This window comes from Trichosurus vulpecula, chromosome 3 (genome assembly GCF_011100635.1).
Source record: "Trichosurus vulpecula isolate mTriVul1 chromosome 3, mTriVul1.pri, whole genome shotgun sequence".
In the NCBI taxonomy this organism is placed as follows: Eukaryota; Metazoa; Chordata; class Mammalia; order Diprotodontia; family Phalangeridae; genus Trichosurus; species Trichosurus vulpecula.
In genome coordinates, this window is record NC_050575.1 from 63,797,725 (window position 1) to 64,067,572 (window position 269,848).

Here is a 269,848-nt window from a genome sequence, read left to right on the forward strand (position 1 = left end):
AGACAGCCTGCTGCTGGTGACTCTTCCCTGTCTCAGGTTTCTCTCCATTCCAATCCATCTTCCATTCAGGCATCAAAATGATTTTCCTAAAATGCAGGTCTGATTGCTCTGCCTGCCCCTCCCTCACCTCAGTAAACTCCAGTGGCTTCCTATTGCCTCCAGGAGAAAATACAGAATGCTCTTTTGGGCACTCAAGGCCTTCATAACCTAACTCCCTCTTACCATTATAATATTCTTACACCTTATTTCCCACCATGAAGTGTCAATCCAGTAACACTGGCCTCCTGGCTTTTCCACCAAGAAGATACTCCATCTATCCATTCCAGGCATTTTTCCTGGGTCTCCCCCATGCCTGGAATGTTCTCCCTCTTCTGCTGTAACTACTGACCTCTCTGGCTTCCTCTAAGTCCCCAACTCATTAATTCTAATGCTTTCCTTCTTTTAATCATTTCCTATTTATCCTGTCCATAGCTTATTTGTAAATGTTTGTTTGTTGTCTTTCCCATTAGATTGGGAGCTCCTTGAGGTCACAGTGTGGCTTTTATCCCACTTTGATCTTGGCATTTAGCACAATGCCTGGCACTAGTAGGTACTTAATATTGATTGATAGGTAGCTGAAAGAGATCTCATAGGTTAATTAGTCTAATCCCTTAATTTTACAAATTAAGAACCTGAGGTTTAGAGAGACTAAATAATTTGTTCAAGGTCATTCAGGCAATAAGCAGTAAAACCACAAAATGTGCCCAGTTCTTTTTGACAGATGGATTACAATCAGGAGTGTCAGTCAGTCAATAAACATCTATTAAATGCCTACTGTGTGCCAGGCACTGTGCTAAGCAGTGGGGACACAAAGGCATAAAACAATCTCTGCCCTCAAGGACCTCACAATCTAATGGAGGAAGAGAATAAATTTTTTAAAAAGCTGAAAAGTAGGGGTTAGGGGAGAAAACCTGGAACAGGGGGATGATGAAGTCCTGCAGCCAGGGTGGGAAATGATCTGAGGAGGTATGAGTTATAGAGTTGAATTCATCTTACAGAATAATAAGTTTCTTGAGATCCTGACATCTAGAACAGTCAGGTGGAGAATGATGGAGTGTTCTAAAGTCCTACCTGTCCAGGATATAGAATTCTAAATTTTCTGTGTGTCTTTACACCTCAGAAATCAGCAGTGCCACAAATCAGAGCTTCATTTATTGTTTTGTTGATTGTTTAAACTTGAAAAAATGATGGAGAAAATGTTAATGTAAATTAAACTTAAAAGTGAATCATTTTCTGGAGAGTCAGTTGTTAAACATTTATCAGCACACTTCTCATTACAAATAGTAATACACATTTGTACTGTGCTTTGCAGAGAGCTTTTTATCCTAACAACCATTTGAGGAAGCTAGTACTAGTATTCATAGACTTATAATATCTCAGAAGAGGAAGGAACCTCAGGAGTCATATATCATCCACACCCCACCCCCCATCTGGGGGCAGAAATCTCTTCTGCAGTATCCCTGCAAGGTGACCATCTGGTCACCACTTGAAGACTTAGAGTGATAGGGACTCAGAGAGATGAGCTATTCAATTTTTCATCTTCTCTCTAGTTGGAATTTTTTTTGTTGTTTATATAAGGTTGAACTCACAGTCTTTTCAGTCTTTGCCAGTCCTATTTAAATTTGAAAAGCCTGGATTGTGAGTATGCAAGTATGACTTTGTGTCTCCCTCCCCAGCCCTAAACCTGGGCTTAGCTTTGTCTGTGTCCTTTTCCTACCCACTCAACTGCAAAGAACAAAAAAGGCTCTAATTGGAAAAACTGGGAAACCTGGACCCCAGCACTATTTTGGTATTTATTGGACTAATCGCCTTTAAACGGATAATGACTAGGTATAGTGTAGCCTTCAGAGATTAAAATCAGAAGGTATTTTAAATGCTCATGTAACTTATAATAAGCTCCCCTAGGAAATGCCAAAAACAAAGAAATTCAGAACCAAGGGGAGATAGATTTGGGTCTGAGGGTACTAACTAGGAGGGTCTCTGCTCTTTGTTCTAAAAGAACTCAGTAGCTGGCACTGAGAAACTCCAGTAGTTGATGAGAGACTTCATGGCCAAAACTTTGAAGGGAAATAGATTATTTCATAACTGAAAGGAAAAAAGCCCAGAAGTATTTTCCCCTCTAGCACTGTTAGCCCATGCCCGAGGTGGTTACTTTTCTAAAAGAGTTATTAAAAATACTGTGGCTTTGAACTAAAAGAGTGAGGTAGAACTGGGCCTATCACCAAAGACTTCAGCTGAATCCAGAAGCTTAGGAGCAAAGAGAAACATCACAGCCACACACCCAATAGGGGCATGCCTCATAGCTGCTAGAAAAAAAAATACATAGATGAAAATGCATGGAGGCAAGAGATAAAATGCCAGTTCTGGATAGAGTCAGTACTGTAACTGGACTGGAATGTAGAGGACACACACACAGAGAGAAAGAGAGAGAGAGAGAGAGAGAGAGAGAAAGACTGGAGCCAGAGGTCAAGGGCTTTAAATTCCAAGCTGAAGAGCTTGCGTTCAAGCCTAGAGACAGCTGCCAATACAAGTCTGTACATGTTACTGTTTTGCAATAACTTTCAATGTCTCCCTGTTGCCCATAGGATGAAAAATGAAATCTGTTTAGCTTTTGAAGCCCTTCACAGCCTATCCCCAACCAATCTTCACAGCCTTGAGGGAGTAGATTTGACAAGGCTTGATAACTGATTGGATATTGTAAATGAGGGAGAGGAAAGAGTCAAGGCTGACTCTGAGATCGTGAACCTTAGTGGCTTGGAAAGATGGCACTGATGCCAATAAAAATAAAGAAATTAGAAGGAAAGGTGGGGTTTAAGAGAAAAAATACTAAGTTCCATCTTGGACATGTTGAGTTTGAGAAGTCTAAGGAGTATCCTGTTGAAGATGTCTAAAAGGCAAGTGGGCGATGCAGGAAGAGAGCTCAGAAAAGAGATTAAGATTGTATGTATAATTCTGAGAGTCATTTGCATAGAATGACTTAATGAAAAGAATAACTTAATGACAATGAAAAAGCATTTATTTTGAACTTACTACATGCCAAGTACCGTCCTAAGTGCTGGAGATTCATAAACAAAAATGAGATAATCTTTGCCCCAGTTTACATCCTTTTGGGGGAGACAACACTCATTGGGAAGAGGTAGCCACAGTGGGGTGTTCTGACCTGGAAAGTCACAAAGATGTTTAATGGGACAACAGGGCAAGTCAATGACATACCCTTTCAAAAGGTCGTGGTAGTGTTGATATTAACAGTTCTCAGACTAAGCTGTGAAATGCTGAGTGGAGGACAGACAATGGCCCAGGTGAAGATGAGGACACATGGTCTCAAAGTATAAAGAATTGAGTGGTTTACTATCTTTCAGACATAGTCGCTTGTGGTTTAATTGGAAGGATAGAACTGTAGCAGTATCACTGGCAGGTCAGAAAATGGGAAAGGTTAAGATAAAGATGCTTGGTCCCAGGGCATGCAGAGCAAAGCTCAGGGGAATTTGGGATCATTAAGATGATTCAGAATGAGAAAAAAGGCTACACAAAAGTGTTGAGGGATTCTTATGTTTAGGGATAGGACATGGATGATGATTCAGCAAAGAAAACTGATAAAGAATGAGTAGAAAGGAAGGAGGAGGACCACAAGAAAATACTGTTACAAAAACTGAAAGAGAGAATACATAAGAAGAAAGGAAGCTCAGTGGTGTCATATACTACAAGAGAGGTCAAGAAGGATAAGGATTTTTTGAAAAAGACCATTAGATTTAACAATTAAGAGATCATTGGCAGTCTTGGAGAAAGCAGTTTCAATGGAGCGTTAAGAATGGAAGATAGATTGCAAAGAGTTGAGAAGTGAATGGGAGGAGAGGAAGTAGAAAAAAGTATAGATGGTTTGTCAGATGAAGAGGTATGACAAGGCATGATCATAAAAGGACAAAAAATTTGAAAGAGTTATTGAACTAGTTAGCTATAGAGTCAAGATTTCAAAGAGATGAAAGTGATGGCCTGGGAGAGCATTGAAGCTGTATAGAATGAATGGATATCTCAGTGACAATGAAAAATAGTTTTAGGAGAGAGACAGAGGGAAAAAATAGGGATAGGAGTTCAGCAAATTCTACAAGAATTCTGTACTTTCCACTTCCCTGTTCTGGAAAAACAGCTCAAGATAAAGAAATGGGAATGGAACAGGGAGCCCTATAAAGATTTGTACTGCCATGATCTTCCATCCCTTGGACTATGTGAAGGGACTTTCTCTTTCTCTATAGCTCCCAATGGTCATTAGAAACCCAGAAACATACTATCAGATGGGGTCTAGCCAGATTAGTCTATGACCTTTGATCATTAGCAATCATACCACTGCCCGTAACCTGACCTATTCAGCTGAGCAATAACTTCTTACAAACTGAAAGATGGAGGACCAATTGGAAGAGCAAATTACCCAGATCAGAACATCCCTGCATTGGATGTTCTAGCTCAGAGCCCTCTTGCTCCTTAAAACCTGAGTGACATTGTAGACTCAGATATGACTACTTCTGAAGATGCGGGGAATGTGGGGGAGAAAGAGGATCAGCTTTTTTTCTCTCTTAACTATTTTATTAGAAATTTGTTTATTGCTAGTGACAGGTAAATTGATTTCAGATTTCATGAAGTCAGACTTAGGCTCTGGATGTTCTGCCATAGGAATTTTTTAAAATGAACTAGTATACAAATCCATTTAAGGGAGTAGGTACTATTTTCCTTGGAGAAAAGTGGTTTTTATTTTCTCTTGGGCCCCTCCTGGTTCATTTCCTCCTTATGTCTCAAAAAAGATAACAACAATAGCTTATATTTATATTCTACTTCATAGTACAAAAAGTGCTTTGCTCACAACTTTATGAGATGTGCAAATGTTAACATTACTTTATAGGTGTGCACCAGCCTTATGAATAAGTAAAGTAGATGGTTCACTACGAGGTGATTTGTGGGATTCAAGGAAAGTCCCCTCAACCCCCAAATCTTATCTAACTTTTCTTAGATTGTAAGCTCTAGAACAGGTACTGTCTTTTGCCTTTCTTTGAATCCCTAGCACTTAGCATGGTGCCTGGTAACATAGTAGGCACTTAATAAATACTGATTGACTTGACTTGTTGACCTGTCACTAATTCCACCATTAGAAATTTATTCCCCAAAATCATAGGATCATAGAACCTGAGTTAGAAGGAACATCATTAAGCTTCTAGTGCAGTTCAAACCTGAAGCAGGCTTCTTCTCTACAACATCCCTTAAAAAGTTATCCAGTTTCCACTTGAAGACCTCCATAGATAAGGAACTCATTACCTACCAAGGTAGTCATTCTACTTTTAGCCAACTCTCATTGTTAGGAAGCTTTACCTTACATCAAGCTGAAATATGTTTCCCTCTAACTTTTACCTATTGATCCTAGTATTGCCTTCTGGGGCCAACCAAAACAAGTCTAATCTCTCTTACTCATGACAACCCTTTAAATATTTGAAGACGGTGATGATGTCTCACATTGCTCATTTGTTCTTCCCCCACTCCTCACCCCCAAGCCACCTCTCCAGGCAGAATATGTCATAGTTTCAAATCTCTCCATCATTGTGGCTATCTTTTTCTGAACTCATTAGAGTTTGTTTTCATTGCCCCTAAAATCCGGGACCCAGAATTGGACATGCCCTCCCAAGAGGGATCTGAACGGGGCATTGGACCAGGGACCATCCATCACTCCCACATTCTGCAAAATGCAACCTAGATCACATTAGCTCTTTTGGCTGCCAAATCACAACATTGACTCTAATTGCCTTGCTGGTGACTAATTGCTTGTAATTCCTTTTGGGTTAAGGCCTTCTCCCCTGTCAAAATGCAAATACCTTTGAAAAGCTAAGCAACAGGAGCCACTAACACCTTATGGAAATTTGTCTAGCAGTAGTAATTTTAGAAATCAAAGATAGATAGATAGATAGATAGAAAGAAAGAAAGAAAGAAAGAAAGAAAGAAAGAAAGAAAGAAAGAAAGAAAAATAGATCGATAAGACACTGAAAGATAAAGTTGAAATGGAATTTAGTGATTATCTAGTCCAATCCATGAATTTTATAGATGGGGAAATGAGCTCCAGGGAGGGGTTAATAACTTGTCATAGCAGCTTTATTCCCCACCTCAAACCCTGCAAGCCATTATCATTCCTGAAAAGGAGGGAGGATCAGTGGTAGAAAGATGGCACAGTGCCAGGAGTTCTGCTTGCATTGCCTGTGCCCTAAATAGCTTTCCTCGTGGCCCAGGACCAGCAGCACTCTTCCCCCTCCTCCCCTTCAAACACTGTGCCTTCCTCCCCAATCACTACTGTTCGGCTCTGACCTACCAATAAAATAGACCTTTTTTCACACCCTTCCCCCTAGCCTGCCAGCAGCTTGGAATCAGAGGCCCTGTTAATGAGGAGTACCCAGCAGGCAAATGCTCTGATTTGAATTCAGGTTTAAAATCCTTTGATTTTGTCTTGTAAACAGTAACAGCCTAACTGCCAGCCCTTCACTTCAAAGCCCTATGTGTTCCAGAGCCTGGGGAAAGGGAAGCGGGAATGAAGAGGGACTAAGCTACCATTACTGAAAGGGAAATTTAAAATTGGTTTCAAACAACTAAATCCCCAGATTATCTAGGTCTTTATCTGTGGTTTGGGCCTACCTAGTAAGACCCATTGGCTAATCATTAATGAATATAAATCCTTCAGTACTTGAAAAAAAAAATCCATGAAATCATTTTGGGTTTTTCCTGCACAGATGCAGAATCATTACCCTTGTGCGCTTTAAGCTGACTCAAGTCACCTGACATATAATAAGTACCTACTATGTGCCAGGCCCTTTGCTAATTTCTGAGGATACAAAGAAAAGCAAAAACCAGTCCCTGCTTTCAAGGAGCTCATAATCTAATGGGGGAGACAGAATGCAAACCACCAGCCATGCGCTGAGAAAGCCGTGAACAACTGGCTTTTCAAAAACAAGCAAAAAAAAATGTACATCCAACAAACTTTTAATTATGCACATGTTCTACAGAAACAATTATGTACAAACAAGATATGTACATGATAAATTGGGAGACAGCTCAGAGGACAGGCACTAAGATTAAGCAGGACTGAGAAGGGCCTTGCAGAGGGAGGGGCTTTAGCTGAGACTTAAAGAAAGCCAGGAGGTGGAATTGAGGAAGGGGAGCACACCAGGCAAAGAACAGCAAGATTTACAAATGTTTCATTAGTTTCTGTGAACTCGCACCCCTCTCACCTCACCCCCATACAGATACATACACTCATAACCTAGTGGTCCACTCTCAGGTCATTATTCCCTCAATAGTGTGGTTAGATGACGAACATTTTCTCTGGGCTTCTATTTGAAGCTTCTCCGCCTTCTTGGACCTACCTGAGCTTGGCCTCTGCTGTCATAGCCTTTGGGAGCCCAGGATCATTCACACACCATGATGAGCTATTAGAGGAAACTCAACTAAAGGATACCCCCCAAATACCATCCTCTGGTATTGTGAATATACCTAATAAAGAAATTCCACCACAGAGTGCTAGAAACCCACTATACCATCCTTTGGTCTGTGCCCTCATCCAGCTTATAGTCTAGTAAGGGGATATTACATGCAAAGAGAGAGCAATAATATGAAATAACACATTTTAAACATATAGTCAAGCCTCAGACAAAGTTCTATATGATATCTGAAGGGATAAAGTAAGTTTCTTCCATGGGAAACATCAAGCAAAGATTCCCGGAAAATGCAACCTTTGAGTTGTCAATAAGTCAGTGAACTATACAACTTAAGATATATCAGACACTAATCAGGAGCATTTTAGCGGTGGATGGATAGAAGTGAGGCGAAGGGAAGGAGAAGGCAAGCCTGTCTGCAGAGGCAAGGTCTCCAAGGAGCTGGGCACATGTAGCAGACCCCAGGTACATTAGGATCATAGACCTGGAGCTAGAAGAGACATAAGAAGTTATCTAGCTCAAATTCAAATAGAAAGAGATCTCTGCTAGCTGAATATTAACTTAGAAAACCACAAATTAACATTAACTATGTTGTATTTTTATTTATTTTGTTAGACATTTCCCAATTACATTTTAATCTAGTTTGGCTGCTCTCTGAGTTTTATGGGGCTGCTTTCCCCACAAATTTAATGCCTCTGATTTCTAATCAACCCCCCTCATTTTGCAGATAAGAACACTGTGGCCTAGAGAGATTGTGGCCTGTAGAAAGTCACACAGATAGTGACAGACAGGATTTTAACTCAGGTCCAGCATAGAGAACAACATTGACACCTCTTAGTCCTTCTTCATTATAAATAAGAAGCTAAATGCACTCATGCTACTCCAGGTTGCCCCAAAGCCACACTTTGATATCCTGACCAGAACTACCTTTTCCAGAATAATATGATCATTCACACAGAGGTATGAATAAATGACTGAAAGTCTAATTTTGAAAAAGTCCTAGACTGGGAGATAGAGAATCTGAGTAACAGTCACTAAATCAGCTATCACATTAATCACTTTAATCACATCTCTTCCCTTTCCTGGACCTCATCTTTAAAATGAGGGGGTTGGACCAAATGGTCTCTGAGGTCCTTCCAGTGCTAGTCTTTTATGTTCTAAGATCCACTCCATCTCTGATACCTATAATTCTTTTAAAACAGCTTAATTTCTTTGTAATTGACAAAAGACATATTCCCTGGGTTTTTAGAGTGGAGCCGGGCCATCAAAGCTGACGTACCATTGGTACATGGACTGAGAGCAATGTCAAGTGAAACCATGGCCTTCAATTATTGCTCCCACTCAGAAGCATCAATCCTAGGGCTAGGTTAAGTTCAGTCAGAGACTTCTGTCATTCTGTTTTACTGATTCTGGTTTCTGATTGCTGTTTAGTCTTCTCCCATTCTCTGGGCTCTGGCTGGTTGCTACAGGGTAAGGATCCTATCCTTTTAGGATGCTATACTAGTTAGCCTGAGCTACTCTGCCTCACCAGTATCCAGTACTCTGCCCCAAAAGGTCATTCTGGGGGAGTTCACATACTCCTCTCTGGAACAAAGCACAGACAGCTTCCCTTCATCTGGAGGTAAAAAAATGAAACACAAAAGATAATGACCTACTTTGGCCTTAAAGAAGAGATATGGGGCCCGCCCCCTCAGTTCCTGCCTAGCCCCTTCTGCCTGCTGCTTCCTTGTGGAGAGTAGGTGACTGGGTCAGCATCACTGTGACCATGAGGCTGCCCAACATCCTACTCATGGGTACACCAGGGGTTGGAAAGACCACACTAGGTGAAGAACTTGCATCAAAAATGGAACTGACACACATTAATGTGGGCGATTTAGCACAAGAAGGACAGTTACATGACGGCTTTGATGAAGAATATGAATGGCCTGTTTTGGATCAAGACAAAGTAGTTGATGAGTTAGAAAATAAAATGAAAGATGGAGTTATTGTTGACTACCATAGCTATGACTTCTTCCCTGAATGATGGTTTCATATTGTTTTTTTGTGCTTCAAACAGATAATTCTGTATTATACACAAGAATTGAAAAGAGGGGTAAAGAAACTACAGGACAATATTCAGTGTGAAATTTTCCAAATTCTTTACGAAGAAGCCATGGCCTTCTACGACCATGAAATAGTACACCATCTGCCTATCAATGTACCAGAACTAGAGAATGATTTAGATCAGATAATAAAATAGATTGAGCAATGGATAAAAGATAATAATTGAACCTTGAGGGCAAAGCATGGACTTTCAAGGTTTTCCACATTATGGTTAAAGATTTTCTTGATGATTTCTCCTTCCCCATGCAACATAAATTAAGACAACATACACCAAATTTTACTATCCAGGACTGTGTTGTAAAAGTAACAGATGGACAATACATACAGTTATGACTAAATTAATTTTTTTCTCCCTGAGAAAACTGAAAACCCTCAAATACAATGAATAAGATATTAAGGACTTTTTAAGTTTAGAGATATTCAGCATTCTCATTTATTTTAGTTAACTGCTAAAGAATAAGGAAATTTGAGAAAATAGGTGGAAATCTTTAATACTTAACATGAAAAAAATGAAGGCTAGAAAGAACTGCTGACATAAAGAAAAGAGTCTAAGGATAAAGCTACAAACATTTAAAAAAGAAGAGATATGAGAAGGCAACACTCTCTATCTCTGTCTCTCTGTCTCTGTCTCTGTTTCTCTCTCTTTGGCAGAGGTTGGTATGGAACACTACAAATAATTTTATAGTATAGACTTTTTCAGTGTTGTTTAGTTGTGCTGTGCTGTTATGCTTTCTCTTTTTCATTCTTAGCTATAAGGGATGGTTCTCTGAGAAAGGAGAAGGGGAGGAATGTACTGGAAAAATGTAAGTAATATAAAAACAAAAGATATAAATGAAAATATTTTTCAAATGCAACAAATGAGAAAATTCCAGCAAGATGAAATCCTGTTCAAAAAGCTTCTTAAAAAAATTCTATAAGCCTGAAATAACTTAATGGGGTTTATTGTTGTTCAAGAAGAGATAGATTTCTAGAGCATATGCATATAGGCAGCCTGTAAGAGGGCACAAAAAATACTTGCACCAGCACTTCATTTATACAGGCAACAGAGTAGAAACTTTTATAAGCATGCAAAAATAATTCCTATTTATGGAACAGATAAGAAAACAAGTATAGAAAAAGGACCTCCCAGTAAGATGAAAACCTGTTCAACAGGTAAAGGTGTGGTTATAAAAGATGTATTGACAAAAGACATTAATAAAACTCTTTTTAAAAGATGCATTGGGATTCATCAGAATCTCCTCTTAGGGAAAACAATTAAATACCATTGCAGGACTCCGGGGACAATCAGTTTCCTTGATTCATCCAAAGACTGGCTTTTAATTTATGAATGAATAAATGAAAAAGAAATTATTACATGTTTACCAAGTGCCAAGCACTAGAAACACAAACAGAAGAAATGAGACAGCCCATACTCTCAAGGAGCTCACACTACAATTGAGGGCGATAACACATAAAAGCAGTTTCAGCTGCAGGGCAGGTGGAAAGGCCGGGAAGTCCCAAAGGCTCAGCTGATATAGCCCTTTATGTTTTCAAAGTATATAAATTCATTCACAGTTTTTCCCCCAAACAAACCCAAAAGGTAGATAATATCAATATTTTGAGCTCATTTAAAAGATGAGGAAATTGAGGCTCAGAAAGTCGTGACTTACCCAAAGCTACACAGCTAACAAGTGACAGTCAGTACTTGAATCCAAGACATCTGTCTCCAAATTCAGTGCTTTTCTGTACGTTTCCTCAAGAAGACTCAACAACCTAAGCAGGGAGTGCCAGATTTAAGCAGCTACTGTTCCCACTGTCAAAGGTGTAAAATATGCAATGGACACTCCAGGCTACACAAGAGGAGTCCTACTCTGTACCCCAAGAAACCAATCCACCCATTGGCACTTGAGTGCTCCCAGGGTTATTTTGGCTCTATCTTCTGGAATCTTAGAATGATAAAGCCAAGTGAGATCTTCAAGATCTTATCTTAACACCCTCAATGTGCTGTATATATCCTGATAAAATGTAAACGGATGGGGTTAGTGAGTTGAGTAAGACACTTGATTTCTTCCCAGTCCAGCTGATAAAATCACTGAAGTGTCAGACAAAGGAGACTACAAGTTGTTAATGTGTTAAACAGAAGGGCACTACACTCTGTTACCCCTTTATGAAGTGTGAAGAAGTGCTCCTTGATGGGATAATAAAACACCAAACATGGCTGGTCAAAGATAGGGCACACTCTTGGTTCCCTTTTTCAAATTACTCAGATTGGAATTGCCTCCATTGCAAGCCATGTCTTCTCATTTTTCTCTTTTTCTCTCCTAATTTGGTATGGATTTTTGTCTTTGCTCTAATAAGTAAATGGTCAATGTGGACAGATAACTGTTTCAGGAATTAACCCCATATCAGTTGGACCCTTTCCATTAAGATACAATCAGTTTAATTTTATGTGATATTTTACACTCTCCATGTTTAGCACCTTTCAGCTCTCTTGGAGAAAGAATTCATGACATCTAAGTGTGAATCTGATTAGTTTATAATCCTTTGGTTTCTTGTTTCTGAATCTTGGGTCATATTTTTCAACATTTTTCGCCATACTTCCCTATACCCAACTTTGTCCTAAAATCACCATAATATTTTATAGAGAGATTTAATTTGGAGAGTCTTCTTGAGTTAGTGCTTCACAGACTTTCTCTGTCTCCTCACCCTCTGCAACAGATATTGGTAGATACAATGGAGTTATTTTCATATTGAGGTTTTTTATGCTTATCATGAGCATTATAGTTTTCCTTTCCACATCATGGGAATTAGGGATACGATGCCCCCATGATCTGGAAAATCCACATAAAATTTTTGGTCCTCCATTTATACCAGAGAAGGCTGAATTTTTTTCTTTTTCTTTTATGGGGTGTTTATGGCACTTTATTATTAAATTTGGGTTAAGTATTGGTCTCTTGGCCTTTGTGTCTTGTCTGCACTTTCCACAAAACTCCCCTAAAATTCCCATTTAGTTTCTTTTGCCAACCTGTGATATATCGAAATCATGATGGGGAAAGTTGTGATGTGGAAGGAATAACTGTACTAATTATTATGACCAAGTATCCCATGAAATTATTTCTTGTTCTCTTTGGAAACATAATAAAAACAACACTGATAACTCACAGTATCACTGAATTCTTCCAACAAGAGTCCATGCACATTAAATCTCAATCATCATTCTCAAGGGCAGCCCAACTCACAAGAGGTCAATCAAAGGAGTTCCTTGTGTCCTCTGGACAAGGGGGTAGGGGCTCCATGGAAAGTGCCCCTTCTCTCAAAGGCCCATGACATATATATATATATCATATCATATCATATTATATCATATCATATCATATCATATCATATCATATCATATTATATATCACCCTGTTGATTTGGAGAACTCACCAGATTGGTCCATGCTACATATATATATATATATATATATATATATCATCCTGTTAATTTGGAGAACTCACCAGATTGGTCCATGCTACATATATATATATATATATATATATATATATATATATATATATATATATATATATATATATATATATATATATATATATATATATATGTATCATCCTGTTAATTTGGAGAACTCACCAGATTTGTCAGAGGTTCCCCTAATTACCACCTCTTCCATCTTATACCAGAATGGAAGAACCTTCCAGAATTTGCATTCAACTGGCAAAGCCCTCAAGAACCTAAGTTCCCCTTCACACCACAGTGTGGCATCCAAGTAGGACTTTGTGGAAGATAAAAAGCTCTATAACATGCCATTTAACTATAAAATGAAGGATGCTGGACTGTGCATCCTAGGATATCAGAGCTGGAGGGTACCTGGGAACCTAGAATATAGATTGTCAGAGCTGAGAGGGATCATAAAACATAAATTCTTAGAGCTGGTAAGGACATCAGAGGGGCAGCTAGGTGGCACAGTGGATAGAGTGCTGGATCTGGAGTTAGGACAACTAGCTGTGTGACCCTGGGAAAGTCACTTAACTGCATTTGCCTCAGTTTCTTCATCTGTAAAAATGACCTGGAAAAGGAAATGGCAAACCACTCCTGGATCTTTGCCAAGAAAACTCCAAATGGGGTCACAAAGAGCCTGACATGACTGAAAATTTTTTTAAAAAACTGAACAATTAGCAGCAACAACCAGGACTTTAGAAATCATCTAATCCAAACACCTCATGTTATTATAATGGTAGGCACTGGAATCATCCATTCCCCTGTTTTGCTACCCCACACTACCTCTCTAACAGATCATCCTGTAGAAGGGTTTCTGTTACACATCTGTTCTCTGCCTGCTGAGACTCTTCATTGCATGCTCATCAATAGATAAGTTTGCCACCATCCTTCAATGCTTTCTGAGGATTTAGCGTAGTGATTCTCAAGATTTTTGTTCTCAGGCCTCCTTTAAACCCTTAAAAATTGTTGAGGACCATCCCACCCAAAGAGTTCTTATGTGGGTTACACCTATCAATATGTACTATATTAGAAACTAAAAGGCATTATGGAATAGTTTTTATCTTTTGGATCCCCTGAAAGAGTCCTTGTTGTTGTTGAATTTCTGTTTTTGTTTGTTTCTTTCAGTTGTATCGGGCTCTTTATGACCCCATTTGGGATTTTCTTGGCAAAGTTACTGGAGCGGTTTGCCATTTCCTTCTCCAGCTCATTTTACAGATGAACAAACTGAGGCAAACAGGGTTAAGTGACTTGCCCAGGGTCATGCGGCTAGTGTGGGATCCCCAGGGGTTACTAGACTACAGTTTGAGAACTTCTAATTTAGAGAGCTGCATTGCCCTTGCCCAGTTACGTCTTGTGAGGTTATCTCCCTGCTCATTGTCCTTATAGGTTCCTCCTTTCTCTCCATGTCCTTTTCTCTTCCTTCTTTGCCGCTTTCCAACCCATCACCATAATAACCTGTTTTCCAGAATGTCCTCCTTCATTAGTGTACCTCATTCCTCTGCTTACCCCATTCCCACCCAATGTAACCACTGCTTGGCCAAGATAAGAGACCTTTCTCAGCACCAAACCCCCACCTCCCTAGCATCTTACTTTGTGATATAGTGATTATATGTACCCAACCTGTCCTAGAGCCTCCTGAGCTCATATTAGTCTAATCATCCAGGCAGACACACTGTACCTTGACCCCAGCAGAGTGATGTCATTTTGTTCCTTTTCGAGAAAGTGGAGAAAGCACAGAACTTGGTGACAGAAGATGTAGGGATCTCTAGTTCTGGTTCTGGACCCACCTTCCACTTAGTTATCAAATTGATCTTCCTAAAGTGTCATTCTGACCATGACACCTTTTGCAGGAAACCTTTCCTGCCCCCCGCCCCTTAATGCTAATGCCTTTCCCTTTTTATTGTTTCTAATCGATACTACATATATCTTTTTTGTGCACAGTGTTTCCATGTTGTCTCCTCCATTAGATTGTGAGTGCCTTGAGAACAGGGATTATCTTTTGCCTTTCTCATATCCCTAGCACTTAGCACAGTGCCTGGCACACAGTAGGCACAATAAATATTAGTTAATTGACTGACCAACTGCCCCTCACCAGCTCTATGACTTGACTCAAGGTGCCTCGCTTCTTGGAATCTTAATTCCATCATCTGTAAAATGGCAATTATACGGTACTATTTGCATCAAAGGGCTGTTGTGAAAAAAGTGATTTGTCAAAAGAAAGATAGTACATAAATATGAGTTATCATTATGAGCCAAAAGTAACATGAGGTGGCTAAAGCCTTGCCCTAAGCATCAACATCCAATTCTTCCTATCCTGGCCCTTCATGTGGCCCCGAGGACTCTGTGCCATCAAAGTCCCTCCCCTAGGGCCCACCTTACTACTAGGGCGGAACCTCCCAAATGCACTATATAGCCAAGTGTACCACCCAGGATCAGCCTGGGATGGAGTTAGGGGAGGGGACTAATGGTGAAAGTGGCATGCCTGAGCCATGCCCCCTCCCTTAGAAAACTCAGCTCTAGTCTTCCCCAGCCCCTATCCTCCTTTTCCTCCCTTTCTACTATACCTTTTGGAGTCTGTCTTTATTGTTAACAAACTTTATCCTAGATCTCTTCCCCTCACATTCCTGCCATCTTCTGGTACTTTTTGAAACCTAGCTTTTCCCAAAAGCTACTACTCTGGCTGTAAGAACCTTTCCGGGTCTGTCTTCTCCTCCCACACACCCTGTCAAGCAGAACCAGGAAGAAGAGTTGGCAACCTCCCTGCTCCCCATTATGAACTCAACTACCACTTCTCTTCCTTTGAAATTCACTCCATCCCGGCCAGATCCTTAACGCTACAATCTCATTATCTCCATTGCTTTCTCTCTTCTCTAATAATTCTAGTTCCTGAAACACAATCCTCTTCTTTCCTCCAGCCTCTTCTCCCAGCCTGCCTCAAATCTCATTGCCTCTGTCGTCAGTTTACTTCAATCACATGCAAGGGATGGTACCTTAGACCGAACCCCCCACCCCCGCTCCCAGGTGAACTTGCCCTAAATTCTGTAATTCCTAGTTTATGGAAATCATCATCAATCTTCATCTTCATCTTTATGAAAGAATTCAAGTTTGTACTAGGGATTCTTGGGAGCAGAAAAATGATGAGAGGAAGAGACTTGAAGTTGCTACAGAGCTGTGCAGGTCTTTGTGGTGTGTGTGTGTGTGATCTGAAAAGCTGTTGGCCGAAAGAGTGTGTGTGTGTGTGTGTGTGTGTGTGTGTGATCTGAAGGCCGAAAATGTCAAATTAGCATTGGGAGCCCTCTCTGCCTCTTATCTCCAGCTTTCAGGATGGAGCTGCTTGGCCGATGACTGTCCCCCACTGCTCCTGAAATCGAATCAGCCCTCCTGGTGCTCCAAATGAGGCCGGGAAATTGTTTGCTTGGATTTGCATGAAGAGCCTGAAAATCATTGAAAGTAGGTGAGACTTCCAGTCACCTAGGGCACAGTTTTTTCCTCGAATTTCATTTTCACTCTAGGAATAGCTACTTCCCCAATCGTTCTGTCCCTCCCTACCTCCTCCTTTTCTTTGCTCTGCCCCCATGAATTCTCCTTCTTTCCTTCTTCTCCTTCTTTCCTATTCACAAAATCATAGAATTTTAGTGGAATACAGACTGTTAGCTCTGGAAAAGGTCTTAGAACATATAATGTAGGAGCACTTTAAGGTATAGAGAAGTGTTTACCTTCTCAATCCTGTACTGTAAGTTTTACAATTAATAGAAATTATTACCTCAATTATTTTACAGATGAGGAAACTGAGGCTCAAAAAAATTAAGTGATTTGTCCATGGTTACACAAATAATAAATAGTGGTTCTTGGATTTGAATGTAAGGCTCCTGCTTCTGGGTCCAGGGCTTTTTATACTATGACTCACTGCTTCTCTATTACTATGTACATTATCTTATTTTATTCCCATCTCCCCAAAGCCCTCTTAGGCAGGTAGTTGAATTATTATTTTCCCTATTTAACAGGAAATTGAGGTTTAAAGAGATAAAATGCCTTGTCAGCAAGTTAGGGACAAATCCAAGAATGGGACACATGTTTTCTAACTCTCAATTAAAAGCACTAGATGTGGAATCAATGGATTTAAATCAGACTCCACCATTTACTAGCTGTGTCATTTAGCTCTGAATAATTTACTGTGAATCATTTAACCTCTCTCTGCCTCAATTTCTACCTCTGAAAAATGAAATTGGGCTAAAGTCCCTTCCAGCTCTAAAACTATGATACTATTATAGCACCTCCTCCAGAATACTCCCCCACACCTCTAATTTACACTTAAGAATTGAAGTGTCATTATAATGCCTGGAATCAAATCTTGGCGTGGCAGAGACAACAAAAGGTCAGAGTGAGACATTTTCCCAGTACAAGACAATATAGGAGATCTGCAGGGGAAGTCTGTGACACAAGGGTGGGGACAAGTCCAGAGCACTGCAGCAGTACTGGTAGTAGGTTTTGGAGGCGGTCCTGAAAACAGCAGCAGCAGCAGTAGCAACAGCTTCAGGAGCTCTCAGCCCAGAAACATTAACGGCGTCAGACAACTATTCAGAAAGAGATTACAGAGGACGCTTTGCTCACACTTGGTGACAATGGCACTGATTGGTAATTCTATTGCCCATACACAGTTCTGGGATATAGTTCCAGATTGGAGAGGAACACTTGTGGCCATTCACAAGGAAGCACGGGCACAGATCCCAGTCCTAAAGCAGAAAGGAGCACTAGCACTTAGGGCTACAGGAGAGAAGGGTAATTGGTCATAGTTCTAGGACCAAGAGGAATACTAGTGCTTGTGGCTGCAGGAGACCTGGGGTCCTACTGAGTAAAGACCAGAACACAGATCACAAGAGCAGTGACCACATTTCTCTCCAATCACACTACCTTAGAAGCACCAAAAACTTGCAGACCCACAGAACTAACTTTCTGAAAACAGGAGCCCAAAAAAGCCTAAAGCTTGGCACAGTGTCTCCTTACCTTCAGGTGAGCAGAATTCAACTTTAACATAAAGTTCAAAGTCAAGAAATAGGCTGGAAAATGAGCAAACAACAAAAAAAGTCCTGACCATAAAAAACTGCTATGGTGTCAGGGAAGACTAAAACAAAACTTAAAAGAAGACAACAACATGAAAATACCTACAATCAAAGACTCAAAGAAAAATGTTAATTGGTTGCAAGCCCAACAAGAATTCCTGGAAGCATTCAAGAAAAGGTAAGAGTGGTAGAAGAAAAATTGGGAAAAGAAATGAAAATGATGCAAGAAAATTATGAAGAGAATTAACAGCTTGGTTTTTAAAAAAAAGGAACAAAAATAGTGAAGAGAATAGCCCCTTAAAAAACAGAATTGGCCAAATGGAAAAAGAAGCATGAAAGCTCACTAAAGAAAATAATTCCTTAAAAATTAGAATTAGGCAAGTGGAAGCCATGAAACTTCAAGAAACAATAAAACAAAGACAAAAATGAAAAAATAGAAGAAAATGTGAAATATCTCATAAAAAACCAACTGACCTGGAAAATAGATTGAGAAGAGATAATGTTTTTAATTTAATATTTTATTTTTTTCCCAATCACATATAAAAATAATTTTTAATATTTGTTTTTTCAAAAAAATTTGATTTCCAAATTCTCTTCCTCCCTTCCTCTCCTTTCCCCTTATTGAGAAGGCAAGCAATTTGATATAGGTCATACAAGTGCAGTCCCGTAACACATATTTCCACATTAGTCATGCTGTGAAAGAAAACACAGACCAAAAAAAGAAAAACAAAGTTTTAAAAAGTGTGCTTTGATCTGCATTCATACTCCATCAGTTCTTTTTCTAAAGATGTACAGCATTTTTCATTGTAAGTCCTTTAGATTTGTCTTAGATCATACAATATTGCTGTTACCATATACAATGTTCTTCTGGTTCTGTCCATTTCACCCTGCATCAGTTCAAATAAGTCTTTCCAAGTTTTCCTGAGAGCATCCTGCTCATAGTATCCCATCACAATCATATACCAGAATTTGTTCAGTCATTCCCCAATTGGTGGGCATCCCTTCAATTTCCAATTCTTTGCCACCAAAAAAAAGAACTGCTATAAAAATTTTTTGCACATACAGGTCCTTTTCCTTTTTAAAAAATCTCTTTGGAATACAAATCTAGTAGTAGTATTGCTGGATCAAGGGGTATGCACAGTTTTATAGCCCTTTGGACATAGTTCCAAACTGCTCTCCAGAATGGTTGGATCAGTTCACAACTCCACCAACAATACATTAGTGTTCCAATTTTCCCGTATTCCCTCCAACATTTGTCATTTTCCTTTTCTGTCATATTAGCCAATCTGAGAGGTATAAGGTGGTACCTAAGAGTTGTTTTAATTTGCATTTCTCTTCAGTGGTGATTTAGAGCATTTTTCATATGACTATAAGTAGCTTTGATTACTTCATTTAGAAACTTCTTGTTCATGTCCTTTGACCGTGTATCAGCTGGAGATGACTTGTATTGTATTAAATTTAATTCAGTTCTCTATATATTTGAGAAATATGGCCTTTATCAGAGAAGCTTGAAGTAAAAAAATAATTTTCACAGTGATAACTGTTTATTTCACTCCATCCTATTTTTCCTCTTGTTTATCCTCTCTCTCCTTTTTTGTCCTTCCTCAAAAGTGTTTTGCTTTTGACCAATACCTCTCCCAATCCAGCCTCCCTTCTATCAGTGCCCCACCTTCTTTTATCCTCTTCCTCTCCTACTTTCCTATAGGGTAAGATAGATTTCTATACCCAACTGACTGTGTGTTATTCCCTCTTTGAGCCTATTCCAATGAGAATAAGATTCAAGTGCTCCTTGTCTTCCCCTTTACTGTGAAAGGTCTTTTTGTACCTCTTTTATGTGAGATAATTTATCCTATTCTCCCTCTCCCTTCCCCCTTCTTCTAAAGCAATCCTCTTTGTCACCCCTTAATTTTATTTTTTTGGATATCATCCCATCATAGTCAATTCACACCTTTGCCCTCTATGTATATATTCTTTCTAAGTGCCCTAACAATAATAAAATTCTTAGGAGTTACAAGTGTCATCTTCCCATATAGGAATGTAAACAGTTTAACCCTACTGAATCCCTTATGGTTTCTCTTTCCTATTTGCCTTTTTATGTTCCTCTTGAGTCTTGTGTTTAAAAGTCAAATATTCTATTCAGCTCTGATCTTCTCATCCGGAATGCTTGAAAGTCCTCTATTTCATTGAATATCATTTTTTTCCACTGAAGAATTATACTCAGTTTTTCTGGGTAGGTTATTTTGGGTTGTAATCCTAGCTTCTTTGCCATCCGGAATATCATATTCCAACTCCTCCAATCTTTTAATGGAGAAGCTGCTAAAACTTGTGTTATCCTGACTGTGGCTCTACAAGGTTTGAATTGTTTCTTTCTGGCTGCTTGCAATATTTTTTCTTGACACGGGAGCTCTGGAATTTGTTTATAATATTTCTGGGAGTTTTCATTTGGGGATCTCTTTCAGGAGGTTATTGATGGATTCTTTTAATTTCTATTTTACTCTCTGGGATGAAGCTATTGGGGCAGTTTTCCTTGATAATTTCTTGAAACATGATATATAGGCTCTTTTTTATCATGGCCTTCAGATAGTCCAATAATTCTTAAATTATCTCTCCTTGTGGGAGAGCAAGATAACAGAGAAAAGGCAGGGACTTGTCTGAGCTGTACCAAATTCCCCTCTAAACAACTTTAAAATAACACTGCAAAATGAATCACCTTAAAACACAGAAGAAGAGAGATAATTTAAGAAGAAAGTTCCAAAGGACTCATGATTAAAAAATGATATGCACCTCCAGAGAGAGAATTAATGAACTCTGAGTATAAAATTGAAGTATAATTTTCTCACTTTCTTATTTTTTTTTTGCTTTTTTTGAGATGTGGCTAAAATGGAAATAGGTTTTGCGTGATTTCACATGTATAAATTATATATTGTTTGCTTTCTTAGTGGGTGGTGAAGGGTAGGGGAGGGTGAGAATCTGGAAATCAAAATTTTGAAAGAAGAGAATATTTAAAATAAATAAATAATAAAATAAAAAACAATCAGCCAGCAGGCACAATTAATAAAACTAGTAGCTGTAAAATATTCCTTCCATAATGTAGTGTGTATTATCATGCCAACATACATAGACCCTACGGGAAAAGCAAACTCAAGTTTAGGGCACAACAATAGTAAAGCATATGTATAGAACACATGTGTGGCAAAGGTAACTCACAGCTCCTCGTATTGCAAGGCCCAGAAGTCTTTTCTCTGTTCATAGAATCCTCAAGCAGTTTTCCTTGGCTATAGGTAGATGGATTGCTCAGCTGTGCTTCCAGGATCTTCTCCTCTCCATAATCTGACTCAGCTACCAAGGGTCCCATTCCTCAAAGCTGCATCCTCCCTGGGTTTTTGCCTTTCTGTATCTTTGTCTGGAATGTGTATCTCTGCTCCCTGCTAAATGCAGTGTCTCCCACTATCTGAGTAGCTAGCTTTGTTTCAAAGCTAAACAGCAGATAGAGGGGTGGGAGAAGATGGAAACCCTCTCCTTCCCAAAAGTGATTCCCTCTCAGGGTCCTGGTTCTTCCTCCCATACTGGTTCCCAGCTTGGAGTTTCTTGACTATTTAAAGTCCCTAGGGATGTGGCTAATTTGTTTGCTCAGGAGGCTTGCACAACCTGTGGCCCACAGGCTTCTTACGGTCTGTGGGCACACCAAAGGATTTCGGGAACCCCAGGTAAAATGTAGAGGATGTTTTCCTCCATGTTTTTCATGGGCTGCCAGAAATCCTTTGGCAGGCTGCAAATTATGCAGGCCTGACTTAAACAATTGGCTGATAGTTCTCTTCTTGACTCAACCAGAGAGGCTGATTAGCACTGTACAAAGGAATTGCAAGGTTTTCATTATACTTTGTTAATACTTTGAAGACTCAGCACATCTGACTATATTCAGTGCTGATCAACTGAGTGAGGGGCATCAGTCATATCCCAAATCCCTCACACTCTAGTCTTAACTCAAGTTTTCTTTCTACTTCACCAGGCTAGACTTACCTAATGAGATTATTTTTGAGCACAGGAAAAAGGGCCAACTTTTTACCAGAGTGCTTCTCTGTATAGTGGTCACAAAATAGTCCCACCCCCAGGTCCATTGTCACCATCATTGTGTTCCCTGGCATGTTGGGGTGAAAGAAACTATATAGGTCAGACTGTAATCAGTGAAGTGTCCTACAGGCTTTTAACTCTAATCTTTCATCTAGTCCCAGAAGATCAGATTAGCATTGACAGCTTACTAGGGAGTGAATAGATAAAATGTGCACACATACAAAGAATAAAGGTTCAATCCAGTGCCTGGGACTTCCTTAATCTGTCAGCAGCTCCTAAATACTTCAGCTCCATTGCCTTTCTCTAGAATCTGGACAGTCAATCCAGCCCTTCCAAAAAAAAAGGAAAGAAAGAAAGAAAGAAAGAAAGAAAGAAAGAAAGAAAGAAAGAAAGAAAGAAAGAAAGAAAGAGAAAGGAAGGAAAGAAGTAAGAAAGAGAAAGAAAGAAAGAAAGAAAGAAAGAAAGAAAGAAAGAAAGGAAGGAAGGAAGGAAGGAAGAAAAAAATTGTACTTAATATTATCACCACTAGGTGGAAGAAAGACTTCCTCTTAACTCCCATTTCCCATTCCAGAAGTGGGGGAAGTGTAACTCAAAACCATACTGTCAAACTCTAGCAAGTTTTCACCAGTGGTCATTGCCTTTGATAACCTGTCTAACTTGAACCAACTTCTGCTGTTCAGAGACATGCACAAACCAATGTGGACACCATCATGGAACTCCTCTCTGACAGTGATATTGAAGATGAGAGATGTCTCTGGAACAGTGCCTTCAGGAGGCCAACACAAATCAGAACTTCACTGACCACTGGACCAAAAAAAAGTGGTAGCAGGTGGGACAGTACAGTGACAAATCCTGGATAGCCATGAACAATGTGAAAGCATTAGTCACTTAGAAGAGTAACTCAGCTATTGGCCTGATCTCACTGACTTGATCATTGGGTAACATAACTAATTAAAAACAAGTTTAGTTAGTCAGAAGTAGTTTCTTCATACACAGTTGGAACCAAGTCCTCTTAGGGAAAAAATTAAATACAAGAAACTAACATTGAGGTAAAAGCTATTTCATAACCTCAGGTTTCCCTAAGATAATAAATTGCAATAAAGATCGAGGGCTTCTCCAGATAAGTCACTAAAGGAGGCATTGATATCTTCAAAGTGTGGTTGGAGAAGGCCTTCATACTCAACTCCTAGAAGGCATGATATGACTCCCTCAAGATTAACCATGTTCAGTCCAGGCAAAGACTGGGGTTCAAGGAGAACACAGACCTAAATTTCCCAATCAGTGACCAAAATCAATGCAGAAGCAAGACTTAATCAAGGAGGAGAAAACAGTTTTTGAATGTACAGAGAGAGCATTTGTAAGCCAAAATTGTGCATGTGTTATGTGTTCACTACATCACCCTGAAAAGGAAATGTTTATCTGCATCATAACCAAGTTCTGAGACAGCACAATCAAATGAGTAGAAGCAAAAGCCTTGGCATCAGGAGCCTGGGTTCAAATGCTATCACTGACACATACGAACTGTGTGACCACTGGCAAATCTCTTAATTTTTCAGAGTCCTACCTTCTCTAAGATTATAAGTTCCAGATGAATTGCATCAGTGGGTGTCTGCTGAGGATCTACCCCAAAAGTTATATACATGGATGAAATCACAAGTCTATACCAAATTACAAAGTTCAAAAAGAGAAAGAACCAAAAATGAGATCTGAACAATTGTAAGAGTCTGTTAAAGCATTGAGTCATGAGACCCAATGGAGAAAGGACATATCTGAATACTCATGTATGATATGAAAACATTGTATGTAGTCATTTTAAATCAAACCTTGCAAATCACAGAACCACAGAACATTGGAAGTTATCTAACCTAAACTTCTGAGTCACCAACCCTGATGGCCTCTGCTTAAAGACCTTCATTTATAGGGAACCTCATCACTTCCCAAAGAAGGCCACTCTATTATTGGATGGTTGGTTTTCATTGGTACTAAGTTCTTTCTTTTACAAGGTCAAAATCTGCCTTCCTGTATCTTCTGCCTTTCTGGGCCCTACCCCATGGGACCAAGTAAAGAAACCTAAATTCCTCTTCCCAAGAATAGTCCTCTAAGTATTTGAAGAGAGTCATCATGTTTGTTTTCCTCTTCTCCAGATGAAATATCTCCAGGTCCTTCAAATAATCATCCTATGTCATTGTCTCTCTCCATCCCAGTTGCCTTCTTCTGGACATGTACTAGTTTATCAATGTCCTTCCTAAAATATGGCACTCAGAACTGACCAGGTTAAAGGATTGCAGGACTCTCACCTCATTTAGTCTGAACACTAGGGTTCCATTCATACACTGTGTAACTGCAGGAGGCCAAACAGCCCACCCTCCTGGATGGGTGTCTCCTGAGTAGCAGATGAAGATTTCTTTTCTATGTGACAGTCGTTACCGATGAAAGACAAAAACCTACTGCCAGAATTGTTAAGACTGGCTGTGCATTTCTGTAGCCCAAGGAGCTGAAGCTAGAAAAGACAATGATTACCTGTGACATTTTCTCTGGTGCAAGTATCTGTGAGGTTCCAGCCTCATTGAAATTCCACATCATCCTTGTATCTTCAGACACTGACACTGTACTATTTTACAAGGCCCCTAGGGCCAGTACAGTGACTCATTATCATTAGTTAATGAAGCATCCAAGCACTAATTCCACAATCTGCGTGTAGAGGAAGAGTCCAGGCCAAACTGCTTTTAGGAAGGTTCTCGGGATTATTGGTGGAGGGGCCAGGAACCCACAGAGAGCACTGCAGGGGAATGGAATGAGCACTGGTCTCAGAGTCAGAAGACTTGGTTTAAGCACCAGCTCCTACAATTTCTAGCTGTGTGACTCTGGGCAAATCAGTTAAATGCTCTGAACCTCAGTTACCAATAATAATAATAGATTCAATATGAGCCATTAGGATCATTATAATTTGAGAACAAGAGGTGGAAAGCTGTGAGGGAATGGGAGGAGGGATAAGAAATGTTTGGCAAGATGGCCTTTGCCTTCATTGCTGATATTTGAGCTCAGTTTGGACAGACACTGATGGGAGAGAAAAAGATAAAGAGGATGGGGGAAGAAGTAAAGGAGAAAGAAGAGAGAGGAAAGGGAAACGATGGGGAGGACAAAGTGTTTCTTTAATCTGCTATAGAATAGCAAAACCAGAGCTGTCCTTAGAACACAGAATTCTTGAACTGGAAAAGACCTTAGACCATTGCAAAACTGTATAGTTTAGTGGAAAGAGGGCAAGATTTGAAGTTACAGGACTTTAGTTCAATCTCCACCTCTGGCGAATATTATCTATGTCACCTTGGACAAGTCATTTAACCTCTTCCATACTTAATTTCATTTTCTGAGAAATGAGGGTGTTGGGATAAATGGTATTATAATAAATAAAATGGCACAGTTGAAAGGGGAATAGAGATCATCTGGTACAATCCTTTGTTTTGCAGAGGTGTAAACTCAGGTCCACATAAGGAAAGTAAATTGTTCACGGTCTCCTAGATAGCTGCAGAGCTTAGGACCAGGGGAGAATGAAGTAGGAAGGAAAGAGGAAGCTGGAAGAGTCCCTAAGCTGGAAGACAGGCAGATGGGTAATAGTAGTAATTAAGAGGCTGCCCAGCAACTGGTGACTGAGAAGGCTGCTCTTCCCAGTTTGCCTTGAAGTGGTATTGGCCTTGATCTCTGACGTTAAATAATCTGGACATTGTGTAGGCTATTTCCATGGCCAGATGGACAAATATTTTAAAACAAGTTACTTTTTAAATAAGCCACTTAATCTTTCAGTCTCCAGGTTTCACTGTAATTAAATGGTGATTAATTTTCTGCACGGGGAAAAAAAAGAAACAACACTCAAACACCCATAAGACCTTTAGAGCATTCTTCTTCCATATCTAGCCTGGGTAGCTAGCTGGGGTATTCAGGGCAGATGAAACCATCGCAACAGTAGAGACCTTCAGGTAATGTACCTCATAGTTTTCTTACAGTCACATATTCTCATGCTTACAAGTAGAGTGGCATAGTGAATAGAGCACTGGACCCAGAATCAGGAAGATCTAAGTTCAAATCCAGCCTCAGATGCTTACTAGCTGTATATTACTAGCCTCCTTTTGCCTCAGTTTCCACATCTGCAAAATGGGGACAAGGGGAACTAACTCCTGAGGTTATTGTGAGGATAAAATGAGATATTTTGTAAAGTGCTTTTCAAACCTTAAAATGACATGCAAATGCTATCGTTGTTATTAGTATCATCCTTATTATTATAGTTATGCTTACACATATACAAGAGCAGGTTATGGAATCATAGAGTGTCGGAGCTGGAATGGACCTTGTGACATGCAATGTCAGAGGTACGAATGTTATGGTAAGGATGAGTTTAAATGGGGGGAGGGGCCTTATGTTCCCTCTCTTGACATGAGTAATGCTATTTTAAAATAAACTTCCATTTCTGTGTAAATAGCCACCCATTCATGTTTCATTTTCCTCTACTCCAGTTCTTATGCAAGGTCCAAAATAGTCTAAAGATAGAGTCTACTCTGTCTCAAACCCTGAGGCCAATAACAGACTAGTATATTAGGAAGACTGTCCCTTCTCCCAGTTACCCCTAAGCTCAGCAATCCAGCATAACTATATGGTTTCCTGTATACTATAGATGCTTATTGGAAATAGCTCCTATATAGAGGTCAGCTTGCCCTGTAGAATCTTTCCTTTTCCATGAACCAATCCTATGCTTCTCCATGCTGTAATAGTGGATGAAATAAAGTGTTTTATTGCCTTGTACCCTAAATTGTAAGCAGGTCTTTTTTTTCCTGTGACATAAAGGTCCTTATAGATCATGTAAGGTCTTTCATTTTATAGAGGAAAAAAATAGAACCCAGAGAAGTGACACAACCTGCCCATGGTAACTGATATGAAACTCCAATCCAGTTCACCTGATTTCCAGTTCAATGCTCTGCCCATTAAGCCACAATGCCAGGTGCCCAGTTCCATGACTGCTTTTGTGCCTCTGAAGACTCCACATAAAGGGCATATCATCTTTGCCTAACTCCTACCTGATCGCTACTGAATCACTATTAGTGCTGGAGAGAAATTGGCTCCCAGATGCTAATTTGATGGCCTTCAAGTTGCTGGCCCAAAGGGTCACCCATTCCACCACAAGGCTTTTCATCAAAACAGGACCCACTGTCTGGCATTTGCTGAAATGTCAATTTTAATTAAAAATCCAATCTTAATAAGATCTCATATATAAAGTAGAGCGAAGTAGACTTCTTACCACATGAACTTTTCAGATGTGTCACTAAACAAAATAGCTTTTCCCCCCAAAGGGCAATTCCATACCCTCCACTAAAGAAGTAGTCTTTTAAGAACCATATTTATGTGCAGTCCATGACAGATCTTTCAATGCATCAAAGTATCATTTAGAGAGTCAATGCACTGTAGCAGAAAGATCACTGGGTTGGGAATCAGAACACCTGGATATGAGTCCCACTTCTGCTACTTACTAGCTATATGACCTTGGATAAGTCACCCTGCATCACTGAGCTTCCATTTCTTCAACTTTAAAGGAGGATAATACATATACTGCCTACCTTACAAGGGTCACTGCAAAAATCAAATGAAACAATCCATGCATGTAAAGTCCTTTGTAAATTGTAAAGATCTATCTAAATGTCAGTTATTATCATTATCATAATTATTATACTAATATTTCTAGCATTTGTAGAAATCTGGTTGGGGATTCTCTGTATCTGCCTAAGCATTCTGAAATGATGTCCTAGGTTTAAAATTTTATGTGTTTTTTTAGAGGCTCCTATATAGAAACTGTGGGGATTGATAAATGCAAAATAATATTTCCCATCCCTACTCTGATTAATCAAAGATTCCACTGTTCCAAAACTTGAATATCTTCATCTTCATAGTACTTTATTCTTCTGAATATTGGGATTAATAATAATTGTTATGTATTTAGTAACACAAGTATATTATGCGTCAGTACATTTTACAGATCGTGTGTATGTCTCCTCCAGGCTGTAACTTTTTCATACGCCATTCCGATTTTTTGCTCTTTGCTTAAAACCATAGAATGTTAGAACAGGAAGGGATCTTAGAATGCAAACTATTGAATTTCAGTCTGGTCAAACACAGGATGTTAGAACACAGACTCATGAGATGTTCAAGCTGAAAGAGACTGTTAGAATATAGACTTTTTTGAATTGGACAGAACCTTAGAAATAATCTAGTCAAGCAGCCTTGTCCTACAGATGAGGGGAAAAAAAGATGAGGAAACATGAAGTGATTTGTACAAGGTCATAGTGACCTTTAGTGGTAAAGTTGAAGCTAGAACGAGGGGTGTGCTAGAGACAGCTCAAGCTGGCTTGCAAGGGCTGACTGCTAAATTTTCAGCATTTACATCTCAGAAATCGGCAAACCTTATAAATCAGTGCTTGATTTATTTGTAGCATGGGCTGTCTCCCACATATAGTAACAGGGTTTTGTTGAATGGCTCAACAGGAGACAGAATAGACATCTCCAGCCTCTTGTCCCTCCCCCTTCTCCACGGGCAACTTTAATTCCTGCCAAGAGGGGAAGCAAGAGGTTGGGGCCAGAAGGTTGGCCACTCTGCTGCCAAATACACCCTTCTTCTCTGCCATCATGGGGCCTTGATCTCCACCTATAAGAAGAGAGTCCCATACCAATTAGCTTTGGGACTCGAGTCCCATATTGTTTTGTTCATTGTCTATGCTTAAGAAAATGATGGCAAAAAATGTTAATAATGCATATTAAACTTAAAAGTCTGTCCTACATTTTTTTTTCAGAGAGCCAGTTGTTAAATACTGACCAGTACAATGCTGACTAGAGCAAAGGTCCTGAGTTCTGCATCAATGTTCTTTTCCCTATAGCCCCTACTGCTGCCAACCAGAGTCCCTAATTCCATCAACTTCATCTCTGCATTTACCTACTAAAACCAAGCCTAAAGTATGGAAATTATATCTTGCTGGTTATCTGGGTCATTCCTGTCTTTCATTTTAATAGGAACATCAAAAGCATCTTCTTACTGGTTTACAAAGGATCCTTTTCTCTAATTCTTTTTAATATTGTTAAGAACAGGATTTGATCTAGAAACCATACAACTTAGAAATTTGCTTTCAATAAAATATTCTAGGTAGAGTACTCTTTGATGCCAATGTCTTTGGAGACATGCAACGTGTTAACCATTTAGAGAATAATTATGCTATTTGAGATTAAGCCTGTTAACAGAGATCTTGAAATTTTTTTATGCTCAGAAACCTTTGCTGGAGTGGATTTTTGCTTTGTGTGGGCAAATACTTCTTAAATCCATAATAGGCAAATGGGCTTCCTCAATTCTAGGAATGTATTCCTTTTAAGAAACACTTAATAAGTACCACCTCCCTTTAAGGTACTGTGCTAGGCTCTGACGGATTCAAAGACAAAAAGAAAAGAAAAGAAAACCAATTTCTGTATTCAAGAAGCTTACTGAAGAGTAAGACGTATAAACAGATAGCTGAATGCAAGGCGATTTGCAGGGGGAGGAGGCGCCAGAGACATCAGGAAAAGCTTCCTGTTGGAAATAGCACATGAGCGGAACCTCGGAGGAAGCCAAGGATTTTAAGAAGGCGTGAGGAGGGAGTGTATTCCAGGAATGGGGGTAGGAGGAATAGGCTATGAAAAGCACTGAGGTTGGAGCTAGTTTAGCTGACACCTGATATGATATGACCTAAGTCTACAGAGGAGCTGATTTGTGAAAGGTTTTCAAAGGCAAGCTAAAGAGTTTGTACTTAATCCTAGGGGCAAATGGGGAACCACTGATGATTTGGGTTTTTTTTAACAGACAAGTGGTAGAGTCTGATTATGTTTTAGGAAGAGTATTTTAGAGCATGGATCAGAGACAGAAGTGACTAGAAGCTGAGGAATCAATTAGGGGACATTGAAACAGTCCAGGTGAAAAGTTATAGAAGCATGAACTAGGATGGTGGCTGTATGTTAAGAAAAAATAATGGATGAAAGAGATATATAATCAACAATTCTTAGCAACTGATTCAATACAGATGTGATGGGGAGGGAAGAGTCAAGATAGCTCCAACGGTATCATTCTTTATGGTTCTCTCACTAGAAATAGAAAACTTTAGGAAAGGGAAGATTTAGGAGGAAGATAAGTTATATTTTGGACATATTGAGTTTGAGAACATATTGTGTTTATGCAGCAGGTACTTGTGAGATAGGACTAGAGCTTAGGAGAGAGATTAGAACAGAATTTGTAGATCTGGAAAGCATTAATTAATCAACCAACAAGCATTTATTAAACACTTTTTTTATTGCCAGGTGGGGTAGCTGGGTGGTACAGTGGGTAGACATCAGAAAGACTCAGCTTCCTGAGGTCAGGTCTGGCCTCAGATACTTACTTAGCTGTATGACCCTAGGCAAGTCACTTAACCCTGTTTGCCTCAGTTTCTTCATCTGTACAATGAGATGGAGAAGGAAATGGCAAACCACTCCAGTATCTTTACCAAGGAAATCCCAAACGAGGTCATGAAGAGTCAGACACAACTGAAACAACTGAACAGAGTGAAATGGGTTTAGGGTTTGGCCTTTGAAAAAGAAATTTAGCCAGTAAACCCCAAGTTAATGAGGCAGCTTTCGGCCATCAAAATTTACTGGGAGAGAGGGAGAGGGAGAGGGAGAGGGAAAGGGAGAGGGAGAGGGAGACAACAGAAACAAATTGCCAGATACTATGCTAAGTGCTGGGAAAACAAAGAAAGACACAAAATAATCCCTGCCCTCAAGGAATTTATATTCCAATAGAAGAGATAATATGTAAATAAATAGGCAAATCCAGAATAGATGGAAGGTAATCTTAGAAAGGAAGGAATAAGCACCTAGGCAGTGGTGGGATTCAAATAAATTAATAACCGGTTCTGCACTGCTGCTGGTGGGGTTTGCAGGCCCCACCGCGCTAACAACCGGTTCTCAGAACTCAACCTAAAATTAGGTACCAGTTCTGCTGAACCAGTGCAAACCAAACCAGCACAAATCAAACCGGCACAAACCAAACTGGCAGAACCAAACCAGCTGAATCCCACCACTGCACCTAGGGGGGGAGTTGTATAGGTTTCTTTGGGAAGTTGGATCTGAACTGAGTAATGAAGGAAGCCAGGAAAACTAGGAGGTAGAGGTGAGAAAGCACGGAAGCTGGATCAAAGAGTGTATCCATCCAAGTGAAAGAAGACTGAAAATGTAGGAAGGGGCTAGGTTATGAAAAGCTTTAAAGGTCTAACATGGGAATTTTATATTTGATCCTTCAAGTAACAAGGAGCCACTAGAGCTCACTGAGCATTCTTTAGAACAGTGGTTCCCATTGAGTGGTTTGTGAACTCCGTAGCAGTCTGCAAGTTTGGCCCAAGGGGATCATTTTTATAGCACAAAAAATTTGTGCTAAAAATTCTTTAATGGTGCCTTAAGCAATAAATAATTTCCCAATTATGTTACAAATATTTATTTCCTTTGTAACAACAAGCATGTACTTGTTGAAGCATTATAGCTTTGTTTCTGCACTGATTTGAAACTCTCATGGTCATACACAACAATTTTGGTGTTTGAGCACCTATTACATCAGATTCTGACCACTTCTAATGAAAGGCAATGTCCTCTTGCAGTTTCACAACCCCTCATCAAATTTTTCCCCAACCTCCACAAGGGTTCCACATTCGAGTACATTTGTGGTTTCCCATGGATGGCTTGATGTATGTGCATTCCCTCCTCTGTGTTCTGTACACTGTTCCAGAGTAGCTCTCTCGTTCCCTTCTGTTCCCTTGTAATCATCATCAGCTGTAAAACCTCATCAGCCATGTAATCATGTGAAGAAGATGTTAGGAATGTTTATGTTCTTGTAGCATAAATGTGCAGCTATTTGAAATCCATGATTGCTGGGCATGTGCATAAGAAACCATCTTGAAACCATCATGGACCACCACAAACATTCTGCAGAAACAAACCTTATATTGCCTCCCATTGCAATATTAAGACTATTTTCTAATTTAAACTTATTCTCCATTTATGTTACTATTCTTCTACTTGGCAGAGTTTCAGATGAGCTGATTGGCAGCCCTGGTCAGTCATTCAGTGGAGTTTCTGTAAGGGTTTAGCCGGTGTGCCAGTGGGAGAAGAGAAGATAGCCACATATTAAAAGATTCTTTCCTTACAAAAGTTAGCTTATATATAAATGTTATTCAAAATGAAAGCACTACACACAATTAGACATTAAGTATATTTATTTTTTTCAAGGGTTTTTTCAATAGCCATTAGAAAAATAAATGTTTCATGTCATAACTAGCTATTTATTTTGGTCAATTGGTTAGGTGGATAAAAATAAAAAGTGAATTTTCATCTCTCAGCAAGAAAGCTTGTAAAGTTCTCCTACCATTTTTCACCACATATTTGTGTAAGCAAGCATTTTCACTTTATTTTTATTTTAAATTAAAATACAGTATTAAACTTGATGCAGAACCAGATTTAAGACTGTGTTTTTCTGGTATTAAGCCAATAATGCAAACTTTTGTTCAAAAAAAGTCCAACATTGAAATTAAATTTATATATTATTATTATAGTATGATAAACATCTTCAAAGTTGTAACTTATTTAATTACAATTTTTTTACATCCAACAAAATTTGTAAAATAAAAAAAAATTAGTATGAAGTGTTTTAGATAATAGTAAACATATAAAGCCTTGATGATTTGCTTCTTTTAATTCTTACAGATTGTCTCACATAAAATATTCATAATTATTTTGTAATTGGTTTTATAATTTTTAGAGTTTTCATAATTTAGGTAGAATAAAATTTTATATTCAATAGTTATAATTATATAATGTAAATTTTAATTTTGTTCTTTTTTGGGGCAAAAGTTTTCATTGCAGTTATTGTAAGCACTTAAAACAAATACATTTAAAAGAATATTGTGAGTAGTATATTAAATTACCCTTGAGGTTCACAACACATTTTGGTGGTTTTGTTGTTGAAAAGGGTTCATGGAACAAAAGAAGTTGGGAACCTCTGCTTCAGCAAAAGCATCTTGGCAACTGAATGGAGGACAGATTGGAATAGAGGGAGACTTGAGGCAGCGACACCAGTTAGAAGGCTATTGCAATAGGGTTTAAACTGGGGTAGCAGCTGTGTGAGTGTGAAAAAATAGACGTATGCAACAGACATGGAGAGAGAAATGACAAGATCTGGCAGCAGATTGAATATGTGGGGTAAATGAGCAGTCAAGGGTTATACTTAGGTTGCAGGTCTGAGTGACTGGGAGTTTAATGTATGTAAATTCAACAGAAACAGAGAGGTTTAGGAGAAGGGGCAGAGGGGAGAAGGGAAAGAGATGACAAATTCTGTTCTGGACATATTAAGTTTGAGATGCCTAAGAGATATCCAGTTTAAGATGTCCGAAAAGCAGTTGGCGATGTGAGACTGGAGCACAAGAGAGAGAATATGGTGAATATATAGACCTGAGAATCATCATCTGCATATAGATGAAAATTGTGAGTCAATGAATTCATCAAGTGAGATAGTAGAGAGGAAGAGGAGAAAAGAGCCCAGGACATACTTTTGGGAGACACTGGGTTAGTGGAAGTGACATGGATGAAGAAGTGGCAGGATAGAAAGAAGGAAAATCATGAGAGAGTAGTATCATGAAAACCTAGATGGGAGAAACTGGATCCTGGAGGTGACCAACAGTGTCAAATGCTGCAAAGAAGTCAAGAAGGATGAAAATTGATGGCCAAAATGCCATTAAACTGGGCAATTAAGAGATCGTTGATAACTTGGGAGAGGGGAATTTCAATTATCTACATAAAGATGATCATTAAACCCAATAGGTGCTGATGGGGGATACTCAGGATTAAAATCAGGACATAGAATGATGATACTAGGTGGTTCAGCAGATAGAATGCGGGGCCTGGAGCCAGGAAGACTCATCCTTGTAAGTACAATCTGGCCTCAGACACTTATTAGCTGTGTGATTCTGGGCAAGTCACTCAATCCTGTTTACCTCAGTTTCCTCATCTGTAAAATGAGCTGAAGAAGGAAATAACAAACCACTCCAGTATCTTTGCCAAGAAAACCCCAAATGGAGTCATGAAAAGACAGACACAACTGAACAGTGACAACGACAAAATGATGACCCAGCAAAGGAGATTGAGACAGGTTGTCCAGACAAATAGAATCTCAGATCTAGATCTGGAAAGGACCTTAAAGGTGACCTAAGTCCAACCTAGTGAAATTTAAAGATGAAGGAACTTAACCAGGAAGGTTAAGCAACTTGCCCCAGCTCACACAGGTAGTATCAGAGGCAGGCAGGAGATTCAAGGGAGAGCTATGTCAGAAAGCCAAAGAATGAGCGCTTTCTGAAAGGACAGAGTTTTCAACCCTATCATACACTTCAGAGAGGTCAAGAAAAATGTGAGGATGGAGGAAAGGCCCATTATTTTGCTATTAAAACATTGCTATTAACCTCGGAGAGAGCAGTTTCAACTGAATGACAGGGTCGGAAGTCAAATTGCAAGGTGAGGCAACAATTGTAGGTGACTTCTAGGAGTTTAGGAGGAGAGAGAAGAGTGATAAACAACAATAACTAAACACAGTTGGTGTGTTAGTATGGTGGCAGATAGTGTGATATGAGAAAGGACAGGAAACAAGGATTTATTAAGCACCTACCATGTGCCAAGTAGTATGCGAAACACTTTACAAATGCTTTCTCATATTTTCCTCCCAACCACCCTGGGAGGTAGAAGCTATTATTATCCCCATTTGAGGAAACTGAAACAAACAGGGGTTAAGTGACTTGCCCAGTGTCACACAGCTGTGTCTGAGGCTGGATTTGAACTCAGGTCTTCCTGACTCCAAGCCCAGTGCTCTGTCCCCTGGGCTACCAGCTGCTTATCTTACTAAGAGTTATTTATTAAGAGTTATGTTATTAAGAGAATGACTTTGGCACAAGTTCTAGTTCTTCCTATTATCCTGTGACCCTGAGGATGTTTCACTCTGAGCCTCAGTTTCTTCACCACCTGTAAAATTAAGGAATTGGACTAGACTTTCTCTAAGGTTCCTACCAGTTCTAATATCCTATACTCTAAGGGCTTTTCCTGCCCTAATATTCCGAAGGGCTCTCAGCCCTAATATCCTGTATTCTATGTTCCAAGGTCCCTTCTAGTGCCACAATCTTGTAATTGTATCCATCTTTCTGCTAGCTTCCTTTGCTCTGACTGCCTGCCAGCCCCCTCAAACTTGGCTCCTAAGCTAGAGAGCCCAGACTGCAAAAGCTAGGGAAGAAGAGCTGCATATTAACAAGCACAGCTGGAGGAGTTGCTCCCTGAGTACCTTTCTTTCTCTGCCTACAATTAGCTCCTAGGATGAAGACAAAGGGGCCAAGATTCACTCTGGGAAATTGACTTACAAATAGAGGGAGTGAGCAGCTGGTCTGAGGGTCAGAAGAAAGCCCTCTCCTCCTCCCGCTCCTAACTCATCTCCCATCAGCCTAAAGCATCTCTCCTATCAAGTTTCTGCTGGGCCCTAAATTCTTACACACATTATCTTTTCCTTTGGAGTGAAGCACTAAGACCTCTTGTTATGACTAATGTTCCTCAAGATGGATCATCCATTAGTCAAAACTGTAAAGCTAGACTGGACCTTAGAACATAGGGATAAGGGCCAGACCTGTGATTTCATTAATATAGAGAACTTCCAGGTACATAAATAGCCTCTTACCAATGAGGTCAGCACCTTTTCTGCAACCTCTAATTATAAAGAATGGCCTAGACCACCAAGAGGTTAAGTGATTTGCCCAGGGTTATATGAGTCAGTGTGTGCCAGCGGGAAGACTTGAATTTGAGTCTTTCTGGCTGTGAGGCCTCCTCTTTCACCACTATATCAGAGGTGGAAGGTACTTCAGACAATAAAACATCACTTCAGAGGTCGAAGAACCTTAGCAGTCATCCACATTGACTCACACTGGACAAGTGGTAGTCTAGACTCTTCTTGAGGACTTTGAATGAGAGACTACTTCCAAGGCAGCTCATTTCACTTTTGCAAAACTAATTATTAGGTAGTTTTCATGAAATCAAGCTTAAATTTGCCTCTTATCAACTTCTAACAATTGCTTCTGGTTCTGCCCTTGGGAGCCAAATAGAATAAGTCTAATCTGTCCTCCAATGACAGACCCTCAACTGTAAAACAGGGTTTTACAACAGAGCCTACCTTCCAGGATTATTGTGAGGATTAAATGAGGTAATATTTGTAAAATGCTTAGCACAGTGCCTGGCACATAGTAAACATTTAATGTTTCCTTCCTTCCTTCCTTCCTTTTATAACAACACTATCATCCTTCTTATATCACTATATCACTCTTCCCCCACCCCATCTTCTCTTGTCCAACCTAAACATCTACAATACCTTCAAACCTCATATAATCAATCAAATAATAAACATTTATTAAGCACCTACTGTCTGCCAGGCACTGTGCTAAGCACTGAGCATACAAAAGAGGCAAAAGACAGTCTTTAACCTCAAGGAACTTACAGTCTAATATAACATGGTCTCATCATCCTTCACCCCCCTGGTTGCCCTTCTCTGGATACTGTTCAAAGTGATCTCTGTTATCAAACTGAGGCACTCAGAAGTAAACACAATGCACTAAATATGACCAAGCCAAGGCTGAGTACTGAGGAACTATTGCATGTCTTTATTTCTGGAAACTGTGCTTCTCTTCATGAAGTCCAACATATTCTTAATGGGTCGATTAGCACTGTTAACTCCTCTAGAGTTTGCAACCCACTAACACACCAGATCTTTTTCAGGAAAACCTGCTGTCTAACCATTTCTCCTTGTAGTTGTGAAGTTGATTTTTTTAACCCAAATATAAACTTTATATCAGAATTTCATCTTATTAAATATAACCCAATTATCCAGCCTATCAAGATCTTTTTGATTGTGACTGTCATCTAGTGTTAGTTATCCCTCCCAAATTTGTGTCATCTTCATATGCTCTTGCTCCTCTATCTGAGTAACTGATATGTGTTTAGAAGCTCAGGTGCCAAGCACAGAGACTTGATTATTCCATTAAAGACCTCTTGCCAAGTTGAAATTAAACTAATAATGATTACTCTTTGAATCTGGCCATTCAGAATACAGCTTCAGAATACAGAATACAGTTCAGAATACAGGAATTGGCCTAATATGTAGTCTACATCTATCTATTTATCTTTTCCACAATAATAATATGACATATGTCAAATCCTTCACTGATACCTGCCATGTTTCTTCACCAGACCAGAATGGAATCAAGTCCAATAGGGTTTTCTTTCCTCACTGATTGTGCCAAGCTAATTTCCTTAGCTATGTTTTTACTAGATAGTAGGTCAGGGCAGTGGGAAACTTGTTCATCCAGTCATGCATATCACTAATTAGATGATGAGACATTTGGCTACCTTAAGAAAGTCATAGTTATTCCTGCCATTTACTCATGCTCCATTGAGTTTCTTCACTTTGCCCTTTAGAGCACTAGGCAGAAATCATTTTGTGTCAGCACCCATGGTGGGTTTTTGTGTGAGATATTTTGTCAAATGCTTCACTAAAAATTAGGCAAACTATATCCAGGGCATTCCCTTAATTTACTAATTTAGTAACCCTGCAAAAAGAGAGACCTATTCTTGATTAAATAATTTTAGCTTTTTATAATCACTACTTCCTATCTTTTACAATTTTCCCAGGAGTCAAACTCAAGCTCACTAGCTGCCTTTAATTTCTAGTTACTATCTCCTTAGTTATCTTGAATATTAACTCCTTCCTGATCATTTTTTGTTCTGTCAGTGTAAAGGGGCTAACTTACCTGAACCATCCAGAGCAGTGGGTTGCCCACTGGGGTAGGGCATTTGGGTTGTATAAAAAGGCTTTCTCCTCACAGCCCAAATCTGCCTCAGCTTCTGAATATGCTCAATTTCACTGTGAGATACTGGGAAATTGCAATTCATATTCTATTTCTCCAAATTTTTGTAGCTGCTAGAAGGGTGGCGGGAGCTAACATCACGTCTGACCGTCTGACCTAAGGACCAAATAAGGGAGCCAATGCCAATCTAATATGTAATATCAGTGAAGCTTAATTTTCTTATTTTTTAGATTAAAAAATGAGAAGTAGAAGTTCTACTGTTTTTTCTGAACCCCTGTTGTCTTTTGTAGCACTCAGGGTGCACATACCCCACTTTGTAGACTCTTGATCTAGTGCAAATCCCCCTCCCCCATTTTATAAATAGGGAAGCAGAATCCTAGAGAGAGTGATTTTCCTCGGGTCACACAGATACTAAGCGGCAAAGATGAGTTTCTAATCTAGGTCCTTTGTTACAAACCCACTGCTTTTTCTGCCATACCACACACTTCATCTATTTAATGAGTGGTTTAGATTGATCTATCTCTCTTCCAGGAATAGCAACCTAGGGTCCCTGCCCACTCTATAATTCTATCTTCGAGCTTGTGGGAAGGGTTTTTGTTTGTTTTCGTTTGTTATTTTTTAGGTGGGGGGGGAGGGGAGGTTGTAGAAAGGGTGTCCTGAAAATCAAAGTATTTAAGTAATTATGTACTAAAGTATTCCAAGCTATATTCCTGTTCTTAGGACCTATTAAGATGCATTATCTAGTCAAAATCACTGATCAGGAGCTCCCATTTTCCACTATATCTCTTTGAACTAATTGGAATTAACCACATGACATCATAGTGAGGTAAAAGACATTTACTTAAAACAATGCAAGGGAAATGAAAAGGAATAAAATAAACAGCAGGCATTCTTACTACTCATTTCATAAAATTATCAACAAAAAAAAAATCCCATCTTCCAGCCTCCAGTTCTGGGAGGGTGAGAGTACAGTGTTCACAGTGCCCCGCCTCCCGTGCCCCCCCCCCCCTCCCGCCATTCTCTTATCAAAAAAAAAAAACAATAAAGGGTAATGGCTTTCCCAGCAGATGATTGCTATAGCCTCTGTGCCTGGAAGTTCTGCCCCACCACACAGAGGGAATGTCTAATGTTGCTGGCTCTGGCAAGAAACCAGACCTGGCTTCCCTTAATTTTAATTTCCTCTTTCTGCCTCGTGCTGGCATTATTTGGGGTTTCTGTTTGTGTTTTTACAGTACACCTCTCATCCACTTACCATTTCTTAGCAATTCCACCCCAGGAATTCTAAACTCTCTTGTATCCTTCACCTCATTAAAAAAGTTCGGTGCCTGCAAATTACGCCCAGTGCATAGTGTACATCATAACATTTTTCAATTAACATATAGCATTGTCATGTGAAGCCCAGAACTTCAGAGCTCAATTAAGTCTTTGTTCTTAGCTTCCCAAGAATCTAGAAGTACAGGTACATAGTGGCAGGAGGTCCTTAGACACTCCACATCTCAGAAGACAAGAAGGACAAGGGTATATGGCACCTTTTAAAGGAAGATGCCATTTAGAACAGATGTTTCCTTCCACCAGCACCGGTATGAATCAGGCTAGTTCATGGCTGGTAGTCCTCGTGGGGCATTCAGAGGCAGGAGTGCTTTGCTCAGCCGAATCAACTTCCAGTGTCCTCAGTGGATATTCTTGTTGAACATCCTTCTACTATGACTAAGTAAATCTCTTTTTCTCAATTGTTGAATGATCCATGGGTCTCACTTAGGTCCTTGGTCAGACCCAGCCCAAAACATGCTGAGCAACAGACCCAAAAGATATATCGCACTGAAGAAGAGCTACGTGAGGATTCTAGGAAGAGAGAAAGGACTCACATTTCCTCCAGCCAGTACTTTCGTTGCCTTTTTCACACACATGTGTTACATGTGTACCTGGCCACTATTGCACTCTATCTGAGCCCACTCTTCCCACGGATGTTATGTGTATTTGTGGGAAATACCATGGTGTAGCGGAAAGGACACTGACTGCTGTCAGAGATCCTGGTTCAAATTCTACCTCAGATGCTTACTACTTGGGCAGGGCATTTAATTTCCCTATCAAGTTCCTCATCTGAAATGCTAGGGGGTTGGACTACTTCACCTCTAAGAGTCCTTCCAAGTCTAAGGTCTATCATGCTATAAAGTATGCTTCAGGTTTATGAGGGGCATATGCTGTAGCTACCCTTTTTACCTTGCCATCTTTATAAATGCTTTTGCTAAATGCTAACTGTGTCCATTGGCTGATCGACGATGGGAAGTACACTGATGTGGGTTTGTGAATTATAGTGCTAGGAATGTAACCCCAAAGGGGGACCCCTAGAACTCTGAGAATCATCATCTGGAGACTCAACCTAAGAGTTTGAGTACAAGTTGATAGCAGCCCAGAAGTGGGTGTAAACCCAGAAGAGATGCTAGACTTATCCAAAATCTATCCCACTATAACTTCTACCCGGTGGTCCTCTTTATGCCCTCTTGGACTGAATAGAATAAATCAAATCACTTTCCCCAGGGACAGCCCTCCAGATATTCAAAGACAGTAACCACAATATAATCGTTTATTATTTTTTTTAACCAACCCTGTTATTGACATGGTTTCTGGTTACTTCCCACCCTCCCTCCCAGTTACCCTGTTCTGAACAAGCTTGTCAGTATCCCTCCTCAAATTTGGCCTTCAGAAATGGACACAATTCTATTCTTGTCATCTGCCAATAATGATATACTCCTAGAGTTGTACCTCCTTAACTGTATTTATTTTTAGAGCTGGAAAGTGAAGGGATGGGGGAAGAGGGAACGTATGTGCATGGTAGCAGGATAGATGGAGAGAAGATTGTCTGGCAGGAATGTGAAACACAGCTGGGCCAGATAGATATAGTGATCCATGGGACATACTCACCAACAGGACAGCCTAAGCCTCAGGGCAGGAGTTCTGAGCTATAAGGGTTAAGTGTTCCAGGCCAAGGTCTTTAGAAGGTGCAAGTTTAGACAATGCAATAGCAGGTGATGTATGTGGTAAGTGCTGTGAGAAATTGGAGGAGGGAGAAATCTCTTATTGGTCTGGGTTGGATGGAATGGTCTGCATAGGGTTTGAAAAAGCATCATAGCGGAGGCAACAATCTGAGTATATTATGAAGAGTATTAGGCCAATGGATGATGGATTGGGGAGAGTTGAGACCTGAGGCAACAGGACCAGTAAGGAGGCTGTAGCATTAATTCAGGTAAGAAATAATTAAAGTCTAAGCTAGGGTAGTTATAGTAGGAGTTTAAGAAAGGAGACACATCAGGAAAACTATTAAAGTGGAAATAGAATTTGGCAACTGATTTGACATGGGGAGGTAGTGGAAGGGGGAAGGATTGGGGAGAATGAAGAGTCAAGCATGACTCCAGAGTTAAAAGCTTGAGTGACAGGGGATATAGTGGTAACACTAACAGAAATATAAATGTTAGCGTAAGATAAAGAGTTCAATTTCGGCTATGTTAAGATTGAAGTGCCAGTAGGACATTTGGGGTGCAGACACCCAGCAGGCAGATAGAAATGTGGTAATGGAGCTCAGTGAAGGGGTCTGGGCTAGAGAGCTAAGTCTGGAAATCATCCACATAGAGATGATAGTTGAACCTGTAGGAATAGATTACATCGGTAAGTGAGAGAATGTGGACTCCATTCATTCATTTAACTCAACTCCTTTTTCTTTCACTCAACATTCAAAAAAAATTAAGTATGATGTCTCATGCTTAATTCTTGGGGAGATACAAAAGCATATGAAAAAATCATCCACGCTGTTTCAAAGTGCTCACAATTGAGCAAAGAAAATAAGATGCAGACACAGAGGTAGTTTGGTATGATGGAAAGAGCCCTCAATTTAGAGTCAAAAGTCTGGATTTTGGAGACCTAGATTTGAATCCCAAGGCCCTGCTTGGACAATTTACATAACCTCTGTAGGCCTCAAATTTTCATCTGTAAAATGAGAGTGTTGAACTGTATGATCTCTAACATTCCCTTCCAGTGGTAAATTCTAAAAGATAAATAGACTAGAAACTAGAATACAAGTACAGAAGAACGGTTTGACCTGATATGGAATTAGATGAAAGAGAGATCATATCTGCTTGGGGAGATCAGGGAAAGATTCACAGAACAGGTGACATTTGAGCTGCGCCTTGAAAGGGCAGAATATCATGTGGATTGGGAAAGTGGGTCATCAAACACTTATAGTCCCTCTTGGTTACAATGGTATACTACCCAAAATGTGCTGTGGAATGAGCTATTAGAGATATAGACTGCCTTCTTAGACTAAAGCCACTTCTCCAGAGGAAGCCATAGAATCAATCTGTACCATTATAAATTTGAAGGAAAGGTCAGGTGGTTTGTTGTTCAGTCATTTTTCAATTGTTTCTGACTCTCTGTGACCCCATTTTGGGTTTTCTTGGCAAAGATATTGGAATGGTTTGCCATTATCCTTCTTCAGCTCATTTTACAGATGAGGAAACTGAGGCAAACAGGGTTAAGTGACTTGCTCAGGGTCACATAGCTAGAACATGTCCAAGGCCGGATTTGAACTCAGGTCTCCCTGACTCCAGGCCCAGCGCTCTATCCACTAAGCCACCTGCCTGCCTTCAGATGGTGTAACACCACTCATTTTTATAGATGAGGAAGCTGAGGCCCAGCTTCAGTTAAATTAGTAGCCCAAGGTTACCTAGGTATTAAGTGGCAGAGCCTGGATCAATAGTGCCAAATAAAAGAGGGAGTCTCTGAGAAGGAGGAACATATAAATTTGTCTAGAGTTTTCAAGCTCTTTCGCGTACTCCCTCCCTAAAAAACAAAGTGACTTCCTAGGGCCCCACCTGACAGACTCCAGATGCCAGAGCTGTGACAACCTTGAAAGAGAGGTCATTCATCCCATCAACCAAGTTTCTACTTGAGGAAGTACTTCTGACATCTGCTCAGAATTTGATTCTCCATCAATTTCCATTTTATAGCTCCTTATTCTCTTCTCAGCAGTGGGGCCGAGCCCAAGAAGTCGGGCTGATGCTGCCTAGCACATTTTAAATGTTATTTGCTTGGCTGAAATTTCCTGATGACCCAACACTGATAGTAACACAAAGCTTTCTCAATTTTTCATTCTTTGGCAAATGCTTACTGAGCACTTCCTTCCCACTCGGAACTGTGCTGAGAGCTAGGGGGAATGACGGGATGTATAAGACAACGGAAATAGCACTTGACTATGACTCTAAACACCTGAGTCAGTTCTGCCACTAACTCTTCATGCAGTCTTCAGCAAGACCCTTACTGTTTCTGGGCTTCCATTTCATCCTCTGTAAAATGAGGACCCCACCCTTGGACTAGATGACACCTAAGACAGGTAATACAGTGAATAGAGCACTGGACCCAGAATCAGGAAATTCAAACCTGGCCTCTGACACTTACTAGCTATGTGACCCTGGGAAAAGTCACTTTCACCTCTGTTTGCCTCAGTTTCTTCAACTGTAAAAATGGTTAAAATAATGCCACCTACCTCCCAGGGTTGTTACGAGTTCCGATGAAATAATATTTGTAAAGCATTTAGCATAGTGCCTGGCACATATTAGGTGCTTAATAAATGCTTTTTTCCTTCCTTCCTAAGGTTCCTTCCAACTCTTACATTGTATGATTTCTACCTATTATGAGCTAGTGTTATGGAGGAAGTACAAAGTATCAAAGAAGTATCAAAGATTTTACAATCTAGTCAGAGAGACAAAATCACTTAACCCTTAGCTACCTCAATTTTCCCATTTGTTAAATGAAGGATCTAAATGATCACCTCAGTTCTAAAATTATGTGATTCTATCTGTTCTTAAAACATTTTTGAGGCACCTACTGCACGTATAGCCCTATAGCAGGTAGTATGTCACCATGAAGATATAATGTCTACCTTTAAGGAGTTTGTAGTCTAGTAGAGGTGTTAAGATAGAATAACAATAACACAAGATGGAGTAATAACTCACATTTATATAGCACTTGAAAATTTAGGAAACATGTTTTGCAACAACTCTGTGAAGTAATTAGAGCAAGTATTATTATATCCATCCCATTTTCCAGAGGAGGAAATGAAGGCTCAGAGAGATTCAGTGACTTCCGCTGAGTAACACAAGTGCATATCAGAGCCAAGACTCAAACCCAGGTACCTTCTCTCTCAGGTTCAAGTCCAGGGATCTTTCTGCTATAGCATACTTCCTTTCCAGAGGCAAGACATGCTAAATGTCTTAAGAGTCACAGAAATAAAATGATGTGAGGAGAAGAAAGAGGTCACATTTAACTGGGGAAATCAGGGAAGATTTCATGGAGGAGTTGCTATTTGAAACTTTCCATCTAGCAAGTGTCCCTGCTCTCTCTTCTATTTCATTGCTAAACTTGTTTTAAAAGTTGTTTGTACCCAATCCCTTCACTTTCTTGCTATCCCCACTCTCTCCTTAACATTTTATAATTAGACTTTTGTTCTCACAATACTACCCTAAGCCTTCTCTCTAAGGTCACCAATGACTCTAAATCCCATGGCCTTTTTTTTAACCCTCATCCCCTTTGAATTAATTCTCTGTACCTTATGACCCTTCTTTCCTACTCTACTTTCCCCTTCCTCAGATTCGAACACAACATACCATGTAGTTTTTCTTCCATCCCACTAACTGATCCTTCATTGATTTCTTATTACCTCTTCCTTATTACTTCAATGTAAAAGTCTACCCCTGGCCTTTCTCTTCTCTGTCTTTACACTCATGGTAATGCCATTCATCCCTCCTCTACACAAATAACCCCCAAATTTAGATGTTGAGCCATTACCTCTCTTCCAAGCTCCAGGCCCACATTTCCAATTGCCTAAAGGCATCTCTACCTACCTGTTCCGTTTTTACCTGAAACATGTTCAAGACTGAATAAGTCTTGCATCTGGGCAATACCTGTTGCCAATAGCTCTAACAGGAACCATCGGCCTTTCTACTCGTTTAAGGATCCCTATAAACAGCTTATAAAAGTAAGATATCTTAAATTTCTGAACCAGTGTTTCTTAAATTGGCCTTTATTATTGGAGAGATGACTGTGTTGACAAGAGAAAGGAGCAAGAGAATCTCATGAGACTTCCAAGGCAGAGTAATGAAGCTCAAGGAAATCTGGTTACCTGGGTAGTTTTCCCTGTGCATTTCTATTTAACTACATTTTGTTCCCCTGGGAAAAGCTTTGTGAAACGAGTTATACTTTGGGAGATTTTTAAGAATACTATGCTTTGTGGTGTTGGGCAATGTTAACAACAATATGTTTTTGACAATACCTTCTGAATTCTTCTCTGTTCCCTTGGGATACTTGTGGCAAAGATCAAGGGACTCCAACACTCCTTAAAATAAGTATTTCTTTCTTTCTGTGGTATATCCATTCACTCAGTCTTCCATACTTGTAAACTTTGGTTTAAACTTGACTTCCTCTTCATCTCTCCTATTTAATCAGTCACCAAAACCTATTGTTTTCATTCCAAAACATCGCTCACATTATTCCCTACTCTCTATTGATACTCCTATCCCCCTAGTACAGGACATCAGAACTATTTGTCCGGTCTATTTGGGTAGCCTCCTAATTAAATATTTATTAATCACCCACTATGTACACAGCCCTGAGATTGGCACTAAAGAGATAAAGACAAAAATGGAACACTCCCTGCCCTTGAGGAGTTTCCATTCTGTCAGAGAGGATAAAACATAGACATTAATAAGCATAGGATAGTCAGGGGAATTGATCAAGACACTTTCTGATCAAACAATCCTCTCCCTCCCCCTCCCAGCTCATCTGATATCACAAAAAGTAAAGGTAACAGAGATATTAGGTGTTAATATGTACCTACGTCTGTTACCCCTTTATGGAGTGTGAAGACGTTTCCTTAATGGAATTGGAAGGGGAGTTTGGTATTAGCTGGGTAAACATTGGCTATGCTAATGGTGCCTGTTAAAAGCTGTCATTTTTCAACCTTGATGTTCGATTGGTCGGTCTCAACTAACCTAGCTCCCAAGGAGAAGCATAGAAATACATGAACCTGGAGAAGAGCAGGCTGAGAGAAGCCATTTGGAGCTAAGACACTGGACACAGATACCATGAACAGTGGACACCAGGACTCTGGGAGTAAGGCTGTGAGGACTAATTATGCATGAGGAATTTGGGGATGGATGTTGTGTTGTGTAAATGTCTCCCTTAATTACCTGCAGACTTCAAGGTAGTGATTAGTTATTCCCTTTTCACCGTTAGTCTTGAGAGCCTGAAGCCTTTCCTTCTATGCAGGGAATTTCTCAAAAGTTTGTTTGCCTTTCTTTGTTTTAAATGCTTGTTTTGTAGTTTAAGCAGACAGTTGTAATAAACAATGTTAACCACAGGCATTGCTAATGTGGTTGTACTTTTTGAGAGGAAGAATGAGAGAAGAAAGAGAGGTAGGTTTAAAACTGTGGTGTTTTGGCAGAATGCAGTCTCCGGTTGGAGAGAGAGGGGGAGAGAGAGAGAGACAGAGGCAGAGACAGAGAGAATTATGGATTCATTTGTTATAAATTCTCAAAGTAGAGGAAAAAAATTTATACCAAGAAACCCATAGAAGCAATGAGTGAGTAGTAGAGTGGGAGTAAATAAAAGTAGCTAAACAACTCTATTTACCACTCTATTGTACCACTGCTACAATAGTTCTAGAAGTTTGAGGAGAGAGAGAACACTAACAATTGGGGAATAATAGGATATCCTGCCTCCAATTTCTTCTTCCCACCCCCACTCAATCCTTCATACTGCCACCAGACTGATTTTACTTATGTACTGATCTGGTCACTTCTGCTCAAAAATCTTGAGTGGTATATAATTATAATGATGAAGAGATGGAAAAACCCACCCCTTTCCCTTTATTGGCACTGAGAGGGATGGGTTGGGATTGGTGGGGGGAGGAAGGAATATGGGTGTAGAAGATGCTGTCAGACAAAAGACTAATGTTTATTGATTTTACGGATCTGTTTTTTTCATCTTTTTAAAAATCCTTGTTACAAGGGAAGGCTCCCTGGGTCAGGAGGGGAAACATAAAGGAAGCAATGTGATATAAAAGCAAAAGAAATAAATAAAAGTTAAAAATAAAAAAATATATTAAATACATACTTTAAACTTTTAAAAATAAATGCAAAACACTTGATTTTTTGAAAAATAAAATTTTCTGACTTAGCTCTTCTCAGCAATACCATGGTCCAATATGATTTTAAAGGATTTATAATGAAAGATGTTATCCCTCTCCAGAGAAAAAACTGATGGAGTCTGAATGCAGCTCAAAGCATACTTTTTCTTTACTTTCTTTGTTTTCCCTGGTTTTTTTAATGTGTTTTCTTTCACAATGTGAGTAACATGGAAATATGTTTTGCATGACTGAACATGTGTATAAGCTATAATCCTTTATCAAATTGCTTGCCTTCTCAATGAGGGGGAGGGGAGAGAGAGGAGAGAATTTGGAACTCAAAGTTTTTAAAATGAATGTTAAAATTGTTTTTACATGTAATTGAGGGGGGATACTAAGTTTAAATTCTGATTGCAAGGGAAGAAAAAGAAAGAGAAAATTTTCAGTGGTTTCCTATTTTCTATTGAGTAAAATTCAAACTCATTTGCTTGGCATTTAAGGTCCATAATATGGCAACAGTCTTCCAGAAACCATGGTCATTCCTTCAGTGCCTTTCTATCAGGATGAAAAAGATTTTTCTCCTCTCCCCACCCCATCCCCAAACCTCCAACTCACTGCCAGGAGTAGGGATATTTGCTAGGCATGATGCCTGGGATATTACACAGGCTGCTGACTACCCTTTCCTCCATTCATTTCCTTACAGCATATTTGTTCTCCCTTGGAGTGTATGGGGTGTTCAGGGAGGACTAGCACCTCTGGTATGAGAGCTGCTGAGCCCTTAGGGTTGTTCATCCACTTTTGTGTCCACCTGTCACCCAGCTCTCACCTGTGGTGTCGAGCAGCTGTCACATATGCAGCATATATAACGATTACACCCTGGCAAACCATTTCTATAGATGGGTTAAAGTAGGTTGAGGGTAACTGTTGGTGAGTTAGGGGGGTATCTACCCTGAGCATGTGAAGACTTCCCCAGTGGAATAGGTGGATGTGAACATTTTGTTTCAATGGGCCATGAAGGCAGTGGAAGCAGGTGCTATAGGATACTTAGAGCTTTGTCAGACACCAAAGACACCAAGGTCATTGACTTTTGTCTTGCCACTGGGCTCTTATGACTCTGGAAGAGAGAGTGAGGCTGACAACTTCGTGTAACTCTGTCTCACTTAAATCCAATTTACACACAAGTCAACAGGCATTACCCACACCATTTCCCACCCAAATGCTCATATGGACTATTTGTGCCTGACCTGTGATAGAGTCTTCTGAGCTTTTATTGGTATGATCAGCCCCAGCTGGACACACTGTACACTGACCCCAACATCATGATGTTATTTTGGTCCTCTTTGAGCATGAAAGACAAACAACACAACATTCAGTCCCTACCTTTCCCAGCCTGTCATTTTCATTCATCTTCTAGAACCTTCATGGTACTATCAAAATATTGCTGGATTTTGAGTCAGAGGACTTATGCCCAAATTCTGACTCTGCCACTTCTGAGTTGTGTGATCTTGGGCAGGTCATTTTACTTCCCTGGGTTTCAGTTTCCTCATCTGTAAAATGAAGAGGTTGAACTAGATGACCTCTAAGGATCCTTATAGCTCTAAATTAGTAACTGTCCACTTTACCCTTTCACCATTCTTCCATCTTCTGGGGCTCACTGGAATCTAGCTTTCTTTTGAAGTTACCAATTTCTCAAACTTCTCCAAAGCTAGCTGCTATTTTTTTTTGGCAGGGCAATTGGGGTTAAGTGACTTGCCCAAGGTCACACAGCTAGTACATGTGTCAAGTGTCTGAGGTCGAATTTGAACTCAGGTCCTCCTGACTCCAGGGCCGGTGCTCTACTCACTGCGCCACCTAGCTGCCCCAAGCTGCTATTTTTTATATCCCCTAGCAAATATAGGGGAATTACCATAACCACATCATGACAAAAGGCAGAGTTACCATACTTCTTGATCTCTGCTGTCGCTGTATGAAGAACTTCCCTCTTCCTTCATCGCTTTGTAGTTTATTTAAGTTCACTCTATTTTGTCCACCTTGGAACATAACTCTATTTGTCCCTTGATACTTACTAGTTCCATCTCTACAGATGAGGCAACATCTATAAGGCTTAGAGACATTAAGCGACTTATCCAAAATTGCATAGCTTTTTTGCAGTAAAGCAGAGAGAGGTTCAAGCTCAGGGATCTACTTCCAAAGTTTTCTGAAACTGAGAGCTAAAGCAACAGTTCCAGAAGAAACTTTGTTTATTTAATCCACCCAGTGGCCAGAATCATACTGACAACATGTTGAACAGGTTAGTGTCTTTTGTTTATAAATTTATCTAAGGAAAGACATTTTATAATGTAACCAGTCATTCATTGTTTAACAATCCTTACCATCTGTAAATTCTGGCAGCTAGGTGGCACGGAAGATAGAGTGCTGGGCCTCAAATTGGGAAGTCCTACGTGCCAATCAAACCTTAGACATTTGTTAGCTGTGTGTCTCTGGGAAAATCACTCAACCTCTGTCTGTCTCAGCTTTCTCGTTTATAAAATGGGGATAAAAATGGCAATACTCCCCAGAGTTGTTGTGGGGATCAAATGAGATAATATTTGTAAGGCACTTTGGAAACTGTTAAGTTCTATATAAATTCTGCTGTCATCATGGTTGTTCAGTTGTTTTTCAGTAGTATCCAACTTCATGATTTTATTTGAGGTTTTATTGGCAAAGATCCTGGAGTGGTTTGTCATTTCCTTCTCCAGCTCACTTTACAGATGAGGAAACTGAGGCAAATACAATTAAGTGACTAAGGGTCACAGAGCTAGTAAGTGACTGAGGCCAGATTTGAATTCAGGAAGATGAGTTTTCCTGACTCCAGGCTCTCTATCCAGTGAGGCATCTACCTGCCCTGCTATCATTATATCTAACCAAATATCTGATGCTTCTTTTTCCCAATTTTTAAACGTTTTTATCTAAAGTTTTGAGTTCCAAATTCTATTCCTCCCTTCCCTCCCTGAGACAGCAAGCAATCAGATATAGGTTATACATGTACAATTATGTAAAACATGTCCATATTAGTAATTTTGTACAAGAAGACTCAAATAAAAGGAAAAAAATGAATGAAAGTGAAAAATAGCATGCTTCAGTCTGTATTCAATCGATATCAGTTCTTCCTCTGGAGGCAGATAGTATGCTTCATCATGAGTCCTTTGGGGTTGTCTTGGATCATTGTATTACTAAGAATAGCTAAGTCATTCACAGTCCTTCATTGAACAATATTGCTGTTACTGTGTACAACTTTCTCCTATCCCTGACACTTTAGCACAATGTTTCCTATTCCCTTAACTCAGTAGAGGTGGAAAATAACTTGCCCTTTTTTCTGTATGGGTTGATCACATTCAATTAACTATAAAAGCAGTGTCCATTTGTAGTGGTATCAAATATTGGTTAACATTGTCACCCATAATGCAGGGTCATCTGTAAATTTAAACACTTTCCTTTACCCTCTACCCTGAATGTATTCCTATTCTTTATATGCTACATCTATAGGTCAAGGAGATACACAAAGAAAGCTGGAATGAAAGTGAAAGTCAGGAGACCTGGGTTCTAGTCCTGGTTCTGATAATTATGGTTGCATGAATTTGGATAAGTCATTTCATTTGTGGTGCTGTGAAAAACAAAAGGTCTACTACTTTACTGCTTGTGTGACATTGGGTAAATCATAGAATCATAGGCTATAAAGGAGGAAGGGACCTCAGAGGTCATCGCGATCTTTCCTTTCTGGGATTCAGTTTCTTCCTCTGTAAAATGAAAGGTATTGGACTACATGACCTATAATGCTGTTTCCAGTTGTAAATATATACTATTAATCTACTTTAGCCTCAATTTCCTCATCTGTAAAATATGATAACAATAAGTAACTGTCCTGGAAACTGCCACTCAAAGCAAGGCTTTTGTGAGGATCAAATTAAACACCAAAAAATTTTATAATTACAAAGTACTACACAAACATGGCTGTTATTATGATTATTATTGCTGAAAGGGGCAGGGGAATAACCATCCTGGTTAGAGTGAGTGGTAAAGGCATAGAGACAGAAGTAAACTTGGTGAATAACAGTTATAACAACTGCATATTACATGTTCTTCGGGGACACAGGGAACCAGACTGGCCAGGGCATAGGTGCATTTTAGGAAGGAATGGAAACTATTTGGGTAGGTATGGTACAGCAACAATATAGACAGTCTTGAAAGCCAGTCAAAAGAGTTTATGTAAAGGGAACTATTTGATCTCTCTCCCTCCCATGCCCTTCCCCATAGTTAATGTAGTCACAGAAAGCAAATATAAGAGAACAGAGGTAATTGGGTGTTGATGTTAATAAGGTATTAACACCCAGTGATGCCTTTATGAAATGTGATCATCTTTCTCTGGGCACATGAAGATGTTTAATAAATATTTATTGACTGGATGAAGAAGTCAGTTAATAAGCATTTATTAGGTACCCACTATGGGCTAGCTGGGGATATAAAAAAAGACAAAAACAGTCCTTGCCCAAGGACCTCACAATCTAATGTGGGAGACAACATGGAAACAAATATGTACAAGCTACATATAAGATGAAAAGGAAATAAAAGATGGAAGGCACTAGAAGCCAGTGAAAATTACCAGTGCCTAGAGATGGAATGTTTTGCTCAGGATAAAGCCAGGAGATCAGTGTCAGAAGGAGAAATGGTGACTGGCTGGGCTGAAAATGGACCCCCACACCTGGGCAGCCTGAAGGAGTGTGGGGAACTGCTGCCCCACTTCTTTCTCTTTCCTGCACCTCCCCCCAATTGGCTATGTCACTCTGAAGTAGAGCCATTGAACCAGTAGGAGAGACCACATACTGCTGAAAGCAGACATATACACTCCTGACAGATACAGATGGGCAGTCACTTGAGGCCAGAAGCAGCTTCAAGGAGTGGGACCTCTGGCAACAGAAAAGATAGCCTGCCATGGACTCAAGAGACAGTTAGCACCATAAATCAAGAGGAGAACTGCAAAGACAAGTAGTCCCTGGGAACCCCATGAACAATCCACCTGATAGAGGTGTTGTCCCTAGCAACAAACTTTGGGAGGACTCCACTAGGGAAAAAGAAATAAAAAAGGACTTGCAGGCCCTGCAGTATTAAAATATTGAGTAGCTTTATCCACATATGTTTCCTACATATGTGCCTTACCGCTCTAAGTTTGTGCTGTTCCTACAGATGCTTGTGTGTTTATAGGAGACTGCACCTCAGGTTTACATGGGAGCAGTACATGCTTCTTTAATAAATATCTTTGCTAAGCACTAATTGCGTCTGCTGGCTGATTATTAATGGGAAGCATACTGTTGGGGGTCATGAGTGATAGTGTTAGAAGTGCAGACTCACAGGGTTACTTCCAGAAACTGAGGTAGCAGAAGCCCTTTAGGAACCCAATCCCTGAGTGTGAGAGCAAGTTGAAGGATTATCACAAGTAGGTGCTACATTAGAAAATACGGAGTTATTGAAGGGACCAGAAGATCTGTGTGGGATGGATAGTCAGGTAGTGGAAGGAGAAACAAGAAAATATGATTAAGGGAACCTTGTAGACTGAAAAAAAGAAATGTTCAGGTCCCATCACTATGTTATCCACCAATCACAACTTGGTGAAATGGGAACATTGGACTGAGGATCTGAAGTCCTGGGTTCTAGTTCCAACTCTGACATTGATTCATTATGTAAACTAGAGTAATTCACTTCCCCTCTAGTTTTCCCGCGTGTAAAATGATGGGGCATTGGATTAAATGATTCTTATAGCCCCCTTCAACTTTAACAATGTATGTTTTATCTAAGTCCCTCACCGTTTTGATATTTTATTGTCTAGGGTCTCTTCCAGCTCTGACATTCTATGTCCCAAAAGCCCTCAAATTCCTTGGTTCTCTGATTCTACTCTCATTAACAGTGCATTCCTCTCACCCATCTAGGGAAGGCTAGTTAGGTTATCATCTCTCTGTCCTGCTCTCTGAACACTTTATTATGCTGCTCTTATGCAGCCACAGTGAAGTTTGCTGAAACGTGCCACCTAGTGGAAAACAAAATGACTGGCTCCCATTGAACTGTTGGAGAGGAAGGAAATGACAAGAAAACTATGTTTTTTCATAAGGAATTTTTTGCCTTCCTACAAAGAGGAAAAGTAATTAAAACAGCAAGCACTCTAATTGCATAATCCTTGCTATTTATTTTAGTGGCAACCCCAGCAGTGTGATGCCTCCCAGAGGATAGGATGTTTGTATCATCCCTGCCTCACTGGTGGTTCTTTTCCTTGAGAACATATTCACTGCCTAGCTTGCTTTTAGCAGACAGTTATGGCCAATTCTTTCTCCCCAATCCCTACCCCCACCGTATGTTCTTATTGTGATTTTCATTAACCTGGCTTAATAACTTTGTTTTCCTGGATAACAGAATTGTCTTACTTGGTCTTTGAGTAAATCTTATAGCTTCTGCCAACAAAATCACAACACATGAGAACTGAAAGACAGCTTGGAACTTAGAATGTTAATGCTGGAAGGGGCCTCAGTGATCATACGGGACAATCCTCTCATGTTACAAACGGGAGTTCCACGGAGGAAAGTGATTTGATCAGACAAAGCCGGGTCTAGAAGACATAACTGGTGACTCCCAATCCACCACAGCTAATGATGCTTGTTAATAATCATATTAATAATATTCACATTTATTTAGCACTTTAGGATTGCAAAGTCTGTGCAAAAATCTTTCATTTTCATCTTCTGACAACCCTGGGAGGTGGGTAGTGTTAAGTATTAGTAGACCCTTTTTCCAGATGAGGAAACAAACTCAGGAAATTAACTTGTTCAACGTGGCACAGCTATTACACGGAAGCCTTAGAACAGGATCTCAGTTAATCTCTCTGTCCACTGTTCTTCCCATTGTCACGCCAAACCCCAAAGCTATTGCTGCATAGGAACCAGAAAACCTGTTTCAGTCCCAGCTCCACCTGTGTACTTAGTGGAGTCCTAGCAATTTCACAATCTCTGAAACCTCCTTTTCCTCATATTGTGAATAATAATATCTGCTGCCTACGGCACGAGCACTGCTCTAAGGATCAAATGGGATTAGAGAAGCAAAAGGCGTTGAAAATGTTCTGTAAAAGAACGGGTGTGTAAACTATTAATACTGCTCCTATGTGCAATTTGTCTTGCTGGACTATACTTGTTACAAGGATTCCACCCCCCCCCCCCCATCTCACCCCCCAACGCCGCCACAACTCCCAGTCAAGAGCGAGGTGAAAGAAAAAAGTAAATGCTTGACAACTGAGAAAATAAAATTTAATTTTTAAAAAGTATTATTCCAATGAATTTGTAGTCTCTGCAATGTGTGGTACTCCATCCAAAGATGCTCATCGCAACCCATTCATTCCCGTCGATATCTATTAGGGCTGATGGGGTGCACCCAACTGCGCTGTTGGACATCCCCTTCGCCGGCGGAGCTCAGCCTCCCCACCTGCCCAGTCTAAAGGGCTCTAACTAGGGCTCTAACTGAGGCCCTTCCGCATCCCCTCCTCGCCTCACCCGCCCTTCCCAGAGCTCGAACTGACCCCGCCGCATTTCTCCAAAAACGAAACTGGCGCCTCTCGGGCATCTACCACCCTCTTTGGCAGCAGGGGGCGCCTGGGGGCTACAGCTCCTAGAGGGCAGGGAAGCCCAACCCGCCCAGAACTTCGATTCACTAGTCACACGTGCGCGAGTCCCACTGATGCCCATACACACCCATCCCTTTCCCGGGCTTCGAGGGCCCGGAAACCTTGGCCCCTTAAACCCGTGGGAGTGGTCTCTTCCAGGTGGACCAGCTTAGTCAGCGGCAGATAACGCAGTTTCCCCACGGGTAGAGGAGCGCCCCTCCCGCCTCGCCACGTCCTCTGAACCACACCTAAACGACCGCGCCAGGCAGCCACCCCTCCCCACCCCCAGCGACAAGATCGCATTCCGACCTGTTAGCCCTCCCTTCAGTCAACTCCTGGACTTTACCTAAGCCAGCGGGCGGGTGAGACCATTTGGGGACCGGCGAGGGGGAGCATGAACTCATCCCCCCATCTCATGGCCAAGGCCGGCTGAGGCCAGCCCTGAATGAGGCGCAGATTAAGGATGACCAGGAGTACAGATAGGTCTTTTCGAGGTGGGAGGCGGTGGGGCTAGTGAAACCTGGCGGGAAGGGGGGGGGTGGGGGAGAATGGGTGGTGGGTCTTTGTCCCCTCCCCCCGAGGTGGGGGTGTGGTGGTAGCGCCCGGCTCCCCTCCTCTCTCGGCGGAGCGGAAGTGTCGGGGAGTTGGACTGGGGCCGGCGCCGCGGCCGCTTCTCCCGGCCGCTGCTGCTGCGGTCTCTGTTGCTGCTACGGGCGCCGTGGAGTTGGTGCCCGGGGCCGGGGCGGGCGCGCGCCAGGGGGACCGGCCCCGATGAAGCGGAAGGAGAAGCGGCTCCTGCAGGCTGTGGCGTTGGGGCTGACGGCCCTTGTCTTCCTGCCCAACGTGGGGCTGTGGGCTCTCTACCGGGAGAGGCAGCTGGAGGGCGGCCCCGAGGGTGCCGAGGCGGCAGTGGCGGCCAGAGCGGGGGTCGCGCAGGTGAGCTAGCCCGCCTAACGTTCCTTGGACGCGGGAACGGGGGAGATCCCGGATGATTCTCCGAGAGCTGGCCTCGGAGCCCAAAGGGATGGGACACAGCCAGCCGACCCCCGATAGTTGCGGGGAGCCCAGGAGCTCCACCCCCAGGGCAAGGGGGTCTGCTCTGACCCTGAGGGGATGAGACAGAATATGATACTTCCAAAGGGGAGGGTCCCCTTTCCACATGATGGGGGTAGGCAGGTGGACGTCCCCAGGTGAGGTTTGGGCGCCCTCGCCTTATCAGCTCCCTTCTGACCCCATAGGGATGGTAGATGCCTAAAATGTCCCCCAAGGAGTGTCCCTAATGCTGGGGGGATCCTTCCTCTCACTCCTGTGCGCCCCCAGGACGTCCTTACCTACCCACCCCCAATTGCTCCTCTCAATTCTTTCCTACTGTCACCTTCATTTTCTTACCTCCGGATTCTTGCTTTCTGTTAGCACTAATCCTGTCTGCCTTATTTTCTTGACCCGAAGAACCGTTCCAATTTCCTGGCCCCAGAGTAGGAGCTGCTCCCCTTCTCTCATCTACCACTGAGAACTTGACGCTTCCTCCATGGACTGAAGCTCCCCATCACCACCCCACCCCACCATTTGCTAAGTGACTGCCCCTTGTGCTGGTCAGTTCCTTCTGTGTCATATCCTATGTGATCAATGGCTAGCTTTCCCATCGTGGGATCTCCGAATAGGGACGTTCTAGCTTTTAGCACCAGCCTCTCTTCTTTCCAAGGTCCAGGGGTCCTGTTGACCCTCCTTAACAAGGTCCAGTGGTCCCGTTGAGGGACAGGTCTTTACTGACATGTTTTGGCAAAGGTCAGGTGGGTGGGACATATAATGGGGCCTTATTCGATGAACAACGTACCTATAACTAATTGATTTCAGAAGACAGTTCTGGATTTTGAAGCTGTTTTGCTTATCCCTTTTCATTTTTGTTCTATCATTGGTTAGGCATAGGATGTCAGAGCAGAAAGGGACCTTAGAAAGCATCTTTTCCATTCCCATCATTACATAGAGGTAACTGCAGCCCAGAGAGGGGAGTGATTTACCCAAGCCCAGAACTCAGGGTAGTCCAGTGCTTGTCTACCATATCATGCCCTATATTTCTTTCATCTAGGTTGAAATTTAAAGGTGCAAAGTGTCTAATGCTTGGGCTCACTTCAGATCTTCTGGCATTTGACCCTAGGTGTTTTTATCGTCAGTTGGTGAATAGAAAAATTCCATTGTTGGGAGCAGAATCACAGGACTGGAACCCTCTGAACTTGCCAGGAAGTATTTACTCTTACAAATGGGAGTGAAATGAAGGGAGGCTTTCCTGTTGGTTCTTTTTATGGTTCTAATGATTGTTGATTTAGATGGTGTCATTTTATGTGAGGAAGTAGAACTCTGAACTTGAAGTCAGAAAACCTGAGTGAAACATTTTTTCCTCAGTTTTCTTACCTGTAAAATGGGAATAATTCCTGCCCTACCTAGGAGAGAAACATGTAAACTGTTGTGTGCTGGAGGTATGCTGCTCTTTATTCTTTATAACTCCCTGAATGAATGAGAAACTGTTGGAGTTACAGATGCTAGGTTGGAGAGAGTACCCAGACCATATACACAGTTGCCTGGAATGGATGAAAGTACAGTTAGGTGGATTCAGAACTGGATGACAACTGGATCCATTGTTGATTAGTGGATTAGTTACATGAAGGAGGAAGTCTCTAGTGCTGTAGATCTCTGGATTTGTCCTAGTCAATGTTTTTTTTTTTTAATCATTGCTTTCAGATAATGGGCAAGAAGGGGAAGGATAACTAGAAGAAGGCCTCCAGTGTGTCAGGTAGCCAGTCTATGGAGGATTTATGGAAAAACATGTATAATTATTGCATAGAATGAGATGATTTGTGATGTGCACCGAATATGATGTTCCTTGGCTTATGAAATCAGTTGCATTGAAGTATAAATGTAAATCACAAAATCTAAATTGTCAGGGTCCTTAGAAGGCATCAAATCTAACTCATACCTGAACAGGAATCCCCTCTATTACATTCCAAACAAGTAGTCATCCAGCCTTTGTTTGAAGCTCTCCAGTGACAAGCACTGACCCCCTCCCTACTTAAAAAAAAATTCAGCTGCACAAGTACAGTGGGGTGAAGATGTGGCTCAGAAAGGGTAAAAGTGATCGGGTGGTTTTAACAATAGTAATAGCTGTCACTTGTATAGCTCTTACAGGTTTACAAAGTGCTGCACATAGATTATCTCATTTTAGCATGGCAGCTAATGTGACCTTAGGCTACAAGAACAGAAGTCTGTTCGGGGCACAGTTGCTTCTAGTCCCACTGTCCTCTGACCTAGCCAGGAGTACTGTGCCTAGCTTGGAGCCCCACGTTTTGGGACGCACATTGATAAGCTTGATTTTGCCCAGAGGAGCTCAACCAGAATAGTAAGGGGATTGGAAGTAATGATGTACAAAACTTGATTGAAGGAATTGGGCATGAGTAGCTTGGAGGAGAGAAGACTTGGGGGTACATGATCACTGTCTTCAAATAGCTAAAGGTCTGTCATGGGAAATCTAGAAAAATTGTATTTATTCTGCTTGGCTCCAGTGATCAAAACTAACAATGTGTATATACTGTGTCTTACAAACTTTAAAGTGATATATGAATGTCAACTATAGAATTCTCCAGCACTGGAGGTCTTTGTCCAAAGACCATATGACTGCTTGTCAGAGATATTGTAGAAGGGATTTCTCAATCCAAGAAAGAATTGATTGATTCCTGTTCAGGTATCAGGTAAACTAGATGACCTCTGCCACCTGTTCGATTCAATTTAATAAGCATTTTTTAAAAAGGATTACTGTGCTTGTGACCAAAAACAGGAAAAGAAAGATCCCTGTCTTCAGGGAACTTTGTCTTGGGGGAAGAGAAGAACAGCATGTATATGGATAGGTAAATGGAAATACTATATGAATTTTGGTTTGGGGTGGGGGAGAGGCAGGCTGAGGTGAGGTGGGAGAGTATTCCAGCCATGAGGAAGGGATGGGCCATGTGCACAAATAAGGGAGGAGAAGTGTGATGTCATGCATGGGGAACAGCAATTAGGATAGTTTGACTGGAAGATAAGATTGCACAAGCTGGAATGATGTGAAATAGATCTATCTGAAAAGACAGGTTGGAGCCAGATGGCAAAGGGCTTTAAATGTCAAACAGAGGAATTTGTATTTTCTCCTGGAAGCAATAGGCAGGCACAGAAGCTTTTTGAGCTAGGGAGGTGACATAGGCCTGTGCTTTAGGAATATTAATTTGACAGCTTTATATAAAATGCATTGGAGAGAGGGAGACTGGAAGCAAGGAGACCCATAGCAAAGCAACTGCAATTAATAGTCTAGGCAAGGTGATGAGAACCTGAACTAGAGTGGATGTTGCCCATTGTCCAGAGGGTCTCCCTCTCACCTTGAACTTTCACAACTTTTCTGATTGCAGGGATGGGGCCACCTTTAGAAAAAAAGGGGGGACAGGGAGGTCTTATTCTTTAAGGAGCTCAGTTTCAGTGAGATCCTGTGAGTTCTTTGGAATGTTTAAGTTCCTTATTAAATTAACACCTGCAATTTGGCTACTGTTCAGAGAATCCTTTGTGGTTTCATTGATGTGGCAGTTGGAGACTTTCATGATTTTGAAAAGACCCAGGTGTGTAGTAAAGAAGTTGAGGTTAATGGCTCTTTGCCCTGGACTTTCAGGTAAACTACCCCTGTGCCCAGTGGGCACTCGGGCAGGGACTGAGTTGTAGAGAGAACAGCATCTGGGGCAGTGCTCAGAGTCTGTGATGGGAGGCAGACAAGCATAGACCTTGAAAAGTCAGACTGTGGTTCAAGTCACCATTTTTGTCCTATCACTATGGTTTAGGGTGGAGAGGACAGGGAGAGAATGTCAGTAGTTCAAAGGGGTGGACTGTTCTTGCTGAATCTCCTTTTCTTTTCTTTCTTTTTAAATAGCTGTCTTTTGGCCACTATTTGAGCTGCATGATTGTGTGGTTTTCAAATGAAAACTTCTTCCAGGTGATACTGGATTTAAAATGTATCTGTTGCCTCTAAGGAATATGCTGCCAAATTTCAAGACAGCTCCTTTTTGCTATGCTTTGCTCCATATGCAAGGCACTAAGCTGGTATCCATGTGAAATCCTATGATTCAGTGTTAGAAGGTTGCAGGAATGACTTTAAATGATCAGAACTTACTCCTCCTTCCAGTAACTAACCAATAAGTGCCTACTATGTGCATAGCATTGGGACTAAGCACTGGGGGAGATGCAGAATACTATTGAATATTTGAGCTGGAAAAGACTTTGAAATATAGGATGTTAGAAGAATAGACTATAGTGTGTAAGAGCTAGACATAAAATATAGACTGTCTAAATAAGAAAAAACCAGGGAGGTCACTGATTCATTCTTTCAACAGTTTTTAAATATGTTCTGGTCAGAACATTGACTGCTGGGTGTTGAGGACAATATAAACATTTATATTTCTTGTCCCAGTTATGTTGCTATTCACATTTCCAGTTATAGCTGTTTCCAGTTACGCTACTATTTGAATAATCTGGCATCTTAATCATAAAGCTGACCAATTCCGAGTTCGAATTGTTATCGTAGCAATTGATTAAAATCATTCCATTGATCACCTTCAGTGGCTCCTCGTTGTCCCAGAGTGAGTGCCACTAAGTACATAATCCTTAGCTTGATATTTAAAGCGTTCCACAATCTGGCTCAGACTCAGTTTTCCTGGCCTTCTTTTATTTACATCACTTCCCTCCATCCACACTGCATTCCAGCCATCTGGACTCCTTGCTTCTCCATTTTCATCCCGGCCCCTGCTTACTCTGTACATTTGCATCTACCCGTCCCCTGCCAGCAGTGAATGCCTATCCCTCTCTTCTCCATACCTTCTCATCTCCGTGTTTTGAAGGTGCAGCTTGGGATTACATCCTCCATGAAGCCTCCCTAGATTCCTCCAGTGGCAAAGTCTCTCCCCTCATATTTTTCATGCCTTTCTATTTGACTTCTTTGTACTTCTAACTCAGAAGTAATTTATGTCTTATTTCTTCTGTTTGACTCCTTGAGGACATGGATGTTAGAATTTATATCTGAAAAGAACTGTAGCTACCATCTTCATTTTACAGATGAGAAAACCAAGTCCCAAACACCTTAAGTAAATTGCCCAAGGTCTCACAATTAGTAATTGCCTTCTGTCTTCAAATCTGTTTTTCCATAACACTTCTTCAAAATGTCATTTTCAACTTTGTCTCCCCAGCCACCTGGCCACAGTGTTTTACATGAAGTAGAAAGTATTTGAAATAAATTGAATCTAGTGACAAGTGCCTGACCCCTGAGGAAGAGTACAGAAGAGAAGGGTGGTGTTTCTGAAGCCAATATGATCCTCCTGGTCCCAACAGTTCTCATAAAAGTCCTCGATGTGTTAAATTCAACAGGTCTCCAGTTTTTTTTTTTAATCTATAAAATTCAACAGTCATATACTATACCCTATAAACATCTGTGTTGCTATTATAGTGGTAAAGCTCTGCCATCATTGAGCTTAGTTTGGTTAGGAAAACATAGGGAACCAAGTAAACATGATACTAATTACTGTGTAACAAACGCAAAGAAAAGATGGAAAAAAGTGCTGTGAAAACACTTTGAAAATACATTTTCTTTTGTTTTAAGAGAAGTTTCTTTGAAGGTAATGTCCTTGTCAGTGAGAACAATTCACTGCCCCTACTGGGTTGTTTGATAAAGATGTTTTAAATGACTAATTAGCCATCTGTCAGATGTGGGGACAGATATTTGTTTTTACCCTCTGGTAAGATTTGAAAATTTAGCCTCCTGTTATTATCCCTCACAGGCCTTTTGGGCCTTTACTGCAATACCTGTGGCTTTCCTTATTACAGAATATATCCCTGTTGGCTGTGGAGAGTGAATTGTTCTGTCATTAAGATGGAATTGTTAAAAATCATATTAACAAGTGTCTGGTACTACATTCCTGTTTTACCACACCCCTCTGTTGCACCCTAGGCCTATCTTGCCTGTTGTTTCCAGCCTAGCTGCCAACCCTTAATTAAGCCCGCTTACCTGTCATGCTAGTCAACATGATATTCAGTAGTGATTTTTTTTTTTTTGGTGAGTCAATCAGGGTTAAGTGACTTGTCCAGGGTGTTTGAGGCTAAATTTGAACTTGGGTTCTCTGGCTTTGGAGACAGTAAACCTAGGTTTTGATTCCAGTTCCACCACCTATTAATTGTGTGGCCATGGACAAATAATTCTGTAACTTAGGTCCTCAGTTTCTTTATCTATTAAAATGATGAGATTTTAATAGTTATTCTCTAGAATTTTCCTCTAGGCCTGACATTCTATGTTCTAAGGTTTCTTCTAGTGCTCACATTTTTCTAAGTCATAATTTCATTGGAAAATAATATTCAAGGACTGCAAATCAGGGGGATGATGGATTACCCAGTGACTTTAATATTCATGTATTAGGAGTTCCTCTCCCTTTTTAGGACTTTCCATTATTCTTAGAACATTAGGAAATCAATGTAAGGATTATTTTTTAATTTAACCACAGTTGCCTTAGTGGTAGTAGAGCCTGACCCATCAGAAAATTAAGTAATCAGGCACCACATAAATAGAGTCTTGGAATGATTACCCTAAACTGTTTCCACATAATGACTGGGAACGTTTAGACAGCTAATCACTAAAATGTTTGCATGCTCAGGTGAAACATGATGCGTTAGGAAAAGGACTATTGATCAGCTAAAGGGGATTGGCCTGGCTGCATCCTTCCCATCACGCTGAGGTTGGGATTTTAGAAAGAGGCATTAGCTTTCATAGTAACGTGAATTGGAGATGTATATTAAAATCGATGTTTATATTCTTATCTGTATAATAAGTCTTATTTGTAAAAGTCTTGATGAGACAGCAAATTAATACTGTATGGAAGGTGGGAAAAGGCATGCCCAGACATTAATGCCGTGTGGTAGAGGGATTTTTCTTCTGCAACAGGATAACCATATAATCCTAGGAATTATAACCATAGAAATCAGAAGTAACAAATATGTCCCATAGGTGTCTCCCTCTTGCAAAAAGAAAAAAAAATTCCAATTAAAAAATAAGAATCATAGAATGCTAAAAGGGATTACAGAATACAGACAGCTGGAACACAAAGCAAGGAAGGTTAGAACTGGAAGGACCCTTAGAGATCACCTAGTTCAACCCCTTCATTTTATAGATGAGGAAACTTCGGCTCAGGAAATAGAAGTGACTTGTCCAGATGATGCCCAGCTAGGTAGTGGAAGAGTCAAGAATAGATCCCATTTTTTTCCTGAGTCCTGGCCTAGTGTGGTCTACTTTACTGCCTCCTTAACTCTTTTTCGTTGTTCCTCCCACCCCTCCCTACCCCCACCATAGTTGTTTATGTCTGTGTTTTGTCACTTAGGCAATAATAATTCATTGAAGATTCTCTGGAGTTGAATGCATTGTTAACAAAGAGCTACCATAAGATTAGTTCTTCCTTTGTAATACAGCTTATGCTTTATAATTCATGACCTTTTAGCTTGGTGAAGCACCCTATCGATATTTTCTAAGACAGAGTGAGCTAAATAATTCAGCTTGCTTTGGCCAGTTGTTCCTCTCTTTCTCTTTACCTTTGAATGCCTTCACTTTGGTGTCCTCTGCTGCATACCAATAGATGAAATAACAACCCATTTTTCTATTCGGGAAACAAGTGAAAATTTTAAGCATAAAATTCAGAATCCCTTCAAATTTCACAAATGTTAATAGCTTCCATTTCTGTAAAAGCTCACCATTTACAAAGTACTTACCTTATAACAAGAACCCTGTAAGGGTACAAAAAGTTTTATTTACAGATGGGAAAACGGGGGCTTTGAGGGGTGACTTAGAAGCAGTAGAAGCAGTATTTAGAAGATCTTGACAGTCTGAAACAATGGACAGATCTAATAGGGAAAAATGTCAATCCCTACACTTGAATTTTTTTAAAATCATTTTTACAAAGTGAGAAAGGGAGGCCAGACAACTTCATGCAAAAAGATCTAGGGATTTTAGTGGACTCACTGAGTCAACAGTATGAAAAAACAAGAAAAGTATTAACTTTAAGTGTGATTACAGTGGGGGTGAAAATTAGTGGATAAATGGGAGAGATTATAGAGGTTACAAGATTGGATGATTAGATGGTGGAGTAAGGTGGTAAGAAGCAAGGATGGGTAAAGGTGACTCCTTGGTTGTGAGCATGAATGACTGGGAGGACAGTGATGCCACCACCAGAAATAGATAAGATAGTAGGGACAAACAGGTTTGAGAGGAAAGGTGAACACTTGGAATGTGCTGAGTGTGAGGTGCCAGTGAGACATCCAAGTAGCAATCACCCAGCAGTTGTAAATATGGAATGAGAGCTCTGGGGAGATGATGGATTATTGACTTCCAACAGGGCAAGCATTCGCATGGTGGTGGGAAGAAGCAATACAAGGACGCTCTCAAGGTCTTTCTCAAGAACTTTGGAATTGATTGTGTGACATGGGAGACACTGGCACAGGACCACCCAGTGAGAAGTGCAGTGTTCTATGAGTAAAGCGAAAATGAAGTAGCTCAAAAGAAACACAAGATGCGCAAATTTAGTGAATCTACCTCAAATGTTCACATGGACTATTTGTGCCTGGTCTGTCGTAGAGCATTCCAAACTTGTATTGGTCCATTCAGCCACAGTCAGACACACTGTGACTTGATTCCTAAGATAGTGATGACATTTTGGTCCTCTTCAAGAACAAAGGATGACAACCAACCAAATCAAACCGAGATCATTGATAATAGATTTGAGAGTCATCCCAAACCATGGCAGTGCTTAAGATCAAGGGAGAAATTGAAGAAAGATAAAAGAAGGTCAAGGACTAATCCTTTAGAGGGTGCCTATATTTAAAGGGTGTGGGGAAAAAGGTAAACTAACAAAGGTGACAGAGAAGTTGTGAGAGAAGAATAATTTCTATAGTAAGCAGAAAACCCAGCCACCTAGCACAGGGACTTCAAAATCATGGTTCAGGAAATTAAAACTCTGCCCCCAGGGTGGGGAACCTACAGCCTCAAGGCCACATGTGGTCCTCTAGGTCCTCAAGTGTGGCCTTTTGACTGAATCCAAACTTCACAGAACAAATCCCCTTAATAAAGATTTGTTCTGTGAAGTTTGGATTCAGTCAAAGGGCCACACTTGAGGACCTAGAGGGCCACATGTGGCCTCTAGGCCTCAGGTTCCCCACCCTTGCATCCCTTCCTGCCATTCATTCATTTATTACTCTTGCATGAAATCTACTCGGTAGTTTGGAAAATTAACACACCCACAAAAACGTTAATTTGGGGAGGAAAATGTCACTTCTGCCTTTGGGGGACCTGATGGGGTATAGAGGATATTCAGGAACCTTGTTTTCCTGGAGGAGCTGATACTTGAGCTGGCTCAAAAGGAGGTTAGGACAAGCTTTCTGTTTTGACTGTTGTCACATCAGACTTGGTGCCTCAGAGTCCATCTTATTTAGCCTGTACCTGAAAGAAAAGCCCCTCTACAGCATAGCCTATAAGAGGTTCTCCAGCTCTTACTTAAAGACCTCTAGGAAGGGTCTTCTTCCTTTCTTATGGATACTGAGTCTGAGGCTTCATACAAACTAAGATTGTGCTACCTTTTTTATAACACATCACACCATTGATTCATATTGAGGTTGTAGCCCATTAAAACCTCTCAGGTCTTTTTTTTTTCACTTTATTTTTCTTTTATTCAAGACTTCTTGCACAAAATAACTAATATGGAAATATTTTATATGATTGCATATGTATAACCTATATCTGATTGCTTACTGTCTCAGAGAGTGGAGGGGAAGAGAAGGGAGCAATAGAATTTGGAACTCAAAACGTAAAAAACCTGAATGTTAAAAAAATGTTTTAACATGTAATTAGTGGGGGAGAATAAAATATATTAAATTTTAAAAAAATATTTGAAATTCCCCACTGTTCTCCTGCTGCCAAGGACCAGGCCTTGAGAGTAAGCTCCCTGCCAATAAAACCTATTTAGAACCTTGCTCTTGTGGATTGTCTATCTTTCTTTTTTTATTATTATTTATTTAATATTTTTAGTTTTCAGCATTGATTTTCAGAAGAGTTTGAATTACAAATTTTCTCCCCATTTCTACCCTCCCCCCACTCCAAGATGGCATATATTCTGATTGCCCCATTCCCCAGTCAACCTTCCCTTCTGTCACCCCACTCCCCCCCCCAATTCCCTTTTCCCTTCCTTTCTTATAGGGCAAGATAGATTTCTTTTTTTAAAAAATTTAATTTAATTTTTTAAATTTAATTTATTCAATATATTTAGTTTTCAGCATTGATTTTCACAAGAGTTTGAATTACAAGTTTTCTCCCCATTTCTACCCTCCCCCCCACTCCAAGATGGCATATATTCTGGTTGCCCTGTTCCCCAGTCAGCCCTCCCCTCTATTATCCCACTCCCCTCCCATCCCCTTTTCCCTTCCTTTCTTGTAGAGCACGATAAACTTCTATGCTCCATTGCCTGTGTATCTTATTTTCTAGTTGCATGCAAAAACTTTTTTTTTGTTTTTGAACATCTGTTTTTAAATTCTCTCCCCTCTTCCCTTCCCACCCACCCTCCCTAAGAAGTCAAGCAATTCAACATAAGCCACATGTGTATCATTATGTATAACCCTTCCACAGTACTCATGTTGTGAAAGATTAACTATGCTTTGCTCCTTCCTAACCTATCCCCCTTTATTGAATTTTCTCCCTTGACCCTGTCCCTTTTCAAAAGTGTTTGTTTTTGATTACCTCCTCCCCCATCTGCCCTCCCTTCCATCATCTATCATCCCCCCTATTTTATCTTCTTCCTCCTTCTTTCCTGTGGGGTAAGATACCCAATTGAGTGTGTATGGTATTCCCTCCTCAGGTCAAATCTGATGAGAGCAAGATTCACTTATTCCCCCTCACCTGCCTTCTCTTCTCTTCCTACAGAACTGCTTTTTCTTGCGACTTTTATGCGAGATAATTTACCCCATTCTATGTCTCCCTTTCTCCCTCTCTCAATATATTCCTCTCTTATCCCTTAATTTGATTTTATTTCTTTTAGATATCATCCCTTCATCTTCAACTCACTGTGTGCCTTCTCTCTCTCTCTCTGTGTGTATATATATATATATATATACATATATATATATATATGTATACACACATACATATATACATACACACACATATACATACACACACACCCCCCCATATATGTATATGCATATTCCCTCAGCTACCCTGATACTGAGGTCTTGTGAATCATACACATCATCTTTCCATGTAGGAATGTAAACAAAACAGTTCAACTTTAATAAGTCCCTTGCGATTTCTTTTTCTCGTTCTTTTCCTTGATTACCTTTTCATGCTTCTCTTGATTCTTGTGTTTGAAAGTCAGATTTTCTATTCAGCTCTGGTCTTTTCACTGAGAAAGCTTGAAAGTCCTCTATTTTATTGAAAGTCCATATTTTGCCTTGGAGCAGGATATTCAGTTTTGCTGGGTAGGTGATTCTTGGTTTTAATCCTAGCTCCATTGACCTCCGGAATATCATATTCCAAGCCCTTTGATCTCTTAATGTAGAAGCTGCTAGATCTTGTGTTATCCTTCTCAGGTCTTTAACAGATAAATGACATTCTACCCTGCCTTTGCCATCTTGCACTTGTGAAGTTGATTGTTTTTAACCCAAGCGTAAGATTTTATATTTATCTCTATTAAATGTTGTGTTTTTGGCCTTGGACCAATGTACAGTTTTGTTGAGAAATTTTTGAATTCTACCTTTGTTACTCATTATGTAGATTCCCCTGCTAGCTTTGTGTTATCTTCAAGTTTGAGAAGTATGGCATCTATTCTTTTATTTAAGTCTTTGATTAAAACAAAGTTATCCCAGGCCCAAGCACAGATCCTGAGGTACTTTACCAGAGACTTCCCTCTAGGCTGACATCAAACTATTAGTGACTACTCTTAGTCATTTAAATAGGCTCAAATTCACCCAGCTGCATTCTCATCTAGCGTATATATCTTCATCTTGTTTATAAAAATAGCACAAGAGACTTGGTCAAATACTTTACAAAATCCAGAATTCCTCTGATCTACCAGTCATTTAACACTTTTAGAAAAGTAAATGAGGTTACACTGGCAGGACCTGTTGTTGAAGCTATGTTGGCTTTGTAAAGATCACTTCCCTTTTTAAATGCTTGTTAATCATTTCTTTAAAAATTTGTTCTAGGATTTTGCCAGGAATGTAAATCAAAATTACTGACTTGTAATTTGTAGATTCTGTTCCCTTCCCTTTTTAGAAAATTAGGACATATACGTTTCCCTGGCCCTGAAAAGCCTCTTCTGTTCTCCAAGATCTTTCAGAGTTCACTGACACTAGCTAAGCAATCATATCCACCACATTTTTTTTCCTGTGTGTAAGATTCTGTGGTCACAGAATATCTCCTGTCTGTATAATCAAACTTAGATATTCTAAATTTAGCATTGTGGTTCATCAAAAGTGTCTGACTCTTAATTGTCAGCATTTGGTTATTGGGACACCAGTTTATAGGATCATAGATTTAAAGTTGAAAGGGTGATCTTGTTCGGCCCTTTGATTTTACAGATGAGGAAACAATTTGCCTGTGATCACACAGGTAGTAACTGGCAAGTCCAGAATTTGAATTCAGGTCTTGTGATTCCATACCCATCACTCTTCTATAGATGACCACATGAAAACATGCTCCAAACCACTATTAATAAGAGAAATATAAATTGAAACTGTTCTGAGGTTTTGCTTCTTACCATGCCAGTTAACGTAAACGAGAAAAAAATAGAAACAAGTCAGGGTTGGAAGAGATGTGGCAAACCATGAATCTCTCTACTGGGCGTGTACTGCAAGAAAGGTGGAAACAAAAGTTCACTATACTCCACAATATTCATTGCAAGACTCTTTGTGGTAGAAAGAATTAGAAACAAATTATTATTGAATGGTTGAAAATCCCATGATGTCATCACCATCATCATAGCTAACATTTCTGTGATACTCAGTGTGTGTCGGACACCGTGCTGAACACTTGCAGTTATTATTTCATTTGAACCTTACGACAATCCTGGGGGGAAGGTGCTATTGTTATTCCCATTTTGCAGATGAGGAAACAGGCAGACTGGTTAAGTGACATGCCCAGGGTCAGAGAGCTAGGGAGTATCTGAGGCTGCATTTGAACTCAGGTCTTCCTGACTCCAGGCCCAGTACTGTGTCCACTGTGCCATGTGACTACCCCATGACAACATAGCGATAGATATTGTTATAGAGGTAAAAATGGCACATATGGCTAATTCAGAGAAACATTAAAAGATTTGTATGAAGAACCAAGAGAATAGTATATACAGTGACTCTTAAGAATGTAAATGAAGAAATAACTAAAAATAGTTTGAACTTTGCTTAATGGTAAAAATTAATGAAACGTGTGAGCATCTGATTCAAATATATAAGAACAAGAATTATTTACCAATAGATAAATGGTCAAGGGATATGTACAGACAGTTTTCAAAGGAATACAAGCTATCAACAGAAATATTAAAATCCTTCAAATTAATAATTAAAGAAATGCAAATTAAATTAATTCTGAAGTTCCACCTCACACCCATTAAATTGATAAAAAAAGACAGTTTTTTTTCCCCCACAGAGAGGCTATGGGAAAACAGGAATACCTATACGTTATTGGTGAAATTGTGAATTGGGCTCAGCCATTCTGGAAAGCAATTTGGAGCTATACATCAAAAGTTTTACCTCCTACTGGGCAAGTTAAGCCAGGTAACATAAAATGAATGTGAAAAGACAAGCATATCATTATTCTCACTGCTGGGCATATACTACAGGGAAGGTGGAAACAAAGGTTGACTTTATGCCAAAATATTTATAGTAGGCCTCTTTGTGATAGCAGAAAATTAGAAACATTATTGAATGGTTAAAAGTACCATGACATTATCATCATCATCATTATCATCATCATCATGTTTAGGCTTAGAGCAGAAACTTTAAAAAAAAAAAGTTTGTTGAATTGTTTAAAAGAAAATAAAAAGGAAAAAGTCCCAGAGAACAGATGATGAAACATATCATTCTTTCATAGCAGAAAGGCAGGAAATTAATAGGACAGAATTTTGTATACATTCTTAGATGCAATCAGTGTATCAAATATTTGCTTGATTTTTTTGTCACAAGGGAGGGATCAGTGCGTGCCTTGTATTAGTGGCTTGCTTTGCTGGATTAAGTTAATAGGAAACTTTAAGTATAGCCCTTTCAGAGGATCTCTTATATCTTCCTTTGTGCCAAGAATAGCTTAGTAGTTTGGAAAGATGGAAATCGACATTTTGGAAAGAGTCTCTAACAAACTAACATCCATTGATGAAAACAGAGACTAAGTAAATATATCATAATTTTCCATTTATCTCAAAAAATGGGTAATTATAGGAGCAAAGAATATAAGATCTAGAAGGGACCTGAGCACAGACTTTTTTTTAAATTAGAGTGAAAAGGAATCTTAAATCATAGGATACTAGAACATAAAATTGTAGAACTATAGGGCTAGAAATAACCTTAGAACATTGAATGTCAGCTGGAAGGAACATTAGAGCACATATGGTCCAACCCCTTCATCTTGTAGAGGAAGAAACTGAGGCCCAGAGAGGGTAAGTAATTTGTCCTTTCCATAGTCACATAGCATCCTGTCCTTGCTCTGTAGACTGAATTGCCACTCTTATATGTCTTGGTATTGTTTGTTTCCTTTATAAGTTATTTGTTGTCAAAATATTAACTGCATAAGAAATCCCAAGTATTTTCTCTCTAAGAATAGGTAATAATAAAGCCAAGAAACTCCCATGTTTCATTTCCTTATTTTCAAAATTATTTCTTGAGTGTATGAGTTATCCTGCCTAATGCACTGAGGCCTATTTTTATCACTTGGGATGTTGAAAGTAAAACTGACAGACCATATTTACCAGTGCTGATAGTACTCAGTGCCACCATTCTTTTTAAAGCATACCAGAGAAAATATACTACGTGAGAACTTCTGTTAACAATTAATTGGACCAGCCCAGAAGGATGGAATGGAAAAGAAAAAAGTACACATTCATTTACATTTTTCACATAAAAAGTACATGTCTAGCCTAGACTCCAGCACATATACTGTTCAACCTATTTTCACATACTTTTGATTCTAAAAACCATCCCGTGAAGTAAGAGAGAAATTATTTGCCTGTTTTTACAAATGAGGAAACTAAGGCCCAGAGTCAAATCAACAAACATTTATTAAGTGCCTACTGTATAGTCACTATAGTAACCACTGGGGAATGCAAAGAAAGGTAAAAAGTCCTTAACTTCAAGAAGCCTATAGTCTAATGGAGGACTTTATAATCCAGTGGCCCAGAAAGGTGAAATCATTTACAGAAGGTCACACAGGTAGAGGACTTTTCTAGTATTACATAGTGAAAGTGATAGAGACCAAAAGAATGAAACGTAAATGGCATAACTTACTTGCCTTACGCAATTAAAGTGAAGGAAGTAGCAATGGTTATTCCCATTCTTTGTGATAGGGAAAGCTTTGGTCCAAAACAGAGTGCTACCCCAGGAATGGAAGTTTAAAGGACCGTATAGTTATGAAGATAAAATATTAAAGTTGGAGATCAACTATTCCAATCCTCTCATCCTAAGTAAGGGTGGTGATTTGTCTTACATCATAGTTAGTAACACTCCAGGACTCATACATCATTCTTCCAAGTCTAGTGTCATTTTGCACTATCACATATATTTGGAAGAACTCAAGAACTGGAGACCTTAGATTATACTTAGGTTGGCATGTGATTTCTTGGATGGATAGTCACTAATTAGCTTTATGCTCAGCACCCTAGATTGCTTGGTGAACCAGGGCAACTTGAACCATAGCCACTTCTGTCTCTTTGATTTTATATTTTATTCCATTTTAGAAAATATTTTATATTTTTACTCTTCAACCTCAAAATAACAGTAGTCTAACCAAGGTTCTTGCCTCCTTGTTAGCCAGTTGTATTAAAATATATTTTGTTGGGAGCGGAGCCAAGATGGCAGCAGGAAAGCAGGGACTTGCCTAGGGCTTTCCCTCAGGACCCTCCAAACACCAATAAAAATGGCTCTGAACAAATTCTAGAACTGCAGAACCCATGAAATAGCAGAGGGAAGCAGGGCTCTAGCCCAAGACAGCCTGGATGGTTGCTAGGTAAGGTCTGTTGTGCACGGAGCTGGGAGTGGAGCAGGGCAAAGCCCAGTGTGGGCTGCACCTGGACCAACCAGACTGGAGCGGGGCGGAACAGGCTCTAGCGCCCTGAATCAGTGAGCTGTGGCAGTTACCAGACTTCTCAACCCACAAACACCAAAGACAACAAAGAAGGTTAGTGGGAAAAGCTGTGGGGACAGAGTGAAAGGAGTTTGTGGTTTGGCCACCGCCCAGGGGAGAGTGGAGGTGGTGCAGCTACAGAACTACAGCTGCAGTTGCTTCCTGCCCCAGGCCCACCTGGTGGGAGGAATTAAGTGGTGGATCCAAGCTGGAGTGCAGAGTTTGCTTAAGATCTGAGTCAGGTCTGGGTTGGCGGTTCTTGGGGAAGGAGGAGTGCTGGCGTGGCAGAGCTGGGTGTATAGAAATAGCTCGGAAAACAGCAGCGCATCCCCTCAAGCTTCGAACAAAGTACTTTCTACTCTACAAGCAGTCATACCCTGACGAAAAACTCAAGGGTCAAGTAGTTGGCTGGGAACATGGCCAGGCAGCGAAAAGGGACTCAGATTCAGATTCAGACTTTGGAATCTTTCTTTGGTGACAAAGAAGACCAAAACATACAGACAGAAGAAGTCAATAAAGTCAAAGAGCCTACATCAAAAGCCTCCAAGAAAAACATGAACTGGTCTTAGGCCATGGAAGAGCTCAAAAAAAGATTTGGAAAAGCAAGTTGGAGAAGTAGAGGAAACACTGGGAAGAGAAATGAGAAGGATGCGAGAAAACCATGAAAAACAAGTCAATGACTTGCTAAACGAGACCCCAAAAAATGCTGAAGAAAACAACACCTTAAAAAATAGACTAACTTGGGGGGTGGAGCCAAGATGGCAGAAGGAAAGTAGGGACTAGTGTGAGCTCCCTGCCAAGCCCCTCCAAAAACCTATAAAAAATGGCTCTGAACCAATTCTAGAACGGCAGAACCCACAAAACAGCAGAGGGAAGCAGGGCTCCAGCCCAGGACAGCCTGGATGGTCTCTGGGTGAGGTCTATCCCACACGGAGCTGGGAGGTGGGAGCGGAGCAGAGCCCTGCGTGAGCAGCGCGGTCCAACCGGACCAGGAGCCGGGCGGAGCATGCCCTGGCGTCCTGAATCAGTGAGCTGCGGCAGTTACCAGACTTCTCAACCCACAAACACCAAAGACAGCAGAGAAGGTTAGTGGGAAAAGCTGTGGGAGTGGAAGGAGTTCATGGTTTGGCCACCTGCCCCTGGGGCAGTGGAGGTGGGGCAGCTACAGCTGCTGTTGCTTCCAGCCCCAGGCCCACCTGGTGGGAGGAATTAAGTGGCGGATCAGAGCAAGAGTGCATAGCCTGCTGAAGATTTAAGCCCAGTCCAGCTTGGGGGTTCTTGGGGAAGGAGTAGTGCTGGTGTGGCAGAGCTGGCACATCCCCCCCAAATGTGGAACATAGAACTCTCTAGTCTACAAAGTACTCATACCCCGCTGAAAAACTCAAGGGCCAAGTTAGTTGGTTGGGAATATGGCCAGGCAGCGAAAACGCACCCAGATTCAGTCTCAGACTTTGGATTCTTTCTTTGGTGACAAAGAAGACAAAACATTCAGACAGAAGAAGTTAACAAAGTCAAAGACCTACAACAGAAGCCTCCAAGAAAAACATGAACTGGTTCCAGGCCATGGAAGAGCTCAAAAAGGATTTGGAAAAGCAAGTTAAAGAAGTAGAGGAAAAATTGGGAAGAGAAATGAGAAGGATGCGAGAAAACTATGAAAAACAAGTCAATGACTTGCTAAAGGAAACCCAAAAAAATACTGAAAAATACACTGAAGAAAACAACACCTTAAAAAATAGACTAACTCAAATGGCAAAAGAGCTCCAAAAAGCCAATGAGGAGAAGAATGCCTTGAAAGGCAGAATTAGCCAAATGGAAAAGGAGGTCCAATGGACCACTGAAGAAAATACTACCTTAAAAATTAGATTGGAACAAGTGGAAGCTAGTGACTTTATGAGAAATCAAGATACTATAAAACAGAACCAAAGGAATGAAAAAATGGAAGACAATGTGAAATATCTCCTTGGAAAAACCACTGACCTGGAAAATAGATCCAGGAGAGATAATTTAAAAATTATTGGACTACCTGAAAGCCATGATCAAAAAAAGAGCCTAGATATCATCTTTCAAGAAATTATCAAGGAGAGCTGCCCTGATATTCTAGAGCCACAGGGCAAAATAGAAATTGAAAGAATCCACCGATCGTCTCCTCAAGTAGATCCCAAAAAGAAATCTCCTAGGAATATTGTTGCCAAATTCCAGAGCTCCCAGATCAAGGAGGAAATACTGCAAGCAGCCAGAATGAAACAATTTGAGTATTGTGGAAACCCAATCAGAATAACCCAAGATCTGGCAGCTTCTACATTAAGAAATCGAAGAGCTTGGAATACGATATTCTGGAGGTCAATGGAGCCAGGATTAAAACCCAGAATCACCTACCCAGCAAAACTGAGTATCATGCTCCAAGGCAAAATATGGATTTTCAATAAAATAGAGGACTTTCAAGCTTTCTCAGTGAAAAGACTAGAGCTGAATAGAGAATTTGGCTTTCAAACACAAGAATCAAGAGAAGCATGAAAAGGTAATCAAGAAAAAGAACAAGAAAAAGAAATTGCAAGGGAGTTACTAAAGTTGAACTGTTTTGTTTACATTCCTACATGGAAAGATGATGTGTATGATTCATGAGACCTCAGTATTAGGGTAGCTGAAGGGAATATACATATTATACATATATATATATATATATATATATATATATATATATATATATATATGTGTGTGTGTGTGTGTGTGTGTGTGTGTGTCTATATATATAGATATATATATATGCTATTTGTATATTCACACATATACAAATATATATATTTATATATATACAGATATACAGACAGAGGGCACAGGGCGAGTTGAATATGAAGGGATGATATCTAAAAAAAAAATCAAATTAAGGGATGATAGAGGAATATATTGAGAGAGTGAGAAAGGGAGAGATAGAATAGGGTAAATTATCTTGCATAAAAGTGTCAAGAAAAATAAATTCTGTTGGGAGGGAAGAGGGGGCAGGTGAGGGGAAATGAGTGAATCTTGCTCTCATCAGATTTGACTTGAGGAGGGAATACCATACACACTCAATTGGGTATCTTACCCCACAGGAAAGAAGGAAGAAGGAGATAAAAAGGTGGGGGGGGGACGATAGAAGGGAGGGCAGACAAGGGGAGGAGGTAATCAAAAGCACACACTTTTGAAAAGGGACAATGTCAAGGGAGAAAATTAGATAAAGGGGGATAGGATAGGAAGGAGCAAAATATAGTTAGTCTTTCACAACATGAGTATTGTGGAAGGGTTTTGCATAATGATACATGTGTGACCTATGTTGAATTGCTTGTCTTCTTAGGCAGGGTGGGTGGGGAGAGAAGAGGGGAGAGAATTTGGAACTCAAAGTTTTAAAAGAAGAGCCCAGTTCGGGTTGGGGGTTGGGGAAGGAGCAGTGCTGGTGTGGCAGAGCTGGCACCTCCTCCCCAAACGTGGAACATAGAACTCGTTAGTCTACAAGCAGTCATACCCCACTGAAAAACTCAAGGGTCAAGTTAATTGGTTGGGAATATGGCCAGGCAGCGAAAGCACACCCAGATTCAGTCTCATACTTTGGATTCTTTCTTTGGTGACAAAGAAGACCAAAACATACAGCCTAAAGAAGACAACAAAGTCATAGCGCCTACAACAAAAGCCTCCAAGAAAAACATGAACTGGCCCCAGGCCATAGAAGAACTCAAAAAGGAGTTGGAAAAGCAAGTTAGAGAAGTAGAGGAAAAATTGGGAAGAGAAATGAGAAGGATGCGGGAAAACTATGAAAAACAAGTCAATGACTTGCTAAAGGAGACCCAAAAAAATACTGAAAAATACACTGAAGAAAACAACACCTTAAAAAACAGACTAACTCAAATGGCAAAAGAGCTCCGAAAAGCCAATGAGGAGAAGAATGCCTTGAAAGGCAGAATTAGCCAAATGGAAAAGGAGGTCCAAAAGACCACTGAAGAAAATACTACTTTAAAAATTAGATTGGAGCAAGTGGAAGCTAGTGACTTTATGAGAAATCAGGATATTATAAAACAGAACCAAAGGAATGAAAAAATGGAAGACAGTGTGAAATATCTCCTTGGAAAAACCACTGACCTGGAAAATAGATCCAGGAGAGATAATTTAAAAATTATTGGACTACCTGAAAGCCATGATCAAAAAAAGAGCCTAGATATCATCTTTCAAGAAATTATCAAGGAGAGCTGCCCTGATATTCTAGAGCCACAGGGCAAAATAGAAATTGAAAGAATCCACCGATCGTCTCCTCAAGTAGATCCCAAAAAGAAATCTCCTAGGAATATTGTTGCCAAATTCCAGAGCTCCCAGATCAAGGAGGAAATACTGCAAGCAGCCAGAAAGAAACAATTTGAGTATTGTGGAAACCCAATCAGAATAACCCAAGATCTGGCAGCTTCTACATTAAGAAATCGAAGGGCTTGGAATGCGATATTCCGGAAGTCAGTGGAGCTAGGATTAAAACCTAGAATCACCTACCCAGCAAAACTGAGTATCATGTTGCAAAGCAAAATATGGATTTTCAATAAAATAGAGGACTTTCAAGCTTTCTCAGTGAAAGGACCAGAACTGAATAGAAAATTTGACTTTCAAACACAAGAATCAAGAGAAGCATGAAAAGGTAATCAAGAAACAGAAATTGCAAGGGACTTACTAAAGTTGAACTGTTTTGTTTACATTCCTACATGGAAAGATGATGTGTATGATTCATGAGACCTCAGTATTAGGGTAGTTGAAGGGAATATGCATATATATATATATATGTTTATGTATATATATAAGTGAATGTGTATGTATGTATATATCTATGTGTATATGTATGTGTATGTATGTATGTATATATATGTGTGTGTTTTTATATATATATATATATATATATATATATATATATATATGTAAAAGAGAGAGAGCAGACACAGGGTGAGTTGAAGATGAAGGGAAAATATCTAAAAGAAATAAAATGAAATTAAGGGATGAGAGAGCAACATACTGAGAGAGGGAGATAGGGAGAGAGAGAATGGGGTGGATTATCTCGCATAAAGGTGGCAAGAGGAAGCAGTTCTGTGGGAGGAGGGGAGAGGGCAGGTGAGGGGGGAATGAGTGAACCTTGCTCTCATCGGATTTGGCCTGAGGAGGGAATACCACATATACTCACTTGGGTGTCTTACCCCACAGGAAAGAAGAGGGAGGAAGAAAAAAAAAATAAAAGGTGGGGGGATGATGGAGGGGAGGGCAGATGGGGGTGGAGGTAATCAAAACAAACACTTTGGAAAGGGGACAGGGTCAAGGGAGAAAATTCAATAAAGCGGGATGGGTTGGGAGGGAGCAAAATGTAGTTAGCCTTTCACAGCATGAGTATTGTGGAAGGGTTATACATAATGATACATGTGTGGCCTAGGTTGAATTGCTTGACTTCTTAGGGAGGGTGGGTGGGAAGGGAAGAGGGGAGAGAATTTGGAACTCAAAGTTTTAAAAACAGATGTTCAAAAACAAAAAAAAAAGTTTTTGCATGCAACTAAAAAATAAGATACACAGGCAGTGGAGCGTAGAAATTTATCTTGCCCTACAAGAAAGGAAGGGAAAAGGGGATGAGAGGGGAGGGGGGTGATAGAGGGGACGGCTGACTGGGGAACAGGGCAACCAGAATATATGCCATCTTGGAGTGGGGGGGGAGGGTGGAAATGGGGAGAAAATTTGTAATTCAAACTGTTGTGAAAATCACTGCTGAAAACCAAATATGTTAAATAAATAAATTTAAATAAAAAAAATAATAAAAAAAATTATTTGTTGTTCCTGCATGTTTATGAGTTTGTGAGAAACTTGCTATTGATGACTTCTTTTCCTCAGTAGTGATATTAGTAACTCTCTTTTCCATCAGAGGAATCAGTGATTCCATTAGTTCAGGGCTTTATAATGCTGAGTATTGGAGATTCTTGCCAAATTCTTATTTGGTAACTTTGTATTAAAGTACATTGTGCATAAATATATTGTTATTCTGTAACTTTTCTCTTTTTGCTTTCTTTGTATTCCTGGTGCTTGGCAGACAGTTGATCTTTAGTAAGTGCTTGTTGACTTAACTCTACAGACTCTTTTTTCCTTATGTTGTTTGAAGAATGACATTTGGGGGTTGAAATTTGATTCGGCATGTATTCACTAAATGCCTACTATGAAAAGATATGATGGCCTTCACTGGGAGTACAAAAATGATTAATAACATAATCCATGTCTTCAATAAGCATATAACCCATGGGGGGAGGGGTGGCAGGATATGGCATATACACAACTAAATTATAGAAAATGGAGCATGATGGAACAAAGATCTAAACAAGAATAAAACCTGAGGTGAGTAGGGAAGATTTCATGGAAGAGTGATATCTGAGTTGAATATTGATGAGAAGACATGAGGGAAATGTGCAATTTTACCAGGCAAGGTAGAGGTGTAGGACAAGATCAGCTAGTAATTTGCTTTCGCTAGAATATAGTATATGTAAAGGTGAAAAATGGGACATGGGACTGGAAAAGTAGATTGTAGCCAGGTTATGGAGTACATTAAGTGACATGATAAAGAATTCATTTTTTTAAGAGGCAAAATTGGAGAGAGAACTATTGAATGCTCTTAGGGCAGCGATGTGATTAGACCTTTGCATTAGGGAGATAATTTTTCAGTTGTGAGATTGAGAGAGAAGAAGGAAGGAGAGACCAGTTATTGGGCTATTACAGTAGTCCAGGCAAAGAGGTCATGAGAGTTGGACGTAGAATGATAATAGTACTGGTGGAAAGAAATCATATTTGAGAACCGTTTTATCCGTAGTATTAAAAGGTTTGGCAAATGAGTACATGTGGGAGAAGGAAGAGTGAAAGATTATTTTGAGGTTTTGATCATGATTTGGAAGAATGGTGCTGCTATCCATAGAAATAATGAAAGTGAGATAAGGGTAGGTTTAAGAGAGAAGATGCTTGTTAGTTCAGTTTTGAACTGGTGAATTTGAGGTCCAATATACAGTTAGAGATGAAGAATTAGAAGTCAGGAATGAGACACATTCAGTCCTATTTTTCTCTGAACCCTAGTAGTCTCTCATTGCTAACTGCATGCTGTATATCTCCTCTTGAGTGTTCTTTTGAAATGTTAAACTCGATAGGAGAATGTGGATTTGAATCCTGGCTCTGACACCTAGTACATGTGTGACTGTGGGCAAGTCACTTTATGTCTCATTTGTAAAATGAACAGGTACATTAAATTACCTCTAAGGTCTCCTGTATCTCTAAATCTGATCCTGTGGCCAAAACAGACTCACCTCACCCCCCAAAAAACTACCCTTCCTACATACTTTTCTATTTCTTTTGAGGACATTTCCAGCCACCCAGGTTCAAAACCTCTGAGTTATTATTGACTCCTCTCTGTATTCTATATATGGTCAGTTCTCTGCCAAATCTTGCACAAAATCTCATCCATTTTCCCCTTCTCTTCACTCACATAGCCACTGTCCAGCTCAGCTCCCCAACAGCTCTCATCTGGTATATTGTAGTAGCCTATTAAGTGGTCTTCTGGCTGCCATCTCCCTGTGTCTGTCCTTTATATAACTTCCAAATTAATATTTGTAAAACACAAAAACCTTCAGTAGTTCCCTAGTATAAAATACAAATTCCTTCATCTGACATTTTTTTAAAAATCTGCAATCTGGTTCCCACCTACTTGTTCAGATTTATTTCCTATTATTCTCTACATAATTTCATATACTAGCCAAACTGGCCTGTTAGCTATTAGCTAATTCCATTTACATTCCATCTCCCTTTGCACAGAAATGAAATGGACTGCCTTTAATCTTTAATTTTTCATTTGATCATTTATTTATCTTTATGCTTTAATTTTTAATCTTTATTTACTTTAATCTTTTATTTACTTATCTTTATGCTCCTTGTATCCTCCTAGTAGAATATAAGTTCTGTAAGGGCAGGGACTGTTTTGCTCGTGTCTTTTTATCCCCAGCCTGGCTAGCCAGGGGTCTAGCATATAGTAGGCACTAAAGTTATATTGAATTGATGTTTCATGTGATTGATAGCGTTGGTAATCATCTGTATATATCTGTATATGAAAACTGAAGAATTGGAGGCAGATGAAGTTTTAAGTCAAGGAGATAGAATACTGAGAGCTGAGAAGAGAGTCTTGGAAATACCCAGGTTGGGGTATTTTAACCAGCAAAAGACACTGGAAAGAAATTGCCGGTAACAAGAAATCTGGATAGGAACAGTGTCATGGAGGACAAAAAGAAAGAAAATATCAGTGATCCAGGGGGCAAACTGCTAGAAGGAGACAGGAGGGATTGGGATCAAGGATGAAAGGGGAAAGGTCACCTCATTCTCTGAGACTGGAACAAAGGATGAGAATGTCATGCAGTAAGCATTTGTTAAACACCTACTATGTTCCATTCATGGTCCTAAGTGCTGGGAATACAGAGCAAGGCAAAAGACAGTCCCTGTCTTCAAAGAGCTTACAGTCTCACTGTGGAGACAACATGTAAACAATCATGTACAAAAAATACAGGATAAATAGGTAATAATCAATAGAACTAAGAGGGAGGAGAAAGGTTTCCTGTAGAAGGTAGGATTTTAGCTGGGACTGGAGGGAACCTAGGAGGAGGAAATGAGGGAGAATATTCCAAGTAAGAGGGAAGGGGATGGGGCAGCCCGTGAATATTCACGCAGTCAAGATATAGATTATCTTGTGTGTGGAATAACCAGGAGGTCAGTGTTACTGAACTGAAGGGAGGTAGGGAAGAAGAGGGAGTAATGTGTAAGAAGACTGGAAAGGTGAGGGGCGGGGGGTGCTGTGTGTGGAGGAAGGCAGCTAGTTATAAAGGTTTTTGAATGTCAGAGAATTTTATATTTGGTCCTGGAGGTGATAGAGAACCATTGGAGTTTATTGAGGTGGGGAGTGGGGAGGAGGTGTGTGACATGGTCAGACCTTTTATGTAGGAAAGTTACTTTGTCAGCTAAGTGGAAGATAGATTGGAGTAGGGAGGTTCTTGAAGTTGGCAGACCAACCAGCAGGCTATTGCAGTAGCCCAGGTTTGAGGAGATAAGGGCCTGCACCAGGGTGGTGGCAGTGTCAGAGGACAGAAGGGGGCTTATGGGAGATATGTTGCAAAGTTAAATTGACAGGCCTGGGCAACAGATTGACTGTGAGAGATGGGAGAGAGTGGGAAGTTGAGGATGACACCTAGGTTGCAAGCCTGAGGTAGTAGGAGGCAGGTGGAGCCCTGGACAGTTTGGAAGTTTGGAAAGGAGGATGGTTTGGGAGGAAAGGTAATGAATTTGGGTTTAGACATGTTGAACTTAAGCTAGTGATAGGACATCCAGTTCGAGGTGTCTAATCTAAACTATAAGTCAGCTGAGAAATTAGAGCTGGATAAATAGATTTGAGAATCATCTGCATGTAGATGATAATTGATTCCATGGGAACTTATAAGATCACCAAGTAAAATAGCATATAAGGAGAAAAAAAAAGAACCCAGGATAGAGCCGTTTGGACACTTGCAGTTATTGGATGTGACCTGAAGATTCAGCCAAGTAGACTGAGAAGAGCAGTCTGATAGGAGAAGAAGCAGGAGAGAGTAGGGTCCTGAAAATCTGGAAAAAAGGGAATATCAAAGAGAAGAGGGCAATCAGCAGTGTCAAAGGCTGCAGATGAGGATTGAGAAAAGACCACTGGATCTGGCAGTTAGGAGGTCATTAGTAACTTTGGAGAGAGCACTGATGAGATTAGAAACATGGGCAAAGACACAGGCAGGCTTCCTGCCTCAAGTCTCTCCTGACTGGTCCATTCTCCACTCAGCTGTCAAACTGATCTTTAGAGCAGGTCTGACTATATCTCTCTGTCTGTCTCTGTGTCTCTGCCTCTCTGTCACATATACACACTCGTACACTAAGCTCCAGTGGCTTCTTCTTGTCTAGGATCAAATATAAAATCCTGTGTCATAGCTCCTACCTTCTTATATTTTTTTTTCACCAACACATACTTGGTGATTCAGTGACATTGGCTTCCTTGCTGTTCCTTAAACAAGACATTCCATCTTCCAAGTCTGGACATTTTTCCTGGCTGTCACCCATGCTTAGATATTTTTCCCTTCTCAGTTCTGCCTCCTGGCTTCCTTCAAGTCTCAGATAAAATAGGGGTGTTGGGAAGAAGGGTGTTCTTGGAGAAGTAGGGGAGATAATGAGCTCTGTTTTAGACATGTTGAGTTTGAAATGGCAATGGGATATCTACTTTAAAATGTTTAATGCATAATCCTCAGGAGAGCAACCAGGACTGATTAAACAGATCTGGATATGTTTGCATGGAGATTATTAAACCCATAGGAGCTGATGAGGTCATTAAGAAAGTATAACAAGTATTTGATTACTTCAGTGAATCTGTGATTCATTGATACCAGATATTTTCTCTACCAGTGCAGATCATAACATCTTTGCTTTCTTAGCCTGTACAGTTCTTGCCCAAATCCCCAAAAGAGGATACACTTAATGCACTGAAAGACTTGACAGCTTTGGTGGGTGTGATGTGGTACCTCAGAGTTTTAAAAATTTGCATTAGAAGGAATTTTATAAATCTTAAAGTGCTATAGAACTGGGAACTTATGGGAACTTATAAATCTTATAGTGCTATAGAACTGGGAACTATATGGGAACTTATGAACTGATGAAAGTGAAGTAACAGAAAGACTTAAGTAAGGCCAAAAACTACTGCCGCAATGTAAATAGAACAACAACAACAAATTAAAACAATGCCATGTAATTATAATGTCCAAGCTTGACTGAAAGGATGCATAAGAAAATTACCTCCCTCCCTTCTTTGCAGAGGTGGGGGGGGCCTATAGATGTGGAACACTGAATATACTGTCAGACTTGTTTGAGGTATTGTTTAGTTTTGTTGAATGTTGAGGTTTTTTGTTTTTGTTTTTTTATTGTTTATTACTAGATAGGATTCTGTAATAGAGGGATCTATTTGGAAATGAAATTGATGTAAAACCAAAAGAAATCAGTACAAATGTGCATTTTTAAATGGAAACTAAGAGTCATAAGTTCTCTTACAGAGTTACTGTGAAGCTTAAATAAAAATGAATTAACGTGTATAAAATGTACAGTGAAATTTAAAGAGCATTTTTAATAACATAGCTAGTTTTGTGATTTCTGAGTCTTGGACTTCTGGGACATGAACTTGTTTGGCCTTTGGTTTGGAGACCTTCAGACAAGATTTTCTTTTGTTTGATTGAAGTGATATTAGCTTGCAGGGGCTAAGCCTGTTCCACGGCCTTCATGGTGTCCTTTGAGTACAGAAAAACAGCCTTACAAGAAAAGAAATAAATTATGAATGAGGAGGTACTGAGCTAGGCTTCTGCAACAATTTCTGTGCGTGTGAAACTTTGTATGTGAAATAGAGATAATTTCATTGTGTTACCTTTACAGTGAAAAGGTTATCTTTTGTCATGAAAGGGATAGCACTGTCCTGGTTCAGCGTCACATCTCTTAGGAATCTCTTCATCAAAATAATTTATGTGATACTTTATACTTTCCCATCCATTCTCTTGTTTCATTATCACAACAACTACATGAATAAGGCAGGGCAGAGATTATTATTCCCATTTTACTGAGTAGGAAATTGAGGTTCGGAATGGTGGAGTAACTTTCCCAGGATTTTCTAGAGCTAGGAGGAAGCAGAGCTAGAACCTGAATCTGGGTCCACTGACCAGCATTTATTAACTACCTCTTAGGTGTCAGAAACTCTAATAGTTACCGAAGACAGAAAGACAGAAGTGAAACAGTCCTTGCCCATGAGAAGTTTACATCCTATTGAGTGGAGATACCATGTATGTAAATATGTACAAAATAGAAGAGAATTTGATCAGGGGTGAGAGGAGGGAGAAGACATCAGGAAAGGCTTCGTGAAGAAGGCAGCACTTGGGGCTGGGCCTTTAAGAAAGCTAGGGATTCTGAGAAGTGTAGATGAGGAAAAAGTGTATTCCAGTCATGGAAGGCAAGGAGTGCAAAGGCTCAGAGATGGGAGATGAGGGATAACATGATCAGGGCTGCACTTTAGGAAAACCATTTGGGCATCTGTGTGGAGAATGGATTGGAGTGGGGGGAAACTTGAGGCAGAGACAGGAGGCTCTTGTAATCATAGTCCAAGTGAGAGAAGATGAGATCCCAAACTGTGGTGCTGGCCATGTGAGTGAAAAGAATAGATGTGAGAGGCCCCTCTGACTCGGAGTTTCTCCAAGCTGAAGGGGACTTTAGAAATGACCCCATTCACTAGTTTCCAAACTACATTGTATTTAGTCTTTATTTTCATAGGGTTTTGTGATTCTTAAATTCTCTCCTCAACCTGCTTTCCAAGTCAGTATTTTTGATAGTAGATACCTTACCTTCTTCTTTTCTTCCTCCTCCTCTTGTCTCATATCAGTTCTGTTGCTTGATTCTATTTATTGGAGTCTTTTGCTTGGGTAAAGTTTTCTACATTCTGTTCTAAGTTATTTATTTTCGCTCCATTTTTTTTTCCTTCAGAGCTGTTTCACTTATAATTTTATTTTAATTTTTTTTCTGTCACTCTTGTAGTCTGTGTGGCCAAGTTTTCTAGGCTTGGCCTGACTCAGGCCAACAACCCCTTGGTTGTTTATGAGACACTTATAGGTCATTCAGCAGCTAACAAAAAATTTACTTAGCGATAGCAGAAGACTTTGGAGAGACCTGAAGTTGATTCTTCTAAGCACAGAATCCTTGCCCGAGTTGCTGATTTACCATCCAAGCATCAGTCCAGACGCAAAGCTCTTTGTGGCTTGTTTGTGCTCAGGCAAGTGGGAAGTGATATTAACAGCCTGAATCTTTTCTACTGAGCCAACTAAGACTTGAAGATGGTCTCAATATTTTAAGGAAAAATAACTTGCATGAAAGGAGGAGTTACGATAATACTCCTATGACACTAAGCCATTTTTCTTTCTTGAAGTTCTACTTGTACCAGTTGTGCAGTTACTTTCTTCTTTGGCCTTTATAGTTTTTCTTCATTGTGTTTGATGGGTTTTTCTGTTGTTTTTTTTTTTCTTTCATATCTCCAGCCTCAGTCTTGATTGGGATTTTGTGCTAGGACCAGACTCATCTCCCTCTTGTACAGAGCAGGCAAACCCCACTTGGTCTTGTCACTTCTGAAGTGTGCATGCCACTAGGTCCACCCTCTACCAGAATTCCTGCTTCTGGCTCCAAAACCTGGCAGCCTAATGGGAGTTTTGACTTCAGCCAATCTCTATTTCCTTCTTGAACAATCTTCGGCTGGGAGCTGGCTCCATCCCTATCTGTGGCCCTGGTAAGCCCCAAACAGATGTTGTATATTGAGCTGCTTTCAGGCCTTCTGTAAGGTTCCTAATCCTGCTGCCACCTGGGTCTTCTGCTGGTCTTGTCTCCCACTACTTTAGAATGGAACCCTATCTCTTTGCTGGGGTTCTCTTGGGCTTCCTGGGTGCTGCACTGGTCCTGTCTTCTTCTACAGCTCCAGGATAGGTTGCCTTGACACTGTTCTCTCTCTGTCTCCTTCTGTGGCTCTGGCACAAGCTGCTAAGGTGCTACAGCGACCCTTTCTCCTGTTATGTCACCAATGCAGGTTGCTTAGGAGGCTTTGGTTTCCTCATCACTTGACTGATCACTCAGAGCTTCTGCAGGCTTCTGGCAGTGTGCTTGAGCAATACTGGCCAGGATGGTGGAGTTGGTTGCTATTTCTCTTTCATTTTTTTATCATTGTTCATTTTTGTGCACTTTTAGAACTTAGCTGGAGCATTTAGGGGAGAGCTGGGCTCCTCTTGAACCTTTCACATTGCTAACAACTGGAAATCTAATTTATAGAATTTTAAGAAAGACCTTTAGTAATGGAGATTTCACAGACCAATAAAAATTTGCGCTGGACTACTGCCGACCTTCAAGTATAGGCCAACTTCTAAGAAAATTCAACCCCAGAAAAATTTTGATTTTCCCAAGGTCACACAGCTACTAAGTAGTAGAGAAGACTACAGCCCGTCATTTGATTCCAAGTCCAGAGCTCCTCTTTTTTTCCCCTTTAAAGTATTTATTTATTTTAAGCGTTTAAAAAAATTGAATTCTACATTCTCTCCCTCCCTCCTGCTTCTCATTCACCCGCTGAAAAGAGAAACAATATGTTATCAATTATATATGTGAAATCATGCAAAACACATTTCCATATTAGACATATTACAAAACAAAAAGCAAGAAAAATAAAGGAAGTTTAAAAACTTTACTTCATTTCATACTCAGAGTTCATCAGTTCTTTCTCTGGAGGTGGATAGCATTTTTCATCATCAGTCCTTTGGAATTGTTTTGGATCATTGTATTGATCAGAGTAGCTAAATCTTTCACAGTTGATCATCATTACAATATTGCTTTTGTTGTGTACAATATCTGGTTATGCTCACTTCAGTTTTTATCAATTCAATAGTTCATAGGTCTTGCCATGTTTTTCTGAAACCACCCTCCTTGTCATTTCTTATAACATGATAGTACTCCATCATAATCATATGCTACAACTTGTTCAGGCATTCTCCACTTGATGGGCGTCCCTTCAATTTCCAATTCTTTCCCAACACAAAAAGAGTTGCTATAAATATTTTTACACACATAGGTGCTTTTCCTTTTTCTTTGATCTCTTAGGGTACAGACCTGATAGTGGTATTTCTGGGTAAAAGGGTATGAAGAGTTTAAAGAGAGCCCGTTAGGCATAGTTCTAAATTGTTCTCAAGAGTGGTTGGACCAGTTCATAACTCCACCAGCGGTTTGTTAATGGACCTACTTTCCTTCATCCCTTCTAGCATTTGTCATTTCTGATATGTATGAGGTGGTACCTCAGAGTTGTTTTAATTTGTATTTCTGTAATCAGCAATGATTTAGGGCATTTTTTCATATGACTATAGATAACTGATTTCTTCGTCTGAAAACTGCCTGTTCATATCCTTTGAACAGTTATCAACTGGGGAATGGCTTTTATTTTTATAAATTTGGCTCAGTTCCTTATACATTTGAGAAATGCAGTCTTTATGAGAAAAACTTGCTACAAAAATGTTTTATATTACTTCACTGCCTGTGGTACCTTTAAGCAAAATGAAGTTTCCCTGATTATCTTTTTTAATTAAGTCTATTTTTGCTTTTGCTTTGTCTGAGATCATGATTAATACCCCTGCTTTTTTTTTTTTTACTTTGGCTGAAGCATAATAGATTCTGCTCTAGCCCTTTATTTTAACTCTCTGTGTTTTTCTGTTTCAAGTGTATCTCTTGTAAACAACATATTGTTGGATTCTAGTTTCCAGTCTTTCCTATCTGCTTCCATTTTATGGGTGAGCTCATCCCATTCACATTCAGTTATGATTACTGTGTATTTCTTTCCATCCTGTTTTCTTCTGTTTGTCCTTTTGTCTCTCTTTTCATCCTTTCTATCCTCAAAATGCTTCTGACCATCACCTCCCTTAATCTGCCATCTCTTTTATCATTCTCCCCTCCCCATTCTCTTACATCCTTCTCCTGTTTCCTTCTTGGGTAATATGGATTTCCCTACCCAACTAAGTGTGTGTGAGGACTTCCTTTTTTGAACCAATTCTGATAAGAGTGAGTTTGAAGCATTGCCTGCTATATACCCCATGCCCCTGCCATTTTACCCTCCACTGTAAAAGCTCTTCCTAGCACACCTCTTTTATGTGAAATAATTTTCCTCATTATATGTATCTCCCTTCCTTCTTCTCCCAGTGCATCCCTTTCTTGCCCCTTTGTTCATTTTTAGATTATCCCAACATAAAAAACTCACTCCTATGCCCTCTGTGTAGACTCCTTCTCACTGCCCTAATAATGATAAAGTTCTTAGGAATTACATGTATCACCTTTCCATATAGGAATGTAGACAGTTTAACTTTATTGAGTTGCTTATGATTTGTCTTTCATATTTCATATTTCACCTTTTTATGTTTCTCTTGAGTCTTGTGTTTGAATGTAAAACTTTCTGTTCAGCTCTAGCCTTTTCATCAGGAATGCTTGAAAATCCTCTATTTTATTAAATTTCCATTTTTCCCCTGAAAAATTATCATGTTTTGCTGGGTAGTTTATTCTTGGTTGTAATTCTAGCATCTTTGCTTTCTGCAATATCATATTCTAAGCCTTCGAATCCTTTAATGTGGAAGCTTCTGAACCTTGGGTGATCCTGACTGTGGCTTCATGACATTTGAGTTGTTTCTTTCTGGCTGCTTGCAATATTTTCTCCTTGACCTGGGAGCTTTGGAATCTGGCTATAACATTCCTGGGCGTTTTCATTTTGGGATATTTTTCAGAAGATGATCAGTAGATTCTTTCCATTTCTATTTCTAGTTTTGTCCTCTGGATCTAAGATATTGGAGAAGTTTTCCTTATTAATTTCTTAAAATATGTCTCGATTCTGTTTGTTTTTTGGTTTTTTTTGATCCTGGCTTTCAGGTAGTCCAGTACTTCTTAAATGATCTTTCCTTGAACTCTCTTCCAGGTCAATTTTTTTTCCAATGAGATATTTCACATTTTCTTCCATTTTTTTCATACTTTTGTCTTTGTTTTATTATTTCTTAAAGTCTCATGAAATCATTAGCTTCCACTTGCCCAATTCTAATTTTTAAGGAATTATTTTCTTCAGTTAGCTTTTGTACCTCTTTTCTGTTTGGCTTATTCTGCTCTCTCAGGAGTTCTCTTCAGTGAATTTTTGTTGCCTCTTACCATTAGGCCAATTCTGTTTTCTAAAGTGTTGTTTTCTTCAGTAGTTCTTGTACCTATTTTACCAAACTGTTAATTCTCTTCATAATTTCCTTATATTACTCTCATTTCTTTTCCCAATTTTTCCTCCGTCACTCTTATCTCTTTTTTTAACTCATCTAGGAATCCTTGTTGTATTTGTTTCCAGTTAGCATTTTTTTTTTGAGGCTTTGGTTATAGGTGTTTTCACATTGTTATCTTCTCCTGAATTTGTATCTTGGTCTTCTCTGACACTGTAGTCGCTTTTTATGGTCAAGTTAGCTTTTTGTTGTTTGCTCATTTTCCCAGCCTATTTCTTGACATTGAACTTTATGTTAAAGTTGGGATCTGGTCACCTGGGGGTAGGTAGTTACTGTGCCAAGCTTCAGGCTTTTTCATGCTGCTGTTTTCAAAACTAGTTATGTAGGTCTGCAAGTTTTTGGTGCTTCCAAGTTGCTGTGATCCAGAGAGAAGTATGGTTGCTACTCTCCTGGTCTGCACTCTGTTGTTTACCCAGGAAGTTCCCCTGCTGTCCTGCAGCCACAAGCACTAGTACTCTTCTTGGCCATGGAACTGTGACCAGATCTGTTCTTCTCCTGTGATCATAAGTGCTAGTACTCCTCTCCACTCTGGAACTGAGACCCAGAACATCTCTGGGCTGAGAGCTCCTGAAATTGCTGCTGCCACTGTCAGAACCATCTCCAAAACCTGCTGCTGGTGTTGCCACCACATGCAATTTAGGCTAGCCCCAACCTTGGTGCCACACACCTCTCCTGCCTACCTCCTAAATTGTCTTGGCCTGGAAAAATTGCTTACCTTGGTCTTCATTGGCTCTGCCACTTCAAAATTGCATTTGAGGCATTATTTTAAAGTTGTTTGGAGGGCAGTGTTGGGACACTTGGGCTGGTCTGCTGCCTGTAATCTTGGCTGTCCCTACCCCCCTTCCCTTTTCCAGAGCTTTTTCCACCCATACCCACACAAAGCTGTCCCTCTATTGACTTGTGGGTACAAGAAGTGTTTGAATTAAAGGGGAGGTATTATGGGATTTAGTATTTGAAGAGACTTCAGAGATCAGTTTGCTCCCTTTATTTTACAGCTGAGGAAAGAGCCCCAGAGAGATCATTCCCTGCTCATGTTAACAAAGGGACTAAGCTGCAGAGTTGGAATTCAAACCCAGGTCATGAGATTGCACATTTAGTGCTCTTTCTGTTCCACTAGCCAACCTAATTGGTGAGCAAATTAGCCAGGCTGCAGTAAATACTGGGCCAATATAGAGACATTTGTTTTTAAGGGTACTTAACAACAAACTTGGCTGACAGTCTTCAGCTGTCGCGAATTTGATTCTTAATGACACCTATATGGCTTAGAGAAAGATCATGAGCCTGGAGGTTGAGACGTATGTCTAGTCCCAGATCTGTTATTATCTCACTGTATGACCTTGGGCAAGTAACATTAGCCCTCTGATCTGTCTTGACAGCTGTAAAATCCTTAACTAGGGCACAGGATTCAGAGTCAGGAGACCTGGAGCCTCTGACTAGCCATGTGGTAACTGCATACCCCAACATTTAACATTTTTAACATTTTAAAAAAACATTTAACATTTAAAGATTTTTAAAGATTATGTTTCCTTTCCCTTTTTTACATTGTAGTCATTTCACAGTAGTCTCTCTATCCCTCCCCAGAGAACTTTACCTGTTAACAAAGAAAAATAGTTAAGCAAAACCAGCCAAGGCGATGACTGAATATCTCACAGCATTCTACACCTGCATTTCCCCACAACTCTACTTAGAGGAGGGAAATGTGTTTCATCATGTGTCTTCTGGGACCAAGATTCCAACCAACATTTTTAGAAAAGAAATGTTTTGGCCTTTATTTGGTGGAATTCTTGGGGGAAGGAAGAGGGTAGTGTGTACTGGGAGTAGGGAGGGATTCTGAGCTTAAGCATAAGACTGTATTAGGAGTGATTTTTCAACTCCCCAAGTGCTGCTATAAATTCATTTAAAACAGACATCATTGCTAAAACCCCACAAAAATTTTGGCTTGAACAGTGAAGTCATTTTAATTTATGGTGTCCACTTCTTAGTGCATTTTGGTGTTTTGCAAAGTGACACTGCTGTTAGCAGTCACTTTGGGGTATTTATGAATCTGTGTTTGTCACACTGTGATTCCAGGAATGGAAATAGGGTCATATTTTGAAAATGCATTCCTCCTGGACTTGAAGATTGGATAGGGGCCACCTGAAGCATTGTTGAATGCCAGCTACTCGTTTGAACATCTATCTTTTCTCCAAATCCCATTAGAAACCTTCCTCTCTGGACTCAAGTCACAGCCTGTCAGTATAAGCTCCAAGTCTGGTGAGTGCCCAGAGCTGCCATATTTAAGTAAATACAAAATTCTTCTCCATGTGGAAATGCTGTTCAGTCAATAGGTTGCTAAGAGTAGCTAAACATACAGCTTGGCCCTAGTACCCCCACATCCAGAATTGTATGGGCAAAGGCAGTATCTCTTACTTCTCATCTCCATAGCACTTAGAATGGCACTAGATACATTGTAGGTGTGCTGTATGGAATGCAAAGTGGTTTAATAGAAAATTTGCTGGATCTTGTGTGCTGTGGTGTAAAGAAAACTAGATATGGAATCCTAGGACCTGGGCTTACATGTTGCTTCTGCTTTTTGAACCTAAATATACACTCTCTGGGGCTGGACTAGATCAGAGGATCTTAAATTGGGGTCCATGAACATTAAAAAAATGTTTTTGGATAACTATTTCAATATTTTTGGTTTCCTTTGTAATCCTTTGCATTTTATTTTGTGCATTTGTGTTGGTAAGCAAAATGGCCTTTGTTTTCTTTGAGTAACTCAGTGTATTTCATTGAGCCTTGCTAGGTGCTGGGCCCCAGGCCCAGAGCCCTATTAGGTGTGGAACCTATGAAGGTGCGGATTGGTGACTGGGGTGGGGCCCAAGATGGGGCTGGCTAAGGGGAGGTGTTAACTCCAGAGCCATGTCCCATTGGGTGTTAATCTATGTGGATGTGAACCTCCCAGGGTCCTAAGGGGAGGGGCCAACTCAAGAACCAATCACCAGAGCCTGGGCTCTGGTCATTCAGATGATGCTTGATGATGTCAAAAACTCTGTAAGAGGAGAGAAGACAACTTGAAGATCCCTTTTCTGTTGGAGCTCTTTCCGGCAGCAGTGGTGGCGCGTGACTCTGGGCCAGCCCTTGTTCTGAGCTCCCATGCTGAACCTAGATGTTGGTAACTATGACTTGTATTGGGTCTGTCTGTTGATATTTGTAATTTGTTTGTATTTTGTTCTGAAGTTCAGGGTGCTAGCTTTTTCCCCTGAACTGAATGAATGTTCTGAAGTTCAGGGTGCTGGTCTCTTCCCCTGAAGTAAGTGAATGAATCTGTATTTGGTCTGTCTGTTGATGCTTGTAATTTGTTTGTATTTGTTCTGAAGTTAAGTGCTGGCTTTTTCCCCTGAACTAACTGGATGCTGTCTGTATGCTGGATTAAAGTAAGCTTGTCAACCCCTTCACCGTGCTTTCCTTATTAAGGCAGATCAAAAGAACCTGTGCTTTCCCAGCATGTCGGCAGCTTTCTGGGTGCTGACTGTGGGTGGATCTTACACCCCCACAGAAGCTGCTAGCCAGATTGTTGAAACAGCATTTAAAAACAAAACCATAATGGACTGGAAAAGTAGCCCATAAGCTTTACTAGACTGCCAGAAGAGTCCATGACACAGAAGTTAAGGGTCTGTGTACTTAAAAGATTTCCCGAGTTCCTTCCTGCCCTAAATCTTATGATCTCAAGATCCAGGTTTAAGTTCTAACTCTACAACTTAAAAACTTTGTCTTCTTAAACAAATCACTCAGTGTCTCTGAGCTTCTTTGTTTATCTTTATCTTTAACTGTTTAGAGGCAGTTGGTGGCCCAGTGGGCAGAGTGCAGGAGTCAGAAAGGCCTGAGTTCAAATTGGTCCTGAGACACCTACTAGTTGTGTGACTCTGGGCAAGTGACTTAACTGCTGTTTGTCTCAGGTTCTTCAACTGTAACATAGAGATAATAATAGCACCAAACTTACAGGATGGTTGTGAGAATCAAGTGAGATATTTGCAAAGGACTTACTTTACACAGTGCTTGGCACACAGTAGATGCTTAACAGAGGCCTGTTTGCTTCCTACCTTCTTACCTTCCTACTTACCCCCATAGGACTATTATAAGGATCAAATGGCTCTTCATAAGTAAAAAGTACCACGTAACTGCAAACTATCTTTTAAATTATAAAAACTAGACTTGATGAGGCAGAATGCCAGGAAACAGTAGTAGAAAGAGCATTTGGCTGAGGGTCAAAAGACCCCTACCTGCCTTGGGCAAGTTGTTTAACTTTTCTTGACCTCAGTTTCTTCTGTAGACTGAAGAAATGAGTCCTCCTTATTAAATACAATATGAAGCTATTTACAGGACATTTGAAACCAAGTTCCCAACATCATAATTTTTTTATTCAACAAACATTATTGATGTAATATCTATCTGTCTGTCTGTCTATCTATCTGTCTGTCTATCTATCTGTCTACCAATCTACCAACCATTGTGCCGAATGCTAGTAGAGATTGTTTCCATTAGACACACATGTACTTCACTGTTTACTAAGCACTCTGTATAAGTTCCTTGGGGCAGCTAGGTGGCACAGTGGATGGAATGCTGGTCTTGGAGTCAAGAAGACTCATTTTCCTAAGTTCAAATCTAGCCTCATATACTTACTAGCTGTGTGATGCTGAGCAAATCACTTAACCCCGTTTGCCTCAGTTTCCTCATCTATAAAATGAACTGGAGAAGGAAATGGCAAACCATTCCAGTATCTTTGCCAAGAAAACCCAAATGGGATCAGGAAGAGTCAGACAGGACTAAAAAACAACTGAAAAACAAATTCCTCACAGCGGGAAGGATATAGTGAGAGTATTATTTTATAAATTGTAAGTGACAGTATATAGAGATGAGCTGTTCTTAATACTTATATTTATTATTATTGCTCCATTAACATCCTTCTCCAAAGCCTCATTGGGACATGGAATTGACCCTGGGTTTCTGGAAGGTTGTGTTGTTGTGTTTGTCCTTCATTTTCAAAGAGGGCCGTGACATCAGGAAAATGATGACATGACTTTCAGTTGACTTTGATTTGAGTGAGAGAGGGCTGTGCAAGGTCACCAGCCTCACTTTTTCCTCCAGCCATCTGGATCCAGTGGCCTGATACTCATCAGGAAGACTGGAGATGGCCAAGAATGCAATGGGAGACCCCAGCCCTTTTAGGCTAAGGTTTTTCAGGTTCTCACTTTGAGTGAGGTAATGCCCATTCAGTGAATAGGCCTCTTTAAGAAGTGAATCAAGGGATGATCCCTTTAGTTAAAAAAAAGAAAAAAAAATCAAACTGGGAGAGGAAGACCATCAGGGTTGTTAGTCAAAAGAAAAACAGTTGCCACCGACAATCACTCTGAGCCAGGAGGACCCAAAATATAGCCATTAAGTGGAGCTTGGTCAGGGACCTGTTGTGGTCCAATCTATGAGCTTCAGAGTCAAATGGGTAAGAAAAGAGCAAGGAAAGAAAGGAAAGAAAAAGAGGAAGGGAGGAAGGATGGACGGACGGACAAGAAGGCAGGATTCTAGCCAGTAAACCCCAAGTTAACTGAGGAGCTTCCAGACCTCAAAGTTTATCTTCCTTTGGAAAGGAGGAGAGGGAGAGGACTAGCTGAATTATCCAACTGGCTGGGTCCCCATTCAGGTAGCTCGGACTACTCATAGGTTGTTTTTGTCCTTCATTTTTGAAGAGGATCATGACATCAGGAAATGTTTCTCTTTTGACCAGTAATCCATAGAAAATGGAAGAAATGACCAAAAACAAGGTCAAAGGGGAATGCTAGTTGGTTTAGCAGATGGAAACATTCCAACTAGGAAGACTTTGAGCAGCTGTCTGGTGATGGACTCTGTGTCATTTGTCTGAGGATAAGACTAGAGAAGTTTGAGACTTATCACTTAATTTTCCACAGAGTGATGAGGGTTTTTTTTTTGGTCCTAGTAGCTCTCAAAGACCATCTACTAAGTCATAGAGGGATTTCAATCTGTGTCAGTAGAAGAAGGACCCACGCTCATAAAGTCACAGATTCTGAAATGAAGCAGTATTATTATTAGCTTCATGACTTGGATGTTTGTTTTATGTAATCCCAATTATTTTTTTCTTCAATTACATTTAAAAAATTTTAACATTTGGTTATTTTTTTTTAATTTTGAGTTCCAAATTCTTTCCCTCCCTTTGTCCCTTCTCCCTTTCTTGAAAAGGCAAGCAGCTTGATATAGATTATTCATGTGAAGTCATGCAGAACATATTTCCATATGAGCCATTTGCAAAAGAAAACACAGACAAAAAAGATTAAGAAAAATAAAGGAAGTTTAAAAAAGTATACTTTGCATTCAGACTCCATCAGTTCTTTCTCTGGAGATGGATTTGTCTTGAATCATTGTATTGCTCAGAATAGTTAAACAATTCACAGTTGATCATTTCTCAGTATTGTTGTTACTGTGTATAATGTTCTCCTGGTTCTGTTGACCTCACTTTGTATCAGTACTTATAAATCTTCCCAGATTTTTCTGAAACCATCCTGCTCATCATTTCTTATAGCATTATAGTATTCTATCACAATCATAAGCCACGACTTGTTCAGCCATTCCTAATTGATGGGTATCCCCTTAATTTCTAATTCTTTGCCACCACAGAAAAGAGCTGCATAAATATTTTTGTACATGTAGATCCTGTTCCTTTTTCTTTGATCTCTTTTGGATAAAGACCTAGTCGTGGTATTGCTGGGTCAAAGGGTATGCACAGTTTTATCACCCTTTAGGCATAGTTCCAAATTGCTGTCCAGAATGGTAGGATCAGTTCATAGCTCCAACAGTGCATTAGTGTCCCAATTGCATATCCCCTCTAATATGTGTCATTTTTCTTTTCTGTCTTATTAGCCAATCTGATAGGTATGAGGTGGTACCTCAGAGTTTGGTTTTTTTTTTGTTTATTTTTTTTTGGAGGGGAGAAGGCAAGACAATTGGGGTTAAGTGACTTGCCCAAGGTCATGCAGCTAGTAAATGTGCCAAGTGTCTGAAGCTGGATTTGAGGTCAGGTCCTCCTGACTCCAGGGCTGGTGCTCTACTTACTGTGCCATCTAGCTGCCCCCTCAGAGTTATTTTAATTTGCATTTCTCTAATCAATAATGATTTTGAGCATTTTTTTCATATGACTATAGATAACTTGTATTTCTTCGTATGAAAACTGATTGTTCATGTACTTTGACCATTTATAAACTAGGGAATGACTCATATTCATATAAATTTGACTCAGTTCTTTATATGAGAAATAAGGCCTTTATCAGAGAAACTCGCTATAAAAATTTTTTTTCCCACTTACCTCCTTTCCTTTTAATCTTGGACACATTGGTTTTGTTTCTGCAAAGGCTTTTAAATTTGATGTAATCAGAATTATCCTTTTTATATCCTGTAGTGCTCTCTATCTCTTCTTTGGTCATAAATTTTTCCCTTATCCGTAGACTGACAGGTAAAATTTTCCATGCTTTCCTAATTTGCTTATGATATGTCTTTATGTACAAACCATGTACCCATTTTGACCTTGTCTTGCTGTATGGTGTGAGGTGTTGGTCTACACCTAGTTTCTGTCAAACTGCTTTCCAGTTTTCCCAGCAGTTTTTGTCAAATAATGTATTCTTGTCCCAAAAACTGGGATTGTTCGTTTACAATGTATTGTGTACCAGGCAGCAGCTAGATGGCACAGTGGCTAGAGTGTTGGCCCTGGAGTCTGGGAGACTCATCCACCTGAGTTCAAATCTGGCCTCAGACACTTGATACTGTGTGACCCTGGGCAAGTCACTTAACCTTGTTTGCCTCAGTTTCCTCCTCTGTCAAATGAGCAGAAGAAGGAAATGGCAATCTCTAGTATTTTTGCCAAGAAAACCTTAAATTGGGTCACTAAATGTTGTACATGAATGAAATGACTGAACAAAAACTGAAATTGTATACCTAATCTATTCCACTGATCCACTACTTTATTTCTTAGCCAGTACCAGATTTTTTTGATGATGACTACTTTGTAATACATTTTGAGATGTGGTCCTACTAGATCACCTTCCTTCACATTTTTTTCTCCTTATTCCCTTGACAATGTTGACCTATTGTTCTTCCAGATGAATTTTGTTATTATTTTTTCTAGCTCTATAATTTTTTGGTGGTTTGATTGGTATTGCACTGAATAAGTAAATTAACTTTGGGTAGAATTGTCATTTTTATTATAGTGGCCCTGCCTACCCATGAGCAGTTAAGGTTTTTCCAGTTGTTTAGATCTGACCTTGTTTGAAAAGTGTTTCTTAATTATATTCATATAATTTCTGGTTTTGTCTTGGCAGGTATTCTTGGTGTTCAGTCATTTCAGTCGTGTCTGCCTCTTTATGATGCCATTTGGGGTTTTCTTGGCTAAAATACTGGAGTGGTTTGCCATTTCCTTCTCCAGCTCATTTTTACAGTCTCCCAAGTATTTTATATTACCTACAGTTATTTTAAATAGAATTTCTATTTCTTCCTGCTGGACTTGTTGGTAATATATAGAAATGCTGATGATTTATGTGAATTTATTTTATATCCTGCAACTTTGTTGAAGTTGTTAATTATTTCAGCTAGCTTTTTATTGATTCTCTAGGATTCTGTAAGTATTCCATTGTATCATCTACAAGGAGTGATAGTTTTGTTTTCTCATTGCCTATTCTAATTCCTTCAATTTCTTTTTCTTCTCTTATTGCATTTCTAGTACAATATTGAATAATAATGGTGATAATGGGTACCTTGCTTCATCCCTCATCTTATTAGGAAGGCTTCAGCTTATTTTCATTATAGATAAGGCTTGCTGATTGTTTTAGAAAGCTACTCCTTATCATTTTAAGAAAAGCTCCATTTATTCCTGTACATTCTAGTGTTTTTTTTTATAGCAATGAGTGTTGTATTTTGTCAAAAGCCTTTTCTGCATCTATTCAGATAATTATATGGTTTTTGTTATTTTTAAATCGATATGGCCAATTAAGCCGATAGTTTTCCTAATATTGAACTAGCCCTGCATTCCAGGTATAAATCCCACCTGGTCATAGTGAATAATCTTTGTAATATATTGCTGTAAACTCCTGCTAATATTTTAAATTTTTTGAATCAGTATTCGTTAGGGAAATTGGTCTAGAACTTTCTCTATTTTAGTTCTTCCTGATTTAGATATCAGCACCATATTTGTGTAATAAAAGAAATTTGGTAGAACTCCTTTTTTGTCTATTTTTCCAAATAGTTTATATAGTATTGGAATTAGTTGCTCTTTAAATGTTTGGTAGAATTCACTTGTGAATCCATCTAGTCCTCGTTTTTTTTTCCTTAGGCAGCTCATTTATGGCTTGTTCTATTTCTTCTGCTAAGATATGATTATTTTAGTATTCTATTTCCTCTTCTGTTAATCTGGGCAACTTATTTATGTAAATATTCATCCATTTCACTTAGATTATTAGATTTATTGGTATGTCATTAGGCAAAATAGTTCCTGGTAATTGCTGTAATTTCATCTTCATTGGTAGTGCATTCACCCTTTTTATTTTTGATACTGGTAATTTGGTTTTCTTCTTTCTTTTTTTAAATTAAAGTAACCAAATGTTCATCTGTCTTATTGTTTTTTTTTTAATAAAACCAGCTCTTGGTTTTATTTATTAGTTCAACGATTTTCTTATTTTCAATTTTATTCATTTTTTTCCTTTGATTTTCAGGATTTCTAATTTAGTGTTTAATTGAGCATTTTTAATTTGTTCTTTTTCTCATCTTTTTAATTGTATCCCCAATTCATTAATCTGCTCGTTTTCTATTTTATTTATGTAAGCGTATAGGGATATAAATTTTCTCACAAGTACTCCTTTGGCTGCATATTATAAATTTTGGTATGTTGTTTCATTAGCATTCTCTTTAATGAAATTATTTATTGCTTCTTTGATTGTTCTTTGACCCACTCATTCTTTAGGATTAGATTATTAATTTCCATTTAATTTTTAAATTATGTTTTTATGGTCCTTAATTGAGTGTAATTTTTATTGCATTATGATCTGAAAGAATGCATGTAATATTTCTGTTTTTCTGCATTTGGTTATGAAGTTTTTATGCCCTAATAAGTTGTCAGTTTTTGTGTAGGTGCCAAGTACCGCTGAGAAAGAGGTATATTCCTTTCTATTCCCATTCAGTTTTCTCCAGAGGTCTGTCATATCTAACTTTTCTAAATTCTATTCATCTCCCTTAACTTCTTTCTTATTTATTTGATGGTTAGATTTGTCTAGTTCTGAGAGAGGAAATTTGAGGTTCCCCACTAGTGTAGATTTACTATCCATGGCTATTTGTTTTCTGACCCACTCATTCTTTATGATTCAGTTATTTAGTTTCAAATTATTTTTTAATGTATTCTTCCATGGCCCTTTGTTGAATGTAATATTCTTTTGTTGTTGTTTGCTCATTTTTCCAGCCTATTTCTTGACTTTTAACTTTTTATTAATATTGGGCTTTGCTTCTGAGGTGAAAGGGCACTGTCACAAGCTTCAAGTTTTTCATGCTACTGTTTTCAGAGCTAGTTCTGGGGTCTGTAAGTTTTTGGTGCTTTCAAGGTGACTGGGGTGACTACTCTTCTGGACCGTGCTATGGTCCTTACCCAGGAAGGGATCTTGTCTCCTCATAGGTGAAAGTGTTAGCACTCTTCTTGGCCTTGGAACTGTGACTAGGTCCCTCCACCCACTGCTTTCCTTTCTGCTTTGGAACTGAAGCCAGGTCCCTGCTCCCTTGTGAGCAATCATATGCACTCTCTTTTGCCTTTGCACTATGACTAGGGACCCTACTTCCCTGTGGCTGCAAGTGCTAGTGTTCTTCTCCTCTCTGGAAATGCAGTCTGGACCTGCCTATGAACACTACAACAGGAACCTAACCCAGTGCCAGCAAAGGTTCCCCTGTAATCTCTCTCTAACCAGCTGTCAGATCCCCTTATCTTTTCTGGGCTGAGAGCTCCCAAAGCAGCTGCTGCTGCTGCTGTTGCAGCTGCCTCCAAGGTCTGTTGCTGGCATTGCTTCAGCTTGTCCAGAGTTATACTCTGAGCCTAACCACCAGTCCAATGTGACAAAATTTTTCTGTAGACCTCCTAAGTTGTCTTAGGCTGGAAAATTGTTTCACCCCAACCTTTTGTTGGCTCTGCCACTCCAGATCTCTATTTTAGGCATTATTTTAAAGTTGTTTGGAGGGAAATTTGGGAGAGTTCAGGTGAGTTCCTGACTCTATATTTCCATCTTGGTTCTGCTGCTATTCATTTTATGTAGCAATTATATACCATGAGAAGCATTTTACAGTTATAATTAGTATTTCTTATTAATATATAGATTGAAATAACTTTTTATAGACCAACAGTTGTCTTGAGTAAGCATCATTATTCATATTATTAGATGACTTCTAAGATCTCTTCCAGATCTGTGATTTCCCTCTCTTCTCCAGGATTGCTATAACAAAAAGGAGGAATGAAATTTCCACTATCATGACTTTTATGTAGAAATTAAGATCCATCATCATTTTCAGAGCTGCCTGAAACATGAGGGTAGGTGAGTCTAAGCTTAGTGGGCTTTTTTTCTCTGTAGTAGAGCCCTCTTTGTGGCATTCACTTATGACAGGATTGAATTTGGGCTCATAAATAAAATGAAATTAAATAAATAATTACATGAATAAGGCAACCAAGTGACACTATGGAGCATTGGGGCTGAATCCCAGAAGACCTGAGTTCAAATCCAGCTTTAGAGACTTACTAGTTCTGTGACCCTGCAGCAGTTCACTTAACTTGTTTGCCTCATTTTCCTCAATGGTAATATGGGGATAATATTAGCACCTACCTCCCAGGGTTGTGAGGATATAAATAAAAGTAATATGGAAAAATCATTTTGAGTTTCCTTGTGCTTAGTTGTGCCAAACTTCCTTCCCTTCATTACTGTGGTCCCAGAGATGGCATGAACAGATGAGGAGGGAGCTTAGAAATGATCTAGGCATCCAGACCGGGAGTCTGGTGGAACAGGCCTGAGGGCCATGAATCATTGAGCTGTGGCTCAGACTTCTCAACCCACAAATGCCAAAGACCATGGAGCAGGTTAGTTGGAAAATTGCTAGATCTGGGTGAGAGTGGTCCGGCCCCAGCCCTGGGGGCAGTGGAGGTGGTGGGGCAGTGGTGACAGCAGCAGCAGGAACCTTCTGCAGCTGCTTCCAGAGCCCCAGCATCAGCTGCTTCAGGAGTCCCTGGCTCACACTGTGGGAGGAATCAAGTGGGAGATTGGAGCAGGAGTGCAAGGAGCGCTTTGCTGGTGCAGAGGCAGGTTCTCTTGCTTTGCCCTGCTTGGATCTGGATTGCAGTCCTGGTTGGCGGTTCTTGGGGGAGGAGGAGCTTGCAGTGATGGAGTAGAAGTAGCTCTGAAAACAGCAGCGCAGAACCTAAAGCTTGGGACAAAGTACTCACTACTCTACAAGCAGCCATACCTTGACAGAAAGCTCAAGGGTTAAGTAGTAGGCTGGGAACATGAACAGGCAGCAAAAATGGACTCAGACTGTAGAATCTTTTTTTGGTGACAAAGAAGATCAAAACATACAGCCAGAAGACGTCAACAAAGTCAAAGAGCCTACATCATAAGCCTCCAAGAAAAATATGAATTGGTCTCAAGCCATGGAAGAGCTCAAAAAGGATTTGGAAAAGCAAGTAAGAGAAGTAGAGGAAAAACTTGAAAGAGAAATGAGAGTGGTGCAAGAAAACCATGACAAACAAGTCAACAGCTTGCTAAAGGAGACCCAAAAAAATGCTGAAGAAAATAACATCTTAAAAAATAGACTAACCCAAATGTCAAAAGAGCTCCAAGGAGCCAATGAGGAGAAGAATGCCTTGAAAGGCAGAATTAGCCAAATGGAAAAGGAGGTCCAAAAAAATCACTGAAGAAAATACCACCTTAAAAATTAGATTGGAGCAAGTTGAAGATAGTGACTTTATGAGAAACCAAGACATTATAACACAAAACCAAAGGAATGAAAAAATGGAAGACAAGGTGAAATATCTCATTGGAAAAACCACTGACCTGGAGAATAGATCCAGGAGAGAGAATTTAAAAATGATTGGACTTCCTAAAAGCCATGATCAAAAAAAGAGTCTAGATATCATCTTTCAAGAAATTATCAAGGAAAACTGCCATGATATTCTAGAACCATAGGGTAAAATAGAAATTGAAAGAATCCACCAATCACCTCTTAAGAAAGTTCCCAAAAAGGAAACTCCTAGAAATATTGTTGCCAAATTCCAGAGTTTCCAGGTCAAGGAGAAAATACTGCAAGTAGCCAGAAAGAAACAATTTGAGTATTGTGGAAGCACCATTGAGATAACACAAGATCTAGCAGCTTCTACATTAAGGGATCAAAGGGCTTGGAATATGATATTCTGGAAGTCAAAGGAGATAGGATTAAAACCAAGAATCACCTGCCCAGCAAAACTGAGTATAATGCTCCAAGGCAAAATGTGGATTTTCAATAAAATAGAGGATTTTTAAGCTTTCTCAATGAAAAGACCAGAGCTGAATAGAGAATTTGACTTTCAAACACAAGAATCAAGAGAAGCATGAAAAGGTAAACAAGAAAGAGAACTCATAAGGGACTTAGTAAAGTTGAACTGTTTTTTTACATTCCTACCTGGAAAGATGATATGTATAATTCATGAGACCTTTCTCATTATTAGGGTAGTTGAAGGGAATACACATATATATAGACAGAGGGCACAGGATAAATTGAATATTAAGGGATGATATCTAAATAAAATTAAGGGGTGAGAGAGGAATATATTGAGAGAGGGAGAAAGGGAGAGATAGAATGGGGTAAATTATCTCACATAAAAGTGGCAAGAAAAAGCAGTTCTGTGGGAAGGGAAGAAGGGGCAGGTGAGGGGGAATGAGTGAATCTTGCTCTCATGGGATTTGATTTGAGGAGGGAATAACATACACACTTAATTGGGTATCTTACCCCACAGGAAAGTAGGGGGAAGGGGATAAAAAAAGGGGGTGATAGAAGGGAGGGCAGATAGGGGGAGGAGGTAATCAAAACAAAAGCAAATACTTTTCAAAAGGGACAGGGTCAAGGGAGAAAATTGAATAAAGGGGGGACAGGATAGGATGGAAGGAAATGTAGTCTTTTACAACATGATTATTGTGGAAGTGTTTTGTGTAATGATACATGTGTGGCCTATGTTTAATTGTTTGCCTTCTTAGGGAGGGTGGGTGGGAAGGGAAGAGGGGAGAGAATTTGGAACTCAAAGTTTTAAAAGCATATGCTCAAAAAAAAGGTTGTTTTTGCATGCAACTGGGCAATAAGATATATAAGGAAGGGGGCATAGAAATCTATCCTGCCTTACAAGGAAGTAAGGGGAAAGGGAATGGGGTGGGGGAGTAGAGTGACAGAAGGGAGGGCTGACTCGGGAAGGGGGCAATCAGAATATATGCCATCTTGGAGTTGCGGGGGGGGAAGATAGAAATGGGGAGAAAATGTATATCTCAAAATCTTGTGGAAATCAATGTTGAAAACTAAAGTATTAAATAATAAAATTTTAAAAAGAAATGATCTAACATCATGATTCCACATTACCTCCAATAAAATAATTTAATTACAAAAGTCATATCTCTATAGCACTTGGCAAGTTAAATAATGTTTTTCTCAGCAACCCTGTCATGTGGTTATACAAGTTTTATTTTTCCTTTTTGATTGAGGTCAACCAGTAGTGAGTAACGACTGAACCTAGGTCATCTTATTCTATATTCAGAGCTGTCTCTAATACACTCTGTTTCATCATGAAGTCCAGATTGCTCACTCTGACATTCAAGACTCTCCATGGCCTGACCCTCAACCTACCCTGTCAGTCATATCTCCTAATATTTTCCCGAATAAACCTTCAGATCCTAGTGAGTTGCTGTGGCAAAAGCAATATACTGGGAGAGCAGGTTCCAGTACTAAATCTACCTCTGATATTCTGTGTGACTTTGGGCAAGTCACTTCCCCAGGCTAGTTCCCAGCTTCTTCCTTTGTAAAACAAAGGGTTGGTCTAGTCTCCAAACACCCTTTTAGGTCTACCATCCTATGGCGATGGTGTATATACTGTTCCTTTGCACTTTGCCACACTTTTGTTCCCATGTTTATGCTGTGTCTCTCCCGGCTTGCAGTGAATCTCTCTCTTTTGTCTGAACTCTTGTTGCACCTGCTACCACATGGTTCACTATCTTATTATTCTCTGTTTGATTCACAGTTGTTTGTTTTGGCCCTCAATTAGTTGACAAACTCACTGAGTGTAGAGACTGTTGTATATTCAGCAAACATTTAGTGCCTTCTTTGTGCAAAGTCCTGTATTAGGTGCAGGAAATACAAAGAAGAAAATCAACATTAGCAGTGGGAAGGAGAATATAGCATATACACAAATGAATATGATACAGGGTATCATATATATATATGTATATAGTACAAATAATCTCTGGCCCTACATCACCAGTTGTCTGCTGGGTGTTTGTTCCTCAATATCCCACCAGCATTTGAAATTCAATGTGTCCAAAACAAAACTTGTTTGGGGGGCAGCTAGGTGGCACAGTGAATAGAAAACTGAACCTGGAACTTGATCAGATCAAGAAGACCTGAGTTGAAAATGTGTGACCTCTGATAAGTCACTTAATCTCTTAGTTTCCGCAGTTGTAAAATGGGGATAATAATAGCACCTGTCTTCCAGGGTTGTTGTGAGGATCAAATGACTTAATATTTGTAAACTGTCTAGCACAGTATCTGGCACATATTAGGTGCTATATAAATACTATCTATTACTACTCCAACTAAAACTGCTTCTGGTTCTGCTATTACTACCACTACCCCCAATTCCATTCCGCTAGTCCACAAATTTTGTTATTTCCGTTTAGAGCACCTGCCACCCTTCCAGTCATGTAGGTTCACAACGTTGGAGTCTTCTTTCAGACTTCTCTTTTCCTTCCTCCCATACACAAGCAGGTACCAAGTCTTATTTGTGTTCTGCTGGCTATTCCCCAAATTTGGCTTTTCATCTTCCATCTCTGTCCCTTTGCACAGGTTATCCCTTACAACTGTAACATACACACTCTGTCCTTACCTCTGCCTTTTAGAAACCCTAGCTTCTTTTAAAACTCAGTTCTTGTGCAAAGCCTCCTTCTTAGCAGCACCACCACCACACATTGTGTTTTGGTACCTTGCATTTCCTTATGTGTGTGTTTCCTTATTATTTCCCATAAATAATGTGTCCTCTCTTGGAGACCAGGACTGTTTTCTTGATATCCTCAGCCAAGTAAATTGTCTTGAATATGGTAGGTATATAATAAATATTGTGTTGGGAGGGAAAAAATAGAGCCAAGCAAAGTGTTGTAAGAAATTAAAGGAATTCTTTATATCCCACCCATTACACGATAGTAGTAACATAAATATATTTCTGTAACCGCTGCAGTTTATGAAGCATTTTCATGTACATTATCTCATGTGATCTTTACAACAACCCAAGGAAATAGATACTAGAGGTATTATTATTTCAGTTTACAGACATAGGAACTCTGCCCCAGTTAAGTGACTTGTCCCCAGGTCCTCTAGCTGATAAATTAAAAATAGATGCTTAATAAAGGGTTGTCAATAGATTGGTGATGGAAATGACAGTTCTGGTTTTTTAAGCCCAGAAGAAGGGCCTGACAAGTTGAGAGAAGACTCCCAGAGTTAGCTACCAGAATTTTTTTTTTCTGTCCTACAGTTCAGGAGAAGGCCTATGGTCTTGTTTTTTAAGGAAAATTTCAAAATATAGAGTAACAACAGCATCGTAAAGAAAAGCAATTTTGAAATACCTGTGATCTCAGATCAGTGCAATAACTGGTCAGAACTCCAGGGGACCAATGATAAAGCATTCTATCCAGTACCTGATGGAGGGATGAAAGACCCAAGATGCAGAATGAGAAGTAAATTTCTGGATATGGCAAATGTGTGACTTTTGTTTCCTTGGTTGTGTTTATTGTTGCAAGGATTGTGAGTTGTTTTTAATTGGGTTGGTGGTGAGAATGATTAGTAGTAGATAGTGTTGCCAAAAGAAGAAAAGAAACAAGAGGGTCATTGAAGCATTAAAAAAAAAATACACCAAAGAGAATGGAAAGAAACTCAGAAGGAGAAACAAACATCTTTGAAAGTTACATTTTGAATGTATCATGTACTTAGAAAGAAAAGCAAGCTCTACATAATAGAGATTCACATATAATCTCCTATTCTTCAGTATATATGGAAATGTTAATATTGTTTGGTATTTAAGTTCAGAATTTTTTAATAAAAAAAGAAGACGTGATAAATGATCATACAACTGGATGAATTTGAATTTTGTTAAAAGAAGTGATCCAAAGGGTAGTCATTAATGATTTGAAATTGATTTGGAAGGGATCTCCACTGGAATTCCCCAGGGACCTTTGCATGCTTGGCCCTGTGCTGTTTTATAATTTTATTAATTGCCTAGGTAAAGACAGTATACTTAAATTTAAGCCATCTATTCTTGTGCCTGCTTCCTTACTTCTCAACCCCTTAAAATGTTTTCCAATTCCACAATATTTGATGGAAACTATTCCCTAAAAGGTTACCAACGATCTCAGCCACCATGTCCAGTAGCCTTTTCTCCCCATGCTTTCTCTGCTTACAATTTCTTTCCAATCTATGCTTCACATGGATAAAAAGTGAGTGTTATTAAAAGCACAGATCTGACCATGTGACTCCCTCACTCAAGAAGCTTCCTATTGCCACTAGGATAAATACAAATGCCATTTTAAAAATATATATTTTTAACCTGCCTTCCCAGACTTGCCGCCTGTTATTCCCCATCACACAGTTTTTGTTTTAGCCAAACTGGTCCGCTTGCTGTTCCCTATCTGTGAAGTTCCATCTTCTGCTTTTTTGCCTTTTCGCAGGTCGCCCCCCCCAATTTGAGATTATCTTCCTCTTTACCTCTTAGAATTCTGACCTGGCTTGGAGGGTCAACTTAGTACTACCTCCTGCAAAAGGCCTTTGTTGATCTTCCCACTCATTACTTCCTCAATCTGTTTTTTCCTCAATAAAATGTAAATTCCTTGAGGATATGGGTTGTTTTTACTTTTGACTTTGTATCTTCAGTGTCTGGTGTAGTGTACCTGGAACATAAAGGGTACTTAATTAATGCTTGTTCAGTTGTATTGAATAGAGACTATCCAAAAAAGATCTTGAAAGCCTCAAACAATGCACGTTGAACAAGTTGATGTTTAATAGGGAAAATGTAAAGGCTCTTTATACTTGGGTTTAAAAAAATTGACTTCATAAGTACAAAATCAGGGAAACAGCGAAGAGCAATTTGAAAATGATCTGAAGGTTTTGGTGGACCACAAGCTCAATATGAGTTGGCAGTGTGTTTTGGTAACCAGAAAAGCTAATGCATTCTTGGGCTGCAGTAAGGATGGCATAAAGGCGGCTAGATGGCACAGTGGACAGAGCAGTGATTCTGGAGTCAGAAAGACTTGAGTTCAAATATGACCTTAGATCTAACTCTGTGACCCTGGGCAAGTCACTTAGCCTCTGTCTGCCTCAGTTTCCTCTCCTATATAATGGGAATAATAATAGCACCTGTCTCCCAGTGTTGTTATGAGAATCAAATGCCTTGGAAATTCTGAAGGTAAATGCTAGCTATCATTCTTATTGTTGCAGCTTCCACAAATAAGAGTGTATACTGCCCCACATTGTCCTGGGTAATTGTATTCATTTCTGGGTACCACATTTAAGGGAGACTGGAGAGCATCCAGAGGAGTGTCAGGAGGATGGTGAAGGAGCCAAGAGTTCATAGGATGATTGGCTGAAAGAACTGGGCATGTGTAGCCTGGAGAAGAGGAGGGGGTGGGGATTAATCTCGATTTTATTCAGCCCCGAAGACTTAATTAAGAGCAGTGGATAGAAGCTGCAGAGAAGCAAACAGTTTTAATGTGAGGAAAGACTTTCTAACAGTTACACAAAGTGTCACACAGAAGAATGGGTTGCCTCAAAAGGGAAGGGGTTCCTCACATTGGAAGTCTTAGAGCAAAGGCTGTAACCGCTTGATAGAAAGGATTCTTTGGGGAAACAAGGGTTGTGCTCTATGTTTTTTCAGGTACCTTCCAACTCTGAAATCTGTGAAGTGTCCCTTGTTAGTAAGACTTGTATTACTACCATTCAATGAACAAACATTTATTAAGTACTTACTGTGTGTCAGATACTGTGCTAAGTGCTTGAGATACAAAGAAAAAGAAAAAAAAAATAAATAGGCCTGCCCTGAAGGAGCTTATATTCTAAAGGGGAAATATCATACACACACACACAAAATATATATACTAAATAAATACAGTGTAACAGAGGAGAAGGCATTATTGGAGGAGGGGTTGAGGTCAGCAGAGAAGCTTCCTACAGTAGGTGGTGTTTGAGTTGTCTTGAAATGAGGGCATTGATTCTAAAAGGTGGTGAGGTAAGGAGGAAGAGCAATCAAGGCACGGAGGACAGCAGTGCAAAGGCATGGAGATGGTAGGTGTATGATGTTTGAGTAGAAACAAAGAGCCTAGTGTGGCTGTTTGTAGAATAAATGAAGCGGAGCAATGTGTAATCAGACTGGAAGCGTCCAGCTTGTGAATGGCATTAAATGTAAAACAGGGTAGTTGATATTTAGTAACTAGAAATAATAGGTATTTACTAAAATTTATTGCATAAAGGAGTGGCCAGGAGGTGATAGTTAGATCTGCACTCTAGGATAATCACTTGGACAGGGATTTGGAGGAGAAGGGAGAATAGTATAGTGATGCCAAGAAAGGGCCATTGAAATGGTCTTCAGCGCGCTGAAAGGAACAAAAGGAAGTTCAGACAGAAGCACAAACAAGCAGAATTCTTGAAAGTCGTATGTGTAGTTTATTATGATTATATTTGTGTGTGTACACTTTTTTAAAGTAAGCAGTTTCAAATGGAGATTCATGGTGTCATATACAGTCTTTTTTGTGTTCTACTGCGTATATGGTTCTTTTCTGGTGTTTAAATTCAAAGTAAAAACTTTTATTTAAAATCATTTTGACAGCTCTGTGTAACACAAATTAGAGTGGGAACAGATTTGAGTCAGGGAGACCAATTAGAAAACTATAGCAGTAGTCCAGGTGAGAAGTAGAGGGAGTAACCTCAGGTTTTTTGCCTTTTGCCTTTGTGAATGGCAAGAAAGGGACATACATGAGAAATGTAGGGATATAAATGACAAGATTTGGCAACTATTTGGGCATGTGGAGTGAGGGAAAGTTACAAGTAGAGAATGACACCAAGGTTACAAATCTGGGTGATTAGAGGGATAGAGTTGCATTCAGAAGTGATAGGGAAGTTCAGAAGAGGGGAGGTTTGAAGGGGAAAGATAAACCAGATGTTTTGCACATATAGAGCTTGAGATGCCAACCAGACAGTAATTTGAAAAGTTGTGACTCAGACTAGCAATCCAGATAGATACCTGATGAGATTACCAAGTTAGAGAATATGTAGAGAAAAGAATAAAGCCTAGAACAGCTTTCAGAGATGCTCACAGTTATTGGGATTGGCTTGGGTAAAGATCCACCAAAGGAGACCAAGGAGTAGTCAGCTAGGTAGCCAGTGCCATAGAGGCAAGACTCAAGGAGGTATTCAGTAGTTCAAATGCTACAGAAGGATCCAGAAAGAAGAGGATTGAGAAAAAAAGCCTTTAAACTAGGCAATTAAGAGATCATTGCTAACTTTGGAAAGAGCAGGTTCATTGGAATATTGAGAGTGGAAGTTGGATTGCAGGGAATTTAGAAGAGTAAGGTGAGAGTCAGTCATCGTCAACAAGCATTCATTAAGAGCTTACTATATGGCAGATACTGTGCTAAGCAATGAGGAGGTAGAAAGGACTATATATTTACTGTGTTGTTAAGGGGTGGTGAGAAGAGATTAGTGTGTGTGACTGGTTGTGAGCTATGGGAAAACAAAAGTGTATGTTATTGTGTACTTGCAATTTAAGGTCCTGACTAGGTGGAAAGAATACTCTAACATTCAAGTGGGTGGAGCCTTACACATATGGATCAAAGACTTAAGGAAGGTGAGGGAGAGTTAATGTTATGCCATAGGAGGATCAGGATCAGGTGAAAGAGCTGGGGATATCTAGCCCTCGAAAAGAGGAACCTTAATGAGGACATAACTCACTTACATATAGCATATAAAGATTTGAAAGGCACTTTGATGAGGGTCATATGGCTTTATCTTCACAATAACCCTTTGAGATAAATGGTGCAAGTTTTATTAGTCCTATGTTACAGATAAGAAAACTGAGGTTTAGTGAGATTAAGAAATTGGCCCAAGGTCACATAGCTAATTGGTATGTTAGGATTTGAACCTAGATCTTCCTGACTCCAAATCTAGCACTGTTCACTGGCTGTCAGTTCATTAAACAGATGAAAGACAGTCATATGGAAGAGAGAGTAGACATTTTGTATATCTCCAAAGGACAGAACTAGGACCAAAGTATAGAAATGATAGGGAGGCAAATTTTAGCTCATTATAAGGTAGATCATCCTGCAATGGGATGGGCTGCCAAGGTAAGCAGGACATTCCCCCATTATGGGAGTGTTCAAGAAGAGATTGTCACTTGTCAAGGCTGTTATAGTGGGAATTTCTACAGTGAGCATGGGGTCAAACTAGATGATCCCTGAGCAGCCTAGGAAAAAGGAATGGCAAAGCCAAGATTGCAGAGTAGAAGCAGGGACCTGCTTGAGCTCTCCACCAAATCCTTCAAAATACCTGTAAAAAAAATGACTGGACAAATTCCAGAGCAGCAGAAGCCACAAAATGACAGACTGAAGCAAATTTCCAGCCTAAGACAATGTGGAAGGGCAACAGGAATGATCTATCACACCAGGCTGGGAACAGAGCGCAGTCCAGCATGGGCTGTTCCAGCACAGATTGGCTAGAGCAGACCTTAGGGGAGGTGGTCCTGGGGTGAGGAGGAACAATGGTGTGGCAGAGCTTGTGGCGGCAGTGGAGAGGGAATCCTCACAGTTCCAAGGTGGAAAAGAGTGCTTGTGGTTGCTCACAGACCAGAGCACAGGCCAGGAAAGGAGTAAACACCTCTCCTTTGATCATACCACTTTGGAACTGAAAATTTACAGGTCCCTAGAAATATCTCTGAAAATAGCTGCAAAAACTCCTGAAGTTTGGGGCAATACGCCCTCCACTTAACAAAGAGCTCAAAAGTCAAGTAATTGGCTGGGGAAATGAGCAAACGGGAAAAAAAATCACACTATAGAATCTTACTTTCTTGGTGAAAAGGTATTTACGTACGTTCTTGGTCACAAAGAAGATCAAAACATAAAACCAGAAGAAGACAACAAAGTCAAAGCTCCTACATCCAAAGCCTTAGGAAGGCTTTCTTAGGAAAAATATGAATTTGGTCTCAGGCCATGGAAGAGCTCAAAAAGGATTTGGAGAATCAAGTAAGAGAAGTAGTGGAAAAATTAGGAAGAGAAATGAGAGTGATGCAAGAAACCATGAAAAATGAGTCAGCAGCTTGCTAAAGGAGACCCCAAAAAATGCTGAAGAAAATAACACCTTTAAAATTAGACTAATCCAAATGGCAAAAGAGCTCCAAAAAGCCAATGAGGAGAAGAATGCCTAAAAAGCAGAATTAGCCAAATGGAAAAGGAGGTCCAAAAGCTCATTGTAGAAGGATTAGAATGGAACAAATGGAAGCTAATGATTTTATGAGAAATTAAGAAATTATAAAACAAAGCCAAAAGAATAAAAAAACAGAAGACAATGTGAAATCTCATTGGAAAAACAACTGACCTGGAAAATAGATCCAGGAGAGAAAAATTATTGGACTATCTGAAAGGCATGATCAAAAAAATAAAAAGAGCCTAGACATCATCTTTCAAGAAATTATCAAGGAAAACTGCCCCGATATTCTAGAACCAGAGGGCAAAATAGAAATGGAAAGAATCCACTGATCACCTCCTGAAAAAGATCCCAAAAGGAAAACTCCTAGGAATATTATAGCCAAATTCCAGAGTTCCCAGGTCAAGGAGAAAATACTGCAAGCAGCCAGAAAGAAACAATTTAAGTATTGTAGAAACAATCAGAATAACATAATATTTAGCAGCTTCTACACTAAGAGATCAGAAGTCTTGGAATATGATGTTCCAGAGGTCAAAGGAGGTAGGATTAAAACCAAGAATCACCTACCCAGCAAAACTGAGTATAATACTTCAGGAGAAGAAAATGGAACTTCAGTGAAATAGAGGACTTCCAAGCATTCTTGTTGAAAAGACTAGAGCTGAACAGAACATTTGATTTTCAAATATAAGCATCAAGAGAATCATGAAAAGGTAAACAGGAGAGAGAAACCATAAGGGACTTAGTAACTTTGAACTGTTTACATTCCTACATGGAAAGATGATATTTGTAACTCATGAGACCTTTCTCAGTATTAAGGTAGAGAGAATATATACATACATGCATGCATGCATACATGTACATGTATATACATATAGACAGAGGCCACAGGGTGAGCTGAACATGAAGGAATGAAATCTAAAAAATAAAATTAAGTGTTGAGAAAAATGTACTGGGAGAAAGAGAAAGGGAGAAGTAGAATGTAGTAAAACATCTCACATAAAAGAGGCAGGAAAGAGCTGTTATAATGAAGGGGAACAGGGGGAAGGTGAGAGGGAATAAATGAGCCTTTCATCAGATTTGGCTTAAGGAGGGAATAGTATACACACTCAATTGGGTATGGAAGTCTGTCTTACCCTATAGGAAAGCTGGGAGGAAAGGAATAAGAGAGGGGAGATGATAGAAGGAATGGTAGATTGGGGAAAGGAATAATCAGAAGCAAACACTCTTGTGGAGGGACAGGTCAAAGGAAAGAATAGAATAAATGGAGGGTGGGACAGGATAGACGGAAATACAATTAGTCTTTCCCAACATGACTGTTATGGAAGTGGTTTGCATGACTACACATGTATAACCTATATTGAATTGCTTTCTTTTTCAATGAGGGTGGATGGGTAGGGAAGAAGGGAGAGAATGTGGAACTCAAAGCTTTAAAAATGAATGTTAAAAATTGTTTTGACATGCAATTGGGAAATAAGATATACAGGCAATTGGGGTATAGAAATCTATCTTGCCCTACAGGAAAATAGAACGGAAGGGGATAAGAGAAAGGTGGGAGGGTGATAGGGAGGGCATATTAGAGAAAAGGGTAATCAGAATGCAAGCTGTCCTGGGGTGGGGGGAGGGGAGAGATGGGGAGAAAATTTGGAATTCAAAATCTTGTGGAAGTGAATGTTGAAAACTGAAAATAAATAAATTTAACAAAAATATTAATAAAAGAAAAAGGAACATAGGCATGACCTCAAACATGTTTTATAATGTATCTCTGAGGAGGTTAAGCAGAAGTTTCTCTGTATTAATAATTATTACATTTTTCCTTCTGGGAGCAATAAAGAATGTCTTCTCTTGACTACTCTCATAGTATGGAAATATCGTTGTGATCCAAAGTTAAAGACCTGATGAAGAAATTCCAGTGAAATAAATGAAGATTGCATGGAAGTCAATTGTACATGACTGATATTCTCAGAAGACAACTTTGTTCAGTTTTATTTCCTTTTCATTTTCTACCATTTCCCCAAGAACAATTGTTAAGTGTTTGAAACCAACTCTACTTGAATGATAAGCTTCCTCAGCTATTGGATCCTTCTCGAGAAATTTTAAGATTTTGGTAAAGGGATGTAAGATCAAGAAGGAACCATAGAACATCGACTGTCAGAGCAGTAAGGGACGCTAGAGCCCTAGAATGTTTGTTTTCTTTTCACTGCTTTGCTAAAGCAAGGTTTTATAATAATTGCCAGTAGGGAAGGATTTGTATAATGACTGTATGGTAAAGAGGAACAACTATGAAAGACTTAAGAACTATGATCAATGCAATGGCCAATTAAGATTAAAAAAAAACTGACAATGAGTCGTTTCCCATCTCCTGGCAGAGAGGTGCTGAATTAGAAGCATAGAATGAGATATTGATGTTCAGACATGGTCAATGTGTAGATTTGTTTTGAATGACCACATTTAGTCATTACAAGGAAGGGGTCATTTTTTTTTTCAGAATGGGAGAGTTGGAGGATAATGATAGTAATGTAGAAAAAGGAAAAGAAGGAAGATAGTACCAATTAATCATGTTAAAAAATAGAAGAGAACAGAAAGGAGTTCAATGGGAGACACAGACAAGCAGTTCAGTGTTGGAACTACCATGTTAAATTTTAATTATATAAAAAAAAATCAAATGATATATAGAGGGGGAAAAGACAAACTGTACATAACAAAAGTTCAGAGTTTCATATATAATCTCCTTTTGCTTTTTTTTCTGTGCATATTGAAATGTTCATGCTTTTGGTGTTTAAGTGTATAATAAAAAGAAAAATTTTTAAGAAGAAAGATAATTGCCAATGGCTAGGCCAGTGTGTAAGGTTCCCTTTTGAACTTCTAAAATAGCTTTTATAATTTTACTTCAAGCACTGGAGTTATTAATGACTGTGGAACTAGAGGTGCCAGCATTATGGGAGCCAGTGTTTGAAAAGTGACATCAGAAGAAGTCCCCCAAAGGTCCAATTAGTTTAATTCAAGTGTGTGGCTGTAAACATTACGGGTAAGTGGATCCCATGAAAGAGAGAGTGTTTGGGACACAGTTCAGATCAGGCATGTGGTTTTAATATTTTTCTTCAAACACCATTGTGGTGTTTGTAACAGAAAACTTGTATTTTCCTGTTGTTCAGTAATGAGCTACAGATGTTTTGAACATTATCACTTCTAAATGAGCTTTGATAAACATCTCTTGGAAACCAAATGCTTTGTAAATATTACATATACATTTTGCATTTCCTACTCATCCTCTAATCCCCAGTGAAGCGCTGAAAAGTATTCCCTCAGTTGCATTTCCTGCAGCATGACATATGAGAACCCTGGGCTAAAAGTGTAGAGCTGGGAGTTTGTCACAACTCTTGCTATTTACCTAGGTTACTTTGCTCCCCTCTTCCTTATATTCTTCCTCTGTAGAAACGGGGAGAGACTAGATTACTTCTAATGTCATTTCAGATTCTTTACAGTCTTTTCTGATTCAGATCCCTTTCAGATATGTTGTATGTTCTGTCTTCTATGTTCTAATGTATTTTTCAGGCCTAACATTAAGCAAAATATGAAAAACATACTTTATTGACTTGGGATCTTTTCAGTTTAGGTTTTTATTTCTGTTCTTTGCCCTTGTCCCTACTCAGTCTACATTTGGAATCAGTTAACTCTTTCACGTTCTATGTCTTTTACTAATCTATTCAATGCTTTGCAGTCTTACCTGTTATGAACTGTTCGTGTGAAAGTGCTGTTTGTAAACTAGCAATGTGAAAAACAAACGAAGAAATAGGGTCCCAATAGTGCTTCGAACAAGGATTGGCTTCATCATTTAACTTGATTATATGATTGTAAAATTTATATCTATAAAACCTGAAGAGTGATGTCTCATTCTCTAGGACAGAAAGATAAAGAAACATATCTGTTTTGGTCCATTTGGATTAGCTTATTATCTGATTAAAGATAAAGAGCATGGAAACTGAATGCCCTTGAGAATCCAAGTTTAACGTGACCTGTAAAATACCAGCTTCCTTACCTTCCCCCACCCTGAAAAGACAATGATTATTGTCTTCAAATGTTTGGAAGTCTGTCATGTGGAAGAGGGACTTCTGATTTCTTCTAGTTGGCTCAGGAGAGCAAAATGGCTGGTATCTTTCCTGGTTATTAATTGGTATTCTGTCTCATCTTGAGTTTGTATTTTTTTAAAGTAAAGTTTAGTTGTTAATTTTAAAAATAAATTTAATTAAATTTTAGTTTCTTTGACTTGATGAATAAAAAATAATGCCCTTTATGATTGGAGATTGAGTGAATGTTCACCTTTTAAAAAATAAATAAATGAAAGATTAAAAAATAAAATTCCCAGGGTGCACACCCTGATGCAATATACTGTGCATCCTTATGTTGGGAGTGTTGTATAATAGTTCTGAGTGCCACCTTTTAAGAGGGACATTGACAAGTTAAAGGATGGTAATGACACTCCAAATTGTGACATACAAAAATCCATTGAACAAGCTGTTGATTGTTAGCTTGGAAAAGAAAATACTTACAGGAGTCATGATTAGGTATTTGTCATATTAAATAATTAGTGCTTAATAAATGTTTATTGATTGATATGAAAGAGGAAATAGATTTTTTTTAAACTTGGTCCCAGCAAGAATTACTAGGAGCAATGGATAAAAGTTGCAGGGAGGAAAATTTAAATTTAATATTAGTGAAAACGTCTTAATAATGACAGTTGTCCCCCAACAGAGTGGTTAGTTTTAGGAGGTGGTGAGTTCCTTGTTACTGGAGGTATTAAAACAGAGGCTGAATTTCTACTTGTTGAGAAAGTTGTAAAGGGAAGCTATATCCCTAAGGTAAAGGACTTATATTGGTCATTTAATGATGGAGTTGGACATTAGAGGTCATCTTAGTCCACTTCACTGGACTGATTGCTGAATTCCTTTCAGGAGTTCTTAACTTTGCTATCTGTGAATTTGTTTGTTTTGAAAAAGTATTTTGATAATTATTTCAATATAAATGATTTCCTTTGTAATTTTGATTATTTTATGCATTTGAAAACATTCAGAGAAGGGATCCATGGGCTTCACCAGAAGTCCAAAAGGATCCATGATAACCCCTGCTTTATCTAGTTGAAGATCCTTGAGAACAGACTGTCTGGCTTCTCTGAACACCTTCAGTGGCAGGGATCTTGCTATCTTGCGAATCTCACTATTTCATTTCTGGACAGCAGATCAGTATTAAGAAATTCTTCTCAGTATAGAAATTTGCTCCACTGTAATGCTGTCCGGTAGGACAGATAAAAAGAGTAGGACTTAGAATACCTTTAAGGGCCCTTTCATCTCTGACTTAACAATGATGATAATGATAGTTGTGCTTTTATATAGTGCTTTAAGATTTGCAAAACACTTTTACAAATTTATCTCGTTTTATCCTCACCACAACCTTGTGAAGTGGGTACTATTATTATACCTATTTTACAGATTAGGAAACTGAAACAGACAGAGGTTGTGAGTTGCCCATGGTCACACAACTATAGTAAATGTTTGAGGCTCGTTTGAACTCAAATCTTCCTGATTCCAGGCCCACTGAGACACCTCACTGCCTCAACTCACTTCTGTGGTTCTAAAAAAAAAAAAAAATCCTATTCTTTGAACTTCATGAGTGAAATGCAAAAAATTAATCAGAGATCATTAAAGCTGAAAGGGAGCCCAGAAATCACTTTGTCTCTTATACCCTTATTTTGTGAAAGAGGAAACTGAGAGCCAAAACTGAAATGTCTTGCCCAAGGTCACATGGAACCAGGCGGATAACTGAGGCTTCCAGATATAACTTAGCTTTTAATATTTAAATTATTATCCCAGACACTGTCAGAATGCTTTTTACCCAGGAAGGAGGACTATTGAAGGCAGTAACCTTCTACCACTTTGTATATGGTGGACTTCTAGACCTGGAGAAAGGAGATTATTTCCTTGGAACATGAAGTGGCTGTTCAAGCTTTAGTATTTAATAGGCTCTTGTCTACTGTCTCTCTGAATAGTGAGCATGAAAGCTTTGATGCACCATGTTCCCCTTTAAAAACTACTCTAAATGCCTCTTTCATTTTCATGGTCTCAATTATCAACCTATTTCAAAGTAATACAAGCTCACATTCATGAAGCACTTTTCTTACAACTACCATGAGAGGCAGGTAGTGCAAATACCATTATTCCCATCTTATACATGAAGAAACTGGAGTTTAAGGATGAACTGACTTGTCTAAGGTCTCATGGCTAAAGTTATGGAGCCAGAATTCAAAGCCAATGTCTTCTGATCACCTGTTCAGGAGAAAATTGTTTTGGTCATTCTGGTCCTGGGAAATGAAAGGATAGAACACACCTTTTAAAAAGATACTCAAAAGGAAGTTCGCTCGCAAACACATTCTCTTTAAAGTTTATTTAACATGTTACTGGCATTGATTCCTGTTGACAGCTCTCTACGATGTAATATCCTTTAAAGTGAATATTATTTGGCTTGCTCATGTGAGTCAACCTCGCCTCTTGGGTCAATAAATTTAAATGCTAGTCAGAGCCAGAAATCAATATATGAAACTGTTACAATTTAATTAGTTTGTAATAAGTCTCATTCAATGAAGCCTTAAAGGAAATGTGTAGCTACCAAAAATATAGGACACTGGTAGTACCCTCTGTTTCATCACTTGACATAATTTATGAGTTCTTTCCTTGTTAACTCTAGATATTTGATATAAAATCAGTAGGAAAACACGTTATTATATGACTGTATTCAGCCAATCACCTGTGAAAAATTTGATTTCAGAAGTCATAATGTGACTTCTGTTCTGACATCAGTAATTTAGTTTTACAAGCAATCATTGAAACTTACCAACTCATTCTCTGCCTTTGGCCCTAATGAAGAAGTGAATAAAACTGTTGGCATCAAGGAGCTCAGGACAGTCTATCAACGTGAAATCCCTGTAGTAATCTCCTATGCTTTTGTCTCCTTCTTCAGAGGCTAAGATAGAACCTCCTTGAAAACTAAAATTCGGTTTTGCCTTCCCTAAAAGTAGGATGTGATAGTTGTGTTCAGATGTTTGAGGGCAATTTTAGACTTATACTTTTTTGCCCAAGAGATTAAAAGTAGAAACAGTGGAGTGGAAATTGCATAGAGGAAGACTGTCACTCCATGGAAGGAAAAATTTCAATACTCAGAGGTGTCTAAAAGTGGAATATACTACTTTGAGAAAGGTAATGAGTTCTCTGTCACTGAAGATGTTTGCGAAGAGACTAGGTGGTCCCTTGGGTGGCACAAGATTTGTACACCATTCTAATAAGTTTTGCACTACAGAAGAAGTCATGCTACAGTCTAGTCTTCTCTATCAGGGAGGAGCTACCAATCCAAATTGATACTCTAGTCAAAAGTAACCTTGGAGATATATATTTTAACATAGTTTAAGTTAAACTTTTTATAAAGCTTCATTCTTTTATTTGTGATATAATACTAAAACTTATTAAATAAGGGACATTCTAGATTGTCTAGTTCAACTCACTCATTTTACAGGTCAAGCATTCAGTAAACATTAAGTGCCTACAGTTTGCCAGGTACTGTGCTAAGTTCTAGGAATGATAGGGTTTGGTGGGGGGGGGGGTACCCCTCAAAGATCAGAGTACTTGATAGGGTTATCTAGGATGAATTCATGGACTCAAGCATTCTTTACGTCAAGGTGGCAAGGATTGTTCCGCTTTTCAGCAGGCAAGAGTTCTTAGGGAAACTGCAACCTTAGAGGGGTACAGTTAAAATTTATATATAATAAATTATAGTAAAACATATGCCAAATATGCTAACTAGGTGATTTAGGGTGGGATTAGGGAGTGGTTAAGAAGTGGTCAGCTCTTAAAGGAACATGCACTTTTTGTATCTACTATGCAGATATTTTACCCAGAGTTCACTTGGTAAAAGCCCAAGGGTGGTGGGGGGTGGGGGGCAGGGGAGGACCCTACATGGGGGTATGGTTTTAGACCTGCAACATCACTAAGTCAACTAGTGATCAGGGCTGACTGAGGAATGCCCAGTCTGCTACCCATCAATGTCTTGTTTGACAAGATAGATGTAGGGCGTATACATATGTCTGAAGTCTAGGATATACATAATGAGGAGTCCAGGATGCATATAATGAGGTAGGAAATCGGTATAGATAGCACAAAGCCAGTTCAAACTAATAAATCCTATAAGTGCAGTTTGTTACTGTACCAGGAAGAGATATAAGTGTTTTGTGGGGCCCACTCATGAGTAATTGTTAAGCATAGTGTCCTTGGGCTGGGGAGAAACTGCCAGAGATAGTGTTTTGAGGCTGGGGAGAAATGTGATCTTGGAATTGGGGTCCAAGCACAGGCACCCAAGTACCCCATAAGGAATACAAAAAAAGGCAAGATAGCCCCTGCCTTCAAGGAGGTCATGATCTAATGGGGGAGATAGCGTACAAACAACTATTTACAAGCAGGATAAATTGAAAATAATCACCAGCTGGAAGGCACTGTAAATATGGAGGATTGAAAGAGGTTTTCTGCAGAAAGTGAGTTTCTAGCTGGAACTTGGCAGGAAACCAGGAGGTAAAGATGAAGGGGAAAACTGATGCCCCAAAAGGGAAAGGGACTTGCTTAAGATTACAAAGTGAATTAGCACTGGGTCAGGGACAGGAGACCCAGATCTCCTGATTTCAAATCTAGTGTTCTTTCAGATACACCATACTGCCTTTGTTGTTCAGTCATTTCAGTTTTGTCTGACTCTTCCTAACCCCATTTGGGGTTTTCTTGGCAAAGATATTAGAGTGGTTGCCATTTCCTTCTCTAGCTCATTTTACAGATGAGGAAATTTGAGGCAAACATGTTTAAGTGACTTGCATAGGGTCACAAAGCTAGTAAATGTCTGAGGCCAGATTTGAACTCAGGAAGATGAGTTGTCCTGACTCTAGGTCCAGCATTCTATCTACTGTGCCACTTTGCTGCCCACCATACTATACTGCCTAGATATGCAATATAATCAGCAGAGATAAAAATATTAAAACAGTACATGAAGAATTGTCTTTTACAAAGGAGATTGTTCAGCCATCTCCTGGGAGGGCAACAATTTTGTAGATCTGCATAAACCACTGCTGTTAGGAAATAAACAGTATAAAATTATCCAAATTCAGAGCTATTAGAGATATACCTTGTGAATTCAGAATCAAAACACTCCATAAAATCAAAGCAGATTTGCACGGTGAAAAAAATTAACCCTTTTACTGCACAAGAAGTTGTTAATAAGTACACTAAGAATATTAGACTAGTAAAGTTGAAGGAAACTGAAGAATGTGATGGACCTTACAGATTGTCTTGCCTAGTCCTCTCATTTTGAATAGCATAGATCCCACTTGATTCTAACAACCAAGTAGACTGTTCAAACACAAAGTGTATGATAGGAGAACAGTATTAGAAAACAATATAAAATTTTAGAGCTGGAGGGGATCTCAGAAACCCTCTAGTCCAGCCTGTTCATTTTATAGGGATTGCATTGAGCAGTGGAAAGAGACCTGAGTACGACTACCTGTTCTGACATAAATACACTCAAACTCCCAGAGCCTCAGCTTCCTTATCGTATCTGCTAAGTTTGGGACAATGCTGCCTTCACTGGTCAGCATGATCAAAGACCTTTGTAAACTTTAAAGCACTGCATAAGTGTGATGGCATTATTACAGAAGAGGAAACTGAAACCCAGAGAAGTTAAGTGACTTGCCCAAGATCCCAAATTCAGGAGTTGAGCCCAGGTCTTAGGCTTACTAGCCCAGTACTCTTTTTCCTTGAAAGAATTTGTTTATTTTAAAACTACATATCTGATTTTAATCCTTGGATAGCAATGAAGTTAAAATCTTTGTTGCTTTCATAGACGTATTTCTTCCTTGTAGAAATACACCAATATAATTTTCTTCTTATATAAGATTCCAGAGTTACATGCAGAGAGCTAATTGACACAGCCACCTTCCAAGTCATGGCTCAGCCTGGGCTTAAGGCACAAGCAAAATGATCTCACAGCTGCAACTGCTTCTTCACAGATACATCCCAGCATCTCAAAGCTTTAATTCAGCATAAATTGGCAGTATTTGCCATGAAAAGGCATGAGCAAACATAGCAGAGAGCACTAGAGAGCAAACTAGAGTGAAGGAGATCCCAAGTATCTTTCTACCCTGTGACTGCTGGAGAGTGCTCAATGATAATAATGGGGCTTGAGTTAGATCTGAGACTTTCCCCACATCTAGAATTTGCCCATTTGAGCCACATGCCTTATCCCTATTCTGAGTCCTGTTTGCTGCTGTCAGAAGGGGTACTGCGTAGCAAGAAGCACAAGTAAGTCCTTAAGTATGATAGCTCCCATATAAATCCCACTCAGGTTAGAACCCCCAATCTCTACCATCTCCTCAACCCTGGTTGCTTAGGGGCTGGGATGGGTAATAATCTCCCTAGCCACTCCACTGGAGAATATTCAGTACCCCAGGGATCTGTGATTTTATCAGCGTGGTGTTTGGTCTGCTAATGAAGATCAGAACCTAGCATCATCTCAGTATATAATCTTCATGAATTTCTGTGGCTAAAAAATAATCACTCAGTGGCCAGTCTCCTGGTAAGCCTTTCCAAATTTATCTGAGATAACCTTCAAATAACGGACAGCCAGTTCCTAAGTCCATATTCATTCTTTTTGACTTGGAAGTAGAACCTCTCAGAGGTCATACTTTGCTGATATAACCTTCAAGAACCCAGGATTACTTTAACATTTATTTGAAAGGTACTGAAGGACTTCAGTGAATACAGTGTAGAATAAAAAAATAAAATTAGTCTAAGCACAATTCTATACTGGAGTTAACTAAACCCTGAAGGACTTTTCCACAGAGGTCAGAAACCGCTGCTTTACTTCCTTCCCCTTCCTTTACATAGACAATAAAATTAAATTTGTACTAGTTCCTAATTTACCTCCCTCACATAAGGTCCCTGGTCCAAATCCACTTTATATTACTAACACATCCACTCTCACAAATCTTTTTACCTCAATAATCTTTTTTTTTTATTCTAAAGTTAACACACACCAAATAAAACAAATATTTCTATATACAAAATAGAACAGTATAAGAATTATGCGTGAAACCATGAATCTCTATTATATGCAGCTTGCTTTTCCTTTTAAGTATATAATAAATTCAACTTGGAATTTTGAAACCTGCCATGCTTTGTGTTTCCTCCTAGCTTTTTCACTTTTTTCTGGGTATTTATTTTTCTTTTTTCTTTTCTTTTTTTGTTAAATTTTTTTTTATTTAATGTATTTAGTTTTCAGCATTGATTTTCACAAGTTTGAATTACAAATTTTCTCCCCATTTCTACCCTCCCCCCCCACTCCAATATGGCGTATATTCTGGTTGCCCTGTTGCCCAGTCAGCCCTCCCTTCTGTCACCCCACTCCCCTCCCATCCCCTTTTCCCTTTCTTTCTTGTAGGGCAAGATAAATTTCTACACCCCATTGCCTGTGTATCTTATTTTCTAGTTGCATGCAAAAACTTTTTTTTTGTTTTTGAACATCTGTTTTTAAAAATTTGAGTTCCAAATTCTCTCCCCTCTTCTCTTCCCACCCACCCTCCCTAAGAAGTCAAACAATTCAACATAGGCCACATGCATATCATTATGTATAACCCTTCCACAATACTCATGTTGTGAAAGACTCACTATATTTTGCTCCTTCCTAACCTATCCCCCTTTATTGAATTTTCTCCCTTGACCCTGTCGCCTTTCCAAAGTGTTTGTTTTTGATTACCTCCACCCCCATCTGCCCTCCCTTCTATCATCCCTCCCCCTTTTTTTATCTTCTTCTTCCTCCTTTTTTCCTGTGGGGTAAGATACCCAGTTGAGTATGTATGGTATTCTCTTCTCAGGTCAAATCTGATGAGAGCAAGATTCACTCATTCCCCCTCAGCTGACTTCTCTTCCTTTCCTACAGAACTGCTTTTTCTTGCCACTTTTATGCGAGATAATTTACCCCATTCTATCTCTCCCTATCTCCTTCTCTCAGTATATTCCTCTCTCATCCCTTAAATTGATTTTCTTTTAGATGTCTTCCCTTCATCTTCAACTCACCCTGTGCCCTCTCTCCCTCTCTCCCTCTCTCTCTCTCTCTCTCTCTCTCTCTCTCTCTCTCTCTCTCTCTCTCTATATATATATATATATATATATATATATATGTATATATATATATACACACACACACACATACATATATACCTACATACACACTCACATATACATATATATACATATATATGAATATTCCCTTCAGCTACCCTAATACTGAGGTCTCATGAATCATACACATCATCTTTCCATGTAGGAATGTAAACAAAACAGTTCAACTTTAGTAAGTCCCTTGCAATTTCTTTTTCTTGATTTCCTTTTCATGCTTCTCTTAATTCTTGTGTTTGAAAGTCAAATTTTCTATTCAGCTCTGGTCTTTTCACTGAGAAAGCTTGAAAGTCCTCTATTTTATTGAAAATCCATATTTTGCCTTGGAGCATGATACTCAGTTTTGCTGGGTAGGTGATTCTTGGTTTTAATCCTAGCTCCATTCACCTCCAGAATATCGTATTCCAAGCCCTTCGATCTCTTAATGTAGAAGCTGCTATTTTCTGGGTATTTAAAAAATGCTTCCATGAACTTATCTCTTTTAGTTTCCAATTCTTTGCCACTGCATAAAGCTTTTCTATAAATATTTTTGTACATTTGGGCCCTTTTCGTCTTTGAACTCATTTACCTATTTGAGACTCTAGTAGTAGTACTATTGGGTCAAAGGGTATGCACCGTTTAGTGAAGGGGTATAGTTTCAAATTGCTTTCCAGAATGGCTGGATTAGTTCATAGCTCCAGCAGTGTATAGTGTGCCTATTTTCTCATAACCTCTCCAAATATTGTCATTTTCCACTTTTGTCATCTTTCCCAGTCTGATAGGTGTGGGGTAAAACCTCAGATTTGTTTTAATTTGCATTTCTCTAATTGTTGATTTAGAGCATTTCCTCATATGACAATTTGATTTCTTCCTCTGAAAACTGCCTGTTCCTATCCTTTGACTATTTATCTATTGGAGGATGGCTCTTCTCACGTATATGAATCTGTTCCTTAAAGGTCTTGGATATGAGACGTTTATCAAAGAATCTTGCTACAATGATTTTCCCGCCAGTTAACCATTCCCTTCTAGAAGTGGTTTAATTTGTACAAAAGGAACTCTTCCCTGTCCACAGTTGCAAAAATACTTCCTTCCTAGCTTCTCTTATTTGTTTATTATGTGACTGTTTTATGTTTTATCCATTTGGAGCTTACTTTGGTATATGGTGTGAGAGGTTAGTATAGACCTAATCTCTTTTCTCCCCCCTCTAAATACTATTTTATTTTTTCCCCAATTACATATCAAGAAAACTTTTAGCATTCATAATTTTTTCATATTATTATTTTTTATTTTTTTTTAATTTATTTAACATATTTAGTTTTCAGCATTGATTTTCACAAGCGTTTGAATTACAAATTTTCTCCCCATTTCTACCCTCCCCCCCACTCCAAGATGGTGTATATTCTGGATGCCCTGTTCCCCATTCAGCCCTCCCTTCTGTCACCCCACTCCCCTCCCATCCCCTTTTCCCTTTCTTTCTTGTAGGGCATGATAAATTTCTACACTCCATTGCCTGTGTATCTTATTTTCTAGTTGCATGCAAAAACTTTTTTTTTGTTTTTGAACATCTGTTTTTAAAACTTTGAGTTCCAAATTCTCTCCCCTCTTCCCTTCCCACCTACCCACCCTAAGAAGTCAAGCAATTCAACATAGGCCACATGTGTATCATTATGTATAACCCTTCCACAATACTCATGTTGTGAAAAACTAACTATATTTTGCTCCTTCCCAACCCATCCCCCTTTATTGAATTTTCTCCCTTGACCCTGTCGCCTTTCCAAAGTGTTTGTTTTTGATTACCTCCACCCCCATCTGCCCTCCCCTTAATCACCCCCCCCTTTTTTATCTTCTTCCCTCTTCTTTCCTGTGTGGTAAGATACCCAATTGAGTATGTATGGTATTCCCTCCTCAGGCCAAATTTGATGAGAGCAAGATTCACTCATTTCCCCCTCACCTGCCCTCTCCCTTCCTCCCACAGAGCTGCTTTTTCTTGCCACTTTTATGCGAGATAATTTACCCCATTCTATCTCTCCCTATCTCCCTCTCTCAATATATTCCTCTCTCATCCCTTAATTTGATTTTATTTCTTTTAGATATCTTCCCTTCATCTTCAACTCACCCTGTGTCCTCTCTCTCTCTCTCCATATCTATATACACATACATACATACATAAATATATACATACATGCACATTCACTTATACATATATATACATAAACATATATATATATATATATACACATATATATATATATATGCATGTTCCTTTCAGCTACTATGATATTGAGGTCTCATGAATCATATACATCATCTTTCTATGTAGGAATGTAAACAAAACAGTTCAACTTTAGTAAGTCCCTTGTGATTAATCTTTCTTGTTTACCTTTTCATGCTTCTCTTGATTCTTGTGTTTGAAAGTCAAATTTTCTACTCAGCTCTGGTCTTTTCACTGAGAAAGCTTGAAAGTCCTCTATTTTATTGAAAGTCCATATTTTACCTTGGAGCATGATACTCAGTTTTTCTGGGTAGGTGATTCTAGGTTTTAGTCTTAGCTCCATTGACCTCCGGACTATCGTATTCCAAGCCCTTTGATCTCTTAATGTAGAAGCTGCCAGATCTTGGGTTATTCTGATTGGGTTTCCACAAAACTCAAATTGTTTCTTTCTGGCTGCTTGCAGTATTATCTCCTTGATCTGGGAGCTCTGGAATTTGGCAACAATATTTCTAGGAGATTTCTTTTGGGGATCTATCTGAGGAGGCGATCGGTGGATTCTTTCAATTTCTATTTTGCCTTGTGGCTCTAGAATATCAGGGCAGTTCTCCTTGATAATTTCTTGAAAGATGCTATCTAGGCTCTTTTTTTGATCATGGCTTTCAGGTAGTCCAATAATTTTTAAATTATCTCTCCTGGATCTATTTTCCAGGTCAGTGTTTTTTCCAATGAGATATTTCACATTGTCTTCCATGTTTTCATTCCTTTGGTTCTGTTTTATAGTATCTTGATTTCTCATAAAGTCACTAGCTTCCACTTGCTCCAATCTAATTTTTAAGGTAGTATTCTCTTCAGTGGTCCGTTGGAGCTCCTTTTCTATTTGGCTAATTCTGCCTTTCAAGGCATTCTTCTCCTCATTGGCTTTTTGGATCTCTTTTGCCTTTTGAGTTAGTCTATTTTTTAAGGTGTTGTTTTCTTCAGTGTATTTTTCAGTATTTTTTTGGGTTTCCTTTAGCAAGTCATTGACTTGTTTTTCATGGTTTTCTCGCATCCTTCTCGTTTCTCTTCCCAATTTTTCCTCTACTTCTTTAACTTGCTTTTCCAAATCCTTTTTGAGCTCTTCCATGGCCTGGGACCAGTTCATGTTTTTCTTGGAGGCTTTTTGGTGTAGGCTCTTGCACTTTGTTGACTTCTTTAGGCTGTATGTTTTGGTCTTCTTTGTCACCAAAGAAAGAATCCAAAGTCTGAGACTGAATCTGGGTGTGTTTTCGCTGCCTAGCCATATTCCCAACCAACTGACTTGACCCTTGAGTTTTTCAGCGGGGTATGACTGCTTGTAGACTAAAGAGTTCTATGTTTCACGTTTGGGGGGGATGCGCCAGCTCTGCCGCACCAGCACTCCTCCTTCCCCAAGAACCCCCAACCCGGACTGGGCTTAGATCTTCAGCAGGCTGTGCACTCCTACTTAATCAGCCACTTAATTCCTCCCACCAGGTGGGCCTGGGGCTGGAAGCAACTGCAGCTGTAGCTGCCCCACCTCCGCTGCCCCGGGGGCGGGGGCTGTGGCGAACCACGAACTCCTTCCACTCCCGTAGCTTTTCCCACTAACCTTCTCTGCTGTCTTTGGTGTTTGTGGGTTGAGAAGTCTGGTAACTGCCAAAGCTCACTGATTTAGGGCAGTAGGGCCCACTCCGCCCGGCTCCTGGTCTGGTTGGTCTACGCCACTCACGCTGGGCTCTACTCTGCTCCGTTCCCAGCTCCCTGTGGGATAGACCTCACCCAGAGACCATCCAGGCTGTCCTGGGCTGGAGCCCTGCTTCCCTCTGCTGTTTTGTAGGTTCTGCAGTTCTAGAATTGGTTCAGAGCCATTTTTTATAGGTTTTTGGAGGGATTCGGCGGGGAACTCATGCTAGTCCCTGCTTTCCAGCTGCCATCTTGGCTCCGCCCCCTAGCATTCATTTTTATAAGATTTTGGCTGACAAATTTTTATTCTTCCCTTTTCTCCCCTCCTCTGAAAGTGGTAGTTAGTTTGATATAGTTTATACGTGTGCTCTCATGTAAAACATATTTCCGTATTCATCACAGTTGTGGAAGAAGAGGCAGATCAAAAGGGGGAAAAAACACAAGAAAGAATAAAGTAAGTGAAAAAAATTTGTTTCAAACTGCAGTTAGAGTCCATTGGTTTTTGTCTGCATATGGATAGCTTTTTCCTTCATGAGATCTTTTTACTTGTCTTATGGATCATTGTGTTGCTGAGAAGAGCTGAGTCATTCGTTCATAGTTGATCATCACAAGATGTTGTTGATACTGTGTACAGTGTTTTCCTGATTCTGCTTCTCTCGCTTTGCATTAGTTCATGCATGTCTTTTCAGGTTTTTCTGAAATCTATCTGTTGATCATTTCTTATTGCACGATACTATTCTATTACATTCATATACCACAGTTTATTCAGCCATTCCTCAACTGATGGGCATCCCCTCAATTTCTAATTCTTTGCCACCACAAATATTGCTGTACATGTAGGTCTTTTCCCTTTTTTATGATCTCTTTGTGATACAGACCTAATAGTGATATTGCTGGATCAGAGGGTATGCACAGTTTGCTTGCCCCTTTGAACATAATTCCCAATTGCTCTCCAGAATGGTTGGATCAGTTCACAACCTCACCAATAGTTCATTGGTGTCCCAATTTTCCCACATCCTTTCCAACATTAATCATTTTCCTTTTTTGTCATATTAGCCAGTATGATTGGTGTGAGGTGGTATTTCAGAGTTGTTTCAATTTGCATTTCTCTAATCAAAAGTGATTTAGAGTACTTATTCATATGCCTATAGATATCTTTGATTTCTTCATCTGAAAATTGCCTATTTATTTTCTTTGACCATTTATCAATTGGGGAATGACTTGTATTCTCATACATTTGACTCAGTTCTCTTTATATTTGAGAAATGAGGTCTTTGTCAGAGATACTTGCTATAAAGATTGTTTCCCAGCTTTCTGTTTTCCTTCTACTCTTGGTTGCATTGGTTTTGTTTGTACAAGAGTTTTTCAATTTAATATGATCAAAATTGTCTATTCTATATTTCATAATGCTCTGTCTTATTTGGTCATGAATTCTTCCTCTCCTCATAGATCTGACAGGTAGACTATTCCTTGCTCTTCTAATTTGATTGCTCCATTGTCTATGGTACCTTTTGGCAAGATGGAGTTTCCTTCCTTATCTTTTAATTATATGTTTTTTTTTTCTGCTTTGCCTAAAATCAAGATTGCTGTCCTGGTTTTTTTTTTTTTTAACCTAAGGTGAAGCATAATAGATTATGCTCCAGCCCCTTACCTTTACTCTGTGTGTTTCTCTGCTTCAAATGTGTTTCTTGTAAGCAACATATTATAGGATTCTGGTTTTTGATCCACTCTGCTATCTGTTTCTGTTTTGTGGGAGAGTTCATCTCATTCAAATTCACAGTTATGATTACTATCTGTGTATTTCCCTCCATCCTATTCTTCCTTCTGTTTATCCTCTCTCTCCTTTCACCCTTTCCTACCTCACCAGTGTTTTGCTTCTGTCTACCAACTCCTTGCCCTCCCTTCTGTCAGTCCCTACCACCCCCTTAATCTCCTCCCCTCCTACTTCCCTGTTGGGTAAGATGGATTTCTATATTCAACTGATTGTGTATATTATTCCTTTTTGAGCCAAAACTGATGAAAGGTTCAAGCAGTGCCCATCACCCACCCTCCCATCTTTCCCTCCACTGTAATAGGTCATTTATGCCTCTTCATTCTACCTCTCCCTTCCTTCTGCATCCATTGTACTCCTCTTTCTCATCCCTTAGTTTTTTTAATGGCATTCCCTCAAATTCACCTTATGCCCATACCCTCTGTCTATGTAATAATTCCTTCTATCTGTACTGTTAATGATACAATTTTAAGAGTTACAAGTATCATCTCCCCATGTAGGGATGTAAAGAGTTTAGCTCTTTTGCATCTCTTATTTTTCTTTTCCCTTTTTTACCTGTTTATGTTCCTCTTGGGTCTTGATATTGGAGGTCAGATTTTAAGTTTAGTTCTGGTCTTCTTATGAGGCCTTGAAATCCTTCTATTTCGTTGAATGACCATTTTTCCCCTTGATGTATTATGCTTAACTTTGCCAGGTAAATAATTCTTGGTTGTAATCCTAGCTCCTTTGCCCTCCTGAATATCATGTTCCATGACCTCCTTTCCTTTAATGTTGCAGCTGCCAAGTCCTGTGTGATTCAGATTGTGACTCCTCAATATTTGAATTGTTTCTTCCTGGCCACTTTTAGTATTTTTTCCTTGAGCTGATAGTTCTGAAATTTGATTATAATGTTCCTTGGGGGCTTTATTTTGGGATCTCTTTCCTGAGGTGATCAGTGGATTCTTTTGATGCCTATTTTGCCCTCCAGTTCCAGGACATCAGGGCAGTTTTTCTTGACAATTTCTTGAACGATGTTGTCCAGGTCCTCTTTTTGATTATGGCTTTCAGGTAGTCCAATGATTCTGATATTGTCTCTCTTGGATCTATTTTCCAGATCAGTTGTTTTTTCCATGAGGTATTTTACGTTTTCTTCCATTTTTTTTCATTTTTTTGAATTTGTTTGATTCTTGATGTCCCATAAAGTCATTGACTTCCACTTGCCCAATTCTAACTTTTAAGGTGTTGTTTTTCTCAATTAGCTTTTGTACTTTCTTTTCCATTTGGCCAATTGTACTCCTTAAGGAGTTATTTCAGTGGACTTTTGTATTTCTCTATTTGACCAATTCTGCTTTTTAAGCAATTTTCCAAACTGTTGACTCTTTTTTTCATAATTCTCTTGCATCACTCTCATTTCTTTTCCCAATTTTCTTCTTATGTGATTTTCTGTTATATGATTTTTAAGCTCCTTTTGGAGCTCTTCCATGAGTTCTGGGCTTGAGACCACTTACCATTTTTCTTTGGGGTTTTACCCACAGGTGTTTTGACATTGTTGTCCTCTGCTGCATTTGTGTCTTGGTCTTCCTGTCATCATAATAACTTTGTATGATCAGATTCTTTTGTTGTTGTTTCTTGCTCATCTTTTTGTGGGGGTTGGGGTTCCTTTTAAATTTGAGCCCTGGTCCCAGGGTAGAAGGGGTACTGTCTCTGGCTTCTTGTGCTACGGGGTACAGGCCCTTGCTGTTTACCTGGCATTGCACTGATGTTGCCCGGAGGCTCATGAGGGACCCTCTTGTCTGGTACTGCACGGAGGGGTTGGGGTGGGGGTTGAGTGGCACTGCTGGAGGCCGTAGGGGTCTGGCAGCATACCTTGTACTGAGCTGGTGTCCTAGTGGTGCTGTCTGTTGTGTGCTGAGGCCCGGTAAGGTGTTTTTGTAGTTCCCCTTGGCTATACTGAAGCATGTGGTGGTCTGGCCTCTGGAGACTTCCTTTTTGCCTGGGGACCATACTGAAGAGTGGCAGGTCAGTGCTGGCTGTCAGGTCTGTGCTGGCTGATAGCTGCCTGTTTGCCTGGGACTGTGCTGCTGCTGGTGCAGGTCTGGCCGCTGGAGGATGTCTATTTACCTGGGGCAACACTGAAGCATGGTGGTTCTCAGAGCTGGAGTCTGCGGGTTCCCCTGGCTATGCTAAGGCACGTGGGGGGTGCTGGTGCTGGCATTTGCCTGCTCCACCACTCTGGGGCTTGGGGGCTTGCTGCTGGCTTGCTGGGATGCTTCCCATCCTGGAACATGCTCCCTTTTCACCAGAGTGAGATGGACATTTCCTACCAATCCTCCAAGTTTCTTGGGCTAAACAGTTGTTTCACCCTGTCTTTTTACTGGTTCTCCTGTTCCAAGATTTGTTTTGGGGGCCTATTTTATGGTTGTTTGGAGTTGAAGATGGAAGAGTTATAGCAATTTACTGCTTACTCCACCATCTTGGCTCCCAGAAGTTGATTTTAGAACTAATTTCTTTCAGACTGCTTTTCAGTTTTCCTAGTAGTTTTGTCAAATAGTGAGTGAGTCCTTATTCCAAGATTTGGAGGTCCTTGGGCATATCAAACACTGTACTTTATGGTGATTTGCCTCTGTATGTTGTGTGCCTTTTTTTTTTCAATTGATTTCCTCTTTACTTTTTAACCAGTACCAAACAGTTATCATGATTATTACTTCAGAGTTTTGTTTGAGATCTAGTCCCGCTAGGCACCATTTCTTTCCTTTTTTTCCCAATTATTTAAGGTTATCTATCTTGCTCACCCTCTCTCTCACTAATTACCTCCTGCTGCTTCCACACTCAAGTACAACAATTATCTATTGAATCTGTAGTGGAAAAGTGAAAATGGACATAGATTCCCAGTTTTAATTCTGTTGTTAACTAGCCAAGTGACACTGGGCAAGTGGCCCTACCTCTTCGGGGCCTTAGTGTCCTCCTCTGTCAAGTAACAAGGTTAGAGTAATATTGACAAAAATTCCTTTCAGTTCTGACATCTAATTAGTAGTAGCCTGTATCCTAAGGTCCCTTTCAACTCTTGGCATTCTATGTTCTATGGCTCTTTTGAGCAATGATTGATATATTAATGATACCATATTTGGAAAAACAGAGGGCCCAGTCCTATAAAGTAGAGAGGTGCCATAAGAGGAACGGTATAGTGTATAGTTTAATGATAAATAGCCTAAACTTCCATAGAGGACTTGGCTTTCTTCCAGAATGTATACATAGGCTGGAAAGGAGATTGAGGATTATGTCTACAAATTTGATGACCCATGAGCCGCAGTACATTTCAGATAACGGCCTAGCAATTGCAACTCTCCAGTCTTCTTTCACTTCTTCAAGGAAGTGAAAGAGAAACCAACATAGGAAAAGGGTAGAGAAAGGAAAATCTAAATCTGACTTAGAGCCAGGCCAATCAACAGAACAGAATAATATTTCTTTAGGTTAAAAAAAAAAGTCATTTTCAGTCCGAGGCCTAGTCCTCCCTCTTCAGTTTCTCATCCTCAACCAGTAGACTCTCAGGTCTGACTTGTTCCTTTTGAATAGGCCAAATGAAACCATTTATACTTTTCATAGAGTGTTTAGAGCTTTTCTCTCGGCTTTGTAAGCACCACTCTCCAGTTCTTCCTAGCTGCTCCTGTTGCACTCACTTTTAGTATTGCTCACGGTTTTAATGTTTTCTATAAGGTATGTATCACTTTCTTCACAATAAGCCTGTGAGATGATATTGCAGATATTATCATCCCCATTTAACAAATTCAACAAGCTAAGATTTCTAATAGTGGAGTGACAAGTGCTGAAAGACACACAGCTAGAAAGGGTTAAAGCTGGGGCTTCCATCTCTCTTTCTGCTATACCTACATCTGCTATCCAAAAGCACCAAAATCTAAAACACTGGACTTTAATCTGAGATCTATGATCAGTACTTTGGGCAGTTTGCTTCATGTCTATGGGTCTGAGCTTCTTCATCCATAAAATGAGAATATTAATGTATACATACCTAACAGAATTGTTGTGAGGATCAAATAATGTGTGTAAAGCATTTTCGAAGTTGTAAACTGAAATATAAATTTAAGCCATTATTTCTAATATACTTCATTGCCTGCCTCAAGTAGGTAAGAGTTACAGAGGACTATATATATCATCCCTATGGCTCTGGGGTGACTTGGGAAGGGTAATAGTAATCTGCATAAATTTGATTAATTAAGATAAATAAGAGAAGTGAACATTTGATTCCTTAAGTGAGAAGTTCAGGTAACCTAGGCAACAGTAGGAAGTCTGTTCCCACTACCTTCAAGTAACAAGTGATTAATTTTTGCTCAAATCTTTATTAGTCCTAGAGTTCCCTACAGAAGTACTTCAATAGAAGTGAAATTTCTGGATGGGGCAGACGGAAGGGGGAGGATGAGAATCTGCTGATGATCTAAATATGTTTTCTCAGACTTCACTAATGTGGCATGTTGGCATTTAGGAAAGAGCCTGTTTCCACCTTTCCTCAAAACATGTAGCTTCTCTGAGCCCAAATTACTTCCGACCTACCTTTTGCTCTAACATTCAGTGTTCTAAGTGCCTTTACAAAACAGGCGATCTGTGTCCTCTATTCTAAGGTCCCTTCTAGTTCTGACATTCTATTTTGGCTCCCTGTTGCTTCTAAGATAAAATAAAAATTTCTCAGACTGGTACTTAAAACTGTCCCTCCAGCCTACCTTTCTAACCTTTTTTCATATTACTTTCCTTCATATGTATATATAACATGACAGCCAAACTGAACTGTACTATGGATTCTGTATTCTAACTCCACATACTTTCAGAGTCATCCTGATACAGAGAATGACTGTACCTTTGTACCTAGACTTTGGTCCATCTTAACCTTAGAATCTTTATTTTATTTTGTTTTGTTTTAGAATCCTTGATCTCAGAATCCTTATTTTCCTTCAAGATTCACCTTATGTTTTTCCTTTTCAATGAGGCCTTCTCTAACCTTCCTAGGTATTAATACTGCTACAGTATAAAGGACACTGGATTTGGAGTCAAGAGATTAAGCTTGGGTTGAATCTTGGTTTTGTCACTTCCTACTGTGTCACCTTAGGCAAGTCACTTAAACTCCCTTGGCATCAGTTTCCTCATCTGTAAAAGGAATGGGTTAATATGTGTTTAAAAATATGAATAGTACTCTTTTTGTGGGGCAAAGACCTGGAAACAAAGGGGATGTCTGTCACTTGGGAAATAGCTAAACAAATTATAACATGAATATAATGGAATGCTATTGTACTGTAAGAAATGAAAGGGACAGTTTCAGAGAAACTTGGGAAGCCTTGTGTAAAATGTTGCAGAGTGAAGTGAGCAAAACCAGGAGAATAATTTATACAATAACAACAAATATGTAAAGAAAAACAAGTTAGAACTTAAGACTGTTTTTCATTTTTGGCCTTTTATCAGCATGCCATATACAGTAGTTTGAGCTTTGTTGTTGTTGTTTGGGATTTTTTTGGTTCAGACCTGTAATTTCATCGGTGAAGGGAATTACCAGCTTAAAGCTCCCTCCACTCACAGATCACCAACTCGTCTTCAACTTGTAGTCTTAGAAACTTGCCAGGCCAAGAAGTTAAATAAATTCCCTGCAGTCGCACAGCTCTGCCATTTCTGTTGAACTCTGGTCTTCATAAATCCAAAAGCAATCATCTATGTACTCCAATTGCACATAGTCATTTAATTCAAATCAGTGAACACTTGTTAAATTGAATCTAGCCCAGGCCCCTTATTTTTCAGCTGAGGAAACTGAGACCTATAGGTGTTAAATGACTTTGTCCTAATTCACACAGCTGGTATGGTAGCAGAGCTGGGACTCAAATCCAGCTACTCAACTTGGAATTCAGCATCCTTTCCTTTATACTTTGATGCTATTTCCTGGTCATGTTCCTAGGTCCCCTTTATGTTTAATAATCTATGATTCTAGCGTGCAAATTAAAAAGTGATTGACTCTAGTCATTCTGATCTTCCTTTGTCCTTTGTGTGAGAAGGGAGAGAGACTGAGACAAGAAAAAGGAAAAGGGAATAAAGGGAGAAAGGAGGGAAGGAGGGAGAGAAAGCTATTCAGATTTTCTAATTCTTATTGGAGATGTAAAATATTTATGACCTAATAAGCAAGGAATAAGGTATCACATCTAGTAATTTAATATGCCTTATTTTCAGTTTGCCAGTAAGCCTGAAATGAAAGTATACTGTAGTCATTAGCAAAGGGATCACGGTTTTCTCCACATTCAAATGGGTTCATTGTTATGGTCCTTTGTTGTATTCCATAATCTCATGTTATACTATGCCAGAGAGCTAATTAAAAATGTTTTGCTAAAATTAAGATGTGATCAACTCTTTTCCTTTTTCAACTGGCCAAGAGATTTAAAAAACCTGCAACTCATGACTGCTACTTACTAACTTTTGACCGGGGGCACATCACTTCACTTTCTGAATTTCCATTTTCTCATGATAAATTAGAAGATTGGACTAGATGATCTCTAGGACCACTTGCAGGCCTGACTTCATGGTTTCTAAGTTTTCTCTCAGCACCATATTCAGTATTCTGGGCTCCAAGATTGTTTCCAGCCAGCCTTAACATTCTATATTTAAGGTTGCTTATAGTTTTACAATAATATGAAACTTTTTTTAATTTAGAAAAGAAATCTGGCAGATACGTGCCCTGTAGCAGATGCTGCAGTGTTTATTTACCAAGCTGTAGAAAAACCAAGAGCTGAAAACCCTAGGGTGCTTATGGAATTTTGCTGTTTGGAAGAATTTTGTGAATTTTACTCTAATTGATTGCCAGACAGCTTGTCTGCACTCAGAAGCTGACAAGGAGGAGGCACATGGTACTTTTAAACATTGTTTCTGGGTAAAAATAAATTCTGGAAAGAAATCAAAAGCCTGTTTTCAAGGCATCAAGATTCTACCTCTTCAACTTACATCATCCTAGGCCTTTGATAGGCAAAATACAGTTGAATCATATCTCCCCCCCCCACCAAGTCATCTCATAGAATTGTCCTACTTTCTTTCCAATGAACAGGAAAATCTTGCCTTACCAACCCTAAATATGTTATGCTCCAGGCAAAGTACTTTTTTACAGAAAGATTTGCCTGTCATAAACTATTTAGGGAATTCAATAAGATCATTGGCACAGTAGACTCAGAACCAGGTTATAGTTTAAGAGCTTTGGGGTAATAAGGAGGTCTCTGAACCCATTATAGTCAAAGGCCTCAACCTTGGCTTTTAACAAATAGAATTATAGATTTTTCATACTGAAAGAGACCTAGAATGTAGACTGAATGTAGAATGGCAGATCTGAAATGAACCTAAAAACAATCTAGTTTACCTCCCTTATTTTACAGGTGAGGAAAATGCTGCCCAGAAAGGTGAAGTGAGTAACTTGGTCACTGTCAAAAAGATAGTTATGTCTTAGATTATGGCCTGGATTTCAGATCCCTAATGGCCAAGACCAGGGCTTTTACCTCTCTGTTACTTATGTAGAACTGAGGGCTGCCATCTGAGTGGATTAAATGCTAAATACGAACTTGTTTATGGATAGATAGAGCAGTTTTCCTCAGCACAGAGAGGTTTTCATTTTCTCAGGAGTGAGACCAGAGAGGGTAGGAATACAGAAAGAAACTAGTTTGTGAAGACGTTCAATCCAAGAAACGTTTATTAAGGATCTACTATGTGCCAGCAACTGTACCAAGTACTGGAGACAAAGACAGAAATGAAACTTCCCTGCCCTTTAAGGAGCTAGGGGGCAGATTAAAACACTGAAAACCTATTTTACAGTGTAGTGGGGAAAGCACTGGAGTGGAATCAGATACTATCTTACTTTGTGGCTGTAGACAAGTGACTTCTTGAATGAAGTCTTAGATTTTTCATCTGTCAGATGGGGATACTTATACTTTTAACCTCATGGGAGTTTTATGGAAATGAAGCAGGATATTGAATGCAAAACACTTTGTAGCTGTAAAGCTCCATATGTATGTGAGATACTAAAATTACTTCTTTTAGAAATCATATTAGAAGAGCATGTGGACAGTACAGTGCCACTGTGTCTCTCCTTTATGTATCCCTTTTGCTTGGCATTGTTATCCAATCTTATTTCTGCATTAATCCTCAGAGGCACCTTATAGTATTATTCACTAGGGACTGAATTAGACATATCTAATCCGTGAGTGACCTCCTTTGCTTCTCCCTAGTAATGCCAACTTTCATATCTCACATAGACACACATACCCTGCTGTCATAGCATAAACAGAACATGAAATATAGATGCTCACAACTGAAAAAGAACATAAAATGTTTAATAAGGAAACTTAGAACAGAGACTGTTACAGCTAAAAGAGACCTTAGAATAGGGAACATTAGAGCTATAAATTTCTTTAGAGATCTAGCCCACTTTCATTTTACACATGAAATCCAGAAAAGGGAAATTACCTACTCTAGGTCACAAAGCAAGTTAAAAGGCAAGCCAAAACTAGAACCCGTGTCTTCAACTTCCAGCCCCTTACACTAAGTGATCTTTCTACAATAGTGTGATGGAAGCTTTTATTCATCTGTAAGTGGCATAATGGAGTAAAAACCTTTTCCATTAAGACTGTATAAATGTAATTGCATGGAATTGTTCCCATAGAGTACATCACAAAGGACTACTGGAGTTACTGGCAGTGTCTTCAAATATCTGATGGGCTGGAAGAAGAATTTGGCTTGTTCTGTACAATGATAGAACTAGGACCAAAGAGTGGAAAGTTATAGGGAATAATTTCAGCTGAATGTAAGATAAAATTTTATAGCTCTTAGGACTGTTCCACTATGAAATGAGCTAACTTGACAGTAGCAGAAGCAAGCTATCTGTCACTGTAAATGTTCTGGATAACTGCTTGTCCAGGCCAGGGTCTCCCATCGTGTCTTGGGTTATCTCCAGTCATCCTGATGAATATCAGGTCACTGCATCCAGATGACTCTGGAGGAGAAAGTGAAGCTGGTGACCTTGCATAGCCTTCCCTCACTCAAAGTCAACTGCAAGTCATGGTCCCTGATGTCATGGTCCTCTTCAAAAATGAAGGATGAACACAACAACAACCTGTCCAGGATATTATAATGGGAATTCCTATATGAGGTGGGAGCTAAACTAAATAATCTCTGAGAGGGCAAACAAATTGTCCTAGAATTTAGAAAAACTCTTATCTGTGGATAGTACCATATCCAGAATACTAAACCTGCCCTGCCACTCAAAAACTAGATGACCAATGTATAATGTTTATGTAGAACCACCCAGCAAACCTAGACAATGGAGCACTAGGTCAATCTAGTGAATAATTACTAAGGTGAAGACTGATCCTTTCCCCCATTATCTCTTGAACTTGTTCAGGTTCTAGGTCAAACCTAGGCATAGGTTATAAACAAGGGAGATTACTGGAATTAGGGTTGGAGATCACAGGATATCCTGAGTGGGTTAAGAGCTACGTCAGGAGGACTGGTCTTAGAAGTGATAAAAGATAGAAGTAGTGTTTGAGGGAATATGGGAAGATGGGAAAACTACTATACTGTTGATAGATAGTGTTGCACATTAGGCAAACCATTCTAGAAAACAAATTGAAATTATGAAAGAAAAATTACTATTCATTCCTACCCTTTGACCCAGTAATCCCATAAGGAGATCAGAGACAGAAAGAAGGCCCCATATGTACCAAAGTGATCATGACAACACTTTTTATAGTAGCAAAGAATTAGAAATAAGTTGTATGTCCACTGTTTAGAAAAAACTAAACAAATTGAGGTAATATTACTACAGCATAAGAAACAACCAGTGTGAGGAATTCAGAGAAATACGTCTACAATTGTGTGAATTGAAGCAAAATTTAAAAAAGAACTAGGAGGACAATAATGACTATAATATAACCCAAAACAACACTAAAAAGCAGCTGCTCTAATGTAGATAGAGTGCTAGAGTTGGTATGAAGACCTATTCAAATTCTTCCCCTGACACTAACTCTGTGACCATGGACCAGTCATTTAACCTTGGCCTGCCTCAGTTTCTTCAATTGTAAAATGGGGATAATCCTTCCAGGATTATTTTGAAGATCAAATGGGATATTTGTAAAACACTTTGCATGGTGCCTACCCTATATAGTTCACTCCTTCCCTTTTTGAGTCTCATTTTCCTCATTTGCAAAATAATAGGGTTGGACAAAATGTACTAGTGAAGTCCCTTCCATCTCTAAATCTATGATCCCATGACCAATTGTGGCCCTGGAAAATAAGTAATGAAACTCTTTCCTCCTTTCAGCAGAGAAGTGGCATAAGAGTAGAGTATTCTCTACACTATCAGGCATGGTGTCTTTGCTGGTTAGTTTTAATAGGTTATAGGAGGCAAATATTAGGAAATTGCTGTGATTTGTTGTTAAAGAGGCATCCATTGATTGGAGGATTGGCCCTGGTATCAACCAGTCTGTGTTCAAATTCTACCTCTGATGCTTATTACTGACTTTGTGACCTTAGTGGGTAAATCCCTTAACCTCTCTGGTCCTCAGTTTCCTCATCAGTAAAATGAGGGCATTGGATAAATAGTTTCTGAGGCCCCTTCCAGTTACTGAGGTTTGCAATCCTAAGAGTTTTTTGGTTTGTTTTTTTTTTGTTTTGTTTTTTTGAGAAAAGTTCACATGATACCACCCTCCCAAGAGTCTTCTAAAAGAGTCTAGACTACTTCCAAGTAGTGTCCAAAGACTTTAGGCTTTGGAGCGACCTCTTTAGTTTACTCCATCCTCATTTAAAAGATAAAGAAACTGAGGCACTAATAAATGAAAATTACTTGCCTAATATAATACTACTTGTGTGGACATAAGTAGTTTCTACTTTTGTTACTACGATTTAAAAGACCATAAGGTAATACTGTTGTGCCAGAAGAAATGACTAAAGAGATAGTTTCAAGGAAACATGGGAAACATACTTGAACTGATGCAAAGTGAATAAGAATCAGAACCAAAACAGTTTATACAATAAAAACAACAGTGTAGAGATAAGCAGCTTTGAAGGATTCATGAACTCTAATGCCCTGACCAACAACAATTGCAGAGGAATGATGAAGAAGCATGCTACCCACCTCAAAATAGAAAGGTGATAGACTCAAGATTGAGACATATTTTTGTGACATGAACAATGAAGAATATTTTTTTGCTTGACTTTGTGTATCTGTTATAAGGATTTGTAATTTTCCTTTCTTCCCCAGGGGAAGAGGAGGGAGGTGGAAGGAGAGAGAAAATAAATGCTTGTAAATTGAAAGTCAAATTAAATTTAATTTAAAAAAAATTTTTGCAGGGGGGTGGCAGAGCCAAGATGGTGGCTGGAAAGCAGGGACTTGCTTAAGCTCTCCCCCAAATCCCTCCAAACACCTGTATAAAATGGCTCTGAACAAATTCTAGAGCTGTGGAACCCACGAAATACCAGAGGGAAACAGGTCTTCAGCCCAGGAGAGCTTGAATGGTCGCCAGGAAGGGTCTATTGCATTGTGCTGGGAGCAGAGCACAGCCCAGTGTGGGCCACAGACCAGGAGTCAGCTGACAGAACAGGCCCTAGGGCCATGAATCATTGAACTGTGGCAATTACCAGACTTCTCAACCCACAAACGCCAAAGAGCAGGTTAGTGGGAAACAGAGGGATTGAGTTGAGACTGGTCAGGCCACCAGCCCTGGGGGTGGCTGAGGTAGTGCTGTGGTGGTGGTGGCAGCAGCAGGAAGCTCCTGAGGCTGCTTCCAGAGCTCCAGCGTCAGCTGCTTCCAGAGTCCCTGGCTCACATAGTGGGAGGAATCTAGCAGTGAATCAGAGCAGGAGTACAAGGAGAGCTTTGTGGGCACAAAGGAAGGTTCTCTTGATGTGCCTTGCTTGGATCTGGACTGCAGTCCTGGTTGGCGGTTCTTGGGGAAGGAGGAGCACTGTTGTGACAGAGCTTGGGGTGATGGTGGAGTAGAAGTAGCTCTGAAAACAGCAGTGCTTGGACCCTAAAGCTTGGGACAAAGTACTGTCTACTCTACAAGCAATCATATCCTGACAAAAAGCTCAAGGGTCAAGTAGTTGGCTGGGAACATGAACAGGCAGCAAAAATGAAGACTCAAACTCAAACTCTACATTCCTTTTTTGGTGACAAAGAAGATCAAAACCTACAGCCAGAAGAAGTCAACAAAGTCAAAGAGCCTACATCAAAAGTTTCCAGGAAAAAACATGAATTGGTCTCAGGCCATGGAAGAGCTCAAAAAGGATTTGGAAAAGCAAGTAAGAGATATAGAGGAAAAATTGAAAAGAGAAATGAGAGTGATGCAAGAAAACCATGAAAAACAAGTCAACAGCTTGCTTAAGGAGACCCAAAAAAATACTGAAGAAAATAATACCTTAAAGAATAGACTAACCCAAATGTCAAAAGAGCTCCAAAAAGCCAATGAGGAGAAGAATGCCTTGAAAGGCAGAATTAGCCAAATGGAAAAGGAGGTCCAAAAGACCACTGAAGAAAATACCACCTTAAAAATCAGAGTGGAGCAAGTGGAAGCTAGTGACTTTATGAGAAATCAAGATATTATAAAACAGAACCAAAGAAATGAAAAAATGGAAGACAATGTGAAATATCTCATTGGAAAAACCACTGACCTGGAGAATAGATCCAGGAGAGATAATTTAAAAATTATTGGACTACCTGAAAGCCATGATCAAAAAAAAAAAGAGCCTACACATCATCTTTCAAGAAATTATCAAGGAAAACTACCCTGATATTCTAGAACCAGAGGGTAAAATAGAAATTGAAAGAATCCACTGATAGCATCTTGAAAAAGATCCCAAAAAGAAAACTCCTAGGAATATTGTTGCCAAATTCCAGAGTTTCCAGGTCAAGGAGAAAATAATGCAAGCAGCCAGAAAGAAACAATTTGAATATTGTGGAAGCACAATCAGGATAACACAAGATCTAGCAGCTTCTACCTTAAGGGATTGAAGGGCTTGGAATATGATATTCTGGAAGTCAAAGGAGATAGGATTAAAACCAAGAATCACCTACCCAGCAAAACTGAGTATAATGCTCCAAGGCAAAATAGGGATTTTCAATAAAATAGAGGATTTTTCAGCTTTCTTAATGAATAGACCAGAGCTGAATAGAAAATTTGACTTTCAAACACAAGAATCAAGAGAAGCATGAAAAGGTAAACAAGAAAGAGAACTCATAAGGGACTTACTAAAGTTGAACTGTTTTGTTTACATTCCTGCCTGGAAAGATGATATGTGTAATTCATGAGACCTTTCTCATTATTAGGGTAATTGAAGGAAATATACATATATGTAGACAGAGGGCACAGAGTGAGTTGAATATGAAGGGATGATATCTAAAATAATAAAATAAATTTAAGGAGTGAGAGAGGAATATACTGAGAGAGGGAGAAAGGGAGAGATAAAATGGGGTAAATTATCTCACATAAAAATGACAAGAAAAAGCAGTTCTGTGGGAAGGGAAGAAGGGGCAGGTGAGGGGGAATGAGTGAATCATGCTCTTATCGGATTTGACCTGAGGAGGGAATACCATACACACTCAATTGGGTATCTTACTCTATTAGAATGTAGGAGGAAGGGGATATAAAAGGGGAGATGATTGAAGAGAGGGCATATAGGGGGAGGAGGTAATCAAAAGCAAAAACTTTTGAAAAGGGACAGCATCAAGGGAGAAATTGAATAAAGGGGGATTGGATAAGAGGGAACAAAATATAGTTAGTCTTTCACAACATGAGTATTGTGGAAGTGTTTTACATAATGATACATGTGTGATCTGTGTTGAATTGCTTGCCTTCCTAGGGAGGGTGGGTGGGAAGGGAAGAGGGGAGAGAATTTGTAACTCAAAGTTTTAAAAGCAGATGCTCAAAAAAAAAAAAGTTGCTTTTGCATGCAACTGGGAAACAGGATATATAGGAAATGGGGCATAGAAATCTAACCTGCCCTACAAGAGAGTAAGGGGAAAGGGGATGGGCGGGGGGGGGGGGGGGGGGGGAGTTGGGTAGCAGAAGGGAGGGCTGACTGGGGAACAAGGCAATCAGAATATATGGCATCTTGGAATGGGGGGGTGCGTAGAAATGGGGAGAAAATTTGTAACTCAAAATCTTGTGGAAATCCATGTTGAAAACTAAAATATTAAATAAAAATGATAAAAGAAAAAAAAAGCAAAAAAAAAAGTTTTAAGACCATGGGCCCAAGGTTCTGGAAACAGGGTTCAGTTCAATTATATACATATGTCTATATACATATATATATATATATATATATATATATACATATATATATACATATATATATACACACACACACACACACATATTATACACACACACACACACACACACACATATATATATATATAAAATACAACTAATATGTACAAGGTCCTGCACTAGGCCCCTTGTGGGGTGGGGATGGGGGTGGAATAAGCAATGGTTTCTACCTTAACAGAGTTTACAATCTATGAAGGGCCTTAAGACCTTTACACATGATGACTTTGAGAATATGAAATATGCAAAGGGGAGATACGTATAAAATGCTATGAGAAGTTTAAAGTGGAAGAAATTATTTTTAGCTGGGGGATCAGAGAAGTGTCCAGGGAGGAGGGAGCATCTGAATTTTCTTTTGAAGTTAGGAGAGTGCTTCAAGTAGTGATGTCAAACTCAAATAGAAATGGATCTCTGAAGGCCACATATTAACTTAGAAAACCACTATATTATCTGTGTTATATTGTATTTTTATTTATTTTGTTAAACATTTCCCAATTATATTTTAATCTGGTTCTTTGTAGACCACTGAGTTTAACATCTATGCCTTAAAGAATAAAGGTGGGAGGAAGAGAATTCCAGCTAGGGAGTTGGGAGAGGGCTGGATATGAGATCAGTGTTAGAAAGCGAGCCAACCAATTTGCCTTGAATGTTAGCATATGTGATCTAAGCCTTCAAAAGGTGTATATTTAGGCCAGGCTAAGAGAATTTTGGAGGTAAAGCTAAGTATATGCTTTATTCAGTAGGCAAGGGGCATTATCAAGAGTTTTTGAGCAGAGAGAACTAACATGATCAAAGCTGCTCATTAGGAAGATTACATGAGCAGAGTAAGATGGATTGGGAAAGGGAAATGGAAGTGGGTGGTACCTATAGAGGCTCATGGCAGTGAAAATGGGAACACAGGAGAGACTCAAGGGGTTCGGTGGCAAGGGTATCAGAACTTTGCAACCAATTAGTTTTGGGGCATAAGGTAAAATAAACCAAGATTTGCCATTCTTAAACCTGATCTTTCTTACATTTCGAAAATATTGCTTTGCATCGGTTTGTAGTAGAGCATTCGGTTTTCAGGATTGAGCTGTCTCCCTAGGGCTTTTGTTCCACAGAGCCAAGCAAATTGCAACCTGCTGCCTCAGAAGGAAAATCTTTGGTTTTTTCTTTAGTTTTAAAAGTATTTTAATGAGTTTTCACACCTTAAGTGTCGAAGTGAATTTTTCCAGGACTACTTTGTTAAAAAAAAAAATCTGAAAGTCTCAGTAATTAGTCTTGTCTCTATACTGAAGGAAAGCTCTCCAGCAAAGCTGAGATGGAGTTGACAATAATGAGGTTGGACAAACCCCCATTTAGATTGACAGTTGTTGACAGAATCTGAAAAAAAAGGTGTTGCTTTGGTGACCATTATAGGTGACCACTGTAGGATCATTTTTGTTTCAGGTTGTGGCATCCTTGTGTTTCAGAAGGACGGAGGATGAAGAATTATTGGAGCAGAGCAAATTGGACACAGTGCAGCTGGTGTAGAGAATAATGGAACAAGTATGACTTGGGGCGTGAAAGACTGTGAATCCTCGTTGCTGTGATGAATCTTAGACTTATATAGTATGTTAGAGTTGGAAGAAATGCTAGAATGTCAGAGACGGAAGAAACCTAAGCACCTAAAACAGAATTTTAGAACCTCCAACAGACTTTACAACAAAGAGTTTCCCAATTTCAAAGAATCTCTGAGACCATCTAGTCCAGGGGTTGGCAAACTGTGGCCAGTGGGGCACAGGAGCTGATTGCTACTTTTCTTAGCTTGAGGGCCATACAAAACAGGCAGCAATCTGTGGTTTGCTGACTCTTGATCCGGTCTAACACCCTTATTTTACAGATTAGGAAATTGGACCCCAGAGAATTGATTTGCCCAAGGATATATCACTAGTGGCGAGCAAGGATTAAAACCCAAGTGTCCTGACTCTGTTCAATTATCTTTTTACTAATAGCTAGCATTTGTATAGCACCTACTATGTGCCATGCATTCTGCTAAGCACTATACATATATTCTTTCAATTAATCCTCACAGTGACCTTGGGAGATAGGTGCTGTTATTATCCCCATTTTACAGTTTAGGACAATGAGGCAAACAGAGGTTAAATTACTTCTAGAGTGGCATAGGTAGTAAGTTTTGAGGCTAAGTTCAAATTCACATCTTCCTGATTCCAGAACCAGGACTCGATCCATTGTGCTACCTAGCTGCCCACTATATCTCATGGCTAGCTTTATCTCCATCTTCAAAATAGCCTTCTAACTGGTCACCCTCTCTCCTTCCCAATTCATAGTCCACACAACCTCCAAAGTAATCTTCCTAAAGCACAGGTGGGACCATGTCACTCTTCTGCTCACAAAGTTTCAGTGAATCCCGCTTGCTTCTAGAATAAAACACAAACTCCTCAGGTAATCAGGTTCCTTCACAATCTGATTTTGACCTGCTTTTTCTCATGTACTGAAGGATATTCTCTTATCCAATGATCCTGTTCCCCCTTAGTCCCTTCACAGTTCAGCCAAACTGTCCCTTCTTTTCCTCACTCATGACATTTCATTTCCTTTCTTTGCGTAGACAAAATCTTCTCATTTCCACCTCTTAGATTCCCTAGCTTCCTTCAAAGCTCAGCTCAAGTGCCACCTCCTACTTGAGACCTTTCCTGATAACCTGACCACTAGGGCCACCCTAAAATCACTTCTAGCCCCATTGTTTACTGTGTGTGTTAGGATTCCTTCCAACTTTAGGTACTGGTGAGCCTCTGACCTGTAAAGAGGTAGTACCGTGATATACTGGAAGGAAATCTGGTCTGGGAGTCAGAAGGCTTTGGTTTAAATCTTGACTCTCTTGACTGCTAGCTATGTGACTGAGGGCAAGTAACCTCACTTCACTAGACCTCAGTTTCCTCATCTCTAAAATAGGGATAGTAATTGTACAACCTTCCTCACAGGATTCTTTGTTTTTGAGAGCACTCTGTAAATAGTAAAGCGCTATGTAATTGTGCTTTATTATTATTGTTGTTATTACAACAAAACTAAAAGCCTATTTATCAGTGTCACAACGTCAAGACTATTTCTGAAAGCCATATACCAGTTGGCAAAATAATGACCCGTCTTCTTTGAACCATACCCTTAAAAGCGAACTTAGCCAGAAAGTAATGTGTATACTCTAGTGCACACTCTCTCTTGCTCTGTCTGTGTATATAAATATATATAATTATATTGGTTGTACATATATATACATAATTATACATATATAATTATATATACTGATATATGCATACATATGTGAAGTGTTATATTCTGTATTCTGTTTTCCATATTTATATAATCTGCTTAGGCAAATACATGTATATGACTTTTCTTCTGAAAGTGGAGAGTTTTTATACAAATGTCTGAATATCAAAGGAAAAATAAACTTTGGATACGTTTTAAAAGAAAGAATTTCATAAAACTCACAGCAGAATCTGATCTTTTTTCCATCCCTGGAGCAGACTGATAACCCCTTAAATTTTCTTCCTGGCCTTATTCCACCATATTCAGCTGTTCCTTTCTTATATGAATTAATTTGGTCTGAAATGTAAATGCATTCACTGAACTCATACTGAGGAGTCAGACTCTAGATGAGGATATACTCTGACAAATCTTTTTCCTGGGCAGAAAGAAAACAGTTGGCTTGCATAGTAAGCCATTCTTCCTTTGCCCTGACTGGAGACAGGCACACTAAGTCATGATTAAACAAAAAAAATTAAGATTCCATTTGTATATGAGACAAAATTTGACTGTTGGAATGCTGATTGATTTCTGTAGTGGAATGTTAAGTTAAAAACCCCATAGACAACAGAAGGAATTATTTATGGGAATCAGTCTATATCTATTTTCCATTTATTAATATACCTTCCACATTTATTTTGTGCCCCCCCCCTCACGCTTGGCACCCCAGATGCTTAATTTCTGCTTCTCTCTCCCTCCCTGCTCAGTTGCTATAGCAAAATGAAATCTGGGAACCAAAAATAAAAATAAGAAAAAGAAAAGAAAAAGATCTTTTAGAACATCAGAGTCAGAATGCCTTAGGTTAATGTCTTCTAAGTCCAAGGTCATTGTCATTTTCACTGCCAGTCCCAGACATATAATAGCTGTGTGACCATGGGCAAGTTATTTCTTTCCCTGAGCCTTAGTTTACTCGGCAGTGAAACTGACATAAAGATTCCTGCCCTTACTTCAGCATTGTTCTTAAGAAAGGGCTTTGTAACCTCTAAAGCACCATAAAAATGTGAGCTGTTCGTTTGAACTCTTAGAACTCTCTCTTTCAGGAATCACATATACACTCAGTTGGGTATAGAAATCTATTCTTACCTTATAGGAAAGTAGGAGGGCAAAGGGATAAGAGAAGTGGGGCAGGGGACTGGTAAAAGGGAGGACGATTTAGGGGAGGCAGTAGTTAGAAGTAAAACACTTTTGAAGATGGGCAGGGTGAAAGGAGAGTGAGAGGAAGATAAGAAGGGGAAAATAGGATGGTGGGAAATACACAGTAATTATAACTAGGAAAAAATTTATGGCAAGTTTATCTGATAAAGGCCTCATTTCTTAAATATATAGAGAACTGACTCAAATTTATAAAAATTAAAAGTCATTCCTATGTTGATAAATGGTCAAAGGATATAAATAGGCAGTTTTCAGACAAAGTAATCAAAGCTATCTATAGTATGAAAAAATGCCCTAAAGCATTGTTGATTAGAAAAATGCAAATTAAAACAACTCTGAGGTATCACCCCACACCTGTTAGATTGGCTAATATGACAGAATAGGACAATGACAAATGCTCTTGGGGATGTGGGAAAAATGAGACATTAATGTACTATTGTTGGAGTTGTGAATTGATCCAACCATTCTGGAGAGCAATTTGGAACTATGCCTGCAGGGCTATAAAACTACGCATACCCTTTGACATAGCAATACTACTACTAGGTCTGCATCCCAAAGGGATTTTTTAAAAAGGGAAAGGGACCTATGTGTACAAAAATATTTATAGCAGATCTTTTAGTGATGGCAAAGAATTGGAAATTGAGGGGATGCCCATCAATTGGGGAATGGCTGAACAAGTTATGTTATATGATTGTGATAGAATGCTATTGGGCTATAAGAAACGACAAAAAGGATGCTCTCAGAAAAGCTTGCAAAGACATGAACTGATCCAGAGTGAAATGAGCGGAACCAGAACATTGTTCACAGTAACAGCATTGTATGGTGATAAACTGTCAATGATTTAGCTATTCTCAGCAATACAGTGATCTAAGACATATCTGAAGGACTCATGGTGAAAAATCCTATCCATCTCCAGAAAATGAACTGGTGGAGTCTGAATGCAAATCGAAGTATACTTTTTTTTAAAATTTTATTTTTCGGGGCGGGGTTCCCCTCTGTATTTTCTTTTATAATATGACTGACATGGAAATATGTTTTGCATAACTGCACCTGTATCAAATTGCTTGCCTTCTCACTTGGGGGGTGGGAGGGTAAGGGAAGGAGGAAAAGAATTTGGAACTCAGAATTTTTAAAAACTAATGTTTTTACATGTATTAGGGAAAAAATAAAATATTAAATTAAAAAAAATTTTCCCTAAGGGTTTTCCTCTCCTCACTCTCCACAATATTTATTCCATTACATCTGTGAACCTCTTCCCTGCATGTGGATAGTCCCTCCAATGATATAAATCACAGTCCATTCATGCTGGTCTGTCTTGCATAACAGTACTAGGTAGTATGGTGTCATGGATAGTGAGTGCAATGGACATAGCATCAAAAAGACCTGAATTCAGTTTCTACCTCTGTAAAATAAAGAGGTTGGATTGCTGAATCTATTCTTTTTTTTTCTTTTTTCTCCCACTTAATAGTATTTTTTTAACTACATGTAAAGATAGCTTTCCACATTCAGTGTTATAAGATTCAGAGTTCCCAATTTTTTCCTCCCCCCTCCACCCCACTCCCCGAGATGGCAAGCAATCTGATATAGGCTCTACATGTACAATCGTAGTAAACCTATTTCCACATTAGTCATGATGTGAAAGAAGAATCAGAACAAAAGAGAAAAACGATGAGAGAAAAAATAGAGAAAATATGAAGTATAGCATGCTTTGATCTGCATTCAGACTCCATAGTTCTTTCTCTGGATGTGGATGGTATTTTCCATCATGAGTCTTTTAGAATTGTCTTAGATCCTTGTATTGCTGAGAAGAGCTAAGTCTCTCAAAGTTGGTCATCGCACAATGTTGCTGTTACTGTGTACAATGTTCTCCTGGTTCTTGGATTGCTGAATCTTTAAGGAATTCTAACTCTAGGTCTGTGAGCCTGTGACTCTTGTCTACCTCTTCCCATCAAGTCCCTGCAAGGGAATCTAGTTAATGTGCTGAATTCCTTCCTTGAGTCCTCTGGATATCACTAGGATACCAGTGAGGCATCTGGATTATCCATTATTATTTCTTTTCTTACTGTCACTGTGTGACCAGCCTTCTTTTTCAGACTTGTATTTCCTTTTTGCCTAGGTTCTTAACTTGGGACCTGTAGACCCAAGGGGGAATCTATGAACTTGTATGGGTCAAAAAAATTATTTGTCACTGTCAGGGAGGACAAATAGTTCTGAGTCCATATGCAGAAGTGAGATTCTCCCCCAGCTATCTGTGGATGTTGTTGTTGTTCAGTCATTTTCAGTCACGTCTGACTTTGTGACCCCATTTGGGTCCTGGCAAAGATACTGGAGTGATTTGCCATTTCCTTCTCCAGCTCATTTTACAGATGGGGAAATTGAGGCAAACAGGTTTAAGTGACTTGCCCAATGTCATGCAGCTAGTAAGTATCTGAGGCCAGATTTGGACTCATGAAGATGAGTCTTCCCAATTCCAGACCCGACACTTCATCCACTATGGCACCTCACTGCCCATCTGTGGATGATACTGTGATAATTATACAGCCCTGGAATACTTCAAAGCCTCCTGGTGAAATCCATAGTAAGGATCAGAAGGTAGTTGAACAAGGGTATCCCTTATAGTTTTCAAAATATATGTATGAGAAACATCTTGGAGAAGAGACAGCATTTTGTTCTGCTCAGTCAAATGGGTTGTTTTTTTTGGTGGTTAGCGTCTTATAAACACAATGGAATCTTGTATTCTTTATATCTTTCAGTCAGTTATATAATGGTGAGATGTGTTCTACTATGGAAAATTGATTATGAAAGCCTTCCTGTTCCCTTTGCCAGCTAGATGATGCAATGGATAGAGCCCTGGCCCTGGAGTCAGGAAGACCTAAGTTCAAATCTTTTCTCAGATATTTACCAGCTTGTATGACCCTGGGCAAGCCACTTAACCTCTCCATACTTAAGTTTCTTCAACTGTAAAATGGGGATACTAACAGCACCTACCTCAAGGGTTATGAGGATCATATAAGATAATATTTGTAAAGTGCCTAGCACAATGCCTGGCACATGGTAGGTGCTATAAAAATGTTTATTCCCCCCCCTGCCCCCACCAACCCCAAATGTGGTAGCTTCCACTGTTCTTAGTGATGAAGAGTGTTTTTTTTTTAATTAAGAAGAAAAACCTTTGCTGATCTTTTCCATCTTTTGTGTTTTTGTTGTCCTTCTAGTTTCATACATATACACATAAGCCTATGAGTTAAGTCATGAAAGTATTGTTATCCCCATTTTATAGATGAGAAAAAGCAAGGTTTAGAGTGCGGATGTAATTTGGTATAATGGGCTCTTAAATCAAGTACTCCTACTTCCTCGGCACTTTTCCTATTACATCACCTTATGAAAAAAAAATCTTCATGTCTTCATACCCAAGTTAAATATCCTTCTGGTGTGGGAAATTTCCGGCAACCTCTCAAAACCTTAAGACTATGTAGCAGCCGTTTAACAAACATTTGTTGAAGGATTTAGATTAATTTTTGCCCATCTAATCCAGGCTTAAATTCTGAAAATTGAATATACCATTTGTGATTTTCTTGTATTTGTGTTCTTCCTAAAAATCCCTTCTTTACTGGGTTTAGATAGGGTATCACTAACCAGGGAGTGAAGGGGGGTAGGGGACAGATACTTTGAAATCTAAGGCAAAACACACTGATGTTAGAAATTAATTATTTGAAAACTGTAAAGTCCAGAAAGACCAAAGTAAAGCCAAGAGAGGAATGAAGGTTGGGTGACCAAAATGGAGGCCCCTTGGGAGGTATTTATCAGTAAGAGAAGGGGAGATTACATGAAGGAGGAATATTCCAGGGTGGGGAGCCCCCATGCCCTGAGAGAAATTCCAGAGTGAGATGTCAGCCAAGAAATGTTTCTGGTGTCAAAGTTCAGAAAATCAGAAGCAGAATAATAATATTTGTACTACCTACTTCACAATGTTATAATGAGAATCAGATGAAAGAATGTATATCCAGTTCACTTTGTCTTATCCACAGTGCATAGTGGTAGACACACAAGAGGTGTTAATAGTTGGGGGGGATTGAATTTGGAGTCAGGAGATCTTAGACAACTCATTTAACCCTGAATTTCCTCATCTCTAAAAGGTGATGGACTACCCACATGATAGGTTTGTTGTGAGGAAAGTGATTTGTAATCCTTGAAGTTCCATATAAATAAAAAGAGTGGTTATCATCAGCCTCATTTGGCAATTCAGAGAGGTTAATTGACTTATCCAATGTGACACAGCTAAAGAGTATCAGAGACAGACCATGAATCCAAGTCTTTTGACTCCAAGTCCACTGTTCTTTCCACTATGCTTTACTGCCCTTCACAAGTAACTATGGTACAAGGAGAGAGTATGAGAAGTATGAAGGAGAGGACCAGGGAGAATGCAGTGTAAAACTTAGATGAGCACTTGAAAGGCAGGTTAGTATAGTGGAAAGGATGCTCATTGTGGACTCAGAATCCAGACACCTGGATTCAAGTCCTAGGGCTAACATGAACTTTGTGACTGGGAGCAAGTCACTTCTCTATGATCTTCAGTTTCCTTCTATGTAAAATGGAGATAGTAATATTTTCCTTACCTAGTTCACAGGGTGGTTTATGTAAAAAGTGCTTTGTAAAATGTATGGGTGTTATAAACACTCAGTGAAATCCATTGATTAAATGAGCTTTTGGATACCTGATAAACGTTGCCTAAACAGGAGTTGGGTTTGTAGTGTTTCTTCATACGTTTGATTCCATTTCCCTATCCTGATTATGGTAGTGTTTCTTTTAGGGACAACAAAGAAGACAAAGGAAGGACATCTATTTTGGAGATGGCCAGAGGAGAAAAGACTGGCATGACAAAGAAGCAATCAGAAAGGATGCTGAACGAGTAGGTATGGACAACTGTATTTTCAGTTTTCCCAGCTAAGACATTCTGCATTCTGTGTCCTGAGGTGGGATGACTCTGCAGGTAGCAAGGCAAGAGGATGAGCAGTTACACCCCTTCAGAAGGGAGCAATTACAAAGATGAGGTAGAGAGTTCCCATAGTCCTGTTTCTGCAAAAAGAACTCCCTGTGTGGCTCTAAAGAAGCCAGAAGGTGTTGACACCCCAGTATGACATATACCACATCAAGACCTCCCTCGAGGTCTAAGAGTGACACACCTAAAGGTGGTATTCTCTAGTGGTATACTCCTTCTTGGTATATTCTCTTGGTAGCAACTTAAGTGCAATATGGTTATAATAGAAAGTTCCTGGACCTGGAGTCAGTAAACCTGAGTTCTAGTCCCAGCTTGACTACTTCCTCCTTCTGTGAGCTGCAGTTTGCTCATCTGTAGAATGGTGATGATAACGATAGCTGACATTTACCAACGGGCAGGTAATTCCAAGAGCCCTGGATATAGCATTGACCCCCATACCATCAGCCCCATTTCCAGCCCAGCCAATCCATTTTCCAGAGGAGCCACCCTTGTGGAGATGTGACTGTGACCTGTCGATTCCCTCTGCAGGTGCTGCCATCCCCTGCCTCAGCAACCATAACTACCAAAGACTCAAAAAAAGAATTTCTTGCCCTCAGAGCCTTTGGCATGATTAAATGATTCCACATCAGAAGTAGATACAGTCTTGTCAATAGAAATAGCTTTAAAGAAGATGCATTACCATTTTCTTTGCCAGTTCACCATAAGCACTGCTGGGCCTTTACATCTGACTGGCCCTAGAAACTTCCCCTGTACATTATCTCCTCCCGTATGGCTTGCTCCTTGAGAGCAGAAAATGTCTTGCTTTTCTATTTGTATCTACAGGGCTTAGCACAGTGCTTTGCACATTGTAAGTATTTAATTATTGGGTTTTTTTCTCATTCATTTGTAAACCAGTGACATGTATATTCACATTGTAAAATTTACAAAGTAAGTACTTGCAGTTCCCACAAAAACCCTTTGAGGCAGCTGCTATAGGCAGTAATAGGCTGTTACACATATGAGGAAAATTGGACACCAAGAAGGTAAACATCTTGCCCATTCTCATACAGCAAGCAAGAGTCTGGGGTGGAATTGTAACCTAGATCTCCTGCTCTAGAGCCCAGCTCTTTCTGATACACCTTGCCATCCCTTCCTGCGTCATAAGGATATTGTGAGGAAAGCAAGTTGTACACTATAAATTGTTGTAGAAATTAGAACTGCTGTTGTTATTATTTTGCTGATTTTTTTTGTTTTTGTTGGGTTTTTTTTTTTTTTTGCACTTTGCCCCTAGGAAATGGAGAACAAGGAAAGCCTTATCCCATAACGGATGCTGAACGAGTGGACCAGGCATACAGAGAAAATGGATTTAACATCTTTGTCAGTGACAAAATTGCTCTGAATCGATCCTTACCTGACATCCGGCACCCAAAGTAAGCATACCTTCTTTGAAACTTTAATGAATATCTCTTAATCCCTGTTCTTACTCAGATGACATTGCATCCCTGCTCAAAACCTCTGATTGTCTGAACACTGTTTATCAAATAACAGCACCCGGTATTCAGGATCCTTTATAATCTGGGTCCAGTCTCCCTTTCCAGTCTTATCTTAGCGTGCTCCCCTTTCCCTATGCTATACTTAAGCCAAACTGGACTATCCACCAGTGACTGTATCCATCCTGCCTTCTCCTATCTTCAGTGCCTTTGCTCGTGCCATCTTTCATGCCTAGAATGGACTCTCCACACCCACAGCCCCATTCAAGGATTGTTGAATTCCCTGCCTTGCTTCAAGACCCATCAGGTGCTCCCCCCTTCCCTGACTCCTACCTACCACCTTAGCTGAAAGCAATATCTTAATACTTTGTGTGGATCTCAGGCTTTGCCTCAACATCAGACATTATAGTTATTTGTCTGTGTATCTTATCCTGTCCTCCCATCCTCATAAGAGTGTAAGCTCCTTGAGAACATGCACTATGTCTTACTTCATCTTTGTATCCTGAGTTTTTCTCATAGTATGTTTTTTACACAATAAATTATGTTCTTTTTTCAGTATTAGTGGGGTTGAAGCAAGGATTTCAAAGCCTCAAGACCATATTAAAGCTGTAGAGATTATAGCTTTTGATTTGGTCATTCAGATGCTGTAATGATAAAAAAGAATCTGAGTGGTACAGTAGAAAAAGCAGTGGATGTCTAGTCAGAAGACCTAACTCAGAGTCCCAGGGCTTAGTAGCCGAGGAACCTCAGGCGAGTTATTCAGTCTCTCAGGGCCTCAGCTTTCTTATCTCTAAAATGAAAATAATACCTATTCCACCTGCCTCTCAGGGTCATTGTGAGGAAAGTGCTTTGTAAACTATAAAATGCTGTAGGAAAGTGAGCTGTTATTATTAATATAAACTTTCCTCCCTTCAGTTCTTAGCAGATGTCAGCTCTGCTGCTCAGATAGTAGCTCCTGCCCATAGAAGCAATGTAGTCTGTAGTTCTTTTTCTTCCAATATCCAGAGGGGTCCCTGAGTTGATATTCCTGTGGCCAGGCAACAGAGGCTCTGCCTCTGATTGGCTACTAGTATTCCACCAAAACCACCTTTTAGCAGTCATGTGGCCTAGCTCTCTGTAACATGGCTTAACTTATTATTGTGGCCTGACTCTGAATGTCAGTCTCAATAGCCATTTACCATTCATAGCCCCTTATAAATTTTTTTCACATCACAATTTATTGACCCAAGAAAGAAACTCATTTGGGATCATTTCAGTATGACTTGTTACCCTCCTTCTAAACTAAATTTCACCTTTTCAGCTGGACTGGAAGTCAGGAGACCTAGATTCTAATCCTAGCTCAGACACTAAGATTATTCCCTTGTGCAAATCACATGCCCTTTCTAGAACTCGATTTTCCCAAGTTGTATTTAAGTGTATAGGAGAATTCTTAATGTGGTATGAGAAATCTGAAGATGGAGAGACTGGATCAAGAAAAAAGAGGAAAAGGACTAATAGGTACAATAATATCTTGTAACGGCTCTTTTGTAGAGGCATTGAACTAGAAACCAAGAGAGTGCCCATCAACTGCAGAATAGCTGAAGAAATTATGGTATATAAATGTAATAGAATACTATTGTACCGTAAGAAATGATGAAAGAGACAGTTTCAGAGAAACCTTGTGTGAATTAATGTGAAGTGAGCAGAAAGAGGAGAACAATTCAAACAATAACTACGGCATTATAAAGACAAACAGCTTTGAAAGACTCAAGAACTGTGATCATTGTGATGACCAACCATAATTCCACGTGGCTTTTACCTCCTGACAGAGATGATGGACTGAGAGTGCAAAATGAGACATGTTTTGGGACATGGCCGTTTCGGGAATATTTTTTACTTGATTAACCATTTTGTTAGGAGAGTTTTGGTTTTTTCTTTATTGTTTAATTAGCTGGGAGTAGGGATGGAAGAAAAATAGATTTTTATTCATTGAAAAAAATTTTTTAAGATGGATTGCTTTCAGCTGGTGGTAGTAAGAAGATCAGAGAATGCTTTATGGAAGAAGAGGTGGCATTTGAGTCTTAAAGAAAGGAAAGATTTCAAGGAATGCAAATGGGGAACAAACATAAATCCATTGCAGAGATAGGAAGTGGCAAGTATAAAGAAAGGCATATATGTGGGAGAAGACCTGTGAGTCACCCCCATTGGCTAAAACATTGAGAGCTGGAAAAATGGGAAGATACCAGATTATGGAAGGTCCTGAATACCAGGCTAAGGACTTTAGACTCTTTCATAGGTAATGGGGAGCCACAGAGGGGAGGATTGTGCTGGTAGCAGTTGAAAGGCAGTCGATACCACAAATCATTTCTGGGTCCTTCCTGGGCATGGGCATGGGAGAATTTTTGATCAAAATACTTTTACAGGTGCCAGAGAGACCCATGACCCCAATCATCAAGCTGGCCCAGCTTAATTTGTTTTTAGTTATACTCTCCAGGAGGCTCAGCTGTACTGTAGCTAGGAGGGTTATCAGAAGAGGGCCAGCTCCTCAGTGAGACTCTCTTCCAACATGGTGGGAGAGGGAGCGGGCAGGCTTTGCTAATGCCTCCTGGCCAGCTTTGCCATGCAGCACAGAGCCCAGATAGCTCCTAGAAGCTTCAAATCAGTAGGGCCAACCTGTTTCAATTCCATTTTCAGAGGTGGTTGTATTTACCAAGGCAGTTTCTGGAGAATAAGAGGCAGCTGGTAAAAACAAACAACCCCTCAATCTAGTATCTGACATATGACTGCCAGAATTCAGTGTGGAGCTGAATAATGATGACAGTTCCACTGAAGACATTGTCTAAGCTAAAAGGAAATTGTACTTGTACTTCATATACCCTAATTTGCCCACGAGTTTCCACTGTCACCCAGAAATAAAACTTCCCACTGGGGGAGGAGAAGCTCTTCAAAACATTTGTCAGCTTTTTTTTTTTTCTGAAAAGCTTGGGTCCAGAAACTCCAGAGCCTGGTAACTGAAAAAGAAGGACCCTTTAGACAGCACAGAGAAGGACTTCTGATCCATGAGGACACTGCACATTAAAAAAAAAAGTATTGTTATCTTTTGCTTTTACATCACCTTCATTTCCAAATAGATCCCTCCCTCCTCCCCTCCTTTATCCAGCAAGCCAGCCTTTGTAACAAAGTGTTTTAAAGAGAAAAAAATGCAGTGCAGCTCAGCACATTAATCAACAAGCAATAAGTTCATACCGTGTGCCAGGCACCATGTAATCCCTAGGGATAAATATAAAGACATCCTTTTAATGGAGGAGACCACATGTACATATATAAGTGTATACAAAATAAATACAATATAATTTGGTCAGGGACTATACATTAGCTGAACTTCAGAGAGAAGGGGTGGGGGAAGTTAGTAGGAGCAGGGTTCAGGAAAGGTTCATGTAGACTGTGGTACTTGAACTGAGTCTTAAAGGAAACCAGGGGTTCCAAGAGTTGAAGAAGAGGGATTACATACAAGGCATGGGGGACAGCTAGTGCAAAGTCATGGGGATGGAGTGTTTTGTTGGTAGAATAGTGAGTAAAGCCAGTATGGCTGGATGGAAGATTGTGAGGAGAGAAGGAGAGTGTAATCAGCCTTTTTGGTTCATGTTAAAAAGAGACAGTGGTGGGGCTGGCAGGGAGAGGGAGAGGATGACACATGATCAACCTGTATGTGAGGAAAAGCAATCAGGTTTGGCTTTGTATGAAATATTCTATGCCTGTGGGCCTTCACTTCTGCAAAGCAGGAAGATGGGTAGATTTTCTCAACTTTTCTTGAAAGCTAAACTTTTTAGTCATTATATAATCACAGTGGAGAGCACTGCAATTTCATCTCAAGATAGGATCTCAAGCAAGGAAGGAAATAAGCATTTAGTAAGCATCTACTATGTACTGTCTATATCTACTATCTACACTGTACTAATAAGCACTTTACAAAATGTATCTAAATTTGATCCTCATAACAACCTTGGGAGGTAGGTGCTTTTATTATCCTCATTTTACAGTTAAGGAAACTAAGGTACAGGCTAAATAACTTGCCCAGGGTCAGATGACTAGCAAGCTTCTATAGCAGGACTTAAACTCAAGGTCTTCCTGACTCCAGGCCAAACTCTCTATCCACTGTGCCACCCAACTGTGTTTGTCACAGTTGGCAGAAGTGAAATACCAAGATGAAGTAGCAAAACGTGGCCTACAGTGGAGAAGCAAACACTGGTGCTATAAGTGACTTTAAACTACTGTCTTTGAACATAGAATTTTAGAGCTGGAGGGGAAAGAGACCTTAGGAATTTCTAGTTCAGTCATCTCCTTTTACAGATAAGAACATTAAGGTCAAAAGGTTAAACAAAAAAGTCACACAGAAAAATATCACAATCTACCATACTAAAATTAAAAGGCATATTACCAGTATGGTTTAAAATATCTCTTATCCATCTGGGTTCATCACTTCTTTCCGTTCTATGGACTGCCATGGACAACTTTATCCCTATGGATGACTGTCTCTTCGTTTACCTTACTGTAGTTACATCTTTGTATCTTTATGTGATTCTGTGGAGTAAGGTATATAACTTCCAAATTGACTAATTTTGAGGTTTACATATATTAAAATGATTAATACTATAAATGTCTCTATAATAATTGTTAACAAAGTAATTTCAAGTACTTTATCTCATTTGATCCTCTGCTCTGAAAGGTAAAGTTCCCAAATTTACATAGCTAACATCTGGGTTGCATAATTTTTAATTTTCACATTCCCAAGCAACTAGCATAGTTCCTCACATATATTAGATGCTTAATAAATGCTACCCAAATTCAATTGAAACCCAATTCTTCTTACTCCAGGTTCATTCACTATGGCCTTGAGTTATGACCCCTGTCCTAGAGAAGCTTGTACAAAAAGGTAACTAATATTAAACTGACATAAGTGGCCAAGTATTAAAGGCATCTACATACTTGTTATTGGATGGAGTCAGTGGGTTAAGTTCATTTTAAAATGATCCAAATACTTTAACCTGTCAGAATTCTGTTACCTGAGGACTTGCTGAGTTTACAGCCCCCAGGGAAGCAAGAACTTGGTGGTTGACAGCCAGTTATTAACATTATATATGATTGTTTTTCTCTTGTTTTAACCTGGTTCCTCCTGACAGCTGAAAGGGTGTAAGGGAAGATTTTGTTTGAAAAGCTGTTATTACCATTGTTTTACCACCACTCAGGGCTTTAACTCTGTTGTCTCTTGTAGTTTTCTTCTACTACATTGGGTATAAAAGGATCTTTCCTGATTTAGGTTGTGTGTGTCCAGGATACCATGAGTCAGGTTTTTGCCAAATTAGTTACCAGGCCTGTGTGTAATTGACCAAAGGCCACTTCTCATTGGTGTCATGGAAGCCAAGCTCTGCCTTCTAAAAGAACATGAGGGTTAAGCTATAAGATTAATGACTTAGTTGTTGTAAAGACCTTAAACAACATCTGGTCCAACTCCCTTATTTTACAGATAGGGAGAATGAAGCCCAAAAAAATGAAGTACTTTGCCCAGTGACCCAGCAAGTTAATGGCAGAGCTTGAACCAGAATCCAGGTCTTCTGATCCCTAGTCTAATTCTCTTTCTACCATATACCAACCAGCCTCTCCATAGAATCTCAGAGCTGAAAGCATCTTAGAAATAATTTTGACCTATACTTCCCTGAAGCACTAATCAATTCTACACCAGATTAAAATGAGGATATTTTCTTTCTCAGACATTAAATAGTAGATTATTTGAGCTAGAAGAACTTCAAATTAAACCCTTCACGTTAACATTTGAGGAGATTGTTGTTCACAGAGATAAAGTGACTTACCCAGGTTGTACACCTAATTAATGAAAGAATCTGGACTCAGTCCACTTGTGTTTTCACTACTTCATATGACTGTTTACCTGAAAGCAAAAGACCCCCCATCTCTCCTTTCTCTAATCCATGTACCACACAACTTGCAAATTAATATTCTTAAACCATAGGTCTGGACTAGCAACACTGGGCTCCCTCTCCACACACACCAAGAGCTTCACTGGCTCCCTATTACCTCTAGAATAAAACAGGCACTTCTGTTTTGTTTTTGTTTTTTAATTTAATTTTTTTCAATTAACAAAATTCTATTTTGTCTCCCATTCCACTTCATGGAGGAATGAGAGAAAACCACTTGCAACAAATATGCGTAGTCAAGCAAACTAAATTCTACATTGGCCATGTCCAAAAACTATATGTTTCAGTCTGTATCCTGCATCCATCACCTCTTTGTCAGAAGACAGGTAGCATATTTCATTATGGGTCTTCTGAATTGTGATTGGTTATGTATAATTGTGGTTTGTCTTTATAATGTTGTTGTTATTGTATAAATTGCTCCCCTGGTTCTTCTCACTTCATCCTGCATAAATTCATATAAGCCTTCCCAGTCTGCCCCTCCATCATTTTTATGATGCAAAATATCCTATTACATTCATATACTGTAACTTGTTCAGCCATTACCCAATTGATGCGTTCCCCCTTAGTTTCTAGTTCTTGCCACCACAAAAGAGCCACTATCAATATTTTTGTGCGCATGATTTTTTTTCTTCTTTTTTGTTCTCTCTTGATATAGACCTACAATTAGTAGCCCTGGGCCAAAGGGTATGTGCAGTTTAGTTGTAGCTTTGGGGGCATAGTTCCAAATTGATTTCCACAGTGCCTCAACTACATAGCTACCTCTGTTTGGAATTTAAAACCCTTCAAAATCTGACTCCAGCCTGTCTTTGCAGACTGATTCATTCTCTCTCTCTCTCTCTCTCTCTCTCTCTCTCTCTCTCACACACACACACACACACACACACACACCATCTCCTGCTCTCCTGCCTCCATGCCTTTTCACAGACCGTTCTTGCATGCCTCTAGTGTTCTCCCTCCTTGATTTTGTCTTTTGAAACTCCCAGCATCTTTTAGAACTCTATTCAAATACCACGTCTTTAAACTGGTGTTTCCTGATGCCTGTAGTTGTTAGTATAGTGCCCCTCTCTCCACCCTGAAATTGCTTTCTGTATTGTACAGAGGTAGTATAGCAGAGTGCATAGAGATCTGGCCTTGAGGTCAGAAAGACCTGGGTTCAAATCCTGCCTCTGACTCATACAAGTTCTGTGATTTGGGCAAGTCACTTAGTGTCTCAGTGCTCTAACTGGCTCTCTTAAGATTATAAGGTGCAGAGAACGTGCCAACCTGCGTTGTTAGAGGAAGTTTTTACCCCTGGCTCCAGTCTCTATCCTTTCTTCAGAGGGATAGAGACTAGAGCCAGCTCAAACTAGAACCAATTGTTAAATTTTCATTATGAGTGTTTACACCTCATAAATTGTCAATTCCTTAAAGATTAGGGAATGGACTGATAGCTGATATGTACATACCTATATATACATACACACAGATACATATCCATGAGATGGAAAAGAGGATAAGTTCAAAGCCTTGTTCCACACTGTGCCCCTTCCTTGTCTGAATTTGAAGTCATCTTTAATTCTCCAGTTGAATTAAATAAGGAGTTTATTTAGTCTATGGTTGCGCTGTCTACTTTCCTTAACACATTATTTGATTTGTGTTTTTGTTAGTGGACTGTGAAAGCCAGCTGTGTATGGTGAGCACAGTAGCACTCTGCTGTGTAATTGCTGTATTGTATTTTACTGTGTGGCCTCCAGGCAATTTATTTATTATAACTCTCTTTGCTTCAATAAAGCCTCCTCAGAAATTGGATAGAAAGCAAGATCTTTGAGGATGGCTAGATGTCTAGAATCTTTCTTGGCTGAAAACCCAGCTAAGTTAAAGGAGGAGACATTTTTGTAAGAGTTGCTTTCATTTACTCACTAAGTCAGACTTAATGGAGCTGGAGAAAGTCCCAGGAAAGGGCAACTAAACTGATTCTACTAGATGCTTCTTCAATCTTTGAATAGTTCCATGTGGGCGGGTGTCCTCCTTCTACCAGTACAGACTCAGAGCTCTCCACACTTTCTTATCCTGGAAGATGCTTATTTGTGGTCTTCCAGGAATCCTTTATAGAGAATCTGTCCAAGGTACTGAAATTTTTCTCTAGTTCTTTCATGCATATCAGCAAAACACTCCATCCAAGTACTGGCTCAACATTGACTGTAAAGCCTTATCTAAGTGTGGAGGTCACCCTGGATTCTCAAAGGGTATTTCCATAGAACACAATTGCAGCTCTAGTATGCTAGAAAGAGGCTTCAAGTACCGTCCCAGCAATAGACTATGCCTGCTTTCCAAGTCCACAACTCTAGCCAGAAATGGAGAGGCCCAAGCAGTCTAGACACGCAACATAATAAATAAGTGGATAAATGAATAAATACATAAACAAAGGATAAAGTAGTGATATCTATCCATCTGCTTTATATCCATGTGGGGTCCCTGCCTTGTGTTTCTATTCTGATACACGTGTGAGGTCCTGCCAGGATCTAATCAGCTTTGCCAGTACTTTAGCCTGACCACAATTGGCTTATTCCCTCCAACTCCATTTATAACTACATCAGTCATTTACCTATGTGCACTTGATTTTTAAAAATATATTTTGATAACTATGTCAATATAATTGGTTTCCTTTGTAATACTGTGTATTTTATTTTATCTATTTTATAAACATTTCTAGGAAGGGGTCCTCAGGTGTTAACAGACTATCAGAGGGGTCAGTGATACAAAAATATCTTAAGACCCCTGGACCAGATAATCTAAAGTGTCCTTTATAGCCTTAACATCCTATAGCATCCTGAGGAAAAGGCAGGGCTGAAGGACTATAGGGTCTTTGAAAGCCAACCTGGATCTGTAGAATATTTTTTTCTTCTCTCTGAGAGTCTGGTTCAGTATTTCTTTGGCCTTAATCATGTTTCTGTGTCACTGTGTCACTCAGCAGCTGAACTAGTTCTCCTTGCACCCATCCCTAAACTTAGAGTTAATAATTGTAATCATTTATATCATGCTCTGTTTACAGTTGTAAAGGGTTTTGTATCTGTTGCCTAATTTGGTTCTCACAACAGCCCTGTGGAGTCATTTTTGCAAGTGTTATTATGCCTATTTTACATTTGAGCCTGCTGTTGATGAGCTCTTCCTAAAGCAGACACAATCTGTTGCCAGGACTGTGCTCAAAGCCTTTGCAGCTTGACAGACCCTGCCTTAGTTTGTGTTCCCCTGGCATAGCCTCTTTCATTGAGAACCCAGGGCCATCACCACACCATGGTGAGGGATCTGAGGAAGGTTTTTAAATTCACTTTCTTTTCTGAATATGTCCCCCTCCCCAACAATCCATTCCTTATAATGAAGAAAAAAAGAAAAAAAAATTCAGCCAAGACTAACAACCATATCAGACATAGGCAGTATTCCATACCCATTGTCCTCCTTCCACCTCTATAAAGAAGGAAGGGAGATGAATTTTCTCAATATTCCAGAATAGGATTTTGTGGAAGCTCATCTAAAGTATCATGGCCATTTAGTGATGAGTTCCCTAACCAAGAAAATTACAGGATGGTCCTCAGTTCTGTAGGGAACCCCTTCTGCATCTGCAGAGAGTGTGGCAGAAAAGGGGACTGAGGATGCTAAGAAGTGCGTAACTTTTAGATGATTCATAATTATTACCTTAACTGTTGATACTCTAAATATAAGATCCATGTCCAATGACCAATGAGCAGACATACTACTGGAAGAACTGAGTCATAACAGTCTTGACATTATCCCAATAAAACCAAAAGATGTAGCTAAATTTATGGATGATTCACAGGCTCTCCTTAGAGAGGCAAATAAAGAAGTTGGAGAGTATATTTTATCATGCATCCAAAGACAACAAGAAACAACATTTCATGGAATATTTAGTTATCTTATACTACAGAATTCATAATAAATATTTACAAAAAACCACCATGAAAATTAATTTTATCTTCTGTGCCAACATGCATTGCAGAGGATGAAGAGGTAGAAAAATTCTCCAAAGAACTAAAAAGAAAAACTTCAAATTAAAATGACGCAGTGGACTGGATAACAACCAGTTTTAGGGTCTGCAAGGCCTGGGTTCAAGTTTTGCTTCTAACACATACTTCATTTGTGTCCCAGGGCAAGTCTCACTCAACTTCTCAGTGTCCCAGATGACTTTTAAGACTCTTGAGTTATGAATGGGTTGTTATGCATTGGTAGATGTTAGCCCTGTTAGAAGTTTGCTGTACCAGTGAAATCATAGGTCTAGTTTATTTTTTTTAAAATACTTTGCTACTTAGTGACTTCAGTGTAAAGATGCTTGTGGTAAGAACAATAAAAAATGTGTTGGAAAATATGATTTAAGAGTAAGGGATGAAGGAGGTCACAGACTTGTAAAGTACCCAGAAGCCTCCGTAACTTATGAATGATTTCTTCGCAACAACAATCAAAAGTGCCTGACACCTATTAGTAATACTTAACAAATGCTTAATCTAAGAAGGCTCTGGACATAGCAAGTATTCAGTAACATCATAGAATATGAAACTGATTGTGTTTTAGCAGGCAGGAATCATTTGTAATATGGAAGCCTTTACTGGTCAGATTTCTGAGCACAGTCAGTCTACCAACTTGTTAAAGCAAACATCAGTATTAATAAGAAACAAGAAAAAAATGTTATCAATGGTGGATTTTGAATTTTGAAATGGGTGGAGAAAAAGAATCAATACCCATGATAATTTCATATAAAAATGTAATAGAATAAGTCAGTTGATACAACAAAGAGACTAAAAGAGGCTAAAAACCTCTTTAGCCAATACTTATTTGCCAAGTGGTGTGTTACCAGTGTTGCCAAGAGCAACACTGATTTAGATTCTAGACTCATTTGTAAAACTCTTGAGAGGATGTTGGAAGATTATGAACAGTACCGCCTCATAAAACGGCAAGGAGCAGTGGACAGAAAAATCAGTTTAAAGAGTTTGGCAAGAGACCCAACTAAACAAAGCCATGTGAGGGCATTTGAGAATGAGACTAGAAATACAGACAGAAGATAGAAGGTCTGCAAGGATTTATAACAGACTCTTTTCATCGTCAAGGGCAATGAGACCAATCTGAACGTTAATGTTCCCAGGCTGACTTAGGAGGAAGGAGGAATGACTCCAGAGAGGAGAAGTACAGGGGAGACAGCTGTACTGAATCCCATGTGAACCTAAGAGGGCAGCACTGGAGCTGGCACACTTTTGAAGGCATTTAGATACTGATTTTCAAGATATCTGCAGGAAGGGAAAATATCAAAGTTGTGAAAAATATACTGTATCTTATTACTACCAAGAAATTTATACACGTACTATTGATATACTTAGTATAATTAGTATTGATATACTAAGAACACAATAATAGCTGTTCACTCATATGCCTACTTTCCTAGCTGTGTAAAATTTTAATAAAATAACCTATGCGTAGATCAAGGACATAGCAGGCTTTCATGTGCAACATTCCACAGTAGGTCACACTTTTACCATCACACAATTGACTGAAAGATGGAGAGAATTCAAGATCTCATTGTAATTATTGTTTGTTGACCATAAAAACAATTGTAGTCAAGCAAAACACTGCCTTAAAGGCTCTCTTTCAACTAAGTATATCCCATGTAAATGCCAGAATTATACCAGATACTTTGAAAGATATAATAGCAAAAAGAAACTTGTTCAACTTCCCTCTGATTGTCAATATGAAGTAAGGCATAAAATAAGAAGGCATATAATCACCAGAAGTATTTGATACTGTCATGGAGAAGATCTAGGGTAGAATCCAAGTCAAAAATGGATTCCCTGTTGATGGTGAGATCCTCCAGATGCTACAAAAGACAAAAAAAATGAAAGGGTCCCTGTTCTCAAGAACCTTCTACTAGTGGATGCAACATATACAGTTAAGTGAATACAAGATAATTTAAGGAGAGAGGAGAGCACTTAATAACAGAGGAGGGGCAGGGAATCAGGGAACACCTCATGGAAAGGAGAGGCAATGACTAAGCTGAGCTTTTAAGGAAGACACAGACAGAAATTAAGAGGGACCAAATTCCAGACATAAGGGTTAGCTTGTACAAGGATGTAAGGAATGGAATATCAAGTTCAGAGAACAGTTAATATGAAGTACACGAAAGGGAATAATGGAATAAGTCTTGAGGAGTGAGTTGTGGCCAGTTTGTGAAAAACATTAAATGTCAGGTTGAAGACTTTACATTATTACCTCCTGGCAATAGCCTTTGAAGGGGTTTGAGCAGAAGAGAAACATGGTCTGACCTGTACTTTGAGAATATAATTTTGGCAACTGTATGAAAGATAGATTAGAGGGAAAATAGATCAGCAGGGAAGCAGGGGTAGCTAGAAAGATAGATGAGCTGGTAACTATAATCATATAAAAAAATGCCCTAAATCACTATTAATTAGGTAATGCAAATTAAAAGAACTCTGAGGTACCACATCACCCCTATCAGATTGGCTAACATGACAGAACAGGAAAATGATAAATGTTGGAGAAGATGTGGGAAAATTGGAACACTAATGCATTGTTGGTGGAGTTGTGAACTGATCCAACCATTCTGGAGCACCCAAAGGGCCATAAAACTGTGCATAGCCTTTGATCCAGCCATGCCACTTCTGGGTCTGTATCGCAAAGAGATAATAAAAATGGGAAAAGGACCCGTTTTGTATTTAAATATTTGTAGCTGCTCTTTTTGTGGTGGCCAAGAATTGGAAATTGGGGGGTGCCCATCAATTGGGAAATGGCTGAACAAGTTGTGATATACAAATGTAATGGAATGCTATTGGTCTGTAAGAAATGATGAGCAGGTAGAATTCAGAAAAACCTGGAAAGTCTTACATGAACTGATGCTGACTGAAGTGAGCAGAACTGAGAGAACATTGTACACATTAACAGCAACGTTGTGCAATGACCCACTTCGATAGACTTAGCTCTTCTCAGCAATGTAATGACCTAAGACTATTCCAAAAGACTCGTGATAGAAAATGCTATCCACATCTGGAGAAAGAACTATAGATTCTGAATGCAAATTGAAGCGTACTGTTCTCTCTCTCTCTCTCTCTCTCTCTCTCTCTCTCTCTCTCTCTCTCTCTCTCTCTCTCTCCTCTTCATGTTTTTCCTTTGGTTCTAATTCTTCTTTATGACATGACTAATGTGGAAATATGTTTAATATGACTATATGTATAGCCTATATCAGATTGCATGCCCTCTTGGGGAGAAGGGAGCAGAGGGATGGGGAAAAAAATAAGCACTCAAAATCTTATAGAAGTGAATGTTGAAACCTAAAAACAAATATAGAAATAAAAATTTTTAAAAAGCTAGATGAGCTGGGAAGCAGGGAGACCAAATTCAAGAGATTATTATAATAATCTAAGTAACAGGTAATAAAGATCTATGTTCTTGTAGGCTGATTAAACAAAAGCCATGAAGGAAAAATTAATAGTACTTGGAAACAGATTTTATGGAAAGGAATGTCGAGGATGATTTTACAGTTACAAACCTGTGTGGCTAGGACAAATACAGTGCTCTTGACAAAAACAGCAAAGTTTGAAGGAGGGGGTAAGTTTAGGCAATACATGACAAGTTTGGATTTGGACATGTGGAATTTAAGATGCCAGGTGGAGATGTCCAGCTGGCTGTTAATGATGTTTGGGACTGGAGTTCAGAAGAGAGATAAGGGCTGGGCATATTGATTTGAGAATCATCTGCATGTAAAATGATCATTAAATCTTTAGAAGCTGATGGCATCACTTAGGAGAGAGTCAGTAAACATTTATTAAGCACTGGGGACACAAAGAAATGCAAAAGAGAGTGTAAGAGAGTATATGGGGAGAAAAGAATAGGACCAGGGCAGAGCCTTGGGTGGTAGTTATTCTTAAAGAGAAGGTGATAGAGGATGAACTAGAAAAGAAAACTGAGGCATAGTCAAACAGATAAGAGGAGAACCAGGAGAGAACAGTGTAATGAAAAATACAGAAGAATGATGCATCCAGAAGGGGTCAAAAGTTGCAGAATGGAATTGAAAAGTATTTAAGTGCTTTACTAGGTGCCAATAGTGAGGATACAAACAGAAAACTGAGTCTCTTTTTTAGAGGAGTTCACGTTCTAATTAAAGGAGACAATTATTATGTTTGTCCTTCATTCTTGAAGAGGGCCATGACATCAGGGAAATGATGACATGACTTGCAGTTGACTTTGATTTGAGTGAGGGAGGGCTGTGCAAGGTCACCAGCCTCACTTTCTCCTCCAGAGCCATCTGGGTCCAGTGTCCAGATATTCATCAGGATAATTGGAGATGGGCCGGGATGCAATGGGAGAGCCTGGCCCTTTTAAACTACAGTCTTTTCAGGTTCTCATTTTGAGTGAGGTAATGCCCATGCAGTGAATGGGCCCCTTTAAGAAGTGAGTCAAGGGATGGCCCCTTTAATCCAAAAAAGAAAAAGAAAAGAAAAAACTAGGAGGGGAAGACCCTCCGGGTTGCTGGCCAAAAGAGTAACAGTTACTATTTACATTCACTCTGAGCCTGTTGTGGTCAATCTATGAGCTCCAGACTGAACTGGGTTTAAGGTTTGGTCTTTGAGAAGGAAATCTAACCAGTAAACCCCTCTCTCCCTCTCTCCAGTTCCCTGAAGGAGACAATAGAGGAAGGAAGTAGGAAACAAGCATTTATTTAGCACTAACTATTTGCCAGGCACTGTATTAATGTTGATCTTCCCAACAACCCTGGGAGAGAGGTGCTATCATTATCCCCTTTTTTACAGCTGCAGAAACTAAGGCAAACAAAGGTTAGGTCACATAGCTAGTAAGTGTCTGAGGCCAGATTTTAACTCATGTTTTCCTGGCTCCAGGTCAGCATTCCTGTTCACTGAGCCATCCTCATTCAGTTCTTGGCATGTGAGCAAGGAGGAAAAGGATTGAGAAAAGGATTTCTTAATTAATGGAGAGAGGGAGGGAGGGGAAGGAGAGAAGAGCAAAGGATAGAAAGAGGTTCAGAGATTCAGATTCCTTTTGATAAAACTACTCTTACTACCAGATGAGCTAGGGAGAGTAGGTAGAAATAGGTATCCAGTCATACCCAGGAGACAGTAACTGATGAGGCTGCACTTAAAATAGCTTGGGTATGGGGTGGGGGGGCCCACTGGGAATGATGCTGTTAAGTAGAGAATGAGGAAAATGAGAATAGAAATTTAAAATGGGCACAAAATACCAAGTAGAACTTTGAGAGCTGGCTGATTTCCTGTACGATGTTTCTTCCTGGTTTTGAAGGAAAGGAATCTTATCACACTTTGTCATTCAGGGTTTACTCCTTATTCGTCTAAGCCCCATCTAGTATCTGGAAAGCTCAGTTGGAAGACAAATATATTCCAAGTCCGAAGACCTGAGTTAGAGTCCTAGCTCTGCCTCTTGTTAGATATGAACTTAGTTTTCTTAGAGACTCAGTTTCCCCATCTATTAAAATAAGGATAATAATACTTTGCCACATACAGCATGAGGTTTTTGTGAAGACTAAATGAGATAATAGCTATTAAGTGCTTTATAAATCATAAAACACTACAGAATTACCAGATGTTATTATCATTAAGTATTCTGTATTGGGGTAACAAATCAGAGGAAATATTATTTAGAAATGAGTAGGAAAAGACTATGCAGTACAAAGGAGACAAGATTGTATTATTATGATATACAATTCAGTGATCGTTCATTAAGCACTTAATATGGAAGCTCTTATGATCTGTGCTGGGAGAACACAAAGAAGGATTAGATATCCCTTGCCTTTAGGGAATTTACAGATAGATCTAATAGATCTAAGTCACATCAGTCACTCAGCATTTTTTGGATTGGAATCTAGCTTTGTCATTATTCTTCCCCTTCTTTTTTCCTCCCTTCTTTGTAGCTGCAACAGTAAACTGTACCTAGAGAAGCTCCCCAACACCAGCATTATCATCCCATTCCACAATGAAGGTTGGTCTTCTCTCCTGCGCACCGTCCACAGCGTACTGAACCGTTCTCCCCCGGAGCTGGTGGCTGAGATTGTGCTGGTGGATGACTTCAGTGACCGAGGTAGGCCATTACCTGTCAACCTGTCATTGCACATAAATGATGGTTGGATGAATGAAAGATGTTTTACTTTTATAAACAGTCAATTGTCAATAAACAGTAGGTGCCCACTATGTGCCAGGCACTGTGCTAAGTGTTGGGGATACAAAGACAGGTGTAAGACAGCCCCTGCCCTCCAGGAGCTCCTGGTCTAGTAGAGGAAGGCAATACATAAAGAGAAGCTGAAAAGTGAGGGGTGGGTTCAGGAGATGGTTACCTAGTGCAGGGACATGATGATGTCCTCCAGCCAGGATGGGAGACTGAGCAATTGTGTTTCAGAGATGATTCTGTCTTGCAGGGTGACATTAGAGGTGAAGGGAACCTCAGAGATCATCCAGTTCAGTCTGCTCATTTTACAAATAAGGAAATTGTGATTATGAGAATGAAAATCTTTTTCCAAGGTAGTGACCACTGCAGCATTTAGAGCTGACAAAGACCTTAGAGATGAATCCCTGTGTTTTACAAATGAGGACATTGAGGTCTACAAAGGGGAAGGTCTTGTCTTTGCCCAAGATCATATCCCCAGTAAATAGAGAAGCCGGGATTCAAACACACATCCTCTGACTCTACATCTAGTGCTCTTGCCACTGCACCACAACTGCTTCCCACCTGGGTCAGAGCCAGGACTAGAATCCCAAGCTCTTCTCATTCTAAATCTAGGACTCTTTTCACTCAACCACCCCATCTTTTGTCTCCACATTATACTTTGCAAAGTATTTTCACATCTGTTTTCTAGTGACCCCTTTGAAAGATCAGGGAATAAGCTGGGCTAGGAAATTCTTCTGTAAAGCTTTGCTGCTTTTGAAAACTAACGTTTCTATTTTCTTTTGGAAACAAAACAGCTGTGAGATTGTTGGTCTTTTTCTGCAACAGAGATCATGATTTCCTCTCCTGTTGCCCTTCCTACTCCTGGAAATTTTTAAATTATTCAAGACATGGAAGCTTTATTATCTGTTGGAAGGCTGCAATGTAATTGCTAAACACATTTCAAGAGCTGTCTCTCTGTGTAAGCCACCTTATTCAGAAACCCCAAGGCTGCTTCAAGTGGAAAATATGTCATATTGATCCAAATATAGACCATACTTTTCCTTCAAATCTGAATTGCTTGAACCCTTAGTATAACTTATAATCAGCATTATTTTTCAGGGTATTTTTTTTTCCTTTCAAAAAGATCTCATTTTAGGACCTATATTCAGAGTCAGCCAGTATTTGGATCATTTCCGCATTTGTTCATTTACTCACCATCTACTGAGAGCCTGCTGTATACAGGGTACTTTATTAAGCACTGAGAGAAATCCAAAGATTAGCAAAGATAATAGCTGCCTTCATGAACCTAGTAGAGGGATAAGATGCAGACACCCATGACAAGTGAATTAGAAAACTGTGAAACAAAGTGTTATGTGAAATTTGAGGAAGAAGGTTTTTATTGACAAGGTAAGGGAAGACTCCTCAAAGCAAGTGGCATTTGAGTTGGGCTTTATAAGCCGGGTAGGAATGAACAGGTGAGATGAAAGAAAGAAGACATTCTAGGCATAGGGAATCATCTGTATAAAGGCACAGAGGCCAGAGAATACAGGAAACTGGGTAGAGAGGGGACCAAAGAGTAATCCATTTTGGATTTGAAAATACATGAAGGGAGAGTTGTATGAGATATGACTGAAAAGTTATGGTCATGCCACATTTATGGAACTTGGAATGCCAAGGAAAGAAGTTTGAAGGTGATAGGAAGCCCCTGGAGGTTTTGAGCAAAGAAATGATATATCAGATCTGTGCATAAGGAAGATTTTGTTGTTGTTGTTGGTCAGTCACGTCCCATTCTTCGTGACCCCATTGGAGATTTTCTTGGGAAAGATCCTGGAGTGGTTTCCCACTTCCTTTTCCACCTCATTTTACAGATGAGGAAACAGGCCCAGGACCACACAGCTAGTATCTGAATCGAGAAGACCACATAGAAAGCTATTAAAGTCATCAAGGTGAGAGGTAATAAGGGTCTGAACTAGAGTATTGGCTGTGTAAGCAGGAGGAAGGGTTCAGAAATGAGAGACGTTTGGGTGACAACCGTTATGACCAATGTCATGAGGAAGAGTAAGGAGTGGAAGATTTGGAATCTAAGTGACTAGAAGAAGGGTGATGCCCCTGAAAGAAATAGAGATGTTTGGAAAAGGGATGAGTTTGGGGAGAAATAATGTAATAAGAGCTGTGATGCAATTTGCAACCCATCCATGCTTGTTCATCCTACGTGACTCACTTTGTCTCACCAAAAATGCAAAGAAGAAAATGGAATTCTCACCGACCACCCTCCTAAGGAACACCTACCATATCCAGGATGTAATCTGGGCCCAGGATATGGATATGCCAGGGTCAGAGTTCAGGGGGGGTGGTGGTGGAGATGTTACCTGCCAGCCACTGAGGTTGGTGTCCTTGTTACAGTTAGGGAAAAACTACCCTGATGGGCTGGTGCTTGATTAAGGAGGGAGAGTTTGGGAGCTTGCATGGCCATAGGAGGCCAACAGCAAGAGGTATCCAGATGGGGTAGTGTCGGTGATAGTGGATGAAGGGGGTTATAAAGTTATGTTCGAGATAATCCCAGTGATTGGTTGTCATGGGAAAGGTGGGACATGACCCACTTTCCAACACCTAGATTGGTTGACCCCTTTTGGGTCATGCCATGGCTTTCAGGGGGCTGGTGCCCCTACTTTAGATAACACTGGCCTAGAAAGAAAAAGGAGAAAGAAAGGAAACAGGAAGTAGAATCACAAAATATTAAAGTGGGAAGAGACTCACAGGAGGCATCTAGTACAACTCCTTCTCAAGTTCTAATCCCTGCAATATCTCCAACAAGTGGTCATCCAGCTTCCCTTTAAATACCTCTAGTGATGGGGAATCCTTCCTAAGATAGCACAGTCCACTGTTGGATAGCTCTGATTTGTTAAGAGGTTCTTCCTTATGTAGATCCCAAATAGCAACAACTGTAACTTTTACCTATTGGTCCAAATTCTGCCCTTCTCAGCAGATCTAATCCTCTTCAGCATAGAATAGGTCAAATAGGGTATTGAGTTGTTTCTAACTCAGGAAACATCTTTCTTCATTGAGTTAAACTTTGATCATCATATAAAATGTAAAATAAATAAGAAAGCAGGTAAGGCTGATTTTGGGTGAAAGTAAAGAATTATTTTTTTCTTTCTTCCAAGTTTTCAAAATACAGAGATAGCGAGGAAATCAAAACCATTTGGAAATGGGACAGGGTACATAAAATAACTAGCATTTATATTGAATTTTAAGGTTTGCCAAGCATTTTGCATCTGTTATCTCATTTGATTCTCACAACAACCCTGAGAGGTATCCTCATTTTATGGATGAGAAAACCAAGGCTGTGAGCGGTTAAGTGATTTGCACAGGGTTACATAGCTAGTAAGTGCCTTAGGCAGGGTTTGAACTCAGTTTTTCCTAACTCCAGTTCAGTGTTTTATCTCTTATGCCACCTAGCTGCCATATCCCCATCATCCTCTCAGCTACCAAGTATGCTTTCAGTTGCCGAAAGAAGATAAGTTTACATCCTGATGGTTTCTTTCAGCTATAAAAAGCAATTTGTGTTATCCACAGTACACTAAATATAAAAGAATAATAGTAGGATACTGAGTTGTCCCTAGATTATTTCCATCTGAATTTTATTGAAAAGTCGAGAATATTTATATAATAGTAACAGTAACAAAAAGAAATCAAAACATGTGGGAACCAGAGGTATATACTGTCCTTGTCATCCCAACTGCCAGTGGTGTTGTGCTGAAGATGATTTTAATGACCCTACAATGAATGAGATTAAACCCAATACTTTTATTAGATTACAAAGATAAAAATTATTTTATCCACCTGTGTAATAGTCCACAGAATATCAAATAAAGAGAATAATATCAAGATAGCAACTTGTTCTCATATCCTTTCTGCCGGAACTCCCATCAAAAACTATGAGGAGATGGATAATGATAAGATTTTTACTTCATTCCACATTCATTTCTTATTCATGCACTGCAAACAAAATAGACTCGAGTATAGCTAGAACAATAGAGTATTTGATGTCCACATGGAAAACTTTTCCCTAGTGAAACTCACCACCGGGACAGTATTGTCAAGAACAATTGACTTTTTAAAATGGCATTTTTCAGGGACAGTTTAAGCCCGTTATGGTTCTGCCTTGCCTTAAATCCATCTCCTAAGTAGAACTAAGTATAGTCTCCAAGTTAAAAGGGAGTTGAACCAAATATCTTGTTAATTAATCACTTGCTGTACTTGGATGACATGAAGATTATATGTCTCCTCTGAAGGAGCTCTATTAAACAACTCCTTCAACTAATGGAATCTTCCTCCAACGATATCAAAATGTCATTTGAACTCAATCATTGTTAAATTCTTATTGTATGCTAAGGAAAGATTGGGACTGAGAATTTTAAGCTTAAATCCAGAAGTCAAATTGAAGTAGTGGGCAAAGATGATACTTGCACATACATTAATCTCATCCAGGAAAGACACGTCAAAGATAATACCATCGAGGAGAAATCCGTGGCTGAGTATGTTCAGAGATTTTGTGATGTCTTGAAATCAAAGCTCTATGAGAAGCAAGTAGCATTTGAAGCAAGTAGCACCTATACATGACCAGTCTTAATGTACTACTCTTTGGGAACTATAAAATGGACCACAATACATTTGCGAAGTATCCTAAGAAAAACCCATACAATATTAATGAAACATAGGGTCCACCACCTTAACAACAAATATTTCACTTCCTCGCCAAAAAGGAGGCAGAGGATTGACAGAGCATATAAACAGCATATATAGAGCATATAAAAAACAGGTTTAAAAACCTGCAGAAATACTTTTTTATATAAGCATACATTACTTCACCAAGCAGTGGTAAAAATTGGTAATAGATATACATGTATTAGACTAGCCAGGTATGACCAAAAGTGACCTCTGGATGGAACCTATAAAATTGCTAAAATTCAGAAATGGAATCAAAAGGCCCCCATGGACAACACCCACAGGAACTCAACCAACAATATGTCAACAAAGAAGCATTAACAAATGGCTGAGTTTTGTGAATCTGTTTACAGAAATGGAGGGGTTTATGGTAGCAATTTAGGACCAGACCACTTCCACTGGAAGCCTGGATTTACGGATTGATGCAGCTTTTAAGAGTAAATGTTAAAAAAAAAAGCAACATTTCACTGCAAATTGCAAAAATTTAGTACCTCCTGAATACCTAGAAAGACTCAAGTAGCCAGAATTATACACCAGAAGCTCACCATCTTTCATAAACTAACAGATGAATAATATCCATATTACAAATAAAGACCCTACATACAACGGTGGGGAACCTGTTGCCTCACAGGATCCCCACCTCTACAACATCCATAAGATAATTCAACTACGAAGCTATGCAGGAAATCAGAGCATTATCACAGACAAAATTGTTCTTTACAGTCATCCAGATGCAACATTGATCTGTAAAAACTTTAAAATGCTTGTGACATTATGTCTGTGTATATATATATATACGCATGTATGTATATGTATACATGTATGTGTGTGTGTATATATATATATATATGTCATAATGACATTGACTACTCATTTTCTCGAAATTACATGGCATAAAAAGCTTTCAAAATATAGAGACCCAGTAAAAGAAATCACAAAGAGATGAGGTACACACCTAATAGCCTAGAATGTCCTCCTCCCTCCCAGCCAGTTCAGTCTCTAATGTAAGACCCAAATCAAATGTTGCCACTTCTACAAAGCCTTTCCTGATCCCACCATTGGTATTGAGTCTCTTGCTCCAACCTTACACGGCATTTGTTGCATCTTTCTTATTTGTGTATTATTTTGTGTTGTAGTTATCTGTTTTTTGTTTTTTCCTCCTACTTGATTAAAAGCTCCATAAGGACAGAATTATCTGATCTAAAATTCCCCCCCCCCCCGCCTCCAGTGCCTATCATGGTGCCCTGGAGGTGCTTAATGTTCACAGTACACAGGTGTTTAATGAATATATGCTGAACTTATTATAGTTAAAAATGACAAGGTATCCACAATCTCCTTAGAACCCAAGTAACTCACTGCTACTAGGTCTAGTATATATGGGACTAAGCATTTTGATGGCTTTTATTAAGAGATTAAAACTTCAAGATTGTTCCTGACAGTCATAGACTGCCTTATTTCTCAAGGTTTTACTGAATCTCAGGCTTTGTTCAACTTTTACAAAATCAGCCTGAAATGTTTTACTCGTTAACAGTTGGGAAAATAAGTAAATAATGTACCTTAATCTTTGGATTGAAGTCTGTAAGAGCTGGTCTTGCTCCAAATTTCCAATCATTGCCGCTTAATTTGGTCAAAATATGGCCTGTATGTACCTGCCAGTGTCACTGACTCAGTGCTAGTGTTGCCTGGAATAGGCCCCTAACCTGTGGGTGGCCAGAACCAAACAGAGCAGGCTAGAGACAGTCAGGAATCAAACAGAAGTTTAATTTCAAAGTGAGAGAAATGGCTTACAACCAAGGACACATGTGCCGGAGCCCCACCCGTAGTGGGAAGGACCCACCTTAGTGTAGGAAGATCTCAGTACTTACACCTATGTCTAAGCAGTGAGCTGTAGCACTAACCATGAGAGGTCACAGCAACAATGAGACAAGTTTGAGTCATAGCAGGACGTCATGACTGGAACACGGGTACTTGTCCAAGCTTGTCTGGTGCTTGTCTGAGCTCAGAGAGCACCTGGTCTTGGTCAAAGCAATATGATAATTATATGAAACAATTCTGGGATTTTGCTGTGGCTGAGATCATCCAAAGGGTGAGTGCAAAGGATTGTTGTTATGCCAAGCTCAAGTCAGTGGCTCTGAAAAACAGGGTGTCTCCTAATATCTTGACACTAACTTTGTGAAACTAATGCTGTATTACTTCAAAAGATCCATGACTTCATTGCTGTGGATGCTTCTTCCACAATTCATATTAGAGTCCCTTTATACCGTAGTATGCAACTTTTGTGAGTTGCTGTTGCCAAAAACTGAATAAACCTCTTTGAGCTTTCCTATTTCTGTCCAAGGCACCACCATCCTTTCAGTCTCACATACTCAGTGTCTCAGTTTTATCCCCTCACTCTCCATTCCACATATCCAATTCTGTTTTTCCTACCCCTACAAACAGCAGTGTCAAACTCAAATAGAAACAGGGGCCACTGAACTGTACCTACAAATCCCTGCTGGCCACTTAGAAAAGCACATTTAACATTATTTCTATTCTGTTGTATTTTTATTTTGTTAACTGTTTCTCAGTTATGTATTATTAATCTGGGCAGTACTCAGTTGTGTGCCTACAAGCCTGCGTGTTTGAAACCTCTGCTCTACAGTACCTCTGTGACATATAAAAAGTTTAAGAGACATAGTTTCAGGGTAATTAATGATTTTATTAATCATGCTAGTAGATTATTAATAAAAGGAGTTAGTGGCATTGGAATGCCAGAGGCCCCTCATGGAATCCATTCAATGTTTATATGGCTTTGGAAGAGTGCGTGTTCTCTGATTGGTTAGCAGTTAATGAGAAGAATTAATATTATAATTATAATATAATATATAATATAATATATTATAATATTCTAATGAGGGGCTGAGGGGACCTGACTGATCACTCTGCTCCCAGATCACCTTCCAGCCTCAGGCAATCTAGACAAAGGATCTGCCCCCCCCTCCCCCGGCACAAACCTGCCTGAGTGGGACACAGTGGGCCAGAATTCGTACTTTGTAAGGTTTTCTGGTTGGGTGGGGTCTCCCGTCCAGGATCGAAAAGCACGTACTCTGAGTATTTGGGCAGTCTCCTCATCCATCACCAATGTCCTTCAGAGACTGACCAGTCTACAGACTTCTGAAAGAAGCCTGGTCCCGATTCATCCCAGTTATCTTCATTACCCTCTTTCCGCTTCTGGTACCTGACAATGACTCAAAAAAGCCATGTGGCATTATGGAGTGAGCCCTGGTTTTGAATTCAGAGCTCTTGGGTTGGAATCTCACCTCGACCTCTTAACTTCCTCTGTCTCCTTGGGTTTCAGTTTTCTTCTCTGTAAAACAAGGGGAATTGGATTAGATGACCTCTGAAACCCCTTCCATCTCTGTATCTTTTATTCTGTAAACAAATTAGATTGTAACCTCCATTAAGTCAGAGACAGTATCTCTTATGTTTTACCCTTTGCCAAGCCCAGTGCCTTTCATATAGTAGAAACTTAAACATTTCTTAGAATGAATTTCTTACCAAGCTTCAATGTTGCAAACTGAATTTGTCATCCTTCCCCCAAAACCCAATTCCTTCAGTTCAGTCCTCCTGGTCAGCCTTTATCACCTTTGACTTCTTTTTTCTCCCCAACTCCTACATTTAAGAAGTTGCCAAGTTTTTGTTGATTCTAGTTCTGAGATAAAATTCTCTCAAATCACTGTTGTGATTTGAATCTTACTCAGTAAACAATAAAAAGCTACTAAAGATTTTTGAGCAAGGTATGACATAAGATTTGTTCATAGCAAAGATCTAGCAATGGTATAAAAAATGAACTGGAAAGAAAGCGATTGTAGAGACAGGAAGGGCCTGTTAGGAGGCTCTTTCTGTGATACAAGTAGACGATCATAAGGGTTTATTAGAGTGCTTATAATGAAAAGAGAAATTGGATGGATCCAAGAGGAGATGAGAAAGTAGAATAGCCTGATCCGATCTATTTAAATGAATAAATGTAAGAAGTGAGAGAGAGGCAAGAATCAGAGTGGGTAGATATTAGTACCATAGACCAAAATAGTGAAATGTGATAAAAGTAGGTTTAGAGGAAAAGAAAAAAACTTGGCTTTAGATATGTCGAATTTGAATTGCTAGTGAGATGTCCAGATAGATGTATCCTGTAAGCAGTTGGAAGTGGAGATCAGGACTGATGAGGTCAGAGTTGTGAGAGCTGGTTCATCAAATGTGAAAGAATTCACTTAGACTTTCTCTGTAGCCCTTGGGAGCTTTTTCGAGGCAAAAGCAATGGACTAACCCTGGAAGAAGAACTAGCAAGGACTAGCAGTTTACGGTGGGACAGAGGCTTGTTTTTATAAGGACCAGATAAGGGAGACAAAGGTAAGTTTTATGACCGAGGGTGGGGGGAGACAAGGAATTCTATGGTCCAGCATAAGGGGAAGTTTGGTGGTATTTCAAGATAAGGGGAGAGACTTTAGGGCACCGGGGAAAGAACAGCTCAACTCTGAGGGCACCTTTGTATCCACATCAAGACTAGAGATAGAATTGGGAGTCATCTGAATAGAGGTGGTGGTTGAAGTATGAGACTTCGAAAGGGAGAAATTAAGAGAAGAATGTAAAACTTCCTACATAGGATTTGGCTTCCAGCCCTCCCTGGTTTAGCCTCTCCTGATGCCATTATTACAATAATCTTCTGACTGAGAAGTAGACCTAAAAAAAAGTGAACATAATACCCATGTGTTCAGTAAACCCAATAACACAAATCTCTGGGGGAAGGACTCAGTCAAGAACTGCTGGTAAAATTGGCTTAGACCACCATCACAATGAACTACAAATGATTAAGCAATCTTAATATGAAATTTCAAATCATAAGAAGATTAGAAAGCAATCCATTATAGAGCTGTGGTTGGGAGAGAATTCATAACCAAACAAGGGAGAGAGAAGATCACAAAAGAAAAAATAGACAATTGACTATATAAAAATCTTGCACAAACAAAATCGGTACAACTAAAATAAGAAAACGAATTGTTGAATGGGCAAAAAGTTCACTTAACATTTCATGTAAATATATCTAATATATCCAGTTGACACAAATACATGACTAAGAGATGTTTACCAATTGATAAGTGATTAATGGTTGTGAATTATTACTTTAAAACATTGCAGACTCTCAATGATCACATGAAAAATGCCCCAAATCAACTAATAATAAGAGAAATGCAAATTAAAACAACTCTGAAGTTTCTCCACATACCCATAAAATTGACAAAGATAATAAAAGGCAGAAATAATCCCTTTTGGAGAAATTGTTAGTAGAGCTGCAAATTGACCCAACAATTCTGGGAAACAGTTTGGAATTATTCAATAAAATTACTGAACTGTTCACTTGAACAATTGACCCAGTGGTCTCACTACTGGAATTTATACCCAGGGTGGTCAAAGACAGAGAAAGGGGGTTTTATAATACTAAAATTGTCATAGCAGCATTTTTTTGTGATTAAAAAAAATGTCTGCCAGCTATGGTGGCAAGAGGCCCTACTGCTGTGAAGGCTAACGCCGATAGATCACTTGAGTTCAAGAGTTCTGAGCTGCAGGAGGGCTAATACAGATCAGGTTTCTTCACTAAGTCCAACCCCAATATAGTGATCCCCTGGGAGAAGAGCACCACCAGGCTGCCTAAGGAAGAGTAAACTAGCTGAAATCAGAAAACAGGACAAGTTGAAACTTCCTGATGGTCAGTATTGGGATTGAACCCATAAGTGCTTGTAGCACTTCCAGCTTGAGTATGATAGGAAGGCCTAGTCATCAAAAAAAAAAGAAAGAAAGAAAAAGAAGAAGAATTAAATTCCCTATTTGGGGATAAAGCTGAACAAATTGTACTGCATGAATGGAATGGATTATTGTTATGCCATAAGAAAGTCAATATCAGGGATTCAAAGAAATATGAAAAGACTTGTATGAAAAGTTGCAGAGCCAAGATGGTAAAGTAGCAAGAATAAAATTCCTTCAGTCTAGAAAATGCCCCAGACTGAATACTGATGGGGAAATCCAAGCAAAAAGTCATACTGAATAATTTTTCCAGCTCAAGTTAGCATAGAGAGACAGATGGAGAGGTCTGTGGGCACTAAGAATGGGATCCCACTAAGAGCGGCCCCACAGACTACTCCAGAGCTCAGGCAGAGGCTGGGCACTAGGGCATGTAGAAGTCCAGAGCCCATAATGGAATGCCACAATGGAAACTGGTGCCAACTGGAAGCTTTGTCACCTACTACCCAGTTCTGGATCACAGAAACCAGAGCAGACTAAAGAAGGACAAGGAGCAGTGTCCTAGACAGTGTACAAAGAGAAATGAGGAAGTTCAGAATCAAGCAGCAGTAATGTGTCTCAGACCCCCAGTAGCAGAGCACAGTCTCAGTTGCAGCTTCTAGCCCAATCCAAAGCCTGCAGAGGGAATTCCAGGGCAGGAATCTCAGACCAAAGGGGAGCCTACAGTTCTGCCCTCTAAACCAGCTGGCTCAGTGGCAGAGTCCAGCTGCAATCTGTGGTCAGACATGGCCAGTGAGGAAATTTGTTTTGCTTAACTATACATCTTAGGAGTTTTACTTTTTAGTTTTCTTTCATTCTCAATGGTAGTAGGGAAATGAAATAGGAGGGAGAGAAGGAAGACATTGCTGATTAAAAAAATAAGATACGTATTTTTTAAAGTTGCATTGCAAAGAAAGCAGTCAGGAAAACTACAGTGACTACAGTAATGTAAATAAAAACACAAAAATTTGGCTAAAAACATTAAAGTCAATGATTAATCTTGCTTCTAGAAGACATAGTATGAGTTTTAGCTCCCTCCTCTTGGTTGAGAGGTAGAGAACAATGAGTCTTGAGTACTACGTACATTGCCAGGTGTGATTGCTGTGGTTGGATTTGCTTAATGTTTTTCTTTCATGATGAAGGAAGGTTGTTGGGGGAGTGGGAGTGGTCAAAACACGAGGTAATCCTAGTTTTCCTGCTCTCTGAATGTGTCTGTCTGTCTCTCTACCACAGGAGCCTTACAAATCATAAGCAGTACAAAGTCACTCCCTGCCCAAAAAAAAAAAAAAAAAAAAAGCCAGTTAGCAACCAGCTGTGTTATTTATGTTGAGAAAAAAGAAGTAATCATCTTAATTGGAACTTACTTTGAGACAGTTAATGTTTCCATCTGAGGAGGTGTTGATTCCTTTCTCCGCTGTTAAGAACCATAATGATCACCATTTTCCTAACCACCATTTTCAATAAGAAGCTTCCATTTGTTCCAAAAGCAAATTTTGTACCTATAATAATGAAGTGTCTTAGCTCTGTGCATGGGCTATCTGAGTTTGGAGTCTGTTTCATCTCTGCAGAGATTTTTGACTCAGGCAATGCAGGCTGTGGGCTTTGGCTAAATTAATCTCCAGACTGAAATAACACCTCCTGGTTTTATGACTGCCAAAACACAGGTGCCTTGGTAATCCTAGTTTAGCTAGGATTAAGTAGTGAAGTTAATGGAGTTTGTCTTTCAGCTCTCCCTGTTTCTGGTCCTTTTAAACTCTTTTCAGCACCAGCTACTAACACTAAATACTCATGCTCTAGTTCTAAAAGAAAGGAAATTGATTTGATCACCTAAGTCATATATTATACAATATAAAGGAAGCCCAGTCTGGAAGTCAGGAGACAGGTTCTCTCATACCAGTTCTGCCTCACCCTCACTATCATAGTGCCTTACATATGGTAGCATTTTGATAAATGCTTGTCAAATGAATACATATTTATTCATCAGTCAGATGTGATTATAGTTTTCGTAATTGCTATTGAATAGCACCTCTCTTTGTGTGTGTCTAGTTAGCATGAAATACGAATTATTCCAGAGGCTATGAACTTAAGGGTTCTAGTAGCTTGATTCTGATCCTTGTCTATTAAATACACCCTGAGACTATGCCAGTCTGTCATCTGCATCTCATCAAAACATCTCAGTGCATCATGATATACTTTTTAAAAAAAGAACTGAATTTGTAGTCAAAAGATCTAAATTTAACTTACTACTCTGGCTTCCATATGTCAATGAATACCTCCTGTAGTGATACAGATTACAACCCCTCCACATCTTGTCCATGTCTTCCCCAAAATCCTCCACACAGAGGCCTCACAGGATGCTGGAAGCCTTCCTCTAGAGCTCTTGACTTTGCATAGATATAAGTGCTCACCCGCTGTACCATCAGTGAACCCTTATTCTCACTCAGGTTGCCTCCTTTCCTTTTTCAGTCGTACATATCTGATGACATCCCTCAATTCTGTTATGTTACAAGCTACCTATGCACACAATGCTCTTCTTCATTGCTTTTGGGTGAAATGAACTTTTAATTCTTCTTCGACTGTGATTTCCAATGCCTCACAGCCATTTAACATCTCTGGAAGAATAGGTACTGCCTCCCTCTTCTTGGTAAAGAGGTGGTAAAATATGGTTGCAAAGTTTAAGTGTTCAGGTGTCATCAGTATGCTTCCTTATTACATGAGGGAGTTCTACTGGTGAAAGGATGTTATTAGAAAACTAAAAACATAGATAAAAAATTTTTGAAGAAAGAATATTGAGGTTAAAAAGATGGACCTTTGTTTCAAAGAGAAACTAAGAAACTAAGCTTTTAATCAAAAAAGTACTGTTCAGTTTCCCAAAAGCAACCTTGACTATTTTCTTGCCCTTAATTCCGGGCACAACTTAGCATACCTCCACAGCACCTATCCAAGATACATATGGATCAGTTCCACAAGTTATACATCCAAATGCATATCATGGTTTGGACATTTGGCATTCTTCATCCGTTTGGTTTTTCCTGTATGGATGGTTAAACTGAACTATTTTAAGTAATTCTCATTCCCATTTAAGAGGTTCTACAATGTTGGGCACAATAACTTGCAAAAACAGATATTAGATCTTTGGTACCTGTCCTAACTGTTGGGATTCTCTCTTCCTTTCAGACTCAGCACTCTATATCCTCCAGTGAAAGGTGGCAAATACCATTGGCAGTTATGTAAAACAAGGCTAGTTTCCTACCTCCTTTATGTTAATCATTAAAGAGTCATCAAACAAAATTCTTATACATCTTCCAGGGAATCTTGCATTATTTTGACATGCATAGGAGACACTTTGGTGGAGAGGAGCCACGAAGGCTGAATTTTGTCACATCAAATAATGCTTCTCACTTATATAAAATTTGAAGGTTTGAATAGTGTTTTACCCATAAGTATCATTTGATCTTTTCAACAACCCTGAAGGGTAAATAGTGCAGTTTTATTATTCCCATTTTACATGTGAGCACACTGAGATCAAGTAACTTGCTCATGGTGATATAGCTAGTAAGCATCAGAGGGGAGATTTGAGTCTAGATTTCTCCTTGGTCCAAGTCTACCATTTTTTCCACTATATTACTGTAACAACAACGCTGTTAGCACAGGTTCTTTGATCTGCTTTTCTAAGGAAAGCAACTTTAAGGGGTTTATAATCTCACTTTAATTAAACATACATATATGATTCACTTAGCTCAGGAGGAAAAGTCAGCACCCTGAACTTCAGAGAAAACAAACAGAAACTACAAGGAGAAATTATACAAAGAGAGCAAATAACACAAATCAGCAGACAGGGCTTCTGTCTGTCCATAGCAATAAATACATAGTTGCCAGAAGGAGAAGCACCAACATCTGGGTTTTCAAAGCCAAGGGGCTCCTTAACGGCTACCCAGAGTCTCGCCTGGCCAAGTCACAGGAACACATTTTCAACAAGTGAGCCCCCCGAAGCAAAATGCTAACCTCAGAGTATGTATACACTTCTTCAGGGTCAGTCCACAGAGGGTGTCACAACCATGTGACTCAAAATCATGTGACTTAGGCTTTCTTGTGACTTAAGCAGGTTATCAAAGACTCTTGATTCAATCAAAGACTCTTGATGCAAGCAAAGGCAAGGCTCAATCAAAGGCACTTGATTGCCTTAGTGCCGAGAAGCACTCCAAAAGGAAAAAAAACAGTGAAAAGTCCAACTTTGCTTGCCATTACAGTTGCACTGCCTCTCACATACTCATTTTCTCTTCTTGGGCAAATACCCTGTCTTCTCAGGGCTTCAGTTTGTTCATCTTTAAGTCTCTATTTTGCTTGCCTCCCAACATGAGGATCAGATGTTTTAATAGATTTGAAAATGTTTTAAAGTGATTAGGTGCTATACAAACAAGTGCTTTGAATGAGTACTATGTAGTGAACAAAAAAAAACCCCTGGTAAAATAGGTTGTATGGAGGTAGGGGTGCCCAGACTAAAATAAGAAAACACCATAATATCTACAGTGTTGGTGGCAATGCCGTCTTTTGATAGACAACTTAGTTTTACTTGCCTCCCTTTCACTGCATTTATATTGTTTTCTAGCTGCTATAGCGACAGCACCTTAAATTTTAAAGCCACCAATTCAAATGATTTGCTGGGTCTTCTTAGTAATGGTTATTGAGTCCAAATTGATATAAAGAAGAACACCTTGAAATGTACTCTCTCTACTTTCTGGGTTCTTTGAAGATAGAAATTTAGCCATGTATTGTATTTTTTCTAAAATCTTAGATTTCTAACAGATGTCAAGGTGTTTGGCAAATGTTCCATTAAGGAATGTACGCATTAGTGCTATGCCTATTTTATAGACTGAGGCACTGGGCATGTTTTAATGCCGTCTCAGAAGTTAGGTAGTTTACATCTTTGTAGCATTCCTCCCACTCTCCTGTCTTTACCCATAGGGCCATAGACTATAAATATATTTTGTTTTCCCTAATAGAGCTCTTAGTAGGTGCTCAATGAATAATTATTAGCCTGATTAAAATTCTGTTTCCTTTTCATCTTGCAGGACAGAAAAATATCACCAATAGCTTGAATCTTTTGCATCATTAATTAGGCATAATATCATTCCTAAATCCTGGGGTGCAATTGGAAATATAAACTATTTGCTGCTCACCTCCTGACAAAGAGGTGATGAACTCAGAGTGGAGTTTGAAACTTTTTTTTGGACATAGTCAATGTAGAAATTAGTTTTGTTTTGACTGTATATGTTTGTTAAAAAGGGTTTGTTTTTCTTTTCTTTCATTGTGTTCATTAAAAAAGTAAATTTCATTTTAAATGAAACATTTTTGTTGTTTACTATTTTTTTCAGTCATGTCCAACTTTTTGTGACACCATTTGGGGTTTTCTTGGCAAAGATACTGGAATGGTTTGCCATTTCCTTCTCCAGCTCCTTTTACAGATGAGGAAACTGAGGCAGACAGAGTTAAGTGACTTGTCTGGGGTCACATACCTACTAAGTGTCTGAAGCCAGATTTGAACTCAGGAAGATGGGTCTTCCTGACTCCAGGCCCAGCATTCTATCCCTTCTGCCAGGAGTGGGGAAACCTGTGGGCTCAAGGCCACATGTAGCCCTCTAGGTCCTCAAGTGCAGCCCTTTGACTGAATCCAAACTTCACAGAACAAATCCCCAGATTTGTTCACATTTGCCTCAAGTCCCTAGGTTCCCCACCCCTGCCCTATGCCATCTAGCTGCCCAAATGAGACATAGGCTACTGTAATTGAAGAGAGCACCTGGGTTTTATCTGTGCTTGGGTTTTTCACTTACCTTTGACCTAAGCAAGTCATTTACCATCTCTGGTCCTTAGTTTTTATACCTATAAAATGGGAATAGTCATATTTCTACTACCCACCTCACTGAAACCCCATCAACAAAAAAATTATTGAATACTTACTATAAGTTCACCTTTGAAATTGTGACTAACATATGATCTCACCCAGTAAATGTTGGGTTGAAGTGAATTTCTTGAAAAGGAGAAACCACTGTATGCATGGGTAATGCAAATCACAGGACGGGTCCCAGTTAGCTTCCTCAAGTAAAAGTACTCTGGGTCCAGAGAGTATACACGTGTGTGTGTGTGTGTGTGTGTGTGTGATATGCATATATAGAGAGAGTATATATAGCCTATAGCCATAGCTCATTAATCTAACCAACTTATTTATCTTTGATAATTAGCAAGAGGACACAATTAATTCCCTCCACCCCCCAAAAAAAGCCATTTAATGAATTGGCTTAGTAAGAAGAATACCAACATTTCCCCAGAAACTGTCGCTCCCTCAACTGCTCCAGGAAAGATTGAAGAAAAGCACCAGACTTAGTAGGAGCCAGAAAATACAAGGAGACACAAGAGTGAATCATCTGTCCAGCCCCAGGCAGCCAAAAGACTACAGGAGATGAAAGGAGATGCAACCATGAATGTCATTCCAGAGCATTCCATAGTCTGTGTCCTGTGCCTCTGTATGAGGCAGAGAATAGTACGAGGTGAGAGCCAGTGGCTGTGGTACTCTGACCCCAAAACCAGGCTGAGGGGCATTCCAGTGCAGACTGAGGCTGAGTCCTGCAGTGAAGGAACTAGAATAGGAACTTAGGACCAAGGTGAGCCTATACAGCGCAGTCACTCTGAACATATAGAGCCTTCCAGCTGACAAGGGCTGGAGCCAGCAACTGTTTATGGATAAGCCTGCAGCTGTATGGCTCAGACGCAAACTGAGATCAAGAACCTGTAAAGCTCAGATCAGGAGAACAGCAATCAAACTTCATCCTAGGTCAGACCATTGTCAGCTGACTGCCATATTGTAGCTTCCTAGCCTCTGCCACCCTTAAGATACTAAAAGAATATAGCATTTGGTACTCAGAAAAAGCAGTGGCAGCAACACAGGTAATGCAAATCAGGAACATATAAGACCCTTATTATCTTCAGAGGTGTGCAGAGCCTGGCACTGACATAAAGTCCCAATATAATGCTGGAAGAATTAGATATTTAAAAAAAAAAAACACTGGTAAAACAGGTTGTATGGAAGTAGGTGTGCCCAGACTAGAACCTAGAATAAGATAACACCATAATATCTATAAGCAGAATTTCAAAGAAAAACACAGCTTGGACACAAGATCAACTAGAATTCATGGAAGAAATGGAGCAAGAATTTTTAAAGTAATATCACAAATGAAGTGAGAGTTTTAGAGGACAAGAGGTACAAAATTTTACCCAAGTAACAGACTCTCTGAAAATGAGAATTATCCAAATAGAAGATGAGACTAGAAATATTAAAAACAAAGTCAAAAGATTGGAAAATAGAAGAATAAGTATGGTATCTCTTTTTTTAAAAAAAACTGACCTGGAAAATAGGTCAAGGAGAAAAAAAAAAACTAAAAAAAAACCCTAAAAATCATCGGATTACCTGCAATCCATGACTCAAAAAAAAAATGGCACGGGTACTATATTTTAAGAAATCTTGAATGAAAATTGCCCAGACCTATTAGAGCCAGAAAGCCAAGTTAAAATATAAAGAATCCACTGGTCACTTCCAGAAAGAAATCTCCAAATAAAAACGCCCAGGGAATGTGATGGCCAAAATCCACAGCTTCCAAGTCAAGGGAAAGATGGAAAGGAAACAAACATTCATTTGTGCTGTTAACCTACTGTGTACTAGTCACTATGCTAAGTGTTTTACAGATATTCTCTAATTTAATCCTCACAACACCTCATTAAGTAGGTATTATTATTACAGTTGAGGAAACTGAGTCAAACAGAGGTTAAATAACTTGCCCACATAGCTAGTAAGTCTCTGAGGCTAAATTCAAACTCAAGTCTTCCTGGCTCCAGCTCGGAGCTACCTAGTACAGTATTGCAAGCAGCCAGAAAGAAATGGTTAAAATACTGAGGACCACAGTCAGGAGCACACAAGACTCAACAGTTACCACCGTGCAGAAGTAGAGAGCTTGGAATGTAATATTTCAAAAGGCCGAAGATATGGGCCTAAAACCAAGAATAACTTATCCTGAAAAGCTGAGTATGATCCTACAAGGGGGAAGATGAATCTTTAATGAATCAGAAGACTTCAAAGCATTCCTGATTTATAAAACAACTTAATAGAAAATTTGAAATACACAAGAGTCAAGAGAAACAATAAAAGAGTAAATACATATGAGCAATCAAAAGGGACTACATAATAACAAAGAACTAACACTGTAATAGGAAGGAAAGAAATAAGCATCCCTTTAGAATCTTAAAGTTGTCAGGTGTCGTAGAGAGTTAAATCAGAGGAAGTAGAAGTGGTCTTATTATGTTTAAATGAGAGAAGAAATAAGGAGTAGGAGGGAAAAAGTACTGAGGAAGAAAATGGAAAGGGGTTGAGGAACATACTATATCACATAATTGGATGTGCAAATACAGAACTATGCAAAGAAGAAGGAAGGGTTGGGGGTGCATACATCACTTGAAATTCACTTTCATCTAAATTGAAAAAAGGAGAATAGAACACATACAAACATTTCAGTGGAGAAGTACATTCAAAGTATAACTTCCAAGGATTGTGAAAAAGAGTTTAAAGGGGAAGAAAGAAAAGGTAAGAAGCTATTGTCAGAGTTTAGATGAGGTGATGAGAAAAGGGGCAGAGGGCAGAAGCAGACTGCATCAATCATGGATTGCTAGTACTAAGCACACTTCTTGCTCATTACCTTCTTCATAATTTTTTAAAAGGGGGAAAGATGGGGCAAAAAGAGGAAAAAATACAATGTAATAGGCTGGAAGGAAATATCAGTGGTCACAATTTAATTTGAATGGGATGGCAGAATGGATGAGAAAGCAAAATCCAACAGTGTGTTGTTTACAAGAAACATTCTCGAAACATAAGGGTTTATATGGTGTTAAAATAAGGGGCTAAAGCAAAATCTGTTTTGCTTTAGATAAATTCAAAAAAATAAAGGGTAACATTCCTGACTGCAGACAAACAGCAAAAATATGCTTTATTGAGAGAAGAAAACAGGGAAACTATATACTTAAAGATTTTATAGACAGATTAATGCCAATACTTAACATATGCATGTAAAGACATGGCATCTGAATACTTAAAGAAAATGCTAAACAAGTTACAGGAAGTAGACACTAAAACTTTAATAGTTGGGGACCTCAGTGTACCTCTTTCAGACTTAGACAAATCTAACCAAAAAAGAAGCTAAAGAACTGAATAAAATTTTAGAAAAGTTAGCTAGAATAAGTCCCTGGATAGTTACTGAATGGGACTACAAAGGCATATACGTATATTTCATACTGTATGGCAACTTTACAAAAGTCAACCATATATTAAGGAATAAAAACTTCACAAACAGTGAAGAAAAGCAAAAATATTAAACATATCCTTTACTGACCACAATATGATAAAAATAATGTTTAGTAAAGGGTTGTTGGATTAAAAATTAATTGGAGGCTAAATAATTCAATCCCAGGGAATTACTGGGTCAAAGAATAAAACAGAAACAGCAGATAATTTCATCAGTGATAATGACAACAATGAGACAGTGCACAAGAATTTTGGTGATACAGGCAAAGCAGTATTTCTGAGAAAATTTGTATCTCTAAACACTTTTCATCAATGAAAAAAAGGAGAGATCAGTGAATTAGTCCTCAATTTTATTTTTTAAAAAAACCTACAGAACAAATTAAAAACCCTAATTAAACACCAAAGCAAAATAATCACTGAAATAATAAAAGTGTGAGCTGGGATTTTTTAACTCAGTAAAATAGATAAACCACTAGAAAATTTGATTTTAGCAAAAGAAAGAAGGAAATAAATTGCCAGTATCAAAAATGAAGAAGAGTTCACAACAAAGGAAGCAGAAATAAAGGAAATTGTTAGAAACTGTTTTGTCCAACTATATACCAATAAAGGCCAACAACTTAAATGAAATTAGGGACTATTTACAAAAATATAAAATCTCCTGGTCAATGGAACATGAAATAGAATAACCCAGACTTCAGGGTGGAGTGAATACATAAATGAATTTCCTAATAAAAAACTGCAAGACCAGATGCATTTACAAATGAATATTATCAGGAATTGGAGAATAATCAATTCCAATAGTACATAAGCTGTGAAAAAAAATAGAAAAAGAAGGAGGTCCACTGAATTCTTTCTATGACACAGATATAGTCTTTATACCTAAACAAGGGAGAGACAAAACAGAAATATCCCAATGTAAATATTGACACAGACATTATAAGTAAAATATTAGCAAAGAGCCACAGCAGCATATCAAAAAGATTCTGTATTATGACCAGGTTGGCTTTATATCAGAAATGCAAGGTTAGTCCAACATTAGGAAAACTCTAATACGAGGAGGGAGGATGGACAAGCATTTTTTAAATGACTGTGTATCAGGCATTGTGCTAAGCACTTTGCAAATAGTATTTCATTTGTTCCTCACAGCAGCCTTGTGAGGTAGGTGGTATTATTATCCCCATTTTACAGAACAAAGTGAGTCAGACAAAGCTTAGATGTCTTAGTAGATTAAGTGAGTTAAGGGTCACACACAGCTAGTAAATGTCTGAGTCTGTATTTGAACTCAAGTCTTCCATACTCCAAGCCTAGTACGCTGCATCATCTAGCTGCCATAAGAGGATATTAATAACAAGAATAATAAAAATCACATGATTATATCAATATATGCATTAAAGGCTCTTGACAAAATATATGTATTTTTTGTTTTCAAAAAAAGAATAAATGGGCTTTCCTTAATATGATAAAAAAAATACTTATTTAAAATTCTAGCTATTGCAACAAAACAAAAAATAAAGGACTAACAATAGGCAAAGAATAAACAATTGCCAATTTTTGCAGATAATGATGGTTTACTTAGAGAACCTTAGGGACACTAAAATTTTCAAAGAAACTTCAGGTTTTTTTTTTCTTTTCAATTTCAGTGAAGTTGCAGGATCAAAAATAAATCCACATAAATCATCAGCTTTTTTATATAATCAACAAAACCCAATAGAAAAAGATAAAAAGAAATTCTATTTAAAATACTTAGTGTATAAACTACTTGAGAGTCTAACAATCTACACAAAGGAACTATGTAATAATTGCAAAACATTCATTACACAAAGACCTAAGTAATTGGAAAAATATTAGTTGCTCATAGATAGGCAGAGCTAATATAATTCAGTCCTATCCTAATCAAGCTACCGAAGGATTATTTTATAGAACTAGAACAAACAGCCGTGAAATTCATCTGCCAGAACAAAAGTTGAAGAAGGTGAAATAACGAAGAAAAATGGAAAGAAAGAGGGCCTAGTCATAGCTGACCACAAACTATGCTACAAAATAGTAATCATCAACCATTTGGTACTAGTCAAAGCAACATTTTCAGAATATTGTTTTTAAATGAATAAAATAAGATACATAGAATTTGCAAACGAAACCAATTATATCAATTGTTATAAAAATATTTTTAAACAAGTACATTGACCCCAAGTTAAGAACCTCTGGTAGAAACAAACAGCACATGGCAATGTACCAAAACAATTCTCTAATGTGTAAATAACTTCGAGGTTAAAAGATAGCAAAAACAAATTATCAAAGCAAAGAAGAAGTTATCTCTCCCAACCATGGATGAGGGAAGAACTCATGACCAAACAAGGAATAAAGAAGGTCACGGAAGATAAAACAGACCATTTTGATTGCACGAAATGAAGTTTTTTCACTAACAAATACAAGGCAGTTAAAGTTAGAAGGGAAACAGTTAAATGTGGAAAAGCCTTTGCAGGGAGTTTCTCTGCTAAACATCCCATCTCTATGATATATAAGGAACTGATTCAAATTTATAAAAACAAAAGTTATTTCTTAGTTGGTAAATGGTCAAAGGATATGAATAGGTAGTTCTTAAAGGAAGAAATGAAATATTCAATATCTATATGAAACAAATGCCCCAAATCACTAACAACTAGAGAAATGCACATTAAAGCAACTCTGCAGTTCTACCCCACACCCAACAGATTGGCAAAGATGACAAATGTTGGGAAAGTGGGAAAATGCACTATTGTTGAAACTGTGAATTGCGCCTGTGTACCAATTCTGGAAAGCAATTTAAAACTATACCCCAAACTGTATATACCTTTTAACTCAACGACACTAAGCATATGCCCCAAAAGAGAGAGGGAATGTACATATAGTGACTCTTGTGGTAGCAAAGAACTGGAAATCAAGGGGATGCCCACCAACTGGAGAATGGCTGAACAAATTATAATATCCAAATGTAATGGAATATTATTGTATGCTAAGAATTGACGAAAGGTATGATTACAGAGAAATCTGGGAAGATTTATGTGAACTGAAGCATAATAAAGGTTATAGAACCAGAAGAATAATTTATACAAGAAAAATAATGTAAAAACAAACAGCTTTGAAAAGCTTAAGAACTCTGGTCAATGTAGTGATCCATCACAATTCCAAATGACCAGTCATGAAGCACCTCCTGACAGAAAGGTGATGGACTCATAAAGCATTTTTGGACTTGGTAGACATCAAAATTTATTTTGCTTGAAAATGCATATTTCTTACCAGGATTTTCTTTTTCATTGTGGAGCAGGATTAGTAATAAGGGCCTTCCTCCCACAAAAAGTGAGAAGAGAACAAAAGGAAGGCCAGAATGAATCACAAACAAATAAGACAGCTTTGAAAATTACATATATTGAATTTATTTTATACTTGAAAAGCAAGTTCTACATAATCAAGATTTGTAGATTCATGTACAGCTCTTTTCTGCTCTGATTTTATTTGTTGTCTATTGAGTTCAGAATTATAAAAGAAAATGGAAAAAATTAAAATAAAAACAAAACATTTCTCCCATAGACTTGGGACACACTCTCCCACAAATAAACACAGCATTGGTTGTTAGAGAAATCACACATAAGAAACATAAAAGGAAAGACACTTATATAGGAAACTTGTGTAGCTGAGGCTCTCATGTATGGATACATGTGGTAGAAGTACATGTCCAGGGAATGTGCATAAGCAGGGGACACACATAGTGGCTGCCTTGACACCGGTCTCCTCAGCTCACTGCTTTCTCTGCTGGTCTCCACTGCCTCCAACTCCTTCACTGGGTAGTGCTTGATCCTTTAGAAAACAGAAGCCTTTTCCAGTTTTATTATCTTAGTATCTGGCTTCTAAGGTCTCCTATCTCCTGAGCAAGCGATCAGCCCCAGGTGCCAAGTTCTTTAGAAAAAAAGAGCTGTATTGTCCCAGTTTGCTGATCACCTTAGGCTTGGTCTTTTCTAGTCACAGGCTCTGTCCTCTGGGACAGAGACCTTACTTTAGCCCATGGTGACTATTTAATTTACTTCCCAAATTTTCATTTCTGAAAGCCATGCTTTACCACAGCAGTTACTTGCTTAAAAATTACAAAGAGTAATTAAGGGTCCTCCAGTTTTTAAAACCTAAGTCTCTCCTGTTTGCCATTGTGGAGGAATAGGCAGAATAAAAGGTTGAAAAGGCAAACAAAGCTCAGGGGACAAAGTCATTGTCTCTGCTACCTGCCCAGCGACATCCCTGACCTCTTCATATATAGATGTAGTCCAAGTTTGAAAGAGGCTTTGTCCCACACCCTCACATGTGTAAAATGGAGTTATTCTTGTTTTCTTAATTCTCCTTGATTTATTTCTTTGTAGAAATTGACCATCAGAAAATCACATAGTATTGTTTGATTGAAGCTGTGACAATAAAATCTGTCACCAGAGGATGGGCTTTTCCCAATTCCCACATGTAAAGGAGGCTACAAAATGAATGGAAGCAGTTATTAAGCACTTTTGCCAAGAATTAGTCTAAGTGATGGGGATACAAGTAATAAATGAGTCAGTTCAGGGGAGCCCTAGTGGAGTCAATTGACACATACTTTCCACAGCAGTATTGACATTGATTTGATTACAGTCTCTCGAGCAAGAAATGGAAAGAGGAGGGAGGTGGAATGCATGGAAGGCAGCCTGGGTGAGATGTGAAGCATAGTCTGGGACCTACTAAATAGAGTGTACCACCTGCATTTTCGCTCACTCACCAATCCCTGGGGGAAGTTTCCAGAATTGAATGGATTAAGTTTTCCAGAGCATAGCTGCAAAAAGTTTGGTAGCCCAAAAGGTACAAATACAAAATCTTATGTTTTTTGTTCAAAACCCTTCATGACTTAGCCCACTCCTACCTTTCCAGTTTTCTTACACCTTACTCCCTGCCACATACTCTTCAATCCACGAACAAGACACACCATCACTTGGTTCTGGGTGTTTTCTCTGTATGTCCCCCATTCCTGAAATGCTCTTTCCTTATCTCTACCTATTGACCTCCCTGGCCTCCTTCAAGGCTCAATTAAAATCTCATCTTCTAGAAGAAGACTTTCCCAATCCTTCTTACTTCTAATGCCTTCCCTCTTGTAATTATTGCCTTCTTATCCAGTATATAGCCTTTTTGTACATATTTGTTTGTTGTCTCCTCCATTAGATTATGAGCTCCTTGAGGGCAGGGACTGTATTTTGCCTCTTTTTGTATCCCCACCACAGTGCCTGGCACATAATCAGGCACTTAATAAATGCTTATTGACTATCTGACTACAATAGGGGAGTGGGTACAAGAAGATGGACAGTTGGATGAGATTTTAAAAGATTTTCAAAAAATTGTTTTAAACTAGGGAAAACCTCTCTTTCATCTCCCCAACTCTGCCCCTCCCCGCAAAAAACCCACTAACTCACCAAAATTATTTTTGATAAACTCTTGCTTTTTTTTCCCTTTATTACCTGTACCAATTACTGGGCACACTCAAAGATAGTAATCAATAGTAATAGCAGCTCATACTTGAGAGATATTTTATATGCCATATCTTCAGTGACTCTCACAACAGGCATCTCTTTTTGGCAATGAAGTCATTCAGAGATAATGTATGACTTGCCCATGATTACACAATTAAGACTTAGACTCTTCTCTAAGCTTTACCACTAACTTATATGTCATCCAACAAGTCACCTCACCTCTCTAGCCTTCACTTTCTTACTTGTAAAATGAATAGATTGGAGTTGATAATCTCAAAGGATCCTTCTACCTATAAACATTCTCTTTTCTCTATTCCTTTCCAACTCTGAAGTTCTGTTTTATAATGGCAAATCCCTTCTCTTGCCTTTACTGACATATAAAAACATCCTTATCGGAGGAGTTGATTCTGTTAAATTATCCCATCTTTGATTTTATGGAAATGAGCCTTCTAATAAAGGACTGAAAAGAAGCCTAATTGCCTCCCAAATAATTATTCAGACTTCCATGACCTGTCAGCAGGGATCAATTAGTAGGTCTCAAGTTAACAGCAGCCATCTGTGTCAAAAGGAATTTAGTGATACCTCTCTATCTTGGTGTGGTCTTCAAGACATGAACAAGGAACGGTTATTTTGGGGGTGTGCAGCCTGGAAAGAGAAAATCTCACTGTAATTTTAGTGACTTGAAATGGTCACCAGGTAGTAAATGAGCTGCAGTCAAAGATGATAGCTGTAGATTTCTGTTCTTTCTTTTATCCTTGGCTTTGATAGAGTTCCTGACCAGAGAACAGTATATCTGTAATGTCATCATGCCTCTTAATATCTTGTCTGATCTCACAGAAAAACTCCTTTGGAAAGAGTTAGCAGCCGAATTAGGTGGAATTGATTTCTGGTTCCAGCAGAATCTGCCACAGGCTAAGGGAAGCTGTATTAATCTTTGTGAGCAAACAGTGAGGAGTTCCAATTTTACTGACCCCATTAACTAATCTCTGTGTATATGGTAATTACTCCAGCTGCACAAGCTATGGGGGGAAAAACATTCGAATGTCCTGGGTCTTACAGAAGGTTCTATTGAAAGCCTTCAAGGCCCAGCTGCAATGCCACCTTCTCCATGAAGCCTTCTGTGATCTCAGGAGGTGACCTCTTCTTCCTCAGGTATCACAGGCACTTGGCACTTCTGATCTGTTTTTTAGTATAGCTGTTTGTGTTCATATCTCTTTTGTTCCACTAGACGTTGCATCCTCTAAGAGTCAGGCCCTGTCTTATTCATTTCACTCCTTACCAAACACAGGACATTGTACTTAGTGGACACCAAAAATGTTCTTTGAATTGCTGGATTTGGGGAGGTTTTTAAATTAAAGGGACTGGAAAAATGGGAACATCTTTTTTTATAAAGAACTTTAGGGACCATGACCCTAGAGAAAAGCCTCCTTCCTTTCATTGTAGAAAGATAAGTTATGGATGTGAAACATTGCATATCCTGTCAGACGTGGGCAGGGTGTTAGCTGGACTATTTTTTTTTTCCCTCTTCTATTTTTTATTCTTTGCCCTTGTGGGCAGCTCACTGAGCAGGGGAGAAGGAGTACCATATTAAGAAGTAAAGAGGATATAAAAGCAAAAATATCAATAAAATGCTTTTTTGGAGAATGGAGGTTTTTTAAGGACTGTTTTTTAAAGAGTGAAAAAAGCTCAGGGCTTGAGTTCATGAATCAGAGGAAGCCAATCATTACCAAACTCCAACCTCAGAGGAAAACTAGCAAAATCAGGCTCTACTGCCCAGAGCCAGGAGCTGTCTGTGATCGTTTGTATGAATGACCAAATCAAAGAATTTTAGAGCTGGAAGAGATCTTAAAGCATATAATATTAGACCCAGAAATCACCACAGAATGTATAATTTTAGAGGCAGAACAGATCCTGGAACATAAAATGGTAGTGTTAAGGGGATGTTAGAATCCAATCCCTTCATTGTAAAGAGGAAGAATTTGAGAGGTGGAGTGAAAAATGATTTACCTTAGGTCAAATAGTAGGTAAATGGCAGATCCTGGGTTAGAGTTCAAGTGTCCTAATATCTAATTTGATGTACCAGCACACCACATCATGTCCTGCTTCTGCCTTCCTTGCCCTGGAATATACTTTTGTTGATGGTCCCCAGCTTCAGCCTCCAAAGGGAGGTGCTTTATAGAGAAGCCCTAGTATAAGAAGCCCTTCTTAATTCCACCCTTAACCTGTCTTTTTTTTCTTGTCTATGCACAGAACACCTGAAGAAGCGTTTGGAAGATTACATGGCCCAGTTTCCAAGTGTAAGAATCCTCCGAACCAAGAAGAGAGAGGGACTCATAAGGACTCGGATGCTGGGAGCTTCAGTGGCCATTGGCGATGTCATTACATTTTTGGACTCACACTGTGAAGCTAATGTCAATTGGCTTCCACCCTTACTAGGTAAAGAGGCACAGCAAAGTCCTGGGTGATTGATTATTGGACAGTGAACGTAGGCTCTCAGCATCTGGCTACTTTCCTGACTTGTCTTTCAGCATGGATTCAATCAACAGAAACATTTATTGAATATAACAGTGTGTTCCCAGACCTGTGTTGGGCTCCATAGTGGATATATAAAGTGTGATCCTTTCCTTCAAATAACTTACCATTTTATTGGAAATTGAAGATAAATAGGCCTCAAATTAAAGGGAGGAAAGGAAGTACATAAAAAGGAAAGAAAGAAAGGTAGGGGGAAAAAGAGAAGGGAAGGTTCAATTCTTTGGCCAAGGTATACTTAGAATGAGTCATAATGAATTAACCTCATTTCCTTCTTTTTCAGGCATTTGTTGTTAACAGGGTTACTTGACTAATAGTTCACAGAGATACCACAAACATAATATTCCTGGATTTAAGCAAGTTATTTGTATGGTTAGGGAATTCATAAATGGCTGAATAATCATATTGAAGAAATGATGATTAATAAATCAGTGCCATCTGAAGAGAGGTCTCAAGTAGACTGCCTACAGGTAAAGCTTGAATGTTAGGGAGCACGAGATTGGAAAAGAGAGTCTCTATTCAACATTTGTATCTCTGATTCTGATGTAGGCAAAGATTTGGCCTTTTTAATGGATTTGTCAGTGACAAGGAATTAGGAAGGATGGTTAATATGTTGGAAGACAAAATGGAGATCTAGAAAGATCTAAACAGTGAAATGATGATCGAGATGCCATTTAACAGGGATAAACAAAAAAGTCCTATCCTTGGTCTCAGAAATCTTAAGTGCAGGATGCAGAAGATAGGGTTCAGTAACTATGGGGAGAAGAATGAGGATTTTAGTAACTCTGTATAGGAGTCAGCAATCTGGTGTGTCAAGTTAAAAAAAAAAAAACAACAGCAATGGGATGTTACAGAGATGGTGCTTACTTTGGGTAGGAAGTGGGACTGGATGTCCCTTCAAAGTCAAAGCTCCTATTATTCTGTGATTATTATAAGTACTTTTAGAAGGAGATGAGAGAAAGAAATGATAGAAGCCTGGTCTATGCTGTGGCAATAAGCATAGGGAATGAATTTGAAAAACATTTTGTAGGAATAAACAGGAAGTCTTAGTGATGAATATAGAGGAATGGGGGAAGTCAGAGATTACTCCAATGTTTGCAACCTGTTTAACAGAGATAGGGAAGTTGGCAAGAAAGCTAGTTTGGCTGGCTGAGAATGATTCAATTTGAAGTATATTTAGTTTGAGGTGAAGATGTGCATTAGGCACTAGAACTAAAGGGAACAGGACTAGAGAGCTAGATTTAAGGGTCATTAGCATAGAACTCATAGTTGAAAGATGAGCTCTATAAGTCAGAGGGTATTGAGAGAGAACAAAAGATTAAGGATTTGACTTTGTAGAACCTTCCATATTTAGGAGGCTAAGTGAGGAAAAAGAACCAATAAAGTATAATATGGAATGTAGAAGATTTGCTCTCTAATACAATTCAGGAGAACATCTGTCACCTACTTGTGAGCTTCTAGGCCCAAACGTCCAATGTTTCAGTGTACTGGGTGAAGGATAAAACCCAGTACAGGGGTGGGAAACCTGCAACCAAGCCTTGAGTTTACAGGTTCCCACCCCTGGCCCAGTATTTCTGGTAAACATTGTTCATTTAATTAAACCCAGGGAACATAAGCATCTTCCTCTCATTACAAAAAAAAAAACACACACCATTAAATTGCATAATTTATAGTGTTTTAGAGGAGTAAGGCATTGTGGGGTCACTCAGTGGCTCATAAAAAGAATTTAGTGGTGTGACACAAAGCTGAGCTTCTAGTCTAGTCATTAACTGTGTTTCTATGGAAATATATGAGGGTGATTTTTATAATCCGCAAACACACATGGAAAAATCATTCTTCTTTTTTTCATAGATAATATGTGCCATGAGTGTAGACATAAGACTGCCTCCCTACTAGTCCTAAGGAATGATAGATGGGGTCATAACTTTCATCCATAAAGCCATAATGTCTTTCTACATAATTCAAACTGTCATCTTTTGAGACCAACAGCAGGAGACTACTTCTGGGCCTGAAGGGTCAATCATCCAATAGAAAACCACTATTAGTAGAAAACTATATAGTGATCGCTTAAATTTCTGTAGTACTTTATGGCATACAAACCTCTTTTATGTAAATTGGCTCGTTTGCTCCTCACAACAATCCTATGAAATGAATAATGCAAGCAGTCATGTCATTATTTAGCAGTGGAGAAAACTAAACAATTCGGTGGCTTGCCTGAGGCCACACAGAGAGTGAGAAAGCCATAACTCAAATCTAGGTTTTCCAGTAGGTCTAGTGCTTTTTCCACTACTTCACCCTCTTTCTCAGAGCAGGTTCGGCCCAGCTCCAACATGCCAGAAGGAGAGGCATCAGAGTATTGGCATAGCTTTGGAAACATTGACCTAGTCCCTCACGACAATTCCTCTGTACCTGATAATTTATTGTACGCTTGCGAGATTTATTTGTTCAAGATGCCCTTTTATACATCAGTTGAGTAGATCAGACGCTGTTTTGTAGAAACTTCCTCAGATAGCTAGTTTGTGCTAGTGGTCCCATTCATACAGTTTATAAAGCACTTTCCTTAAAGTAGCACTGTGAGTTAGGGAATGCTGTTGTTGTCATCATCATTATTATTATCCCATTTTATGAATGAGCAAACTGAGGCTCAGAGAGGGGCAATGACCTGCCCATAGCCACATGTAGTTACTATGCCAGCCAACCTAGTTAACAAAATTGAGACAAACTCAAGCACTAGTTGAATGGAATAGGGAAACTTTATTTTTGGAGGGGGGAAGGCATGGGAATTGGGGTTAAATGACTTGCCCAAGGTCACACAGCTAGTAAGTGTGTCAAGTGTCTGCGGCCGGATTTGAACTCAGGTCCTCCTGACTCCAGGGCCAGTGCTCTGTTCGCTGTGCCACCTAGCTGCCCTGGGAAGCTATTTTTAAGATATCTGTAGGTAGTATAAATCTCTATGATAAAAGGGATCTATATTTGTTCCTTAATAAATGTTTCTCGGCCTCTTCAGACCGCATCGCTTCGAACCGAAAGACCATCGTGTGCCCAATGATTGATGTGATCGATAACGATCACTTTGGGTATAAGACACAGGCCGGGGATGCCATGCGGGGAGCATTTGACTGGGAGATGTATTACAAGAGGATCCCCATCCCTCTGGAATTGCAGAAACCTGACCCCAGTGATCCATTTGAGTAAGTGCATGAAATTCAGCCTTCTTATTTGACCAAAGTTCCTGCCACTCTGGCAGTAAATCAGATCATAAGTTTAGAGTTGTGGCATGAGACATCATCAAGCTCAAACTCTTCATCTTTCAATTGAGGAAACTGAGGCCCAGAGAGGTTATGATTTTTGTTCAGGATCATACATGAAGTTAAGTATCGGAGGAGCGATTCAAACTCAATCTTCCTGACTCCAAGTCCAACACCATTCTGTCTCTCAAATCAGTTAACAAAGTGTGAATCCATGTTCTTCAACCAGTACCTAATATGAGTAGTTTACAACCAGATCATTGGGATCTGCTAATTAAGCTTAAAGGTTGGTCTAGCCATCTCTAATCTTAATGTATGGTTTTCCTGTTTTACTGAGTCTCTCGATATTTATGATAGCAGTGCCCCCTTCCCTGCCTCTCCCATGGCCTTCATTGTCAAGAGTACAACTCCTTCCCACTTCTCTTTCCCAGTCTCCAACATATTGATATTTATGGGAAATGAAAGTAGCTGCTTTTCAGAAATAAATGGGAGACCCCCAGCCTAGCGAATGATATTTGCCTCCTCCCTTTCTAGCCTGACTGCTCTCATCATTCATAAATGGGACCCCAGAAGTCATCTCATCCTATTCCCTGCCCTTCTGCGATGTCCCTAACAGAGTGGCTGCTAGTCAGCTTCTGTTTGATCAATTCTAGGGACACGGAGCTCATGACCTTCCAAGATAGCTCATTCCATTGCTGCAAATTCTAATTGTCAGGAAATTCTTCCTTGTGCTCGCTGAAATTTGCCTCCTGGTAACTTTCCTTTACTAGTCTTAGTTCTGCCTTTTAGGGCCAAGAAAAACAGTTCTAATTCCTCTTCATGTAATAGCTTGTCAAATACTTGAAGACAGTGACTATGTCTTTTTTTCTTCACACAAAATATCCTTAATTCCTTTAATCAATCATCTCAGAAATTTCTGCTTCCCTTTTTCCTTCCTTCCATATAAGGTAGAATTCCATTTTTAGAGACTTCAGCATTTTACCAATTTGGTTCTCCCATAGTCTGCACCAGAAGTGTCAAACTCATGGCCCACAACACTTCGGCATATATCCTGAATGAGATTAAAATGTAATTGGGAAATATTTAACAGTAAATAAAAATACAATAATGTTTGGATAACATCACATTTTAAAACTAAGTCAGTATGTGACCCACAAGGATCTGTACATATGGACTAGTGGCCTCTGTTTCTATTTGAGTCTGACACCACTGGTCTGCATCATAATCCACATATGAATATGGTAAAACTCAATTGCCTGGAATACTAACTGCATAGATTGCTCTGCTGACTTGAATTTTCTGGGGAATTGAAAGTTAGTTTTAAACCTAGTTGTTGGGAATCTTTGTAAAATATCTGACACTATTTTCCTGTCCTAATTAGCAGAATTAGAATATGAATGCCATTCACTGGTGATTAGGAATCTTGTAGAGGCTCTGATTCATAACGATAGTAACAACACTCATTTCTGTACCACTTTATATTTTACAAAGCACCTTTCCCAATAACCTATGAGATAAATAGTACAAGCACCATTACCCCCATTTTGCCAAGGAGGAAACTGAGGGTCAGTTGAGGTGAGAGGTAAGGTGACTGGGACAATAAGCAATAGAGCTGGGTCTTCCAACTCAACGAGAGTTCTTTCTACTGTACCTCTCATCTTTCTGATCCGTAATTATGGCTATATAGCACTGCAGATGTGGCTTCAGAAGGTATATGAGATTGAGTGGCATGTGTAGTAGCCCCAGGAAATAGCTTATTTACATATCTTTATCCATATAGAGACTATCAATAGGTAGATAACTATCTATATGTATATGTAGATAATAATAGTAGCTAACATTTATGTAATGCTTACTAAGTACCAAGCGCTTTACACTGGCCCCATCAATCCTCACAACAACCCCAGGAGAAGGTGCTCTTATTTTTCCCCACTTTACATATGAGGAAGTTGAGGCAAACAGAGGTTAAGTGGCTTGCCTAGGGTCACATAGCTACTAAGTGTCTGAGATCACATTTGAACTCATGTCTTCCTGACTCCAGGCCTGGCACGCTATCCACAGTGCCACCTAACTGCCTGATAGATATTTACATAGCAAAAATATATCTACACAGGTCTCTTCCAATATAAACATCAGTATATATGAAGTTAAACTTTGGTTGCAGGAAAAAATATCACTTAATTGAAAATACTCACAAATTGAAAGACTGTCAGAGCTGGAAAGTGCTCCACGTATTAGGAAAGGTGTTGACAAGCTAGAGCACATCCATAATGAGGTAACCCAAACAGTGAAAGAACTGGAGACCGTGGTGTACAAGGATTGGCCTAAAGAAAAGAAGACATATTAAGGGGGATGTGAGTTCTATTTTCAGGAATTTGGGGGCTGGAACTATAATGGGAGGTAGTAGGTAAAAATAGAAAAGTGGTAGATTTAGGCTTGATATAAGGAAAAGATTCCTTGTTATTCCTCAGTTGTCCAGAAGTAGAATGGGCAGACCCAGTAAGTAGAAGGATTTAAGTGGAGTTATTCCAAGGTTGGGTATTTGTCCCAATTTGTTGGGAATGTTGTAGAAAGGATTCCTGATCAAGTACAAGGTGAACAAGATGGCCTCTGAGCTCCTTCCCAACTCTGACATTCTGTCATTCTGTGAGTTCATTGAGTCATAAAAATAATAGGATTTAGAGATGGAAGGAAGCAATAAAGGGTTCTAATCTAAACTTCATTTTGCAGAGAAAGAAATGGAGGCCTGGAGAGGGAAAATAATTTGCTGAGTTTCACACAGTACTAACATTTGGTTAGTGGTAGAAGGAGGCCTAAAACCCATTTTTTCCTGATTTGGCTGGATGAGGGATGAGGGATAAGATAGCTATTCCTAAAAAGTAGGGATGGCCCACAAAATAGGATGCCCCTCCTTTATAGAGGAGGCAAATGAAGCCCAAGAAGGTTACAACTTGGCTAAGTTAGAGATAAGACTGGAACTGGAAACAGGCCTAACTCCTGCTCCAGCGCTTCCTTCAGTATGCTTTACTGCCTCGTTTTGGAAGGATCATTTCTGTTGTGGTTCTTTTTTTTTTTTTTGCTGCAAATATTAATATTGCTGGGTGAAGTCTTAAGTAGCTGATTGGGTTTTAAAAGAACATTTAGAGGGACACAGATACTGTGAGGATAGAATTGTAATTGCCACCACACCATTTTGATCGGGGCTAGATGGTGCAGTTTATAAAGCAACAGGCCTGGAGTCAGGAAGGCACATCTTCTTAAGTTCAAATATGGCCTCAGACACTTAACTAGCTGTGTGACTTAATCCTGTTTGCCTCAGTTTCCTCAACTTTAAAATGAGCTGGAGAAAGAAATGGCAAATTACTCCAGTATCTTTGCCAAGAACACCCCAAAGAGGGTCATGAAGAGTCAGACATGACTGAACAACATCATTTTGTTTGAGAATTTATTTTTCGAGTGGGTGGTTCAGAACCAGATGCTTCTAAGGTGGTGGCGGTGGTGATGATTTTTATGGAACTGCCTGTGCATTTAAGTTATATGTCATGTTGAGACCCATTTCCCCCTGACAGGTCTCCTGTAATGGCTGGAGGACTATTTGCTGTGGATCGAAAGTGGTTCTGGGAGTTGGGAGGGTACGATCCTGGCCTGGAGATCTGGGGTGGAGAACAGTATGAAATCTCCTTTAAGGTGAGCAACTGTCTCTCAGTCCTTTTGTCCTTACAACTGACCACTGGTCTGCTGCAGTAGCCCACTGGGTGTATATCTGAGTCTGCCCAACCTCTGGCATGTATGAAAGATGCCAAACTCCCTGGGGCCAATCAGCCCCGGCGTCCAGACAACATTCCTTATTTTGGTGTTCAAGGCCCTCCATCATCTAGCCCCAACCTTCCTTTTAATTCAACAAGCATCTATTATGGACAAGGCACTGTGCTGTGCACAATCTAGTTTTATTTCTTGTTACCCTTTTTCAAATACTCTACCCTCCATTAAACTAGACTACTCTCTATCCCCTAAATGCATCTTGCTTCCCATCTTCCACCCCTTTGTTCAGGCTGTTCCTTCTACCTTGAATGCCTTCCTTTCTCTCCCATTCACTCCTCCCCCATCTGCACCCCCAGCCAAAACCATGACATCCTAACCATCCTTCAAGACCTAGCTCAGATTCTATCTCCTCCGGGAAGTTTCACCTGCTCTCCTCTCTCCCAGCTAAAATCCATTTCTTCCTTTTCTGATTTGATAAAACATGTAAGTTACTTAGTAAGTCAAATTTATATTATATTGAACTGTGGCATCTTCCTTACCTGATTATAATCTCCTTGAAGACAGAGATCATTTCTAAGGTATTTTTGTATGTCCTCCAGAATCAGATACAGTGCCTTACCCATAGTAAAAACTTGATAAATGTTGAAGGGAGGAAGGAAGGGAGAATGGCAGAATCAAGAAACAAAAATACATGGAGTGTTTTGAGATCGATTTGTGAGGAATGTAGGGTACAGTTCTGGTATCTTTTTGCTCTCTTGAGAAAATCTGTCACCACTTGATAGACAACAAGATAGGACAGGCAGCTTTCTGCACATGATGATGATGTATTTTTAAAATGTCAGAGCTGGAAGGGATCTTGAAGTGGCGGGGGAATAGAATTCTGGTGTGAGAGTCAGGAAGACCCAAGTCAAGATCCTGCCCCAGACATTTGTGAGCCATGTGATCCTGGGCAGGTCCCTCAATTGATCTCAACTTCAGTTTCTTCATCTGTATAATGTCAGTAATAATAGCATCTACCTCCCACTGTTGTTTCGATGACTAAATGTGGTAAAACCTATTCAAAGCCCTTTGAAAATTTGTAAAGCGCAACATAAATACGAGTTATTGTTGTTGTTGTCGTCCTGATCCTGACTGTAAACTTCCCAAGAACTAGAACCAGACGTGTTTATTGGTATCTCCCAACACCTAGCATAGTTGTGGTTACCGTATATAGCTTTATAAATCGTCATACAGCATTAAAGCTGGAAGGGGCCTTACTTTGATCATCCTCTGATGTGATTGGTACAGGTTGCTACTGCCTTCACAGGTGCTCATGCAAAGGAATTCATCTTCTACAATTTTGGTCTCTGTCCTTCCACAGATCCTACAAAGAGCATCTTTCCAACAGGCTTGGGTTCAGCGTATGGCTCTTTTAATTATATAAATTCTTTTGTGGACACTAGTGCCAGCCACTTCAGCAGAAATTTATTAAGCACTTTCTGTGTGCAGGCTGTGGTGCTATATGTTGGAGATACAAAAACAAAAATCGAAGTCCCTGCTCTCAAGAAAGTTACCTTCTCTTGGGGCAGAACTTGAGCTGCTGGTCTATTAGCTATGGCTCTCACTGTCTCATAATAATAGAGATTACAAAATCCTTTAGTATTTGCAGCATGTTTTGCCTACCACTGTGTCATTTGATCTTGACGACAATCCTGTAAGGTAAAGACTACAGGTCCATTTTACTCATGGGAAAACTGGGAGTAAGAGAGGTTAAGGAACAGGCAATTGATAAATACTTGTTGACTGACTGATTTGTTGGTTAATTGTTGGCTTCTCCATAGTCACACAGCCAGTAAGTGTCGGGATGAGGTTTGATCCCAGCCCTCTCCTGACTTCAGGTTCAGCATCTTTTCATGTTTTTCCACGTGGTCTACCAGCTGCTTCTACATGACCAGCCTAATTCATTTTCCATTCACACATTTCATAGATAATGTCTTTTTTCAGCACTTTTTGAGCATAATATACTATATAACCTATTTACCGCCACTATGTGTTTTTGCTTTCTGGATAACTTACAATTCAGAGCCTTTTGAGACCATTGTGTTCTGTCTTTTACAACCAAATAGAATCACCATGAGATTACTGATATGAAAAAAAATGGGCTTTAGTTGCAGGGTGCAGGTCAGAATCATTGAAAACCCACTCTCTTCCTCCTATTAAATTCTGGGTCCACCTCACTCTTCACCTTCAGCTATTGTCCAAGATGTATGACCTAATGGACTAAACTTCCAACTTCATGTCATTATCTGGGCAAATCATCCACATGATTTGTCTTATCTGGATTCCTAAGCCGTTTTCATTTGAGTGGCCGTGGATCTCAATTGAAGAGGCCCTCCGGTGCTCCAGGCTTCAGTGCCATTAACACTGTATCATCTGCAAACAAGACCATCTGCAGAGCCTCATCATTCTTAGGCAATCTTCTTTCTATTTGGGCTTAGCCCAGAACGTGCTTCAATACAATAGCACATGTCTTTGGTAAGTATGTCTCCCAGGTTTATGCCTTGGTTGATATTGATAATCAGAGGACTATTAAACAGAGTTATCTCTTGGTTACATTTATCAAGGAATCCTGCATAATGTTAACATAAGCATAGGGAATATGATTTTGGAGTAGAGCTTTTAAGACTATGTTTTATGCTACCAAGCATTGTTTCATAATAAACCAAAAAAAACTGAGGGATCCCATATTGCTACTCTTTTTAGTCAATTGCAAAGTCACCCACTGGGCAGCTAGGTGGTGCAGTATTTAGAGCACTAGGTCTGGAATCAGGAAGACCTGAGTTCAAATTTGACCTCAGACGTTTACTAGCTATGAGACCCTGGGCAAGTCCCTTGACCCTGTTTTCCTCAGTTTCCTTATCTTTAAAATGAGCTGGAGAAGGAAATGGCAAACTGCTCCATTTTTATCTTTGCCAAGAAAACCCCAGATGGAGTCGTGAAGAGTTGGACACAGCTGAAATGGTTCAACAATTAACAAAAAATCACCCATTGTAGAGAATCATCTGACTATATCTGTCTTCCTCCCCACTGCACCCTCAGCTGTAGTGTACAAGGTCCTTGATCTTATTTTTATCTTTGCATCCCTAGCGCCTGCTATTTAGTAGACACTTATTAAATGTTTGTTAAATGAATGAAGTTTTACCACAGATCCCCCCGATATGTTCATAGACCATTCTAAAAATTTTATAGGGATGGGAAAGTAAGCATATGGATAGTTACTGATGTCTTCTTGGTTGCCTTTTTTGAGTGATGATGTTTTTTCTGGTTTTTTCATTCCTTTAGAATCTTTCTTTGGGAGATCTTGAAAATCATTCCCAGATTGCATTTAAAACTGTACTCTCCCACCTTTTGACACAGAGGTGATGAACTAGAGGTACAGACTGAGACATGCATTTTCAGACATAGCCAACATGTGAGTTTGTTTTGTTTGACTAGACTTATGAGTCGCAGTGTAGGTCTTTAATTTGGGGAGGAGGTTATGGGGGCGGCCAAAGGGCCATAAAAAAAGAAGGCAGGAAAGAGCATCAACGATCCTTTAAAAATGCACCAAAGAGAGCAGAAGGAAGTTCAAAGGGGACCTAAACAAGCCGGGCAATGATAGTACCATCTTGTTAAATTTAATGTATACTTTTTAAAAAGTTGTTTGTAATAGAGATTCATGGTTTCATGTGCAGCTTCTTTTTCTTTGTGTGTGGAAATATTCATATTGAGGTTTTTAAGTTCATTTTTGAAAGGAAAATTACAAATAAATAACATACAACTGTGCCACCTTAAACACAATTTCCTCTCTATGTGTTTAGTCAGGTGCACCTGTTCTTCGCTTTATTTTCTTAACCACCATTTCTATTCCCTCAGCCCATCAGATACTAAGGCCCTAGAGTCCAGATAGACAAGTTGCACTGTCAAAAATGTCAAAAATAAGTTGCTATAAAAACTCAAGGCGGATTCCTTTTTCATATCTTTTTGTTATCCTCTTTCCAGGTTGTTCAAGTAACAATCTCAAAATGATCTGACTTAATTAGGACTTATGCTACACCATCACATAGTCACTTCTTCTGCTGCTACTTCTTAGCATTTATTGAGGTGATACTACTAAGAATTCTATATATCATCTTCTACCATGTTTTTCAAATGAACTTTTGTTCCAAATTGGTGCTGCTATTAGTTTTCATGTTTCTCCACTTGACAAGGAAACCAAGCATTTGCTAGCTGCATTTGTTTCTGAGATCTTTTGTTCTCCTGGTTGTGGTGATCGTTTTACGTACTTTCTCTAAGATATGGCATTAATTAGAATCAGTGTCTTTTTAGCATTTCCCATTTTTCAGAATCAACAGCTTGTTTCAGTATGCCATTTTGGAGCTATCAAAATTGCATACATTGTCTTCTCATCTTTATCTTTTCTTTCAATTTGTTAATTTTGACCTTTGCTCTAACAATTCATATATCTAACTATATGCAGACAGCTGATTCTGATAGGACTCGCACATTGGCAAACAGTCTTCCCATCTGTTAAGACAGTTTCATTTTTCTGTGGTATTCTTTGGTACTCACAAGGCCTTCTAATCAATGGTCTTCATAAATATGTGTGTGTGTGTGTGTGTATATATTTGTAATATGCTGACATGACATTTCTGAACAGTCTACAAGCCTTTGCCCTCTTTCCTTTCTCCTAAACTATATTTTCCAAAATATCTTTTACCATCTTGTTTTGTAGCTACCAAGTATCAAAATATGTATTGACTTAGTTTAAGGTAGGGGTTAATTAACCCTGGGGTCAATGAACTTCTTTATTTACTTTTTTTTAAAAAAAAAACTTTATTTTAATATAATTGCTTTCCTTTGTAATCCTGTTTTTTTTATTTTGTGTATTTAAACATACATTTATTTAGAAACATTCTAAGAAGAGGTCTATAGGCTTTATCAGACTATTAAAGGGTTTCATAATACAAAAAAGGTTAAGAAACCCTGTTGTAGATGATCTTATCAAGTTCTTCATAGAATATTTCTATTTCTTCATCTTTTACAACAGATCTTAGTGCATGAGCTATAATTGCCTTTATGGTAATTTTCTTGCCTGTGTTTATGAGCACCACAAGGGAAAACAATGAAGCATCCCATGAAGAGATGTTTCCTGTTGCTATCAGGTACAAGATGAAGCCAACTCCAACAGCTCCTTTATTCAGTCCAAGGACAACTTGTGAGCCATCCTTATATTTAGCTAAAACTCTTTATATTTATAGTGATATCATTATATCAGTGATATATTGGTTCACTGGATGGATGAATTCAGTCTATAAGTCTCCCTTACAAATTGAATGTAATTCATTTTTTTCATTAATTTATCACGGGTGACACAGTGGATAGAGTGCCAGGCCTGGAGTCATGGAAGACTCAATTTTCATGAGCTCAAATTTGGCCTCAGACATTTCCTAGCTGTGTGACCCTGGGCAGGGCACTTAACCCTGTTTGCCTCAGTTCCTCATCTGTAAAATAAACTGGAGAAGGAAATAGCAAACCATTCTAGTATCTTACCCCAAATTAGGATCACAAAGAGTAAATACAACTGAAACGATTGAACAACAAATCAACTAGGTACACTTCGAGTTCAAGTAGTTAAATTATTGTATATAGATCGAGCAAAATCGCTCTATGCCTTCTTTTCCACCATTCCACCATCTTCACTTTGAAATTGAGTAAAAATGGTGGCACATAAGACTGAGAGCCATTTTGTATTTTTATCTGTTGCTAGAGCCACCAAGCCAAAGAATTCATGCTAGTGATGAACATCTTTGTACTTAGCTGTGCTAGATGAGAAATTGGAGTAGGATTTTAGGATCTTAAAATGTGACACATAGAAGGTAGAACAGAAAACATGCAATGTTAAAGCTGGAAGGTAACTTAGAAGATGGAATTTGAATGCTAGAAAGTGATTTGTCCAATGTCACAAAGCTTGCTACTGGTTGAGTAGAACCCAGCATGTTGACAGAGGGTCGCGTATCTTATGCAGGACCACTGCCATTGCTCTTTAAACTTACAGTGCATATAGGCTTGGTATGAATGCTAAAGTCCTGGGATTCTGGTGAAAAGTTTTATTGTATTTGTTATATCTTCCTGGATTTTGAAATCACCTCCATACTCATTATTTAAACATTATTGATTAATCAATTGAGGATTAACTGATGTCTGTTTAAAGCAATGTGGTAAAACTGGGTATGAGTCACTGCATTTTGACCAGTGCCCTTCAAGTCTTCCCATACTGTGAATAAATTGAAAGGGATTTCTTCACCCAAGGAGTTTTCAAACTCTGAATGATTTCACTCTGGCATTTAAAAGAGGTTTCTCTAATTATATTTGTCAAGCAATTATGGAGAAGCAAATGGTATTTTTCTCCACATTATTTACAAAAGAATAATTGATGAAGCTGTATTTTGTCTCTGCCGTGTGGTTTCCATTTGATCCAGTTAGCTTTTTTACTTTAATGGAAAAATGAAAATATATCATGCCACTTCCTAGGCCTTTGTGGCACACTTTTCTTTCTCCCCTTTTTCTCTTTTCCTTTTCTTTTGAAACTACACATTTCTGATGCCTTATGACAACACACCAGTGTATCCTTTGTCTTTCCAGTGTTCCAGTGGACACCTTCCTGGTATGTGGAGTTTGAGGCAAATTTATTCATCTCTCCTGTGTGTTCTGCTTCAGGCTAGAACTAGTCATTTATGGAGAGCAAAATTCACCCTGATTAATCTCTGCTTTAATCTCTTTTCTTTCTGGGGAGCAAGAACGGTAAGCTCCTCCTGAAAGGCCCAGTGTATTTTCAGAAATTTAGATAAGGTCAAATTCAGCAGAGAGCGAAGAATTGATCATTGATCTTTAAATTTCTAAGAGTGAAGTCTTGATGAGAGAGACTTAGAGACTAAGTTGATAAGATCGTGAATTTTCAAGAGAGCCTTCATGCTCTTTAGAACTACCCCAGTGGCAATCAAAGAGCCCTCCTAGATTGGAAAGAGATAAAGAATGTTCTAATTCTTGGTGTCTTTGCTTTACTATTCAAAGCAGATGCATTTACTTTACTCTTCTAGAACTTCAGACACCAGTAATACTTTTTAGTTAACAGTGATACAGCTGAAAAAGCATCTGGCTAGGAATCAAAAGACCAGGGTTCCAGACCTGGCCCTTCCTCTTACTAGCTTTGAAAACTATACCTAAATTGTACTTTTTAAAGTTTCTAACTACAGCGAAGCCAAGCTACTGCAGAGCTCTCACTAAAATGGCAAATCAAAATATATTGTCTATTGTTTCAATAGCCCTGATGTCTAGTATATCACAACTCTTCTTGAATAAAGTATGACATACGGTGAAGTTTCTGAGTATTCTTTAGAAACAAATAAAGTTTCTACTTCTGTATCTATAAAATGCAGGCGATAATGCCTTACCCACAGGATTGTTTCAGGAATAAGAGAAAATGGTGAGAGCAACAACAGTTTACATTTACATAGCTCTTTACTTTAGAAAAGATGTGGAAGAAATGTGTGCTTTAGGCATCAACTGGACTGAATAACTCATGTGTCTGTGGCACTCTGTGGTTTATAGTAACTCGTGATAGCTCTGTAGGCAAATAATGCCAATGTTATTGTGCCCATTTTACAGATAAGGAAATTGAAACTCAGAGAGGCACAGTGACATAACCAGAGGAACACAGTAAATGGAAGAGCCAGAACTCTGGTTTCATATTACACCACAGTAGGATGACACCTCAAGTCCCTTCCGACTCTTGGTCATTTACCTCCCTGTTGGATTCAGTTAGCTTTTCTCTGTTCCCTAGCCACAGAGGGTATCCCCTAACCAACGGGCTATCTTGTAAATGATTTCCCTTGAAACTTAAGAACTGAAACTTCCCTCTCTCCTCTCACTTACTGTTACTGCAATATTCTGCTCCTTCACACCCTTGACAGGTGGCCTAAGAATCCTTAATGTTTCCCAGATCTTCAGAGAGCAGCCTCCAACAGCTCAGATTTCACTTTTGTGGGTTTGACTCCCCTTCAGACAAGTTATATTGTACAGTTCCACTTTCCTTGTTTGCTAAGCTCCAGAATTCCAGCAGACCCAGAGCCACTAAGCTCATTAACAAGTGTATAACCATCATGCATTATGACAGTTCTGTGTTCACAGAGAGGAAGAGAAACATTGCCCATCAATCACCCTAATGGGGTGGAAAGAGCACTGAACTGGGAATCAGAAGACCCAAGTCCCGGTCCTGCCGTTGATTTACTGTTATCTTGGGCAAGTCAATTAGCTGAGTATTTTAAAACATCAGAACTCAAGGGGATATTAGGACATGGTAGGAATGCTGTTGGAACAGAAAAGTAGAGACTATCAAAGTGGGAAGAGACCCAAGTTCATAAAGAATAGAGATACTCCAACTGTCTGTGTTATAAGTGAAGAAACTAAAGCATAGAAAGAAAAAAAGTGACCTACCCAAGGTCACGAAATCAGGATTGAGCCATGACTAAAATAGGGCTCCTGACTCCCAGTCTTTTGTTCTCCCCTCCTACAGCATACCTTCCCTCAAAAAAGACTTTTATTGTTGTAAAGATCCTCCCTCCTCCCCTTGCACGTGTTGACACTTGCCTGGCTACTGCTTTTCTGTTTCGATGATTGTCAGATGCCATCCTTAGTCTGATGACCCCATTAACCAAGAGGGCCTGCCCCTGGATGGATAAAGCTTATTGAGAATCCTGAAGGCCAAATGCCCAGCCAACTGTTTTCCCCTTCTGTTGTGTCACATTTGTCTGAATTAAGGTCCATCCATTAGCTGGTTCCTCTTGGTAACCTTAGTTATCTAGTTCTTCACAAGCCACTGCCATCCCTGAACAAGTTTCGGCCTCTGACCAATTGAATCATTTGCCGATTTATCCTGATAGTGAGTTGCCAAAGCCGCAAGCCAGTGTGCTCCTAGAACAGCATTTTTAAATGATAGGGTTTTTTTTCATATATACACAAAAACAACATTATAATTAAAGTTAGCTCTTTTTTTCCTTCTTTATAAATCCATTTTCCTTTACTGCTTTGATCTTAATCTAATCTCAGAATTTCTTTTTTTTTTAAATCCTATTTCCTCTTTTGTAAAAGGAAAAGCAATAATACTTAATCTACCTCAGAGATACTGAGAGGAAAGAACTTTGGAACCATACTATAGGAATGTATCCTGCTAACCTCTGAACTATTTGTATATTGGGTTCCTACTCACTGGTCATGTCCAGGTAGGCCAGGATGGCTTATGTAATATTTATAGGCTGAGCCTTCGGCAAACAAGAGGAACCATGCATAGGCCTGAAGGAGGAGTGGGGCCAGTGGAGACAGTATGATGGTCCAAATTAGTAAGGAAATCCAAAGCTGATGGAATGCTGTGCTTTCAAAAATAACACAGTAGGAGTTGGGAGCATAGGTAAGTTTAGTACAGACAAAAGAGTCAGGTTAATGTAAGTGCTTCTTCCCCCTGGGTAGCACTAATGAAATAGATGGAGAGGGAGCATGCCAGTGCTACCCTCTGACCAGAGCCAGACCAGACCAGAGGCCCTTCCTCATGACTTACCTTCCAAATCTGACCATTTGAAATGAGCTTCTCATTTTTCTTCAGCTACCCACAGAGAGACACAAACAGGCTTCCTAGCAGAGCTTCCTAGGTCTCCCAAGAAAGACAGAGATGAGACAGTGTTTCCTGGACTCAGCCCCAGTTGGGAGTGTTGTACAGAAACCACCCTGATTCACCAGAACAGATGGTCGCGGGAGGATTCCCAATGCTGTGGGCAAAGGGGTCTCTAGTTCACACCATAAGCCAATCAACACTTCTTAATGATAACCTTCCACACGTATACCAAGCTGCTAAGTTAGATCATCAGGGCCAGACTGGGAAGATGTTGATCTTTTTTAGGCTTTACAAAAAGGAGGAAGTCCTTAGCCCATGAGAATCCTCACCAGCTCAATATTTCTCCTTCTGTCAGTGCTTGTGCATTCATACTTCCTCTGTTCTACCATGTTTTGATACCTTCCTCCATGGTTGTGTTTTTTCTGGGCACACAGCTATTGACTGCCTAGGCTTCTTCTTCATGGAGAGATGCTGGAGGTAGAAGTGAAGATAGAAGTTGGGAGGGAAAGTGACATATCACCGATGAATCTTTAAAATTATCTAAGACACCAGGAGCCAGGGGAACTAATATCAAGCCAGGAGCAACACGTTCACTAATTGACATTTTTTTCCAAGCTCAGTGTGTCCTCTGACAGAACACCCCTTTATTGATCTGTATTGATCTGACCCCTTTTGTTTCTTAAAGGGGTAAGATTGTCAACCAGTGGGGCCAATAAAGAGAGCCATTTACTACTACAAGAGTAGTATTGTAGCCTTTTTACTCAATTAAGTTTCTTAAGTGCCAGCATCCAGGAGGCAAGCTACATTCCCACAGTCGTCTGCAGATTGAAGCCCTCTTTTCCCCCCATCCCTTGTAGTCCTTCAGTTAGGCCATGACCCCGCAGAGGTTGAAGGGAAGTTGAACCATGGAAGAAGATAAAAGAACAGGGACACAGAACGCTGGAAGGTAGGAGAGAAGACAGTACACCTACTCCTCCAGTAAAACTGCCTACAACAGTGGTCCATCAAGTCTCACCTCACCCCAGTGCCTTTCTACTCAACTGAATTTCTTATTACAACTCTTCTAGCACACCCTTCATCTTAGATATAATTGGACATGGAGGAAATACCTCTAAGTCCTCCGATATCCATTTGAAAGGTCTATAGTGAATTCTTCCAGTCTATTTTGAAGATTCTAAATTTGATCTCTCATGAAAATGAACAAGACTGAGACAAGAGCAAGATACTATCTCTTATAGAGACTGGAAGAGAAGACCATATCTCTGTATCTGTCCGGGTTTGCCTCATTTGAGAGGGCCAAGCATTTCATCAGCCTAAGCCAGATGGCTAGACTTGATGCCAGCAACTGCAAAAGGACCATCTGCATGGGAAAATACATTTCCCTCACCCTCGTTCACACATGTCCTTTCCAGACCTTGCCATCCTGGGCAGCAGCACAGGTGTTGAGGAGAAGCCCAGCTGCAAAAGAGTTGCCTGGACTCTGTCACTAGCATCATCTCAAAGGCTAACTCTGGGAACCTTCCCTGAAGGGTGTGAGTGAGTGTGTGGTTGTGTTTATTCTTGGACGCATGTGCCCCGGCAGCTGTCCAGCCATTTGGAAAGCTGCCTGCCAAGAACAGGGGAGGCATTCTGCTAATTGCTCTTCAAACGGCAGTTGGGACACTGCGGATTCTGCAAAGGTGTTAACCCAAGAAAACGTCTGAGGATGCATCAAGAACTTTCTCTCCGACCTTTCTGGGAGGTAAGGGCCAGGTAGCATGAAAGCTGACCCCAGGGAAGGGCAGAGATAGAGGGGTCCAAAAAGGGATGAACCAAACAAAGCCTTCCTTCTCCCCTGATTCAACAACCAGTCGTCATCTGCTGAAGCAAAAGTAGAGCATTTGCTTGTCTTGGAGCCAAGAACATCCTGGCTTTTTTCCTCTACATTTTGTCTCTGAGAATCAATAAAACTGGTTGTATTCTAAGGGTAAAGAATGATGGAATAGGAATCAGAATTTTACTCGATGAGATCTGGATTGTTTTTTCACCTGTACCCCCGAAGGAAGTGCTCATGCTCATCACAGATCTACTTTTCAGTTTTGTACTGTATTATTAACATTTTGCAGTTATCTTTGTGGTCAGAAATTCTTTGACTAAAATGTTTGGAAGGAAGGTGCTGTGTAATTGCATGCTGGGGGAGATGAGAGGAGGGGTTCATTTAGCTGTATTCTGAATGGGAAGCCTTTATCTCCTTCGGTCATATATTCTGTGGGAGGAGGCCAGCCCCCTCTCAGGGCCTTGGGTCACACATATGTAAAATGAAGAGTTTGGATCAGGTGATCCCTAAGGTTGCTTTCAGCTCTTACATGCTTTTCTATGCTGAAAAATAATTTAGTGGTAACCATATTATTATTGCTCTTTTATAGACTACCGTATTTTCATGAAAATGTCTATCAGCTCTTGACAAGAAGCCCTTCACCTTAGACAAATTCAGCTGAAAAGTACTCTTAAGAGAAATTGAAACTGGATTTTTTTTTCAAGAAGTAATGTAACTTCCAATTCTAGCCTTTCTCACTAATCTGACTAGTGATACATCCTTGACCTAATAGTTCCTGAGAGAATCAGCTCCTTCACTAACTCCCTAAGTGACCACAAGCATGGCACTTCCTTTTTCTCCCCCTTAGTTTATTCTTCTGATAGATGAGGGGATTGGACCCGATGATCTATAAGGCCCAGACAGTCTTATGTTCTAAGCCTCCTTCTAGCACTGACATTCAATAATTCTAAGAGGATACAAAAATTTCCCCTGCCCCCAAGCAGAAAAGGCATTGGCATAAGAATGAGATTAATTTATGAGGAACCATTACCTTGTTCCAGCCTTCCTGACCTCTTGGGCAATTCCTTATCTACATGGAGCCAAGTTACCAACTGATTTACTCCAGGGAAAGGCCCTCATAGACGTTGAGAGGAGGAACCAAACTCAGCTGAATTAGCGTGATCCTGTGAGTGCCTTATGGCCCAGAAGTGACAGCAATGTCAAGGAATCTGGCTATGGACTCTGCTATGGGTGTTTCCAGGAAGAGAATTTTCAAATGACCTTTGGGTTACATCTGCCTTGACTATGTAACCTTAGCTAATATTTCTCCCTGGCAAAGTAGTTAGCATTCTGGCTGCTGAGCACTTATGAATTGCCTTCTCTGTAGAGGAAGTTGTTGAGTAAGGTCATTGTACAGGGAGCTGCACCATTCAACTTAGCCGTCATGAATACAACCTTCAAAACCCTTTCAGCAGTTCCACACCTCAGGATCCCAATATTCCTAGATATACAGGGTTACATTAAAGCCGTAACAGCTACCAGGTCCCGGTTACCCAGGTCATCAAGAATGCTTATAACCAGAGCAGTCCTCCTAAAAGGAAAGAGTCTTGTGTTCCAGCTTTGCTGCTAAATAGCTGTGTGAACTTGGTGAAGTTTCTCTTCACTGACGGGATTTAGCTAGTTGATTTCTAAGGTCCTCTCCAGTTCTAACACTCTGTGCTCTAAGGCAATGGATGGATCTCAGCCCAAGGGCTTCAGCTTTTTTGTCAAGTCTGCAAATCCATGTGCAAACCCATGAATAACTAAAAAATCTTTCTGAAGACTGAATTGGTTTGTCTCTCATGTGTACTAAAAATGGTAATGCTTTTTTTCCATATGTGTAGATGCTATAGTGATTAATAAAATGTGGATTTATTAAAAGTGTTCCTGAATTGATAGTAGCATTCTGACATATATTTTCTCAATGGATGTAGTATAACTACTATCGTGTCCTATCTTGAATTTTTTTTTTATGTTACAAAAGCATCTTCATACTCAAAAAGGTTGGGAACCATTCTTCAAAGGCCCCTTTCAGCTCTGACGTTCCTTGCCTTACTAAAGTACTTTCCAAGTCTCACAATTCACTACGGTAACAGATGGTCATGATGGCTGTTGTTTCTGTACTGCTTCATAGCTTCCAAAAGATTTTATATGCGTTATCTCCTTGATCTTCACAGAAGTCTTGCGAGGCAAACAGGACAGTTACTATTATTCCCATTTCATGGATATAGAAAGTAGAGGTTGGAAAAGTAAAGTGACTTTTTCAAGGTTACCTAGCTATTAAGTGGCTCAGGCAGAATTAGAAACCAGTCCCTTTTCCCCAGAGGCAAACAGGACTAGAAATGGAAGAGAACTTTTCATAATTAACCAGAAAACTACTCAGTGAAACAAATCACCTTTCCCAGTCTTTTGCACATAGTAAATGCTTAATACGTATTTGTTGAACTGAATGGAGCAGAATTGCAATTCTTGCCAACCCCTTAGAAGGCTGAAGTGCTTTGGACTTGTTTGGCTAATGCTAATTTAATAAACTGGAAGCTGTTCATTTTATTGGCCCATAAGAGACTTTTCAAACTCTAGTTTGACAAAAGTGTCTGGCTCTTCCTACTCTATCTCCTCCCCAGCCATGAAGTCACAGGGCACAACAGTAAATTACAGTAACAGTATCCTTTGGACAAAAGCATTATGTCTACACAAATCACTTAAGTGAAGGAAAAGTTATTGTTATAGGATGTTGGCTCCAGATCAGTTCTCCTACTTTGAAAATAAAACCTCTTGGCTTGACTTTGACAGTAATCTAGCAATAAGAGGTGGTCATCACAAGGCCAGTGTTCTCCTGACTTTGTTCATTCTCTACTCTTCCCTTCCCCTAGCCCCACTCTTCAACCTGGATCACACTGTAATTACCTTTCTCCAGGCTGGAGATACATAGAATCTTGCATAAGCGATGCCACTTAATGCAAATCCCTTCATTTCCCTGGGGGTTGGATTTTCTAACTGTAAACCTAGAATTCTACATTCTCACACTATCCTTTCTCTCATCTCAGTGCCTTAGCCCTGGAAGTCCCTTCACCTTCACCTCCTAGAATCTCTGACCTCCCTTGTTTCCAGAAAAGGACTAATGACCTCAGGAGGGAGATGACTTGACTTGGAAGTAAATTGGATTTAAGCGAGGCAGGGCTATGCAAAGTCATCAGCCTCACTCTCTCCTCTAGAGTTATTTGCAGTACAGGGGCGAGACATAGGTCAGGATGACTAGCAAGGGAAACTTAGCTTAATTACCACCTCACAATATTCTGCAGGAGGCTGGTGGTCTGGGAGGGGGTAGCTCCTAATGCCCTTCTCTCCAAGGTTCTTTTGTTTTTGATTTGCGTGTGCTTGTGTATACTTACATATATATGTTGTCTCCCCCGTTAGAATAAAAGCTCCATAATGGCAAAAACTGTTTCAGTTTTGTCTTTGTCTTAACCCAGTGTCTAGCACAGAGGATACTTAATAAATGCTTTTTGATTTGATTTGTTGAATCAAAGTCAAGTTCACTAGCATATAATTTGCAGCCTATACTTCTTGCAAATCACAACATTAGCTTAGCTTTCTCCAGCCCTGCCTCATTTCTCCTATTCACCAAGATCCTTCAAAGATCATTGAAAATTGCTCAGCAGTCATATCCGCCATTTCTTTCAGGACCTTGGGATATAGTTCATTCAAACCTGGTGACTTGAAGTGATTGAAGGCAATTGAGTTCTTCTGTATCTTGGATTTAAACTCCTTGTTAACTATTTTTGCTCTATCCTTACCAATCCAAGGACTACTTCCCTTAGCAAAGAAAACGGGAGCAAAATAAGAATCAAGTGGTTCTGACCTCTTACTCTCATTTGTTTTCATCATCCCAAACAGACCTTTCCCTCCTTTGATCCTCCTCTTTTTCCAGTACGTCAGTATTTCAGTGGATCTACAAGGTGATCATTGCAAATACTTCCTCCAGTAGTGCAGAAAGGCAACACATCCATCTATCAGTCAATCAATAAGCATTTACTAAGCCATCCACACTTTCTCATCTTATTCTTCTCTTGCCATGGGGGTGCCAAACAAGGCACTGTGGGAGCCTTCTTCTAAAAGTCTTTTTAACATGCTTTGGTTATCGGGGGGGCACTTGAGTTTTCTATCTCCTCCCTTTACTACATAACCAACCTGCCTCCTTTTCTAGTCATCATTTCCTAGATGAAATCCTTTATGCTCTTTCCTGCTGTAGTCTGTTTATGCCCACCATATGATTCTCCTTGCCTTTCGGGTCACCCACAAAATTGATTCTTCAGAGATTGTAGTGTTCCGTGATCAGTAACTATGCAATATCATCAGAAGAAAGATGTTGTTAAAAACATAAGTTCGTGTTTCGAGGCAAGCTCAGGATTGTTGAAAACACTGAAGAAGTTCCCAAATATGTTCTGAGCCCAGCTCATTCTTCATCTGCAGTGTCTGTCCTAAACATACATGCTGATGGTTTAATGCAATGAGCTATCCATCCAGTAGTCTATCATAGTGTAGACAGCAAGCATCCTTCATCCACTCATTTCTGCCTGTTCAGGTTGTCAGGCTAACCTCTTTTAAGTGGTTCAGAATCTAAGGAAGTTCTATAGTATTTTGGAGTTTGAGGCAATAAACAAAATGTTCTCCAGAAACAGGAGCAACTGGGGACCGGGACTTCAGCCTCATAGGGAATCCCTCTTTCATTTCATTTTCATCGCTCTGCACTAGATAGCCTTCATGATACTGATAAATGCCTTTAGCAAGCATATTTCCGTGTTTTATGCCTTGCCTGATCTTGATTTTCTTAGGGTCATTGAACAAAGTTATCTTTGCTGTTGTATCAAAGAACTTCTTACTAATATATGCCTGCCAGATACTTTTTTGGAGGAAATACATGAGAGCCACATTTTGTTCCACTGAATCAAGTACCTTTTTAAATAATAAACGAAACAGGATCCTGTTTATCTCTGTACCTTGAAGTCAGTTGCATAACTGATTTGCTTTATAAAAAATTTTGAAAGCATGTCTGTGCCCTTTTCATATTTTTATCAAGTATACCCTTAATAAATGTGCATAACATTTTCATAAAGGATTTATGGAGGTGAGGCAGTTAGGTGGCACAGTGGATAGAACACCAGCCCTGGAGTCATCAGGACCTGAGTTCAAATCCAGCCTCAGACACAAGCTGTGTGACCCTGGGCAAGTCACTTAACCTCAATTGTCTCCAAATTAAAAAAAAAAAAAACTATGGCAGTGACATGGTAAACAAATGCATCAGTACTTATTGATATCCTTTTGATCATCTTTTTTCAGTATGCTATCCTTAATTTTCAGTTACTTAGGGGAGTGTGCAGAGAAAGAAAACCTGCCAAAGAGAGCCATGGTTTGGCCTCTGTTCAGAAAACATTAGGCTTGCAGAGCTGGGAGGAGGCCTCTTCCAAGCAGTGGATTGCTGTGGCTCTCTGAATTTCAACATAAAAATCCAGGCTAGTGCTGCCTCTGTAGGAAAACTTCTAGACTTCTAAGCCACACCAAGCTCTGGGAAAGAGTAAAAAAAAAACTGGTATTTTGGGAATTTCATCCAGGGATTCATATTTTCTATCTCTACTCTCTCTTCCCTTCTCTCCCTTCCCTCTTCTCTCCCTCATAGGTGTGGATGTGTGGAGGCCGAATGGAGGATATTCCCTGCTCCAGAGTGGGTCACATCTACAGGAAATATATCCCCTACAAGATCCCCACAGGAGTCAGCCTGGCCCGGGTAAGATGTTGGCTTTGCCATGAGAGGCCCAGCGTAGGAGGGGGTAAATCTCCTCTGAATTTTATGTTTTATTCTGAAACCAAAAACAAATAAAATGAGCATTTCCATATCCATAATATTTGTACATGGATTGTACATGGAACCATGAGTCTCTATTTTGTAGAGCCTATTTTCTTAGGAATTCCCTTAGGTCTGACCTTAGCCCAAACTTGGCCCTGGAGAAAGCCACAGCTCACCTCAAGATTTTCATCAGATCTTCATTCTCCCTACAGATGCTAGTACCAGTTGGATCAAGGTTGATGACAGAGCTTGAATCCAAAGGGAACTCAACAGGCTAGACTGCAGGGCAGAATCTATTAAGATGACATTTCATAGAGGCCAATGTAAAGCCTTGCAGTTGACTTCAAAGAAGCAGTTTCACAAGTACAGTTTTAAAAGGCATGACTGAGCAACAGTTTCTATGAAAAAATCTGGGGATTTTTGTGGACTGCAAAATCAGTAGGAGTCAGCGACCTGACAGGGCAGCCAGAAAGGCTAATTCGGCCTGAGCTGCTGTTCAGAGAAGCGTAGGATCCAGATCATGGGGAATGACAGACTCTGTCCTCTGTCATATCTGGAGCCGTGGATTCGATTCTGGGGCCACATTTTAGAAAGCCGAAGAGTGTCCAGTGGAGAGGGATCAGTTTGATCAGGGGGACTGAAGGAGGTCTCCGTAAAGCCTACTTAGCCTAGAGAAGGGAAGACATAGTAGGGACATGATGGCCATCTTCAAGTATTGTGGAGGAGGGATATTTCCTCCTTGACCCAGAAATAACTAAAGGTGGCTCCTTCCCCCAGGTTCTAGGGAAAGCAAATGGAGGACGAACATGGCCCAGTGATCCCTTATCTGAGATACTTCAGAAAGTGTTCTTGTTCAGTTAACAGTTTGGTCCGGGTGACCCCGTAGGCCCATCCAGCTCTTTGGTTCCATGATTCTTCAAAGTTACTACCCTTCTCTGGGCTCCAATTCCTTCCTCTATAAAATGAGGGGATTGGACTAATCTCTGAGGCTTCTTTTAGCTGTAGATACTGTGGCCTGTGGACATCATAAGCAGACTTGAAGGGTTTAAACTCAGTCAGAGTAGAATGAGCAGGAGGTGTAGGAGTGTTCATTCTACTGTCTTAGCGCACTTCAGTGATGCGGGGTGCTGAAGGCATTGTGGTCTTTCTAAGTACACACTGAGCTCCTGGCTTGGGAGTCCAGAGTCCTGGATTTGATTCCCGGGCAACCTCACTCAGTATAGGCATGTCCTTGAGCAAGTTCCTCCACCTTTTGAGCCTCACTTTCCTTATATTGAGTTAAAATGGGCTTCTTTATAATCTCCACACAACAGAATCAGAGCTCTCCCAAAATGGAATGGGCTGCCTGAGGACATAGTGAGTTCTTCATCTCTGAAAGTTTTCAGACAGAATTTGCTTGGATAATAATAATAAATAACAGTTAATATTTATATAGCATTCTAAGATTTGCAAAGCACTTTATAAATATTTTTATTTTATCCTCACAACAACCCTGGGAGATAAGTGCTATTACACCCATTTTGCAGATGAAGAAACTGAGGCAGACAGGTAACCTCACACTAAACTGAAGCCCAGGGTCACAGCTAATAAGTGTCTGAGGCCAGATTTGAACTCAGATCTGACTCCAAGTCTAGCACTCTATGCACCGTGCCACTCAGCTGCCTTGTCAGGGATGTTGTGAAGAGGATTCTTGCCCAGATAGGTTAAATCAGGTGATCTTTGAGATACTCGAAACCTGAGCTTTATTTGTGTGTGCGTGTGTGTGTGTGTGTGTGTGTGTGTGTGTGTGTATGTACGTGCACGTGTAAAACCCTTGAAATGTGAGCTATTATTAATGAAAGCCCCCATGGTGTAGTGGGAAGAGAAGAGCCCTGGAGTGGGACTCAGAAGATGTAGCTATTGTTCCAGTGCCAGCCACCAAGGGTCAGGTCATGTGGGTGACTGCAGCCAAGTAAGTCATTGCCACTTCCGTACCTGTGAAATGCAGATGATAGCTGTACTACCTATGTCACAAGATTGCTATGGAAATGGAAGCTGTTTGTTATTCTCCCAAGGACCAAATGCCTGCTTGCTTTATCCAGAGGGGAGGCTCCAGGTGACCTCCCCCTTTTGCTGTTCTTGAAGAACAACTGCCACCTCGTAGCTGGCTGAGCGCTGTGCCAGAGGGAGATTTCATTGTTGCCTGGCCAGGGCCTCCCCTCGCCGGGGTCCCATCTAACTGTTTGCCTACCAGGCATAAAGTAAAATCCCAGGGTCCCTGGAATGAGGGCCTCCCACCAGTCATCTAGCTCACTGCTATGGAGATAGGTTGGTCAAGTTCAGGTTGCCACTGTTCTCCCCAGTACCTTTCTATCCAATAGAAACACTTCAGCGCCCCCTAGTGATGTGAGAACATAGTGACTGCACCAGCCACTGAAGATACCCGTTTGATTCATTCACCAGCCAAGGCCATCTGAGATCTTAGAATAGAACACTCAATTCATAAGGGACCCAAAGAAGTCATTTAGACCCTCCCCATGTTATCAGGCAGCACTCCCTTTGAGAGATTCCAGTGCATTTTGCCTCATCCAACATCTATTCAGCACTACCTGGCAGGTTATTGTGCTAGATTCTGGGCATACCAAGAGAACTACAACACAGACCCTATCTACAAGGAACCTACCGTGTACGTTGCAGAGAGGCAAATTTCTGCTTATAGTAGGGGAAATTTTGCTGAGTAGAGCTGTCCGCAGGTGAAATGAGCTTCCCCTGGAGAGTAATGGGCTCTTCTCTTCTGAAGGTCTTTAAGTACAGGCTGGATGACCACTTCTTAGGGATGTGGTCCAAGGGATTCCTGGTCAACTACAAGTTGGGCTAGCTGTTTCCCAATAGCCCGTCCTTCAGGAAGTCTGAGATTCTAAAAGGGCAAGGTCCAAGCGTATGTATGGCTCTCAAAAGAAATCCGGCAAGTGAAAAATCACTTTTACCCAAAGGAAGAATGGAACTTTCATGGAAGAGGTAGATTGGGAAGGAAGCAAGAAACTTCAACCGAGGATGACAATTTAGGGGCCATCCATTCCGAGCAGATGAGGTCTCATTTTTAAAGGAGTTCCTACCACCTCTGTCAGTTCCCTTATTTAACAACATTTACTGCCAATTCTCCTGTAAAAAAGCACCGGAAGAGGCCTCAGAATACAGACTCACCAAATCTCAGGCTCAAATGCTGGAAGATGTAGTCCAGCTCTTCTTTGAGCAGAAAATCCCATACAACATATGGACAAGTGATCATCCAGCCCCTAACTAAAGACACCCACAGATGGATGCCCAGTGTGGGACAGCTCTAGGTTTTAGCAAGTTTTTCTTTTCATTGAAATCTATATTCCCTTGACTTTCATCCACTGTTCCTAGTTCTCCCTAGGATCACATAACAAGTCTATCCTCTCTTCCAAATGACATCCAAGGCCCCCATCATTTCTTCTCTTCTCCAGGCTAACTATCCTCCAATGCCTTGAAGTGAAATTTAGGACATTTTCCCTTTTTTTTTTACCTGCCCTGAACAAACATATTGCTTTCAAGTTTAAACTTGGCTAGTTACTTACAATATGCCCCATGAACTCTTTTCACCCTCCTTCAATCTTAGCTGTAGAATAGCTGTAGCTATTCTCATTGTGTTAAGTCTTGCAAAATCACACGGATCCAGGGAAGCTGACTCTTCTGCTGACATAACAGTGGGATTTTAGCTATGCTTGCCCACTTAATAGGAGCCTAGAATTTTTGAAATATTTATTCTAATTAAGAAGCTCACAGGTTATCTTCTCCCCACCCCCGAATACTGTGTTAGAATCTTCTGAGTGGTTCTTAAGATTTAAAACACCAAGAAAATTGGAGAGTGGAATCCCTTTAGTAGGAGGTAGAACAGTGTGGTGGAAGAAGTGGAGATAGTTCCCTGCACATAGCAGCCACTAAGCAAACATCTGATGAACTGCTGAATTGAATTGTCCGGAGTTCTAGTCCCTGCTCTGCCACTAAAGAACGTTGGGACTTTGAGCAAATCACTTTATCTCTGAAGGATTCTCTTTTCTCTATAAAATTAGGTGGTCTCAAGTATCTCTTTAAGCTCTGACACCCTACACTGTATAATTGAAGTTCTAAGTTTCTGTGACTGATTTTGTTCTGTTTGTCCTTGATGTCCCTGGCCTCCCAGTTCTGAAATCCTTTTTGTTACATCAAAGTTCTCTCTCCTTTCTCCCTCTCCCTCTAACTCCCTCCTGTTTTCCCCATCTCTCCCTCCCTCCCTCCCTCTCCGTGTCTCTCTCTCTCTCTCTCTCTCTCTCTCTCTCTCTCGCTCTCTCTCTCTCCTTCCTCTCTTTTATTATCTCATTGTCTCTCTCATAATCTGCCTCAGGTGCTCAGTGCCCTCATTTGCTCTCCCTTTTATATGCCATTTCAAACTGCCTTGGCTCATATCCATCTTTCACACTAACTAAAACTGTTGGGGAGTTTTTTTACAGAGATCATAGCCCTAAGATAAAAGGATAATGATCCAACAGTGAAATTTTAGGAATTACCTAGAATGTGAGAAAGAATACTTTAAGACCTTTCCAGCACCCTTGAAGTAACAGCACTGAAGTAGTTGGATCTTAATAATAGTTCATCTTTCCTACAGCACCCTATGGCTTACAATTCATTTTCCTCACAAGTAGAAATAGGTAGTTCAGATATTATCCCATTTCACAGATGAGCAGGCAGAGGCTTAGAAAGGTGAAATGATTTCTACAAGATCAAACAACTGTTACTGGGATACAAGCTCAGATCTTCCTACTCTGAGGCCAGTTCTCTTTCTGTGCTGCTTCTCAGGATAAGGTTGACTCTTGTGATCTCCCCATGGATTCTGCAAAATGAGAATATCTACTTAGGCCAGCTCCATCTGGGTTCCACCAAGAGCCTAACATTCTCTTCCTTCTCTCTTTTCCCAGAATCTGAAACGAGTGGCAGAGGTGTGGATGGATGAGTATGCAGAATACATTTACCAGCGCCTTCCAGAGTACCGCCATCTCTCCACAGGGGATGTCACTGCCCAAAAGGATCTCCGAAACCACCTCAATTGCAAAAGTTTCAAGTGGTTCATGACAGAAATTGCCTGGGACCTGCCCAGGTTTTATCCTCCAGTGGAACCCCCAGCGGCAGCCTGGGGAGAGGTGGGTTTTGAGGAGTGAAGGAGGAAGAAGAGAGTGTTTCTTCTGTTTTCTTATTTCGTTGAGAGCTCAAATCTCCATCCCTGCTACTTAAGTACCTATTTTAGAGATAGGGCCACTGAAACCCAAATAAGGGGTGACCAAGATCAAACAAACAGGGAGTAAGGAAGTTGTCAAAGGGAGAGCCAATCTGCCTGATTTAATTTGGTTATATAACTTACCAATCTTACTCTTGGTGCAGATTCACATACTCAAGTTGAAGCAGCAATTTAGTCCAATCCTGGCCATGTGGAACAACTCTCCTAACTTTTCTGGGCCTCATTTTATCCAGTCTATGAAACAGTACTGTTACTAACTGCCTTTCCTCCTGAGGATTTTCTGGGAAGAAAACAAGATGATGAGAGAGAGAGAGAGAGAGAGAGAGAGAGAGAGAGAGAGAGATAGAGAGAGAGAGAGAGAGAGAGTGTGTGTGTGTGTGTGTAAATAATGTAGAAATTATAAGCTTCTTGAGGGCAGGGGCTTTGTCTTACGTTTTCCACATATTGGATACAATGCTGGATACATAAGCACTGTGTAAATAAATAAAAGCATAGGACATTAGATCTTGAAAGGTCCTAAGAACATAGCACAGTTATCCCTTCCACTTTTTAGAGGTTAGGGGCACAGTGCCCCCTTGATCTGGAAAATCCTCCCTTCCTACCAGAGAAGTCTGAATATTTTCTTTTTTCTTTTATGGGGCGCTTATAGTACCTCATTGTAAAATTTTGGGTATATTTATGGTGCTAAAAGATAAAATATGTTGATATTATATAATACTAGACACATATTTTATGCCTGAGTTTCTGAACTTTTTCTGTGTCATCTGCCGGCCTTTGTGTATCTTCTGCAGCTTCCACAAAACTCCGAAAAAACTACCATTTAATTTCTTATGCTGATCCACAATATATTGAAACCTCGATGGGGAAAGTCTCATTGTGGAAGGGATAACTGCCAAGAATTTCAGCATTAGAAGAAATCTCATAACAGTGAAAAGAATGTTAGATCTAGAAAGGAGCTTAGAAATCATTTATTTCCCTCGGGTAATTAGATCTCTACTAATCCCTTTATTTTGAAAAGGAGAACACTGAGGCCCAGAGAGGCTGTGACTTGTCCAAGGCCCTCCATCCCCTTAGGAGCAGAGCTAGGACACAAACACAGATGTCCCACTCTTTCTACTGTAGCATGATGCTTCAGGGCAGGGGTTCTTAACCTTTTTTGTGTCATGAACTCCTCTGGCAATCTGGTGAAATTTATGGAACCCTTCTCAAAATAATAAGGACTGGGGCAGCTAGGTGGCACAGTGAGTAGAGCACCAGCCCTGGAGTCAGGAGGACCTGAGTTCAAATCCGGCCTCAGACACTTGACACATGTACTAGCTGTGTGACCTTGGGCAAGTCACTTAACCCCAATTGCCCTGCCCCCCCCCAAAAAAAAGCAAAAAAAAAAAAAAGAATAATAAGGACTTCTTAAAGTTCATAATTGAAGGAAATGCTAAATTTCAGTTAGAAGTTAGGGAAAATAAAGGTGTGATTTTTTTTTTTTCCCATCCAAGTTCCCTTGAAATCTACCCACAGAGCCCAGGTTAAGAGCCCCTGCCTTAGGGAATGGGAGAAGAATGAAGTGATTCCTTAGACTCTTATTCCTCTCTGTAAAGCTCTTGTTCGGTGGCTAAGTAAATAGTTTCTTTGACCCTGGTTTAATGAGAGGGGGAGAACAGTGCCATAAAGTTACCTTATACTTTCAGGTCACCTGCTTGAAGCTTAACCTTATGGATGGGCCCCCCACCTCTACCTGAACTTGGGGTTCCTGTTGTCATGTTCCATTTATTCTGGAAAGCTTTAACTGGTCCTTTGCCACTTATAAGCAACGTATTCACCAAGTTCTCTTTGCCATTTCAGATTCGCAATGTAGGCACCCAGCTGTGTATAGGCACAAAGCATGGTGCTCCAGGCTCCCCTCTGAGATTAGAGAGCTGTGTCAAAGGCCGAGCGGAGGCAGCGTGGAGTAACGTGCAGGTAACCCTCCCTTATTGGGGACTCCCTGTTAGACTGTGGAATTCCTCTTCTTCAGTCCTGTAGTCCCAGAGGCCCCAGTGACTGCTGCAGTGCCCTCTAATCACATCTGAAAGAGAAGAGGAAAAAGAGGGAATGAGTGGGAGGGCCCAGAGAGAGAGGTAACAAATACTAAACATGGGCGCAGAAGAGCCCAAGGCAAATCTGTGAGGCAGCTCCCATATTCAATAACCAGTTACCCAGACGGAAAACAGGGATCGAACACCTCCAGTGATGCTAGAAAGAGACTCCGATCCACAGAACTCTATATGCATCGACCTATTAGAAGAATCAGCCTCCAAAGGAGAGGCTTAGTGCATTTGCAAAGACAAAACTAGTAACTAAACCAATTAGTCTAAAAATAGAGTGTGTAAGGGTCCCTAGCAGGAGCTGTCAGTAGAGGAATACACCCAGGTCAACTCCAGATGGAATGTTATCTGAATCACGGCATCATACACCTTGGAAGGGACCTTAGAAGATAACACATAGGATATTGAAGCTAAGAATGAGAGCTCAAAGAGGCCTTACAGATCTTCTAGTTCAGCCCCCTAATCTTATAGAGGAAAATGAGTCTCAGAAAAGGAAAGTGACTGGCCAGCATGATGGAGGAGCCGTAAGTGTAGTCCTGGAAGACAAAGATGCCAAGGGATTGAGCTGGGGAGCACAATAATCATTAATATCACAAGCTAGATGTATATATTTCATTAGGCCAGACCACCAACACATCAACTACATTAGGCAGTATATGCAGCATTCTAATCCCGTTGGCCTCTGCTTTTCTTTTGAGAAGGAGGAAGGTTTTCTCATCAGCCCTCTAGGACCAAGATTGGTCATTGCATTCATCTGAGATCATTAGCTGTCTTTAAGTGCTATATTTATTTATATTATTGGAGTCATTGGTTCTCCTTGATGTACTTTCGATCCATATCAGTTTATAAGTCTTCCCATGTTTCTCTGAGCTCTTTATAGTTATCATTCTTATAGGGCAATACTATTCCATTACATTCATATGCCACAGTCTCTTCTACTTTATTTCTAGCTTTTTGCCACAGTTAGTCCTTAAGAGGCCTCTGGCTTCCTGCCAACATCTTCAGGATATTGTCCTTTGTGTTCTATAGCCATCAGCAAATCACCTGCCAAGTCTTTGAAAAATGTTTTGCTCTCTTAACTAACTGTATGTAATATTGCTTCATGGTTTTATATACAATCTCATTTTTCTGTTCTTTGCATATTTAATGGTTCATGTTTGCTGATATTTAAGTTCATAATAAAAGAGAAAATTTAATTTTTAGAATTATCTATACTTGAAAAAAATAAGTTTATTACTGTCCCCTATAAAGAAGCCCAGCCCTAACCTCCACTACAGGGACTTGAGCTCACAGTGGTATAATAGGGCATTTGGGTGTTCTTTCTCTTGTCCTTATTATAATGAAAATGGTTATGGCTGTGTGTCCACAGGTGTTTACCTTCAGTTGGAGAGAAGATATCCGTCCTGGAGACCCCCAGCACACCAAGAAGTTTTGTTTCGACACTATCTCCCATAGCAGTCCTGTCACGCTCTATGATTGTCATGGCATGAAAGGAAACCAGCTATGGAAATATGGAAATGTAAGCGTGGCAGCTAAGTGGTTACCAGCCATCCTGTCCTTGGGGCCAACATAAATTGTGTTAAATTCTTAGGCTATGCATAGAGCTGGTATAAGGCATCTATAAGATCACAGTAATAGATCAAATTAACACAAGACTTTATGGTTATAAATACAATATGATATGAGAGACATTGAGTGCCTACTGTGTGCAGAGAACTGGTCTAAATACTAGGGTTGCCCCTGACCTCATGAAGTTTGCAGTCTAGCATTCGGATAAGACACAAGTGCAGATAATCAGAATAAGCAACCTCACAAGCTCTGCGTGTTGAAAAAGCACTACGTGAGGTCTAAGGACAAAGGTCATTATCAGTGCTAGGAGTACAGTTGGTCACTGCAGGTTTCCCAGAAGAGGTAGCAAAGTGTTGCCCACATGGTCTTGTTTGAGCCTCCCAACATCCCCATGAGGTAGGTAATACAGGTATACTGGGTCCCCATTTTACCCATAAGGAGGTGAGAGGGTGAGGGAGGCAGAAAAACAGAAGGACCCCGTAAGTGGCCTGGCAGGTCCTCAAGCCAAGCTCCCCTCACTCCATTTAGTGCACTAAACATTAAGCATCAGAGCACAAGACTTTCCCCCTTGTCACAGGGAGCGTTGGGGACAGTCCAACTGCATCGGCTGAGATCAAGTCATATCACTTCCCTTCTTGAGCTTCAAAATGGGAATATTTTATAAACTATAAAATATTTACCAATGTCAGTGACCATTATTTATGCTGGCCCTATCATCGTTTAGTCATAATAACACTCTCAGTAGAGACCCTAAGAAGGTTGTGGTTAACCATGCAATATAACATCTGAGTACACTTAAAGGACACTGGGGGACTGGTGGGACCTCCAAAATAGAGTCCCCAGTTGAAGGATCAGCTGTCCAGGGAAACATGCCTTGGAAGAGCAGAGGTTTTTTCATCTAACGTTCTTTGAAACACTGGATGAAGTTGAACTCATCAGATCCCTACACACTCTCCTTGTCAGACTTCTCTTCCCAGGAGCTCCCCTGAGGATTACTAGGGGCAGAATGTGTTGTCCCAATGTTGGATGGGCACAAGGTCATCTCATTAGGTTGAGACAGGCAGAGTGACAGTCCAGGGCCACACAAGTTGGTGGCCGGACCAGAAGCTCAGGTCTTCTGACCCCTGTTTCAGTGTTTCTCCCACTGCACTGAAATGGCTTAGAAAACCAGGTAGAGAAGTATGTCTGCCTAGCCGATGTTTGAAGATAGTGGCCTTTCCTTTGTCTTTACAGAGATAGTGAGCTGTTTGTCATGTCCTCCCCTTGCCCCTCCTGTCCTCTGTAAAGCAAATTCTGTCTTATACTCTCTCTGTTTTCCAGGACAAGACTCTATATCATCCCGTCAGTGGCAGCTGCATGGACTGTGCAGAGAGTGATCATAGGATCTTCATGAATACCTGCAACCCATCATCGCCCACACAGCAATGGATATTTCAATACACAAACTCAACCGTCCTGGAAAAATTCAACAGGAACTCTGACTTATAAGCATAGCAAATATATATATATGTGTGTGTGTGTGTGCGCCTATATGTGTCTGTGTGTGTGTATATATATATATATGTGTGTGTATATGTATATATGCATATGTATATGCTCACACACTCCCTTAAAGACACATGTACACATATTGCAACTATTTTTTTTAACTGGTGAAGGAAAGAAATTTTTTTTAATGAATAATTTTTTTAAAAAACAAGGTCACAGGGAATGTCTCCAGAGGGGGTGGAGGAATGACAGGATCTAAAGGACAATTAATTTTAATTTTTACAGTGCTACAGGACTTACTCCCTCAGTACCTCTCCCTGTTGGGAAGGTGAAGGACATTCATGGACTCTTATCAGAACTGCTGTTCCCTCTGAATCAGGCCTAAAGCCACCCATCCCAGAACAGCGGACCTGACCAGCCCTGGTGCTTCTCCCCTAAAGGGTGCAGCTACTTTGGGAGGGAGACTGGAAAGGTACCCCTGTGGGGTATTGAAGCTTGGGTATTGGGGGCCCTGTGGGGTATTGAGGTTTTAGGACCTGACATCATCTCCACCTAAACCCCTCAGTAAAGGAAGATCTTATAGTAGTTATTTGATCAATACTGGGTGAAAATACAGACGGAAGGATGGGAAAGTCCTCAAAGTCTTGGGTTGGGAGGGATTTAAAGGGGCCACAACAGTAAAGATCATCAACTAAATTGGACCATATGTTCTACATTACTTTTTCAGCATTTATGAGATGGACCCAGAAAGAATAATAGTTTCCTTCCTATAGGCCTGACCTTTGACTTACATGTCATATTGGTCATAATATAGACTGTACCTCACCTCTAAATCTGCTTGTCCAGAATGGGAGCTCAGCCTCTCATCATTAGCATCCGTCTGCCCTGCCCTTGACCTTCCAAGGCAGCCTGGATCAAGGCTGTAGTTTGCGATTGGTCCCTGCCAGCTTTTATTTTTTCTCTTTCAAATGAATGCAGGTTTGGAAATTTGCTAAAGGTGCCTGTTTGCCATTTCCCCTAGAATTTTCTACACCCCTTCAATCCTGATTTGCTGACCACCACCACCCAAACATCCAACTTTACAGTAAATTTATTTTTATATAGTAATTCTGTGTAATTGTTTTTCACTGCATCCATATTTCTTACTACACTAGTGATGGCCCACGTTTCTGTAGTGCTTTGGAGTTAACAGAGTGTTTTCATAACACTTATGTGAAGAGGTTAGCACCGAGTATTATCCCTATTTTACAGATAAGGAAACTGAGACTTAGCAATGACTTTCCCATGGCTACATAGATACTAAATGACAGAGCCAGGCTAACCCCAAGTCTTCTACTCCAAGTCCAGTGTTTCCACTTCACAATTCAATCACCGTTGCCTGGTTCCTTGCCCAAGATGTGGTCAATGATGGGTGATACCTCCCAGATGGCAAGCACTGTAGTCTAGCCCAAGTGCTCCTTGTTCCCCTTGGCTCACCAGGACACAGGCCTTAATTTGCAGTTAGAACAGAGTACTAGAATCTTACCCAAAGATGCCACTGATTCAACCATAGCCCTAGCTTCCAGGAAGACTTCACCAGCCCTACAACCAGCCCCCAGGATTCTTAACTCATGATGGAATCAGTGGTGAGTTATTAGCTTCTACAAGTCAACAAGGAACCTGGAAGGCTTACTTTAAACCCAGCTGACCAACCAAAACAATGAGTCACTTTTTGTGGAGCTTGTTGTGATGGGGCAGCCCATCCTCCAGAGGGAGGAGCGGGACATCCCTAGGAGGTATAATAGGAAAAGAACTAGCCTTGAAAGCCAGAAAACCTCATAGCTGACTTCACGTACAAGAAGGGCCCACCAGGTAGAAAAGGAATTAGACTTGTACTTGGAAAAACTAGAAACAATGAATGGAAGCTGTAGAGGGATGGATTTGACCTCAGTGAACAATTCCAATTGTCCAAAAGTGGTATGGGCTGCTTAAAGAGGTAGTGAGTTTTCCATCATTAAGCAAAAAGCAAAAGCTAGCCACTTTTTCATACTGTTTAGAGGGGATTCATTTTGATGTGGAACCTGGACTGGATGGTATCTGAAGTCCCTTTAAACTCTAGGTTCCAAGCCTGGCTCTGCCACTCATGAGCTGTGTGACCTTGGATAAATCAATTACTGTCTTTGAACCTCGGTTCTATCTATAGTACTATCAACTATAAAGTAGGTATTGTAAGAGTTAATACTGCCTACTTCCCAGGAATGTTGAGAGGAAAGCACTCATAAAATAGAAAATGTGAGTTTTATTGCCATCTTGCCTAAGACGAAAGACCTTGTGGGTGTCCCCTCTCTGGCTTTCTCTCTAACCTAACTCCCAGGTCCTCTGCTCGAAGGCAATGTTCCTCCCAGCAACTGTCAGGGTTAGTGTTCCTGGCCAGCAGTAGTCTTCCACCCTGCGAGGCTCCATCCAGATTGATGAGAAGTTATTCATAGCCCCATAGAGTATGTTCAAACAATACCCAAAGGTAATAACCCCCAATAGTAAAGGGTCATTTTTTTTTTACTGCATGATCCTCAGCCCTATCTAAACCATGAAGTCAAGAGATAGGGGAACCACAAAGCCAGGGGGAGGCTATAGACAATCATCCAGGCCATGAGTGGCGCTGAGGGTATCATAGTCCAGCCTGATCTGCTTTGCTCAGAGGGGGATGAATAGAACTAGTGTCTCCGACTCCACCTCCTCTAGTTTCTGTCTTATTTACAGTAAGGGAAGAGTCCAAGTGTCCTGTGACCAGATATGCATCTCACTAAATTCCATTCCTTAATGGGGTCATCTTGCTCAGTTAATCACATTCCATCCTCCCAGGGGCTTCCCAAGCTAATGGAAAGTATTTGCTTAGCCAACCTGCCACCCACTGATTAAAAAATAGAAATTGTCTTTGGAGACCTATAATGGAGCAAAGGTGTGAAGCCATTATTCCAATTAGTTTTCACTTTTTAGAAATTAAATTACTGCAGCAAAAGTCTGGGAACCAGAACCTCACATTTGCATTTAAGATAAAAATCTGATTTCAGATACCATCAGTCATTTCTAGGGGAAAAAGGACAGGTTTCTCCTATTCCAGATCAAAGATGTTACTGTGAAGAAATTATTAAGATCATCCCACTCCTCTTGCCCAAAAACCGTTAGCATGTAGAACCTCAGTGCCTTTTTCCAGTGCAGACCTGTTTTCATATTCACACTAAGATAGCATTTGTAGAAAGAAGGTAGAGAGTAAGAGTCTTTAACTAGAAAGAGGCTCTCTGATAAACCAGTAAGCTTAAATTCTAAAACAGACTACTGAACAGATGGCTTATGAAGCATTTAGAAAGGGAAGCAATGATGTCTAGGAGCCAGCGTAGGTCCACTCAAAACAAGTCACTATAGACCATCATCTTATTTCATTGACAAGGCTACAAGATGAGTACATCAGGGAGACATGCTACAAAGTTGTATGTCTGCATTGAAAAAAAAAAGGCATTCAGCACTCTCACATTCCCTTGGTGGACAAAATAGAGATACAAATAGAATGATCATACATTTTGATGGAGGTATAACCATTGAAACAATTGGACTCAAATTATTGGTATCAATAATTCCATGTTGACTGGGGGAGAAGTCTGTAACAGAGTGCAATGGGGGTCTATCCTTGTATTTATTATTTTTGTGAAGATAGATGGTGCTATCAAATTTAAAGATAACAGGAAGATAGGAGAGAGATTTGATAACAATGACAATGATAAAACTGAGATCCTAAAATATCTGGATAGTCTCGAATGGTGGACTGCAACTAATAAGAAATTGACCAAGGATAAATGTAAGAGCCTCAAATAATTATTTTAAACTGCTTAAGTACTGGATAGGGGAGATATAGTTAAACACCCATTTAATCCAATAATTCTTTTAAAAAAGAACCCTGGGGGGTTAATGACCTACAAAGCACACTGAGTCAGCACTGTGATGAGAAGCCAAAAAAAAGTGAATATGACCTTGGACTGTTTTCTGTGCTGTTAAACCACAAATCAGATCCAGTTTGGGGGAACCACATTTTAAGGGGATATTGACAAGCCAGAGCACATGCAGAAGAGGGTAACCAAAATGGTGAAAAGACTAAGCCTCATGACTGTCTCATGAGTATCAGATCAGTTGAAGAAACTAGGAGTGTTTCTCTTGGAGAAAAAATGGGTTGGGGCGGGGTGGGGGGACCATCTCTGTGTTAAGACATTGCAACAGCTATGATGTGAAAAAGGAATTATACTTGCTTTGCTTGGCCCTTTATGGCAGAACTGTGTGGAAGCTCCAGGGTGGCAAATTCCAACTCCAAATATGAAAGAATTGACTAATAGAGCTAGTCAACTCTCCAGGCTGGGCTGTTTTATGAGATGGGGAGTTCCCTTCACTACAGGTGTTCAAACAGAGGCTGACTAATGACTTGGCTAGAATGTGATAAAGAGGAGCCCTTTGGCAGGTAGGAGATTGGACTGGTAACCTCTATGGTCCCTTCCAACTCAGAGATGCTTTAACTGTCTGCCTACTTCTTTGGAAATCCTTAGGGAACAGTTGGGATTTAAGGAGGGATGCAGCATCGTCAAAACATAAGCTGTGCCTTTTAAAAGACAATACAAATGTATAGTAAATGCCTAAACTTGAATCATTTTCAAGTGCCTTACTGGACAAACAAGCACAAATTGGAAGAAAGGGGAAAGAATTGTTGATGCTGTGTGCAATTACTGTCTGATGAGTGTGTGTGTGTGTATGTGTGTGTGTTTTGATGTTCAATTTCCGGTAGATTTAGACCTGGACGAGGAAAACAAGACAACAGGCCTGCACCAAGATGGGTTTCTTCTTGATTCCCCTGGGGACTTGGGGACTGACCTTTCACTATGATCCTCCATACAAAGTCCTTAACTCTTCCCCTTGGGACAAGAACCAGAATTCCAGAGCAGCCCTTGGTCCTGCCAACGTCTTTGGTCAAGGCTGATGCTTTTTGTTCCACAGATCACTTCCATCCACAGAACACACTTCATCTGTAGAAATCCTATCATTTCCCCATCAAAAAGGAAATGGGGGGCAACTACGTAGCACAGTAGATAAAACAACCGGCACTTAAGGAGGACCTGATTTCAATTCTAGCTTTAGACACTTACTAGCTGTGTGACCCTGGGCAAGTCACTTAACCCCAATTACCTCCAAAAATAGAAATAAAAAGCAAATGGGTAGAGCAGTCCCCTAGTTTTCCAAATTGATTGATGTGCTCTGAATGTGCCAATGAGTGCTTTTAACTTGCACTGGATCTCCCTGAGAAATACAAGAGCCTTGTTAGCCACTCAACCTCAAAAATAAGATGGATGATGCAGAGTGACCAAAAACTGAGCACTCTTCAGTCTCCTTTGCTGTCCATCATTCATCTCCCACCCCCTATCATGAGTTTTATCTAGTGTTTTGTCATGAGCCCTCTTTCTACACTCAGAGATTGGATTTACTTACATCTATAAAGATGGCTCCCAAATCTATATATCTAGCCCTAATCCCAAATCTATATATCTAGCCCTAATCTCAGTCCTAAACTCCACTGTTCCATCACTACTACTAGCCAGACTTCTCCAAATCCTATCAGCATCTTAGGCTCCACATAACCAAAACTCACCCACCTTCCCTCCCAAACTTCTCTATTTCTGGTGAAGGCCTTGTCCATGTATGCAACCTTGGAATCATCCTCAATTCTTCTGTTCCTCACCTTGCTTGCCATATGCTACAATTGCCAAATCTTGTCAATTCTAACTCCATAACCCTCCTCTCCAGTCACATAGTCACTTAACCTAGTCCCAGCCCTTATCATCTCTCACCTGAACAAATTGCACTAGTTCTGCTTCCAATCTCTCCCCTCCCCGGAGCTACTAAATTATGATTCCTAAACACACGTCAAACCATGGCATTCCTCTACCTAAAAATCCACAACAGGGTCCCTACCGATTCTTTCAATTGACAAAAGACAAATTCTTTAACTTAGCATTTAGGGCTCTTTACAGTCTGACGCTGACCTACCTTTCCAGAACTGCATCCCTTCACAACACTCCAGCCAAAATGACCTCTGGCTGTTCCTTGAGTTCAGCCTTCCTTCTCCTACCCAAATTCCTTTGCACTGGTGTTTCCCCCTGCTGGAAATACACACCCTCTTCACCTCAACCTCTTAGAATCCTTTATTTCTGTGGTGCTCACCTTATACCAACTCTTACTCAAAGACTTTCCCGATTCTCTCCCTCCTAAAATTACTCAGATTCACTCATCTACATACATATTCTATTCCCTAGGTAGAATGTAAACTCTTTGAGTCCAAGAATTGTCCCCAGGGTCTAACATACCTTTCACATAGTAATCACTTAATAAATGTTTTCAGACTTGAACACAAAATGTCCGAGATGAAAGAAACCTCAGAACATAGACTGACAGAATTAGCAGGACCTTAGACGTCACCCAGTCATCCTTAGAAGAAACTGATCCTATGAACTCTTGCGTATTCTCCAAAAGCACAAAATTCTCAGCCTGGTGCTTAAGATCCAACACAAATTAGTGCTATGCTACCTTTCCAGACTTGTTTTCCCTCATATAGGAAGGGAATCAAGCATTTATTAAGTGCCTACTATGTGCCAGGCACTGTGGTAAGTGCTTTACAAATAGTATCACATTGATTCTCATAACAGCCCTCTGAGGTAGATGATCTCCATCTTATAGTTGAGGAAACTGAGGCAAACAGCTTAAGTGACTTGCCCAGGGTTAGTACCTGAAGCCGCATTTGAACTCAGGTCTTCCTAACTCCAGGGCCAAAGCTCTTACCTCCTGAGTCACCCAGCTGCCTCTACGCCTACACCAGTCATCCTGACTTTTGTCTTGTCACTGAACTTTGATGACTGAAGGAGAGAATGAGGCTGATGACTTTGCTCAGCTCCGCCTCACTTAAATCCAGTTCATGAGCCAGTCAGGACCTCACCCTCATGATGTCATTGGTCCTCTTCTAGAACAAACAACAGCAAAATCGAAAGGCAAAATGTAGCCAGTGCAGAAAGAACACAGACTCTAGAGTCAGATGACTCGAGTTCAAATCCTGCCTTTGATGTTTACATACCTGTGTGACCTTGGGCAAGTACCTTAACCTAGTTGGATCTCAGTTTCTTCAACCATAAAAATGAAGGAGTTGATCCTGTGAGGTCCAAAAGGTGCAGGTGACTTGCCCAGCATGCATTAGTAGCTGAGCTAGAACTAAAACCTCCTTTTCCCTCACTAAGATTCTCTGACTTTCTGTTTCACCACCTCTCCTCAGTATCTTGCTTCTCCCTTCTAACAACAGATGAAATATCAAAAGAGATATTTTAGTGGATGAGACATTTTGGAGGACTTGGGATCCCAAGAACATGTGAAGAATTGAGACAATCACCCCCAAACCCATATAGACTAACCTGCTGGTTTTCCTTTAGTATGAGATATTTGCCGTAACAAGTTTTCAGTCTCTTATCTAAAATAAAGTGTAATCTAAAAATTACTATGCTATTGACTCTTTAAAAAGAAAAGATAACGTCGGAACCAAGATGGTGGCTGGAAAGCAGGGACTCGCCTAAAGCTCTCCCCCAGGACCCTCCAAATACCTATAAGACTGGCTCTGAACAAATTCTAGAACTGCAGAACCCACAAAATAGCAGAGGGAAGCAGGGCTCCAGCCCAGGAAAGCTTGGATGGTCACTAGGTAAGGTCTATCCCAGGGAGCTGGGAGCGGAGTGGAGCAGACCCAGCATGAGCCACGCCCAGACCAACTAGACCAGGAGCTGGGCAGAACAGGCCCTAGTGCCCTGAATCAGTGAGCTGTGGCAATTACCAGACCTCTCAACCCACAAACACCAAGGACAACAGAGAAGGTTAGTGGGAAAAGCCGTGGGGACAGAGTGAAAGGAGTTTGTGGTTAGGCCACCACCCTGGGGGCAGTGGAGGTGGTGCAGCTCTGAGGACAGAACTATAGCTGCAGTTGCTTCCTGCCCCAGGCCCAGGAATTAAGTGGCAGATCAGAGTGCGAGTGCAGAGCCTGCTTAAGATCTGAGTCATGGTCCCAGTTGGTGGTTCTTGGGGAGGAGGAGCACTAGTGTGGCAGAGCTTGCTGTGTATAAATAGCTCTGAAAACAACAGCGCAGCCCCTCAAGCTTGGGACAAAGTACTCTCTACTCTACAAGTAGTCACACCCCGACAAAAAACTCAACAATCAAGTAGTTGGCTGGGAACATGGCCAGGCAGCAAAAACACACTCAGATTCAGACTCAGACTTTGGAATCTTTCTTTGGTGACAAACCAAACCAAAACATACAGCCTGAAGAAGTCAACAAAGTCAAAGAGCCTACATCAAAAGCCTGCAAGAAAAACATGAACTGGTCTTAGGCCATGGAAGAGCTCAAAAAAGATTTGGAAAAGCAAGTTAGAGAAGTAGAGGAAAAATTGGGAAGAGAAATGAGAGTGATGTGAGAAAACCATGAAAAACAAGTCAACGACTTGCTAAAGGACACCCAAAAAATACCGAAGAAAATAACACCTTAAAAAATAGACTAACTCAAATGGCAAAAGAGCTCCAAAAAGCCAATGAGGAGAAGAATGCCTTGAAAGGCAGAATTAGCCAAATGGAAAAGGAGGTCCAAAAGACCACTGAAGAAAATACTACCTTAAAAATTAGATTGGAGCAAGTGGAAGCTAGTGACTTTATGAGAAATCAAGATATTATAAAACAGAACCAAATGAATGAAAAAAATGGAAGACAACGTGAAACATCTTATTGGAAAAACCACTGACTTGGAAAATAGATCCAGGAGAGATAATTTAAAAATTATTGGACTACCTGAAAGCCATGATCAAAAAAAGAGCCTAGATATCATCTTTCAAGAAATTATCAAGGAGAACTGCGCTGGTATTCTAGAGCCAGAGAGTAAAATAGAAATTGAAAGAATCCACTGATCACCTTCTGAAAAAGATCCCAAAAAGAAAACACCTAGGAATATTGTTGCCAAATTCCAGAGCTCCCAGATCAAGGAGAAAATACTGCAAGCAGCCAGAAAGAAACAATTTGAGTATTGTGGAAGCACAATCGGAATAACACAAGACCTAGCAGCTTCTACATTAAGGGATCGAAGGGCTTGGAATATGATATTCTGGAGGTCAATGGAGCTAGGATTAAAACCAAGAATCACCTACCCAGCAAAACTGAGTATCATGCTCCAAGGTAAAATATGGATTTTCAACAAAATAGAGGACTTTCAAGCTTTCTCAGTGAAAAGACCAGAACTGAATAGAAAATTTGACTTTCAAACAGAAGAATCAAGAGAAACATGAAAAGGTAAACAAAAAAGAGAAATCACAAGGGACTTACTAAAGTTGAACTGTTTTGTTTACATTCCTACATGGAAAGATGATGTGTATAATTCATGAGACCTCAGTATTAGGGTAACTGAAGGGAACACACACACACACACACACACACACACACACACATATATATATATATATATATATATATATATATATACACACACACACACACACACACACACACACACAGAGGGCACAGGGTGAGTTGAATATGAAGGGATGATATCTAAAAAAATAAAATCAAATTAAGGGATGAGAGAGGAATATATTGAGAGAGTGAGAAAGGGAGAGATAGAATGGGGTAAATTATCTTGCATAAAAGTGGCAAGAAAAATCAGTTCTGTTGGGAGGGAAGAGGGGGCAGGTGAGGGGGAATGAGTGAATCTTGCTCTCATCAGGTTTGACCTGAGGAGGGAATAACATACACACTCAATTGGGTATCTTACCCCACAGGAAAGAAGGAGGAAGGAGATAAAATAAAAGGGGGGATGATAGAAGGGAGGGCAGATAGGGGGAGGAGGTAATCAAAAGCAAACTCTTTTGAAAAGGGACAGGGTCAAGGGAGAAAATTGGATAAAAGGAGTTAGGATAGGAAGGAGCAAAATATAGTTAGTCTTTAATAACATGAATATTGGGGAAGGGTTTTGCATAATGATACACATGTGGCCTATGTTGAATTGCTTGCCTTCTTAGAGAGGGTGGGTAGGGAGGGAAGAGAGGAGAGAATTTGAAGCTCAAAGTTTTAAAAGAAGATGTTCAAAAAAAGAAGTTTTTGCATGCAACTAGGAAATAAGATATACAAGCAATGGGGGCATAAACCTCTATCTTGCCCTACAGGAAAGCAAGGGAAAAGGGGATGGGGGGAGTGGGGTGACAGAAGGGAGGGCTGTCTGGGGAATGGGGCAATCAGAATATATGCCATCTTAGAGTGAGGGGGAGGGTAGAAATGGGGAGAAAATTTGTAATTCAAACTCTTGTGAAAATTAATGCTGAAAACTAAAAATATTAAATAAATAAATAAATGTTTTTTAAAAAAGAAAAGATAACAAAAAGATAGGATTTCAAAAGATAAAGATCAAGCTGGGGTTAGGGAGGGAGGGAATGAGGAGGGGGAAGAGGGAGGAGGAAGTATCAGGTCCCAAAATGAGAGGCCCATCCTAGTACTGAATTTCCTTATAAATAAGATGGCTGATCCAGCTTGACTAAAAACAAGCCATGATCATAAATAAATGAGATTAAAATCTTTGTATGGTATTTACACTGGTTCTGAAGACAATCCAAGGGACAAGTCAAAACATATTTTGGGCAAAGGCACTACTGGAATAAGTGCTCAGCTTCCTGAGGGGATTACTTTGAATTACATAATATTCTTTTAGATACATACATTTTGGCATGAGCAATTTTTTAACAATCATGGTTTGAACTCAAGGCATTTGCAGGCCCTTGGCAAGGCTTACATATGAGCCTCTTCTCTTTGTGTATTAAATGCACCGTACATGTGATGACATCACAAAATTTTAAATCTTTAAATAAGTTTATGCACTAAAAAGTGGCTGGTACTGTGCCCTACAGAATGGCTGCCTACTGACCGATCCCTTCCTTGGGCTCCAGTCACACACCTCATGCTTTCACCTGGGTAGTTGTTTTTATGGTATCTCCCTTTTTAAGTTATTTGGAGCTAGGAAGAAGGTATAGGAGCTGCCTTCTCCATTAGAAAGAAATTGCTAATCCCGGTTACCATGATAGAGGGAGAACAGCATCCAGAATGGACAGAATAACCTAAATGTGGCAAGTACCAGACTGGGCTCTGGCTGGAATGAAACCAGTGCGAACTGGACTTTCTTGAGCAAAGAAAGAGAGTAGCAGAAGGCAAAGTAAGCAGTGATGATAAGAATGCATAAAATCCTTACTGAAAATGAAATTATATAAATACACACACATTTGTTCTGGACCTGTGATTTCAGGTGATAGCTGGGTGGCACAGTGGATAGAGCACTAGGCCTGGAGTCAAGAAGACCTGAGTTCAAATTCAGCCCAAAACACTAACTGGCAGGGTGACCCTGGGCAAGTCACTTAATTTTTCTCTGCCTCATTTTCCTTAACTATAAACAGAATAATATCACTGACTTCCCAGGATTATTGTGAAGATCAAATAAGATATTTGTAAAGCACCTAGTGCAGTAGGTAGTATATACTAGGTGCTAAATAAATGCTTGTTTTCTTCCTTCCCAGTATAGAAATTTTCTCTACAGATGCAGAGGTATATACAGTTATCTCTTCCACAGTGTGACTTTCCCCATCTCAGATTTTGATATATCGCAGGTCAGCATAAGAAATTAAATGGGAATTTGGGGGGAGTTTTGCAGAAGCTACAGATGACATGTGAAGGCCAGAAGACAACACAAAAAGTTTAGAAATTCAGAAATGCAGGATTGTTATTTTAAAAAAAAAGGCATTCCAGTAGAGCTCTGGCATCATATGAAAAAAGGTTAAGTCCTTATATGATTTCCTAAAGGAATGAAGGTGAAGGGTCTACCCCTATGAAATTTCCAGATTTCAGGAGCACTGAGGACCTAACCTCCATGATGTGGAAGAGATAACTGTAGTCCATAATATATAGGCTTAGATCGGGTGTTCTTAACCTTTTTTGTGCATCACGAACTCCTGGCAATCTGATGAAGCCTGAACCCTTGCTCAGAATAATTTTTAAATACATAAAAATAAATACAAATGATTACAATGGAAACAAATTACATCAAAATATAGTTCTCAAAAAAAAATTTTTAAAACAAGTTTCATGGGCCCCAGGTTGAGAATTCCTGTGGTTTAGAAAGTTACCTGGATGATGTGAGGATGTGAGGATGTGACTTGACTAAAGTCTTCTAGACTATGTCAGAGACAGAACCTAAGTCCAAGTCATCTCTGCTCCAAGACTGACTTTCTATCCAACATCGACTGCCTATTCTCTCACAGAAATGTCAACTTTTTGAAGAGATGCTACTTTATTCTAACCAGTAAGAAAGATTTATCTGGAGGGTGGAGAAAGATCACTGTCGAAGATTTAGCTTCCATCATTAAACTCCTTGGATAAGAATGGTATTCTGCAGATGGCCTCAACATACCTGGCCAGCTACCTACACAGAAAAGGAACTCCATAAAGTTTGTATAAAATAGTTGAGAAAAATAAAGTTTTTAATACAAAGGGGCGGGGGGAGGTGTAACTTCCAGAATCTTTGATACTCCATTTATTCATCCTCTCAGCCTCACCATAGAAAATACTATTGAATTTGGATTCCTCTTTAAGGCAGTAATTTTATTTCCTCTTTGCCTGTGCTTATTCCTTCCATTTTGAAAGAACAATGTCTTTTTCAATGGTGACTTTTTTTCTTGTTCTCTGTGTTTCTGGTCCATTCCACCAGTCTCTAGGGCAACTGAATATTCTACCTTAGATCAATCAGAGCTCCTCTGGCAGTGATGCCTGGTTTCCTTCTGAAGGTTGAATGAAGGATCTTTTGTAATGCTTCAAAGACAATGAATTTTTAATGTCTTCTCAAGATTTATAAGTGTGAGGGTGAGCCAGGGGTTTCTAACAAGCCATGGAGTCAAAGAATCCCAGAGACAGAAGGGAACTGAAAGGTCACCTAGTCCAGACTTCTGCCTATTACAGGAATCCCCTTTACAATATCCTGGAGGAGTCATTGCCCAGCTTCTGCTTGAGCCCCTCCAGAGATGGGGAAGCAGCCCATTCTACTTCCTTATTTGGAATTGAAATCTGCCTTCCTAAAACTTCCCCATTGCTTGGCGTGCCCACATCAGAGAAGGTGCTGCGCTCTATGAGCAAAGCAGAATTGAAACAGCTCAAAGGAAATGCAGGATGCACAAATTTAGAGAATCCACCCCAAGCGTTCACATGGACTAATTGTGTCTGACCTGTGGTAGAGCATTCCAAGCTCATATTGGTCTGATCAGCCACAGACAGACACTGAAACTCGACTCTAGTATAGTATAGTATAGTATAGTATAGTATAGTATAGTATAGTATAGTATAGTATAGTATAGTGATGTGTCACTTTGGCCCTCTTCAAGAACAAAGGACAACAACAACCAACCATGGGGCCAATCAAAGCAAACTTGTTTCCTCTTCTACATCATAATCCTTCAAATATCTGAAAAAAGCTCTGGCTGGAATGAAACCAGTGCGAACCTCTGCATCCCTCCCTACCCTTAACCTTACTGTTCTCTTCTCCATGCTAAATATTCCCAATTCCCGGAGCCATAACTAGCACAAGGTACCAGAGATTTTTTGCCCAGCACCAAAACATTGTGGTAAAAGAGATAAACATTCAGGACTTGTTTCCCTCCGGTGGTATTCCTAATGGGTTAAAGGACCAACAGAGGACTGCAACTTAGATAATATGCTCTTTTCTTCTATGTTGGTATTCTGGAAAGAAAAGGAAGGAAGCCCCTCCAGGCCTGGGCTGCCACCTCTCTTCCTACTCATGGTCCTATGATCGTCACGCTACCAGGGCTTGCCTTCTCTTACAGCTTTGTCCAACCGAGATTGACCATGGCAGAGCTCACGGCCCTGAAACTTGTAAAACACCCTGGATCAGGGACAATGATGTTGCATGCCAGACTAGGGATATCTTGGGATCCCTGTCTTCTTCCACCACAGTTGAATTTGTCCAGGTAGCATAATTCTTGGTTATGACTCTGCCAGTTCCTTCACCTAATAATCCTCAACAACTTCCTTTTCTAGGTAAGGGAACTACCTTGTTAAGACCATGTCATTGGATTGGATTTAGGTGACTGACCACTGGCCAGAGTGTCACCCAAACACATTCTCAAAGGCAGAATGCCAGTTACTTCACAGTTTGCAGTAGATAGGATTCTCTACATTTCCTTCCAAAGGGACAAAGAATCATAGAAGAACACAGACAGATAATAAGACCATAGATCCATAAAGCAAAAGAGGGGCAAATGTGGTTACCTTTACTGCTCCATCCAGCATTCCCTTTCGCAAACTCCTAAGTCTTAATGGGTTGTGGGGGTAGAGGGAGTACAAACTATAAGTGTTTTTCTACTGCTGGCTGAGTAAACTGTGGGTCCCTGAGTGTAAAAATACCCCCAACTACTTGTCCCCTTCGTAGCACTTTGGAAAGGACCAACTGAAAGTCTACAAAAGGTATCATTATAAATTTTGACACTTTCTGTAAAATAAGACCCTAGCTGTCCACCTGATCATGTGCAAATGTTAGTGACAAGGATTGGGTTTGGGCCTTGGTGCAAAGTCATTTAAATACTTGGAAATAGCATTAACATGTACCCGTTCATCAGTTCCTTCAACAAACTGTTAAATACCCAAAGCTCACACAGCCTAAGTTGTGCAAAGCCCTCTAGCAGGCTCTGGAGAAGTCAAGACAATCACGAAGTTCTGACCCTTGCCCTGGAAAAGCTCTCAATGTAGTAGGGAAGATATGACATTTACAAATTAGGATATGAGAAGTCTGTAGAAGTACAAAGTGCTGTGAGAGGTCTGGGATGGACCAAACTGATTTCTGCTGGGAGGATCAGGAAAGATTTAGAAGGGAGTGGCACCTGAATTAGACCCAAAAGGGAAAAAAGGACCTTCAGTAGTCCACAGGAATAACCCAAGAGAGCATTCTAGGTATAGAACATGGTACAGGCAAAGGCCCAAAGGAATGAAAGAAAAGCACTTATTAATGCTTACTATGGGCCAGATACTGCACTGGGAATACAGATTAAAAAAAAAAAAGACAAAGCAATTCCTGACCTCAAAGAGCTTACAGTCTAATAGAAGATGACAACATGTATGGTGGCCAGAGAAGAGTATTTTGGCCCAGGAAGTCATAGGGCAGTTTTCCCTGCCTTAATGGAACTGACTTCTAACAGGAAGATAATGTATACATGTAAGTATATTCTAAACATACAAAATAAATACAAGGTAATTCTTTTTTTTCCAGGTCATAGTGAGATCATTCTCCTCACATGCCATTTATTCTGTATCCAGCAGGAGTCAAGATCAACTAGGAAGGCTAAGGGCTTGATTTTTTTTTTGTGGAGAAGAATTATGACCAATGGAATGAATCATGAGAAAGAAGAAACAGAACCAAAAAAAAACAACCCAAAAAAAAATACAAAAGAGAGAAAAAAAGGGGGGGAGAAAAAGGTGAGCATGAAGTGTGCCTCAATCTGCATTCATACTTCATAGTTCTTTCTCTGAATGTAGATAGCATTCTCCATTGTGAGATCTTTGGAGTTGTCTTTGCACATTGTGTTGCTGAGAAGAGCAAAGTCTGTCAGGGTTAGTCCTCACAGAATCTATATATCTGTGGTTGTGTATAATGTTCTCCTGGCTCTGCACCGCTCACTCAGCATTATATTGTGTAGGTTTTTCCAGGTTGTTATGAAGTCTGTATCATCCCCATTTTTTATAGCACAATACTATTCCATTACCTTCATATAGCACAGCTTGTTCAGCCATTCCCCAATTGATGGGCATCAATACAAGGTAATTCTGATGAAGATGATATCAAGCATAGAAGAATTCAGAAAAAGGAGGGGTATGTCAGATAAGAAGAGTGCCTGGAGCAGAGACAGACTGTGACAAGAAAGGCTTGGGCTAGAAATTCAGAGAGATTTTTGGGACTTCCACAGTATATGCAGAGGAGTAGTGGAAAATAATGCCAGATTTTAGGGAGCCTTGAATGTCAAGCTAAGATGTTTGGGCTTTATCCTACAGGCAGCAGGAAGCCATTGAAGTTTTTTGAGCGGTGAGTGGGATGCAATGAATGCCAGGAAGAATAGCTGAGCCTGTACTTTACTAGGTGTGAAGTAAATCACTACTGAAGATTTCTGAGCCAAAAAGTCAACATGACCATATCTATGCACAAGGACAGGGGTATGCTAGAGCCTAGTCATGCCAGCATAGGAGAGCTGATTATTAAATTTTCAGTGTGAGCATTTATACTCAGCAAACACTACAGATCAAGGGAGGGGGAAGGAAGCTTGAGTTTTATTGTTTTGTTGCTTGTCAAGACTTAAGAAAGTGATAGAGGAAAATGTTAATAATGCAGGTTAATATTTAAAGTGTGTCTTACATACTTGGGGGTGGGGAGTGGAAGAAAAACAGTTGTTAAACGTTTACCAGCATACCCCAGCATAAGGATTACAGGTTTAGAGCAGGATGGGATCTAGAGGTCATCAAGTCCAACTGTGTCATGTTACAAATGAGAAAACCAAGGCACAGAGAGGTTAAGACACTTGCCCAGGATCACAGAGCTAGTGAGTGTCTGAGGCAAATAAAACCCTGGGGTATTCCTGACTCCAGGTCTAGCATCCAATCCACCCTGCTACCTACCTGCCTCATTCTGGTGGCAGCATGAAAGGAAGACTGGCAGGGCAAAAGAACAAAGGCAAGAAGATCCCCTCGGAGGCCAAAGCAACAGTCCAGGTTTATACTAGGGTGGTATCAGCCATCAGCGAGGCACAGACGGTGCCTGACATGTTTATCCAGTCAGCCACACGTCTTCATGCCCTGTTAGGTTAGCGACAGCTTCCACTCGTATCATATAAGGTGTTCAGTTCTTTATTCCAAGAATCTTAAGGTGGGAGATAGGTAAGCAGAAGCAACGCATCTTTGCTGACACCTAAGAGCCCACCAGAGGGCGCTCTGAACCTCACTTGGTTCAGGACCATTTGGGGCGAACCAACCCGCTTCATCACTTGGGCAGGTCATGTAGTTCTGGTGAATCAGCTTGTACTAACAAAGCCCCTACTCTGACCTCAGATCTTCGTTGGAGGAACAGCAACACCTTCAACTTAGGGGAGCAGCATGGTGCTGTGAAAATGGAGGAAGTGTGCTGCATTTGGAGTCAGAGGACCTGGGTTTGAATCCAGCCTCTGCCGTCTACTATTGACATGACTTTGGATAAAACACATTCAGGGCCTCAGTTTCCTCATCTGCAAAATGAGGGGGTTGGGCTAGCTGATGTCTACAGTCCCTTCCACCTCTAAGTCTGTGATCCTAGAATGAGATTTCTACGATTCTTTCCACTGGTTAAAACATGTTTGTACACTGTAGGCCCTTCTCTTCAATCCTCCAATACTGTGATCTTCTGGTACTATGTCCAATTTGACAGGTAAAGAAACTGAGATTCAGTAAGAAGAAGGATTTGCCCAAGACTGCCTGCCTAGTCAGCAGAAGAGCCCGGACTAGACTTTGGGCCTCTCCATAAGAACCTTTCTAGCTCTGTCTTAAAAATATCTGTGAAAACTGAGGGCCTGGAAGCACAGCTTCTCAAAGTAGGAAGATACTTCATTTATATCCCTGCCTAATATAAATGGCATTTCTGAAGTCCTTTTCAGGCACAGGCATACACAGGTAATGGGACAAGCATTTATTAAGCACCTACTATGTGCCAGGAACTTTGCTAAGTACTTTACAAGTGTTATAATCCTGACAATAACCCTTAGAGGTAGGTGCTAGAGCTAGGTCCCAATTTTACAGTTGAAGAAAGTGAAGCAGACAGTGCTTAAATGACTTGCCCAGGGTCACATAGCTAGTAAGTGTCTATGGTAGGACTTGAATTCAGATCTTCCTGACTCCAGGCCCAACACTCTATTCACTGTTCCTCTAGCTGCCCCCAGGATCACCTGGGTTTTAGTTCTGACTGGACTCTTTGGGCAAGTCACTTCTCTTGAGGAGATAGGCCTAGATACTTCCTACTTTAACATTCTATGTTCTAAAGTTCCCTTCAATCCTGACTCTGAAGTGCTGAGGGTCCTTCCAGTGCTAACATTTTGTTTTCCATGTTCTAAAGTCCCTTCCTGGTGGGCTTTCTAGGATTGAATAAATCCCTAAGATGCAGAATCTGCTCAACCTAATACAGCTGTAGCGACAGCCTAATCTACCCCTTTACACCCAATCTAAATAAATAAAGCAATTTTAGAGCCGGCTTAGCAAAGTATGAGGTTCCAGACTATAGAGGACCAAAAGGGGAATTTTTTAATGTCCCCATGACTGTGAGTCCTCATTCTGTCTACCTAAAAGTCAAATTAAAATATGTGGTCCTCCTATTGTATGGCAAATAAAGCCTGAAAAATTGCCACACTGGGGAACCTTGGGGAAACATTAGGATGGGAATGTGAGGGAAAAGGAGATAAGGTTCATCACAAATCGGAGCTCCAAAGCCTACAGGATGAACAGAATGTGTGTGTGTGTGTGTGTGTGTGTGTGTGTGTGTGTGTGTGTGCGCGTGAGTGTGAAAAGAGGGGAAGATGTTTTTAGTCTCCACTGCTTACTCAAAAAGTCATTGTTATTCAAGTTAGAAATTCTACATAGATAGTCTCTGCCAGGCCTAGAGCCGGAATAAAAGTGCCTTCAACTTAGAGTCAGGACACTTGAGACTTTGGCATTGCCTTTGCCTTGCTCTTGACTACCTATGGGGGAGAAAGAATATCTAAGACAGATTCCAGGCCACACTCACATCCAGTCCATAGTTAAGAAAGAGTGCTTGTATTTTTTTAAAAAAAGCATTTCTTTACCCTTTACTGTTCTGTGACAGGGAGACCAAGAACACAATATCACACAGAGAGCCATGGAGAGGAGCATGGTGGGTGTGAGCAGGCTACAGCTCATAAGCGATGAGGAACTTCAAAGACCAGGAGTAAAAGCACTCATTAGGGAGATGGAAGCAGTGGGAATCACTTCCTTCTGCTAGGGGCTATTCCTGGATTTGAGAGGGGCTGCTCATTATAGAAGAAGAGCTGCCACTTTGCAGGTGGACAGCTCCAGTGCTAGGGGCCCTTCCTTGATGGGGAGCATTATAGAAAAGAAGATGGATGGTCAGGTGGCAAGTGGACAGCTCCAGAGCTCTGCACGTATCCTCAGGATGTCAAGAGAAACTAAAGAAAACCTCCAAAACATTGGGTGGACCCTCAGTGGGAAACTTCTGGGAGGGCATGGAAATGTGGTATGGGAGAGGCAGGTATGGATAGGTTGTGGTCTGTATTATGGGACAGAAGACATTCCAATCAATGAGATCATGGATCCATTTGTGTATTTGAGAACTGAATAAAGTACCCTGGCCACTGTCCTAGACTGAATAGAATATCAGAGCGAGAAGGGACCTCTGGCACAGCACAGAATGTCAGACTTGGGTGAAGTTTTGCTAATGCTTTCTTTTCCCTTTTCCTTGTTTTTTTTTTTTGTTTTGTTTTGTTTGTTTGTTTTTTTGCTATAAGGAATGGATCTATGTGTAGGAAAGTAGGGGTAGAGGTGATATAAAAACAAATTATACCAATAAGATATGTATATTTTTAAAAGGAAAAATAAAAGAAATGGGGAGGGGGAGGACTTTGAACAATGGCATCTGGGTGAATCTCTGAGATGGGGAGTGAAAGATGGGGTGGGAGTATGTTATACATTGACAAATGAGTTCTGGTAGGTTAACATGGTTATTATTGTCCATAGAGGCTGTGTAGTTTGTAGCTGAAGGGGGGCAGGGCAGTGCTTGGGCAAGGAGCCTGCTGTGGACAGTGTCTGGAACGTGATGTGGGAGGCCAGGAAGACCCCCTGGGCAGATACAGGCAATCAACTGCTGTGGAATTTTGGGGGAGTCCCTGGAGAATATTAGCTCCCTGAGGGTAGGAACTGTCTTACTACTGGCTTGCATGTGTATCCCTAGCATTTAGCCCAGTGACTGAAACTTGGTAAGTCCTTAATAAGCATTTCATCCATTTGTCCACTAAACTGCCTCAATATAGCTTACATTTATGTAGCACTTTGCAAAGATGGCCTCATTTGATTCTTTTGACAATGCTGTGAGATAAAAAGTCTGATTATTATACCTTATTGGAGATGAAAAAGCTGAGGCCCAAAGAGTCACAGTCACAACAAATCAACAACTAAAACTAGGTGAAGGGCTCATATATGAGAAACTTGGAAGGTCATCTCGTCCTCATTTTACAGAGAAGGAAACTGAGGACCCTCTAGACAGGTTAAGTGTCTTACCCAAGGTTACATAGGTAGAAATCAGGAGATCCAGGAGCCAAACCCAAGTACTCTGATTCCCAATCCAGGATGCTTTCCATGATGTCCGAAGTGGCCTTGCAGCCCCTCAATTAGTTGCCAATTTCTAACAGTTGTTGCCTGTTAGATTGTGCCTGCCACACTGTGGAGTGTGATTCAAGTGGGTCATAAGTTATTCTTGCCCTTCACAGCTCTGCTGACCTCTCTGGCAAATCTTGGTCCCCTTTTCTTGGCAGATCCTGTAGGTAAGGGGCTTGAAGCCTGAAGGTAGCCAATGAAGGAGCAGTGGTGTTCCAGCAGGCTGACTTCCCTTGAGAGAGACCTAGAACCGGAAGCACCCGTTGGGCAGACTCAAAAAGCAAGTTTCTATGCAACTTGTCAGTGCCTGTTCCCAAGCTCCTTCAAAATGGGGGACTCCAATGACTCTGGAAGAAAGAGAGAGGCTGATGACTTTGAACAACTCTACCTCACTTAAATCCAATTCACGCACAAGTCAAGACGTCACCCTGTGATGGTATTGGTCCTCTTCAAGAACAAAGGACGAACAATAACAAGATGGAAACGGGGAAGATCTATTTGCTGGCCTCTCACCACATGGAGAAAGAGCAGGGGAAATGAATTTTGTGTTTAAGAGAGGTATAAAAGAGGAAGCAAAGGGAGATTTTTTTCTCTCTGGTCCCAGGACTTTGAAATTCACCTCTCTTTCAAGAGAGCACAGCCTAAAATCAGAACCCAAGAGAGATGGGCCTGGGCCAGGCCTCAGCATCTGCAAGGAGGGAAGGGAAGGAAGAAAGGGAGGAGGGCACCAGGGAGAAGGTGACAAGCTTATGTGAGGGTATGAACAAGTCATAAAAGATGGGCAGGCCTATATAGGTTGTAATCAGCATCACTGGAGGGAACAACCATAGCTGTGAGATCACAGATCTATTTGAGTATCCTGAGGGCCTAGAAAAATGCCTTATACATAGTAGGTGCTTAATAAACATTCCCGAATTAGATCCTTTCATTTAACAGATAAGCAAACGGAGGCCCAGAAAGCTACAATGACTTGCCCAGGGCCATGAAGATGAAAAATAACTTACCCACAATCTGAACTCTGGCATTTGCCCTGGAACTCTAAATCTATTCTATTAGTCAGAATATCACCCAGGCCTTAAAAGGAAGGGAGAGATTTCAACAGGGGGAGATTTGGGGTGAGGGTAGGAAGTGGGGTCCCCTCCTAGACTTGACAAATGATTTGAGGGCAGAGGCCCCAGACACAGGAAAAAGCAAGACAGGGATGAAGGGTAGCAGGGGGTCCAATTTGACTGGGGAGTCGTGTGAGATAAGGCAGGTTAGAGACAGACTATGGAAAATATCACCTAACGGCAACAAGCATGAAGACACTACGGGGCAAGCTTGGAGAGTCGGTGAAGCATTTTGGCATGAGATAATGTATGCAAAGCATTTGGCCAAACAAGGCACTTTATAAATTCCTGTGATGGTTCTTGGGACATTCATCCCATCCTCTCCCCAAGTCTCTCCTCAGCTGTGGTTGTAGAGGAAAGAGGACCAGACCAGACCCTGGACACCTCCTGGTTCTGCCATGTCTATCTGTATAACCTCAGGCCCATGAAGAAAGGCTCCTGAGGCCTTTAATTTCCTCATTTGCGAAATGAGAATAATAGGACTTAGACTACCTACTTCAGAAGGCTGTTTAAGGAAAGTGCTTGAGGTTCGATGAAAAGAGATGGGAGTGTTCTACAAATGCAGGGGCTTGTTTTTATTTTCATGGGTTGGGCCAGAGTAGAAAACTAGGCACAGGATCAGAAGATTCAGGCTGGAGGTTCAGCCCCGCGATGAGAACCTAGGGGGATCCCGGTACCCCTCTGAGCCTATGAAATGACAATAACACCAAAACGACCTACTTCAGAACACGGTTGTGAGGAGCCAATACACAGTGGACAGGAAGCAATTATAACCATAATGGTGATGTTCGGTTGTTTTCAGTCATGTCTGACTCTCCATGACCCCATTTGGAGTGTTCTCGGCAAAGATACTGGAGTGGTTTGCCATTTCCTTCTCCAGCTCATTTTACTTGTGAGGAAACTGAGGCAAACAGGGTTAAGTGACTTGCCCAGGGTCATAAAGCTACTAAGTGCTGAGGCCAGTTTTGAACTCAGGAAGACGAGTCTTCCTGACTCCAGACACTCTATCCGCTGAGCCACTTAGCTGCCCATTATAACCATAAATAATTTTAATTTAGTTTAATTTGATAAATTAAATAATAGCTATTATCATTCTTTTCGTTATTACTATTCTGATGAGGCCCCTAGGTGGCTCAGTGCATAAAGCACCAGGCCTGGAGTCAGGAAGACCTGAGTTCAAACTTGGCCTCAGCCTACATTAGCTGTGTGACCCTGGGCGAGTCACTTAACTTCTATCTGCCTCAGTGTCCTCGTCTATAAAATGGGGATAAGAGCCCCTACCTTCCAGGGCTGTGAGAATCCAATGAGATATTATTTGTAAAGTGCTTAGCACATAGTCAGTGCCTAGTTATTATTACTCCGTGCCTCAGTTCCCTCACCAATAAAACGGGGATAATCATAGCGCCCTTAGTAAAGTAACCGTGACATAAGGGAGAGTCTACGTGCCGAGGAGAAGTCCGAGCAAAGGACTAGGTGGGGAGGAATTTGAGCAGATCACTTCCAGAAGAGGATGTGAAGGGAGACTTCACGATAGAAAAACACATCCCGTTTGTCCCCTTCTGTCCACTCACACAGGCCCTCCTCACCACTTACCTGGACTATTGCAATAACCTCCTAATGGGGTCTCCTTGCTTCTGTTTCTCTCATTTGATCCATCCTCCGCACAGCTGCAAAAATGATATTCCTAAAGCACAAGTCTGACCACACCCACTCTCCTGCTCAAAAATCTCTGTCTCTAAGATAAAATGCAAATTCTTCAGCCTGGCATTGAAAACCCTTTACAATGGGCTCCGGATTACCTTTCAAGACTAGAGTCACATCCTTTCAGGCAAATTGGCCTGTCGTCCCCCAAGCATGGCATCCCATCTCCTTCCTGTTTCTTTCCCACAGTCTGCCCCTGCTCTGCCCAGTTTCCTCCTCATCTTTACCTCCGAGCTTCTTTCAAGGCTCATCTCAGATGCCACCTGTTTCTGAATCTCTTCCTGATTTCCCTTTTCTGTTCCTATTCTCTTTCGTAGTTTAGTCGTTTTCAGTCATGTCTGACTCCTCATGACTCCATTTGGGGTTTTCTTGGCAAAAATACTGGAGTGGTTTGCCATTTCCTTCGTCAGCTCATTTTACAGATGAGGAAACTGAGGCAAACAGGGTGAAGTGACTTGTCCAGGGACCCAAAGGTAGTGTCTAAAGCCAGATTTGAACTCCTGAGTCTTCCTGATTCCAGGCCCAGCGCTCTATCCACTGCGCCACCTAGTGGCTTTTCTCTCCTTTTACAATTTGTCTTCTATTTGTTTATTCACCTCTTTTCATAGCTTATCCTATGAGCAAGAGAGAGACATTTAACATTTTTGAGCAGAGGGTTAATCAGGTAAGATCAAGGCATTAAGAAAATGCTGAGTGAAAGCTGGATTACAGAGGTCAGAAAATAAAGGTATGATAACTTAATGCAAGGCTATCATGAGGACCTCCAGAGACTTTGCCCTTGGGCAACTAAGCCACCCAGTTTAGAACTCCCATCTTTGAGCCATATGGTCCTGATTGATGAGAGCCCACCACACCTAGCCAGCCTCAGACCCAATCGCCCTTGACCTGGCCATCTTCTTGCCTTATCCTGTTATGCACCATATCTCCTCTGACTCTTGTTTCTGGAAACAATTCCGCCACTGACTGGGAAAACCATGTTGATCCAGCCCAGCAACTTTTTTGTCATCCTCCTCTTGCTCTAGAAAACTTAAATCAATATTCCTTTTGCTTAGGTAAAGGACATGTTGTTGGAGGTTACTCTAACACCAACACTCTCTTCTTTCAGGTTCACTGTGAGGAGAAAATGAGGCACTCACAGGTCATTAAACAGTTAACAAAAGGATACATAATACAATACAGGATAGGCAACATGGAATGACCCTTGACTTTCCTGGACCTGGTCTCCATGTGGAAATTCATGGGGTCATTAGGGCAGAATATAGTGAAAGGTATGATAACTGGCATGGTCTTCAGAAATCCACTAAGTCCAAGGTCCCTAGATCGCAAATTTTTGCAATTTTTCATGCTCTTAGTTCACCAAAAAACTGTATCAGGGAAGCTAAGGCCAATCAAGTCCGAGGAACAGCTTTGTTTCCCTTTAGGGCAAGGCAATACTGGTCAGAGGAGGGGCCTGTGCTCTCTATGTTGGGCATGTGGGGAAATGTTGGTAGACATTAGTCCTATCAAACATGTCGATCTTTAATGGGCACCCCTGTGGCTCCACTCACCAAATTTGAGATTTCCCAGACCAAAATGCCCTTCTCAGGTAACCACTGCCTCCCTATTAGAATATAATCTTCTCGAGGACAAGGACTATCTGGCTTTTATTTTGTATGTCTGGCACTTGCGGGGAAGGCAAAGGAAGTACACATTTATATGGTACCTACCATGTGTTATGTACGCTACACTGAGTGCATTTTAAAAATATTATCTCATTTGATCATCACAACAACCCTGTGAGAAAGATGCTATCATTATCTCTTGTTTTACAGTAAAGAAGACCAAGGCAAACAGAGGTTAAGTGACTTGCCCAGGGTACACAGCTGGTACACGTGTGCCCCTGAATTTGAACTCAAGTCTTTCTAACTCCAGGCCCCACGTTCTATCTACTGCACCACCAGCGGCTTCTGTGCACCAGTGTCTGATATATAGTAAACAAAATTAACACTTTTTCATCCATTTATGAATTTTTTTTGTTTCTGTTTTTGCATCCTCAGGGCAGGATGACAGTGTTAAGAGATCAGTTATGTGTGAAATCAGTTATAAGATGGAGAGATATCAAAGACATAAAATCTCAACCTTTATTAATTGCAAAAAAAAGGCTAATGGAAACATGAACAACTAACTCATGTGCCTCATTTCCAATCAATATAAAAATTTTATAAGAATAATCTACACACACATCAAAGGTATCCTTGATGAAAGTATTAACAGAGAATAACCAGGCTTTTGCTAGCAAAATTCCTCATCTTTACCATGACATACCCAAAGATGTAGAGAATACAAGATTCCATTATGCTTATTAGGTTTTTTAAATTATTTTTTAAAGTTTTTTTTATTCTGTAGAACAAAAACTCCATCTTAAAGGTTACTTATCCTCAAGTGCCTACCACGCATAAATCAAAATTCTACGTGATACTCTGAATAATATCCAATGGAGATAACCTTGCTTAGTGACCCTCTGACCATTAATATCCATCAGGGCATAAAACAGAGGACCAAAAGAGTTTTTACTATCATGGAAGAGATCTGTTATATCAAGTTGAAGAAAGATTCCCCATAGATGATGAAGTCCTCCACATGACCAGTTTGTAGATGGCATAGTATTGGTCCCATTAAGCCCTGTAACATTGCAGAATCTCCTGGATAAGAGCCATAATCACCACAAAGAGTGGAAAGGTCCAAGCATCCACAAAGAAAAAACTAAGCAAATGAATACTTCTTTTCCAGACTAGAGAAGTAGATGTACATCCTGTAAAGCTTGCCTATCAGTAAATGTACCTTGAACAGACACTGAAAATAGATAGTAGTTTGGACCCAAAATTAAAAAGAGGTGCAAAGATTAGATTATTTATAGGAAATTGCAGTTCTTTTAATGACCAAAAACTGCTCTAAAATAAAGGCCAATGTTTACACCAACAAAAAGTTTTTTGATAATTTTTATTGTTATATCACCTTTATTTCCCACTGTATCCCTTCTTCCATCCTCCAGAGCCATCTCTTAAAAAACAAATAATAGGAATAAAGGGCCAACAAAACTAACCAAAATATTGAAAAAGCCTGATCCAGGCAGTATTTCATAAGCATAATCCTCCCTTCTGCAAAGGTGAGTATGTGCGTGCAAATGGGCATATAACAGAAGATGTGGGTGACAAGGGGCAGAAATCTTCTCATATATTTTTGGAGTCAAGCTTGGGCATTATAAGATTGCAGCATTCAGTTTTAATTGTTTAATTGTTGCCGATTTGCATTTGCATTTTGTATTTACATTGTTGTGGTAGTCATTATGTATAGTTTTCCTGACTGCTTATTTCTCTTTGCATTGGTTCATGTAAGTTCTTCTTATGCTTCTCTGTGTTCATCCTATGCATCATTCTGGTTGCATAGTGATATTTCACTGCAATCATATACCACAATTTGCTTAGGCATCCCCCAATCAACAAAGCCCATCTTTTAGTGCCATTAATCTACTAGTGTTGCTATATGGCTGCAAGTCATGGAAAACCACGGCCTCTAAAGAATCAAAATTGATTATCACTTGGAGAGCAATGAAAGGCACATGGTGACTGTGAGCAGGATGAAACACTTGACCAATAGGAAACTATGAAGGAGACTCAGGGTAAAGGATGTTGTCAAAGAAATATATGATAGGAAAATATAGGCTGGTCAGGGAATAAGAACCAGGGATAACCACTAATCAGCCCATGTGCTCCACTGGTGTCCTTTTCATGCCAAGAGAAAGCAAGAAAGGCCCTAGTTTTTCAGGGTTCAGGAGAGAATAGAGGTGGCAAACTTTTGGGAGGGCATGAACACAAGTCATAAAGACAGGCAGACTTGGTTGGATAGGTTGTGATCAGCATCACTGGAATGGACATCTACATCAGTGAGAGCCTTTTGGAAAACCTAGAAGCCTAGCAAAATGCCTTATACATAGTGGTGCTTAATAGACACTTCCTGAATTGAATCCTTTCATTTAATGGATGAAGAAACAGAGGCCAAGAAGTACAATGACTTACCCAGGACCATGAAGATGAAGCTGAACCACAATTTGAATCCAGGCTCTCAAACTCTAAATTGACTCGACAAGTTGGAACATGACCTGAACACTAAAGGAAGGAGAGATTTCAACAGATGGAGGTTTGGGGTTAGGATCCCATCCCAAACATGACAGATGATTTGAGAGCAGAGGCCCCAGAAACAGGAAGAGGCAAGATGGAGATGAAAGGTAATGGGTAGTCCAGTTTGGCTGGGATGTAGAGTCCAAGAAGGGGAGTCATGTGAGATAAGGCTGGAAAGGTAGGTTAGAAGAGAGACTATGGAAAACACTGCTTAACAAGAATAGACATGTAGACTCTACTGGGCAGGCATTATGGAGCCAGTGAAGAGTTTTGAGTAGAATACTAAAAATGAGATAAAATACAGAAAGCAATTTGCCAACCTTAAAGCATTTTATAAATGCAAGTTGTCATTTGAACGACATGATTAGAGTAATCTGTAGAATGAAAGAATTGGACTATATTTCTGAGATTGGACTATATTTCTATTATTCTAAGTGTCTGCCTGAAGAGGTTGCCACCACAGTAATTGTTTCACCACCCATAAAGTGGTCACCACTGGCCCGACTGATAAAAAGCCTCAGATTGCTCAGTTGACAAAGTGGAAATCTGATTTTTCCAAAATCTTATCCAAGGTCTGGTTCTTCTTATGCGACCTTGGGCAGCTCACTTTCTATCTCTAGGCCTCACTTTTTCTTCCTGATACAGTACAGCTGATATTTTTTAAAGTTTTATAGTATTTTATTGTAAAGACAATTTTTAACATTCATTTTTTAAAAATTTGAATTCCAGATTTTCTCCCTCCCTCCCTTACTACTTCCCTCCCTAAGCAATCTGATATAGATTATATATGTACCATCATGTAAAACATATCTGCATATTAGTCATGCTATGAAAGAAGGAACAGAACAAAAGAAACCAATAAAGTGAATATTACATGCTTTGATAGACATTCAGGTGCCATCAATTTGTTCTCTGGATATGGATAGCATCTTTCATCTTGAGGCCTTTGGATTGTCTTGGATCATTGTATTGCTGAGAATAGCTAAGCCATTCATAAATGATCATTCTGCAATATTGTTGTTACCATGTACAGTGTTCTGGTTCTGCTCACTTCACTCTGCATCAGTTCATGTAAGTCTTTCCAGGTTTTTCTGAAATCCACCTGCTTGTCATTTCTTATAACACAGTAGTATTCCATATATACTACATGTATACACTACAACCAGCCATTCCCCAATTGATGGGCAACCCCTCAACTTTCAATTATTTGCCACCACAGAAAGAGCTGCTATAAATTTTTTTTGTACAAGTAGGTCCTTGTCCTTTTTCTTTTTTAATCTCTTCGGTATGCATACCTAGTAGGGGCATTACTGAATCAAAGGGTATGCACACTTTGATTCCCCTTTGGGCATAGTTCCAAATTGCTCTTCAGAATGGTTAGATCAGCTCACTACTCCACCAACAATGCAGATAATGATATTCATTATCCTGCATTCTAGTCTACACACTGTTTCCTCTCACTCACTTCTCAAGTCCTTACAATCTGACTTTTGGCCTCATCACTCAATGGAAGCTGCTCTCTCCAAAGTTCCCAATGACCTTTTAATTGTCCAGTCCAATAACCTTTGCTTAGTTCTCACCTTAGTTCACTCCTTTGCAGCTTTTGACACTGTTGACTATTCTCTCATCTAGAATACTGTCCTCTCCCTGAAACATAGCCCTCTCCCTGTTCTCCTACCAGTCTGGCCACTCCTACTCAGTCTTCTTTGCTGTATTATCATTCAAGTCCACCCCATAACTATGGATGAAGCCCATAGCATTATCCTGGGTCCTCCTCTCTTTTCTTCCTAAATCATTAACCTTGGATAGCAAAATAAAAAAGAGGTCTACATTCTTACTAACCCCTAACTCAGGGGTTCTTTTTTGTTTGTTTGCTTGCTTTAAAATTTCATTTTCCCCCAATTACAGGTAAAAACTAATGCAGGGGTTCTTAACTTTTTTCTACCATGGAAAAATGGGAAAAGCCTATGGATTCCTCCAAATAATGTTTTTAAATGCATAAAATAAAATGCATAGAATCACAAAGAAGTCCAATTACAAAGAAACAAAATTGATCAAAATATTAAAAGTTCCAAGTTCATGGGTCCCCTGAAATCTATCCAGAGATCTCTGGTTAAAGATGCCTGCTGCAACAGAAATTTAATATTTCCTCTTAGGTAGCATTGTAGATAAAGAGCTGGACCTGAAGTCAGGAAGACCTAAGTTTAGATCTGGCTTCATACACTTGGTAGCTGTGTGACCCTGGGCAAGTCACTTAACCTTTGTCTGCCTCAGTTTCCTCAACTGTAATATGGAGATAATAATAGCACCTACCTCCCAGGGTTGCTGAGGATCGAATTAGATATTTATAAAGCATACCTGGCATATAGTAGGAACTTAATAAGTACTCATTTTCTTTCTTTAATTATGAATTTAAAACAAAACAATATTCTGAGAAAGATTTCTTAGGCTTTACCAGACTGCCAAACAGGCCTATCACACAAAAAAAAATTAAAAATCCTTGCTCTACATCTTCTCTTTCTTGGTTACACAATTATCATTTCTATGTAGATGACTCCAAGGTTTACTGACCCAGTCTTGGCCTGTCTCCTGAACTAGAGACCCATATTAACAATTGCTTACTGGACATTTCCTACCCTACACCAATAGGCATCTCAAACTTAACATGTCCAAAGTAGAACTTATCTTTTCCCCTAAAACCACCTTTTTCCCTAACTTCTCTATTTCTATCAATGACACTCACAATCTCTTCAGTCACCTAAGTCTACAATGTTGAAGTCATCTTCAACACCTCTCCCTCACCCCCATATCCAAACACTTGCCAAATCTTGTTGATTCTACCTTCCCAAAATCTCTAGCATTCACCCCTTTCTCTCTATTCACATGGCCAGAACCTCTCACCTGGACAATTGCAATACCCTCTCAATTAGTCTCCTCTCTAATCTGTCTTTCACATAGATTCCACTCACAAAGTAGAATTCTGACCATTTCACTCCTGCTCAAGAAAACTATGGTAGCTTCCCATTGGCTCAAAGTAAAATGAAGACTCCTGTTTGGTGTTCAAAGCCTTTCATAATCTGGGGGGAGGCAACCTTACTAGGCTTATTACACATTACCCTCCTCATATTACTCCAGCCTGACTAATCTATTTGTTCTTCTTTATGCATAACATGCTGTTTAAAAAAATGCTTTTTTAGATATCCTATTCTGAGATGTTCCCCTTTATTTACCTGGGTTTTTTTTTAAATTTAGATTTATTCTCTTCCCTTTAGATTATGAGCTCCTTGAAGGCAAGGATTGTCTTTTGCCTCTTTTTGTATTCCCAGTGCTTAGTGCAGTGCCTGACACATAGTAGACACTTAAAAAATGTTTGATTGATTGATTTTAAATTCTTAAATTCATTCTCAAATTCTTGGCTTGATTACAGCCCAGTTGTTTCTGATAGCAGATATTTTCTTCTAGGTTTTCAATCTTTTATTTTTGTTTTATGTTTCTTGTTGTCTAAAGAAATCAGTGAGTTCTGTTGGTCCATTACTGGGTAAGGTATTCTACCTGCTGTTTCTAAGCTATGTATTATTTTCCTTCTGGGGCTCTCATTTCACTTTTTTTTTAATTTTAATTTTTTTTGAGGGGGGAGGGCAAGACAATTGGGGTTAAATGACTTGCCCAAGGTCACACAGCTAGTGTGTCAACTGTCTAAGGCCGCATTTGAACTCAGGTCCTCCTGACTCCAGGCCCAGTGCTCTACTCACTGCGCCACCTAGCTGCCTCTCATTTCACTTTCAATTTCATTTTTTATCTATTACTTCATTTTTTCTAGATATTCCTTGTGGTCAAGCCATTTTTTTTTTCATCTGAGGCTTTACTTGCATTTCACAGACTCCTAGGACCATAGTTATAGAGCTGGGAGAGACTTCAAAGACCCTCTAACCTAAGCTGCTCATTTACAGATGAGAGGCTTAGCAAAGTTGTAACTTGTCTGAAATCATATAGGTAGTTGTTATGGAATCACTGTCTTTTTCTGTATTTGTCTGTTGGAAGTCTCTGGATCCATATTTCTTTATAATGGTTGGTGATTTCTGTTTACTCAAATCTCTGTCCTCAGTTCCTGATTTTTGGATTTTGTGCCAGTCAGTCAACAAGCATTTATTAAACACTTACTGCATGCCAGGCACTGTGCTAAGTGCTAGGGATACAAAGAAAGGCAAAAACATGGTCCCTGCCTTCAAAAGAGCTCACATTTTAATAGTTTAATTTAATTTAACAATTTAATAATAAGAGAGACAACAGGTAAACAACTATATATATATAATGTACATATATATATATATATACACATACATATACACACATACACATACACAGAACAGATGGAAGGTAATCTTCAGAGACACAACCCTAGCATGCAGGTGGGGTGTAGGGGTGGGAAACTGAGGACAGAGTCAAAGACTCTGGAGTCCTTGAAGACAGATGGAGTTTCACATGTGAGGAAGAGCCAAAAGGCCAACAACGTTGCTGGCTTTAGAGTACATGGAAAGGAGACTGGAAAGATAGGAAGAGGCGAAGTTATGAAAGGAAATGGAAAGTTAGCCAACACTTGATGAGACAGAAGACCCTGTGGAGTTTGAGGATAATAAGGAACCACAATACATTGTTCCTGAGTGTTTTAAAAAAGAAATGAGAATTATGAGAACAGAATCTATGGTTACCGTACAGCAAAAATAATTGACAGAAGAGAAAAACTTGAACCTGCAATTGCAAGTTTCACCAGAGAAACAGAAGAGAGAACAATGGATTGGGAATGTAAATACACAGAAGTAAAGGACAATCTCAAAGAAGAGAAGCGAAAAAAAACCCTTAAAATATGTCCACTATCAAGCAAAACATACTGATCTTGATAGAAATAAATTTATTTCCTGGAGTAGGAATGAAGAAGGGAAACTAAATTTTGAACAAAGAGTACCTCTAATCTACCTAAGGGAGGCAAGGTGGAGCAGTGCATAGAGTGCTGGGCTGTGTGTGGTCTGGCTTTTGTTCTCAAAGAGGACCATGACATCAGGAAGATGACAACTGAATTGGGTTTGAGGGAGGCCTGTGCAAAGTCCCCAGCATCACTTTCTCCTCCAGAGCCATCTGACTACAGTGGCCAGATAAAGATCAGGACAACTGGAGATGGCCCAGGATGCAGCTTTTTAAGCTAAGATCTTTCCAAGTTCTCACTTTGAGTGAGGCAACACCCATTCAGTAATTGGGCCCATTTAAGAAGTGAGTCAAAGGATGGCCCCTTTTTTATTAAAAGAAAAAATCAAACTGGGAAGAGAAGACCCTCAGGGTTGTTGCCAAAAGAGAAACAATTATTATTTACATTCACTCTGAGCTATGAGGTGGCAAAAAATAACTATTAAGTGGTGCTTGGGCAGGGACCTAAGCTTGACCAATCAATGAGAGCCAGAGTGAAATGGGTTTAAGGCATGGTCTTAAAGAAGGAAATCTAGCCAATAAAACCCAAGATAATTAGGTAGGTTTCAGGCATCAAAAGTCAAGAAGACCAGAGTTCAAATCTAGGCTCAGACACTTACCAGCTGTGTGACCCTGGGCAAGTAATTGTCCTGTTTGCCTCAGTTTCCTCATCTATAAAATGAGCTGGAAAAGAAAATGGCAAACCACCCCAGTATCTCTGCCAAAAAAAACCCCAAATGGGGTCATGAAGAGCTGGACATAACTGAAACAACTGAACAACACCATAAAGTTATGAAGGGCTTTAAATGTCAGAGGGTTTTATGTTTGATCTTAGAGCTCATGGGGAGTTTAGTGATTCTATTGAGAATCCTTCTTGACCTCTCTGCAGTCTTTCACACTACTGATTACTCTCTTCTCTCTAAGCATTCATGACATGGTTCTCTCCTTACCTGTCTGATCTCTCCTCAATGTCCTTTCCTATATCTCTATCCAAGTCACACACACTAACCCTAAAGCTTTGTCCCAGGCCCTCTTCTTTTCTCATCAGCTCCCTTGGAGTCAGACATCACCCATACTATACTTTTAAATTGTGTAATTAGGTAAACAACACCTGACCTCAATTTCTGGGTTCCTAATACTGGTTTCCTTTTCTCTTGGTGTGTCTGCATTCAGAACACTAGCAGGCATTCATGTCCCAAGTCAGAACTCAGAGGTAAACTCTAGTTAAGCAAGGTGTGGTCTTCTCCCTCCCTAACCCCTGGAGGCTTTCCAGGTCAGGACTCTGCCACAGTTTCCATGCCCCCTGGGCAGGATTCTGCTGCAGTTTTCCAGTCTGTTTACTTGTTCTGGTGCTGACTGACTTCTCCAACAGGACCCTTCTACCCACATCTGAAACTTCTTTTTGCGTGATCCTGAGCTGGATGAAAGAAAATATTCCTCTTTGGACTTTCTTTGTCATTATTCAAAGTTGCTCTTCGTTGATGGAACAAAAGTGGGCTCTTCTGTGACCTTTCACATAGCCATGTTACCCAGATGCCAGATGTCTGTGTGCCTTTGCACAAACTAGCCCCTGTGGCTGGGATGCCCTCCTTCTTCACCACAGCCAGAGTCCCTAGCTCCCTTCAAAGCTCAACTCAAGTGTACCTCCTACATGAGGCCTCTCTGGTTTCCTACTTTCCTGACCACCCTCCAATTTCCCCCCAAATTACTTTATATTCACTTTATATGTTTTGTATTTACTTACGTGTATACATGTTTTCCTAACAGAATGTAAATCCATTTAGAGCAGGGACTGTTTTTTCTGTCTTTGTATCTCTAGTCTTAGCATAGTACCAATACATAGCAGGCACACAATGAATGTTTGACTGATTTATTATCTACCTTACAGCGTTGTTAGCATTTTGCAAACTATAAATACAAGCTATCAATATTCATAATGATTTTAAGGATTCCTCTTTTGAAGTATGGGCACAAAGTATGAGATGGACAGAACTCTATCCCTCCAATTTCTTCTTTCTCACACTATCTCCTTCTCTCTCTCTCTCCTTCTTACTCCTTACTCTTCTTCTATGTTACTCAGCTGCCAGAGACTGTTTTCATTAACTGCTTCTCACTTCCTTGGGTTTGAATCTTGGCTTTAATATTTCCTTTAAAAAATGTTAGGACCTGAATTCAAGTCTCATTCTTCCCCCAATACCACCCCCTCACCCAATACACTTACCTACCAGTATGATCTTGGGCAAATCACTTAACCTCCCTGGGCCTCAGTTTTCTCATCTGTAAAATGAGAGAGTTGGAGTGGGTGACATCTGAGGTCCTTTCCTGCTTAAATGTAAGACCCTGAGATCTTCTTTAGCTTTCTGTTTTTAAGAGTGTCTCTGGCCCAACCCTTTCTCCTTTGGAGCTGTCTCCTTGTCTTTTTTTCCTACCCAATCAGTGACCCTGTTTCTATTGCTTCCCATACATTCACTTTTGTCCCTCCATGTGATTCTCTTTCCCTATAACCTTTCGACCCTTTCTGTCTCTCCTTTCCCAACAGCACTGTCTCCCCATATTCATTTCTGAGCCCACTGCTCTAACTCCTGTCCCTCTGACCCATCATTACATCTGTCCCGCTGTCTGTCCATGTTCATCTATCCCCTCCACCCATCCCTTCTATCTCTTCCCATCCCCTCTGTCCCTCTATGGACCCATTTGCACTTTTGTCCTTCCCTTCTGTTTCCATCCTTTCTGTCCCTTGTATTTCTACCCAGTCTTTTGTTCCTGGGACCTCATGTCTTCTGTCTCTATCCCTCTGTCCATCCATTCTGTCCCTGTGTCTATCTATGCCTCCATCCTTGGATGTGTCTGTCTGTCTCACTGTCCATCCTTCCCATCTCTCTAGGTTCCCCTTATGTGCCTCCATCCATCCTTCTGTCTGTCCTTTCCCCCCATCTGTCCTTATGGTTGTCTATCCCTCTGCCCCTCGTTGTCTGACTGTCCCACTGTCCATCCTTTTTGTCCCTTCTAGGTTGCCACCTGTCCCTCTGTCCCGATCAGTCCCCATTTACCCCACCTGTCCTTCTGTGTCCATCTGTCAATTCATCCCATCTGTGCCTCTGTCTATCCCACCTATCCCTGTGTCCCTCTGTCCATCCTACTTGTCCCTCTGTGGTCATCAGTCCACCTCATTTGTCCCCATCCATTCAGCTTGTCCCTCTGTGTTTGTCCACCCCCATTTATCCTCCTGTCCATCCCGCCTGTCCCTCTGATCCGTCCTTCTGTTCACCTTATTTGTCCCCCTGTCCATCTCACCTGTCCCTGGGTCCCTCTGTCCATCCCTCCTGATCCTCTGTGTC

At 39.9% G+C, this 269,848-nt stretch overlaps 1 protein-coding gene and 1 pseudogene across 1 annotated transcript; both read left to right on the top strand.

The window, feature by feature from the left end:
* Positions 1-9,261: 9,261 nt before the first annotated feature.
* On the top strand, positions 9,262-9,765 carry LOC118844542 (annotated as a pseudogene).
* Positions 9,766-55,666: 45,901 nt separating this feature from the next.
* GALNT10 (polypeptide N-acetylgalactosaminyltransferase 10) lies at positions 55,667-235,182 on the top strand. The gene is made up of 12 exons (XM_036752856.1): positions 55,667-55,958; positions 153,544-153,646; positions 155,003-155,141; positions 171,108-171,274; positions 198,980-199,165; positions 202,266-202,449; positions 206,076-206,193; positions 223,465-223,572; positions 228,588-228,809; positions 230,744-230,860; positions 232,355-232,504; positions 233,875-235,182. The coding sequence occupies exons 1-12, from the start codon at positions 55,794-55,796 to the stop codon at positions 234,040-234,042; spliced, it is 1,827 nt and encodes a 608-aa protein (XP_036608751.1). The 5' UTR covers positions 55,667-55,793; the 3' UTR covers positions 234,043-235,182.
* The last annotated feature ends 34,666 nt before the right edge of the window (positions 235,183-269,848 follow it).

Excerpts from the sequence above, each read along its gene's own strand:
- GALNT10 (XM_036752856.1), top strand. The coding sequence starts at position 55,794 with ATGAAGCGGAAGGAGAAGCGGCTCCTGCAGGCTGTGGCGTTGGGGCTG. Across the intron at positions 199,166-202,265 it reads TTGGCTTCCACCCTTACTAG|ACCGCATCGCTTCGAACCGA; the intron begins GTAAAGAGGCAC and ends CGGCCTCTTCAG. Across the intron at positions 223,573-228,587 it reads CAGGAGTCAGCCTGGCCCGG|AATCTGAAACGAGTGGCAGA; the intron begins GTAAGATGTTGG and ends CTCTTTTCCCAG.